At 47.4% G+C, this 281,639-nt stretch overlaps 7 protein-coding genes across 20 annotated transcripts; 2 read left to right on the forward strand and 5 right to left on the reverse strand.

Annotated features, from left to right (window-relative positions):
• The first annotated feature begins 944 nt into the window (after window positions 1-944).
• Window positions 945-17,664, forward strand: FRMD7 (FERM domain containing 7). Of its 2 annotated transcripts, XM_034441657.3 has the most exons (12): window positions 945-1,141; window positions 5,877-5,981; window positions 6,321-6,363; window positions 7,855-7,888; window positions 8,730-8,827; window positions 9,443-9,557; window positions 10,033-10,180; window positions 11,296-11,391; window positions 12,696-12,859; window positions 13,624-13,692; window positions 14,681-14,756; window positions 15,097-17,664. In XM_034441657.3, exons 1-12 carry the CDS (start codon window positions 1,085-1,087, stop codon window positions 16,132-16,134), a joined length of 2,043 nt encoding a protein of 680 aa, XP_034297548.2. In that variant the 5' UTR covers window positions 945-1,084; the 3' UTR covers window positions 16,135-17,664. The 2 variants fall into 2 exon arrangements, with proteins under 2 accessions (XP_034297548.2, XP_087733652.1); XM_087877526.1 differs by lacking the exons at window positions 945-1,141; window positions 5,877-5,981 and having other exon boundaries at window positions 6,336-6,363; window positions 7,770-7,888.
• STK26 (serine/threonine kinase 26) lies at window positions 17,403-45,095 on the reverse strand. Its single transcript, XM_034441664.2, has 12 exons — window positions 44,873-45,095; window positions 44,480-44,580; window positions 32,515-32,745; window positions 28,010-28,066; window positions 24,752-24,860; window positions 24,497-24,654; window positions 23,169-23,354; window positions 21,840-21,988; window positions 21,569-21,662; window positions 20,558-20,620; window positions 20,328-20,464; window positions 17,403-19,741 (listed from the first exon to the last, which is right to left on the reverse strand). The coding sequence occupies exons 1-12, from the start codon at window positions 45,063-45,065 to the stop codon at window positions 19,720-19,722; spliced, it is 1,500 nt and encodes a 499-aa protein (XP_034297555.2). The 5' UTR covers window positions 45,066-45,095; the 3' UTR covers window positions 17,403-19,719.
• Window positions 45,096-53,601: 8,506 nt separating this feature from the next.
• IL13RA1 (interleukin 13 receptor subunit alpha 1) lies at window positions 53,602-68,422 on the reverse strand. 4 transcript variants are annotated; one of them, XM_034441663.3, is made up of 10 exons: window positions 67,872-68,422; window positions 63,980-64,143; window positions 62,674-62,803; window positions 61,247-61,367; window positions 58,621-58,799; window positions 57,867-58,003; window positions 56,116-56,263; window positions 55,589-55,688; window positions 55,255-55,382; window positions 53,602-54,615 (listed from the first exon to the last, which is right to left on the reverse strand). In XM_034441663.3, the coding sequence occupies exons 1-10, from the start codon at window positions 67,930-67,932 to the stop codon at window positions 54,593-54,595; spliced, it is 1,191 nt and encodes a 396-aa protein (XP_034297554.2). In that variant the 5' UTR covers window positions 67,933-68,422; the 3' UTR covers window positions 53,602-54,592. The 4 variants fall into 4 exon arrangements, with proteins under 4 accessions (XP_034297554.2, XP_034297552.2, XP_087733688.1 ...); XM_034441661.3 differs by having other exon boundaries at window positions 55,251-55,382; window positions 67,872-68,063; XM_087877562.1 differs by having other exon boundaries at window positions 58,636-58,799; window positions 67,872-68,026.
• Window positions 68,423-79,716: 11,294 nt separating this feature from the next.
• DOCK11 (dedicator of cytokinesis 11) lies at window positions 79,717-137,752 on the reverse strand. 3 transcript variants are annotated; one of them, XM_060683948.2, is made up of 54 exons: window positions 137,061-137,752; window positions 130,293-130,409; window positions 129,729-129,818; window positions 127,835-127,917; window positions 127,404-127,473; window positions 126,329-126,424; window positions 125,255-125,389; window positions 123,841-124,018; window positions 123,178-123,257; window positions 122,166-122,249; window positions 121,592-121,732; window positions 120,796-120,987; window positions 120,084-120,206; window positions 119,318-119,400; window positions 118,356-118,478; window positions 118,113-118,189; window positions 117,455-117,645; window positions 117,275-117,340; window positions 116,570-116,662; window positions 116,179-116,302; window positions 115,442-115,563; window positions 114,653-114,736; window positions 113,368-113,457; window positions 113,094-113,212; window positions 112,314-112,383; window positions 112,097-112,222; window positions 111,819-111,890; window positions 111,569-111,715; window positions 110,940-111,023; window positions 110,723-110,834; window positions 109,037-109,215; window positions 107,354-107,470; window positions 106,464-106,539; window positions 105,385-105,497; window positions 104,622-104,733; window positions 104,468-104,534; window positions 103,608-103,655; window positions 103,020-103,162; window positions 102,711-102,826; window positions 101,821-101,958; window positions 99,782-99,964; window positions 97,830-97,943; window positions 96,560-96,775; window positions 96,416-96,473; window positions 94,600-94,706; window positions 93,564-93,686; window positions 92,844-92,957; window positions 91,039-91,185; window positions 90,025-90,235; window positions 88,018-88,208; window positions 86,861-86,961; window positions 84,509-84,647; window positions 80,257-80,269; window positions 80,021-80,158 (listed from the first exon to the last, which is right to left on the reverse strand). In XM_060683948.2, exons 1-53 carry the CDS (start codon window positions 137,166-137,168, stop codon window positions 80,264-80,266), a joined length of 6,099 nt encoding a protein of 2,032 aa, XP_060539931.2. In that variant the 5' UTR covers window positions 137,169-137,752; the 3' UTR covers window positions 80,021-80,158; window positions 80,257-80,263. The 3 variants fall into 3 exon arrangements, 2 of the variants coding, with proteins under 2 accessions (XP_060539930.2, XP_060539931.2); XR_009620652.2 differs by lacking the exon at window positions 80,257-80,269 and having other exon boundaries at window positions 79,717-80,158; window positions 90,011-90,235; XM_060683947.2 differs by lacking the exon at window positions 80,257-80,269 and having other exon boundaries at window positions 79,717-80,158.
• Window positions 137,753-138,572: 820 nt separating this feature from the next.
• Window positions 138,573-158,988, reverse strand: WDR44 (WD repeat domain 44). The gene is made up of 20 exons (XM_034441674.3): window positions 158,803-158,988; window positions 153,493-153,529; window positions 152,843-152,920; window positions 150,187-150,841; window positions 149,970-150,100; window positions 148,495-148,590; window positions 148,041-148,177; window positions 147,649-147,732; window positions 146,726-146,832; window positions 146,091-146,242; window positions 145,853-145,991; window positions 145,676-145,740; window positions 145,164-145,277; window positions 143,935-144,057; window positions 143,485-143,676; window positions 143,219-143,320; window positions 141,982-142,097; window positions 141,668-141,795; window positions 140,837-140,968; window positions 138,573-139,728 (listed from the first exon to the last, which is right to left on the reverse strand). The coding sequence occupies exons 1-20, from the start codon at window positions 158,880-158,882 to the stop codon at window positions 139,634-139,636; spliced, it is 2,763 nt and encodes a 920-aa protein (XP_034297565.2). The 5' UTR covers window positions 158,883-158,988; the 3' UTR covers window positions 138,573-139,633.
• A 3,096-nt stretch (window positions 158,989-162,084) lies between these two features.
• Window positions 162,085-200,356, forward strand: KLHL13 (kelch like family member 13). Of its 7 annotated transcripts, none has more exons than XM_034441678.3 (8): window positions 162,085-162,315; window positions 169,197-169,256; window positions 189,517-189,658; window positions 190,630-190,762; window positions 190,948-191,144; window positions 193,246-194,041; window positions 197,934-198,047; window positions 198,931-200,356. In XM_034441678.3, exons 2-8 carry the CDS (start codon window positions 169,237-169,239, stop codon window positions 199,416-199,418), a joined length of 1,890 nt encoding a protein of 629 aa, XP_034297569.1. In that variant the 5' UTR covers window positions 162,085-162,315; window positions 169,197-169,236; the 3' UTR covers window positions 199,419-200,356. The 7 variants fall into 7 exon arrangements, with proteins under 7 accessions (XP_034297569.1, XP_034297571.1, XP_034297570.1 ...); XM_034441679.3 differs by lacking the exon at window positions 162,085-162,315 and adding an exon at window positions 162,540-162,688; XM_034441675.3 differs by lacking the exons at window positions 162,085-162,315; window positions 169,197-169,256 and adding exons at window positions 180,357-181,193; window positions 181,805-181,918.
• Window positions 200,357-238,831: 38,475 nt separating this feature from the next.
• SLC6A14 (solute carrier family 6 member 14) lies at window positions 238,832-257,622 on the reverse strand. 2 transcript variants are annotated; one of them, XM_087877587.1, is made up of 14 exons: window positions 257,554-257,622; window positions 256,044-256,206; window positions 254,395-254,526; window positions 253,131-253,295; window positions 251,905-252,040; window positions 250,034-250,166; window positions 248,104-248,244; window positions 245,080-245,308; window positions 244,245-244,370; window positions 242,785-242,903; window positions 242,554-242,653; window positions 242,050-242,159; window positions 240,797-240,964; window positions 238,832-240,663 (listed from the first exon to the last, which is right to left on the reverse strand). In XM_087877587.1, the coding sequence occupies exons 2-14, from the start codon at window positions 256,111-256,113 to the stop codon at window positions 240,514-240,516; spliced, it is 1,779 nt and encodes a 592-aa protein (XP_087733713.1). In that variant the 5' UTR covers window positions 256,114-256,206; window positions 257,554-257,622; the 3' UTR covers window positions 238,832-240,513. The 2 variants fall into 2 exon arrangements, with proteins under 2 accessions (XP_087733713.1, XP_034297574.1); XM_034441683.3 differs by lacking the exon at window positions 257,554-257,622 and adding an exon at window positions 256,849-256,982.
• Between the last annotated feature and the right edge of the window lie 24,017 nt (window positions 257,623-281,639).

Genomic DNA, 281,639 nt, shown 5'->3' on the forward strand with positions numbered 1-281,639 from the left:
CTTATTTCCCCCCCCCCTCCAATGATTGTTAAAACCATGAAGTGAAAGGCAACGTACACAGATATTGGGAAGGGATCCATTCCAAACACCAGTTGGACTGCAGGTATTTTTTTTTATTATTTCTTTAATTTGATTTATATGCCGCCCTTCTCCAGAGACTCGGGGCGGCTTACAATGCGTTAAGCAATAGCCTTCATACTTTTGTATATTTATACAAAGTCAGCTTATTGCCCCCACAAACTGGGTCCTCATTTAACCTACCTTAGAAAGGATGGAAGGCTGAGTCAACCTTGAGCCTTGGAGAGATTCGAACCAGCAGTAAATTGCAGGCAGCTGTGTTAATAACAGGGTGCTTTAAACCACTGTAGTACCAAGGCTCTTGGTATTGGTAGGTCCAATTTGGGGATGTGGGTTTTAAGGGGGAACCCCGAAAGCGAACGAGAAAGGAAACAGAATTCTCTATAATTGCCACTTGCAAGTAGATTACTCCCCTCTTGGATATGTACCCATTTGGATATGTAGAGATGGTTCTCCAAGGGGATTCCTACACTCAGTCCTGCCCTATTTGCTCACACGCTGACCTAAATGTCAGAGGGAAAGGACCTTTTTCTAAAGCCAATGAAGATGCAGAAACCCTACAAATTCTGAGCCAACAAGCCTAAACTTTAAAAACGGAGAGAAGGTCATTCCTGTCCCGTGCCTTTGCTTGTCTTTTCATCTTGAGGACCGATGGAGCAGGGCGGACCAGCTCTGGAGAAAACCTGGGTCTGGGTCACACACAACACAATCTTTATTTCTTTGTTCCGGGGAGACTATTTTAGCCTCTCTGCAAGGAGGAACGTGGAAAAGAGGTGAACACGGAAAAAGGCATGAACAAAAGAAAACCTTTTCCGGTTTCGTGATGGTTGTCGTATCTCCTCCATCTTCCCTTTTGGTCTCCTGCTCCTTTGCAAAAAATCTGCACTCCAGGCTCCTGTTTTTATCCAGCCAAGAATAAAATTCTGTATGAATCGGAAGACGCCCTCCCTCCCTTCAGATCGCACAGAACATCATCCTCGCTGGCTGCTGAGCCACTCACCTAAGGATGCTTCATCTCAAAGTCCAGTTTCTGGATGACTCTCAGAAAATCTTTGTGGTTGATGTAAGTATATTCGCTGCTTCTTGTCTATTATTTTGCCTGCTGGAATTTGTTTGATCTTCTTGGACTGGGTGATGTTTTAATTTCAGTACTGGTTTGTTTTTGTTTTTTTTTAATCAGATGTCTGCATCTCCCCACATTTGTACAGTTGCTAATTCACAGTAAGGACTTGACTATTTCTAAATATTCCTTGGACAAGACCCTTTCTGAGGAAGGATCATGGTTTTATCTGATAATAAATAAATCATTTTAAAGTTTAAAGACAGTGTCCACCACTAAATCTCTATCTTGAATTGTAATCCCCAAATGTGTTAAGAATTTTAAAAATAGCTATTTTATAAATTATCTCCTACTTCATTTGTTCTATAAAATTAATGTTCCAAAGAATGAATTAGATGCAGGTGCTGAAAAAGAGGCTTTCTGACAGCTAAAATCACAGGCTTGTAGTGAGTCAAAATGATGGCTATCATTGAGACAAGTTATCGTTTTGGTAAATTTAGCATTGTTGCACTTTATAAACATGGTGTTCGCCGTATAGCTAAAAGTGGAATTACCTAATACCTTTATCTAAAGGATAGATCTTTCTGAAAGCTCTCTGTCAGAGAGAAATAAAGGGGTCTGTTTCAAAATGAAATCTTCCAGGCAATAAAAACATACATTTTGGAATTAAGCTGCAGTAGAATTTTTGCTTCATCTATGTGGATGTGCCTTTATTTTTAAAGAAGAAACATTGAGGAAGAACAGCACAACAATATCGATGGTTTTAGGTCTAAAAGTACACAGAACGGAGCATAAGTGCAAAATAATTTAGCTGTTTTAAAAAAACTATCTAATCTCCATCTTGATAGGCTGTTCGTGATGCCGAATATTTTAAGATTTATAGTTCAGAAGCCCTTGGAAACTCAGAGGCAGAGATGCGTTAAGTCTACCTTGAAACTGGGATTTCTGGCTTGTAATCACGAAACCGACTTTTGTGGGATCGATTATCCCTGGTGCTGAGTTCCCCCCACTTTTTTTTTTTTTTAATTTCAGATTCAGCATTTTTTACTTCCTTCTTTTCCAATTCACCCTCCTGCCACTTTGCTTCTTGGGTTTAGCTTCTTATGTGTGCTGCAAGAAATAACCTCCATTAAAGTTGGGCTTTCTTTTCAAAACCTCCAGAATACCTTCCAGGCATGCAATGCATTTGATGTCAGATAGTCACCATAATGTCCTGGAATTAAAAAGAAAAAAAAGAAAGAGAGAGGGAGAGAGAGAAGGAGAGAAAGACAGATCGCCTAAGGTTACTTTTCCAATGGATTCTCTGAAATAGACAGAGCTCTTGATAGCAGAACCAGTGGGATGAGCTGGAAGTCCCTTAAGTGGATTTCAAGGTCAGTAAACAGAAGGGATTTTAACAAATTCTGCACGGAGAGAGCAAAAAGCCGAGTGACAATAGTGCCCCTTTCTTGCCTTAATGATATGAAGGGGTTCTTCATGAAAAAACTAAGCTGTTTCAAAGACTTGTGCACAAAATACACAAAGACTAATTTGCAAGAAGGCACCTTTGGATCGAATGGCAGGAAAAACATCCTAATGTTGCAGGAAAAGAATGGAACCAAAGACCCAGAGAGGAGCAGGTTGCCCTCTGTTAAAGTTGACATTGGGAGGACTTCAACTCCCAGGATTCTCCAGCTGGTGCTCCTCAACCTTGGCAGCTTGAAGATGGGAGGACTTCAACTCCTATGATTTTCCAGCCAGTGTCCCTCAACCTTCCCAGCTTGAAGATGGGAGGACTTCAACTCCCAGGATTCTCCAGCCAGTGTCCCTCAACTTGGCATCTTGAAGATGGATAGACTTCAACTCCCAGGATTCTCCAGCTGGTGTCCCTCAACCTTGGCAGTTTAAAGATGGGTGGACTTCAACTCCCAGGATTCTCCAGCTGGTGTCCCTCAACTTGGCATCTTGAAGATGGGAGGACTTCAACACCCAGGATTCTCCAGCCGGTGTCCCTCAACTTGGCATCTTGAAGATGGGAGGACTTCAACACCCAGGATTCTCCAGCCGGTGTCCCTCAACTTGGCATCTTGAAGATGGGAGGACTTCAACACCCAGGATTCTCCAGCTGGTGTCCCTCAACTTGGCATCTTGAAGATGTGTGGACTTCAACTCCCAGAATTTTCCAGCCAGTGTCCCTCAACTTGGCATCTTGAAGATGGGAGGACTTCAACTCCCAGGATTCTCCAGCTGGTGTCCCTCAACCTTGGCATCTTGAAGATGGGAGGACTTCAACTCCCAGGATTCTCCAGTCCATCCTTCTTCAAGCTGCCATGGTTGAGGGACACCATCCTAAACACCCAGGAACCATCAACATTTAATGCGTGGGTCAGATAGTGCAAATAATCAGGAGGAACAGCTGCGGTTTACGCACTTCCCTGTCTTTGAATAAAGTGTGTTAATCAGAAAAGGTGCTTCCAAACCCCCTCCTGATTTGGGAGATACCCTCCCCTGACACCTGCAACACCTTGAATGTTGCAAGCATCTCAAAGAGCTTGAAAAGAGCATCGTTCCCAGCCAGGCCCAGAAGCATCATCGCCTCAATTCAGGCTGTTCCTTTCCAAGTCCCTGGCTGATGTCTCTTGAGCTCCCAAATCCTGCAGCAGGAGGAATAAACAGAGATAATTGCTTTAATTGCTGTTGCCACTCAGCTGTTTGTAAGGAAATAGGACGCCTCCCCCCCCCTTCCAGAAAAGGCAGTGATTACCCTGTCATTTCCCTAGTTACCTCTTTGGTACCAGGGTAGCAATTTAAACCTCCGTGACTGCAACAAGGGATTATCTGTCAGATGTTAGCATGCGCGCTTTCGCACCGAGCACAATGCACAGCGTGTCAGCAACCCCTCAATTTCCCTGGCAGCCCAAGTCAGAGGACAGGTGCCTCTGGATGGATGCCAGGAGCAATTGGCTCACCGGCCGGTCCAGCCAGAAACTTCCAAGAGGAGCTGTGGTTTCGTTTCCTAAGTCTGGCTTGGCCCTCCAGAGAAGTTCAATCTTTATAAAGCATCATTTCTAGTTCTAGTGTGGAACAGAAATGTATAAATCTATTTTGATTCCACTCAAATATATATATATATATATATTTGCAACTCTGACAACTTTGCAAATTTCCCAGCGGTTGGGTCTCTTATCTCTCCTTTGTGAGTCTGAGATTTTTTTTTTAGTTCGCATTAAGATAGATAATAAGATATAAGATAAGAGATAAGATAACCTTTATTATCACTTTTTTCTGTGAATACACTAGCACACATTAAAAAGTGAAATTCTGACCCCCGCTCTCAAAAGTATATATACTGTACCCATATAGAAAATTAAAATGTAGTGCACATTTCTTCCATCCTTTTTATTTATTTGATTTATTTAAAACCTTTATGCGGCCGCCCATCTTATAACCACTGAATATCGTCTCGCACCGCATATAAATTTGATAAATAGAATAACCAACTTTGAAATCTGGAAGCAGAAATGAGTGGCATGCAACTAATTAAAGTGGGATGCCAGTGTAATTTAATAAGGGTTGAAAAATGGATGGCATCGGCTTGGGGAAGGGGTGCAAGCATGTAACCTCAGTAGAAACAGGATTTCTTGTATCTAAATAAAACCTACTCCAACTTGGGGGACTTCAGGTATGTCCTAAAGAATCCCACTTTTGCAGTTTTGGAACCTGCAACATGCCTGGAAAACAGTTTGGGAAGATGGTGTCACTGGTTTAGCAAGGATTGAAACGTTTGTAGTTCTGAAATTGCCCCCGAAATTTTAAAATCTCTGAATCAGGTATTTAACTTTATCACTCTTCCGGGTTATTGCTGTTTAATTAGCCTTAATTACTGATGGGTTTGTGCTGCTTAATTAAGATTGCCCTGCCTTTCCCACGCTGGCTCATGTCAACTGAGAGGTCAGGACTGAATCGAAGGTGGCAGAATTGAGTTAACCGAGAGTTCTTGGTCAACTTTTGGCATCTGGCAACTCAGGAAATAAACTTACTAGAGTCTCTCAAGTTCAAAGACACAAACTCCCCCTCGATTAAGTCACTTGGGAAGGGACTCTGCTCCACCACAAATCTTTAAGGGCTCCATAAAGACCCACCATTTTGAAGGAGATACTTATATGCCAGGAGTTTGGTTTCCCTTCCTAGGGATTTCACACCCATGTTTGTGTCATTTTTCTGGGCGCCACCTTCCGGGTCATTTTTGAACTTCCCTGTGGAGTTACCTTGTGGTCTTCCATCCTGGCACTAAAATGGTTTGGCCTTTCTTAGGCTTTTCAACAGGAGCTACGTTTGGTTAATAACTGGAGCTTTAGAGATGCAGTAGTGCTAGGAAATGAGGTGGAAGCATTAAAAAAGATACACCCCCTTTTTACCCCAACCCTCTTCAAACTCAAGACCCTGAGCAGACTGAAGAAAGCAGAGACTCTGGAAATAGGAGACATGAGGCTTCTGCCTTTTTCTTTGGCACAGAACTCTATTTCTGTCTCTCTCTACATTATGTCTTCCTTCCTTCCTTCCTTCCTTCCTTCCTTCCTTCCTTCCTTCCTTCCTTCCTTCCTTCCTTCCATCTCTTTCTCCAACCTTCCTTCCTTCTGTCCTTCCATCTCTTTCTCTAACCTTCCTTCCTTCCATCTCTTTCTCTAACCTACCTTCCTTCCTTCCTTCCTTCCTTCCTTCCTTCCTTCCTTCCTTCCCTCTCTTTCTGGCCCTTTAGCAAAAGTCTTCTGGGAAAACATTATTTAACCTCAGCTGCAGCCACTTGAACCTGGCAGAAAAAGAATATTTCGGACTGGAGTTCTGGAGCCCTGCGGGGCATGCTGTAAGTTCAGGAGGGGGAATGACCTAACCTCGGGGTGGGGTGGGGGATGTTTGTGTAAGGATGCCACATGGGGCTAGGATGTGGGGAGTGAGAGACTGGGGGGGGTTCTAAAATTGCAATAAGCTCGCTTTAGACACACCCTTTCCATGGGTCTCCCCCTCTGCAAGGGGTCAGAAGCTGAACTGAATTGCTGAAGTGGACAGAAGATAAAGGGGTCTTGGGGGGGGGTCTCGCTTCCAGAGGACTTTCCCTTCCCCAAAGGACTAGTTGGAGGGGAGGGCAGTTGGCTCAGTCAAGATGTTCCCCCCTCTACAGTTGGCTGCCCTTCTCTCTTTGCAGGCCTGGCTGGAACTTCTCAAGCCCATCACCAAGCAGATTAAAAGTAAGTACCTTGGAGAAGGCGGAGGTGGAAGCGTGGGAGGAAGAGGTCCCAGCCCCCTTTATGCCCCTCAGTAGAAAGCAGGGAGGCTCAGAAGCTGCTCTCCAGCCTGGGAACCATCTAGTCGTCCTTGCTGCTGGTTGAGGGGGGGTGATGCCCCCTCAGCCCTTGTAGGGCAGGAGGGGCTCTTGTTGACGCTCAGAAGCCACCAACGTGCCATTGGAAAAACCGTCTCAATTAAGGAGAATATTTGTCGCTCAGGGTCGAAGTGTGGGGTCCCTGGTGCTCTCTGAGCTTGGTGGTTTTCCTGCAGACGTTTTATGACCCATCTAAGTAACATCATCAGTGCTAGAAGGGATGGGTTTTGTTGAACTAGGTAATATCAGTGCATTAATGCATTAATACTAGGTGTCTGGTAGTGAAACGTGTTCAAGAAAACAGCCAAGCTCAGAGTACCAAGGATCCCACAGTCCCCCTCCTCTTCCTCCTCCTCCTCCTCCCCCTATTCCCTTTTAGCACTGATGTTACCTAGTTGGGTCATGAAAAGTTTGCAAGAAAGCAACCAAACTGAGAGCACCAGGAACCCCCCACAAAAACAATATGTTAGAAGGTCAATTAACTGCCTTCAAGAATTGCTTCCATTGCCAATCTGGGGGCTTCTTAAAGGGCATTGACTAGGAGGAGGAGACAGGGGGAGGGGTCTTCTTTTTGGCTTATTTTTTTGAGTATTTAAGAGCTGAGGATAAAGTCCCCATCTGAGTATTGCCTTACATGGATTTTAGGACTGGCAAACTTTACAGGGCAGGTGATAAGCAAAGTTCTTTGCAAAGACCTGCTTGCTACTCTCAAAGGATTCAAGAAAAGTCCGGGGGGGGGGGGAATAGAAAAAATTATTTTATTTATTTATTTAATATAATTTGTATGCCGCCCTATCTCCGTAGGACTCAGGGCGGCTCCCAACAAATAAAAACAAACCCAATAAAACATAAAATACATAAATGTATCAATATATAATTTAAACATATATTAAAATCCATTAAAATAATTAAAAAACCCCTCAGTCCAGTCTGGGTGAAAATGCAATGTGCTGGGTGAAAAAAACGTCCTCAGAAACCTGTGTGTTTTCACTAGTGAAGCGTTTCTCAGTCTCAGCTACTTGAAGATGGGTGGACTTCAACTCCCAGAATTCCCAAGCCAGCGGGGAATTCTGGGAGTTGAAGTCCCACTTATGCCGACTGGGGGATTCTGGGAGTTGAAGTCCACGAGTCTTAAAAGTTGCCAAGTTTGGAGACCCCTGAGGTAGAGGAAGGAGGGAAGGACGGATCCTTCTCAGGGGCCGGTGGGAATGGCTGTCTTTAGCGAAAGGACCGTTTTTCAAATGAAAAGCTGTGTGTAAATGTTCCCGACAGACTTTTTGAAACCAAACTTATGAAGATGTTGTGTTTTAAGATCCTAAGGACATTCTTTTCAAATTTATGGTGAAATTTTTCCCAGTGGATCCTGGTCATCTTAAAGAAGAGTTGACAAGGTAGGCTGCATGTTGCTTTTCGTTGCTTCGTTTCGTTCTATTGTTTCCCCCCCCCCACTATTTTTGCTCGTCTCCTGAGGCTTCCCTTTTAAAATAAATAGAGGCATAATTGCATCCTGAAGAACGGTGTATCTCCTTTTGTATGCCGGTTTAAAAAGAAGGCTTGATGAAATGCAGCTCCCTGTTTAAACTGTTTGTAATTTATTGTTGTTATTGCTGTGACAACAATAGAGGAGGCAGGAAGTATTTGAAGGAATATTAAGTATATTTAATAGGGCATTGCTAAACAGATGAACTAGGCAAATAATGCCATAAAAACAAGGGATAGTCTTTGACACGGGCTCCATATCCTTAGCAAACAACGCTGGATTCAGATTGGATTCCTTTTAAATTCAAGTTTCTAGTCCTTAAGAAACTTACATTCAAGTTTCTAGTCCTTAAGAAGCAGAGAGAAGCATAAACATTAAGTCCTGGACTATTTTGTGAAGTGACCGTTCAAACTCGCAACAGCCCTGGAAAAAAATGACTTAGCACCAGTGTGCACACTATACAATCCATCACAACATCCCCGTCTTCAGGGGATCAGCATTTGGCTCTTTGGGATCTTCCCAGCTGGCGTCTGACAAGCAGAGTCAATGTGGGAAGCCGGATTCGCTTAATAAACGGCTCCTTTAACAACGGTGGGAAAATTGTTGTAAACACAACCCCGTTAGCAGCGTCTTGCTCAGCAACGGAAATTCCGATTCCCAAATGTGGTCGTACATCGAGACCCCACCCTGTGTCACCTCTCCAGAGGAAGGGGAACCCAGAGCAGTGAGAGCCCTGGAAAATGTCTTTGCAGGTACCTGTTCACCCTTCAGCTCAAGAAGGACCTGGCCTGCGGGAAGCTCCCGTGCAGCGACAACAGTTCGGCTCTGATGGTTTCGCATCTCCTACAATGTGAGTCCCTGAGCCTTGGAGGGTCCTTCAGCTGGAGAGGAAGAGAAGGGCAAGGATGCGGTTGGGTCTTGGGGAGGGAAAGGTCCCCAACGGGTAACACACGGGGTAGGAGGAGGCATTTCTTCCCCCTCCCCACTTCTGCCGTGGGCTGGTCCTGATTTTGCTCCTGGCTTTTGTTGGCTCAGTGGCTGAGACGCTGAGCTTGTCGATCAAAAAGGTCGGCAGTTCGGTGGTTCGAATCCCCAGTGCCGCGTAACGGGGTGAGCTCCCGTGACTTGTCCCATCTTCTGCCAACCTAGCAGTTTGAAAGCAGGTAAAAAATGCAAGTAGAAAAATAGGGACCACCTTTGGTGGGAAGGGAACAGCGCTCCGTGCACCTTTGGCATTGAGTCATGCTGGCCACATGACCACGGAGACGTCTTCAGACAGTGCTGGCTCTTCGGCTTTGAAACGGAGATGAGCACTGCCCCCTAGAGTCGGGAACGACTAGCACATATGTGCAAGGGGAACCTTTACCTTTTTACTTTTTGTTGAAGGACCAGGGTTGTGTGACCACCAAATAAAGCCAATTCCGTTGACCAGACGTGTTCTTCATTGTGTCGATTGTTCCTGCAGCTGCACTGGGCGATTTCCATGAAGAGATGGACCGAAAGCACTTGGAAACGCACAAATACTTGCTGAACCAAGATGACCTGAGCAACAGCATCATGCGCTATCATAAGAAGCACATGTAAGTGACTGGTCTTCTCCGCTCGCTTTTTTTCATTTTTTAAGGGCTCCTGGGTTCTCTCTGAGCTTGGCAGCTTCCTTGCAGACATTTCATTGCTCAAATAGGTAACAGCATCAGTGCTAGAAGGGAGTGGGGTTTGCAATAAGGAAGAGGAGGAGGAGGACTTGGTGCTCTCTGAACTTCTGTGTTTTCTTGCAGATGTTTCATTACCCAACTAGGTGCTTTACTTTTGCTCAGGATCCCTTGGAGTAGTGAGAGCTTGAATGACATTAAAACTTCCGCACATAGAAAGTTTCATTCCACGGGACTTTCTGAACTGGAAATCAGACATTTGAGAAGAGAGAGATTTCCAGTCTCCAAACTGGGAGCAACAGAACTGAGAGGGAAACATCCTGGTTAAGCCCAAAAACAAGGGGTACACAGCCAGGCCCTCCTCTCTGGCTGAGTTACTGACCCCATCATCTTTTCTTTCCAGGGGCAAAACTCCAGCTGAATCCGATGTGCAGCTCCTGGACATAGCGAGGAAGCTGGAGATGTACGGCATCCGTCCACATCCTGCCAGTGACGGAGAAGGGACCCAGATCAACCTGGCAGTTACCCACATGGGAGTCCTGGTACTGCGGGTAACCATAATTTTTTATTAGGACACCTTTCCGAGCAAGATACCCAATAGGTGAAGCTGCCAATGTGTGAATTCTTTGAGCTGGCGGCATTCTGTCCCCTGGTGCCCTCAGCGTTAAAGCAGCGCTGTGTGGAGCCCTTTTGGCAGCTGTCAATCATTCTAGAGGGACCTCTTTGAGAACTGAATGGAGGCATTGGAAGCTGATCAGCAAATGTCCTTTCTAATGTTAATTAAAAGCTTCCTGCTTTAAGTACAGTCTGGGGAATTGCCTCCCCGGGAAGCCAGAGTGAATATCTGAGAAAAATCTCTCGGCGGGGTCTCCATTCCGTTCGTGGCTTCGCCCAGCACCCTCTGATGTGGGCGCCTCGACGCCTGCCTTTCCTTGCTAAACCCAACTGCTGCCATGTCAGATGTGCCATGTGTAGCACAGTAGGGAGACGAACTCTTGGCCGTATAATTTTCTGCCGAGAATAGCAGCCTCATTTTTGTGGCAATTATATGGTTCTGCAGCTCTCTGTTCAGGGGAGACGCAGACTTTGGTGAGAGCGTGTGCTGGCAAACGTAGGCGATGACTCCGCGACAGCCTTCGCCCACAGCTGGGCAAGGAGCAAGGGAAACGGGGAGTGGGGGGGGCAGCCTGCTTTGTTTTCTGGGTGCAAAAACGAGGGTTTTCTCCAGCAAAACTGTAGGAAGAAAAAGAATGAGACAATACATTGAACTCTGCTGCAACCACTGACTAAGCAACTGTTGGTTAAGGAGGATTCCTGGTTTTGACGTTCCGTTGGTGCAGAAGAGGCAGCTAGGAAGAGCTCTAAAATGAAAAGAATATATATATTTATTTTAAAAATGTATATAGCCCCCACTTTGTGCTGGGTGTTGAGCGGCCTCAGGCCAAGCCACGGAAAAGGGTTCTCCGTGAGTCAACTTCTCCGTGAGCCTCCTTCCACAACTGGATACTGTCAGGTGTTCCTGGTCGTGTCTCCATCTACTTCAGGGGTGCCCATCCTTGGCCATTTTAAGACCTGTGGACTTCAACTCCCAGAATTCCCCGGCCAGCTGTGGAATTCAAGGTTGAACACCCCTGATCTTCTTGCTTGTTGGCTCTTCATTTTTCAGGGCAACACCAAGATTAATACCTTCAACTGGTCCAAAATCCGGAAACTGAGTTTCAAACGGAAGCATTTCTTGATCAAGCTTCACGCCAACGTTTCGGTACCTGGGGGTTGGGATGTCTCTGTGTGTCAATGTCTATGTGTGGGGGTTGGGTGATATTTCTCTGGTCTAAGACACTCACACTCTCTGCAGAAATGATCAATGGAGGCAGCCGGTAGGCTGGCTGATCGGCTGGCAGACCATCGCTGCAACCAAGTTCCAAATTGTTTGGGGTGGATCGCAGGAGGAAAAAGGAAGGGTTTCTGGGGCCTTCCACCAACAATCAAAGAAGAGCAAAAACAAAGAGGGTTAGAGGGCTGGAGGCTAAAACAGGGTTGCTGGAACTGGGTATGTCTAGTCTGATGAAAAGAAGGACCGGGGGAGACATGATAGCAGTCTTCCGATATCTCAGGGGCTGCCCCAAAGAAGAGTCGGTCAAGCTATTCTCCAAAGCACCTGAGGGCAGGACAAGAAGCAATGGGTGGAAACCAATCAAGGAGAGAAGCAACTTAGAACCAAGGAGAAATTTGTGGGTGCTCCAATACTGGAGTCCCGAAGGTGCTTTTTTCAAGAGGCAACTAGACTTTCTGGTTTTTCTTTGAAGACGTTTTGCTTCTCATCCCAGAAGCGAAACATCTCAGAAAAACCAGAATGTCCAGCTGCCTCTTGAATAAAGCATCTTCAGGACAACCATGACCTGGAGGACTGAGAATCTCCATAGACCAGAGGTGGGTTTCAGCAGGTTCTGACCAGTTCTGGAGAACTGGTAGCGGAAATTTTGAGTAGTTCGGAGAACCAATAGTAAAAATTCTGATTGGCCCCGCCCTCATCTATTCTCTGCCTCCCGAGTCTCAGCTGATTGAGAAGAAATGGGGATTTTGCTGTAACCTTTCCCTGGAATGGGATGGGAATGGAGATTTTACAGTATCCTTCCCCTGCCACTGCCAAGCCACACCCATCAAACCACGCCCACCAAGCCACACCCACAGAACCCGTAGTAAAAATGTTTGAAACCCATCACTGCCATAGACATCCAATACTGGAGGTTTTTAAGAAGAGAATGGGCAACCGTTTCTCTGAAATGGTCTAGGGTTTCCTGCCTGAGCAGAGGGTTGGACTAGAGAACCTCCAAGGCCCCTTCCAACTCTAATTTCGCTATTCCCTAGCCTCAGTTTCCAGAAATATTGGATGCCGGCTGATCTGGAAAAGTTAAGCAGAGCAAGGATGATGAGAGACAACGATGAAATTCCAGGCTGTCATGCAAACGAAGAATTCTGGGAATGGAAGTCTTACCTGTCTGAAAGCTGCTAAGGTGGAGAAGCCCTGGACTGAACCATTGTCTTTGCCTTCTCCATCCCCAACAGGCTCTCTGCAAAGATACCCTGGAGTTCGCCATGGCGAGTCGCGACACCTGCAAGACTTTTTGGAAGACGTGCGTCGAATACCATGCCTTCTTCCGCCTCTCTACGGAGCCAAAGTCAAAACCCAAAGCCTTTCTCTGCAGCAAAGGCTCCAGTTTCCGTTACAGGTACCGTATTTTTCGGAGTATAAGTCACACCTTTTTCCCCCCTAAAAGGGGGTGAAAATTTAGGTGAGTCTTATACACTGAATGTAGCCCCTCCCACCCAGTGGCCCCCACCCTTTGGCCTCTGCCTCCCAGCAGTTTTCCTCCTTGCAGCAAGCAGCAAGAAGAAACGGCTCCTTTCAGCTTCAGCACAGCCTAATTAGCACACGTTGATTGGATCGGCCTCCCGACTCTCAGCTGTTTTGCTCTCAGCTGTTTTGCGGGGGCCTCTGCTGCTTGCTGCAAGGAGGTAAATTGCTGGGAGCAGATTTTTTTTTTCTTGTGCTAATCAAGCTATGCTGAAAACGAAAATGAAACTAAAGCAGGCTGTTTGCTGTTTGCTGCAAGGAGGCAAAATTGCTGGGAGGCAGAGGCAGATTTCTTTTTCTTGTTTTCCTCACCAAAAAAGGTAGGTGCGTTTTATAGTCCGGAGCGTTTTATATGCCGAAAAATACGGTAATTTTGGGGGAACCAGGATGCCAGCCACATTCTCTAGTCTGGGTGCCCATGGCTGCCTCTGTCCGCCACAAGTTCTTCCTCTTTCCTTCTCTTGATTTCTTGCCTTTTCCAGGTGTGAAATATTAAAACTGTAAGCTCCTGGAGGGGCTGGGGATTCTTCCTCCCCAAGGGACGGATTCAAAACTTTTTGGTGGGTGCAGTTTGGGGGGCCTTCGGTGGGTGCTGCAGAGGCAACTACTCTTGGACTCCTTCTCTCTTTGCAACCACAGTGGGAGAACTCAGAGGCAGCTGCTGGAACACGGGACCAGAGGGAAGCAGAAGAGCCTGCCGTTCGAGAGGTAATTTACCTGTTGAGAAGAACAGTTTTCATGTGTGTCTCAGGATCATCTCGCAGGATCCAATCTGGGTCGGTCCAACCAGGACCAGAGGTTTGGTCTTCCGAGCTTTTGGACTCGTGCTTGGAGCCCGGAGAGCCTCTCTCTCACCAAAATGTGTGCCTTGGGCTAGTCCAGTGATGCCTAACCTTTTTGCCATCACGTGCCAGGAAGGGGGGGAGCAAGGGAGGTTCGCACGCACATGTGCCCACACCCATAATTCTATGCGCCCCGTACCCTGCTCTTGGCATGTGATGGCCCGTTTTTCTTTCTCACCTGGCTCCAGATCCTCTCTATGCATCTGGGGAGGGTGAAAACAGCCTTCCCCACCCCCTCGGAGGCCCGAAATGGCCCATTTCCCAACTTCCAGTTGGACAGAAAGTGATGTTTTTTGCGGTCCCCAGCCTCCAAAGACTCCCGGAGCTAAGCTGGCGTGCCAGGTGACATGGCTCCACATACCACCTGTGGCACGCGTTCCATAGGTTCGCCATCACGGGGCTAGTCTATATATGTTGTGTTTATGTGGTTGGGTGCGGCTTCTTATTTGTTGATGGCGGTGTTGATGGCCGGCAATTAAGCCATTCATATTTTTCCTCCAGTCACCTTGCAACCTTCTTCATAGATTTCTCCTCACCTCCTCCTCCTCCTCTATAAAAGCCTGCAAGGTACCCTGAAGTTTCCCAAGTGGGAGGGAGAGACACCCACAAATTAAGGGACAGCTGGGCTTTCTTGAGAACGAACCCCATGAACAGCACGGCAGAAATGTCTCTCCTGCTAAGTAATGAGATCCCCAATCTTTGTGCATCTTGCTGGGCTAACAATCCCGCTGCGAACCTCTCCTTGCAAGGCTGTCGCAGGAGAAGTCGCTGGCCGGAAGGTTGGAGAAGCTTCAGGAATGGAAGAGAGTTTAAAATACCCGTTTCCAGACTTTGGGTTGGTTTCTCTCTTTCAGGAAACACTATTCCTCTCGCTACCATGACAGGCAATGCCGGTCCTCCCCGGATCTGCTAACGGATGTTTCCAAACAAGTATGTAATTTGAGTCAGGGGGATTTCTTGGGGAGGGGGTAAAAGAAAGGCTCAAGGTAGCAGCCATGCCCCCCACCCCATGAGCAAAATATGCATCTTGGTGCACCTTAAAAATAGGAGTTTCCGCCCGTTTTGCTGGCTTTGGTGTGGTTGAAGGGATGGAGTAAGTAAGTGGGATTTGCAGATTCTTCCTTCAAGTCCAGCCCAAAGAAGCCTAACATGGATTGTTGGGTCACCTCTGGGTGACAAAGCGGCATCAGAAATGGCCTCTGGAGGCCTCAAGAAGGCAGCCTAAACTTTTCGCCTTAGCTTAAGCATTGATGCCTCGCTTTCCCCACAGATGGAAGACCTGCGGCTTGTCTACGGCACCATGGGGGGCTACTACGGCGCTAACGGCATCCACACTTCCGAACCCACCCTGGACAACCGACGGAGGAACTCGGCTGTGGAAGTCATCTTTGCGGATGAACTGGAGCGGTCGAAACCAGAAGCCGACCCAAGGTTGCTGCTGCTCCATTCCCAAAGCAGCTCTGCCTTCCCGGTGGTCTACACGGAGTTGGACCACGATTGGGAACCGGGCAGTCTCTACGGGCCAAGGAGCCCCCTGACCTCTTTCCAGCCCAGCTCCAAGCTGGACGGCCCCAGCAAGAGCCCTTCCCTGAGTAACATGAGAGACAGGAGCCCAAGGCAGCAGCTGATGTACACCGATGTCCCCTACGTAGCAGCGTCCAGTCAGCCCTTGGAGGTGGCTTCTCCTCCAGTTTTCTTCTACGTGGACCGGCCACCTCAGTACCCCAAAAGCCCCACCGTCGACCGTGCTGAGGAAAGAGTTGTGGAGGTCAACCCCTGCGAGGCACCCATGAAGCCACAAAGGAATCCAGCTGCAGCCCATCCCAAGTTGTTGGGGCCCCCGGCCCTGCCCCAGGCAACCTACATCACCCACCTTAGCATGGAGGAAGATGATGACGAGAACGTCTTTGACTACGGTGTTCAGGAGGCCCCCAAAAGATCTTGGAGCCAGTCGGACGTCAAAGCCAGCAGATTCCCTTGCGGCTCCGAGTTCCGCCCTCTCGGACCCTGCCCTGTCTTGACCAGCAGGAAGATTGACCTCTTGCAATGCCTGCTCACCCAGCTGCCCTTCCCGGAACCTCCCCAAGTCCAGAGAACCACAGAGCGTTATGCAGGCAGTGGGACCGAATCCAGCGACTCCGATTCGGACCTCCTCCCAGACTACTATGCCCTCTACGGGAGGGTTCTCAAAAGACCCCAGGTGCGAATTCACCTCTCCTCGGGGAGCCTCCAGCTGGAGGGAGAGGAGTCTCTGGTTCCTGCTGCCACCATCAATGATCCCGAGAGCACCTCCAATTATTTTATGTAGACAGCACAGGTCAAAAGTACGTGGCATATTGCCAATTGGTCAGGTTATTTGTGAATTTAAAAAAAACCCTGCTGAATTCATTGACACTGTTAAAGGGTTAAAAGCAGAATTAGATATCAGGAGTTTCTTTTCCTGAAAGGGACAAGTTCATTGATTTAGTACATATTTGGGAGAGGGGATCATAAATACAATACTGGACAAATTAAATTTTGCATCAAGTTTAGGGGATTTCCTAAATCAATCACTGATTAAGCCCAGAAAAGAAGGGAAAAAAGAATTAAGTTTGCTACAAGTCAACAATTGGGATTTGAACTGGCATTGCTACCGTTTCCTTTTTCTTCTTTAAAGCTTCCAATTGTGAGCTGCGGGGTTGCTAGAAATGCCAAAATGCAGAGGTGGCGTGAAGACTGAGTGGCGTCCACCTACAGGGTGGAGCCTGACGATTCGTAGGATGCTGCCAGTCACAGAGCCAGCTCACCTGTACTGTATGCGGTTCTCAGGTTTATGTGGGGCATGGATGTTTTCCCAGTCCTGGTTGTTACTCACTTTTCCATCGTGGATTTTAAAGATTGGGGGGGGGGATTTCTTCAAGGGCTTGCGATGCTGAACTGATGGCGTTCAGTTCCCACTCGTGGGGTTGTCTAAGCCCAGCAGCCCAGAGGAAAACCACACAAGCTTTCCTTTAGAGCAGGGGCGTCCAACCTCGGCCACTTTAAAGACCGGTAGACTTCCAACTCCCAGAATTGCCCAGCCAGCGATGCTGGGAGTTGGAAGTCCACAGATGATGATTAGACACCCTTCCTTTACAGCATCTTCCTACCTTCTGTTCTGTCATTGCAATTATTCAGCTGGTTGGATTTCAGCCAAAGGGGTCCTATTTTGACCCTCGATCCCCAAAAACTGGCTCGGTACCCTGGAACAAGGAACTCAGGACCAGCAGAGACTGTCTTATCTACCGCACATTTTTAAAAAAATCCAGTTTACATGCGACTGTGTCAGAGGTTGAGAGCCTTCTCTGCAAATTCTCTCCTGAAGCTTCTCAAGATTGAGCCATTCTTAAAGATGTTCCTTTGGCTTGGGCAATGAGGGGTGGTTTTCCTTGCAGGACAAATAACGCTTTTTCCCACCTACGGTCCCTTCGGATGCACTGGTCTTCATTGTCCATAATCCTTGGCCAGAAGGATTGCAAAAAACGTGACTTGCCTCCTTAACTGATCCTTGGCTCAGGTGTTTTTGGTGGGACACAATCACACAATGACCACAGAAGGTTATAGAACTTAAATATTTATTTGTGTGTGGGTTTTTTTTTTTTTTTTTTTGAAACCCTTTTGACTTTCTGCGTTTCCCTTCCTCAAAAGTGTGAAAGAAGCTTCCATCTATAAACAGATTTACAGAACTAAGAGAGGCCGGGAAGAAGGAGCGCAACGGTTCTGCTCGGATGATACGGTTATTTTGTAAAGCTTCGCATCAAACTGTATTTACAACTTATACGGCTTCTGCGTTTATAAAAATATTTTATTTAATCCGTAACATTATTGTTTTCAAAAACTATGTCCAGACTGTTCCCCCCCCACCCCCACCCCTCAGATATAAATTTCTAATGGTGTTTCAGGTATATAGCAAGGAAACAATTTTTTTTTAAACAAACATTTCTTTAAAATTAAAACAAAGGAGTTAAAAGTTCTCTGTGGGTTTTTTTTTTTTTACAGTGTAGGCACCATTGAAAACAATTGCCCTTGGCATTTCTCTCCACTCTCTCTTGCCAGTGTCTTTATATCTTTCTGTTTTTCCTTACAAAGAAAAGGTTGTAATGGCAACTTTTAATCACAACAACAACAACAAAAATCACTGGTTGTTTGCACTCTTATTTAACTCCGTTCCATATTTGGCTGATACACTTCAAATCCTTTAAAATGAATGCTGTGCAAAAACCAAACGAAAAAAGAAAAAGAAAAAAAAATGTGCAGATCTGAACTATAAAATTAAACATATCCAGACTTTTTATCAAAAATAAATTTACACCCACACTTCCACAACCAAAGACTGAAATACAACACACTTCGATAGCATAATATACAAACTGGGTTGAAAAGGCAAAAGAGAGAGAACCTCATCTCAAACAGTACCATAAATATATAATCGAAAGCAAGTTTATAATTTCTTCTACCTTTTCTGAAAAAAAAAGAAAAGAAAAATCACCTCTGTACTGCACAGTACTTATCTTTTTTCCGTGAAAGAATATCTATAACTCAATTATTTGCTTATTAACTGGTAAATAGATATTTAAAAATACACTTTGGGAAGGAGGGGGAAATTAACGGGTTGTGGATACACGTAAAGGACTTCGTAAGTCGATCAATATCTTACAACAGGGGGGGGGAAAAAAAACCCACATACACACCCCACAAAACGCTGGTGACACAATTTCAGGTACTGCTCGGACCTGACAGCACATGTTTTCCTTTCTATCCAATTTTACTCCAGGGAGAAAAAACTCGGGTCGAATTGGGTCCATTATTGCCAATCCCCCCACCCCAAAAACCTTTCAACCATATTGCTTTAAAATTTCTTACCATGATGAACGTTTCTTTTGCGTGGGGAGGAGGGAAGGAGGGGGGCCTCTAGGGAACCTAAACGGCGGCTGTGTCCATGCCACTGCAGCCTACCCCTTTCGTGTGCAATGCGTGTTTTTTTTTTAAATGAACAAAAAAAAAAAAAGAGGAGGAGGAGGAGTGGGCTTCATAGGCGTGGCCCCCAGCTGCCATCTTGGTTTCCTTTTACACCTGACCCCTTGCCCCGCTGCCGCTGGGATATCTTGCTCTACAAAAGGGGTACATACAAACTGTACACAGGATAACTGGCCAAGCCGTTGACGTATTGCTTTCAGGCGGAGGTGACACCCCCCACCCCAAATAAAACACTGTGCCAAATTCCAAGCGAGCGGAGGCTGTGGCCAGTTCCTCACACTCGGCAGCACGGGCCCGGAGAAAGACGGCGGGGCCCAAATGGAGAAGTGCTTCCGTGCAGCCTTCGCGCCTAAAAGTTACGTGCCGAGCCTGGCTTTGGGGGGACTGTAGGAGATCTGCAACTCAGGCAGAGTAGAAGAGAAACCCAAACGCTCCCGAAAGATGTTTTCTGTGAAGTTTAAAAAAAAAAAAAAAAAAAAAAGGCTCCAGATTTGTAGAGGAGGCCGATCCGCCTGGGGCAGTTGGCAATTGAGAGCCCCCCGGCTGCACCTAAGAAGCAAACGGCACAGACGGTTTTTGTCTCGTTTGAGCTGGATTAAAGAAGTTGGGAACTAAAATATTAAAAGTCGCTCTTTACAAAAAAAAAAAATGAAAGGAAGGAAGGAAGGAAAAGAGAAAAGAAAGAAAGCACGTATGCCATTTACAAAAGAGTGGAGTTAAATCCTTAAATCCGAATCCGCGATCATCAAAAAAAAAAAAAATCTATTGCGATGATCCCGAAAGGCACAGGAACTCAGGAAAAGAAGCCGAGCCAGAGAAGGGTTTGGTGGGCTGCAAGGAGACGCGTCCGGGTGGGACGGCATCCTGGGGGTGGGGGGCCCAGGGGGTGGGTCCTTCCTCAGGAGTCATTGGCAGAGAACCTGGGGAGAGAGAAAAGCCAGGAGGGGAAGATTCCGTCAGGGCATCACAGCTACGTGTGTGTGTGTGTGTGTGTGTGTGTCTTCCGCGAATACAGGCAGCCCTCGACTTACGTCTGCTTAGTGACCGTTTGAAGTTACAGCGGCACTGAAAAAAAGGGACTTGTGCAGTGGTGGGTTTCAAAAATTTTGCTACCGGTTCTGTGGGCGTGGCTTGCTTGGTGTGTCATGTGACTGAGTGGGCGTGGCCAACGTGACATCACTCACGGCCACTCAGTCACATGACCACCTCACCTAGCCACGCCCACAGAAAAAGGTAGGGGTTTTTTGTTTTGTTTTTTTGAATTTCTACCTATCTACTTATTTTCTGCCCAGGCCTGGCCTAATCTATCAAAGGCCTCCTCCTGCATGCCGCCCCGCGTCACCCCGTTTCCCCTCCTTCAGCGGCCCCGGCCCTAGTCCCGCTTCCTGGGTTAACAAGTGCGGCAAGGAAGGCTGATAAAATGGGACAAAACAGCTCTTCTTGCTTCAGAAGGGAAATCTGGGGCTCAATTCTGGTCGTAACCCAAATAATCATCCCAGATCTTACTTCTGAAATTTCTCCATCAGCTTCTTGACCATCTTGTCGGTGATCCCGGGGCTGGCGGCTTCTGCCAGGCTGATGCTCTTCTCCAGCTCTTCGATGGCCTGCCTCTTGTTGGCGTTGTTGGAGTCTTGCTGCTTCAGCTGAGCAGGGGGCAGAGAGAGCAGGGTGAGGGTGAAGGGCTTCGGCGGCAGCCGTGCAGGGCCCAAAGGGGGGGGGGGTGTCAAGAGACTCACCTCTGCAAACACGGGATTGATGATCAGGCTTAAACAGCCCAAGGTTTTCAGGAGATCTTGGTCCTAGAGAGTTAGAAGGGACGTTTTCAGACGCAGCATTTCAAGCACCCTGAAATCTCGAGAAAGCTTAAGTCCGAAGCATCGCACGCCACGTCTATCCAGCTGGCAATTCCAGGTGGGAAAGCAGGCGAGTCAGGCCTGTTCAATTGGGAGATGTCTTGCCCACAAACGACTGGCAGAGTGACCTCTTAATTTGGGTATCTCTTAATGGGAACGGTGGCACCGTTTTAAAGATTTTTAACCTCACACCCTGGACGTAAACTGTCTCAACTCCTGCCCTCAAAACGATGCTATAGAGCACTGCACACCAGAACAAGTAGACACAAGGACAGTTTACAGTGCCATCACTCTGCTAAACAAATAATTCCCTCAACACTGTCAAACTATTCAATAAGTCTGCATTACTATTAATCTTCTCATTGTTCCTATCACCCATCTCCTCCCACTTATGACTGTATGACTGTAATTTTGTTGCTTGTATCATTACGATTTATATTGATATTGTTTCCTGATTGCTTATTTTACCCTATGACTATCATTAAGTGTTTACCTTATGATTCTTGATGAGCATATCTTTTCTTTTATGTAGACCGAGAGCAGATGCACCAAGACAAATTCCTTGTGTGTCCAATCACACTTGGACAATAAAGAATTGAATTGAATTGAATTGAATTGAATTGAATTGAATTGAATTGAATTCTACTCTACTCTACTCTACTCTACTCTACTCTACTCTACTCTACTCTACTCTACTCTACTCTACTCTACTCTATTCTATTCTATTCTATTCTATTCTATTCTATTCTATTCTATTCTATTCTGACCCGGGGTACAAATAACCTGGAGATGTATAACTGCAATAAATAAACCTTCTCAGGGCTCCTTCTCTCATCTAATAAAAGCCAAAGAAATCCCTTTTGAAGAAGTGATAAATATGCTGGCTGAACCTACTGTTCCGTTCTGCACTTTCTTGGCGTCCGGCTTTTTCCGCACGGTAGTGAAACTCCACTCGGGGTGGGAATTGTTCTCCTTGTTGCTCGACTCGCTAAGAGGCCAGAGGGAGCAAAAGGCAAAATCAATCAATCAGAGAACCAGGCTAGGTGGGCTTTTTAAAAACTTTCCCAAGGGGGCTCAGGCCCTCCTGATGTGGACCGCCTTGGTGCATGGAGAGCCAGCTGGTCCTTCGGCCCTCGCGGCCCCCCTCCCCGCCATCCAGACTCACGAATCCGAGCCGTCCGAGTCCGTTTCGTCGCTGCTGTGTCCTTCTGCTTTCCATCTCTTGAACCTGTCAATCAGCTCCGTCAGGTAGGAGGTCTTCTTGGCGTTCTTCAGGATGAATTTGTGCTTCAGCAGCTCCTTGGCCGTGGGACGCTGCGAAAGATAGGAAGCGTCGATTTGTTTTCCAGCAGAGCCTCAAAGCACTGGAGGTGGACGAGGAGGCAGGAGATCGGAAGGATGGCCTCCTGCCACTGAGACCTGCTTACCAAATTCTCACACCCGACCACCGTGGGAGGAAAGCGCAGGGGTGGGAAAAGGCCTTCCTCTGGAGAAGAGCTCCTCCAGAACCCATTCTAGACAGAGTCTCTTGGAGAGCCTTCGAGTTGGGTCTACAACTTGCCATGGCCAACTCATCGTGGCCAACTTGCTGCGGAACAAGAGTTACACTAATATCAAAGGAACAGTGGAATAGAATTGTTCAAGAAAGGATGCCAAAGGAGGGACAAAATAAAAGGTGGATGACAAAAGTTAAAATAATGTTTTAATTATTTAAAATAATTAAATTGAATTGTTGCATTGCTCTGCAGCGAGTTGGCCCTTGGCGAGTTGGCTGTGGCAAACTGTCCCACTCCACTTCTCGTTGACTCCTGATCTTGTAAGCCCACCTCGCTTTTCTTGCTGCTGTTTATTATTAATTTATTTTTTATTCTGTGAAATTCGTTCAGCATCCCAATCAACATTAAAAAATTAAACATTGATGCTAACCACCATCCCGGAAGCTCAGATCCCAACAGTGAACCCGTAGGATGCCTTGAGATCTAAACAAATCTACTCTTCGTGCGCTCCAGAGCAATGACCCAAACTTTCATTGGCCTGAACAGTAAATTCTCCAACAGCAACGATTAGACTAAACGTTTTAATGTTCTTTCACCGGCATTCAGGGGTCAACAGATGTTTTCTAGGGATCTGCAACAGCTGCCCGCCTCCATTAACTTCAGAGTGAGATGCAAGCCCAACCAACTCACTACAAAACTTTTATTGCACGTCTCATCTAGAATCTGACTCAAAATTAAACTTCACTCATTCATCTGATTCATTCTTCGGCATGCTCCAAACATCCTCTGTGGTTTGAAACATCCTAGGCCAAGCCACAAAACAACCAAATTATCCTGCTGCGATTTGGGTGCAGAGAAGACGACGGCGGCCTTCAAAATCCCGATGACGCATCGTGATACATTTAGCCGAAAGTGTTGGGGTTTTTTTTTAGACGCTTCCCCACAAGATGGACCTCCCTCCAGATGCAAGGGACGGGAACAGCCCAAAACACACTCACAAACGTCGGGTCCTTGTTCAGACAGGCGTCGATAAATTCTTTGAAGGGTTTGCTGAATTCTCCGGCGAGGGTGGGGGGGTTGTTTTTAGGGATGAGGAAGAGCACCCGCATCGGGTGCATGTCTGAATTCGGAGGCTCCCCTTTGGCTAGTTCGATGGCGGTGATCCCAAGAGACCAGATATCAGCCTGCAGAGAAGAGAACCTGGCTGGCTATTTTGAACGAGGTCAAGAACGACCCCCCACCCCCACCCCCTGCACAAACTGTGGGTTTTAACCTGAATTGCGTGATGAGGGTCGATGCTCTTCCGGGTTTCGGGAGCATCTTTAAACTACGTGTGACGTGCAAACGCCCTTCAAATTTTATACCCTGGGCAGTCAGGCTTATGATAAACTGTGGAAACGTTCGCTCCTGGGGAAGGACGAACCGAGTTGACGGGTGCGGGGAGTTTATGTGAAACTGAGATCAACAGGAAGCCTGGAAAATCGGCTATCAAGTTCAAAGCACGCTTATGTTGTTGCAACTATTATGGCTTTTCAGCATGCCAAAGGCTCAGAGGGGGAGGGGGAAGGCGGATGTGGAATGTAGGCTCCAGACATCGAGAAGATGAGCCATGAGAGCCAAGGACACTTCAGCAGGTGTTTGCCAAACTCAAAAGACTTTTTCTCATAACAATACAATGACGTTCAATAATATCCATAATGTGACCTGCATTAATAGGGGGAAGGTCAATCCTGCACATTAATTATGTGGGTTTGCGCGGAAATTAGCTAGATCTGGTTTTGCCCTTTTCGGTGCCGAAATGATCGACTCAATTAAGTTTTGCATTCAGAGATTGGATCCTCTCGGCCGTGCCTGCTTTGCTTGGGTTTGTCAGTCAGAATGCTGACCTGGGCTACGGAGGAATGGCTCACTCACTACATGGGGAGAATTTCTGTGTGTTTAAGCCAGCAGACCATCCTCTGGGCTACAGACCGGATTGTCTTTTCTGGAGAAGAGCCAAGAGTTTTTTCATCTAAAAGCTTTAAGGCGTGAAAGGCCAAAAAAAAGAAAGGCTGAATCTCCCTGAATGTGAGACAAAAGTCAGAAGATGAAACGGGCATCCAAGCTTCCTTGGCCCTGGATATCATCACCCTGTTATTCAGTCCCATTAACGGTTTATCTATTATTTGTATCTTAACCCTAATTTCTGCCCTCCTCGCCCCGATCATTAGGACTGGTAAATTCCTCTCGAAGCTGTATTTAAAAATACACAATGAGCTACGATTCTGGATTATAACCAGCTGTTCCAACATTGAAGCGGCCCTGCAAGGCCTCCTCAGGATCTTACTTTTGAGTCATAGGCCGACTGCTGAATGACTTCGGGGGCCATCCAGAAAGGCGTCCCTACGAAGGTGTTCCTCTTAATTTGAGTATCGGTCAGTTGTCCAGCAACCCCAAAATCCGCAAGCTTCACATCTCCTTGTTCAGACAGCAACACGTTGGCAGCTGGTCGGGAGGAAAAGAGAACGAAGGAAGACCTCATTTAACAAGGGAAGAAACTTGCGGTCCAAAAGAGACAACTTCCCTCTCTCTCTTTACACACCTTTGATGTCTCTGTGGATTTTCTTCTCTGAATGCAGGTAGTCCAACCCTTTCAGGATCTCCTTCAGCATCGTAGCGATCTGGAACTCGTCGAAGGGGCCAGCACGGAGCTCGAGAGGAAATAACCAGAGTTTATAAGCTTTAACGAAACCCCAACTCGTGTGGATTCCGAAATACCGGTTTTCTTTTCTTTTTAAAGGGTCTTAGCGCAATAGAGAGATCCAAGCTTTATTTCCATCTCGCCATAAATGGCTCTTCCAACAAAAATTCTAAGTAACTAAACTAAAGATACCGGGAAAGAGAGTTAGGCCATTATCAAAAATAAATCTGGATGCTGTGAACATGTTAATTCTCCTTGACTCGTATCTCCTTCTTCATCTCTTACTTCGTTAACTAAGAAAACCTCTGAGCTTGTCGAGATCAGAGGAAGCACCTACCGTATTTTTTGGAGTATAAGACGCTCCGGACTATAAGACGCACCTATCTTTTGTTGGTGAGGAAAACAGGAAAAAGAAATCTGCCTCTGCCTCCCAGCAATTTTGCCTCATTGCAGCAAGCAGCAGAGGCCCGGGAGGCCTATTCACCAGACAATCAATTTGTGCTAATTAGGTTGTGCTGAAGCTGAAACGGGCTGTTTCTTCTTGCTGCTTGCCGCAAGGAGGTAAATCGCTGAGAGGCAGAGGCCAAAGGGTGGGTGGGCAGGGCTACATTCGGTGTATAAGACGCACCTAAATTTTCACCCCCTTTTAAGGGGGGGAAAAGGTGCATCTTATATTCCGAAAAATACGGTATGTGTGGACAACTCAACACACTATTGGTGTGCAAGGCTTGGGAGCCAGCACAAAACAATCTTTGATCAGACTTCAAGATGAGAATCTGTTGCCTACAAGCACTACTTCCGTCCCCAGGTGAACTTCTCATGGCAATCCCATCATCATGGGAATCCCATGGCAATCACATGGAAGCCCATCAGAAGCTCCAGAAACAGCAAAATCCACTGAGAGACATTCTCAGAATTCAGGGGACTACACTACGATGCCTGCCAGATCTTACCCATAGAAGAAACAATTCCTGGATGTTACAGATAAGACTACCTTCTGCTCTCTTGTCATCAGTTCCTCTAGCCCAGGGCTCTCCAAACTTTACAACTTTAAGACTTGTGGACTTCTAGAATTTCTCAACCAGCCCTTGACTTCAGCTGAGAGATGTGGACTTCAACTCCCAGATTTCTAACTGCTGATTCAGTTCTACAGAGGAATGATGGAGTCTGTCATCTGCACCTCCATAACTGTCTGGTTTGGCTCTGCAACCCAACAAGACAGACACAGACTTCAGAGGAGAATTAGAACTGCGGAAAAAACAGTTACTACGAACCTACCTTCCATTGAGACCTGTATACTGCATGAGTCAAAAAGAGGGCTGGGAAAATATCTACAGACCCTTCGCATCCTGGACATAAATTGTTTCAACTCCTACCCTCAAAACGAGGCTATAGAGCACTGCATACCAGAACAACTAGACACAAGGACAGTTTTTTCCCCAACGCCATCACTCTGCTAAACAAATAATTCCCTCAACACTGTCAAACTATTCAATAAGTCTGCATTATTATTAATCTTCTTATCGTTCCCATCACCCATCTCCTCCCACTTATGACTGTAGGACTGTAATCTTGTTGCTTGTATCCCTACAATTTATATTGATTGTTTTCCTAGTATGATTTGATTCCTTATTTGTACCCTATGACTATCATTAAGTGTTGTACCTTATGATTCTTGACGAACGTATCTTTTATGTACACTGAGAGCAGATGCACTAAGACAAATTCCTTGTGTGTCCAATCACACTTTGCTAATAAAACATTCTCTTCTCTTCTCTTCTCTTCTGGCTGAGGAATCCTGGGAATTGAAGTCCACAAGTCTTAAAAGTTGCCAAGCTTGGAGACTCCTGCTAGCCCCAATGTTTCTCAACCCCGAGGACTTCAACTCCCAGAATTGCCTAGCCGGCACGGAGAATTCTGGGAGCTGAATTCCACATCTCTTAAAGTAGCCGAGAAACGCTTTTTTCTAGTCAAAGGGAGCCGGCCTCTGTTTTCCTGGGTGACAACTGAGAGCCATCCAAGGCTGAACGGAGTTGCACCAGCAAAGCTAAACTTAAGCAGATGCTGACGTTCTTAGGGGACAAAAGCAGGCTTCAAACCCCACGGGTGACATTTCTGGGCGGCCTAGGCGTAAATACTGTGGCAGAATTATCTTGGAGGAAAAGGGTGGGTCTCCCGGAGAGGCCTGTGGTCAAGCTGGCCTGGGGGGATAAGGGAAAACCAGACATCACCCTCCAGCCGGGCCCTCTGCTTTCTCAGCCCCTCCTAAGCTGCAGCCACCATGAAGGCTGCCTCTGTCATAAGCAATAGGCCCTTTCAGGCTTTAAATTTACAGGAACTCAAAAATGGAAACGCCAGCTCAGTTTTAGCCCTCAGTGTTAGCTGTGTTTGCTCCCACAGCGGCAAACTCTCTGGATCTCCTTCCAACAGAAACATCTCTGTGTGTTAAAGAAAAAAAAACACTCCACCTTTCTATTTATTAACTGCAACGGATCGTTTTTCATTAACTGCAAGGTTTCCTTTTGCTAAAAAATAAAAAAGTCAAGCAACATGTTCTTTCTTTTAACAGAAGTTTCTTCACGGCCTGAGCCGGAGGGACCGTAAGGTAACCCTCTTCCTCTGCCACTGAAGTCCCTGTGTCAACCGGAGGCTCCTGCAGGAAAATCTGCACCAAGAGAAAGCATTTTTCAGTCCCTGCCCAAGGACTGAGTCACGAAGGCAGATCAGGCGAGTTTCACACCCTCTTGGGGCCTCGGTGGCAGAGAAGAAAGGACACCGGTATTTGCTTCTGCAAGAGGCCACCCTTTCGTGCCCCTGGGCTTTTGTGATGGACCTCAACCGGTACAAGGTCTCTCCCTGGAGGTATTGCAATCTGAAGGAAGTGGCACAAGACCGCAGAGAGTCACGGGCTGTTAAGATCCACCTGAGTTTTCAAAAACATCAGGGGTTTCCAAAATGCAAACTTTGGGACCACGTGCAAGTAATCAGGTGTCTCTTTTAGTGCTGCGCATATCTGGAAGAATGAATGACCTCTTCGCTCAAACATGGATTGTATTTAGAGTCCCTGACTAGCCATTCCAGAATCATGAAATGGCAACGTCCATTTCAACAGCTTACAGTACAGATCAACGAAGGTCATAAAGTAACTGACATACTTACCAAATCCAGGGCCGATCCCCCACCTAAATATTCCATTATTATCCACAACTTTGTGCCCTGAAAGGGAAAACAGGTAAAAAGTTAGCTTTTTTTTCCCCTCCTGATTTCTCTGGATAGGGAAAAGGGGGCAGGAATCATGTGGGGTTTTTTTGGAGGGGAGGCTATAATTGTAATATATCTGGAAATAGCACTAAGCTGGGGAAGAACGGGACGAAAGATCCACTGCGACCACAAAAAGAACAAACTAAATTTGGGGTCTTCTCTGTGCTTGGTTGTCTGAGTTTGCAGACATTTCATTACCCAACTAGGTAACCTCATCAGTGCCAGTGGGCGAGGAACCACACAAAAGTCTGGCAGGGCAAGCAACTGTATATAAACAGAGAGTAAGTAAACCTTGCACTCTCTCCCACTGGTGATGTTAACCTTGCTTTGGTCACGAAATGTCTGCAAGCAACAACCAGGAGAGTAACAGAGTTGGATGGGACCTTGATGGGACCAGGAGATTTGAGACATGTGGTTGCCCCAATCTCTTCTTACAAACCTCCAGGGATGAAGCACCCACAATTTCTGGAGGGAAGCCATTTCACTGGTGAATTGAGACCAGGTTGTTGTTGTTTTCAGTTGCGAAGTTGTGTCTGACTCCTCGCAACCCCATGGACAACGTTCCTCCAGGCCTTCTTGTCCTCTACCATCATCTGGAGTCCATTTAAGGTCATGCCGACTGCTTCGGTGACTCCATCCAGCCACCTCGTTCTCTGTCGTCCCCTTCTTCTTTTGCCCTCAATCTTTCCCAGCATTAGGCTCTTCTCCAGGGAGTCCTTCCTTCTCATTAGGTGGCCAAAGGATTTGAGTTTCCTCTTCAGGATCTGGCCTTCTAAAGAGCAGTCAGGGTTGATCTCCTCTAGGACTGACCGGTTGGATCGTCTTGCAGTCCAAGGGACTCAGAGCAGGAGTCTTCTCCAGCACCAGAGTTCAAAGGCCTCCATTCTTTGGCCTTCTCAGCCTTCCTTATGGTCCAACTTTCACAGCCACCCATTGCAAGACCAGGTTTCTGTGCCACAATTGCCTGCCAGCTAAAATAGAATTGGGCTCCTGCTTGGGGCCATTTCACCAAGACCAAAGAGCCGTTTATTCGCATGTTAAGTTTTGCTGCCCCAGCTTTTGTTCTCACCACTCCTGTTAATACTTTAAATGCCAGTTACAAGTCCTCAGCTGCCACTTTTAGAAAGCGGTGGGGAATTTGTAGTGGGGAGTTTTTACGGGTTGTATCGTGTGATTTTATAAATTACACCGGGTGTTTTCAGAAGAACCGCACGAAGTAACCGGCACGGTAATTTTCGAGCCCTCTGTCCTTTGAAGGAAACCTTTGTGTACATTCCGGAGAGTTGCTCTGTGACTGGTGGTTATCTGTAGTAAAAAGGGACTTTCGTCCTTCCAAACAATGCTGCGATCCCAAGAGTTTCACCACTTTGAGGATTTACCGTACATCAGCAGCCAACCAGGGTATTTTTAGCTGGGAACCTATCAGCCTCCCACTTTCCATTTAGAGATGAGTTTCAGAAAAGGGAACTCCAGCCTTAAGCTAAAAATCGGTCCAAACCTCTGGGTAAACAGTCCACGTATGGGGGCTGCTACTCTCGCCCTCGTCAAGAGGCTGCCAATCAAGGCTTACGTGCGACGTGCAAAAACAAAAAATACGTGCGGGGAGTTTATGTGAAACTGAGATCAACAGGAAGCCTGGAAAATCAGCTATCAAGTTCGAAGCACACTTACGTTGTTGCAACTATTAATGCTTCTCAGCTTGCAGGGGGGAGGGAAGGGGGAGGTGGAATGTAGGCTCCAGACATCGAGAAGATGAGCCATGAGAGCCAAGGACACTTCAGCAGGTGTTTGCCAAACTCAAGAGACTTTTTCTCATAACAATACGACGACGTTCAATTGGACAACGTGACCTGTGCTAATAGGGGGGAGGTGAATCCTGCACTTTAATTATGTGGGTTTGCATGGAAATTAGCTAGATCTGGTTTCGCCCTCATCGGTGCCGAAATGATGGACTCCATGAAGTTTTGCACTCGGAGATTGGATGCTCTCGACCGTGCCTGCTTTGCTTGGGTTCGTCAGTCAGAATGCTGACCTCGGCTACGGAGGAATGGCTCACTCACTACATAGGGAGAACAGGGGTGGGGAATTATGGCCCCTTTATGGCTTGTGGACTTCAACTCCCAGGATTCCTGAGCCAAGCCTCATGCTGGCTCAGGAATCCTGGGAGTTGAAGTCCACAAGTCTTAAAGTTGCCAAGGTTGGAGACCCCTGCCCTAGTGACAAGACGTTCTCCCCTTCCCCTCATTAACAGAAAGTCTCCATCCCCTTCCTTTGTACCGTTTGCTCCCTGAAGCCAACAAGTAATGCCAATTGGAAGATTTGGGGCAACTTTCCACCCAGGGCCTCCGTTACGGACAAGTTCTAACCCAACAGCATTTTCCTCCAGACGGATCGAAAACCAGGCGCGAGGCCTGTCGTGGCAGATGGAAGAGCAGCTCCTGAACAGAGCTCGCTTTGTTAGGCCAACACACACACGGCATTTACCCTCCAGAGGTTGGGAACGGAGAAGTCAGGTATTTGGGCTGCTACTTTTAGCGCCTTCCCATAACCCCTCATCTGTGCCAGCAGGGAAAACTGGGAACAAACGCAGGTCCTTTTACACGGCTGTGGTTTCACAGACGCCTTTGGATGACTTAAAACGCCCTGCAGTGAAAATATCTCTGAGGATTTGCCAGAATAAACCGTAGCTGGGTGTGGATCTTTTGCCCCTCGGCATCCAAGGAGCCGCTCGGCTAACCGTTACAGGCCAAGGACGTCTAACGCAGGTACGCAGAAGTGAGGACATTGCTTAGTCTTTGGAGGAGCAGAGGTGTGCTAGTCCGTGGTTTATTCAGAAGCCTCTGAACCATGTTAGTTAGTCAGAAAAGGTGCAAAAGCGGCTCCCCCTCCTGACTTTTTTTCTCTCTCAGTCTTGAATCCACAGCAGAATTCAGATGCGATTCTGATTATGCTTTGGGGATTATGACACAACTTGGGCGTTAAAGAAAAACTCTTTGTATTGCAATTCCTATAAAAAAAAAGGCTGAGACTCTAGAAAGAGTGCAGAGAAGAGCAACCAGGATGATGAGGGGACTGGAGGTTAAAACATACAATGAACAGTTGCAGGAACTGGGCACGGCTGGTCTAGTGAAGAGAAGGACCAGGGGAGTGTTGTGGTCCGCCAGCAGCCTGCGGAGCTGGCAGCGGAGTCGGAGACAGTGAGGAGGCTGGGGAGGAACATGGGCCAGTCCTGGAGTCAGGGGAAGGCCCGGATGAGGGCTCTGCATCGGAGGCAGAGATGGGGCCAGGGCCATCTGGGAGCGGTGAGCGGACTCCGGAGCCTCCAGAGTCGGACATCAGAGAGGCAGAGGAACAGGAGGAGCCTGTTCTTAGTGTGCGCATGTGCAAAGCTGCCAGAAGGCAAGAACAGTTAAAACAAAAGGGACAACTCGGGAGTAAGGCCTGGAGATGAAAGGCACGTGGGCTCTTTGCAGGAAAGCAACGTTAATTCTATTCCCAGTTGGCATCTCTGTTTGATTCTGGACTCCGTGTGGCTTTGTCTTTGGCAGCGTGTCAAGGGAGATAAAGGTTGGTGATTATCCCAAAGGACTTTTTGCAACTAATTGGGACTCAGCTGTGAATGAACGTAATTCACAGCTGTTGCAATAAAAGAGGTTTTTGGGACTACTCTTGTGTTTTAATGACTCACGAAGCCTAGGTCGCAATAGGGAGACATGATAGCAGTCTTCAATATTTGAGGGGCTGCCACAGAGAGGAGGGGGTCAAACTATTTTCCAAAGCATCTGAGAGCCAAACAAGGAATAAATGGATGGAAACTGACCAAGGAGAGATTCAACCTGGAAATAAAGAGGAATTGTCTGACAGCGAGAGCAATCAACCCATGGAACAGAAGTTGCCTTTGGAAGTTGTGGGAGCTTCATCACTGGAGGCTTTCAAGAAGAGACTGGACTGCCATTTGTCAGAAATGGTGTAGGGTCTCCTGCTTGGGCGGGGGGTTGGACTAGATGACCTACAAGGTCCCTTCCAACTCTGTTAATCTGTTAGAATTAAAATCCTACGGAATCTGGACACTGTGACAGTCTAGACTAGATGTTCACAGATAAACTGTTCCATACAGGGAAGGGCTGACGCTGGATGGGTCGCCTCTGAACTGAACCTGAAGCCTGTTTTGGCCATAACTGGCATGAAACAGGGTGAGTCGATTTCAGATGCAGACAGAAAATGTTGGCTGCCCCTTCGAGTTCGAAGGTAAAGCATTCGGGCTCCCTCCAAACCCAGCCAAGAAAAGGTAAACAGGGCGCACCATGTCCCACCCTCTCCGTGGCTCCTGGACACCCCAACTCGGTCCCACCCTGCAGAACCACCCACATCCCAGCGGAGCCCGGAGCGAAAGTCTCTCTTACCTTCAAGTAGGATCCGTAGTACTTGGTGACATAAGGACTGTCACACTGGCTGAGCACCGTGATCTCCTGCTGGATGTCCTCAATTTCATCCTCGGCTTCTTCCAGGTCAATGATTTTAATGGCCACCACGTGCTGCGTCCGGTTATCGATGCCCTTAAAGACTTCTCCGAAGGAGCCCTTCCCGATGCGCTCCAGCTTGGTGAAAAGGCCCTCGGGGTCTGCTCGGTGGTTCTGCAGGGGAGCCAAGAGGAGGCACCAGGGGTGAAATCCAGCAGGTTGTGGAGAGCGGAAATTTTGAGTAGTTCGGAGAACCAGCAAATACCACCTCTGGCTGGTCCCAGAGTGGGGTGGGAATGGGGATTTTGCAGTACCCTTTCCCCAGGAGTGGGGAGGGAATGGGGATTTTGCAGTATCCTTCCCCTGCCACGCCCACCAAGCCACGCCCACAGAACCAGTAGTAAAAAAAAATTGAATTCCACTATTGGGAGGCACCGACATTTCAAGGCACCTTGGGACTTTGAGCTCGGCTGAAGATTTCAACTGTGGGGTCGCCAGAAATAAATGGGGGTCTCTTCCTGAAAACCTGCACGGGAACTACTCCTAATCCTGGGACAATTGTGTGCACAATCTCAGAAGCTACACCCAAGTGTGCAGCTGCACTTTTTTTTTTTTTTAAAGACGTACACCTTTATTTACTCCTTAGAGTGGTGCGGTGGCCTAGAGATGTAGAGCTCTCGCCGTACAATCAGGAGGCGAGAGCTCAGTCAGTTCGATCCTAGGTAGAGGCAGATATTTCTCTCTCTGGGCACAATGAGAATGTATCTGCCGAACAAAACTCCGCAATGGCAACAGGGAAGGGCATCCGGCCATTAAAATACTCTGCTAGCTCCATTCAGTTGCCCAGACTCCACCCCGCAAAGGGATTACGGGATCGTTAAAAGGAGATGGTGACTTTTATTTAGTCCTTGGAAGTTTGGAAGACAGACATACCCTGGGGTGGGGGAGAAGAGGTGAGACTTCCAGAAAGCGGTAAGAAATGCTTTCGTTTTCTTTTGAAGTGTCACCACGCACATTCCTCTTTTAATTGGCTCCCTCTAATTAGCCACAGAGGCGATGGAAAGAGCTGGATCCTGGCCACAGCCTGGCGGACTCCTCCTGCCTACGGCAACCCTGGTTCCACCTGGCTTTTTTTTAACATTCAGAAAGCATCTGGTAATGAACCAAAGCAAAGCAAAGCACTGCCAGGCGCAAAGGACCTGTGGGATAGGTAGTCCTCCACTTACAACAGTTCATTTAGTGACTGTTTGAAATTACAACAGCACCGGAAAAAGTGACTTATGAACGTTTTTCCACGCTTAACGACTGTTGCAGCATCCCCCGCGGTCACTAGATCAAAATCCAGACTCTTGGGAACCGACTCGTATTTATGACGTGTCCCAGAGTCATGCGATCCCCTTTGACGACCTCCTGAAAAGAAAAGTCAATGGGGAAACGAGGTTCGGTTAACCACCATGCGACTAACTTGGTGAAGTGAGTCACTTGCCAACTGTGGCAAGAAAGGTCATAAGATGGGGCAAAACTCACTTAATAAATGGCTCACTTAGCAACAGAAATCTTGGGCTCAATTGTGGTTGTAAGTCGAGGACAACCTGTATATAGATGATTTATTCAAGTCTGCATAGAAGAATGTGGCCGAGTAAAAAGTTCAGCACTAAACGGGCACCAGGGAAGGCTCAACGGGATTTTTGGACTTGAAGCGCTTGTGGGAATGCAACAATTCTAAACCTAGGACACGCTTAACTTCGCCCTCCTTAGCTCTGCCTACTCTTCTACATCACTGGCCTTTGCCGACAGCTCCATTTCCAAGAATGCCTCAGAATAAAAATGGTAGACGGTGGCAAATTAAGATTGGCTTGTCTGGGAAAACGACAAAAGAAAGCAAGGGTCTTGAGAAGGACTTCAAGGCCGACGATCTAGGGATGCCGAGTTGGGGACTCAGTCCGGGGTCACGTTTCAAGTCATGGAAGAAGAGGACTAGGCCAGAATGGCCCACCAGGGAGTCCAGATGAATTCAGGGGCTGCAAGTTAGTGAAACCTGCTCCCAGTAAATTGTTGTTTGAGTCTAAGGCAGAGCACCCCAACCTTGGCAACTTTATGACTTGGGGAATTCTGGGAGTGGAAGTCCACAAGTCTTAAAAGTTGCCAAGATTGGTGACTCCTGTTCCAAGGTACTAGCCAGGGTCCGTGAGGGTTGTTGGTCTACTCTATCCAGCTCTGTTCTGGCTGAAGAACGGGGCTCTCCCGCTGATCCCACAGTTTCTTCAGAAGATGGGCCTTGATGTTCTGCAGCTCGGGGCTTCTGCAAAGCCTCTGGGATCCCAGCCTTGCCGAAAAGAGCTTCTTTCCCGCAACACGCTCTAAATTGTCCTTTTCGTGCAGGGTTGTGCAACGTTTCCCGCTTGCTTAATTGTTTCTCTTTAGAAACCAGCTGATAATTACCCAGACGGCGGCCTTCCTTTCTCACTGGAAAAGCTCAATCCCCTGATGGAAATTTCCATTCCTACATCTCGGGCTTTGGTCCGACACAACTGGCCAAGGCTACTCAGTGTACACAAACAAGCTTCTTTCTTTCTTTCTTTCTTTCTTTCTTTCTTTCTTTCTTTCTTTCTTTCTTTCTTTCTTTCTTTCTTTCTTTCCTTCCTTCCTTCCTTCCTTCCTTCCTTCCTTCCTTCCTTCCTTCCTTCTTTCTTTCTTTCTTTCTTCTTTCTTTCGCAAGTCAGGAGTGTCAATGTCCTGGGTTCCAGGCATTTGGAAGTCAAGCAGGAATTTCCAGAACTCGATGTATTTTTAGAACAGCCGCCCCTGAAAATCCTGTTTAAAAGCGCAACAGCAGCTCTATGCAAAGATCGCTCCAGTTGAAAGAAACATAAGCACATGAACTAATCCAGTATTCAGACCAGACCAGATCTTGGAAGCATTTACAAGCCACATTTGCATTCTTAAAGCTCTCCCAAGGCCCTGGGGACTCCGAGGAAACTGAGCGAGAAAGCAAGAGGACTGAGGGTGCTCTTATTCTACAACAGGGTGCCCAATCTTGGCAACTTTAAGACTCCCAGAATGCCCCAGCCAGACATGAATAATAGAGTTGGACGGGACCAAAAGGGTCACCATTGTTTCTCAACCAAGCCAACTTTAAGACTTATGGATTTCAACTCCTAGAATTCCCCAGCCAATCATGAATGATAGAGTTGGAAGGGACCAGAAGGCTCAACACTATTTCTCAACCTAGCCTACTTTAAGACTTGTGGACTTCAACTCCCAGAATGCCCCAGCCAGACATGAATGATAGAGTTGGAAGGGACCAGAAGGCTCAACACTATTTCTCAACCTTGGCAACTTTAAGACTTATGGACTCTGACTCCCAGACTTCCCCAGCCAGCCAAGATGTATCATCTACCATACTACACCCATGACGTCTGAATTGAGAGTATGGTTCTTGCAATGTACGGATCACCCCATACGATGAATCAGTTTTTGCCAAACCTTAGGTTAGCCTTCTTTAGCATAATGTGTGAAGCAGATCTTGAACGATTTCCTTAAGTTGCATCCACTTGTTGAAAGCTCCCTGGTTTTTTTAAAAAAAAACAAACCCAGAAGTCTCACATGTACACAAGTTCTTCCTCTGTTTTGGTCCTCAAAACAGAAAGCTTATTAGCCGTAACTGCACAGCCTACACAACATGAAGTTGCGCTCCGAAACGGAACATGCTAACAAGTCCCAGGATTACATAACAGCCACCCATCAAACTAACCTCAGTTAGTTTGCTGGATGGCTGCTTCAGAAGGCCAAACCGGAGCATAGAGCTTCTTTTCAGAGAGGGCTGCTTGAGAACAAGGCTTTGTGTTTTCCAAGCTGTCTTTTGTGAAAGCACACTTTACGCAAGAGTGTTTCATCCTCCCCGTTACAAATGCAAGAGTAATCTGGGACTCAAGAGGGAGAGTGCCTCTTTTCCTGACGAAGCTTGATCAAGATGACAACAAAGCAAGCGCAACAAGAATAATCTTGTTCTTGTGAAATGCACGACAAATTGTTGCCCTTCGTTAAAACAGCACCCAGAGGCTGCAGGCTTAGATCAATAGGGATCTCTCAGCTTAGATCAATAGGGATCTCTCAGCCGGTTAAGATTCTTCACAAACTGTTAAGGGCTATTGTTAATGGATTTTAGTGGGATCCAGTTCTGAGGAAGCATTTGGGTTAAGAGAAGATCAGAAAACATCCCGGCCGTGATTTTCTATGATTTCACCACTTGTAAGATGGATAGGATCATCAATATTATTTCTGTTACTTTCCGAATCTACAAAAATGGAGACAGAGACACTGAAAGTTGTCCTTAAAGGTGAAGGTTCCCCTTGCACATACGTGCCAGTCGTTCCCGACTCTAGGGGGCGGTGCTCATCTCCATTTCAAAGCCGAAGAGCCAGCGCTGTCCGAAGACGTCTCCGTGGTCATGTGGCCGGCATGACTCAACGCCAAAGGCACACGGAACGCTGTTACCTTCCCACCAAAGGGGGTCCCTGTTTTTCTACTTGCATTTTTTACCTGCTTTCGAACTGCTAGGTTGGCAGAAGCTGGGACAAGTTGCAGGAGCTCACCCCATTCCACGGCACTAGGGATTCGAACCGCCGAACAGCCGACCTTTCAATCGATAAGTTCAGTGTTTTAGCCACTGAGCCACCACGTCCCTCTAAGTTGTCCTTATTTCATTTTAAATCTCCCCCATTCCATTTATTTATATGTTTTTAAACTGCCACAAGGACTCCAAAAGATTCAGGAGTCATAACTAAGCAATAATTTCCAACATTATTTCATCGCACGGTAATGCTGAACGTTACACTTTATGTGAACGGTTTATAAGAATTTTCTTTTTTTTTTATTAAATGTTCCTGAAGATATATGCCCATGACCAGGCTTTCCAGTTTCTTGATAGCAGCTCAAGAACAGAGTTTGAAAACAGCTTTTTAAAACAGCCTATTCTGCAATGCCAAGAGCCGATTTGAATTCCAAATGGCCCCAATAGGAGAGTGGTGGGTGTTATTGTTGTTTTAATTTGTTTGCTAATTTAATCTCCGGTGAAACCTGAAAAACCGAGTGAGACGCAGAATTATTTTTTACAAATGCTGGATGGAATCCAGATTTTTCTGCAGGGCGCCTGCGATATTAGAAGCCAAACATGAACGCTATTGCTAAATATAGGTAGTCCTCAACCTACGGCCACATTTGAGCCCAAAATTTAGGTTGCTAAGGGAGAAATTTGTTAACTGATGCGTTTTACGACTTTTCTTCCCACGTTTGTTAAGTGAGTCGCTGCAGTTCTTAAGGGAGTTAAGCAAATCTGGTTCCCCCGTTGACTTGGTTTGGTCGCAAAAGGGGATCACCGTGACCCACACACACACACCCTGGGACACTGAGACGGTCATAAATGTGAGTCAGTTGTCCAGTATCCGAACGTAAATCATGTGACCGTGGGAGATGCTGCAACGGCCATAAGTGTGGAAAAATGGTCGTAAGTCACTTTTTTCAGTGGCGTTGTAAGTTTGAATGGTCACTAAGTGAACTGTTCTAAGTGGAGGACTACCTGTAATGCAGACTGCCTCGCTTCCAGCCCAGGAAACGGAGCTAAAGGAGTGTTTCTTCAACTTAGCAACTTTTAAAGATAAGTGGACTTCAACTCCCAGAATCCCCCAGCCAGCATAGCTGGCTGGGGAATTCTGGGCGTTGAAGTCCACTTATCTTTAAAGTTCTTATGGTTGAGAAGCACCAAGCAAGCCATTTTTATCCCACCAGGATGTCTGCCTCGAACCTCAATTGCAGGATTCAGACCCCCGTTTGGCCACTGCTGGATATTTTGGGAGCTGAAGACTTTTGTATCTGAAGACGCTCAGATTCGGTCACCCAAAATCAGATCTACTTACAGTAGTGGCCAAAATTGTGGAAACCTTTTGGGGAAAGTGTATTTTTGAGGTTTGATGGCTAATAACACCACTTTTTTTTTTTTTTTTTCCGGAGTTTCAAGATCATCCTATTCCACTGCTGGAATGGCCTGGGAATAACCCAGACCTTAACCCAACTGAAAATCTATGGAGCCGACTAAAGAAACTGGTTAGTCAGAAGAAACCCAGCAATAAAACTCAAGTCAATAGAAGCCATCATTCAATCTTGGTTTCACATGATAACAGCTGCAGAACTAAAAGACTTGGTTCACTCCACGGGAAGACGTTGTAAGGCCGCCATTCATGCTAAAGGTTACCCAACTAAGTATTAACCGACATGGGGATCATTTTTGTATATCTCAGTAACAGTAACAGAGTCGGAAGGGAGCTGGGAGGCCATCTAGTCCAACCCCCTGCTCGCACAGGAGACCTGTACTAGGGATTTGAACCGCCGAACTGCCCACCTGTCTGATCGACAAGCTCAGTGTCTTAGCCACTGAGCCACCTAGTCAGGATCTCGTTTTTTCTACGGTGATCATTTTTGTACATCTCGTTTTTTCTACGTGTTTCACTTTTCTTCTTTATACTGCAACTGCTATTCTAATAGCAAATCCTGCATAAAAGCTATTACATTCTTGATTAAATTATCTTTCCACTGATATATAATTTTATGGTACTACTCCAAAAAAAAAAGGGGAGGGGCGTTATTAGCTAGTTTTAGAAAATACACTTTTCCCAAAAGGTTTCCACAATTTTGGCCACTACTGTAAGTTCTTACGTTCCTGGGGCCAAACATTTTGGACCCCTTCCTTTTTCCAAAGGGGAATCTCTGCTCACACCTGCCAGGGAAGGATCAACATGGCTGCATCACCCTTGCTGCGAATTTAAGAATGAGATCCTGAGCCCTTGAGCAGCAGATCCAGCAAAATCCTATTCAAATTCAGAAGACCTGCAATGCTGACATAAGCTGCTTTTGTGCTCAATGAAGGAGAGTTATGAACGTAACTAATGAATGTAGCTAAACAAACCGAAAATACACAAATGTTTACAATCAGCTCGTGTGAAAGGAACGAATCACTGGCTTATTTTGCAATCATTACTGCGCGAAGGTCTCTTGTACCGGCTGAAAGTCCAAACGTCTGCACGAGCTCACATTTTTCCCACAGGGCTAACTTCCCTGAAACTATGAAAGGATCTTGAATTTCAGATCAGTTTACACTTCCTGAAAACAAACCACAGAGACTTCAGCACCATCCAGAACGAAGTAACAGGATAAGTGAACAGGCTTCAATAATGGTAATAATTAGAAGTGGCCAAATCCTTTCCTATCTTTTAATCATATAATGCTCCCTTTCTTTCTTTATTAGGAGCGTGGAGGAAGAAGGTGGCATGAGGAGCAATTTAAAAGCTTGGAAGAAAGCATCGTTCATATCACCCGCTTTCCTTTGAAATAATAATCCGATCCAAGTTAAGGATCTAACGACAACAAAAAGGAGCACTTTCACTAATAGTGTTTTTATTATCTTAATAGTATGGCAGAATGCTTTGAGGGAACCCACAAGATTATTCCAGGAATCAGAAGAGCCTCAAAATAAAAAAATAATTCCAAAAGGGAAACTTTGGGCAAAACAGAAGATCAGATTTTAAAATCTGAACATCAAAGGAATGCCTTGAAATTGCTGACATTTATTCACTGGCAAGTCCAGGAGGTAAACTGAGAAAAATGGGCTGTGTATTTTTTTTTCCCTTCACCCACTCTTTTTTCATGTTGCTATTGCCACAATCTTTTAAGCTAATAGAATCTGTAATGGACTATTAATTTTCCCACACATTAAAAAATTAATTGAATTACATGTCTGATTAGAGATATATACGCAATGCTTTGAGGGGTGGGGGGAGTGGGAGAGAAATTTCAGGAGGAGAATATGATCAGCTTAAAAGTCCTTCCTGATCAAGTAACTTTGTCTGCCTCAAGTTCCCATATTCCTCGGTGTACATTTTAAGATTACAAAAACATATTTTAACTGAATTATCTGGCTAACGCTGAACATGGAAAAGAGTTTTATATAGCACCATATAAAACGAACTGAGCCTCAGAAGAGCTGACAATCAAGATACACTGAAGTTTGACTTCATCCATGTTTAGAAGACTGTCTCACTCATGGGTGGGATGTCATATCACACATTAATCCAGCGTGACTACATTATTCCTAGAAAAGTACTTAATTCTAAGGAGCTGGTGGGGGAAATCTGGAGGAGAAATATCACGGCCCGCCAATCAATCTTATAAAATTAAAAGGGGCCATATAATTGCTGTCTACATGCCATAAAGCCCATCACCCTCCATTTCTCCTGCTTTGATAAACCAAGCGTTGCAATTCCAGGCTCCTTGTCTTAATCCATCAGCTCAGCCAACTGGAACTGTAGAACTGGGGCAGAAGCAGGCCACAAATCTATGGGGCACCAGGTAGCTTCGCCTTGCTGGGGACAGGTGGGGCTTAGAAGGCAAAGCTCAGCGGTGCCAAACTCCAAGTATGCAACCAAGATTAACCCTGATAATACAGTTGGAAGTGCAGAGATCAACCTGCCCCAACTTGAACCGAACTGTCTACAAGTTAAAACACGGATGTAAATATAGCCATGACATAAACAACCCGCTCGATCCCTGAAGGCGCACGATGCCCTACGAACTGAAGGCTCTAATGTTCCACAGAGAGCAGCAACAAAAATGCCTGTTTCGACAGCTAAGTCTCTGTGTTTGTTCCAGATCCTCTTGGTGCCCCTCACGTCAAACGTTGCCCGCTGGAAAAGTTCTCGAGTGCTCAATGTTTGTGGAATCTGAGCAGACCTGGGCACAATCGCTTTTAATCAGCAGCTTCAAAGGCCCTAATTCTCAGCAGAGAAAAAAAAACCCAACAGGCCTTTTCTCAGTATTTGGGCGCTTACGGCATGCTGCTTTGAACAAACAAGAGAGCTGAACTGAGCTACACTTCCTGCACACATGACTATGATAAACTTGTGGCCAGCTCACAGGGGCAAGGAAGATGGGGGAAAGATACTGTAAGGCGTAGATAAACTTCATTAAATACACAGTGGCTAACAGAGGAGAGAGCTCTCCCCTTCGCTAAGGAGGCAGGGCGATTAACTTTGTATACCACCACAACTTCAAAAACACTGGAAATAGAACTCTTTTCAAAGCAGCATGATTCGGTTGTAGAAAGCAACAGGCCCAAACCAAGATTGGAAATCTCAACTGGCAATCTGCTACCTTAAAATTCACATCTACTCAAAGATGAGCGAATATACCGATGTTTGGTGGATTCACATGAAGAGCCAAACCAGACTCGGTTTCACCCATCCTGCATTCAGATTGGCTGTTTTTTTTAAATTTTGCATGTGTTGGAGAAGGGCAAACATTGGGAAAGAGGGATCCTGAAACATGCACCAATTCCTAGAAAGACTGGAGCAGATCTTCAAACGATCTACCAAACCAAGGAAGCATCTTGCAAACTTTAACATGGGTTTGTTAAGAACAGATCTTGACCGGCTAACTTTATTTCAAGTTTTGATTTGGTAACTGTCATAGTAGACTGATTGTCCCACAAGTTCCTTAGACCTGACGATAAGTCTTCGCTTGAGCAAAACCTTTGACAAAATATACTGCATTATTGTGGCTATCAAACTAGATAAGCATGGGTGGCATGACAGTTAAATGAACAGCTCAAAAATTAGCTCAAAAAGCTAAGTGCCTCAAAAAGTGTTCATCATTTATTCGTCTTCAGACTAGAAGAAAATACCATGTGAGATACCAAAAGGTTAATTCTCAGGCTGTGCACATTTTTATTAATCACATGAAGGAAGTGGAGGGAGAATGCTTATCATATTTGCAGATAACACAACATTGAGGGAAGTAGCTAATATCTTCAGACCACAGCAATAAAATTCAGAACGATCTTGATAGATTAGAGAAAGGGCCTGAAGATGCCAAAACGAAATTTAAGAAAAACCCTGCTCCAAGTTAGGAAGCTGAAAATCAAAAGCACAGGTAGAGAAAAAGGGACACCCTACTAGACGGTACTTGTGGAGAATGTCTAGGAAAAGGGGTGGCTCACGGACTTGAGTATGAGGAAGTGATGTGGTATGGCTACAAAAAAGGCAGATGGAATTTTAGACTGCCTCAACAGAAGACCAGCTCTGAAAACACAGGAAGTCACTCTTTACGCTGCATTAATCAGACTCCATGTTGATCACTGTGTTGAGTTTTCAGCAACACACACACACACGAAGGACTCACACTAACTGGAGTAGATCCAGAAACGGCCAAGAGAATGACCAGGGAACTGGAAAATAAGACAGAAGGGAGGCCCTAGAAATGTTTAACCTTGAGAAGAGAAGAACAAAGAGCAATTTAGCAGCAGCTATCGGGATGTTACAACAGACATCCAATCCTATCCACAAAGGAACATCGAAACCTGTCCTCGGATCGTCCCAGAACCCAGAATAAGGGCCTGAAGGGACAGGTAAGCAGATTCCAAGTGAATATCCTGAAAAAAATAGCAGCCACTTCCTAAGAGCCTGACTGTGAGGCTATCAAGAAAGATTGCAGACTTCCCTTCGCTGGATGAGCTCAAGCAGAAGGAGGTCAACCATCTGTCAGGAGTGGTTTACTCTGGATTTCTGCACGGAGCAGGTCCTTGGCCTGGGTGGTTAAAGCAGACACCCACCCACTCCTGTCTCCCAGTAGCAAATCATCATTCATAGGATGAGGAAATGAGCTGGACATAAAAGGCTGAAGAAGAGGAAGAGGAGGAAAGAAAATGTGACTTGAGGCCTCATCATGGTATGCCATGTTTAGTGAAGAGCCTCTGACCTGGAAGTGTCTAAATGCAGCCCCCAGGCTAGCCGGGATGATGATAGTTTCTTTCCTGCCTTATTATAAACAATGGTTAATTCAGCTGTGCTTCCCTTAAGAGAGTCCTGTGGATTAAAGCTGTATAAAAGGCTTCTAAACAAACGAATAAATACATTTCCGATGCCGGGTTGCATGCAAAAGCTACAAAGGATGAGGGGGAAAAAAAATCCAAGCTCTTTCCCGCCTAGGCATCTGATCCTGTTTCATAATAATATGATGCAAAACAAGATGGAATTAAGCAAGGACGAGAAGAATGAAACATGACATTAAATGATTTAAACAACCTTTAACATTCAAGTTTAGAAATTTAGCCTTGGGAGAATGTTACGATGTCTGGTTATAAACACATTGTGCAGAAGATCCAAAACAATCTGGAAAAATACCCCAAAGCCTGAACTTTGCATCTAAACACTTTTGGGGAGAGTTTCTGGCCATACTTTTGGGGGTCCTTTTTGCTCATTAGCCCTTGGGGATGGGGGCGGGGGGCACTGGAGACAATAAAGCCTGACCGGAAGGTTTATTTGCCTTTTGAGCAAGGTCAGATTTGGGGGTGAGGGGTGGGAGGAAGGAACCCAATGCACCCCAAATTTGTCTTGCCTTGGTCTTCCAAGAAACCCCCCAACTCTTTTCAGTGGAGAAAAACACCCGAGAAAGAAACCCAACCCACCCCACTCAAAAACACGAGATGCATTTGGGGGGGGGGAATCTGCCAGGATTTCCCCTCCTCCCAGCCTGGCAGCAGGACCCCCCCTCCCCTTACAGCCCCACTCCCCCCACTTGCCAACCTGGGCTTTGCCAAGAAGCCCCCCTACCCAAGGAAATCGGGGTGCAATTCCTGGACCCCAGAATTGCAAAGAGACCCCCGTTGCAAAACTCCCTCGAGGAAAGGGGGGAGCCCTAGCCGGGGGTCCCCTCTCCCCCCCCACCCCCCCACCAGTGCTATGGGGAACCCCAGCCCCCCCTCCCCCGGCCAGGCAGCTCAGCCCCCCCTCCCCCAACAGGGCAGGGACCCCCGCGGGAGGGCAAAGACCCCCGCCAGCCCCCCCCAGGCACCCCCACTCACCTGCATGCCGGGCACCTGCACGGCCACGGGCGAGAGGGCCATGGCGGCTCCGAGGAAGAGGAGGAGGAGGAGGAGGAAGGCGGCCTGAGCTGCAACGGGGCCTGCGGGGGAGGCGGCGGGAGAAGCAGGCTGGGGGGGCTCCGCAGAGGCCCCGCCCGCCCCAGGCCCACCCCGGGCCCGCCCTCCCGCACTCCAGAGCCCATCCTCCCCGCCCGGACGGCCCTCCCAGGCAGGGCGGCGGCGCCTCCGAGGGAAGGAGGGAGGGCCTAGCCGGGCCTGAGGCCTGGTCCCAGGGCGCGGGCGGGGAAGGGGGCTCCGAGGCCGACCCCCGCCGTCCTTGGGGGGCTCCCCGCCGCCGCCGCCGCCCCCGGCCCGCCGCTCGCTCCGGCTCACCTTTCCGCCGCGCAGGGGAGCCGGCGCCCGCCGAACTACAGCTCCCAGCATGCCCCGCGCGGGCGCCGCCGTCTTTGCCGCAGGGGCTGCCGGGAGTTGTGGTGCGAGCCGGGCCCCTCTCAGTCTGCAGGGCTTGCAAAGCGGGCAGCGCCGGGGAAAGTGGGGGGGTTTGTCTCAGCCTGGCATGCATCATCCCCTCCCTCTGCCCCCCTTGCAGGGCATCCTTCCCGCCCCCTCCTGCATTGCATCACGTTGAGCAAGCCTCCCTGGGTGTCCCCCCCTCCCCTGTGACAGGGGGTTGGACTAGATGACCTCCAAGGTCCCTTCCAACTCTGTTACTGAACTGAACTGGAGGAGGGCCCCCCCCACCTCAAATCGGCAGCAGGAGCCAGGTTTAGGGTTTTTTCTCCTCCTCCTGAATAAATGGGGAAGGGGGGAAAGCTGGGGTGGGGGGGCTAAGTTAAGACTCTGCTCCTCCCCCTTTGGGCTTGGTTTGTTGATGCCCTTTGGGTGCCCGTTTTGTGCCCTCTTGACCGCTTCTCTTTCGCTCGCTGCCATTTTCTCGGGCTGCAGCTTGGCGTGAAGGCTGCTTTGGAAGGGACAGAGTAGCGTGGGACAAGGAGGAAGAAGTCGGGATCTCCGCATCAAAGCAAGAATGTACCGTTTCCCCCAAAATAAGACTTCCCCAGATAGTAAGCCCAAGTGGGCTTTTGAGCGCATGAGCTAAAATAAGCCCTCCCTGAAAATAAGCCCTCCCCAAAAATATTTAAGCACATGCTCAGCCGGTCCCCACCATTTCCTCGGGTTAGGGAGACAGAGGTGGAAATCAGGGAAAACGGCAAGAGGAGCCCCATCTTGCTCCAAGCACCCCAAAATAATAAGACCTCCCCAGAAAATAAGGCCAAGCGCTTATTTCGGGGTTCAAAAAAATATAAGACGATACCTGGCACAAACCAAGACAAAGCCAGCTTTCTCCCCCGAACCCAAAAGGAAAACAACAGTGATGACACCATGGCTAAAAATACAGTGAAAAGTGCTCGTTGGTTCTGTGTCCAATCACACTTGGCCAATAAAGAATTCTGTTCTGTTCTGTTCCATTCCATATATCCTATCCTATCCTATCCTATCCTATCCTATCCTATTGGTTCTGTTAACTTTGGGGTTTTAGCACTTTAACAACAGCCCACTGTAAAGCGGGGGTGGGGGAAGCAAACTACATATCTCCAAAAATATCAGTGAAATATTTATGAAAACAGAACGTAAACAAGTTTCGAGTTCTGGAAATAGGAGAAGAGCCAGGGTGCACAGAGAGTCGTGCGTCTTAAAAGTGAAACGAGTTCTTCTGCAAAGATCCTGCAGAACAGTGATGATGGACCTACGTCATATGTGTGACACACCATAACGTGTTGGGTGACATGCCAGTGTTCACCAACACCTGACTTTTTCAGTGGCTGTGAATAGGTAAAGAATTGTTTCTCTTTTGTTCGGGTGTGACCAGCACAGTCGAGCATTTTCTGAACTTTTGACACACCAAGCCCAAAAGTTTCACCATCGCTAATCTAGGATGTTTCCTCCTGCTCTCTACAATGCCCAGAGGTCTCTTCTTAACACTTTCCATTTCCCTGGGGAAGAGATTGGGCCACTCTTAGCATGGACATGCTTCTTATGCCCCTGGGTTTGGCTGTATAATAGAAATAATGCCGTAAACCTGGATTTAGCCATCCTTGCATCAACAGCCCTGGTGGCTATTCAGTTGGCTACTTTTAATTAACCAAGGCTTCATCGGAACGGAACAGGACAACTTACCACAGTCAACTCATCGTGGCCAGTTGTCTATGGCCAACTTGCCTTGGCCAACTCACCGCAGGAAAACTCGCCACGGGATTCACTTAGTTCCTTTTGTTGTTGTTGTTTTTGACCACGTTTTTGTCAACATTATTTCCTCTCATACATCAAAGGAAAACATTCTTATGACTAACAGTTTTTGTAATGCCTTGATGAATAATAAAAGGAATTAATCCCACTTTGAATTGTTCTGTGATGAGTTGGCCGCGGTGTGTTGGCCGCGGTGAGTTGTCATAGGCCAGCAGTCTCTACAACTCAGCAGGGTGTCGTTCAGGCAGTGGTAGGTTGCCCCCGGTTCGGACCGGTTCGCAAGAACCGGTAGTAAAACTGGTGGGAGGCTCCACCCACCACCCCGGATGTCATCATAGGCGATCTGTGCATGCAAGGAAGCGAGTTGAACAAGGAAGCGAGCGCGCGAGTGCGATCCCGTTGCGAACCAGTAGTAAAGGGAAGTAGAACCCACCCTTGCGTTCAGGCCAATGATGGATCTAAGGGTACCTGAGGTCCCAGCAGAGGTGGGTTCTACTTCCCTTTACTACTGGTTTGCAATGGGATCGCGCTTGCTTCTGCGCATGTGCAGATTGCCTATGACGACATCCGGGATGGTGGGCGGAGCCTCCCGCCAGTTTTACTACCGGTTCTTGTGAACTAGTCCAAACCGGGGGCAACCCACCACTGGTGCTTCTTGTCTGTTTATCAGGCAGAAATCCAACAGGGAGTGTTTTTGCCTGTCTGAATGTGTCTTGTTAGAAAATATCGGATGCTTCTTAAATAAGTTCCTGAATCCTCCTCCCCTCCTTGCATGAGAGGCTCCTACGTGTGTGTGTGTGTGTGTGTGTGTGTGTGTGTGTGATACTGGTTTAGTCATATGGGACTTCCTGCTAACTTTCTCTGCTTCCTTTTTCACGAAAGCTTAACCTTCGTTCATCCGCTGCCAGGGCATTTTTGACTCAAGGTAGCAAACCTCTCACACCGACTTCCCTCCCTATGAGGGAAGATGAGGAGAGATGATGGTGAGGAGTAATCGACCCCCTCTGGGATCCTGATCTGATGCTTAGCATGATGAGAAAAGTTGTCCCTTCCTGAACCAACAAAGGCAACATCGCTGCCCTTTGCAATTTTTTCCATGCCCCGTGGGTAGTTTTTAGAACATGCACTTCAGTTTCTTACAGATTGTGCCAATGTCTGCTCTCATAATTGTTGAATGTTCCTCTTTTTCAGCCCAAAGTCCATCATCAAAATAAGTTTCTGAAAGCGGGATGGTTTTTGTTATTTTGTCATACGTATCAGAGGTGGGTTTCAGCAGGTTCTGACCAGTTCTGGAGAACCGGTAGCGGAAATTTTGAGTAGTTCGGAGAACCGGTAGTAAAAATTCTGACTGGCCCCACCCCCATCTATTCTCTGCCTCCCAAGTCCCAGCTGATGGGGAAGAAATGGGGACTTTGCAGTAACCTTCCCCTGGAGTGGGGAGGGAATGGGGCTTTTGCAGCAACCTTCCCCTGCTACACCCACCAAGCCATGCCACGCCCACCAAGCCACACCCACAGAACCGGTAGTAAAAAATGTTGAAAACCAGCACTGAATTACGTATGCAATTTTTTTTAAAAAAAAAGTTTACATCATTAACATGCAAGATACGTTGTTTCACCTACAAGATAAAGTTTGCAAGATTTTAAAAAGCTGCTGTGGCATTTTACATCGGCCTCACTAAACTTCCTTTCAATGGGAAGTTCTCTGCACATTACAGCTCTCTGTATAATAGGCTGGTGGGGAAGCAGTGGCCATTCATAATAGCTCTGTGCTGCCCCCTGGCATCTGATGTTACTTCCTATAAAAATTTATATTATGCCGATGAAGCTCTGCTGCTGAGCTTCTCAAAGTCGTCTCACAGGTAGGAAGTGACGATTTCCCATCTCCGTGACATGTACAAAGCTCACAATGTACAATATTGCGGCTCTTCTTTCACAGAGATGGTTGCAAAGTCTTGAGAAATTACCTCTTTTTGTCATCCTTGTTCAACCAGAGTTTAAGGCTGCCCTTCGTTTTTTGCACAAGGTTCTGTTTTTATTTCATTTTATTTATTTAGTTTGTCAAATTTATACAGGAATAAGTATAAACATGGACATGAGTACAGGAAATGGGTACGAATAAATGGGTGCAGTAGGACAGGAATGGAAGGCACGCTGGTGCTCTTATGCACACCCCTTACAGACTTCTTAGGAATGGGGTGAGGTCTACGGTAGACAATTTAAGGTTAAAAGTTTTGGGGGTTTGAGGATGTAACCACAGAGTCAGGTAGTGCATTCCAGGCATTGAACGCTCTGTTGCTGAAGTTGTATTTTCTGCAATCAAGTTTGGAGCAGTTTACCTTGAGTTTGTATCTATTGTTTGCTCGTGTATTATTGTGGTTGAAGCTGAAGTAGTCATTGACAGGTAGGACGTTGTAGCAGATAATTTTGTGTACTACGCTTAGGTCAGACCATAGGCGGCGTAGTTCCAGGTTGTCGAAGCCCAAAATTTCAAGCCTGGTGGCATAAGGGATTCTATTGTTAGCAGAGGAGTGGAGGATTCTTCCCGTGAAATATCACTGGACCCGCTCAATTGTATTCATGTCCAATACACAGTGCGGGATTCCAGGCAGACGAGCTGTATTCTAGAATTGGTCTGACAAAGGTTTTGTATGCCCTAGTTTGCAGTACAATATTAGAGGAGAAGAAGCTTCGATCGTTTGAGATAAGTTACTCCAAGGTCCTTGACAGAGTGAGGGTCGTCTACAAGGTCACATCTGCCCAGCTTGTATTTGTTGTTCTGATTTATATATATATATATTTTGCCAATGTGTAAGGCAGAGCATTTGTTTTTGTTATCTGCGATCCATGCTGCAGACCTCCCCAAATTGCACACATCTTTTTGAATTTAAACAAGAAAAAGAAAACACCCTTCCACACTTTTCTTGAGTTTTCAACATCTCGGAATTCCCCAACGTGTCGGGGAGATGCTTCATTGATCTATTTAGGATTTGGAGCAATCAGTTGATCCCGTGCCCGATGTTGCTATTCCATTGGTATGTGACAGGCTGCCTTGTTACCATCTTTGGAAGCTGGGTACAGAAAGGAAAACAGCGAGAATCTAAAAATGAACAAATGGATAAATAAATGGGATCATCTGGGAACACCCTGTGGCCAATCTGAGACCCGACAACTTTTTATTTTTATTTTTATTTTTTGGCAAACCAATCCAAAAGGGATTCTTTGGCTAAGAAACAGTACAGGGAAAGATGCCGACTGCTCCAGTCCCTGGCAAGTAAGAACGACTAGCTTTTCAAAAGGATTCCTAGAATAGAATAGAGCTGGAAGAGACCTTGGAGGTCAATAATAAGCTGGATGGAGAGCAGCCTTGTGGGTAAAATGGAAGTTCCTGTGTTGGTCCTAAAAAGGATCTTCTGCTCTGATTCCATTGCCTTCCTGCCATATAGAAGAACAGAATAGAATAGAATAGAATAGAATAGAATAGAATAGAATAGAATAGAATAGAATAGAATAGAATAGAATAGAATAGAATAGGAGAAGAAAAGAACAGAGTTGGAAGGGACCTTGGAGGTCTTCTAGTCCAACCCCCTGCTTAGGCAGGAAACCCTATAGTATACCATTTCAGACAAAGGGTTATCCAGTCTCTTCTTAAAAACTTCCAGTGTTGGAGCATTCACAACTTCTGGAGGCAAGTTGTTCCACTGATTAATTGTTCTAACTGTCAGGAAATTTCTCCTTAGTTCTAAATTGCTTCTCTCCTTGGTTAGTTTCCACCCATTGCTTCTTATCCTATCGTCAGAGAATAGCTTGACTCCCTCTTCTTTGGGGCAGCCCCTGAGATATTGGAAGACTGCTATCATGTCTCCCCTAGTCCTTCTCTTCATTAAACTAGACATACCCAGTTCCTGCAACCGTTCTTCGTATGTTTTAGCCTCCAGTCCCCTAATCCCCTTTGTTGCTCTTCTCTGCACTCTTTCTAGAGTCTCCACATCTTTTTAACATCGTGGCGACCAAAACTGAATGCAGAATTCCAAGTGCGGCCTTACCAAGGCATTATAAAGTGGTATCAACACATCACGTGATCTTGATTCTATCCCTCTGTTGATGCAGCCTAGAATTGTGTTGGCTTTTTTGGCAGCTGTTGCACACGGCTGGTCTTCTAATCCACAAGTGACTGTCTAGTCGCTTCTTAAAAACCTCCAGTGATGGAGCGCCCACGATTTCTGGAGGCCAGCTGTTCCACTGGTTAATTGTCCTCACTGTTAGGAAGTTTCTCCTTAATTCCAGGTGAGGAGAAAGAAACTGTAATGTGATCTGTAGAGTTTTGACTTTGCCTGCTTTGTGGATCAGCCACCGTTTACACCGTGGATTATGGCTGAATAAGCAATAGTGGTGATTATCTGTAGGATGAGGGTGGAAGTTTGTTCTCTGAGCTTGTGGGTTGGTTTCAAAACATTTCAAAACATTGAAGAGCCTTGGTGGAGCAGCGGACTAAAGTGCTGTTAAAGTAGCACTTAGCTTGCCTGCAATTACTGCAAGTTCAAATCTCACCAGGCTCAAGGTTGACTCAGCCTTCCATCCTTCCGAGGTAGGTAAAATGAGGACCCGGATTGTGGGGGCAATAAGCTAACTTTGTATAAAAAAGAACACCGCTTAGGGGGGCCTGAAAGCCCTACTAAGCAGGTATATACAAAAGTATGAAGGCTATTGCTTAACGCATTGTAAACCGCCCTGAGTCTCCGGAAAAGGGCAGCATATAAATCGAATAAATAAATAAATTTCGTTATTAAGTTAGGTAACAACTTCAGCGGAATTTAGAGAATTTAATAATAATAAATAATTCCCTAAATTCCGCTGAAGATATTACCTAGCCTGGTAACAAAACATTCGGAAACCAACTCACAAAATTGGGAGAACGAACCTCCACCCTCGTGGCTGAGCATGTCAGGGAAACACAGCCTCTTGTGGTATATTCCACAAATCGTGGTCACGAAAACCAGGATGTCTCGTGACTTCTTGTGACCCAACCTGCCTATTGCCCTGTGCGTAATTATGCTAAAGATGGGGGTGTACACTTAACAATTTAGCAACCCTGAGGTGCTTCCATCTTCATCTACCTCAAAACCTCAAAGAAGAAGTATAAGGCATACATTTGATCTGGCAGGTTTGTGAAACAGGAAGAGGTATTAGAAGAAGCAGCAAGCAGAAATCAGAAAGAGGAAGCTGCAGGAAATAGGTAAGTTTTGGGCTGGTGTTTCAACACTCACAAAGAGACGGTGCAAACCCCCGTTGCAGGAGATCTGCATCGGTCTATGGTAGCCCAAAAGCAGAAGTCCGACAGCAAAAGGGGATATTTTTTAAAAAGATTTTTATCCTGGCTTTAAAAAAATAAATAACTCAAGGAAGCAAACATACTAATACGCCTTCATCTTCCTTTCCCCACAACAAGAAGTCCTGGGAGAAAAATTGAGAGAGAGCACAAAGTCACCCAGCTGGTTTTTCATGCCTAAAGTGGGACTATAAAGATTGATAAGGAGGTTGATAAAAATACATTGGCTGTTGCAAGGTTGCTCCTCGGCTGCTCCTGACTTTGAGCAGTTCCCAGGATCCTGCTGGGAGTGAAACATGCTGACGCCAAGCCCTTGGGAATCCTTTAGTCTGCTAAATATCCGGGGGGTGGGGGTAGAGGAGACGTGACAGCTTTCACATCCATCCCAGGAAGTACAGGACAGAATTGGTCTCCACTGGGAGAAGGAAGGGGGAGTTTCAAAGAGTGGGGCGATAAGCCCATTTCCTGGGTCTCCTCAGGTGGCATTTGCATGGAGATGAGACGGAGAGATTCATCTATCCGGCAGATCAAGTCTGGGGAAGGAGATCCAGTTGATCACCAGGTCCAAACCAGCAGTGGGTTTCAGCAGGTTCTGACCAGTTCTGGAGAACCGGTAGCGGAAATTTTGAGTAGTTTGGAGAACCGGTAGTAAAAATTCTGACTGGCCCCGCCCCCATCTCTTCTCTGCCTCCCAAGTCCCAGCTGATCTGGAGGGAATGGGGATTTGGCAGTAACCTTCCCCTGCCACGCCCACCAAGCCATGCCACCCCCACAGAACCAGTAGTAAAAAATTTTGAAACGCATCACTGGTCCAAACCCATCAAGCCAACATCTCAAATCACCTCTGGGACTTGAAGGCACTTTCCAGAATCCTTTCTGGGTGTTCCTGCCATGTTCTGGGTGAATAGCTGCCTACCTCTTTATTCACCTGGGTGTGTCCTGAACCATCATTGATGGCTGTTATTTTTATAAGCTGTCTTGCAAATTAAAAGAGAAACAAGGGAGGCCACCGCTTTGTTTTGAGAAACCGTAGGCAGTAAATCAGTGGTGAAATGTAAAATTATTTACTACCGGTTCTGTAGGCGTGGCTTGGTGGTGGTGGGGGTGTAATGTGACCGGGTGGGCATGGCCAACTTTTTTTTTTTTTTTACTTTTAAAAGCATTTTTTCTACAACCTTAAGAGGTTGCAGAAAAAATGCTTTTAAAAGTAAAAAAAAAAAAGCCTCTGATGATTGTGCAGCTCAGCTGGGCATGGAGGGGTACCTCAGGGATTTTTGCTACCGTTCTCCGAACCACCCACCACCATCACTACCGGATCCAGTGATCCGGTCCGAACTGGGAGCATTTCACCCCTGCAGTAAATGTCAAAATACAAAAAGAAACCCTTGCTGACTGGCCTATGGACGTGGGAACAAACCAATGAAAAAAAAGGCTCACCAACCCCTAAGAATATCAGCTGGGGTGGGGTGGGGGCTTACAAGCGCTAATCCGCAAAGTATATCATAAAACGAAAGTAGTTTCTTCCATTAGAAAAAAAAAAGTATCATTCATTGTTTACATAAAATGGCACAGCTCAACAAAGTTTTTACAGAACCTGAAAAACATAACAAATTAATCTCAAGGCTTTTCACAGTTTTCTAGGGACAAAAAAAAATAGGTTGCTGGTGAAGATAAATTCACCAGCTCAAAAACACCACTGTAAGTGTAAACATGGATCTGGACACGCAGTCAAGTCCTTTCGCGTAATTCGCTGGATTGTGCAACTGCTCAGCCTTTGGGTTCCAGCCAAGCTAACAATGATCTTGTTCAGCTTCAGATCTGCGGTGTCATCTTATCCTCCCCAGTGGTCTCAATGCGCTTATCACGGCTACCGCATCGAAACCTGACTTAAGCAATTAAGATATGCGTAAACCCCTTCCTAGACTTTCTACATTCATGCGCTTGTGACAAGCAAGTGACCGGGAGAAAAAGGGCAATAATAATAATAATAATAATAGATGCAAGCATCACCAGTCTTGCTTGCCATTTTGTCTCCTTTTGAGAAATTCTGGCTTCGTCCTGATGGGGGGCTAGGTTGCTATCACACCGTTTGCGTAGGGCTAAAAGCTTTACCAGTTTGATTGCAGATGGCTGTGTTGCTGCTGAACTGGCACGCGTGTATAAAAACACCAGTCCTTTAGAGTTAATGTTACTTCACAGAAGCTACCATGTGGCTTGATATTTAGTTTTCAATAACTTTGGGGACAAAGGTTGTTGCTCTTCAGTTGCCAGTTGAAGAGTGAATTTCCACTGCTCCTGTCTGCATTTGCTGGATCCATCAAGGTGTGTTCAACGAATAAGCGAATGCGTACAAAGGTCTTTCTCCAAGAGGTCACCCATCACCTCTTGAGATGAGTCTTTGTCCTGCAGCATTGGGCTTGCTTGGTTTACATTCAGAAGTCGTTTGATATAAAGACAGCAACTTGACGTTCTCATTTCCTGTAGGCGTTGCGAGTAGAAGCGCAGGTTTTTCCTTGGCTAGCTCATCTTGTAGTCTGTTTCTAGAACAAGAGACAAACACAAGGCCAATGAAATGCGGCAGGCAGAAAGTCAACAGAAGAGTCCTCAATTGCCCTCAACGGCATGATAGCCCAACATCCTTGAAGAACTATAACTTCTACTTAGGGGTAAACCTGGTTAGATTCCCTCAAAGGTTGTTCTTGAAAATGTTGGGTGGGATAGGGTGGGTCATGAAACAGACTCCATAAGAACAACTCTACTTATTACACTCTCTTAACTCAACTCTTAAGAGTTTTGAAAGCCCAACAGTTTCTTCTTCTCTCCTCTTATACTTGAGAAAATGAAGGCAGGTCAACCTTGAGTGTCTTTCTTCTCTTTCAGGGCTAAACAGGTGTTGATGTAGCCGCTCTAGAATTCCATATTCAAGGTTATCTCTGTGCTTCTGTACTAACAGTTGCAATCATGCAAAGTACTAAATGTGACTAATATTAATTCAGATTTGCATTTCTGTGGCTTAGCACATTGAGCCAAGCCAACCCATATCCTTCTTCTGTATTCTGTGAAATGGATTCATTCAGTAACTAGTTGTTCAACTTTTAAGTGTAAATATATTCCACAAAGAAACCTAGACCATCATCCCCACTCGCTGTATTTTTTTAGCCTGAGTTTCCTTCACCTACTGATTGTATCGGGTTTAATGAATTCGGATGGATATTCAACCGGCAGGTAATCTTCTCTCTGATCTTCAAACATTCGTTTCAGAACTTTTTCAGGGTCAGGAATTTTCGGGAAGATCAACAGCTGAATCCTGCAGAGTGGAGAGAACCAAATAATCAGAATATTCCAGATTGGGAGGTTTGGGTTTTCCCACATCTTTTCCATGGGCTGGGCAATGTAATATAATAATTCTTTAATACAAGCCTTCCTTTGTTTTCTGGCTTCCTGACAGATGCCCAGCAACAATGCAGATCGGGGAAAAGGAGCATCTCGCAGTCCCTGCAATTAGTTTCTTACCTCTTCAGATAAACGAGGAGAACGATGGTCAGGATTGCAGCACATAATGGAATCGTGACAAACAAAATAATGTTCACTGTTTCAAACTGGTCCCGATTATCTAAAAAAAAAAAGAGGCAAGGACAATGACACTGTTTCCAGGTGAAGCTAGAAGAACGCAAGAACAGCCCACCGTTGCTAAATCATTTCCTTCAGAACAGTCAAGGAAGACTATGGAAACTTCACATGGTTGGAACCTCAATTTAGACCAGGGGTCGGCAACTTTAAACACTCAAAGAGCCACAAAGGTCCTAACTGGAAGCCCCCATTCAATTCTGGAGCCGACCAGAACTCCGGTTCCCCCATCATAGTCTCCTTCTAGCGCGGCAACCGAAAGCCCTATCAATTGTAGAGCTGACCAGCAACAGGGAGCCGCAGCAGAGGGATGAAAGAGCCACATGCGGCTCCAGAGCCACAGGTTGCTGACCCCTGGTTTAAATTAAGCTGAACCAACTTGGTGGCTTAGTTCCTTAGAAACAGGTACTCACCCCAGGGCACCGCCTCGCTCCATTCACTCCAGAGACCCCGTGCTTCCTTGCAGTTAGTGCCCATCTTGCCCAGCACTGCCCTTACTCTGAGAGTGTGGTACTTCTTTGCCTCAAGGGTGACGGTTACTTTGGTGTTATCTTCTATAGGCTTTAGAAGAAACATGGACAGCTTTTCATCGTCTACTCAACCATCACTAGAATGGGGTTTCTCAAGATCAGCAACTTTTTTAAACAAAATTTAATTTTATTGATTTTTCTATTAAATACATTTCTTGGTGCTTAATAAACATCGTGTCGTCTGGGTATTTAGTTTGCTTAACAGTACAAATTTGCATTCTTAATCTCCACCCCTTTTTTCCAACCCGTTGTAAAATAGATTCCATGTTTGATAATATTCTACATCCTCTTTCAGTTTTAATTTTCAGTGTCAATCTATCCATTTCTGCACAATCTAATTATCTCTTCATCTCGCGGTATATCTTCATTTTTCCAGTATTGTGCGAAAATAATCCTCGCTGCTGTTAAGACGTGTAATATTAAATACATACATACTTTTCTTATCAGGTTTTCCTGATATTATACCTAATAAAAACATTTCAAGTTTAAAATCTACATGTTTCCATATCATCTTTTCTATCCACCTGTGTATTTTTGCCCATTTTTTTTTTTTTTTTTGCTTTGGTACAAATCCACTACAAATGATAAAATGTGCCCATTTTTTGGTTACATTTCCAACATTTGCTAGACATATTTTTAAACATTTTAGCTAATCGAAAAGGTGGTAAATGCCATCTATAAAACATTTTATAAGGCTGCTGGAGAATTCTGGAAATTGACGTCACTTGTCTTAAAGTTGCCGAGCTTGGAAAATGCTGTCTTAGAAGTTTTAATGGACTTGACAGAAAAGGATCTCCAGATCTGTCTTTGAGGAAGAGTGAACCCTACTAGCAGTGAATGGAGAGAGGGGTGCAAAGCCATAATTTCTGTCTCCTTTGTGTGAAGTTGGGTTTTGCCAAGGAGCAGGCTGCTTGGAAGAGACACATTCATCATCTCTTGGGTCATCTTTCTCTTTAAAGGAGGAGAGATCCTTTACCTCATGAAGGGTTAGAGTTGAGGTCCCCTTTTATATACCAAGAGCTGTATGATGCAGGGACCCCTTCCCTGGATCAGGGCAGGAGGTCTTCTCTGCCATGAATCAAACCTGGTTCTCTCCATTTCCGTTGGGACAATTGACACCAAGAATTCCCCAACCAGAATGGCCCAAAGGAATTCTGGGAATTTCAGAGAGAGGATTAGAAAAATCAGCCATGGAAAATCTAAGGTCTCCACTATCTTCAGAGACGATATTGCACCAAGGGACATATCATATGTAAGAGTCTACTTTCAGTCTTCCTGAGTGGGATCTCCCTGGATGAGGTTCGGTGATCACACTGTTGTGATCATCATCATCATCATCATCATCATCATCAAATCTACATTTATATTGCTTCCTACAGAAATCACATCACCACTTACAATTTGTCTCCAGATCTTCTTTTGCCATCTTGGCTACGAATTATGGGGATTGGAGTCCCAGCCCCTCAGGAGTGCTCAGGATTAAATTATTGTGGTTTAATTGTACCAGAGATGGAGCCTCAAAGCAGTTTGCAGACAACTCGAGATAATTAACTCTACATTCCATGCGCGATATTTCAAGCAGTAAAACGCTGCTTTTAAAAAAAAGAAACGAATTAAACACTAAGGCAGCTTACCTCTTCCTTAACGCCATTGATTTCAACATTATAGCATATGCCATTCCAGGAGCTGGGAGGGTGCCATGTTAGAAAATGAACATTACTGCCCTGCACGATTTTCAGATTTGATGGTGGATTAAGTTTTATTGGATAATCTAAAAGAAAAACAGACAAGGAGGTGCTGCATTCTTGTTCTAAATCCCATCTTCATTATTCTTACAAACACATCGAGATCAATCAACTGTCATGATGGGGATGAACTTCTCTCCCAGTCCCCACATGCTTCTGGTTCTTGGTAAAACTTCGCCCGTAATGAAGCATTGGTTGGCTTAACGATCACCGCGAAAAAGATAATAAAATCTGTTCGTCAAAGGATCGACCTCTTTTAAGACAATTACAGCATACGACCATAACGGGCAAGCACATTGGCGGTTGTGACGCATATTTTGAGTGGCAGGGAGCCGCAACAGAGGGGTGAAAGAGCCACATGCGGCTCCAGAGCCACAGGTTGCTGACCCCTGGGCTAGAAGGAGGCCTTCCTTCAAAACTGGGACCGTCCACCAGAGCAGGGGTCTCCAACCTCGGCAACTTTAAGACTTGTGGACTTCAACTCCTAGAGTTTTTCAGCCAGCTTTGCTTTGCTGGCTGAGGAACTCTGGGAGTTGAAGTCCACAAGTCTTAAAGTTGCCGAGGTTGGAGACCCCTGCACCAGAAGATAGTCCTTACCTCCTTTAGTTTTCTTACAAAGACCCCACCAAGAGGGAAAACCTACCAGGCTTTTCTGTACCTTCCTTGGTAAGCACGCACACCGGCTGGATGTCTTCCGAGTTGCTTCGGAGAGAAAGGACCAGGGTGCGTTCTCCGGAACAGTTGATCGGAAAAACACATCGGAAGGTGTCTCCATCGACGCTACGATTTGTGCATCGCTGCCTTTCTTCCAAGTTGTCGTGCCTGAAGGTGGGTGGATAAACAGATGTGAGCAAGATTCTTCAATCTGTGCACCAACAAACATAGCCACACAGTGTTAGTTTCTGTGCTGCAGAGAGTCAAGGAGATGACCTCAACAGAGGCATGTTGAAAATCTTGCCTAGAGAAGGAGGGCTGAATTTTCTTTTTTAAGACCAGAGCAATGAAATAATATCCAGAAGCCTTCATAATTGAGCGGTAGCAATATTTGTCAGCATTGTTTCTTTAAAATCTGGGGAACTCTGGAAGTTGAAGTCCACCCATCATAAAGTTGCCAAGATTGAGAAATGTTAAACTATGAGGAGGAGGAGCAGCAGAATAAATCATTGCAAGGTTGTGTGATTACAGCCAACCTAAGCCAAAATAATTTAATAGCCTTATAATAGTAGATATTTGTCTGTTATAGCTAAAAACTTTATCACAACTTCAAACAGGAATCACATTCTAATATCCCCATTTTCTCCAGTCTGGTTCAAAAACAAGATAAACCTTTGAGAAATATTATGAATTACTAAAGGATTTGGAATGCAGATATTCTGTTAGAAAGCAATTCTTCAGAAATGCTATTCTGAAATCTAGCAACTCATCTTTCGGACGAGCCGTGGAGATTGGCTGTCTGTCTAAAGACCTTCAAAAAACATTTTGAAACATCATTCCCTTAAATAAACAATGTCATCTTATTTTAATTTATCCAAGAGGTCAGCCTGCAGCACAATTTTAAGGACTGGGACGGGGTCCAAAACACAGCAAAAATTTAAACCAGATTTAAAAAAGAAAACTTGAGGATGGAGCTTGCCACCCATGACCGATTTGAAGTGTTGTGATGAGAATCGGTCTGGCGGGTGTTGCTGACAGGCCCCAGCTGAAGAGTTTTTCCTCCAATTATCTCCCTTGATTTAATCTGCCTCTTAATGGTGAAAAGCTCAGCTATTTCTGGATCTTCTTTCAGAGTTTCCACTCGAAGATCCAGATGGATTTCAGGAGCCATAAACACTAGATTAAAACCTTCTACAGTTCTGTCCTGGAACTTTGGAGTGTGAAAAATACAAAAGCCTACTGAATATCGATAGTTGACTTACAACATTCATACAACAAAGCTGTTGTACAACAAAGTTGTTGTACGACAACATACAACGAAGTTCATTTAGTGACCTTTTTTTTTTTTTTAATTTGATTTATATGCCGCCCTTCTCCGAAGACTCAGGGCGGCTTACAATGTGCTCAGCAATAGCCTTCATCCTTTTGTATATTTATACAAAGTCAGCTTATTGCCCCCACAAACTGGGTCCTCATTTCACCTACCTTAGAAAGGATGGAAGGCTGAGTCAACCTTGAGCCTTGGCAAGATTCGAACCCTGCAGTAATTGCAGGCAGCTGGTCTTAATAAGCTTAATAACAGGGTGCCTTAAACCCCTGTACTACCAAGGCTCTTTGAACTTACAATGGTACTGGAAAAAGTGACTTATAACTGATTTTCATATTTATGACCGTTTGTTGTGGCCCGTCAGCGGCCTGTGCAGATTGTAGCTGATTCGACAACGAGGAGGCTGGTGTGGTGCTGCGCCAGCAGCCTGTGCAGCTGGTGCTCGAGTTGGACAGTGAGGAGGCTGGAGAAGATGTGGTGCCAGAGGTGGGGATTCAGCCAGGGCCTTCAGAACCTCCAGAAGCTCCTTTAAGTGAAGAGGAAGAAGAGAAGGAGCCTCTTCTCAATGCACGGGCGCGCAGAGCTGCCAAAAGGCAGGAGTGGCTCCTCAGGAGGAGGTCTCCTCAAGAGTAAGGCTTGGGGCTAATTGGCCACTCCTTTAGCCTATTTAAGGAGGAACGTCGATTGCAGCAAGCTGTAGGGAACAACTTTAGTTCACTCTCCTTCGCGTCTGGATTCTCTGCAAAATTGCTTCTGGGCTTTCGGCCAACTCTAGTAAGACTGTGATTACCTTATCTTAGAATTCTTGTAGGCTGTTAAGGAAGTTTATTAACAGCCTTTGGTTGAAAAAGACTGAGTTATTTGAGTAAAATAAGCTTTGTATAGATTTTGTGTGTGCTGCATTCTTTGGGGTCCGTAGCTGGGGCAGAACCTGTTGCAGCATCCCTACAGTCAAGTGATCAAAATTTGGACGCTTGGCAACTGACTCATATTTATGATGGTTGCAGTATCGGGGTGGGGTGTGTGTGTCATGTGATCCTCGTTTTGCGACCTTCTGACAAGCAAAGTCGAGGGGGAAGCCAGGTTCACTTAACAACTGTGTTACTAACAACTGCTGTGATTCACAGCCCTGGCAAGAAAGGTCATACAGTGTGGCAAAATTCACTTAACTGTCTCACTTAGCAACAGAAAATTTTGGGCTTGGTTGTGGTCGTACGTCGAGGACTAGCTGTAGATGACACGGGCTCCCGTAAGGGCGAAGAAAAGAACAGGGTTTTCCAATACAAACCAGAAGGAGAGGCTGTAGCTGGTGTCGCGTGGCGCTTGCCTTCCTCGCTTCCATGAACAGGCCATCCATTCCATGTTATGACAAACGCAGCTGACGTTCGTAGCTCCCGTTTCTGCTTTCCCTGCAAGGGGCAAAACCAGAACATCCATCTATTCCAGAGGTCTTCAAACTTGGCAGCTTTAAGACTTGTGGACTTCCAACTCCCAGAATTCTCTGGCCAGCTATCAAACTTGGCAGCTTTAAGACTTGTGGACTTCAACTCCCAGAATTCTGGGAGTTGAAGTCCACAAGTCTTAAAGCTGCCAAGTTTGAAGACCTCTGGTCTATCCACCTGCCCAAAAGCAAGGAGGACAGCCTTACATTCCCTGGGTCTGAAATTCCCAGCTTAAGCCCAACATTAAATTCACCTGCCCAAATAGCCTTTGCCATCCTTAAGGGCAGCAGATTTCCAACCTTGGCCACCTTACGACTTGTAGACTTCAACTCCCAGAATTCCTCAGCCAGCATTGTAAAGTGGGCAAGGTTGGAGACCCTCCCCTGTTCTAAGGCAGCGGTCAGCAACCTGTGGCTCTGGAGCCGCATGTGGCTCTTTCATCCCTTTGCTGTGGCTCCATCGCTCAAAATATGCATTAGAACCGCCAATGTGCGATACCCGCTGGCATGCGAATTATTGAGCTTTTCGAGCCCCCGGTAGGCCAACCATGGATAAATCCAAGAAAAGAAAAATTTCAGAAGAAAACAGAATGTTTAATTTAACTACATATGCTAGTTCTGTGGCCTCTCAGGAAATAATCAGGTACGGGAAAGGTTTTGTGGCTCCCGGTGTTTTCTTTTCTGTGGGAAACGGGTCCAAATGGCTCTTTTGAGTGTTTAAGGTTGCCGACCCTTGCCCTAAGGGGTTTGGAATTAAAACCCCAGCAGACAGGAAAATCCTCAGGTAGGGAAATAACAACTCCCAAACTCCCCACCCCCAACCATTGTGTTTTCTATTAGCAGAGACCGGATCTGTGCCAATCAAAATATTTGCACCAGCATCCAAGTACGTGTGTGTGTGGGGGGGATCTTGCTCGTGTTCCTGTCAAAATCGGTGTGCAAAAGGAATCCGTGTCTGTGACCCCCCCCCCTTCGAAGCAAGAGTGGGTGGCCTTGCACAGCTGCTTTAAGGAGGCACCCAGACCCCCTCCTGGGCTCTCATCTTGCACCCTCCCAAACTTCCGTGCGCCTTTGGCTCTCAGGCGCTGCCCGGTCCAGTTGCCAGGCTGGTGTTGAAAGGCTCCCAACCTCATTGCTGGTTTGGCTCCAGAGATGCGGCCGACTCCTTTCTAGGAAAGAGGTCTGAGATGTTTACATGTGAGGAGGCCGCTGCAATTCCTCGAGACATCAATCTTACGGGAACATCTGCATAAACCCTGCGGCTGGAGACTCACCGTTCTGTTCCAGAGGGATCTCGAACAATTTTCCTTCGTCACTGTTGTTCCTACAAGCTGTTCGTAGCCCAAAAGACATGTTTTTCCCCAGCGGGACCGCCATTTTCTTGGAAAGGGCTTCACTCCATGTCTAACAAGGGGAAAGGGAAGGACATATAGGCATCATAGGATGATCCCAGCAGGTCTCCTGGGGGGGAAAATCTCAGGGGTTCCCTGCCTTATTATGCCTCTCGGTTTCTTTCTTTTTCTTTCTTTCTTTCTTTCTTTCTTTCTTTCTTTCTTTCTTTCTTTCTTTCTTTCTTTCTTTCTTTTCTTTCTTCCTTCCTTCTTTCTTTCCTTTCTTCCTTTCCTTCTTTCTCTCTTTTTCTTCCTTCCTTCTTTCCTTCCTTCCTTTCCTTCTTTCTCTCTCTCTTTCTTCCTTCCTTTTTCTTTCTTTCTTTCTTTCTTTCTTTCTTTCTTTTTTCTTTCTTTCTTCCCTTCTCTCTCTCTCTTTCCCTTCCCTTCCCTTCCCTTCCTTTCCTTTTCCTTCCTTCCTTCCTTCCTTCCTTCCTTCCTTCCTTCCTTCCTTCCTTCCTTCCTTTCTTTCCCCTCCTCTCTCTCAGCTCCACAAGGATTTGCTAGGTCAGGGGGTCCCCAAACCCCAATTCTCAGCCCAGTACCAGTTTGCGGCCCATTGGGAACTGGGCCACCCAAGGAGCGGGCGAGTGTTATAAATTATAGGCTCACTTGTGGTTGTATATGGGGTACTGGTAATCCTTGATTTACAGCCCTTCAAAGTTAGGAGGAGAAAGTGACGTACGACTGTTCCCCGTCCTTACGACCGCCATAGCATCCCCACAGTCCCATGGGGATCAAAATCTGGGCACTTGGCAACCGGCATGGACTTATGACGGTTGCAGCATCCTGGAGTCAGGTGGTCCCTATTTGAGACCTTCCCAGCTGGCGTCTGACAAGCAAAGTCAACGGGAGAAGTTGGATTCACTTGGCAGCTGCAGCCATTTGCTTAACAACCATGGCAGAAAAAGTGGTGAAATCAAGAGCCGCTCACTGAAGAGCTCTCTTGCTCAGGAATGGAAATTCTGGTCCTGATTGCGGTCGTAAGTTGAGGACTCCCTGTAAGCGATTCACCAGAGAGGGGCCACTCTGAAGAAGGCCCTGCGGAGTTCCTGGTTCCCCCCAGGAAAGAAAATCCTTCTCCGATTGTACCAGCTGGACCCATCCCCACCCGAGCGGCCCTCCTGAGGACCAGCAGCCTCTCCCCCACGGACCCCCTTTCCCCAGAGCCCCAAAGAAAGAGGAGCCTCACCTCTTGGATCCAGGTTTTGCCATCGAACAGGGCCGTGTAATACATCTCCCCACAGGGATAGCCGGGCGGGAGCCTGACTGGATCCCACTGGACGCTCAAGATGCAGTTGCTCTCATCAAAGACGTAGCTGATGTTGGCAGGGGAAGGCAGGATCGAGAGAGCCCCTAGGAGGGAGGGAAGGAAGGAAGGAAGGAAGGCAGAGGGAAAGGTAAGCCAGGGCTCGCTTGCCAAGGGGACCCTCTCTTTTCCTCTCCCCTTTCCTCTTCCTTCTTCCTTCCTTCCTTCCTTCCTTTTCCTTTTCTCCTTCTTTCCTTCCTTCCTTCCCCTTTTCTCCTTCTCCTTCCTTCCTTTCCCTTTTCTCCTTCCTTCCTTTCCCTTTTCTCCTTCTCCTTCCTTCCTTCCCCTTTTCTCCTTCTCCTTCCTTCCTTTCCCTTTTCTCCTTCCTTCCTTTCCCTTTTTTCCTTCCTTCCTTCCTTCCTTTCCCTTTTCTCCTTCTCCTTCCTTCCTTCCCCTTTTCTCCTTCTCCTTCCTTCCTTCCTTCCTTCCTTCCTTCCTTCCTTCCCCTTTTCTCCTTCTCCTTTCTTCCTCCCTCCCTCCCTCTTTCTTCCTCCCTTTCTCTTTCCCTTTCTCTTTTCCTTTCTTTCCCTTCCCCCCTCCCCCCCCCCCATTAAAAGGCCAAGCAGGAACTGTGACTCAGAGCAGAGTGATTCAGACACTTTGATTTCCAAGAGATCTCTGCAGGGGGTCAACTTCAGAGGCCAGATCTTAGAGGATTCCGTCACAGGATGGGTGGGGAGAAAAGGGCAGGAAGGGGCTGAATTCTGGAACCCGAGTGGGAGGGAGTTTCAACCCAGAAAAGTCCGGCAGAGCTTGGTGGATTAAAAATAACCACCTTAAAAACATCCCTGCCCCCCACAAACCACCATTAAACTAAGCTGTAGTTTAGCAAGTTAGGTGAGTTTGCCCCGTGAGTCTATCTGGTGACTTGTTTCTGACCCCCTGTAAGATTAGGATCCCAGCCTAATTATGATTTCGTAATTCATTTCACCGCCTGCCGTTTTGTCCGGCAGTTGTGTACACCCCACACGCAAAGAGAGGAAACCCCAAGATAACAGCCCCATGGTGCAATTTTGGAACAGCCCCGTAGCTCTGCCCTCGGCTACAGCTGAGGCTGCCAGAGCCAGGAGCCAGGCTGATGCCAGGAAGGACGGGCAGGGGGGCACCTCAGAGCTATTCCTATCTCCTGAATCACCCCCGGGGCCACCGAGGGTCTCCAGCCCTGCCTTTGAGTGGCCCTCCCAGCCGAGCCCCTCATTCTGAGCAAGAACCCCTTTTATACCAGTGGTCCTCGACTTACAACCACAACTGAACCCAACTTTTCTGCTGTTAAGTGAGACATTAAGTGAAACTGGCTTCCCCCTTGACTTTGCTTGTTAGAAGGTCTCAGAAGGGGCTCACGTGGCACCAAGGGACTCAGCAGCCCAAGGGGCTCCTGATCCAGTTCTAGAGAGGAATGATGGAGTCTGTCATCTGCACCTCCATCACTGTCTGGTTTGGCTCTGCAACCCAACAAGACAGACAGAGACTTCAGAGGATAATTAGAACTGCAGAAAAAACAATGGCTACCAACCTGCCTTCCGTTGAGGACCTGTGTACTGCACGAGTCAAAAAGAGGGCTGTGAAAATATTTACAGATCCCTCGCATTCTGGACATAAACTGTTTCAACTCCTACCCTCAAAACGACGCTATAGAGCACTGCACACCAGAACAACTAGACACAAGGACAGTTTTTTCCCCAACGCCCTCACTCTGCTAAACAAATAATTCCCTCAACACTGTCAAACTATTTACTAAGTCTGCACTACTATTAATCTTCTCATCGTTCCCATCGCCCATCTCCTCCCACTTATGACTGTACGACTGTAACCTTGTTGCTGGTATCCTTACAATTTATATTGATATTGTTTCCTGATTGCTTATTTGTTCCCTATGACTATCATTAAGTGTTGTACCTTATGATTCTTGATGAACGCATCTTTTCTTTTATGTACATCGAGAGCGTATGCACCAAGACAAATCCCTCGTGTGTCCAATCACACTTGGCCAATAAAGAATTCTATTCTATTCTATAATTACGAGCCAGTTGCCAAGCATCTGGAGTTTGGATCATGTGACTGTGTGGCTACTGCAACAGTCGTAAGTGTGAAAAACGGTCATAAGTTACGCATTTTTTATTGTGCCGCTCTAACTTTGGATGGTCTAAATGAACTGTTGTAAGTCGAGGACCAACTGTAATGGTTGTCCGGTGAAGATGAAGCCTCTCTTTGGTGCAGACGGCTACCAGTTGAGCTGCACCACCTGGGAAGGTCTTTTGCCAGTCCGCAGCCTGGGGAAGCCTTGGCAAGAGCTGACTTGGGCACCACTGACCCAGGGCTCTGCCCCAGTTGGGCCAGGGCAACGGAGCTGTGCTTACTCACTGCTGGAGGGGAGGCTCCTTCCCCCCCCTGGTTCTGGGGAGGAGGGGCAGGGAAAAACCAGATGCCCTTTCCTAACTGGGTGCCTTCCGCATCATTCCCCACCAGGGCACCTGAGGGCAGAGACTCCAACACACCCAGGTGGCATCAAGTTGGAGACACTTCCCTTTCCAACTCCTTCCTTCCTTCCTTCCCTTTCTTTTTCCTTCTTTCCCTTTCTCCTTCCTTCCTTCCCTTTCATTTTCCTTCTTTCCCTTTCTCTCTCTCTCCCTTCCTTCCTTTTTTCCTTCTTTCCCTTTCTCCTTCCTTCCTTCCCTTTCTTTTTCCTTCTTTCCCTTTCTTTTTTCCTTCCTTCTTTCCCTTTTTTTTCCTTCCTTCTTTCCCTTTCTTTTTTCCTTCCTTCCTTCCCGTTCTTTTTCCTTCTTTCCCTTTCTTTTTTCCTTCCTTCCTTCCTGTTCTTTTTCCTTCTTTCCCTTTCTCTCTCCCTCCCTCCCTCTCTCCCTTCCTTGCTTCCTTCCTTCCCCCCAATCATTAGGCAATTTTAACAGCCAATATTTGCAGGATCTTCCCTCCAAAGGAAGCAAAGAAGGGGAGAGGACCCCCTCCCCCAGGTTTCTCCAGGAGGTGGGGGGTGGGGAAATCGCACCCCTGCTAAGAAAACTGCTCCTTGTCTTTATTTATTAATTTCATCCATTTATCTGTTCCGCTTCTGTACCCACCCACCCCAATTGCCTTTGGGTGGCAAACCACATCACAACAACGGACGCCATAAAACCAGGTGCAGCCCACCACAATGGATCTGTTTGGGGAAAGACCCCATTGCACTGTGGCCCCCTCCCACCCCCGTCAGGCGGACCCTGGACTACACCTCCCATCAGCTGGGAGCGTGGCCAGAGGCTGCTCTTTCCCTGGGGCTGTTTAGAGGAGGGGTCTCCGGGAAGCGCCCGTCGGCTCTTCTCTACCGCCCTAACCTGATTTGCCACGATATGGCAAATATCGTGTTGCCATTGTCGCTATTCTCTACTGATGTTGTTGTTATTACTATTAGGTTACTACTATGACTCCTCCCGTAGTCTGGAATCACGTCCCCAGGGCAGCAACGAAACAGACCCTTGGAAATCAAATGAAAGTAGAAGTGGCAAAAAAAACAAAAACCAACGTTGCGTCTTTGAGCGCCTCGCTTTTACTTCTGGGAAGTCGAATTATTCAGCGCTTCAACGGAACGCCTGGCGAGGAGAGGATGGGCTTTGTAGTCTAAAGCCCCCCCCCCATCCCCAGTCCCCCAGCCCCCTAGGACGGCGGGCTGCGCAAGGCTGAGCGGGCTGGGGATGATGGGAAGTGCGCTCTCTCCCCGCGAGGCAAGCGGAGCCCGGAGGGGCCCCGGGAAACGCCCCCCCCCGCCCTCCAAGCCCCTCACCTGCGGCCAACACCACCCCTGCCAGGTGGGCCAGCAGCTGCGGCTGCCACGGGAGCCTCATCGGCGCGGCCGGAGCTCCTGCCGGATCGCTCGTTCGCTCTGGCTGCCGGGGCGGGCTCAGACGGGAAAGCTCCGGGGTTGGGGCCGCCCCGGCCCGCCCTAGCCGAGGTGGGGCTTCGCTGCACGGGGCGGCTTCCCCGGGAAGGGCTGCGGAGCCTCTGAGGGCGCACAGAGCGCCACCCCGTCCCCACGGCAAGCCTGGGCTTGGGCTGCGGGGGAGGCGCGGAGGGAAAGCCCCTGCCCCAGAATAAGGGGGCTAGGCGAGGCCGGGGACCCCCCCCCCACCCCAGGACCGGCTCTGCGACGAACGGAGAGTGGGCTCCCTGCTCCCCCTCCCTCTTTTTCATTTCGTTAACAATTGCAATGAAAAGGATACAAAGGAATACAAAACAAAAGCATCAAGAGGAAAATGGAAAGTGTAGAAAAGAAAAGAAACCATAACGATACAATAAAAAAAGAAACAAATATATAAATGTATTCTCCTTCAATTCAATTCAATTCAAATCTTTATTGTGTGTGCACAACACACCTGCAATGAGATTGGTTGAGCTCCCTCGGTGCAAACCCCCCCTCCCCCAACACAATGCAACTCACAGCGAAGACAGAAAATCCCCAACCCAATAAACCATATTAACAAAACAACCCAGTTCTATTGCACCAGTGTGAACACGTTACACGTTGCACGGGCCCTGCAGTCCATCATACTATGTAGTTAGGAGGTTATTTCTCATTCAGGAGCCTGACAGCCCACGGATAAAAATTGCTCTTTAGCCTGTTTGTACCGCTGACTATGCTTCTGTATCTCCTTCCAGATGGTAGGAGGGTAAAGAAGTGATGGCCAGGGTGAGAGTTGCCCCTGAGGATTTTCCTCCCTCTTCTAAGGCAGCGAGCCCCAGCGATCTCATCTAGTGGTATCAGGACAGCCCACGAAGTTTCACCACCCTCTGCAATGTTTTTCTATTCGCGGCTGTCAGACTGGCATGCCATACCGTTATGCTTTAAGTGAGGACGCTTTCTGTTGTGGACCGGTAAAAGGAGGTCATCAGTTGTTGTTCCACCCTGTTTTTACGCAAGACCCTAAGGCAGGGGTCAGCAACCTGCGGCTCTGGAGCCGCATGTGGCTCTTTCACCCCTCTGCTGAGGCTCCCTGGCACTCAAAATATGCGTCACAACCGCCAATGTGCGACACTCACCGGCATGCAATTTATGCTTTTCAACTCCCGATAGGCCAACCATGGATAAATCCAAGAAAAGAAAAAGTTTCAGAAGAAAGTAGAATGTTTAATTCAACTACATATGCTAGTTTTGTGGCCGCCCAAGAAATAGTCAGGCACGGGAAGGGTTTTGTGGCTCCCGGTGTTTTCTTTTCTGTGGGAACCGGGTCCAAATGGCTCTTTGCATGTTTAAGGTTGCAGACCCCTGCTCTAAGGAAATGGAGTCTCTGTTGGGCCTTCCTGACCACCTGGTGAGGTCTTCACTGAGGTGGACTCCCAGGAATTTAAAGGTGGAAACTCTTGATGTAAAGTGGGGCAGGTTCCTCTCTCTTCCTCCGGAAATCCAACACCATCTCCTTGGTCTTGCTGATGTTCAGGTGCAGATTGTTTTTTAAGCACCATGTGGAAAGTTTTTGAACCTCAGTGCAATTATAAACAATTTTAGTAATTTACTCTTTCAGTCCTGATCAGTGAAAGTCCACTAGGAATTGCCAGAGATAACAACCTCTTTTAACCTTGATCTAATAAACCAACTTTACATTCCTTCTTTTTTTTACTTTTAACAATTTTGATCTTTCAATCACTTCAAATAATGCTCTAGAACTTCATTTTTATTCTTCGTCTCTTCTCACAAAATTCTTCAAAGCTTTAACAAGTCTCTTTTGCAAATCCAATTAGAAAAGTTATCCAGATCATACTTTTATTTCTGTATCATTTAATTATGAAGACTTCAGCTGGTTTCAGTTGTATATTGAGTATTGCATCTGTCTGTTGCCTGTCATTTTAAATTTACTTTTACATAATTCTTAGTCTTGTCCAGTGAAACTTGTTCCTCTTCCGGAACATCTTTTAAGCACAGTCTATCTATAGCGGCAGAAACTCTTAAAATTAACTTTGGGGTCTGTTGTTTAACCATAACCTTCAACATCTCCAATGTTAAAGTATTTTGTTCCATTCTGCATTTGTCTATCAAACAGGTGTTCTTCTCCTTTAATTGTAATGTGTAGCTCTTTCTTTTTCCCTCTTAAGTGACCAACCTTCTAAGTCCCATCCTCCCATTAAAAAAAAGAAAGAAAAGAATTCAAAACAATGATCCCACGGGAAGGTTGCTTATAATTAACTCCAGAATCTTTATTTCAAATCCATCTAGTCTGTTTGTAATTTTCCAAAAAAAAAAACCACCCCAAAAGTAACCCTTTGGCTGTTTATTTCAAAAGAAAGCAACTCTCAAGTCCTTAAACTTGTATTTAAAGCTGCTTTTGTTAAGGATTGAAGGAAACTCACCTGGTGTCAAACCGTTTGATCCAAAGTTTCCCGATAGTTGCAAAGCAATTAAGAAGCAATTTCCAGAAGTCCTTAGAAAAGGAAGTGTGCGAAGCAGTGTCCTTCGAAAGACACAGACCGCAGGTAAAACGAAATGATGGCTCACCTCCCAACGGCTCTAAAGATGCCGGCTGCTGCTGTATTGCAGACTCCTGGTGAGGAGATACCATCTGGAGCAGTTGTGGTCCATCTCAAGCCCTTTCCCTCTCCAGGGGAATTGCGTAGATCCAGTCTATCTGCTAACTCTTTCTTCTGCTGTGGTCATCAGCTCTACTTTTAACTCGCCGGTCTTCAGTCTGTCATTTCTCTACCTGAGGTGCCCTTAGAGCAGCAGTGAAATTCAATTTTTTTTACTACCGGTTCTGTGGCTGTGTCTTGGTGGGTGTGTCAGGGGAAGGATACTGCAAAATCTCCATTCTTTCCCCACTCCTGGGGGAAGGATATTGCAAAACCTCCATTCCCACCCCACTCTGGGACCAGTCGGAGGTGGCATTTGCCAGTTCTCCGAACTACTCAAAATTTCCGCTACAGGTTCTTCAGAACCTGTCCGAACCTGCTGGATTTCACACCTGCCTTAGAGACCCCTAAGGAACACCTGCCAGGCCAGACCGCAATGTCAGAGCAGTGATGGCCAGGTTGAAGCCCTGCTGCCCAGTTGCTGGTTGGCCTCCAGGTGCCATCAAGGAGGTGCTTATCAAGCAGAGTTGGCATGCCCTGGGTCCTGTCCCTAAAACTGATGGCACCCTGGAAATAGGCTTCTCCAGAACCGCATCCCACCAGGGAACTGTGCAGCTGCCTTCATGGTAAAGGTTCTTTTAAAAACAGCTTTCTCCCAGGACTTGAGCCTCTTCAGAGGACTTTTTCTGCTCAATGGGTTGGTTTCATATTCTGAAGACCGTTCGGCTTTACAGGGCTCCTTCCGTGTTGATTGCTGTCAATGGGGGCAGGCAGCCTTATGAAGCTTATGGATCCATACGTCCCCCACCAGGACATCTCTTTTTAACAGGGACCCACTCCCACATGATCAAAGGAAAACACGGAAAGGGCAAAGGGCCAGGCCTCTAGTTGCTGAAGTACCCATGAATCATCTAGAGGGATTTGCAGAAGTGAAGCTCTTCAGGAAACGCACCCACCCACTTTGACAAAAATGACTTTTGTTTTAGAGTTGCCGTGAAATGTCAGGATTACCCCCAAAATGGTGGCACCTTTTGCATAACAAAGCAGTCATGGAAAACTCTCTCTATGTGGTTGCTGGCCTTTCGGGGAGCTAAGGCGAGGCTGTTTCAGGGCGATTTCCCACACAGGATACAGACAGGTGGCTCCAACTTCAGTGGGTGCAGCGTTCCACTGCAGAATAACGTCTGCTCACCTCACAGCTTAGTGGGAGGACCCTCTTTCCTTCCCAGAAAATCCCACCCCTCCCAGATTGCAGCCAGAAGGCAAACACATCAATGCTATCAACTTAAAAACAAAGGTTAGCATGTTGAAGTGCCAAAGGAAACTAGAGAGGGACAACTTCCCGAAAGACAATATATTCTTGGCAGCTCATTGCGCCACTGATATCAAACACAAAAACTCAGGATCTCAGGCCAGACAAACCCCTGGCTCCCCAACTTTAGCTGGGCCTGTATGGACGCTGAAAAGCTGTTGGCTGTTTTTGCAAAATTGGGAATAATAGATAAGGAGACAAGAAAGCACGGGAGTAAGAGAAGAGCCGAGAAAACCATAAGCTAATTAGTAATCACACCTCCAGGAATCTCCAAACTCATTTGGCCTGCAAGAAAACCACAGATTTCAGGAGGCCTCCCCAGCTTGTGTAAAACCCCACAAGTATCTATCTTGTAATGATTCTTGCTTGCCCATAACAATTCTGCCCTCCCCCCACCCCACGAGTTGCTCGGCTGTGTAGGAAAAGAGGGGCGAGTCTGCTTCCTTTGGGGATAGGAAACCTCTCTCGGTTCTGCTTTTCTCTTCCTAATCTTGATAGCTGGGAATTCCCAGCCTGGCAGCCAAAAAGTACTCTGCATATGCTCAGAAGCTGCTTGTTTTTTCCAGGACCGCTCTGGCAGGGAGAAGGTGTTATAAATTAAGTCAGATGTGGCTCTACGTTTTTGCACCTGCTGGCCCTGAACGTCGCAATCGCTTTCTGTTCTATCGCAGGGGCCTCCCAATTTGGCAACTTTTAAGATTTGTGGACTTCAATTCCCAGAATTCCTCAGGCAGCGATGCTGAGCTGAAGTCCACAAGTCTTAAAGTTACCAGGGTTGGAGCCCCCCCCCACCCCGTGCTATGACGTAAGTTGGTTTGTTATCACACTGTTCTTTAAACAGTGATAGAAACCCACAACCTCCAAGGCCTTTTGCAGAATGAATACCGAGTGCTCCCAATGCTTCAAATAGTTCTTGTGCAAATGTTTACCCTCCATTCAAATTGGAGCGTACATTCTATATCATCTGGATAGGTGACGGAAGAGCTTGTCCCTAAGTGACGATCCAGCCTTCTTCTAAGGAAGCTGGGAAACGTCGAGGACAGAGACCTGAGGAGCCACCTCTCCTCCCAGCATCTCCACCCACACACAATCTTCTTCAGCTCTTCCAGAAAGCGAGCATACCTTGTGGGCTCTCTTGAGTTGGCTTAGCTGGTTGTGGGAGCCTAATCATCGGGGCTTAGGGCTCTATCCAAGGTGTAAGCCAGCCAATTGTGGCCTGCGATAAACCTTGGCTAAACAGCCGAGCAAACCAACTGGTGTGTGAATATCATAGTTGTGGTTTTTGCCCAGTGCTTTTTTAATTTTCATAATGATGTTATCTTCACCCCAACTGCGATAACGCTTCCTGTATTTGACAACTTACAGCCTCTGTGAGTTTACATAACACCTAATACACATAAGATGTTTTAAAATGTCACAAATGCTCTTTGCTGCTTTGTAGGGGAAGTGGGGGAGGACAAATCGTGCGTTATTTCTTACTTCAATCATGCGGGATGGGAAGGAGAAAGTTTTGGTGTAGGCTTCACACATTCACGGCTGATTTCAGAGCATAAACCCGACATGGCAATGCTTCCCTCTGTCCGGGGTGAAGGATACCTGAGCGCTGACAAAAGTAAATCCCTCCTCTCTTTTCGCCTTTTAAAACTTTCCTTTCCCACGTTAAAACCAACCAGGAAAAAGTCGGAAAGCCCAACCAACAGCTGAGCTAGCACAAGGTTTTTCAAACTTGGCAACTTTAAAAGGAGTAGACTTCCAATCCCAGGACCCTGAATTGAAATCTTCAGATCATAAAGTTGTCAAGTCTGAGAAACACTTGAGCAGCTAGGCAAAAACTTCAAAGCCAAACACGGCAGGGAAGGCCTTCGGTGAGCTTGTTTTTGGGCAGGAATTCCACCTCAGATGAACCGTCACTTCAAAAGCATTTTTGTTTTTTTGCTGCCCTTCTTCGATTATCTTTCTCATTTTGACTTGATTTTTTTTTTCCTGGGGAGGGTTCTTCCCCGAAAGCTGGACTTTTTTTTTTTAACCCGTTCATGAGTTGAACTTGTTAAAATCAAGAGTCCCCCTAATCTCAAAGGGAGCAAGGCCGAATCCCCCCACGGCTCCTGAACTGAGCACAGTCACCTCTGGTTATTTGTGTGTTGGCTTTTGACAAGGTGTTTGATCCAAGCCAGGGCTGCCCCCCCACCCCCCCTCCACGCTGTGCAAAGGCCTTCTTAGGCATAAAAAAAGGAACTGATTCATTTCTACCAGGAAGTGAAGTCCCTCTCTCTCCCCCTTTATTTGAATAATCGGCTTTGGAACAAAAGAGCAGAAGAAAAGAAAAGGGAAAAAAAAAAAAAAGAACGCCTTGTTGGCTTTGATAGAAAGCGCAAGACTTTTGCATCCAGCAATTTGTTGAAAAAACGGGGAGGTGTGATAGGACGGGGCGGCTCAGGAGGAGACAACCTGGCAAGGCTTCTGAATTAAAATGTTGGGTGGTCAGGCTAAAACTTGCCAAGAGCCACTTTGTCTTAAGGAGAAAAATGAATGCTTCTCCCTGGGTGGGTGTTTTTCTCTTCAAGGGGTCTGGATATTTCTGGAGGATTTCATTTTTCTAGCAGGGGTTTCTGAGCTGACTTTAATTTTGAAAAAAAAAAGGGGGGGGGTTCATTCTGTTGCATCGCTCTTTCTCTCTCTTCCAAGCCTCTTTAGATGCCGCTTTCCTAACCTTTTAAGGACCGAGTCCACTCCTAAAAGGAGGACCCCCTTCTTGGGGACTGGGCAGCTCACGCAGGCTGCAAATTTTGGAAGGATGCTCAAATGAACGACAGGATGTGCCAGGCTGCGCCATCGTCAATATTTTCCCCCAATCTCTGGTGCTTTGAAGTACGTTTCAAATTCTCACTGGAATTAGAGGAGAAAAGCCAGATATGTTTTTAGCCTGTGGTTGTTTATTCAGGTTGGTTGAAGGAGCCACAATGGCTGGATCTGTAGAGGGAAGGGAGGCTACTCCGATGCTCCACTCCAATTCTCCGCGGTCTGGGAAGCTTTGGACCAGAGAGCCAGGAAGAGATGCTGAAGTTCATTAAAGAGGGACCTTGCCGCAAATTAAATCTTCCTCCCAGTTTCTTGGAATCATAGTAGGTTTTCTGTACAACTGCCAACCATTTGAGACTTTGACCTCTGCACGCAGTCAAGCAATTCACAACCATTAGCTGGCTTTACTAGGGCAAACAACTTTCAGCTGCATGCCTCCAGAAAGGTTAGCTAAGATGTTTAATCAGCTAAATGTTGGAACTGTCATCAATTGCCGGGATCATATTATCATATGTGGCAGTCGTGCAAAGAAGCAAAGTATTATTGGGTGAAAATATAGACATGGTTAGAGGGAATGCTGCAGCAACATATAGAGTTAAGACCAGAGATATTTCTATTGGGAATATTACCGGAGAAATATAGTAAAGAAGATACATATTTGATTATTCATATAATAACAGCGGCCAGAATTGTATTTGCACAAAATTGGAAAGCAGATAAAATCCCGTTGGAAGGAGAAATTGTAAAGAAAATTTTAGAATGTGCAGAAATGAACAGACTAACACTGAGAATAAAAGATAAAGAGGAGTCGATGTATTTCAAGATATGGGGTGAATTTTATGATTGGTTAGAAAAGAAATATGAATAAAGGTATGGAGATAAAATAGATAGGGAAAAGATGGAAGAAAGAAGAATAATTAGAAGAATAGAAACCCAGATGATGCCTAGGTAAAAGGAAAAAGGGAAAGGGGGGGAAAGGGAAAAAGTGAGATTATTATAAAAATGTACACAAATGATGAACTAGATGTAATTACTAAACAAATAAGAAATTGAAAGGAAGATGGATGCAAATAGAAAATCGGGGCTGCTCGAATACCAGTCTAGATTGAATTGAAAAGGGAAGCAACAAGAGAGAGAGGAAAGAGTAGAGAGAGAGGAAAGGAGAAGAGAGGAGAGGAGAGGGAGAGATAGAAAAAAGGGAAAAGGAGAGGAAGAAAAGGGAGGGGAAAGAGGAGTAGGAGAGAGGGACAGACAGGGAGGAAGAAGAGAGGAGTGGGGGAAGGGAAGGGGCAGTAGGAAAGAGAAGGAGAGGAAGAATGAAGAAAATAGGGAGAGATAGAGGAAGGAAGAGAGGAGGAGGAGAAGAAGAAAAGTTGTGGTAAAATAAAGAAGGGAAAATGGTAAAAGAGCAGCCCTGAACAACTAAAAATGAAAGTTAAAAGAGAAGATGAATGGAAAATGATGGATAAAAGATTATACATTTAAATATGTTTATGAGAAATAAAAATAAAAACTTTTTTAGAAAAAAAAAACCCTTCTAGCTGCAAAGTAAGAGGGCAGCAATTGTGCTTTGCAACACATCCACGTTGGAAAACAAGGAGGTAAACCTTTCGAGGCATGCATGGATTAGCCTGCTCTGAGGTGGGTTGGTTTGGGGACAGAAATGGGGGTTTTCCACTTGGCCAAGAAATGCCTCCTTTGCAGAACCAAAGGACGGAAACTGGTCTGAGCAACTGTGGGATAGGGGGGAAAAAAAGGGCCCAGCAATGCAAAGCTGGACATAAAGGTTTCTAAAAAAAGTCTTCCCAAAACAAACTGCACGTATTGCTGGCTTAACACGGCACGTGGTCTTGAAAGGCGACTCTGCCCACTGAAAAGGAGGAGAAACGAAGGGGAGGGGGCCCGTTTTGTTTCCTTGGCCGTTTTTCTAACCCATTTAGAGATTTTTGGGATTCTGAGGTGGTGAAGTCATGGCATGCAAGTCTGTACCTCACGTATATTAAAATTAAATTGCGGTTGATAGGATTTGGAAGCCGGTGGCAAAGTTGAAGCATGATGACTTCACTTCTGCACGTTGTACACACCTGGCAATGGCAATTGTGCAACAGGACGGGCTTGACTTAGTCTTTCGGGGTGGGGTGGGGTGGGGGGCTTAGTTTATGGGCCAATCCGGAATGCAGAGCCAGGATGTGGGCTAAGGAAGAAGAAGGTGAAATGTCTTGTACGAATGCACTGACTCATCCCAAAAGAATTGGGTTTCTTGGAAATAAGTAAGAAGGAAGGAAATGCAGGGTAAATACCGTCATGCTTGGGTAGTTGTGGACGATTCCACATTGAAGCGTCAGAGGAGGCTAGAAGCAAATATTCACATGTTCTCCCCTGCTCAGAAATACCTGCCGTGTAATGCCCGCTGAGCAACTTTGGGTGTGTAATGGGCAGAAGAGAGGAAGAAGAGATGCAATCTGGCTCTCATCTGGTTTGGAATGCTTTTGCACAATTCAAAAGTCCTCAAAAGTCCCAACACACACACACAACTTCCTGTTTTCTTTCGGCTACAACTTGGTCTGGTGGTGAAGATGCTGGCCTGGAAACCAGGCGATGGAGAATTCTAGCCATGCCTTAGGCGTAAAAGCCAGCTGGGTGACTTTGGCTCAGATGCTCTCTCAGCCGGCAATGCCAGCCTCCGGCAATGAGCCAGTTAGTCAAGGTTGGGCACCCCTGCCTTAAGGTGTTGGGCAATTGGGTAATTGGGTGGTTTTGGCCTTTGCGTGTTTTCCTTTCCAAACCGAGGCTTACGGATTCAGGCCTGATGCAAACCCAATTAACCAAGGCTTATTAAAAACAGTTAAATGATCTGGATAAGGAAACCACGGCTTAATGACAGCCAGGTTAGGATTGAAAAGCAAAAGCAAAGCTTCACTTTTCCTTTCTTTGCTGAACCATCCAAATTGCCTCTGAAGGAAAAGGCTGGTTTGGGGGGGGGGCTTCTCTGCCTAAGCTTCGCCTTGGGAGCCCCACCAGCTTCCTCTCTTTTGTGGGGTGATTACAGCGGTAGAATTCATTTTTTTTTTACTACCGGTTCTGTGGGCGTGGCTTGGTGGGCGTGACAGGGAAAGGATATTGCAAAATCCCCACTCCCACCCCACTCCTGGGGGAAGGATACTGCAAAATCTCCATTCCCTCCCCACTCCAGGGGAAGGATACTGCAAAATCCCCATTCCCACCCCACTCCAGGGAAAGGATACTGCAAAATCCCCATTCCCACCCCACTCCAGGGAAAGGATACTGCAAAATCCCCATTCCCACCCCACTCCAGGGGAAGGATACTGCAAAATCCCCATTCCCACCCCACTCCAGGGGAAGGATACTGCAAAATCCCCATTTTCCCCCGGTCAGCTGGGACTCGGGAGGCAGAGAATAGATGGGGGCGGGGCCAGCCAGAGGTGATATTTGCCGGTTCTCCGAACTACTCAAAATTTCCGCTGCCGGTTCTCCAGAACCTGCTGAACAGCACCCCTGGGTGATTCCCCATTTCAGAGCTGCACCCCCGGGGAGAGAAGCCCTGTTGTGGCAAAGCAAAAGAGGGAGCGAAAGCAGCTTCACTCCAGCCTGAGTGTCCTGCCTTGTTTTGTTTGGCTGGAAACGGAACTGGCGACTTTAGCATTCCTGAAAAGAGGTGGGGGGGGGGTTTAATTCGGTGGTTTCACAACACTCCAGTCAAGACAGGACCAGTTCCTCCCCAGCCTTCCCCAGGCGTCATCTAAGGGAATCACCCAAGAACGAGCAGATAAATACTGGCAACGCCACCTGGCCTGGCATCAGAGCAAGATGCTCCTTGGGGGTAAACGGAAGAGCAGAACTCCGATTGCTGTCATTCCTCCCTCACCCCGAGATTTAAAAAAACACCCTTTTCATAGTTCCAGCATGCATGTCGAGGCAGGATTCCCTTGCCCACTGCAAAAAATCCAGTGATTTTGCCAAGTTGGATTCAAGTCAGTGGTGAAATGTAAAATTTGTTACTACCGGTTCTGTGGGCGTGGCTTGGTGTGGGGGAGTAATGTGACTGGGTGGGCATGGCCAACTTAAAAAAAAAAACTTTTAAAAGCATTTTTTCTACAACCTCTTCGGCGGATCCCAGCTGAGTTGCCTGATCGTCAGAGGCTTTTGTTTTCTTTTAAAAGCATTTTTTTTTTTGCTTTTAAAAGAAAAAATGCTTTTAAAAAGCTCTGACGATCCCAGCTGAGCCGTGCGATCATCAGAGGCTTCTTATTTTGCTTTTAAAAGCATTTTTTGGGCCGAAGAAAAAATGCTTTTAAAAGTAAAAGAAAAAAAAAAGCCTCTGATGATCGCATGGCTCAGCTGGACATGGGGGGTTGAGCAGGGATTTTTGCTACCAGTTCTCTGAACCACCCGCCGTCATCGCAGGTGATCCGGTCCAAACTGGGAGCATTTCACTTCTGATTCAAGTCTATCCAAAGCCAAGCTATCTACGGAGCAGTAACCTCGCCAGAAAAAAGTTACTTTCATTTCTCCTTCATTTGTTTTTGTTTTTTTTCTCTCTCTTTCATTTTCTCTTCCTCCTTAAAAGCCAGGGAGGCCGAAAAGGGAATGGTCCCTAAGCAATTCAGGGCAAGCCACCAGGAACGTGGGTGGCCAGAGGTGAGTTTGCAGATGTTTTTAAAACCGGGTCTTGCTAAATAATCCTTAACCTGCCTAGCTCCAGGCCGTACCTTGTTCTGAAGCAGAACAAAAAAAAACCCCAGTTTAACCTCACAGACAGTTATGTTCCAACTTCTCCCCAGCACCACATCTCTTTTAAGCAACTAAGTGGGCAGGTTGAGCAAACTCAGGAAATGCTTTGAAACTTATTCAGGGCCATCTTCTGTGAGGTTCTCTCTACGTTTGGGAACCGTCACGGTTTCTGCTTTCTACGGGAGAGGCCTCCGACCCTGAGCGCCGATTACAAAAACAGCTTCCCACTTTATTATATTCCATTGTACAGCTTTACAAGGCAGGATTTTGGGGGGGGGGGTGTCCCGTGTTCAGGGAGACAGCAGAGTCCCATCAACGCTTTCGAGGTACATTCAGCACTACGCAACGAAGGAAGGTAGAAAAGAGAGGCAGGAGGCACTTTCCCGGTTCAAATAAGTACCCTGTGAGGAAGAAGGATGGGGAGATCCCCACCCCCGGTTAGGCATTGGAGGTTCCCCGGTTTCAGGCAGCATTCAGAATATTCCTGAGAAAGGCCTGGCAAGTGTCCAGAGGTTCTCCTGGTCCCTTCCTGAAGCTCCAGGTAGGTTTCAGAAGGAGCTGTATCTTTCCCCAGAAGTCCCGCTAATGGCACAGAAGACGTGAAGGGTGTTGGGCAACCAGGACGGATGCCCGGAGTCTTCTTGGTAGATCTGAAACGGAGAGATGGGTTAGCACGGGCTTCTGCATCTGCGAGAAGGAGAGAAATATTTGCTCAACCAAAATGAAAAACGGCACAGTGTTACCCAACCTGGTCTTCAGAGCTGTTGTGGCAAGGGCAGCATGGAGGAGGAAAGAAAGAGAAGGAAAGAGAAGTTACTGAAGGCACGAGACAGACTCTTCAAGGCCCGGGAGTTGGCTTTCCAAATCCAAAAGAAGAAAAGAGAGAAGTTTCAGCTCGGGTCGCTTTGGGATCCAAAGGAAGGAAAGCTGCCAAACGGAGGTCTCTCCCGGAGGAGCAACCCAGAAGGAACAGCTGCGTTTCAGCCATGAAGCAGCAGCTTCTCCAAGGCTGATTGGTCCTTCTGGAGGACGTGGCTCGAAAACACATTTCTGCAAAACGTGGGGCTGAACACAGTCCGCTCTCTGATTCATCGTGCCTTCTGCGCGCACATAAACACACAGATGGAAATGGCCTGCTACTTGGAGGCTTTGCGTTGGCTTTCCTCCTGCTTCGTTGTTTTTCAGGGGTGGAGATCTTGCAAGGCCAGGAGGAGAAACCTGAAGAGGTTGCAGTCCAACCAGCAGCTTTTAAGATCTGTGGACTTCCAACTCCCGAATTCCCCTTCAAAGGAACCGTGCATTGAAGTCCACAAGTCTTATAACTGTCTGGTTTGGCTCTGCAACCCAACAAGACAGACACGGACTTCAGAGGATCATTAGAACAACAGAAAAAACAATGGCTACCAACCTGCCTTCCATGGAGGACCTGTATGCTGCACGAGTCAAAAAGAGGGCTGGGAAAATATCCACAGACCCTTCGCATCCTGGACGTAAACTGTTTCAACTCCTACCCTCAAAACGAGGCTATAGAGCACTGCACACCAGAACAACTAGACACAAGGACAGTTTTTTCCCCAACGCCATCACTCTGCTAAACAAATAATTCCCTCAACACTGTCAAACTATTCACTATGTCTGCACTACTATTAATCTTCTCATCGTTCCTATCACCCATCTCCTCCCACTTATGACTATATGACTGTAACCTTGTTGCTGGTATCTTTAAGATTTATATTGACTATTTCCTAATATGATTTGATTGCTATTTGTTCCCTATGACTATCATTGTGTTGTACCTTATGATTCTTGATGAACGCATCTTTTCTTTTATGTACATCGAGAGCGTATGCACCAAGACAAATCCCTCGTGTGTCCAATCAGACTTGGCCAATAAAGAATTCTATTCTATTAAAGTGGCCAAGGTTGGACACTGAGATTGGCAGCCTTTAAACGGACAGATCCCCCAAAATTCTCACTTGGGCCATGATCTGCAACCCACTTCCTTCTCCTGGGGGGGGGGTGTCTGATCCTGGCACGCCTGTCAATCACCTTTTCTGTCTCATGCCACAATTGCCAGCTGCACCCCAAACCTCCCTCAGAATATCAACCCAGCTTCTTCTCTGGTTTGCGGCTCTGCCAGTTCTTAATCTGGCCATCCTGTTTCTACTCCAGTGCCTCCTCCAGAGACAGGGGAGGGCGTTGTGCGGAGCAGTGCCGGATGGGGATTATGGGGGGGGGGCGGCCTGCTCTAAAGGCCCCTCATCCAAGCCTCTGCACAGGGCAGCCCTCAGTTCAACCATGTCCCATTTGGCACCAAGCGGGTTTTTGCAAGGATGGTGGGGCCTGGTTCAATGGCAGACTGCCACACGCTGGGGTTCAGTCGTGAAAAACAAGAGCTCCTGCAGCACAACATGTTTATTTCATGTTTTTCTTTTTCTTTTTTTAAAAAAAGGTAGTTTCACAGGCAAGAAAGACCTGAAGTTGGACGGTCAAGGCTGATTTCTGTAGTGGGTAATCCCCGGGTGCGGTTTTACTCTCGTTCTGGTTTTTTTTTGCTTTTAATAACGTTCCGCTCCTTCTTTTCGCTCTGAGGGGCGGAAGATCCCTTCTAATTTTGCAACCGAGATTTTAGAACGTGGACTCCACTCCCCATCACACCTAAACTGTTGCAGGTGGCAAAATGGGGCAGTGGTGAAATGTAAAATTTGTTACTACCAGTCCTGTGGGTGTGACTGGGTGGGCCTGGTCAACTTTTTTTTAAATAAACTTTTAAAAGCATTTTTTCTACAACCTCTTCGGCCGAAGAGGTTGTAGAAAAAAATGCTTTTAAAAGCCTCTGACGATCCCAGCTGAGCCGCGTGATCATCAGAGGCTTTTTAAAAAAAACTTTTAAAAGCATTTTGGCTGAAGAGGTTGTAGAAAAAATGCTTTTAAAAGTAAAAAAAACAGCCTCTGATGATCGCATGGCTCAGCTGGGCATGGGATATGGAGGGGGGGGCAGGGATTTTTGCTACCGGTTCGCCGAACCACCCATCACCATCGCTACCGGATTGGGCGATCCGGTCCGAACCGGGAGCATTTCACCCCTGAAATCGGGGCTTAAAGAGAACCTCGGTGGGTTTCCTGTAAAGGCCCACCTGTTTCTCAGCAGCTTTTTCCTAGCTAGGACTTCTTGCTGACCGCAGAAGAGTTTGAAAATTAAAAACTCTGCGTGGTGGTGGGATTTCTCCGGCACTCTCATCACCTCCAGATAGTCAAAAACCAGATTCACCTTGCCAGGTTTTCTCTGGATTTCAGCCCTAGCATTAATCCAGCAGATCTACACAAGATCCAAGATTCCTGTTATGTAAGGTATACATGGCCTGGGAATCTTCTATTGAGGAATACAGCTGACGGTTTGGTTATTTGTTTCGGCTATTTTAAATCTAGTTGGCATAGGGTAGGATTGTAAGCGACTGACTATCAGTGCAGCTGTAAATAAATAAATAAATAAATGACTTATAGGGTCTGGAAGAGGCTCCATCCTGGGTCCCTACGGCAATATTTCTGAAGCTTGGCAACTTTAAAACCGGTGGACTTCTCCAGCTATGCTGGTGGAGGAATTCTGGGAGTTGAAGTTACTGGTCTTAAATTTGTTGAACTTCATAAACACTCTCTGGGGAACTCCATCATCAACAAATAATTGCACAACTTGTTTTTCTAAGCCGCCCAGAGTCACTGAGAGTGAGCAGGCAGCCAGATACGGTTTCTTAACTAAATAAAAAAAGCATATGGGGAAGAAACGGAGGTAGTGGCAGATTTTATTTTCTTGGGCTCCAAGATCACCGCAGATGGGGACTGCAGCCAAGGAATTAAAAGGCGCTTGCTCCTGGGGAGGAAAGCTATGGCAAAGCTAGACAGCATACTAAAAAGCAGAGACATCACCCTGCCAAACAAAGTGTGTATAGTCAAGGCTATATGGTTTTCCCAGTTGCAATGGATGGCTGTGAAAGTTGGACCATAAGGAAGGCTGAGAAGGCCAAAGAATTGAGGCCTTTGAACTCTGGTGCTCGAGAAGACTCCTGCAAGTCCCTTGGACTGCAAGGAGATCAAACCGGTCAGTCCTAGAGGAGATCAACCCTGACTGCTCTTTAGAAGGCCAGATCCTGAAGATGAAACTCAAATCCTTTGGCCACCTAATGAGAAGGAAGGACTCCCTGGAGAAGAGCCCAATGCTGGGAACGATTGAGGGCAAAAGAAGAAGGGGACGGCAGAGAATGAGGTAGCTGGATGGAGTCACTGAAGCAGTCGGCGGGAGCTTAAATGGACTCTGGGGGATGGTAGAGGACAAGAAGGCCTGGAGAAACATTGTCCATGGGGTCACGATGGGTCAGACACGACTTTGCAACTAACGATAAAAAAGGATGTCCAGGCAACAGCGCCCTCCCTGTGCCCCCTCCCCAGGACTTCATCCCATGGTTTCCAACTCAAGACCTCCAAAAGTTTTCTAAAAATGGAAAAAAATCAAAGGAAGCGATTCTGGCCCTTTGGGGGCCTTGGTCATTCCCAGAGCTGCTGTGTGATACCCTGCTAACTTATCACTCCCCCCACCCCCACCCTTAAGAAAAAAGTGCAAAAGGAAGAAGAGCAGAACTGAAAAACTGTCAACTGTCTTTTCCATTTGAATACGGAGCTGTGGCAGACGGACCTTTGCCCTTTCTGTGCAAATCCAGCTGCAAGGACACAGCTGGCATGTCAATGGGAAGGATTTGGAGGTTCTTCCCCCGCCCCCTTGCAACAGAGAGATAAACTATCCTTGTTTTGATCCATCACCAATGACCTCAAACCCGGCGGCTGTCTGCACAGCACTAAATTCTGAATCCCAGTTTCGTAAGCAGCCGAGTCCTTGACTTACAACGGTGCATATAACATTGTTAGTTGCTAATAAATTTTATAAGCAAACAAATCAACATATTTAGCAACTTTAAACGGCTCTCGGGGATGCCCCACCTGGCTCTTACCTGTTCGTGCAGGATTTCCGACAGCTCTTTCACCATCTCCCTGAAGTTGGACTTTAGCTCCTCGTGATATTCAACTTGATCTTCCTTGATCAGCCTTTCGTTGAACTCCAGGCCAATTCCGCAGGCTTGGATAAATTTCCTGGGGGAAGAAAAATTGACCCCAGCATTTAGCCCATCCTTGGATTTGGTGGAGGGGGGGGGGGGAAAGTGGGGAAGTGAAGTTTAAAACCCAGGTTTTTTTTTTTAAAAATTGATTGATATGCCGCCCTTCTCCGGAGACTCAGGGCGGCTTACAATGCGTTAAGCAATAGCCTTCATACTTTTGTATATTCATACAAAGTCAGCTTATTGCCCCCACAAACTGGGTCCTCATTTCACCTACCTTTGAAAGGATGGAAGGCTGAGTCAACCTTGAGCCTGGTCCTCTAATTTAGAAAGAATTCACATCCTTTTTGATTATCAGTGACATTCCAGGCCCTAGTTCAGTGATGGCTAACCTTTTCGGCACTGAGAGCCAAAAGCGCGCTCATTTGCACGTGTCCCCCCCATAATGCAATGTGTGTGCACCCCCTCGCATGCCCGTGCAACACCCTGCGTGCATCCTGTGCATGCCCATGCGCCTACTGCCCACCCCCATGTTCATTTTCTGTCTAGAGTGGCGAGATTGCAGAGGAAGGGATTACAAGAGAATAAGCAGGCATGTAACATCAAAAGGAATGTGTTGAATGCCACGGAATTCTGGGAGTTGGTCCACCTAATTTCAAGCGGTCAAGGTTGAGGAACACTGGCCTATTGACAGGTTGGCAGTCCAAGGGTCTTGAGGAGGGGCCTCGTAGGGTTCCCCGTAGTTGGGTGTGCGCACTTGGCGTCCTGCCTTTCCACGCTCTGTTTTCCTTTGACAAGCACAGTTCTGGGAAGACTGCGGCTCCGTGTTTACCTAATTTGCCTGAGCAAAGTGCACAAGGGCACAAATGCAGCTGGGTTGATTAGAAGCAAAGGAGAGAGAGGTTTGCTCAGCTGGACAAGAAGTGGCACTTTCTCCTTTCAATTTTCCCTTCCCAGTTTTAAAAATTATGGAGGAACCCAAAAGGGATTTGGCTTGTATGGGTTATATCTATCAATACTTACCATATTAAAAATTAAAATGTGTGCCTTTGTAGAACATTGTTAAAATAATCATAGGAGATTAACATAACTAAAGTACATTTTGTGGGGAAAAAAAACACCCTACTTTTTTAACAAATAAAAAAATAACGGGAAGAGTGACAGAGGTTTAAAATTTGGCAAATCTCTTCAAAATCTGGCAAATAATTTTGGTTTTGTGGATCCCTGAGAGAATCTCGGGGAGACCTCCGGAGGTCCTGAGACACTCTTGAAGCAATACTGAACCCAAGAAAAGTTTGACCTCCATTCAGCTCCTGTAGTGAAGTTATGTTAGTTTCCTTATCACCGACAGTTCCGGTAGAATCATAAAATTCAAACTTGGCTCATATAAATAATCAACTACAGCCCTTTGTTAAAAAAGGAAGGCACTCAATAAACCACAAACCAAGAGATGATAATGCGATGAAAGGAATGTTTTGCAACCTTTCAGGGGTGCTAACAGGAAGTGGCCATCCTTACCTGGGGAAGGGGCTGCTTCTGGGGGCAGCGCTCAGAAGCAGCCTCCCCAAATCCAGCTGTAGGACAGGGGACTTCCCTTTGGACCTGATGGTTCCTGAGATAACCTAACCCCATGATGGTGAACCTATGGCACACGTGCCACAGGTGACATAGAGCCCTCTTTGTGGGCACATGAGTCATCGCCCCAGCTCAGCTCTTCTGCACGTGTGCGCACGCCTCCTGCCGGCCAGCTGGTTTTCAGGTCTCTGCCGTGCATGCCCGGGGCACATGTGGGAGACGCACGCACATGTGCATGTGGGGGGCAGGGTGCACACGCGTGGGTCATGCACACATGCATGGGGAGGGTGGGGTGCATGCGGGGGTCACATGCACAAGTGTAGTCGCAGGGGCATACGTGGGAGGTGGGGTGTGGGAGGGCATGCGCAGGGCGCATGCAGGGGGTTGCACGGGCATGCGAGGGGGGGAAGGGGGCACACATGCATTGCATTATGAGTGGGCGTGTGCACATGTGTGCACTTTCGGCACTCAGTCCCGAAAAGTTTAGCCATCACTGATCTAACCAGAGCCAGGAAGGACTTGATTGATGAAGTCCAGCATTTGGAACAGTATCCAGAGATTCAAGGGTTCTCCAGTGCAGCTGGCCTGCTTTTGGTCAGTGCCTGGATGGAAGACCACCTGAGGTTCCATCATACAAGAAAGTGGTAAGGCACCCAAGTCCATGATACCAACCTGAACATGTCCTTGAGTTCGGCCACCTTCTTCGCGGGATATTTGCCGGAGAGCTTGTCATCCAAAAAGGCTCGGGCGTAGGCCAGGGGGCCAGCGTTGACCTAATGCCACGTCCCCCACAACAGAGGCACAGTGACAAAGAGATCAGCCAAACAGAGAGGGACAAATTAAGAAGATCTTGGAAGCTGGATCCCAGCACAACGCCCAGGTGACTCTGCACTGCTGGTCATGCTTCAAGGAACCACATCGGTGGTCTTCAAAGCAACCAGGAATTTGAGGAGCACCAGAGCTTAAACATAAGCCACTGGGAACAGAATGCTTAGCTTTGAAAGGCTAAAAGGTAAAGGTGAAGGTTCCCCTCGCACATATGTGCCAGTCGTTCCCGACTCTAAGGGGTGGTGCTCCTCTCTGTTTCAAAGCCGAAGAGCCAGCGCTGTCCGAAGACGTCTCCGTGGTCATGTGGCCGGCATGACTCAACGCCAAAGGCGCACAGAACGCTGTTGCCTTCCCACCAAAGGTGGTCCCTATTTTTCTACTTGCATTTTTTTACCTGCTTTCGAACTGCTAGGTTGGCAGAAGCTGGGACAAGTCACGGGAGCTCACCCCGTTATGCGGCACTAGGGATTCGAACCGCTGAGCTGCCGACCTTTCGATCGACAAGCTCAGCATCTTAGCCACTGAGCCACCGCGTCCCTCTTGAAAGGCTACATCTAGCCTATTTTAGGCCTGACCTTCAAATGGTAGGAATTGGTGGCCCTGATTTTAGGCAGCCAAGGAGCTTCCTGCCCATGCGAAGGACAGTTGGGGTTTCATCTAACCTTGCGTCAAACGCATAAAACACGGACACGCAGGGCAAACACCCACAGCCCAACAGATCTGCTACGATTTCTGGAATATCTGGGGAGGGATCCTAGGCCTTTCGGAGGAATGAAAATTATACGGTGGGCTTCTTGCCCATGAAAACCAGAAAGGAAGCTGTTGTACCCCACGATTTATGGCTGTGTGAATCCTTTGTGGCTTATTCAGCAATTGAAGCGTTTCAATTGTTGGTAGAGTTGGTAGAGCAGAACCAGAAGGAGCATTCCAGCTAAAATTCCCCTCCCCATTTCCAGCCAGGAAAACATTGACTTGTGGGGCAGATGTGCCCAGCTGCTTACTTGCACCGAAACGGCGCCCTGAAGTTTCAACTGCAGCTGGATCATGTCCACATCCGGCGAAGCACAAAGCTGCTGCAACTCGGAAGTCTTGTCTCTGATTTCGTCTGTTGCCACGTCAATCGGCTTCAGGTTGACCTGCTGTTCGCATCTGACGAGGATCCTTTTCTTAACATACGGGAAAGAGTGGCAGGCTAGGAGAAAAAGAAGGAAGCCGCAGAAGCGCTCATCAAGAGAACGAAGCGTTCCCCACCTACAAGCTCTACCTCAAAATAAATCTCTGCTTCTGAGGAAGGAAGCCCCCCTGAAGTTCTAATCAGCCTCTTCGTTCTATTTTACTCTCGTTTTGTCTTGAAGCAAAGAAGAAGAAAAAAAGCCTGTCTCAACAGGCCACAAATATCACAACAATGCAGACTGGGAAATTCAAAGTCCATGCAAACTTTCCCACAGGGTGCATGAAGTGCCTGTAGGAGGTCAAGATTAGGCAACGTTTTGAGCAACAGCTCTCTTTGAGCGTGCAAGATTGCTAAATCTCCTAATTTGGGGGAATCTCACACTCTGGTGTCCAAGATGATGGAAGCCTTGAGAATTTGTGTGAGGGCTTGCTGGGTGTTTACAAAAAATCCTGGGACTATGAGTGATGTAAGGGGAAACAAGATCCCAAGAGAGGAGCACGGGAGATTTGTCAAAAAGTCAATAAGAGCTGAGATACTAAAAAGGACAAGAGATGACGGATAGATACAGAATACTTCTTAATATAGGATTTGCTTTATTAAGAGTTAGAAAATAGAGGTAGAAATTCGAAATGGGGAAATATACTGCTATATAATATATTACAGTTACTATGTAGATGTAAATTTTAGAAGTTGAAAGAGCTTTTTCATGTATACCTGAATAGTATTACTATTGTTATTAGTATGGTGTATAAAGTACATTGACCCAGACAATACACTGTTCACTAAGAACTTACATATGTCAAAGAAAAAACTATAAATAAAATTATTTTTTTTAAAAAAGGCTTGGGACGTGACCTCAGTCATGGTCCAAACGGGTCTGTAAGGAGGACTGTTAGTGGTTAGGGTGCCTCCTCTCACATGGGGTCAGAATAGCTAGGGGCCAATCAAGGCAGAGGTCTCATTAGAGCAGAAATGACCTGGTTCTAATTGTCCTCCTTTGGAGACATTATATGAAGGCCCAGCTCTGTGGAATAGACTCCAGTGCTGGAAAAGGTGGAAAGAAAGAGAAGAGGATGACCAGCAGATGAAGATTGCAGTAGATAAATCTTCATCTTCATCTATTTCCAATGGATCCATTGCAATGGTGGGTTTCAATTTTTTTTACTACCGGTTCTGTGGGTGTGGCTTGGTGGGCGTGGCAGGGGAAGGATACTGTAAAATCTCCATTCCCACCCCACTCCAGGGGAAGGTTACTGCAAAATCCCCATTTCCTCCCAATCAGCTGGGACTTGGGAGGCAGAGAATAGATGAGAGTGGCGCCAGTCAGAATTTTTACTACCAGTTCTCCAAACTACTCAAAATTTCCGCTACCGGTTCTCCAGAACTGGTCAGAACCTGCTGAAACCCACCTCTGATCCATTGTTGGAAGACGTGAAGGGCCAGATTAGGGACAAATCTTCCTGGAGGAAATCTCTGTAGATGGACACTAAGAGTTGACAACAACTTGATGATGGACTACAATGAATTTGTAGATTACTGGCTTTGGGGACATTGAGATGAAATAAGGACCACCTCTTCTGAAGAAGAGATTGTCTTCTTCTAGATCTGAGTGTTTATCTCTCTTGAGAGAAATAGTTTATTTGTTGGCCTCCATTTCAATAAATGGCAGGCGGTCCTTGCCGTTGAGTTTCATCAGTTGCAGATTCTGTTTTTGTATTTGTATAACTAGATGGAGTCTTTATTTTCCTTAAATCAGCCAAAGAATTTGTGAGATGCGCAATCTGTCTCTGAGTTACTTAACATAAAAAATACACACGTACACACACACACTCACTAGTGAGGATAGTCCGTCTCTTGCACTGCTCCTCCACGTTTCCATGTTTCTTGCCAGACAAGGTGTAGGGCGTCTCGAAGACAAACTGGTTGATGTTGTGGTTTCTTTCGAATCCTGTCTTCCTCTCTGAAAGCTCCTTCTCGTCAAAAAATGGCTTCAGGTAAGTCACCTGAATGTGAGCGTACTTGGCGTCTAGATCTTTCGGGTTCACCTGGAGTAAGAAAATGGAACGTTCTGAATGGCACCAAAAGAAGACCAGCCCAGTTGGATTATTCAGGGACCTCCGGCCAAGAGACCAACTTTTCAGGATCCCAAGCCTACGATGGCCAATTGAGAAGCTCTGGAGATGATGACAACTGGAAGGAAGTTCCCCATCGTGACCCTACAGCAAGGAGGGAGGGGTGTCTCTTTGACTCTACAGGCACCCCAAAGCCAGTCCAATGTTCAGCAGCATCTTCTGAGCAAAATGGACCTTTTATGGATGACAGCTAATGAGAAGGAAGGACTCCCTGGAGAAGAGCCTAATGCTGGGAACGATTGAGGGCAAAAGAAGAAGGGGACGGCAGAGAACGAGGTGGCTGGATGGAGTCACTGAAGCAGTCGGCATGAGCTTAAATTGACTCCAGAGGATGGTAGAGGACAGGAAGGCCTGGAGGAACGTTGTCCATGGGGTCGCGATGGGTCAGACACGACTTCACAACTAACAACAACAACAATGGATGACAGCAAGTCAAGAACTCCTTCTAAGCCAACCAGTTTGCCCAGTAAATTTCTTAGATCGAGACTAACCAGATTGTTATTTCACTTTGATCAGATCATGAATAAATTAGAGCTCAGAAGCCCTGGGTTGGAAGTGCCACCTGAGGCCATCTAGTCCAACCCCAGGATAGGAGCCCTGATTAAGCCTCCCAGGCCAATGGCTCTCCAGCTTCTCTTTGAGTACATGAAACAAGGACTCCTCTTGGTATTGCGGCTCTATTGTGTGCCAGAATCAGAGCTATGCTTTCACATTACCTTGTTGGAATCCTGGATAATTTTGACATTTTCGGCTCCAAATTTCTCTCCATAGAGTTTCAGCAGCCGGAAGGATATCTCCGAGAGGCCAGTTAATTTGGGCTCCTTGTAGATGTACTCTTTCCCATCCTCTTCTTCAAAGAAAGCCTGCAATGAGCCAAGCAGCTGGTTTTTAGAAAAGATTTTGGGGGGGCGAGAACGGCTCACTTCCACGGGGACACATCAGAAGCGGCGAACAAGGAACTTGGTGCAGGAGATTAGCTTTTCTTTTGGGAGAGAGGGGAGGAAAGGGGAAGGGAAAGGGGAGGAAAGGAAAGGAGGAAAGGGGAAGGGAAGGAAAGGAAAAGAAAGGAAGAAGGAGAAGAGAAGGAGAAGGAAGGAAAGGAAAAAAGTAAAGTAAATATAAAAGGAAGTAAAGTAAAAGTAGCAAAAATAGTAAGTACAGCTCCTATTTTAAGACCAACAAAACACAAGATATCCTCAAGGGAAAAGGGCCCTTCAGAATAAAACATTGATCAATGATGCCTCTCAAGAAAATCACCATTTTTGTCTCTCTTACACACATTCAGTCTCAGAAGATGAGAAACATCTGGGAAAGTAGGAGGCACACAAAAATTGCCAGGAAGCTGAAGAATCGGAATGTCCTAACCTCAAGGGAAATGGATTTAAGGCTAAAGAATTACGTCTGGTCCAATGTCATTTCTAATTACGAAACATGAATAATATCCAAGGAGGCTGAGAACGTGGAGTTTTGAGGGTCCTTTGGAGCCACAAAAGATTAAAACCTGAGAACTTCACTGGGGAAACCTCTCCTAGAGGTAGCCCAGAAGGAAAACCTCATACCATTGTTTTTCAGCCTTGAGAACTTGCTTAAGACTTGTGGACTTCAACACCCAGAATTCCCCAGCCAGCAGGAATTCTGGGAGTTGAAGTCCACATTTCTCAAAGTTGCCATGTTTGAAAAACCGCTGCCTTAGGCAGACCCTCCAACAAAGAAAACAGAGCTGATTGAGCCACACATTCAAGACTGTTGCTCCAGAGAAAGGATGATGCTAGAAGAAAGAGGGGGAGGGAAAGGAACCGGAAGCGTCATGGCGATACTGGCTGGAAAATAGTGAGCTCCGACGAGCTTCGCGAAAATCCAGCCAGACAAACCGCTGTCAGGGGTGGGTGGGTGGTCTCTGGACCGGAACTGTCGTGGAGGGACGGGGAAAAAAGAGAGGCACCTCGGAAGATCAAGAGGAACAGGCAAGTTCCTTGAAGGGTCGGAGGCAGCTCTTTGATCCGGCGACGGGGGCGGCAGCCATTAAAACGACCGCTCTAAACTGGGGCAACCAAACGAAGATTTGTGCAGGAACAGTGATTGAATGGAGTATTGTTGAGTATTGGTGAGTGATTGGCCAACTCATAGGTAAGAAGAAAAATTTTGAAAGCTTAAAAGAGGTCCCAATGTGAAATAAGCGGCTAATTGGCATTTGGGAATTCAAAGTGAAGAGAAAAATAAAAAGGAACTTAAAAGACTAAAGCCCAAAAAGGAAAACTTTCTACCTGGATTTAAAATTGGATTTGGGGAAATTAAAAAAAAAAAATTAGGAAAAAAAAAGAAAGAGGGGGAGGAAGGAGAAATTAGAAATGCCCTTGGAGGAGCAACAGACAAAGCAGTACCTGCATAAAGGTGGCAAGGAAGTGGATGCCAACTGAAGCGAATTGAAGAAGAAACCAGGACACATAAAAAGGCTAATTTAAGCCAAGACTCCACAGTGGTTTGACTCTCTGTCCATCACCCCAGCAATCCGTGGGCTCACCTGTCCATAGAACGCGACTCGGAAGTAGGTGCCTAGGAGTCTCCTTTTGCTCTGCATCACTTCCAGGATTTTACTGTATGCGCCGTGGAGCGTTCGGTACACCTGGGTCAGTTTCTGTAACAGGAAAAGGGAATAACCTTGAGGAACAGGAGGAAGAGCGGCGAGCAAGGCCATAGCCAGATAAAAGAAAGTTGAGTCTGGAGCAAATGTGTAATATGAGGAAGCGTCTCAGAACAGATCTAGCACTGATGAGGTTACCTAGGTTGGTAATGAAAAGTCTGCAAGAAAACAAGCAAGTTCAGAGAGCACCAAGGAGCCCTCATTTCAACCCTGAGCTACAAATATTCGCCTTTATTGAGACCTGCTCTAATTCTTGTGAAGATAAAGGCCAAGAGGGGGGAAGCATATTCAGGTTGCAAAATTTTGTTATCATAATCTTATAAAAGTAGGATTGGCATGCATGACTTGGGTTTCCTACTCTGGTCTACCTTAAAAGGCTGACAATTTCTGAAAATAAAAAAAAGGCCGGAATGTTTTGGGGGAACTGGAGGCTGGAAAAGACCCACCCCTGCTGCCCCCAAGCCCCCATGCCTGTCTTCCCTGAGCTTGCTTCGGTGTCTCTGGATCTGGACTGACAACTTTTCCCTTGCTGGCTAATTTGGTTTTGGCTCTTTCTCCCTGCAAGACGTAGCAGAATTGCTGGCGCTTCCAATCGGCTACCTCAAACTCGCGCCGCTTCTCGTAGATGGGGATCATCATCTTGGCCACCTCGGCGATGACCTCGTATCGCTCGGCTTTCCACAAGCCATCGATGCATTGCTCCAGCAGCTCCACCAGCACCTCCTGTGAGTTGCATGGGAAAAAAAGGGGTTCATGAGAACGCCAGTTGGGTCTGGAAGTTTAGGCACCAGGCTAGAGAGCAGAAGACTGTAAGTTCTGGTCCTGCCTTGGCAACGAAAGCCATCTGGGTGACTTTGGGCCAATCACCAGGAGACTGGGAATTCTAGTCCTGCCTTAGAGTCCCCATCATGGGTACCAAGATGCAGAAGGCTACCAGAAACAGGTGAACGGCACATGTCAGAAGCAGTTACAGGGATTGGGAAGGAAGGAAGGAAGGAAGGAAAGAAGATAGAGAAGGAAGCTGATAGAAAAAGAAGGAAGGAAGGAAAAGGAAGGAAGGAAAAGAAGGAAGGGAGGGAGGGAGAGAAGGAAGGAAGGAAGGAAGGAGACAGAGAAGGAAGCTGATAGAGAAAGAAGGAAAGAAGGAAAAGATGGAAGGAAGGAAAGAAGGAAGGAAAGATAATGGAGAGCCTCCCCTTCAGGATCTGCCAGAGTGGCTCTTGATCCTTTTACCTCCTCTTTGGACACCTGAACAGCCTTGGATCCACCTGGGCTGGGCGATCCATGAGCTTGCCAAAGAAAAACCGGTTAGGCCGGTTGAGCCCTTTCACCATATTTGTTTACTTAGTAAAATACTGGCTCAGGGCTTTCCCAGCTGCTCAACGCTGCTTATCACAATGGGAAAGTATTCAAGGAAGTCAGGCCTTCGCTTGAATAATGAGTCTGGAGAGATACAGAAGACCTCAAGCAAAAGTCATTTTTTAAATGGTTGATATTTCCACTCCCAAAGGAAACGATGAAGCAGCTTTCCATTTTTTTTGAGCCTGTCTCGTCCTGACATGGTTTGGTAGAATTCCAGCTCTCCAAGGGTCACGCTTCTGATGTCTACTCCGGCCCTTCAGTAGCTGCCCTTTACCTCAGTGTAATGAACGTCCATCATCCCTGCATCTTCCTTCATGGCACCTTCTTCGTCAATGTTGGGTGTGATTTTCCTGAAAGATGAGCATCCAGTAGGGAATAACTCTACAGACGGGAGCCAAGAAAGAGAAAAGGCCTTGGAGATCAGTTGGCGGTTGAAACGGCTACACACTTTCATTGTTAATCCTTGACAGATTAAACCACTTTATGTCTCCTACGCAATCTTATTCTTTGGGACAGAACCCATGCTAAGGTTTTTTTACATTCCAAAACTGAGCTCTGGCCCTTATTAGGATGGGAAAATACCACGTAAAACAAGAAGTAGGCATCACCCTAAGGTTTTGGAGACCACCATGGGCAGGCGGTACCTCAACCGAAGGACGGGCTAAGCTTGGGTTGAGCTTCCTTCAACTCTTGCCTTCTGAATTTCAGCAAGTAGCTTCCCCTTTTGTGCGAACTGTAATGTGCTTGCATTTTTGAGGTGGAAAGGCCTTCCAACTCAATCTGAGGCTTGGGTGAGTGCCTGCCGAAGCAAAACAGACGAGGTGGAAGAGAGAAGGGAGGAGGAGAACTTGAGCGTAAAACTCATCTCCATCTGTTGAACCTTATCTCCCGTTGATAAAACAGCCAGTCTTGCCTCCGGTTGACAGCCCAAGGTTCTCACTTTCTGAGAAAATACCCTGATGTTCAAGAATTCCCAGGCTAACGACTGGCTACATTCAGGAACCTGAACTCCAACTCAATGGTTTGATGCAATCAGATTTCAGCTTATTCGAAAGCTTCTTGGAAGGCAGGAAAATAAACACATAAAAAATGAAGGATGATCGGAGGGTGAAAAATCCAGGTTTCTCTGAACAAAATGAAGCTCGGTTGAAACGAAGCCAGGCTCCGACTTTCTAAGAAGTGGCTTGAAATTCTTTTATCCACCATCAACAAAAACTTGCTGTCAGATTAAACTGTCCTTGGAAATCCATCTAAATGCAGCATAGCAACCGACCACAAACCACAGCAGGATTTTAGTTCCTTTTTTCAGTTCAGATCTTTGACAAATTGGGCCAGGTCAGCTGATACCAACAAATTCCCACTTCTGGGTTTTAAAAATAAATGCAAAAGATATGAACAACGCTCCCAAAACTGAAATCCCAAGCAAACAACTGGAATAGCCTAATAAATTTCGTACCACGTTTACATTTCAGTGGTTTCTCTCGTTCCTTGGGTCCATAACCTGTGACAACCCCTCCCCTAAAATGTATCAGAATTGTAACTCCCAGTATCCCCATTCAGCCAGTGACCCTATGGACTGGAAATTCTGGTTGTCAAAGAACTTTTGAAAAACCATCGCCAAGATAGTAAGGCTTAAGTAAGGTTTTCTCCTGGTCTCGTGCTGCTCTCTGCAGATAAATTAATTGGTGCAGCTAAATTGTTTCCTACACATTCTGCCCAAGTTCCTGCTTCCAAACTACCCAACATGCCTGGTGGCTCAGCAGACTGATAGCATTGTGATTAACACCAGCTGTCTGCAATTACTGTAAGGTCAAATCTCACCAGGCTCAGGGTTGACTCAGCCTTCCATCCTTTCTAAGGTAGGTAAATTGAGGACCCACCCTCAATTTACTAAATAAATAAACTAACTTTGGTGAGCTACCCAAAGGGCCACCATGGCACCATCTCCGATTTGAGGAGCAAAACCGAGACATTTCCCATCAGACAAGCTTTGCAGAACAGGAAGGAAGACTTTCAAAATGAGTTCTCTGCCCCCCCGATCCCGTCTCTCTCCCCCACACCCCCCGGCCTTCCCCACGTCAAACACTCACTTTTCCTGTGAAGAAACTCTGCCACTAATGCTGCAACGTGAACGTAGCACATGGCTGCCTGGGAAACGAGAGGAAAGGTGAGCACAAGGCAATCGAGACCTCCTGGAAGTGGTCAAAGGGCCTGGCGTTGGCCAAGGTCATTACCTCCGAGAAATCCCCATTTTTGACGTGGATCTTGGCCATGCTGTCCAGCCAGGTCTTCCGCAGCTCCGGAGTGCTGGCGTAAGACTTGGCCAAGCTGAAGTGCAGGTCAACCAACATCTCAGGGTCCTTCTCGTGTTCTTTCATCTGGGCAGTGGCCATTAACACCGTGCGGATCCTCTTGGTCAGATCTTTGACTTCGGAAGGGAACGTGGTTGCCTGTCATAGAAGAGAACATCCTTCTGAAGGCCTTAGGAGAAGACCCCAAGGTCCCTTTCTCCCATCTCCCATCTCCCTTCCCCAAGCTGTTCCTCCAGCAGTTGAACCAGAGAGGAGGGACAACTGGGGGAAGATGAGGCCCAGGTGCTCTTCCCAATGAGCCTTTGTTGGAGTGGGCCATTTGGCAGACCTTCTATCACATCCCAAAGACCATCCTGGACAATTCCAGAAGATGCTGGCCAAGCCAGAAAGCACATAAAAATACAGAAGAGAGGGAGGAAGGCCACAAGGGCAGATTCCCTGGTGGCAATCAGGTTGGAAGCCACCTCTGAAGTGCTGGCTGTGGTTGCCCGAGCTCCACAGAAGATGCTATCAAACGGCAACTTCTAATGCTACCCAAGGAGAAAATCAGTAAATGTGGGACTGTGAAGTCTCCATGGGGAATGTAAAGAACACATTTCTGATTCCAGGAGATCTCCGAAGATTCCATTATATTAAGGCTTCCAAGCAGAACAAGGAGATCTCTTGGCAGCTGGGGTCATTGGCATCATGAAACAGATCACAATCTGCAACCTTAGGGAAAGGTGCCAGTGGATCTCACAACATCCTTTACACCTGTTTCCTCTGCCATCTCTTTTGAGCCACAAGGAAGTGGGGAGACATTCCCAAACCCCAGGTGGAATTTGGCTGTGTATCCCTCACTTTGCACCTCAAAGTTGCAATCCAACATGAGCTTTGATGTTCTGCACTGAGGGCCTCTCGGCTGCCCTGCCTTTTGTTTATTAATATGATTCCCCCAGCTCCCCCGACAGGTTTCCGTTCCTGGAACGGTTCCTTCCAGGTTCTCCTTTTGGCCTGAGCTGCAGAGGCATCTCTGAGCAGGGTGGGCACCCCAACTCACTTCCAGGAGTTTTCCAGGATTCGTGCATGGCTGGCAAGGGCCCCTTTGGACAAACGAGCCCTTGTAAAGAAGCCTCTTCCTTCCCACAGGGAAGCAAGTGTGGCCTTCAACCATCAGGAGCTAAAAAAGTTTCTTCCGCTGAACCAAACCTACCTTCACCGGCCGGTCGCTGTTGGCAAAATTATTGATAATTGAGAGCGATTCCTGGAAACGTGAGCTGCCACTAAGCGCCACGTCGGCTATCAACTGGCTCACCGCAATAATGATCTAGCAGAGAAAGAGAGACATGATTCAGAGTTAGGGAAGTGACTAGCTGGGCTCTGGAAATCCAAAGGATTCTGGTTGACTCGTATGGGAACAACTTCGGATACCAAACCTCCTGGGAACCCAAATATTGGTCCACAACCCCTTGTCTGCTGATTGCATCGCCCCACAAACAGTCTCCGATGGAAATCAGACGAACTCAGGGGTGAAATCCAGCAGGTTCTGACGGGTTCTGGAGAACCGGTAGCAGAAATTTTGAGTTGTTCGGAGAACCGGCAAATACCACCTCTGGCTGGCCCCAGAGTGGGGAGGGAATGGGGACTTTGCAATATTCTTCCCCCAGAAATGGGGAGGGAATGGGGGTTTTGCAGTATCCTTCCACTGCCACGCCCACCAAGCCTCACCCACAGAACCGGTAGTAAAAAAATTTGAATTCCACCACTGGACGATCTGATTGGGTTTTGATTCCACAGGGAATCAACTTCAGGGAAGAACCATCTTTGTCCCAAGAGGGTCTCACTTGCTTCTGAATGTCTCTGCCTGAGTTGGTGTTCGGGGCTGAACCTGCATTTAGTAAGCATCCCCAAAATACAGTCTTGGTGAAAACTGGCAGTTAAGTTTGGTCCCAGGCAAGAGACGGAAATTCCCATGGACCCATGGCATTTCCTCAGTGATCTCAGCCACCAGTTTTCTTGCCCCCAAATCACAAGGGAGGCATGAAATGAGCCAACTGATGCAACCCTCAACACTGGAGAAACGCCAGGGTGAATTCAGAACCCGAGTGAATTCTCAGATCTAGGACATCATTGAAGATGTTTTCAAAAAAAGGAGCCATGTTTCTCAAGAGGATGCAAATTCGGTGAGGTCATATAGACATCACAGGAATAGAAGCAGGATTGTCCAACTTCCCCCCCACCTTCCTTATTTCAAAAGATAGGGTGCATTCTGGTGTGTTTTCCCACCAAGAGCAGGGGGCGGGGGAAGACCCTGTGCAGTGGGCTTTTAAAGAGGCTGCAAACTGGGTTCAGAGGACTAAATTCAGCCCTGGAGTCTTGTCCTGCATTGTAACGGCATGTGAGAATGACCTTGGGAGAGATGCTGCCTAAAGAACGGTCAGATAAGAGACAGCGTAGCCCAGGGCTGCACATCAAGTGGGGAAGAAACTCAATAGAGACCTTCCCTAGTTCTCAGGCTGTATAGGAGACAGGAGGAGGTCATGTACTTTCAGACTTGCAAGATTCTGTTACTTAGCCTACGAGAAAATGGAATTTGCTCAATGTTTCCTGTCTGGTCCACCAGGTAAGGTTGGTGTGCAATCTCTGGGGTCAAGCAGGGGATCCAAGTGACATTCAGACAATGCCGGGCTCAAGAACCAAATTTCTCCCAACAAAACTTCTGCTTTTCTTCTTCCTCACAATTTCACCCTTCCTCATGTCACAAGTGCGCATTTCCCAGGAAGTTGAAGGTAACACATCCAGCGTCTCTTGAAATAGCTATCCTTACAAACCAGCCTGATCTGATATTTATTAAATCTTTCAGGCAGAGGTCTTCAAACTTGGCAGCTTTAAGACTTGTGGATTTCAACTCCCGGAATTCTCCAGCCAGCTATGAAGTCCACAAGTCTTAAAGCTGCCAAGTTTGAAGACCTCTGCTTTAAGGCCATAAGAGAACACGTTTCCCAGTTTCTTTCACTGCGCAAAGGGTTAGGGACAAAGGGAGAAATATTTCTAAGCGCCCCTCTTAGAGTGAGGAAGGAGATTGTGAAGAAACAGCAGCCAAGAGAGCCAGCGAAGGTCTCACAGTTGGGCAAAGCCAACTTCTTTTCTTCCCCTTTCACTGACCTGGAGGTGAGTTCTTAAGAAGGTCTTCCGCTTGGTGAACTCAAAGTTGTTCCTCATGAGGAGGTAGAGGAGGGCGGAGGCCTCGCTCCGCGTGGAGCTGAGCTTGGACGTGCAACACTTCAGGACTTCATAGCAGAAGGCAGAACACATGGTCACCCTCCCCTTGAAGAAGGCCGCCGGGAACTGGAAGAGCAAGAGGAGGAGAAGGAAATGCCACCTGGGGAAGAAGAGGCCCTGCACCATCTTGGAAGGACCTCTCCTTCATGGCCTCATCTTCAGACCTGCATCAGTTACCATCTTCTTGCCATCATGCAAAATGAGGCCTAGAGACCCTGAGAAGCTTCAGGTTTGCAGGATCCAATCTGGGTCGGTCACCTGGACCAGAGGTTTGGTCTTCTGAATTCCGGACTTGTGCTGGATCCCATCCTCAGGGAAGTTCTCTCCAGCCGAGTCGGCTAAAGAGAAGTAACCTGAATATGGGCTCCCACACAAGTCCAAAATCTTGGAAGTCCAAGCTTTTGGTGACCGATCAAGATTGGATCCTGCAATATTATCTTGGGACACGTAGATTGGTCTGCGTTCGTGAGCGTCAGACTTCACTAAATTGACAAGCTTAATTAATAGCCTCCCAGCCGTAAACATGCAAAAGGGCAGAAGTTGTGGAAGGGAATCAGTTGAACATTTATTTTATTTATTTTATTTTAAATTTGATTTATATGCCGCCCTTCTCTGGAGACTCAGGGCGGCTTACAATGCGTTACAGAGGCATTTTCATAGGCCTGGCCCGGCCTTGCGGTGTGCATCACGAGGAATTAGTAGTCCTCGATTTTCAACCGCAATTGAGGCCAAAACTCCTGTTGCTAAATGAGAGATTTGTTAAATGAGTTTGGCCCCATTTTACGAACTTTCTCGCCAAAGTTGTTAAGTGAATCCCTGCAATTGTTAAGTTAGTAACACGCAGGGGTGAAATCTACTTACCCTCTTTATCCGTTTGGAAGTGCACACGCCACGCACACGCGTCCGCTTCGCTCACATGCGTGCGCACATCATGTGCACGCGCCAACCCTCTGTGCATGCACAAACCCTTCTGTGCATGCGCAGAGGGTAAAAAACACGTTACTTCCTGGTTAAAACCAGGAAATAACGGCGATCGGGCAGGTGGGCGGAGCCTCAAGCTGCCATCGCTACCGGTTCTCCGAATCCCCGGCCGTCATCGCTACCATTTTGGCCGAACTGGGCCAAACCGGGAACATTTCACCCCTGGTAACACGGTTGTTAAGAGAATCTGACTTCCCCACTGAGTTTGCTAAAAGGGCATCACACAATCCCCAGGATACAACCGTCATAAATATGAGTCAGTTGCCAAGCATCTGAATTTTGATCAGAAGACCATGGGGATGCTTCAACGGTCGTAAGTGTGAAAAACGGTCATAACGGTCGCTTTTTTCAGTGCCATGGTAACTTTGAATGGTCATTAAATGAGCTGTTGTAAGTCCAGGACTACCATCTGGGAGTCTGTTTTTGGGAAAACAGACGATAAGGACAATTTAAACCAGGATTTTGCAATCTCAGAATGGAGCTATTTGACTCTTCTCCTGTTCTGCTCCCTGGGGTAGAAGGACCCCCCCCAAACCCCCAGTGAAAGCACAGAAAAGACCCTGCAGGCGGGACAGAGAGACCAAGCACAATCAGCTCGGTTGAAATTAGTTTTCTGCACAGTATACAGAACAGTATCTTACGAAGCCAGGCCCAAAATAAATATTTTGCTATCGCTGTTAATAGAGCGGAACGAAGCGTCTTTGTCGGGGTGCTTGGAGACTTCCTGCCCCTTTTTCCTACCCTCCGATATGCTTGGTAAAAATCCAGGACATATATATATATATTTTAAAAATGAATAAATAAACCTGACCATAAAGAGGAAACAGGTGCCTCTTGGTTCTTTCCCTAGAATTGGGGAAGTGATTTATTTTGATCCGAGCAGGATGAATGGGGCAGCCATGAGTGACTCTTGAGTTATTCCGCCTCTCGAATTTGCTCACCTTGTTGATAAAAGCTCTCAGAGAGGCGAAAACGTGTTTCAGGGCCGCCTCCGACTGCCCGTTCTTGAGGAAGGCCAGGTGGACATCAAACACCTTTTTCATCAGCGGGTTATGTCCGTCGTTGTTTGAAAGCTGGTTCTAGGGAGAAATAGATCTAGGTGAACTTTGGCTTGGAAATCCCCAAAGGGGCTCAAGAGACAAGATAATTTGCTGGGTTTTTTTTTTTTTAATGGTGGGCAAACTGCAAAGCTGGAATGGCCCCATCCAAGCAACCCCAAACAATTGAAGAACGTTTGGGATAGGTAGTCCTCGTTGAGTGACAATTGGGACCGGCAACTCGGTCGTTAAACTGTGGCAGGCCTTACGGTCTGACTACAGCTCTCAGACCAACAAACATCATAAATGCAAGGATGGCTTGCAAGCAGTGGTGAAATCCTGCTGGTTTTGTCCGGCTCGCGGAAACCGGCAGTGGTGGCAGAGCGTGGTTTGGTGAATTGGTAGCGGTGGGAGTGCAAGGCTCCGCCCACCCACCCGGACATCGTTACTTCCTGGTTTTAACTAGGAAGTAATCAATTTTTGACCCTCTGCGCATGTGCAGAGAGTCAAAAATCGGACGTGACGATGGCGCGCACACTTCCGAACCGGTAGGGAAGGTAAGTAAATTTCACCCCTGCTCGCAAGGTTATACTTTTAACCAAAGTAACTGCAAATGGTTGTTAAATGAGGCAGTCGCTAAACAAGGACTAAGACCTCAGAAATAGGAGGGAAAATTCAAATGAAGGTCACAAAGGTGGGTCAAAAGAAAATTCAAAGCTGAAGGCTCGGCCAGCCGAGAGTCCAGAAGCATCCAAGCTCCGCTCTTACAAGGAGGAACTTCAACGGAGACGGACCTTGAAGCACTGGGTGAAGAAGGCGATGGTGTCCAGCACCGTCAAGGTCACTTCCGTGGTCAGGTTGCCTTCCAGCAAGGCCTGATGGACAATGTCTGCCTCCGATGTGCCGGCACCTGAGATTAGAAAGCCGAGACTGAGCTCTCTCACCCTCCTCTGATTGACAAGGAAGGGACGGCCAGGCAGAGCTCGTTCAGGGCCTGCAAACCCCCAGGCCATCCCTGCTCGATCGGCCTTGAGCTCCTGTCTGCAAGAGCAGAAGACAATCCATGGAGGCCACCTTCTCCCGGCCTTCTGCTGGCCACCTACTGTGATTCAGCGTGAAAGAGCTGTCCAGGCTGCTCAGGTGCTGAAGCCGGGCTTGCATGGTGCTCGCTCGGCTACGGAGGACGGGCATCGTTTGGGATTTCCGGTCAATGCTTGCGTGTTTGGAGAGCCACCCATCCTGGACCCTGCAGCCGAGAGATTCAGAGCTCAGTCCCCCATGCATCGGTCCAAATGCACCCCAAACCACGCTGGGGGCCACTGTACCACTCCTAAATGCAGAACCACCCGTGGCCTGCAATTTGGTGGCAGGGCTGCCTCTCCAGTCTCGCTGCTCCTTGAAGGTCTGGGGTCCTGAAGGAGAAGCTGTAGCTGGAGGGGGTTGGTACCCTAACAGAGAAGGCACACACACACCCCGTCCCCTCCAAACCCTTTTTGTAATTTTAATCCATGCTTATGTTTAGAACAGTTGAATGTTTGTTTTATCTTTAGCCACTCAGATTCGCTTGGACCATGAGATGGGCAGCAAATAAATTTGATAAATAAATTGGCCAACACTGCCAAATAGGTCCAGCTGCTATATCCACCCCACCCCCCTTTCTCCCCCTCCCCCACCCAAATTCCCCACAGTACCTGGCAATGTTCCTTTTCCCCACATATCGGAAGTGGAAGAGACAGACTCTGCAGCGAGAGAGAGAGAGAGAGAAAGAAATTCAGATAATCAAAATTGCGAAAACATCTAGATCTGTGTTTCTCAAACTTGGCAACTTTGAAGATGGGTGGATTCAGTTCCCAGAATTCCCATGTGTGACTGGCTGGGGAGTTCTGGGAGTTGAAGTCCATCCACCTTGTCGAGGTTGAGAAACACTGATCTGATATTATCTCTTAGCCTCCCACCGGCCGGTACGCTCCCATAGAGAGGGGCTCCTCCGGGTGCCGTCAGCCAAACAATGCCGACTGGCGGCCCCCAGGGGCAGAGCCTTCTCTGTGGGGGCACCTACTATCTGGAACGAGCTCCCCCCAGAGATACGGAGGATCCCGGATCTGCGCACCTTCCGCCGCGCCTTAAAGACCTTACTATTTCACCAGGCCGGCCTGGCCTAATTTTCCCCCTCTTTTATAAAAGATTTTTAAAATTTTAAATATTTTTTAGTATTTATATATTCAATTTTAAATTGGTTTTAAAAGTTTGGGGTTTTAAATTTGTCGGGGCCAAAATTATTTAATTTGATTTTATTCTATTTTTTAAATTTTGTATTGTATGTGTTTTTATTGTTTGGCTGTGCACCGCCCTGAGTCCTTCGGGAGTAGGGCGGTATAGAAATCTAATAAATAATAATAATAATAATAATAATCTCTTCCCTTGAGCTGTGGCCATCCCACAAACTGGCGAATCTGGACATCTGTGGCCCACTAAAACTAGACTTCTTCCTAGAAGTTTCAACAGGTGATCAATCTCTTAAAAAAGTGTAGACGTGCGCAGGTAATCTTACTCTAGCAGAACCAAGACATTCATCAGCTCCTGGGGAGATATTTTGTTCCAGTAGGACAACAAGGTATCTGCAATTTAAAGAAAACTGCTTTAAGACGTCTCTCGTCATCCCTCGAGGTGCCCCAGCCCAGGAAACATGAACGGAGATGGTTGACCTTCAGACAGCATCTTGACGACGTAAAGGTAGCAGACAAGCAGGCTGCGGATCTCGTACTGGTCCAGCCGCCCAAAATGGGAGAGGCTGCTGCGCGTGGAACTTTTCCGCATCTGTGTTGACCGAGAGTGGGCAAGAGAAGTAAGGAAGGGAGGGGGTCCAGGAAAATAAGCTAATACCCTGATTAAGGTATCTTTACCCTTATTACCCTTTTACCCTTTAAATAAAGATATCTAATACTATTATTAAGCTACCTTTAATTATGGCCAGCCAATTCTTTCCCCAGACTAGCTCAGGTAGTCCTTGAGTTACGACTGATCGCTTAGTGACCGTTCAAAGTTAAGACAGACACCCTCCCAAAGGTACTTATGACCTGATTCTGAAGTTCTGACGGCTGCCCCTCCTCCCTGTGGTCAAAGGATCACAAGTTGGGTGCTCAACAACTGGCCATGTGTGGCATCCTATAGACATGTGACCGTGTTTTATGACGTGTTGGCAGAAAACCGACATTTGCTTCCAGTTTTCGGCCGCACAGCAAGCGATGGGACTCTCTAGAGCAGTGTTTCTCAACCTTGGAAGCTTGAAGATGGGTGGACTTCAACTCCCAGAATCCCCCAGCCAGCGCTGTTGGCTGGGGGATTCTGGGAGTTGAAGTCCACCCATCTTCAAGCTTCCAAGGTTGAGAAACACTGCTCTAGAGCTTGTAGAGTTGCGCTCTCTGTTCCCCAATCTCCCTCTCTGGAAATCTGAAAGAGCGACTTTACGTTTTCGCCGGAGGAAGGCTGATCGGGGGAGCCGGCCGTTCCCTCCGAAGCGAGGGACCCCCGCGAATCTTCCCTCTTCATGAAAAGTCCATTCTGGAAGCCGGCGCCATAAACTGCAAGAAAAGAGGCAAGGGCTTGCAACCAGTTGCACCAGGATGGGGGTCCCTGGCCACACCTTGACCCGGAACAGGGACTCCCCCAGTGGTGGGTTTCAAATTTTTTTACTACCAGTTCTGGTGGGCGTGGCATGGCAAGGGAAGGTTACTGCAAAATTTCCTCCTGATCAGCTGGGACTCGGGAGGCAGAGAATAGATGGGGGCGGGACCAGCCAGAGGTGGTATTTACCGGTTCTCCAAACTACTCAAAATTTCCACTACCGGTTCACCAGAACTGGTCAGAACCTGCTGAAACCCACCTCTGGACTGCCCCAATAAGGAGAATCTGTGGGACTCCCTACTGGTCAGTGGGGTCAGCCTTGAGAGCTACCAGCTCTGAATCCCAGTAAGGTCTCCTTCCGGACTCAAATCCCTTCCTGTCAGAGTATGGACTGTCCATGGACTGGACTAGATCAGCCAATGGGGACTGAATGGAGACATGGTAACAAGGTCAGCCAATGAAGGTTGTTTAGAAACAGAAATTTAAGCTAGAAGTCTGGGCATGGCTTAGGCAACTGAGTCTGTGCAGAAGCTTAACTGCCCTGTATAGAGGAGGCTCTCTTTGTATTAAGCTCTGTGCTCAGCTCTGAAATGAAACAAGCCTGGGCTTGTCTTCTCTGCTGAAATGAAACTAACTGTTCTCTCCTGCCTTGCGTTTTGCTTGTAACTGCTACTACGTTGAAGAAGAATCTATATGGGTATTGTACATTTATCTTCATGTATTATTATGTATATAAAGAAGTTAATGAATCCTGCTGCATCAGTCTGCCTGTGTGTGCTTTCTGGATTTGATGTTGCAACAAACTCTGACACTTCCGCTAGACTAGAAGACCTTCAAGGTCCCTTCCGACTCTGTTATTCACCCCTAACCCATGGGCCAAGGTTAGGGAATGGGGGAAGGGGTTTAAACCCAGCATTCCTTACGTGAGTCTTTATCCACAATGAGGCTGGACCTGTTGGAAGGGGAGGCGAAGCTGCACAGGAACTCATCGCGGGAGGCCTGCAGAGGAGACGAAGAAAAGGGTTCAGCAACTTGGCTCAAAGTCAAGTTCAGGAGGATAACTAGAAGACAAGACAAGCTGAAAATCTTGCAGTACTTGGCCTCTGGGGAGTTAAAATCCACCCAGTTTTAAATTCCTTAGCGTGAGAAACATTGGATTAGAACCAAAAGTCTCCAAACTTGCCAACTTTTAAGACTTGTGGATTTCAGCTCCTGGAATTCCCCAGCCAGCAACACCAGTCTTAAAAGTTGCCAAGTTTGGAGGCCCTTGGACTAGACTAGATGACCTCTCTGGTACTATTGGCCTCATGGGGCAAACCAGATAGGAATCACAACTTGATGAGTTAATTCTGTTTTATTGTGAGGCCACCTGGGCTGAATCTTTGCAGTCTGAGAGAGACGGTTCCTTCTGAGCCTCTTATCCGGCCTATTATGGATCTGTGGCCTCTGACCGTTCCCTTGGCCGCGTCTCTTGGCCCCGTCTCCCAATATGTGTGATCACATATCATCACAGGCGCGTTCCAGCTTTATGATCCAAGGCTCATTATTTTTCTAAAGTTTTCTCACCCAGCAGGCTCTCTCTCTCTCTCTCTCTCTCTCTCTCTCTCTCTCTCTCCCTCCCTCCCTCCCTCCCTCCGTCTCTCTCTCTCTCTCTCCCTCCCTCCCTCCCTCCGTCTCTCTCTCTCTCTCTCTCTCTCTCTCTCTCTCTCTCTCTCTGTGTGTGTGTGTGTGTGTGTGTGTGTGTGTGTGAACTGAGCTGGGGAGCCTGCCCCACATCTGGAAAGATCCAAGTCCCTGCTTCAAAATTACTCACAGAGGTGGACATTGGGGTGCACAAATACAAATTGTCCTGGCCGGCCAACCGCTGGACATTTTCCAAAAGGATTCCGGCAAGAGGTAAATACAGCTGGGCTATTTTGGCTTGCTGGTTCTGCAAGAGAGGAGAGGGGGGGGGGATTGAAGTGAAACTCCTCCCCCCTCAGATAGGAGGTGATCAGAGGAAAAGGAAGTTTTGAATCAATGGGGGCACCGAAACCAAAGAGGGAGAAATCTGGTCCTTTTCTTCTGCCAGAAAAATCAAACCCCTTCTGGTTTGGCACAGCAAATAACTGCAAAAATAACACCAAGGAAAACAGGGCACACTCCAGAAGGGCACACCTTAAAAGAGAGAAGAATGAAGCACGGTTTTCAAAGCTTCAGTCCTGCCTGGCACTTCCCCAACTCTCGGCCAAGGGAATTTCATCAGAAACCCTTCAAGCAGAGGAAAACCAGGCTTTGGAATGTAATGGACCCCGGGAAGAGGGAGGAGGGGGGTGAAAGAAGTTCCCAGAAGTTCAGCTCCACAACGGATGATGAGTCGGATACGTGCAGAATGGCAGGATAACAGCGGAGCCTCAAGGGAGCTGGCCTGGCCTGCAGCCGATCTGTATTAGCCGGCTCCCGACTCTGGTAGTCATGAAAAGGGATCCCAAAATGCATTAAAGAATCAAACGAAGAGGATGTTCCAGCTGACCAAGAGGAAGGCCAGATGTTGGCTAAGCAACTATCGAGCAGAAAGAAGGCCCAGAGCATGAAACCTCGTGGTTATGCTGTCCTCCTCATCAGCCACATTCAGCAAATCCATGGGCAAAAATCAATCAATGTACATCCTATGACTGTTGTGGTCCACCAGCAGCCCATGGAGCTGGTAGCAGAGTCGGACAGTGAGGAGGCTGGGGAGGATCATGGGTCAGTCCTGGAGTCTGGGAAAGGCCCGGGTGAGGGCTCTGCGTCGGAGGCAGAGATGGGGCCATTTGGGAGTGATGCACGGACTCCGGAGCCTCCAGAGGCGGATAGCAGAGAGGCAGAGGAACAGGAGGAGCCCGTTCCTAGTGCACGCATGTGCAGAGCTGCCAGAAGGCAAGAGCAGCTAAGCAAAAAGGACGACCCAGGAGTAAGGCCAGGAGACGGTTGGCCTCTCCCATAAGGCGTAAAAGAGCAGCAATGGCACTTGGGCTCTTTGTAGGAAAGCAACGTTGCTAAATCTGTTTTCCAGTTGGCGTCTCTTGTTTCTGAACGTCATGGGGCTTTGCCAAGAAAGGCCTTTGGCAGGGTGTCAAAGAAGATAAAGGTTTGTGATAAGCCCGAAGGACTTATTCTGAAGGACTTGTTTTGCAATTAATTTGGACTAAGCTGGGAATGAAGTAATTCTTAGCTGTTATAATAAAATAGTTTTGTTTGAGATTAATTGTGTCCTGTAATGACTAAGTGAGCCTAGGTCACAACAATGACTTCTAACCCACTGGACAATTGGTTGAGGGACAAGTTACATAACCATCATGTCATTTTGAACCAAACCCATATCTGTGGCCACACTAATTCAGCTGAGCTAAACCATCATGCGGTTTGCTTCGTTTTGGCTTAGCGTGTGATGGGAACTATCCAACAAGCAAATCCAAGCCAGTCATGCTTGAGTGCAATCTACGACCCAAGTCAACGTTGGCTCAAGTCCTCCTACCTTGTGCTGGTATCTGTTATCAAAGGCATGTTTGATGAGAAGGCTTTTCAAGATGCTGATGGCCAAGTATCGGACGTCAGAGTTGTCCTTCAGGGCAGCGGACGTCTCTCGTAGGAGCACCCCCACTAAGAAGTGGTGACGGCAATACTCATCGCTTAGACTGTACTCAAGGTTGACATCTGTGGAGGAAAAGGTTGAAAGGAATCTTCTGATAGGATCACAGGGGCATCCGGTGAGTCTTCACCAAAGAGAAGAAGATGCAGGAGAACTGGCCAACCCCATTGGCTGATTTATTTGGTCCTGCTAAATTTGGGGTGGGGGGTTGGGGGGGTCAAGGGAATTGAGAAAGGACAGAGGTTTGCAGGAGGGGGCAGAGAGTTGGAGGAAATCTGAAGATACTGGAAATCCTAGAGCCGCAGCCCTAGATTATTTATATTAACTGTTCAAGACGGTCAAGTATAATTTACTGCTGAGGCTAAATTTCTGCTTCTGGGGATGCCAAACTATTGTAAACAGATCGAGATCTTGCAGGGTCAATGGGGACATTTTTAGAAACAGAAGATTTGCAGATGTTCCAAATCAAATCTGTTTGCCTTTTCGGATGGAACAACTGCTAACCTCTGCTGGTCTCAGAAGCAGATCCAGATCAAAGCCCCGGGTGCTGATTTGATGAATGATTCATAGATTGGGAAGCTTTGCAAGAAGCGGTTGGATGGATATCTGAGGCCAAATCCTTGCCTATTTTAAGAGCCTTTGATTTGGCTCAAAGCATCTTCCAGGCTTTATTCAGAAGAAGAATAGGAATAACTTTATTGTCCCTTTGAATGTACTCTGATTGGCATACATTAAAAATGAAATTTCGTTGCATACAGCTGTTAAAGGTCACCGCCTCCAATTTTACACTACGTGTAAACAGAACAAGATACATAAACAAACAAATTTATACCAAATTTCTACCCTCCATCTAGCAAACCTTTGCAGAGACATAGAAAAGACGTCTAATTGATGGACCACCATTTGTCTGGAATGGTCTAGGCCAGTGATGGCTAATCTTTTGGCCATCGCATGCCCACACCCATAATTCTATGCACCCTGCCCCCACGCATGCGCGTGTGACACCCCCCCCCCACTCCCGGCATGCAATGGCCCGGTGGGCCCATTTTTCTCTCTCCTCAGGCTCCAGAGCCTTTCTAGGCCCTCTCCGGGAAGGGGGGGGAGGCCATTTTTGCCCTCCCCAGGTTCCTAGAAAGGCTCTGGAGCCTGGGGAGAGCAAAAAAAGGGCCTTCCAGTCCTACCGGAAGTTGGCAAACGGACTGTTTTCAGCCTTCGGAGGGCCTCCATATGGGTGGGGAAGGCTGTTTTCACCCTCCCCAGACTCTTAGAAAGGCTCTGGAGCCTGGGGAGAGAGAAAAATGGGCCCACCGGGCCATCACGTGCCAGGAGCGGAGGGAGCGGGAGGGGTCACACGCCCAACGGGCACATTTCTGCTTTAAGTGAAGCCAACGCTAAATTATAAAAACTATTTGCTGTTACTTAATCCTGCAAATTCTATTTGCGGGCTTTGCTGATTTTCTCAGAAAGTTTTAAACGGGTGATTGATTCTCTGTTTCGGGCATCGGCTCCAGAAACAGAGAAATAATCGGTCGTTAGGAATAGCCTATGAATCACGGAGCCCCTGAAACAGACCTTGCGTTCGCTGAAACTTTGGCTTGGCAAAATTCATCGGCAAGTTCAGCGGAATGTAGTGCTCGTGGTTACAGATGGTCTGCAGAAATTCAAACTTGTATTCCACCAGGAGCTGGATGTGGAGAAGGAGAAATAAAATAGGATATATAAGAGAGGATATATAAGGATATTCGGCTTTCTATCTTCTGCTGTGGCTCCAGGAAGCTTCATATTTTACCTTTGGGTCTTTGTGACTGAACCCAGAAATGTAGTCGTTGATGAGGTTGAAGATAAACCCTCGGTCCATGAAGGTCAAACATCGCTGTGGAAGAGGATAAAAAGTGAACCAGGGGTGAAATCCAGCAGGTTCTGACAGGTTCTGGAGAACCAGTAGCGGAAACTTTGAGCAGTTCGGAGAACCAGCAAATACCACCTTTGGCCAGCCCCAGAGTGGGGAGGGAATGGGGATTTTGCAGTATCCTTCCCCTGGACTGGAGTGGGAATGGAGATTTTGCAGTATCCTTCTCCTGCCACACCCACCAAGCCACACCCACCAAGCCACACCACGCCCCCCAAGCCACGCCCACAGAACCAGTAGTAGAAAAATTTGGATTTCACCACTGAAGTGAACCTCTTGCATCCCATTGACTGAGTGCATTTCTGGTGTGTATAAATGCTATTTATGGGGTAACCTTTAGGTATTTGGGGGCTCCCATCAACAGAGTTTCAATCCTAGAAGTGGTTCCCAATGCCAGCAGGCTAAGCCATTCCAAGAGGATGAAATGCTTGGCCTTATTTGCTTTCCCCCCCCCCCGTAAACTAAAGATGGGGAAGAGAGGAGAGAAAGAGGCCAAAGTCTACACCAACCTTCAAGAAGTTGGCCAAGGAGAAGTTGACATTCCTTGACTCTTCTGGGATTTCGCTGTAGCGAATGTTCACGTGTGGAATGATGGAGAGCAGCAAAGAATGCAGTGCATGACCGTAGGACTCTGGAAACCTCTGTGGCCTGGGAAGCTGAAAGGACGAGGTGTGAAGTCCGGCTCAAGCTCCTTGCATTCCCACAAGATCCACATGGCTTGTCTGTAAAAGCTTCCCCAGGGTGTGCTTCCATCCTTACCTTAATCTTGTTCTCATCCAGAAGATAAAGAGCCATGGACTTCACCAGAATTTCAAAGAAAAACCACGAATACTGCAAGCAAGAGGAAGGAGGAGAGAGATGTGTCCCAGCCAGGACAAAGTCTCCACCTGTTCCCACCTTACAGAAGAAACCACGGTGTGGAGAAGGCCACCCAACAAGCAGTGTGTAGCCTTTCTCAACACCCTTGGCTTGATGGGCTTCAAACTCTGCAAGGAGAGGTGGCCTCAAAGGACTTGACTTTCCATATTTGGTCTCACCTTCAGCATCTTATTGATGGCCAAGAAATCTGCGGACTGCTTGAGGATTGTTGATATGGCTCCTGCCAAGATTTCGTGCGTCATCTTAGCCTGGGGCCCTCTGGGCTTCTCAGGCTGAAAGCAGAACTGGGCGGAGAAGAGACATTCAGTGCTATTGATGTTGGACTCCCTGGATCCAGAGCCTATGACCTAGAATGGAGACCTTTCTCCAACTCACCTTGATGAATGTCCGCAAATAGTGGTCAAGATTCTCCTCATGGCATCTGGACACGATGTAGAGAAGAACCCTGCAGGAAGGGGTGGAAAAGAAGGACAGTGAGAGAACACATGTCGTTGATACACTGAAGAGTAATCCCATTTCTAGGATAGCAACTTGCTTTCCTATCAGGGGTCGACTGGCTTGGTGGACATGGAAGGATGCTCAGTTGGGAATGTCACCCGTTTCCTCCTGCCCATCTTGAGTTGCTTCACTCAAGAGTAGCCACCTGGCCTGGTCATGATGGAATCACACAAAGTTACGACTGTACTGAAAAAAAGTGGCTTTTTTCCCCCCCAAAGGTTTTTATTTTTATTTCTCATAAACATATTTAAATGTACAATCTTTTATCCATCATTTTCCATTCATCTTATCTTTTAACTTTCATTTTTAGTTGTTTGGGGCTGCTCCTTTACCATTTACCCTCCTTTATTTTACCACAACCTTTCCTCTTCTCCCCTTCTCTTCCTTTCTCCATCTCTTCCTACATTCTTCATTCTTCCTCTCCTTCTTTTGCATCTGAAAAGCCCTCCTGCTTGAGTAGACAGTTGGACTAGAAGACCTCCAAGGTCCCTTCCAACTCTGTTATCCTGTTACTCTGAGCTCACCAGGCGTGTTAGCTTCTGTAACTGACCTGGTTATGCCACTGTGCTGCATTAGTTTGCTGGTGTACTGAAAATATTCCCAAGGCAGAGAGGAAGTCAACCTGGAACAGGTCGCTTGTCTGTGGCCCAAACTCACATAGTACTGTTGATGGCCACCTCTTCCTCTTCTGGGTGGCTGGTGAGGACTCGGAAGAGTTGTGTAAGAATCACTGGCAAAAACTGTATCATGACCTGGATCTCCATGGCGTGCAAACACTGAAACCAAGATAGGTGGTTAGACTTCAAGAGGGTGCAAAGAAGAAGGTATGGTGATCTTTCCTTGGTCCTTCTTTCCATAAAGATGACCGCATTTGCGTTCTCTCCAAAAGATTCCCCCCCTCCCCCCCACCGGTTCTCCAGACTCAGCTCACCTTCAGATATTTCACAAGTTCTCCTGGCACTCCTTTGGCACCACCCTGAATCGTCTGGCAATACTGGAAGAATTTATGCAAGTGACGATCCTGAAATGACAGAACAACAAAATTCAGCAGTCCTTAAGAACAGAGTGAGCTGTTTCCACTCGTGAGTCAGCCGTGTGCGGCGGCAGCAAAAAAAGCCAACGCAATCCTAAATTGCATTAACAATCAAGATCAAGGGAGGTACTACTACCACTCTATAAAACCTTAGTAAGACCACACCTAGAGTACTGCATCCAATTTTGGTCACCATACTATGAAAAAAAAATGTTGAGATTCTAGAAAGAGCAACCAGGATGATGAGGGGATTGGAAGCTAAAACATACGATGAACGGTTGCAGGAACTGGGCATGGCTGGTCTAGTGAAGAGAAGGACCAGGGGAGACAGGATAGCAGTCTTCCGATATTTGAGGGGCTGCCACAGAGAGGAGAGGGTCAAGCTATTTTCCAAGGCACCCGAAGGCCAGACAAGGAATAATGGATGGAAACTGATCAGGGAGAGATTCAGCCTGGAAATAAGGAGAAATTTTCTGGCAGTGAGAACAATCAACGGATGGAACAGAAGTTGCCTTCGGAAGTGGTGGGAGCTTCATCACTTGAGACTTTCAAGAAGAGATTGAACTGCCATTTGTCAGAAATGGTGTAGGGTCTCCTGTTTGGGTGGGGGGGACCTACAAGGTCCCTTCCAACTCTGTTAATCTAATCTAATCTAATCTAATCTAATCTAATCTAATCTAATCTAATCTAATCTAATCGTGCCTCGTCTGAGTTTATTGAAATCTGAGAGATCCTCAGTGGGAGGAGTTTTTGTAAGGAACCAGTTTGGGGTGATGGGGAGAGTCATGGCTGCCCTGTTTTAAAGACTTATTTTTATGGGGGTTGCAAAAGGGCCCCTCTGAAGGCCGGACGTCCATCCGTGTTTGTTTATTTAAGAAAATGTATATGGTTCCCAACTTATTCTCAATGACCCCAGGTGACTTGCAAGGATAAAAGCCCAATGCAAAAACAATAGAACAGCAATAACCTTCCACCCCCTTGGTGACAACAGTCAAAGGAGCCACTTGATGGTCTCCAGCCCACTCTGGGGGTCTAGAGGCCCTTTGGCAGAACCAGGTCTTCTGGGCCTAGGAAAAGAGGGTGAAAGTGGGGGACAGTCTTATCTCCTTGGGGATGAGGAGGAGCCACCACGGAAGGCTCTTCTTCAGATGGACCTCCTTAGGAGAGGGGACGTGTAACGTACCTGCGTATATATGGTGGACTCCAAGTGCAGCTTCAGCTTGAAGAGGGCCTTGGCTCCATCCACCCACTTGATGTCGCTATTTGGCTGGAGATCCGGAAGAAGAAAAGAGACATTTTTGAAGCTTGGGGGTTTGCCCTAAACTAGACCAGGCAGTTTGACCCAACCGGCGATGAAAAGAGCCATTTAAGTTGACCCCAGAAATGGGCCCACGCAAGAGAGAGAAAACGTTTCTGTCTTACATGGAGAGAAAAGTATTTCTTTTTAAAAAAAAAATAATATTATTTATTAAATTTCCAAAGATTAAAATACACAGCACAAGAAGAAACATAACACACACACAAAAAAGCAAGAAAAACACACACCCAAAACAAAAAATACAAACAACCAAAAACAAACATATAAAAATTTCAATACTAAGAACAACCGAGAAAAGTATTTCTAAGTATAGAAAAATCCCAGTTCCTCCAATTCTGCAACCAAGAAGCCATCAGAACAACACCAAGAAAGCTGGCCGGGTCTTTGTGGGTTTTGCAAAGCACAACTTGTTTACACAAACCCAGTTTTCCAGGAACTGAGAAAAGGCATGGCCACATGGGCATTTGCAACAGGAGGGGCAGTTATACTCCTTGATAATGTGCCAATGGGGCAGGGGCTGGAAACTTGGCTAAGAAACTCTGAAACACCTGCCTGCCTCTGTCGATTTTCTCCGCACTCTGTCTGAAAAATGTATTACCCAAACCATGCATGGATTGTCCTTCTTATGAGAAACCCACCTCAGAATCCCCTCACCTTTCGTGCCTCGGTATCTCCGGCGCTCAGGTAGCCGGCTGGCAAGTTGGCCGAGACTGGGAGCTGCTGCTCAGAGGTGATAATCAGCCCGTCTTTCAGCAAAGGAAGCCAGGAAAAGCCAACTGTGGGGACAGAAGAGACACGGTGGATCAGCCAAGGTTGGTCTGAAGAGCCGCAGAAGGTTTAGGTGGCACCTGCAGCTCATATGCCCAGCTGAGTCTGCAAGAATCTTAAGTTACGAACGAAGGCCAATCAACGTGTCCCAGGATAATAATGTTGCAGGAGCCAATCTGGGTCAGTCAGCGGGACCTGAAGTTTAGTCTTCTGAGCTTTTGGACTCGTGCTGGAGCCCATCCTCAGGAAACTTCTGGAACATTCCAGCAGAGAGAGGTTCCCTAAGGATGAGCTCCAGCACGAGTCCGAAAGATCAGAAGACTAAACCGCTGGTCCCGCTGACTGACCCAGATTGGATCCTGCAATCTTGAGTTAGAACCCCAGAGGATAATTCATAGATGTGCCCTAAATCAGTGTTTCTCAACCTTGGAAGCTTGAAGATGGGTGGACTTCAACTCCCAGAATCCCCCAGCCAGCGCTGCTGGCTGGGGGATTCTGGGAGTTGAAGTCCACCCATCTTCAAGCTTCCAAGGTTGAGAAACACTGCCCTAAATGATCATTCATTTAGGAACCCAGGCAGTTGGGCAAGTCCAGAACCCTGGGGAAGGAGGGGCTTTAGGTACCTGTGGTCTCCACGGTGTCCTGTTTCTTCGCCGTCCCCTTTGTGTTGATTTCGCAGCTGATGTGATAGAAGGTGAACAGCAAGTGGTGCTTCTGATGAAGATGGATCGGAAGCTGGATTTTGATCTACGCAACAGGAGGAGAAGGGAGGCTGAATTCTCGCATGATTTCATTTTTTAAAAGAGGATCAACATTTTGTCTTGTCCAGCTGGGGAATTCTGGGAGCCGAAGTCCACCCGTCTTAAAGTCGCCAAGTTTGAAAAACTTGGATCAAAAAATCAAAGGAGGATCCTAAGTTCTATACATAGAAAATAATCTATTCTCTCCTTATTTCCTTGAAACCTCAAGAGAATCCACCAGCTCCTTCTCTGCTGGTTATTTTTTTTTTCTCACCTCATCGTAAAACTCGGGGCTCTGATTGTGGTGCAAGACACAAGCGTAGGCGTGCGAGGTGAACAGAGGCCCTCCGGGTTTGCCGTAGAAGCACTGCAAAGATGTAACAAGTGAGGTTGAGAGGAAGATTCAAAAGGCATGATTAACTCCTTGGACCATCAAAAGTCCTTCCCTCACTTCCTCTGCAACCCTGCTCAGTTCAGCCTTATCAGAATTGGGCCCCAAGAAGGGGAGATCTTGTCACACCAAATCCCACTGCCAGATGTTGGTGGAAAAGATCCAGGCTGGCCAGGTCTAAGGTTGAAGAGCTCCAACTGGGGTCAACTAGCTCCCTCTAGTGGGAACTCTGGACCAGCTGATGGACCTTCTGTCTTCATTCATATGGAATGGAGACCCAATTGGGCCTCTTGACAAAGATCTAAGCCCCCTCTGTGCCAAGCACATGCAAAACTCAAGAAGCCCACTGATCGCCCTGACTAGAGATCAATGGCAGGTGGACAGGACCTTCCAAGGGGAAGGAGATCACTCATCTGGTCCAGAGGTTGGAGCATAAAGGACAGGGAAGTTCTGGAGATGGAATGAACACCAGGTGGCAGCATGAGGAGAAGGGTATCCCAGAACATAGGCCATCAGAAGGCACAAGAGGCTAGAAGAGCAGGATCATCTTGTGAGACAACCTCTTCCTTAGACAGGGCTCTGGAGTACCTTTAAGGCTTTGGTGTCTCCTTCGTCAGAGTCCTTGAACTCCACCCGGATGGCGATGTTCCTTGCCTGGAAGAGTAACCCACAATGGGCACAAGGGAACATTCAGGCCTCCATTTTTGCCAGAAGGAAGCTCTCCTCGCCCTCCTTTGCGTCTCTGTCAGGTGAGGTCTCCTTACTCACCTTGGCGAAGGTCTTCTGGCCATCGTACTTCAGATGCAAAGGGTAGACGTAGAGCCGGTTTCTGTAGGTGGTGAACGGGCAGCAGTACTTGGCTACCTCGGGCACAAATTCATCGACCTCAAGAGCCACACCGTCACGCCGCTCCTGTCCCTCAAAGGGCTTGATGGGGATGAAAGCCGCCGTGACGCAGTCTGGCAGAGGACAAGAGCCAGAGGCAGCACATGGTGACGGTGCTCCCTCTTTGGACAGGCAAAGCCAATGGGAGAAGTTGGGTTGTCTTAACAACTGGGGCATCAAGGTTGTAAACTATGACACCACTCCCTTAATAACTGCATCACTTAGCGACAGGAGTTCTGGACACAATTGTGATCATAACTTGAGGACTATCTGTATATTGGTTTGATAGCCTGAAGGAGACTGACATCTGTCCCATCTCCAGAATAGGCAATGTGAATTTTATTTCAAACCATAATTTTTGTTCACAACTATGGTTAAGGCCAAAGTGATGGGTGATTTGGTACCTTTCTCTGTCTTTCAGAGCAACCAACCAACCAACCAACCAACAGCTCAGAAACAAGGTTAGACAAGGGAAACTCAAGTTGATGAATGCCAGAAAATAATAGTCTCATGTTCCACCACCTTTCTCCTCTCTCCTTACTTGAGAGCTCCAAGGGGACGCACTCCAACGTCACATTCAGTTGGCCAGGTATCACTTGCAGTTTTGTCTTCTCTGGTCTGCACAGGAAACAAAGAACAACTCAGAAGACCAAGCAGGTAGCCCAACTTAACAATGCTGGGATGAAAAAATCTGGGACATCTATTTTCTCTACACTTTCTGCAGCCCAAAGTTTCTCTTCGGACCCCGTTGGGCAGAAGAACACCTCTCTCCTAGCAGCCTTACTTCTTATATTCAGCCAAGAACTTCAGGAGGTCCTCTGTGGAGAGTTTGCTGCTCTCTTGCTTATAGAGGGGAGAGAACTTCCCATCCAGGTCCAAGGTGCCTTGGGAGTCTTTGAAGACAGACCTGGAAAGAGAAAAGGGTGGACATTTGAGCAACATTCCCACCTGCTCATGGAAACCTCACAGCCTGCCAGGTAAATATCCAACATTAGAATTTATGGAGCTCCAGGAGTTTTGGCCAGGAAGCAGGTCCTGAAACACAACCAGGAAACAGAATGCAAAGAGTTGGTTGGTACAAAGTGGCTTGGTGCTCTTTATATATATGCCACCTTCCACCCTTCTTAGCTAGGTTCTTTCATTTTAACAGTTCAAGTCAAGAGATCAAACCAAGTTTGAAGGAGATGCAGGCCAAGGAGTGGCATTTTTCATACAACTGCCCTGACAAAATGAATCAAAGATGAATCAAAGTCATGGACAATCTCAAGATGAATGTGCATTCAACTTTCCAGAGAACATAAAACTAAAAAGGGAGAGATGTTTCCTGGGGAGTCTTCTTGTGTGTCTTTAGATGTGCTGACCAAAGAAAGTTGGTTTATCAAATACCAGTCACAGAGAAAATATTTCTCCAGCATTGTTCAGGGCTATTTCTCCCAACCTTGTATCTGGAGATGTATCTGGATGGCAAAGGAAGCCTTACGGGCTGTGGCCTCCTAAAGGCCAGCAAACTTCCAGGGATGGAGTTTTCAACCAGGAAATGTCTTTCTGAGGAAGAGTAGAAGAAACAGACTCCTGGAAGAACAAAGTCAAAATAGAAGGTCTCCCCCCCATGAAGAACCTTCAAATGCCATCTTCAGATGGCAGGTAGTCCTGGTAGCTGTGGGCAAGCGGCTTGGCTCCTGGCCTCTTCCACTCATGGGAAGGGTGACATGTTGGCATTGGCCTCAGCACAAGAGGCAGCCTCACCTGACTGCCCAAGCAAAGGGCATCCGGTACCGTCCAAGACGGCTGCACACCACCTTCGCCAACTTGTGGACCTTCTGTGCTGTCTGTGGAGGAAGGAAAGAAGAGCAGATGTGCACAGCTGGTTGAAGCTGGAAGATGAAAGAGATGCAGGAGTGGGGGCACGAAGGGCAGGCGGAGCAGCCAATCTCAGAGAAGTCAGGTAAGGCAAGTTCTGAGAAAGGGGGAAGTGAGGTTCCCCCACCAGGGTAAGTCCATAAATGCTCTAAGTGAGCATCAAAAACATCTGAAACATCTGCAATTGTTCACCATCATCCTTGACTATTCAGGAAGAGTACACATGGGCCAAAGGTGGCATATGAAGCTCAGTAAATAAATTCTGCCCCCCGCCCCCCTCTCTATCCCCAATACAAGAGATGCTACATGCCTTGTCCATGTTCAACTCTCAATCTCTTCATAACTTGACCTAGGAGTCACATTATTTAGGTGGCACATTCATAACATGCATTCACACACTGCATTGAGATATGGCTTGTGTGATCTGGGTACGTCAGCTCAATCACTCTGATTTGTAAACCATAGATGGGTACAACCTCAGAATCCAGCCAACTATTAGTGCCTCTTATGTGCTCAACCACTCAGCAGAATGTTTCATGATGTAACATAAACTGGAGGAGCTTTATGAGATGGGAGGTCGCGCCTTAAGACATTCATTGCCTTCTTTCTCATCCCAAAGCACGGTGAATCCATCCCATGAAATCAAATGTACCTTTGCAGGATCTGAATTCTTGACGTACGGCTCCACGCTGTGGGCGATGCTTCCTTGAAGCACCTTCTCCACCCGGGCAACGAGAAAAATTTCCGGGTGTGGGTTGGTCACAGAGAAGACCCCCTTTGTGTCAAAAGAGAAGCAGAGCATCAGACCCTACAAAGCCCCTAAAGACAAGACAATGTCTGAGTCTCAGCTAGAAGCTTAGGCCTACACCAAAAATATTTTAAACCACGTGGGCCTGTCCTTACTTAAGAGAGAATTCCGACTTCAACCAACTCTCTCTTAAAGGACAGGTGGGTGCGCTCACCGACAAAGCTGTTGAGCTGTGAAATAGTTCCCTCAACTCTGACTGACATTATTTGTGTTTCCAAGATGTAATTCACAATCTGCTTCCTGCTGGTTAATCAGGTGTAGAAGTATCCACTGTAACAACTATCCTTGCCCTGGCTTTGCAATAGGATGCCATTATCCTAACAAGCTCAGCATCTGCATCCACCCCCCCCAAAAACATAGACCAGTCGTTGGGGAGCAAGAATAAATCTGTGCTTCAACCTCGTGTTCTGCTGGAAGACTTTCCTCTGGCATGAAGTTGACTACGGAGAACTAAATAGTAGGTTGCTCCATGTTAGGTTTAATCCAGTTCCTATTTCCTTTGGAGGCTTCCTTCCTGTTCCATCTGCGGTCGGGTGGACTCCACAGAATCTCTCACCTGCTTCATGTAGCGCAAACTGGATTCAGCCATGCCGTGGCTGTTGATGGGGCTGTTTCCAGGTTGCTGATCGGAAGAGTCATGCAGCATCTCCCGCACGGGGCCAGAATTTAAGTCCACGTGGAAATCCGCTGAGATCTTGCAACCGTTTTTCAGATCGAAGAGAGCCAGGCTGAGGAAGAACGGCTCTACCTGGGAACACAAAGAAGACCCTGAGGTTGACATTAACTGGACGTTCTACGGAAGGGAACGTTGGATTTTAAAGGAAAATGATGGTTTGCTTTGAACTTTGGCATTGGAAGAGGCTCCTGAGAAGACCAAGGCAGGGTTGACCAGACTCAAATGATTCTACTTTGGACACATGATGTGTGAAGACCCAGCTCAGTGGAGAAGGCTGTTATGTTGGGAAAGGTAGAAGGAAAGAAAAGGAAGACTAGCAGCAAGGTGGAGGGACTGAGTTGCAACACTGATGAGTGCATTGGAAGATCTGAAGGACCAAGTTGGGGCCAGATCATCTGGGTGAAAATCTATCTGTTTGGTTGTTAAGAGTCAACAATGATGGCATATAGTCAATCAAAGTGCCAAAAGTGGGACTGCCTGGGAGGGGGCATCTTCTAGGAGACTGGTGGGCTTCCCCATGCTGTTGATTGGCCCCTAGGAGAACATCTGGGACTTGATCCAGCAGGATGTGACTTATGTTCTTATGACAAGTTGTAAGGGTCAGGAAACTGGGAGAGAGTAAATAAAAATTTGGAGAAGGCTCTAGCAACAAAAACATATATGGGCGGCTGCCTACATTGGAAGGGGGGTCCTTGGAGCTGTCATTCAGCTGGGCCAGGAGGTTGAAGGTCAGGGTGTGGCAGTTGAGCAAGAAACGTGGCCGGCCCCTTTCCTCAAAGGGTTGGATGTCCACCTCAAGTCCGGAGAAATCGAGTCTCTAGAAGAGAAAAAGGGGAAGGGGTTTTTCCTCATCTGGATCAGGTGGAGGGAGGTTGAAGAAAGCCTTTGCGATGATCATGTTTGGAAAGGAAGGGCAGATGGCACATATTTCAAAAGTATCTTCCTTCCTTCCTCCCTCTTTGCTTCTGCTTCTCCTTCCTTCCCTTCTTCTTTCTTTCCTTCCTTCCCTCTCTCCTTTCTTCTTTCCTTCCTCCCTCCCTCCTTCCTTTTGCTTCTTCTTCCTTCCTTCCTTCCTTCCTTCCTTCCTTCCTTCCCTTTCTTTCCTTTTCTTTCCTTCCTCCCTCCCTCCCTCTTTGCTTCTGCTTCTCCTTCCTTCCTCCCTTCCCCCCTTCCTTCCTACCTACCTACCTACCTGTCAGCCATGCTTTTCCCCTCAGCCAAGCACCTCCATCCACCCCCAGGAGGATTACCTGGACTTCTGGATCAAAGGAGAAGAGGTTCTGCCTGCCTTCGCTGCGGCTGAGTTTGCTCAGCTGCTCCGTTTCTCGGCCGTACTGAAAGAGAGCAGAGCCCGTCAGACGTGAGGCCGAGATCGGTGGAAACCGGGGGAAGCCAAATATTCAGGTACAGGGCAAAGAAGACAGTGAAAACTCTGACAGAGAGAAGCTGGGAAGTGTTGTTGTCCGCCAGCAGCCCATGGAGCTGGCAGCGGAGTCGGACAGTGAGGAGGCTGGGGAGGACAATGGGACAATCCTGGAGGCTGGGGAAGGCCCGGATGAGGGCTCTGCAACGGAGGCAGAAATGGGGCCAGGGCCATCTGGGAGTGATGTGCGGACTCTAGAGCCTCTAGAGGCAGACATCAGAGAGGCAGAGGAATAGGAGGAGCCTGTTCCTAGTACACGCATGCGAAGAGCTGCCAGAAGGCAAGAGCAGCTAAAGCAAAAAGGACAACTCGGGAGTAAGGCCAGGAGATGATTGGCCCCTCCCAGAAGGCTTAAAAGAGCAGCAACGGCTCTTGGGATCTTTGTAGGAAAGCAACGTTGCTACATTTGCTTCTTGTCGGCATCCTGGGGTTTTGCCAAGAAAAGCCTTTGGCAGGGTGCCAAAGGAGACAAAGGTTGGTGATAAGGCCGAAGGACTGTTTATGAAGAATTTGTTTTGGACTTAATTTGGACTAAGCTGAGAATGAAGTAATTCTCAGCTGTTCTAATAAAATATGTTTGTCTAGGACTGATTGTGTCTGGTAATAACTACTTGGGCCTCGGTCACAACAGGAAGGAGGGGAGGGTGCACCTGTGTCAGGACTGCCTGATATGAATGCAGAAACAATTTTCTCTCCTTGCAGTTTGAGCCTAAAACAGACCTTGGATTTAGCTCTTACTGCTCAAATGTGCAGAAAGGGAGAGTTTTGCAAAGAGTGAGATGGGCTGATCCAAAATTTGCCCAATCCGGCTGTTTCCCTGCTGAAAAAGCCAAAGTTACCTTCATCAACTCTGGATGCAGGCTTCTTCCTAAGCTTTCCAAGATGTTCTCCAACTTTCCATGGCTGCTGGAGTCATCATCTGCAAAGGCACAAAAAGCAGATGTGGCAGAAGCACCTGGCCAGAAGAGGCGATGGCTTCATCTGGAAGACCTGGGAGGTTGGGATGAAGGGCAGGGAAGCTGGCCAGGAATTTTCTGTCCCACCAGCAAGGCCAGAAATCCAGCCACTCACAGATGCCACGTGGCGACCTGGCTTTTTCCTTCAGCTTCGCCCTTCTCTGTTCCGGGAACTGCTTTGGATGTAGCCCAGCAACACAACCCCCAAAGAGGATGAGAGTGTGTGTGTATGGGTAGTGGGGAGGGGGAGGACTGATGCCAAAGCAAACCACTTTAAGTCCAGGAGGGGGAACGGTGTGGTTTTCGACACGGTGACTACTGAACTTGAAAGGGTCTTGAGAAAAGCTTGTCTTAAGCAAGCCATGGAGGTGGGGGATTGAAAACAGAACGTGTGTACAAACATTATCAGATCTGAACCAGCAACGGTGCCTTGGATCCATCAAGACATCCACCCACCATCATCTTCCTCCCTACCATGTGGGTGTGGTTGCATCAAGACCTGTCTCCATCCACCACCATCTCCCTGTCTCCATCGCAGGTCCTCACCAGGCATGAACTCCGCCGCCTCCTTCTTCTCCGGCCCCAAGCCCTCTGTGTTGGCCTGGATGACCTTCCGCAGAGTGGCCAGCCAGTCTCCCATCTCCGACTCCGTTTCCGCGGCCAGGTAGTGGCTGTACTTATCCAGCATCTTCAGCTCAAAGGCGTTTCGGCGCATCTTGGCGCACTTGGGGAAGAAAGGCAGGGGAGCTTTTGAGGCTGGGGGGTGTGGGGGGGTGACCCATCCCTGCAGCCCACATTCTCCTGAGGTGCTCAGGCAGGGGACAAAAGTCCTTTTCGAGACCAAGCAGGTGGCGGAATGGGGAGGAGAAAGCCTGGCCACTACTTTTCAGTCTACGACCTCAACTGACCCCCAAATTTCTGTTGCTGAGACATTTGTCAAGTGAGTTTTGCCCCACTTTATGACTCTTCTTGCCACATTGGTTGAGTGAGTCACTGCAGTCGTTAAGTTAGTCAAACAGTCAGAGGAAAAGAGTGAAACTTTGATTTGAGGTTTTACCGATTAGACCAGGAGTCAGCAACCCGCAGCTCTGGAGCCGCATGTGGCTCTTTCCATCCCTCTGCTGCGGCTCCCTGTCGCCGGTCGGCTCGACCATTGATAGGGCTTTTGGTTAGGACAGGTAGAGGAAAAAGGACGCCGCGCTAGGGGGAGACTCTATGGTGGGGGAACTGGACTTCCTGTTAGCTACAGAATTGAACGGGGGGCTTCCGGTTAGGACCTTTGTGGCTCTTTGAGCGTTTAAGGTTGCCGACCCCTGGATTAGACTGATAGCTCCTTATAGAAATGGCTAGTTTACATTACTATGAAAACACAAGAAGTTGTGATTTCTTAATGCCTTATTTTACTGCAACAGAGAGACTTGGAAGTCAACGCTTCTTTTCCTTTTCCCTAATCCTTCCTCACTTTTCTTCCACCCGCTCCTCCCCATTGTTTTCCTGTTTTCTTTCTTTCTTCCAAAGAGATGAACGTGGAAAGAGGAAAAACATTCGAGATATTCAGGGCAGAGCTGCTTTGAGTTTTGGTCAAGTGGCTGAGCTTTTTTTTCAAAATATAAACTTTACAAGCAAAGCCCTTTGGTGATTCACAGTCCGAAGTAACATAAAATTTAAAAAAAATTGAGAAAGGAGAAACAAGTAGCTGTACTTTGGGGAAGCCGAGAAGCTACATGATATGGTTCATAAAACCAGCTCAGCGTTGCCAGTATTTTGTTCTTGCTTTCCTTTGCTTAAAAATATTTCCCAATAACCAGGGAGAAATAAACTGACTGACAGGAGGCGGGCAGGCAGGCAGGTGACAGACAGACAGACAGAGAGTAGATCCATACCAGATCCTCTCTAGCATGAATCTGCCTCTGGCGTTACAAAATCTCTAGCAAAACCTTTTGCAAGTCCTTGCACGTACCTGCACAACATCTATGCAAGAATCCAGGAAGATGCATCCTTTGGATTCCTTGGAAATCTTCTCATCTTTATAGGAGTTGAGGATGTAAGAGCCGTCTGGAAGTTGTGTCAGGTAGAAGTACCTTCTCTTGAACACCTACTCAGAAAAAGAAGGGGCAAAAAAGCTCACTTGTTGATCGTCCGGTATGAATTCTACTCCATTCTGCTCATTTTTTACTTGAGACACAATTCCAAAATCTTGAACATCATCCAAAATAAAGAAGGTTAAAATCAGAAACGGTGGCATTTTCTAGACAGTGGGTACAGAAGCAAAACAGCCACAGCTGGTATACAGGCCATCAATGATCCATGTCAGTGGTGAAATCCAATTTTTTTTTACTACCAGTTCTGTGGGCGTGGCTTGGTGGGCATGGCAGGGGAAGGATACTGCAAAATCCTCATTCCCACCCCACTCTCGGGCCAGCCAAAGTGTTATTTGCCAGTTCTCCGAACTACTCAAAATTTCCGCTACCGGTTCTTCGAACTGCTCAAAGTTTCTGCTACCGGTTCTCCAGAACCTGCTGGATTTCACCCCTGATTTATTTATTTATTTATTTATTGGTTCGATTTATATGTTGCCCTTCTCTGGAGACTCAGGGTGGCTTACAATGTGTTAAGCAATAGCCTTCATACTTTTTGTATATATCTGCTTAGTAGGGCTTTCGGGCCCCCCAATCGGTGTTCTTTTTTATACAAAGTCAGCTTATTGCCCCCACAATCCAGGTCCTCATTTTACCTAACCTCGGAAGGATGGAAGGCTGAGTCAACCTTGAGCCTGGTGAGATTTGAACTTGCAGTAATTGCAGGCAGCTGGCAGCTAAGTGCTACTTTAACAGCACTTTAGTCCGCTGCTCCACCAAGGCTCTTTTTTATTTTTTTTGGTCCATGTTCTGTGCCTCCAACTTTGTCCATTCTCAAGCAGGCAAGCTCCTCCAGGAATTATTGAGGCATCTCTTCCACCCAAAAGAAACCTAGTTCCTTAGAACCCATTTCTCTCTTCTCCCTGCAAAATGAAACCCAAGCGCTCCCTTCTTACTTTCATGGTCACCGTGATGGTGCTGTTGACATTGGCCTTGTACAACCAGCCTTGCCTGATCACACCACCCTTTTGGGAGCAGAGCGAGGAAGTGTCCTGGAAGACAGAAGAGATAAAATTATGGCAAAGATGGGGTACCAAAGGGAGGGAGGGCCCCGGGGTTCTGGGCAGCAAGGGAGAAAGCAGAGCTGTCTCAAGGAACAGAGCTTTGGTGATGGCGGTGGTGATCCCCAGAAGAGGGAGGGTTAGGACGTGAATAGAGGGGTGAAGGGGAGGTAGAGCGAATGGAAGGAGCTTCAGCTTAATTCAGGAATGCAGGAAGAGCCAGAGGGAGGACACGTGCCCCACAATCAGGAGAGAATCAGGCTGCTTCAAGAACAGAAGGCAGCAAGGAAGAAAGAATGGTCACGTGGAAGAAAGTTAAGAGGTGGGTTGGACTAGAAGACCTCCAAGGTCCCTTCCAACTCTTCTATTCTATTCTATTCTATTCTATTCTATTCTATTCTATTCTATTCTATTCTATTCTATTCTATTCTATTCTATTCTATTCTATCCCCATTCCTACCCCACTCCTGGGGGAAGGATACTGCAAAATCCCCATTCCCCCCCCTCACTCCTGGGGGAAGGATATTGCAAAATCCCCATTCCCTCCCCACTCCTGGCAGGAGGATATTGCAAAATCCCCATTCCCTCTCCATTCCTGGGGCCAGCCAGAGGTGGTATTTGCTGGTTCTCCGAACTATTCAAAATTTCCGCTACCGGTTCTCCAGAACCTGTCAGAACTTGCTGGATTTCACCCCTGGTTAAAACTAAACTGAAGACCAAACAGCAATGCTATTTTCAAGTTTGACTAACCGCCTCTCCTTCTTTCACCACCTCTGCAGGTGAGCTCCATCTTCTCAATGAGGCTCTACATGTATTCTATGCTACAAACATGTAGGAAGAAGGTGGGGGGGACCCCCAAATTAAATGAATGTAATCGCAATCGAGTGAAGGAGGCTGCGTTGTATCTCCTTGTGGCACCCCGTGGGAGCTCGTGCTGCACCCAGTGGGAATCTCTAGCGTGTCCTCTCACCTCGTCTTTATCAAAGTCTTCATCAGTTTCAAAGACGTGGCTGGGAACCTTCTCTGGCCTGAAGGATTTGCTAAAGTAAAAACAACAAGTTTTACTCAAGTTACACCATAATTAAAAAAAAAAAAAAAAAAAGAACACATGATACTAATAATTAACTAACGAAGGGATCCCTGAAGGCTATTCTTGGGGGCCAACTCACTCACAGGGTACCACGAGTTTGCCCAAAGTTTCCTCCCCCAAGCTCAATTGTTGGGTGGTCCTCACATTATACGAAACCCTTAATTGTTTAATTAAACCGCTCAGATCCTCAGAGGCCGAGGCAAAACACGCAAGTTTGGCCCTGCAAAACGCGGCGTGGTAAGACGCCGTCCAGGGTTCAAGCCTGGGCATGCCAGAAACACCCACCCCGGGAGGAAGAAAGGAAGGCTTACCACGGTAACATTCGGAAATCGCCAGAATATTCGTCGTATTTGTAGTTCACGACGTGCCAGTCTGAGCTGTAGGCTTTAATGCACTGAAAAGAAAATCAAAGCCCAGCTTAATTGCGTTCCGTGCAAACGGGAGCAGCAAAGAAAATCTGCCCAAGGGGGAACCAGGAGCAGCTAGGAAATTAGACACATAAAGACTGGCGGGGGGGGGGGGGCAGGGTGGGTTTGGCATTCTCCCTCCCTCGAAGCCCCCTTGCCCAGCCTCTTCAGATGTGGCTGTTTGGGCAGACAATGGCTGGGTCTCTGGGGAAGGGGAGGCAGCTGCCTTGGGTGCCCCCACGGCAAGAGAGGCTCTACTGAGATGGGGGATTCAGCTGGAAGACTTTGCCAAGCTCTGTCCTCTGGTTTATAACCAGTCCTCAACTTACAACAGTCCGTTTAGTGACCAAAGTTACAAACGGCACTGAGAGAAGTGGCTTAGGAGCGTTTTTCGCACTTACGACCGTCGCAGCATCCCATGGGCCACATGGCCAAAATTCGGACTCTTGGCCACTGACTCCTATTTATGACGTGATCCCAGGATCACGTGATTCCTTTTGGCGACATTCTAACAAGCAAAGTCTATGGGGAAGCCAAACTCACTTAACAACCGTGTGACTAACTTAACCGACTTTGGCCACAAAGGTTGTAAAATGTGGGAAAACTCACTTAGCAACTGTCTCACTTAGCAACAGAAATGTTGGGCTCAATTGTTGTCGTAAGTCAGGGACCCCCTAGACCAGGAGTGGGTTTCAAATTTTTTTACTACCAGTTCTGTGGGTGTGGCTTGGTGAGTGTGGCAGGGGAAGGATACTGCAAAATCTCCATTCCCACCCCACTCCAGGGGAAGGTTACTGCAAAATCCTCATTTCCTCCCGATCAGCTGAGACTCGGGAGGCAGAGAATAGATGGGGGGAGGGGGGGCAATCAGAGGTGGTATTTGGTGGTTCTCCGAACTACTCAAAATTTCCGCTACCGGTTCTCCAGAACTGGTCAGAACCTGCTGAAACCCAGCTCTGCCCTGGACTATCCTGGGACTTGCAGAAATGATTTAAAACTCTGGATCCCTCCCTATTTATGGGCAGGATTTCCCCCGGCATTTCAATATTCAAGTCTCTTAAATGGGGCAGATTATAAGAGTCACTTAAAACGGTAAAAACGACAAGATGCCTTTAAAAGTCGCACAGAAAAGATGATCCTACGATGGTGTAAAAATGCTGCCACACAGAATAGTGGTGGTTATTTGGGTTTGCTTTTGCCTTTAAGGAGTTATGCAAGGAAGGAAGTTTTTAAAGAAATGTGTGACTTGCTTCCTCTTTTGACAATGCTGAAGAGTGGAAGCTGCCCCACCAAAGCTGGTGCTTCCTCTAGAGAGACGGACTACAACTCCCATCATCCTTCTCTAGCCAGGATGGCTGGTAGTTGATGGGAGATTTCAAGCATCACTTCAGGGGGCTCAGGAGTGGAAAGAACCACACAGGAAATGGACTCTAAAACCTACAAGAAGGGCTGTGGATGAAAAAGCTCCTTTATTATTGCTCTGGTCTCATCTCTAACAATTATTTTGGAGACCTCCATCTGAAAATTGCTGGAAGGAGGCTTAACGTAGTCTTGAAAAAAGCAAATAAAACCTCTTCTCAGAAATCAGAATAAAGGAAAACTCTCCACCTCACCCACAAATTAGAGATGAACCTGCTGATTTAATGTTATTTATTTATCTGATTTAGCTACCAACCATCTCACTCTCAGAGAGCCTCTCATTGTCCCAAGGCCAGCGGTCCTTCTTCCACTCTTCTGGCCATGACCAATGGCTCAATCTAGATTCCCCTCCCCTCCAAGAAGAGAGTCGGGGTCTTACCTCTTGGACAAAGAGACTCTGGGCCTTCTTCAAAGCATCTTCTGGCACTGAGGAACGGAGAGTTCTCCTCTGGCGATTGATAACCGAGAGCTGGAAGGAAAGTTGGTTGGTGATTCCAGAGTGATTGAAGATCCACTGGGTGGAAGGAAAGTTGGGGAGGGGGGTGGTCTTCCTTTCCTGCTTGAGCTGGATTCTTTTCAGAAGCATCTAACTAGGCTTGGAGGGAGGGCAGATCCAGCTCCTGAACTCGTCTTAGGTTTTGACTGGACGGGGCCTCCTTGGGGGTGGCCCCAAGGCACGAGAACACCTTGTAAAGAAAGGCTGTTGAGAAAAACATCTCTGCCCCAAGAGCCTCCTGGGGTTTCTCTGTGGGATCCTTCTGAGCTGGTATCTCCACGGCCAAATATGGAACCAAATATGATCCCTGAACCACCATGTTCCTCCTGGCCCATTTCTTTGGCGGAGGAGGCAAGGTGAGAAGATCACAGCCTGATAGGGCCTCCCAGAAAGGAACCAGGTGGGGAGCACACCCCTGACACCCCACAGCGATGGGGAACAACTCACTGAGGCATCTTCCATGGGAAACATGAGCAGATCCCGGAAGGGATCACTGTAGATCTGCGCTTTCCGTTGGCTGATCACATTCTCGTAGTCCAAAGGTTGGCTCACCTTCGTTTTTTCCTGGTGGGATAGAAGGAAGACCACCTGCCTTGTTAGACTCACGGGAAAAGCCCAGAGGTGGGCTTCAAAAATTTTAGCAAGGGGTTCTCTGCCCGGTTGCTGGGTGGGCATGGCCATGGTGGGCGTGGTCTAGTTGGTCTCCTGCACCATTTTTGCCCTCCCCGGGCTCCGGAGGCTTTCCTCGAGCCTTCGGGAGGGCGAAAACGGCCTCCCCAGGCTCCGGAGGCTGGTCCCGAACTTCCACGTAGGCCCGTTTTTCACACTCCCCAAGCCTCTGTGTGCACCCTGCACTTACCTGCATCCAAAATGGGCCGCGTGGTGACTCCTGGGAGGGGAGGGGAAGGGTGGGCAGGGCCAGCCAAGAGTGGGATTTGGGGGTTCTCTGCACAGAATCTTAGCTAGAGGTTCTCCCGAACCCCTGCGAACCCCCAGCAGCCCACCCCTGGAAAGGCCCCTGTGTTGGGTGGCACCAACGCCATGAGAGGAGAAAGCAGAAAAGGAGCCGACCCAAAACTATGAGAAGAAATATGAGCTGCACCCAAAGGCCACCAAGGACCATGGGATGCCATCTTGATGCCTTGCACAAAAGGATCCCCCTCTCGCTTCAGCGCTCAAGTCCCAGGGCTACCACAGAGATCACGGTGACAGAGGAGATAACGGCTCCCGCTACAGCTTCGCAGGATGATGGAGGCCAAGAATGGGAGACTGAAGTGGGGGATGACTTCAGCCTCTTCTATGCCATCTTGGTCTGATGAAGCAGGTCCCCAATCACCTCACCTGATGTAGGAGATGGGAGTTGTAGTCCAAACCTTGGGCCAGGAAGCTACAATGGTGGCTACGTTTTCTTTAATTCGATGCCAGGAAGCCCCTTGGTGTCTACTCCAAGTAAATACACATTCTGTCTATAATTGCCCTGCCTCCTTCTACTTTCTTTTCTTCCCTGGTTTCGGCAACTGGATCTTCCTTTGGGCAGAGTCCTGCCCTCTTTTCTGTTTTCTGCAAAGTGCCAGGCACTCTGATTAATCCGTGTTAAACCAACAAAGTGCACAGCAATCCTATGACGCTCAGATGCCTACAATTAAAATTATCTCCCATGGAAAAGAAGGCGGTGTCTTTGGTCTGAAGGTTGCGATGCCAGGCGCAACCCAGGAAGAGGCCACCCCTTTGCCACCCGGCTGGTGCCCCTTCTGCTTTTTCCTTCTTGGATGATAAATTTGCCAAAAAGCAGTGGATTTGCCCATCCCGTGCCAACCGCAAGCCAATCCTCTTTCCCTGTTTTTGGGCAGGTGCCAACACCCCTGGCTGCTGTCCACTCCTGGCAAAAGAACAGAGCTGACCATGAGATAAACACGCGCTATTTTAGCCAGAATGTCTTATATGTATTAGCAGTAAAAAGCAAAGGAAAATCTAGAGATAAACAAGAAGGTTTGAAGAAAAACCAGCTGGGAGATTTTTGAAAGTCTAGACTGGCGTTTCTCAACCATGGCAACTTTAAGAAAGGTGGACTTCAACTCCCAGAATTCCCTATTTCTTAAAGTTCCCAAGGTTGAGAAACACTGGTTCCACCATCGCCAGTTACGGTGGCTACTGGTGAAGCTTAAGGTCATCTGTTCCAGCGGTCTCCAACCTTGGCAACTTTAAGCCTGGAGGACTTCAACTCCCAGTTTTGCTGGCTGGGAAATTCTGGGAGTTGAAGTCCACCAGGCTTAAAGTTGCCAAGGTTGGAGACCCCTGATCTATTCAACATCCAAGAAATGAGAGCAACCAGATCCCTGTGGATCTTAGCAATAATCCTTGACAGATGATGATTATGCAGGTGTTTGGAAAAGGCTCCCTCCAGATTTGCTCCTGGAACCTTTCACAGTGAGGACTTTTGGGCTTGTCCTGGAGAACTCTCAGCCTGCGGGGACGCCTGCCAGGATCATCTGCAGAGTTGCCTGCTTTCCACTCTCCACACAGCTCTTTGGGAGCCTTCAGGTCCCCTCCCAGGACACTGTTGGTCTAAACCCGTGTTTTTCAACATGGCAGCTTTTAAGACGGGTGGATTTCAACTCCCAGAATCCAATTAAAGTGGGCAAGGCTGAAAATACTAACTGGAAATAATCATGATTTCGCTAACCTCCATTTTTCTTGCTCATGACTGCAAGAAAAACAAAGCGGAAATGCTTCAGGAAGTGGCCAATGACAAAACATCTTCTGTGCCACCAGGAACTGCAGCTCCTCGTTTTTTTCGGCTACAGCTTTGCTTGCATCTGATGCCCCTTCTGAGAGCATCAGCACCGAAAGGTATTTTTAGTTGCCGAACCAAAAGCTTTCCAGCAGCCACTTAGTTCCTATTGGCTGGGGCACGACCCGACGGATTCAATTGCAGACTTCTGGGACAAGAATGCTTTTACCGATCCATAAATGCATCTTTTTTTCCCTTTAAGGAAAGGAAGTTAGCTGATGCATCTGGATCCGAAGAGGGCACCTTCCATTTAATTTTGCAAGGAAGGCTCATCGGTGGCCATTAAGGTGAATCTTAATTAGCCCTTGTGCTGTTATGGAAATCAACTCGCCTCTTCCCCCTGCATCAAAAGTGGCGCCCATCCAAACTCTAAGTGGTGCTTAAGCACCTGAAAAAGGCTCCTTTTGGATGCCTTTTGAGGCCAGGCAAACTTTAAAAAAACAAAACAGGTTGCATAGCGAAGTCTCACTTCCATATTTTGCAAAGCTGCTTTGGGTGGGTGGGTGGGTGGGTGGGGAATGTAGTAGAAATGCAATGTAGAAATAATATACGTATACATAAATAGGGAGGCGCTTTTAGCAGTCAACCATTCTCCATAAAAAGGATGCATCTCTGGTTCTTGAGGGGGGCTCAACTAAGTTTCTTTCGCTGCGGTTTAATCCTTGCTACCCTCAAAAGATATTTTTCATGAAGCAGCTTGAAAGATGGATTACCCAAAAAACAACAACAACAGCTGAACAGGTCATCTTCTGTCTCACTTAGCGACTTTGGGCTCAGTATCTCTAGACTGAACCTAGCTGGTTCCTACACGAGAGGAGCCATGTGGGCTCCATAGTCTGGGTCAAAAGAACGGCAGCCAGGCAACAGCCAGTGCCCTCCCCACAAATCTTGGGTGGGTCCGTCTCCGGAGCCCCTCCAAACCGAGACATTTGGCATGATCAAAAAAGCCGCTTCTTAAATTCCACCGAGAGTTCATCCCATCAACTGCATCTCATGAACTGAACAGTTTCAGTTCGCCTAAATTCACACCTGTTTTGCCATCCTTGTTTGGAACAATTATCCTCTCCCTGAGCCCCAGTCTTCAAAGCACATGAAAGGAGATTCCACCCCGAAGTCATCATGCAGAGGCTCAGGCACCATCCCCACTTCCTGCTCCCCAGACTTTAATTAAAACAGAGACCAAGCTGAAATTAAAGTGATTAGCAGGCAATGAGGATTTCTCTCCAGAAACAGGGCGGAGAAGGATATTCGAACCAGGGATGAGCAAAAAGGAAACCGGGATCACCAGAGATCCACAACAGTCGCAGTAATTCTGGTCTTCCCCCTTTTTAATGAGGCGTTATATGGGTCACAGCCAAGATTTGAGAGGTTTTGTAAACAGAAAGTCTTGGAGAGCCCAGAAAGCAGGCAGAGCAACCGTTTCTTCTAAAGGGGAGGTGGAAAAGGTGGCCTCAATTTCCCAGGCCTAAAAAAATATATATAAAAAGAGGTTCTTTATGCTGGAAAACCCCAGAAAAGTTTTGATCCTCTGCTCCCGTCTCCAGGGACGGCGTTGTGCAAGGGAGGAAAGCTTTTCATTCAAAAGGCTAATTCCAGGTCAGAAGCGAAAGTTGCAGAGGGATATTCAGGAAGGGCACCGAGCCAGAGAAAGAGAGTCATGGAACGGAAACGTGGGCGTTTTCTTCCTGTTCTAGAAGTACGGTAATGCCAGAAAATGTAATTATTATTTCTGATTTATACAGCTGCCTCTCTCAACAGAACGACTCTCGCTGGCTTACAACACTTAAAAACCGCAAAAAGGACCAAAAAACACCTTAAAACACATAAAACCATATAAAAAAGTTAGCAATAAAACCCAAAGCAGAGTATCTACACTCCACACAACTATTGTATAAACTTGATTACACATTCAGGTCCTTGAAACTCTTGTCTATAGACATGTGTTGTGTGTGTAAGCTCATCCTAATGTTAACTGTGGCTAATACGGTGCCAACATCTGTTTTCAAACCCTACCACATCTGTTTCACAAGAGGTTATGGGAAAGCAAGACAAACTGCACCCCACATAGGAGCTGTCTCCCTGATTCCTCTCCCAAACAAAGCAATGCTTCCCTCCAGCTGCTGGTTATTTCCAAAGGACTCCAAAGCCCATCATTTAAGGCGAAGAAAAGAGCCTAAGGACCTCCCATATCATTCTGGCCTGGGGAATTCTGCAAGGTTTGAAACAAAGTTTTAAGGTTGTGCTTTGATTTCAACTGACTGGCATCCATTCTAAAAAGACCCCATTTTTTTTAAAAAAAGAAGCATTTTATGCCGCATTGGTGCAAGCAAGCAAGATCCCTCTCTTCATCCGAGTTGCTTTCAGTTTGTTTAAATAAACAACGTTCGAAACCCATCCTCTCTCTTAGGACCGTGCTAGACAGTTCATCTAAAAATACTTGATTCTCTTTGGAAAAGTTGCCCAAAAGACAGATTTATCGATTGCAACTCTTAAGCAGATAGCTAGCTTGCTTGCTTGGCTACGTTCTTGGCGAGCCATCTGTTGTTTTTAAATGATTTTATTGGAAGGGGAGGGGGAGAGTGACCGAGCGCAAGGCCAAAGAAGCACCATCTGACCCCCAAGTCAGATGGAGCAAGCGGCTGCCCCATCAAGACAAGAAACTGGGGTGAAACCTTAAGTTTAGCTTTGCTCAAATCCCATTAAATGAAGCCCAAATTTATACAAGCATCCTTCAAGAGGAGTTTCTTTCATAGCATCTGCTGGGCACCCCAGGGGCATGTTACCATCTGCCTCTTGGCTCCTCGGAGCTGAGCCAGGCTCTGCCAGACGAAGATGCTAAACCGGGGGGGTCAGCAACCCGCAGCTCTGGAGCCGCATGTGGCTCTTTCATCCCTCTGCTGCGGCTCCCTATCACTGGTCGGCTCCACAATTGATAGGACTTTCGGTTAGGATAGGTAGAGGAAAAAGGACGCTGCACTAGGAGGAGACTCTGTGGTGGGAGAACTGCACTTCCGGTCAGCTCCAGAATTGAACGGGGGGCTTCCGGTTAGGACCTTTGTGGCTCTTTGAGTGTTTAAGGTTGCCGACCCCTCTGCTAAACGCTCTCTGCACATGGTCCCTAGTAGGCTCTCTGGCCCTGAATTTGCACGATCGGAAAAGCTGGCTCTTTCAGAGCAGAAAAAACTGGGGGAGCGCCCAATCCTTGCAGCCACCCAGACTAAGAGCAGAAGCGCCTCTTCCCTGGTTCTTCTGGCAAAGGAAAACAACCACCATCACCACAGCTAGAAAGCACCAAGACTTCCCCACCCACCTCCTGGCATCCCTATTAGAAAATATTTCCCTGCTGTTCCTGCTCTGAATTCCGCTCTGGAAAAAAGAACCTGCCACCCTTCCCAAGTGCTTCAGAAGACGGCCGTGGCGATGCCAGCATTGCCAGAAACCAACCCCCGGGGCAGCTGCGGGCTACGTTTTTCATTTCCTGCCTGGCAGAACTGCAGGAGGCTTCGCTTTCGCAGGAGCTCAGCCTAAAGGGAACCTCGTGACTGGGCCTCCCTGGCAGCCCTGCAGCTTTGTCGTCTCTGTTCTTAAGGGCCCTTCCAGACAGTTGGCTTAACTGTATATTTGCGGGTTGGGGGCTGCCTCCCCTCCCCAAACCTGCCACGTGTCAGTGAGGAGCGGATGTCCTTCCGGGGTTGAGCTGGTGGCCAGGGCAAGGGCAAGGGGGGGGAGGCAGAAGGGGGGGGAAGCATAGAGGAAGCTGGGCATCCTTGGAAGGACCAGCAGCATCACCTGAGCATTTCTTTGGCCGGCTTCCCAAATGCCTGTTTCCCCCCACAGGAGAGGAAGGTCAGGGGTGGGGAGGCTGCAGGTAGGAGCGAAAGGGAGGGGGGGATTAGCAGGTGCATGAAAGAGATGCCCGCTGGACCACTCCCCCATCAACCGGGAGGCCAGGATGCTGGTCCAGCCAGCGGGAGGGAGGCAGGGAGGGAGGGCTGGGCTTGCTCCACATTGCCAACCGCTTCCAGGAAAAGTGCGCGTCTGTCTGTCTGTCTGTCTGTGGGGAGGGGGACCAGTTTCCAGACCCCTCTTGGATGCTCAGCCCTTCCGATCGATGCCAGGCAGGGATCCAACAGCCCGGATCCGGAGATGGGGCTGGGCGGGCGGAGGCGCTTGGGGGAAGGAGGGAGCCCCGTGGCGGGGAGGGCCGGGGGGCTTCCAACCCGGGGGCGGGAGAGCTGCGGAGGGGACAAAGGGAGCATCCGTGGCCGCCCCTCCCTCCTTCCCGGCTGCGGCGCCTTCCTGGGTCGGGGGGTGGGTGGGTGGTCATAAGAGGCGGGCAGCCCCCTCCCTCCCTGCCTCCCTCCCTCCCTCCGTGGTCGAGGGCGCCCCTGGGCGCGTCCAGAGCGCCGCCTCTCCTGCCTCACCTGCGCCGGGGAGCTCCGCACCGCCTCGGAGACGCTGTGCCGCAGCTCGGCCGCCGTGCCGGGCTTGCTCAGCCGCTTGGTGAACTTGCGCACCTCCGCCGCGGCCATGGCCGGCCAGCCCGCGGGACAAAGGCGGCGGCGGCGGCGGAGAGCCGGGCGGGGCGCGGCGGGGCTGCTGCGGCCGGAGGGCTCCGAGCGCCCCCTGCCTGCCTGCCGCCTCGCCCGGCCGGAGCTCCGCTCGCAGCTCGCCCTACTCCGCCCCGCTTGGCGGCTGGGCTCCAGCGGGGCGGGGACGATGGGCGTTGCAGTCCCCGCGGCAGGGCGGGCGGGAGAGAGAGGGGAAGGGGCGCCCGGCCAGGGGAGGCTCCGCTCCGCTCTCTCGCTCTCTCTCCCCGCCGGGGGTCCCGCGCTCAGCCGCCTTGCGGGGTTCGGGAGACCCCCGCCTTGCAGTTAGAGGCTCCGCCCCCCCCCGACGCCCCCAGCCCTCCAAAGCGGGCCGCGCGAAGAGGGTCTCCAAGTGGGAGCGCAGCTTTCGGGGAAGAGCCCGAAAGACCCTTTCCTCCGCCCGAAAGAGGCTGTCAAGGGGCAGGGGGCTCGACACCCCCCGCCCCCCAGAAACGAGGTCTTTCTGCCCAGAGGCCGGAGGGGCTCCTGTTGGGACCACTCTCACCCCGGTCATCGCTGCTTTACCCCGCTACCCATCGGGAAGGAGGTGTAGAAGCAGAGCCAGCCGCCCAAACAGGCTGGAGAAGTTTTTTTATCCCTGGGCTGTCAGGCTCCCGAGTGAGAAATAACATCTTCACTACATAGTAAGATGGATTGCAGGGCTGGGGCAACTCCTAACGTCTTCACACTGGTGCAATAGGCCAATAAATCCTATTTGTTAATAGGATTTATTGGGTTGGGGATTTTCTGCCTTCACTGAGTTGCATTGTGTTGGGGGGGGGGGGAGTGCACCGAGGGAGCTCAACCAATCTCATTGAACATGTTGTGCACTGACAAGAAATAATAATAATAGTAATAGTAATAATAATAAAGCTTCCTGCAATAACACCAGCGGAACTGCAAAAGACTGCGCTACTTGGAACATCGTACATCTTAAGAAGGTATTTGGTTGATCCCTAGGACGCTGGCACAACCCCTATCAACCATTAGCACCAGTCCATGGTATTGGTGGTGCATTTTTGAATGTTCAGTTGACTTTGAGTTTCATGTTAATGAATAAAGATAATAATAATATAATAATAATAATGAAGAAGAAAAGAAGAGGAAGAGGAGGAGGAGTAGTAGTTTGGCAGAAAGCAGTGAGGGGCACAAAAAATTCGGGACCAAGCAGGGCATCCCTTCTACTGACATTGGACCACTTAATGCTTCTGGAAAAACTGGCCCCTCCAAAGTTGGGGGGGATGGAAAACATGGGACAAAATGGACCAACTTGGGGCCAAGCAACAACCTTCGTATCGCTCTGTTGTGTGTGTGAGATTAAAAAAAAATAAAATACAAACACCAACATTTCTCAGTGTGACCCATTTTTAATAACACATCCTTTGTTTTCTTAAGCAGCTGCCACCCTCAACAACCTTTCTTGCGGGTTTCACCCCTGCGAAAGGGTTGCGTCATTGGTTATTGTTTTACAAATATTTACAAAGCCTTTTAAATTCAGTTTTTAACTCTAAACAAGGATAACAAAACAAAACAAAACAAAAAACTTAAAACTACAATATTTTTAAAAATATGTAAACAGTTTTATTTTACATCGTTTGTAAAATATAAGAATTGTTCCTAATGCAGCTTAAGTTGCTTTAAAGTGAGCGTAGTATCCCTGTGCCTGGGACTAAGGAATGAGAAACTCTTTTCGTAGAAATATTGTGCTCCAGTGTGCAAAAAAGGGAACAGAACAGAATCGAGTGCACAACAGTGAGAAGATCACAGAAGTCCACGTTATAAAACACCGAAACGAGGTTGCCGCTAATCCATCTGCGGGGTTATGATTTGAAAGGAGGATCGATCTCACGGAACTTAAAAGGTCTGGCCAGAAATGCAGCTCGGGTTACGGGAAATTAAAAAATAGATCCGCTTTTGCAGGGGGCAGGATTCTGGGGGCAGAGGGGGCATCGACTTTGTGCAATGGCAAAGAATCGGGCGCCACTGAATCAACTATATTTTCACCTGTGCAAAACCGTTCCTGGGTGACCCCCGAAAGGAACATCTCTGCGCGTGGATATCTCACTGTACTTTTCGTGCAGGAGTATTCTGCATCCGGGGCATTACGAAGCAGAAGAATTATTTGGAAATCGCAAAGGCTCATTTTTCTCGTTTTGAGTAAGGCTGCTGGCCGCTCTTCCCTTTCTAATCTAAAAAGCAGTGGGGAAGGGGCTTTACGGGGGGGGGGGGGAGGGGAGAGAGAGAGAGAGAGAGATGCTGCTTTTTTGGGAGCTCGAAGTGCAGCAGCCTTAAACGAAGGAATTTAACAATAAGACAACCTCCAGCGCCAGATTATACGCTGCGTCACCAAGCACAAGATTCACACCCGGGTACCATGATCGACAGGCTACGGAGTTACTGGCGACTTTTCAAGAGAGGTTTTTCTTTTTGTTGATAAAGACTTTGATGGCTCCGGTGAAATCGGCCGAGAGAAGCACCTCGGTGTGGTCTGCCTTCAAGGCTCCTGAAAAGACAGAAGCTACGGTTTTAGAAAAGAGGAAGGGAGGGGGGCGCTTGCAAAAGACCCTCATTCGGAAGCCTCTACCCCAGTGTTTCTCAACCTTGGCGGCTGGATGATGTGTGGACTTCAACTCCCAGAATTCCCCAGCCAGCAGAGCTTCTGGGAATTGCTGAATTCTGGGAGTTGAAGTCCACACATCGTTCAGCGGCCAAGGTTGAGAAACACTGCTCTACCCGAAATCCCTAATTCTGCTCGGGATCAGAGACGAGGAAAAGGATTTAGGAGAGGAATCCCCCCCTTCCACAAACACTGCAAACCCAGAGAATGCAGGGGATTGTCTAAAAATTTGGGGTGTGTGTGTCTACATGTGGCCAGGTTTTCTATTTTTCTCCCTGGATTTTGGAGAAGTATTTTGGTGAGATTAGTATAGTATAGTATACTAGTATAGATCTCAATAGATATTTCAAGCTATTTAGCTCTCGTCAGCTAGCTGTACCCTTTCTGGGATTCGAACCCTGGCTACTCCCTTTATTTCTTTGTCGGTAAAATATAAATTCAACACAAAAATAGTTTGTCGCGGAAGTGGCTGCCTGCAGAGGCTCCTGGATTGGGGCTGAAAAGCGAAAGCGGAAGCAGTATGCTCTGTCCCATAGTTGGATAGACCAGGTTGCCCCGATAGACCGAGCCCACCGGAAAAAAACCCCACCACTTATTTTGGTGAGATTTTCTTTCTCCACACCACACAACTAGCAGGCTTCAATCCCACCCAGCGTGAAATCCCTCTGGACTGAATTGGGGACGGGAGGCCCTGAGCTGTGCTGGTTCTCCTCCTTCCTTTGGGTTCAGTTCCAGTTGGTGTTGATGGGGGGTTTGGGTTCAGCTGGGGGGTTCTTTTTGGGGTGCCACAGGACCTGGTCCTCTCCCCTGCCTTGTTTAACATCTCCTGCCCCAGCAGCTAGGAGAGGAGATCAGAAGCTGCAGGGGCTAAAAAACTGGGGCTCAGTGGCCCTTGTGGGCCCAGATTGTGTTTGTGGGAGCCTCTTCAGGGACTGGGAAGTTGGGGGAAGCTGGAGGAGACCCCAGGCCAGAGAAGGCCACCCTGGACACCTACCAGAAGGAATGGGGTCTGCAGCCTCTGAATCTTCGCTTTTGGTTTCTCCTGGGGGCTTCTCAGCTGTTTCGGAGGAGACCATCAGGCCGGGATTCGGGGCGAAAATGGCAGAGGTGACCACAGCGTTGTGCGCTAGAAAGAGAAGGAAGCTCATGAGGAGCATTTTCTGAGGGAAAGCAGGAGACGCCCTGCCCAGTTGTGGCGTGCGCAGACCAGATCCAAGGTAAGAGTTTTCGGCTGTGTTATTCTTCTTTACGGGGATTTTATTCTGTATAATATCCTCTGGGAAAGTTTTTGACCTTGAGGACAACTCAAGAGGCGTTCTAAGTGACTATTTAGCTTCTCCAGAAAATTCACAAACATACGGAATAACACTGCAGAGCCTTGGTAGTACAGTGGTCTAAAGCACCCTGTTATTAAGACCAGCTGCCTGCAATTACTGCAGGTTCGAATCTCGCCAAGGCTCAAGGTTGACTCAGCCTTCCATCCTTTCTAAGGTAGGTAAATTGAGGGCCCAGTTTGTGGGGGCAATAAGCTGACTTTGTATAAATATACAAAAGGATGAAGGCTATTGCTTAATGCATTGTAAGCCGCCCTGAGTCTCCGGAGAAGGGCGGCATATAAATAAATTAAAAAAAAGCCCCCTCTCCCCCCACCAGCTGGTTCCACCTCTGGATTTTACAAGCCTATGGTTGCAACCTGTTTCTTGAGGCTCCTGGACACTCATCAGCCAGCTGCCTCCCGCTGTCCTAGACCAACACCCAGGACACCTAAAACCCACCCTCCTCAGAGCGAATTCAGGGGCCCGAGGGGTGGGCACCTCTGCTTTACCTTTGACCCCCTCCCAGAAGTCATTGCGATCTCTCCTGACGGAGGAGAATTTGCTCAAGTCGTGGTAGGTGCTCCAGATGTAGACGTACTTGTCTTCCGAGCCGCTGACGATGTAGGTGAAGTCGTGGCTGGAGAGGGAGAGAGGAGCCCCCTTTCACTTCCAGCTCAGGTTCACCTCTCCGAACCGCCCCCCCTCAGGGGAAGCCCCGTCAAGGTGAGCAGGTCCCGAGCTCCGAATTTAGGACATGTCTGTCCTGCCCTTCAGCCAGGAGCTCTGAAGCTCCTTGCTTTTCTTCCTGGTCCCTCTTCCTCACCTGAAGCTGGCTTTGATCTGGCTGCTGCTGTTGACGTAGCCCTTGTACTTCATGGAAAGGGACAGGTCCCGCAGATCGTAGAGTCTGATGCGCGAGTCATTAGAGGTTACCAGGATCTAGTGAGGCAAGGAGGCGTTTTCGTCCAAGGGCTGGCCTCTTTTGACCCTGAGTGGCAGATGCTCCCCTGTGCCACCCCTGGGATTAGCTGTCCATTCTGCTTGCTTCGCATTGCAACTTTTGCCAGCTTGACATCGGCGACGGTGGGAGGGGGAAGAGACTGGAATGAGGGGGATTCAGGGGGCGCTGGGCTTGGCCCTGACTGTGAGGAGTACCCGTCAAGCATGAGGTCAGCAAAAGGCACGCGGGCGGAGATGGGAAAGGCGCGAAGGCAGGGTCCCTTTTCGAAACAAACGGAGGGCTTTTAATTGGGCACTGGCCGATAGCATGGAGGGTGGGGTGGCCAGGGGAAAAGAGGGGAAGTCAATTGCATCGTTTTCATGCCAAGCCAACAGATTCTGCCTGCTCTAATCTGTAACTGCTTTATTCTCAATGTACTCTTGGGGGGGGAAATGAACCAGGAGTCTTTCTTAGCTAATTCAACAAGTGAGATGATGCCTTCAGATTGACCTGTGTTTTCAATGCTGGAATGTGTGTCCTCAGATTTATGGCCCAAATTCCTTTGGGAAGTCATGGGCTTTGGTGACTCCCGCTGGTGGCGGTGGGAATATGAGCTGAAATGTGGGCATATGGGCCTGGGCAACTGCATGTGAAGCCCCCCAATCCCCAAGAGGTCAGTGGGCACGCGAAATTGGCAAACGGGCCGTTTTCAGCCTCCGCAGGGCCTCCGGGGAGGGGCGGGAGAGGCCGTTTTCACCCTCCCCAGACTCCTAAAGAGGCTCTGGAGGCTGGGGACAGCAAAAAACGGGCCTTCTGGTCCCACTGGAAGTTGGCAAACAGGCCGTTTCTGGCCTCCGGAGGGCCTCCAGAATGGGGGTGGAACAGGCTGTTTTCGCCCTCCCCAGACTCCTAGACAGGCTCTGGAGCCAGGTGAGAGAGAGAAAAACGGGCCTACTGGGTCATCGCGTGCCAGGAATGGGGTGGGCTGGGGGTGTTTGTGAGCGCATGTGCGGGGCGCATAGAATTATGGGTGTGGGCACACATGTGTGCGACCCCCACTCCCCTGGCCTGGCACGCGATGGCAAAAAGGTTAGCCATCACTAGCCTACCCTGTCACTACCTTGTTTTCACCCGGCAGGGGCTCGATCCCCGTGATCTTCCTCCCCACTCGATTCCGTCCTCTGGTCGACCGCACATGGATCTGAGTATGATACTTGAGATGCTAAAGAGAAACACAGGAAAAGAAGGGAGCTTTCACGGGCGCCCCGAGATACAGAAAAGGGGCCACGGCAGACATGGAAGTGGGCCCTGCGGAGACTCCAAGGGGAAAGCCACGGGGTCAGCAGTGGCTCCCGGAGGCTGAAAGCTGGGGTCCCAGGGGCTCACCTCCGTGTCGTAGAAAATACACCGGCCGTCGTAAGTGCCAATCACGGCGTATTTGCCATTTTGGCAAAAGTTTGCAGCGGTGATCAGCTTGGTCTGTCCGTCCACCTCGTTCCAAAGGGCCACTTTTTTGTCAGGGATGTTCCAGAGCCGAAGCTTGCCGTCCAGCGAGCCGCTTAAGAAGTATCTGTCATCCTAAAAAAGGGGCCAAGACGAGCCCTTTCGACTCAGAAACCGGGATATCGACCCAGGGAGAGGCATCGGGGCAGCCTCACCTGGCAGCTGCCAGAGGACAATCCCGGGCCCGTCTGCTCAAAGGCGATGCCCGAAGTGTCCTTCCTCAGCCGTGTTTGGGTATGCTGGATCTCCCTCCCTCCCTCTCAGGGCGCGCAAACCCGCTTTCCGCGCAAAGTAGGGAGCCCAAAATTAAAGACAGGGGCCGCCGCCACTGACCCTGGGATGGAAGGCGATGGCAGTGACAAAGTCGATGTGCTGGAAGCAGCAGAGGCACTCCCGCCGAGATATGTGCCAGAGCCGCACGGTCTTATCCATGGACGAAGAGAGCAGGAAGTAATTCTGCGGAACAGGAAGCAAACGGGGGGTTCGATTTCTGGGGTGCCCCAAACTACAGAAGGACCTTTATTTATGCATTTATCAAACTTCTCCCTCAAAGAAGGAGTGGAGGACCTTTACGGCCCCGGCCAAAGAAATGCAGGAGCGAAATAAGATTTCATCTGCACGAATAACGGGTGACAGATAACTGAGGAAGGGAATATTCAAATCCGGTTTTGGAATCTCCAAATTAATCAGGGTTGGTTGGAGGTAAACCACAATAGAACATTTTTGATCTCTCGTCCCCCTTGTTTGGCGAAAAGGGAGGGTGCCTGGTTAGGATTTTATGGCTGTCCAAGCTCTTTGCTGGTTATCTTCAGGAAGGAGCAGGCAATACCTAACTGCCATTTCCCAGCACACGAGAGATCAAAACTGCTTTAAAATGTACCGTATTTTTCAGAGTATAAGACGCACCTACCTTTTTTGGTGAGGAAAAGAAGAAAAAGAAATCTCCCTCTGCCTCTGAGCAATTTTGCCTCGTTGCAGCAAACAGCAAACTGCCTGCTTTACTTTCATTTTCATTTTCAGCATAGCTTGATTAGCACCAAGGGAAAAAAAAAATCTGCTCCAGCAATTTACCTCCTTGCAGCAAGCAGCAGAGCCCTGTGCAAAACAGCTGAGAGCAAATCAGCTGAGAGTCGGGAGGCTGATCCAATCAACTTGTGCTAATTAGGCTGTGCTGAAGCTGAAAGGAGCTGTTTTTTCTTGCTGTTTGCTTGCAAGGAGGTAACTGCTGCGAGGCAGAGGCCAAAGGGTGGGCGGGGCTACATTTGATGTATAAGACGCAGCTAAATTTTCACCCCCTTTTAGGGGGGGAAAAAGTGCGTCTTATACTCCGAAAAATACGGTAAACAGAATTTTATTTTTTTAATTGGCCAAGTGTGATTGGACACACAGGGAATTTGTCTTGGTGCATAAGCTCTCAGTGTACATAAAAGAAAAGATACATTCATCAAGAATCATAAGGTACAACACTTAATGGTAGTCTTAGGGTACAAATAAGCAATCAGGAAACAATATCCATATAGCAATATAAAACGTAAACAGCCAGAGGAAATGGGATCCCTTACTTTGGACCAAGACAAATCCAGGAGATCGGCCGTGTGCCCTTTGTATTTGCAGAAGGGCCGCTGTCGAAACGGTGTGCTCTTGTCATCGGGGTCCTCGTCGGTCCCGCTGCACACCTGGAAAGCAGATTTAAAAGGATGACAGGCAGCCCTCCCAACCGGTGACATCCCACCTCCACTTCCTGGATGCAGGCAGGGGGAGCAGCCCCCCCCCCACCCCCCAGCTCCAATTCCTGGTCGTTCCCACCAAGGAAAACTGATTTGAGCCCTTTAACAACTAGACGAGGAAAAGCGGTGATGCCTTTTGAAGCCATTCCTCTCTGCAACCCTGTGTTTTCTCAGCCTTGGCCACTTTTAAAGAGGCGTGGAACTCCCAGAATTCCCCAGCCAGCCTAGCCAAGCTGGCTACCGTGGGGGCTGCAAAGAGCTCTTTTCAAGGGTGAAGGAGAAACACTGAAGGATAGAAAACTCCAGGGAGGCCCCTCCAACCTTGTGGGTGCAGCTGCCCGACTCACCCCCGTATCGTTATCCGACTTGGCCGAGTTCAAACTCTCTTGAGACGGGGAGGGGGAGACGCGGCCTGGAAGGCAAGACAGGACACCAGCTGAAAGGGGCTTCTCTGAAGGACCACCCCCGCTCCCTGCTCCAGGTGAGGTCGGCTGCCCGGTAGCCCAAGCAGAAGATGGGGGCACCTTCCGAGTTGTACTTCATCCTCATGTTGTTGAAGTAATCAAACGCCGTCTTCAGCACCCAGATCCGTACGAGGTTGTCCTGGCCCGCAGAGGCCAGCAGCCGGCCGCAGTGCGAAAACTTCATGGTCCAGACGGCCCCCTGTCCGAACCGGCAGATTTGGTTTAATGAGCCCTGCGCTCAAAGGATGGCACACACACGCAAAGCCCCTCCGGCCGGACCACGGGGGCCGCAGCTCACCATGTGCTCCCCGCTGAGATCCTGCACGACTTTCACTTGCTCGAAGTCGTACGGCCCCTTGAAGCCGTGGGCGGCTTTGAATTTCACCGGCCGCGTGTAGGGCATCCCCTCGTCATCACTGGAAGACGGGTCGTCTTGATCTGTGTGGAAGACTGAGAAGAGAGGGCAGGTGAGGTTCGGAGGCCGTTCCTTCTGGGCTTCTCGCAATGACACGCTCCAGAGGTCGCCAGAAGGCCGACAAGAATGGAAACCCAAACCCTTCCACCGAAAAAAAGCCCCACCCCATAATTCTGCCTTTAAGACAGCACTTTTGGATGCCAAAAAAAAAATGGCATGGAGATGGGCATGGAAGCTGTTGTGTGCCAAGGAGGAGGGTTTTCCCCTGTCTTGACCCAGGAATGCCAAGGGTGGAACCCAGGGGGGAGGTTGGCTTGCAAAACTAGCAGTGGGCTCTTCTGGCAACATTTCAGTCATTCCTACAGACTTTGGGTAAGATGGTCCCATCTGTGCAGCCACTGGAAGTGGTGGGGTCCGCATCGCAGCGAGCAAAGGCAGCGGAGCTCATAAATTCAGCCCCGCCACCCCCCCTTTTAGGATTCAGAAGCCCCCTCCCTCTGACTGCCTGCCTCACCCACCTTCGTCTCGGACGCTCTTCACTTTGTTGACGGCCCGTTCTCCGTACTCTTCAGCCAGATGCCGAGCCCTCTTGACCGATTTGCCCAAGAATTTTTTCAGCTGTGTCCTTTGAAAGACAGAGAAAGAAAAACTCTTTCGCCAACCCGTTTTCGTCAGCAAACATCTCTTGACAGGTATACTAATTTCAGAGACACCCGTGCAGCATTCCCTGCTCCACCACTGCCTGCTCAGAACGTTTGACGGATGGGCTCATGGGGCAAAGCTAAATTTGGAGGGATTCAGACTGAAAACCTTGACGTCCGGCTTCTCTGCGCCATGGGACGAGTCCGTGATTGCTTTGAAACCCTGGCCTGTTCGGCTGTTTTGGAAAATGTGGTGTGTGCAGGGAGGGGGAGGCAGGGTTTGGGGAGAGCTCTAGTGGTAGGTCAGACAGGACTCCTTGCATCCTTGAGAAAGTTGGGGTACCTTCCAGAAATCCCTTGGTAGTACAGTGGTCTAAGCACCCTGTTATTAAGCTGGTTATTAAGACCAGCTGCCTGCAATTACTGCTGGTTTGAATCTCGCCAAGGCTCAAGGTTGACTCAGCCTTCCATCCTTTCTAAGGTAGGTAAATTGAGGACCCAGTTGTGGGGGCAATAAGCTGACTTTGTATAAATATACAAAAAGGATGAAGGCTATTGCTTAGCACATTGTAAGCCGCCCTGAGTCTCTGGAGAAGGGCGGCATATAAATCAACTTAAAAAAAAAAAATCCCTTGAGAAAGACGACAGAAACGGGAGGAGCAAAACATCCCTGAAAACAGATATCCTGATTTGCAGGCTGAAGCCATTTCGATCAGTCCTGATTTTCCCCCAAACCCCACTATAAATAAAAAGGAAAGAGCAGATACCCCCCCACACACACACTTCACCCTAAATCTCACGTTTTCTGTTTCAAGCGGCCCCCGTCGGTGTCGCTCTGCTGCAGCTGCATTTTGTCTTCATCATCCGACTGGGCCCCGTCGTTACTGTGCAAGGCAACCAGGGAGGAAGTTTGGTGTTAGTGACTTGAGGACCCAAATCTCCGGGGCATCAAAGAGGAAGACTGCCCTGTAGTGTGCCAGGCTCAGCCTTTGGAGGCACAGATGGCACCAGGGGCTGCAGGAGAGCCACTGCTGCGGTAAACGGTACCGGGAGCTCCGAAGAGCACCTCTGGGGCTCAGGCGCCTCCTTGCAGCCTCATTTACGCTTGGGGGCAGCTGCTGAGCGGCGCAAGCAAGAGAAATGGGCAGGTCTCAGAAGTGGCGTGAGGGGATCCCCGCGCTGGGCTCCGTACCTGACGTATTCCTTCGTCCGCCGCATGATATGCAACGTCAGGGGATTGATGCCCGTGGGCAGCTTCTCCTCCGCCAAGCTCAGGGGTATCTCCTCGCCCGTGTCCAGGTTCTTGATCATGACGCTGGCCAGGATCTCCTACAGGGAAGGGCGGGAGAGACAGCGGTGAGCTTCATCTTTTTGGATCCTTCCAGGCTGGCCGTCGAGGGCCAGAGACGGATTCGGATCAAGATGCATCGAAGGTGCAAACCGGAGGGGCCACTTTGCAGGGGAAGGGCCCCTTCTTCTGCAACCACAAAGAGCCGCTCTCGTTTGCCTAGAGGGGCTCCCAGATGCTCGGATGACAGACCTCCCAATGGGACACAGCTCTGCAGGAAGCACGGCTGGAAAGAGCTTTGCCTGAAGTTCAGCACCAGCCACCTCCAATCCGCAAAGGCAACCCCACCCAGGCCTACCTCGTCTGTGAGTTCTCGGCCCGAGTTCGATCTGGGTCTCTGGGGTCCGATCACTTCACTTAACACCACCTGACCATCTGCCGATTTCCCGTTCTCCTGCAATGACAGGAGGCGTGTGAAATGCAAATCAGAAAGAGGCGGAAGACCCCCCCAGCCCACCCGTCCTGCGGTGCTGCAAACAGGATGGGAGCAGATCCCATACTAGAAAACTAGAAAAGGGGCTTCCCTTTTGATGCTTGGGATATGGTGGCTACCTATTTTTGCAACCCTTGCTGGGGAGTGAGCACCCTGACCAGATTACAGATTATTAATTAGAGTTGGAAGGGACCTTGTAGGTCATCTAGTCCAACCCCCCACCCAAGCAGGAGACCCCACACCATTTCTGACAAATGGCAGTCCAATCTTTTCTTGAAAGCCTTAAGTGATGAAGCTTCCACAACTTCCGAAGGCAACTTCTGTTCCATGGGTTGATGGTTCTCACTGTCAGGAAATTTCTCCTTATTTCTAGGTTGAATCTCTCCTTGTTCAGTTTCCATCCATTATTCCCTCTCTGGCCTTCAGGTGCTTTGGAAAACAGCTTGACCCCCTTCCTCCTCTCTGGGGCAGCCCCTCAGATATTGGAAGATGCTCTCCTGCCTCCCCTAGTCCTTCTCTTCCCTAGACTAGCCATGCCCAGTTCCTGCAACCGTTTGTCGTACGATTTATCCTCCAGTCCCCTCATCATCCTGGTTGCTCTTCTCTGCACTCTTTCTAGAGCAGGGGTCTGCAACCTTAAACACTTAAAGAGCCATTTGGACCCATTTCCCACAGAAAAGAAAACACCGGGAGCCACAAAATCCTTCCTGTGCCTGACTATCTCTTGAGCAGCCATAAAACTAGCATATGTAGTCGAATTAAACGTTCTGTTTTCGTCTGAAACTTTTCTTTTCTTGGATTTATCCATGGTTGGCCTATGAGGCGTTGAAAAGCTCAATAAATCGTGCGCCGGCAGGTGTCGCACATTGGTGGTTGTGACGCATATTCTGAGTGACAGGGAGCCGCAGCAGAGGGGTGAAAGAGCCACATGCGGCTCCAGAGCCCCAGGTTGCTGACCCCTGTTCTAGAGTCTCAACCACCTGACCTCTGACCTGAGAGAGAGCATGTACAGGATTGCAAGACATGACTCTAGGTTAGGACCCTGGGGGGGGGGGAGGAGGGGAGGAGAGAGACCAAGCATGCTGGCGTTCTCGCCTCCCTGCCAATCAAATGCAGCCTTCTCCAAACAGCAGCTTCAGCTAGACTGTGGCCAGTTTTTCTCTCTGGAATGCCGGCTTTGTACATGCAAAGAACATCTAATCTTTTTTAAGAGGCGCCCCCCCCCCTCCCCCGGGTGTTTGGCGACCTCCCCTAAGACCACTCTCTGAGGCTGCAGCACATCCGCGTTCCCCAATCCCAACCGGTGTGCTCTGGCCAACCTCCACTCCCCATTTGCTCACCTGAGCGGTGACCACTTTGTCGCCGCTGGTGGCGCTCGCCAAGTCCAGGGAAGGCTGAGAGTCTTTGGCCATGGAATCCAGGGAGGTGTTGGGTGAGAGGAGGCCACCCAGGGAAAAAGGCTCCCGAGGAACTACGGAAGAAACGTGGAAGTTGAAAGTGGGGCCGGAGCGACAGGGACCCCTCAGGGAGGATTTGGCTAAGAAAATAAAGACTTGCCTTCCAGGCCAGGAATCTTGCCGGTCTCGATTTCCGAGTCGCTCTTTTTCTTCCTCGGTGGGGGGGCCGGACGGGCAGGGGGTGGTGGCCTGGGGGGCGGGAATGCCACGGGAGGCGGGGGCCGAGCGGGGCCAGACTTCTTGGTGCTGGCCACGATATCTGGCTCCATGGTCAGCTGTCGGGGGGGTTTGGCCGGAGGCGGCTCATCGGCGGCCGAGGAGCCTTGGGGGAGTGGGGGATCCGAGGACGGTGCCTGGTCGGAGCCATCTGGCTGCTTCAGGTCGGCGGTCTGGCAGCCTTCCTCCTCTTCCTCTGTCGGGTCTCCTCCATCTGCTTTCCGCTCTCGGCTCTTGCTAGGGCTTCCTGCGGAGGTGACCGCGTCTTCCCCTCTGAGGTGATCTGCCCCCTCGTTGCTGGAAGGCGGTGAAGCCTCCTGGGATGCCACCCCGTTGGCCAGGCCCTCAGGGGCTTCGTGGGGCCCTTGCGGAGTGGCTTCCGCGATGAAGAGTTCGGGAATGTGGTGGTGGAGATCTGCTCCCGAGATCCAAGTGTTTGATTGAGACGAGGGGTTGGTCAGTTCCTTTTCGGGAGGGGCCAAGGGGTCATCCTCAAGCCGGTCGGCTTTCTGGCTTTCTTCTATGATGTTGTCAATGATCTAAAGAGCAAATAAGGGCGTAGCTGCAATTAGACCAGAGTTACCGTATTTTTCAGAGTATAAGACGCACCTACCTTTTTTGGTGAGGAAAAGAAGAAAAAGAAATCTCCCTCTGCCTCTGAGCAATTTTGCCTCCTTGCAGCAAACAGCCTGCTTTACTTTCATTTTTGTTTTCAGCATAGCTTGATTAGCACCAAGGGAAAAAAAAAATCTGCTCCAGCAATTTACCTCCTTGCAGCAAGCAGCACAGCCCTGCGCAAAACAGCTGAGAGCAAATCAGCTGAGAGTTGGAAGGCCCATCCAATCAACGTGTGCTAATTAGGCTGTGCTGAAGCTGAAAGGAGCTGTTTTTTCTTGCTGTTTGCTTGCAAGGAGGTAACTGCTGGGAGGCAGAGGCCAAAGGGTGGGGGCCGGTGGGTGGGCAGGGCTACATTCAGTGTATAAGATGCACTTGAATTTTCACCCCCTTTTAGGAGGGAAAAAGGTGTGTCTTATACTCTGAAAAATACGGTAGCTTAATAACCACTGGGGGAAAAAAAAAGAATGTATAATCCAACCGGTCACATGGGCAGTCCATTTTATCATGACGACTTAGGATGATAATGAGCAGGCTCTAAAATGACTGTAAGCTGAGGGCTACTTGCGTTGGTTTATAGCAGAGGACTCCAAACTTGACAACTTTAAGACTTGTGGACTTCAACTCCCAGAATTCCTCAGCCAGCTGGCTAGGGAATTCTGGGAGTTGAAGTCCACAAGTCTTAAAAGCTGCCAAGTTTGGAGAGTCCTGGTATACAGCATTGGATTTAACCTTGAAAGAAACCGATTATCACGAAGATCCAGTATTGGGGGAAACACAGGAACTTTTCTCTAAATCAGGGGTCTGCAACCTTAAATACTCAAAGAGCCATTTGGACCCGTTTCCCACAGAAAAGAAAACACTGGGAGCCACAAAACCTGGGTGGGTGTGGCCAACTCGATGTCACTCACTTCTGCCAGTCACATGAACCCCCCCAGCCACGCCTACTCAGCCAGTCATTAGGGCAGAGAACCAGTTGTTAAAAAACACCAGGAACCACAAAATCCTTTTCACATCTCTCTCTCTCCCCTCCCTCCCTCTCTCCTTCTCTCTCCTTCTCTCTCTGTATCTCTCTATGTCTCTCTCTCTCCCTCTCTCTGTATCTCTCTGTCTCTGCCCTGGCTGCTTCTCCATCCCCCACTGTCACCCTTACCTTCTCAGGCCAGGTGAGGAGTGACTGGGAGGGGCGGGGCCAGCCAGTGGTCAGGGAGCCACAGCAGAGGGACCAAAGAGCCACATGCGGCTCCGGAGCCGCAGGTTGCTGACCCCTGCTCTAAATAGAGCAAATTGCCTTTTTAAAAAACAAATAACCCAAGAGGCACAGTAAGCGTAGCCACCGCAGGCTGCAGTCCCTGCTAGCTTTGATCTTGTCACAGGTAAGCAGAATCAGAGCTGTTTGGGACTTGGATGGGGACCACCCTGAAAATGCAGGAGCGCAACGCACCCTTGCTCTAATTCTTTGCCGCTGTTATGCTTGCGTTTTATTCTGCCGATTCCGTTTTGAATGAGGGGGCCCAGGTTTACCTGTCAATATTTATAGGGGAATAATACAGGCACAAAAAGCGCAGGCTGCAAATGACGCACTCTGGAGACGTTAAAACCCGAAGAAATCTTGAGCGTTAACAACTGTGCATTGCATAACATCAGCAGCGTAATGATTTTGATCTCCGTACCCATTTCGCAGGCCTCAAAATAAGACACAGATTTAGTCTCCCTAAACACAACCCCCCTTTTTAATCTTTTCTCTCTCTAGCACATCCTATCCTGGAAAAAAAAGATACCGCAAAACTAAAGCACTTCAATCTTGAGGATTAAGAGGTGGTGAAAGCGAGACAGAGCTTTCCCATAAGTTGCTTACGAGAAAAGCCACCCAACAGCACATTTGTCATCCTTTCACTGCCAGTTTTAAGTTGTGTAGAACAAACCTTTTTGGGGTCATCTTGCTTGATGTCCACGTCTTTCCCTCCTTCATGCTCGTCCACCAGAGAACCTCCGTCCGGCTCCTGGAAAACAGGATTGCAGGTAATCAGCCTCGCCATAAGAAGGTGGAAGAGTCCAGTGGTTGGGCTTCCACAGGCGAGTGGGAACTGTTGCCTCCGGCCAGATGGAAGGACGAGTTGGAGAAAACTGACCTTGATAATGCTGATATCCAGCGGCAGCTAAAATACCTTGGCACTGGCTGGCATTTTCTCACAAAGTTAAGAGAAGCATTGTGTCTGGGATCCAAGGGCAGATAAGAATGGCGGCACTATAAACGTTGTTCTTAATCTTGGCGTCAGGTGGACTTCAACTCCCAGAATTCCCCAGCCAGCATGATGGCTGGGGATTTCTGGGAGTTGAAGTCCACTGGTCTTAAAGCTGGCAACATCGAAGGGAGAGACAACACCCTCGCCCAGCTCTTCTCTCTCCACCCCACCCCCAGTCAGTAGGCTAGAGGGCATGAATTATATATGCTTTAAGAGAGGGGAGCCCAGGCGTTGCCCTGCCTAGTTAGGTGCTGCAGTTCCTGAGGCCTTCGAAGGGAAAGGACAGGCTTGGTGCTGCATGGCACAAATATTGACACAAAGAGACACACCTTCAGTGCCGACGTCCCCGTGACTTTCGTTGGCGACCTGGTGGAGAAAAACAAAGACACGGACCAGATAAGACCAGGAGGAGGGAACGCCCACCAGCCATTTAAGAATTAAGATTCTTTCTCTCGTTCTTCAGCTCAAGCGAAACGGGCTCCTGCTTGCTCAGCCCCTCAAGATTAATGCAGTGTCCGGTCCATGACATGCCCTCTGTGGTGACCACAAGCCCAAATGTCCCCCATTAGTCAATGGATTTTTTTCGGTAAAGGTTTCTCCACTGCAACCAGCTGAAATGGCAATTTCCCACTGGGCCAGTTTTGAATGCCATTTTATTTGCTTCCCTCTTTGGTCTCAAACACTGATTGTGTGAACAGAAGCCCCTGGCTTCCCCAAGTCCCCTGCTGTGTCCATCCTAGTTGGCTGTCACCTCCCAGGCCCACAGACAGAGCCGGCCCCATTGCTTCTGTTGTGGTCCACCAGCAGCCTGCGGAGCTAGCAGCGGAGTTGGACAGTGAGGAGGCTGGGGAGGAACATGGACCAGTCCTGGAGTCCAGGGAAGGCCGGGATGAGGGCTCTGCATCGGAGGCAGAGATGGGGCCAGGGCCATCTGGGAGTGATGTGCGGACTCCGGAGCCCCCAGAGTCAGACAGCAGAGAGGCAGAGGAACAGGAGGAGTCTGTTCTCAGTGTGTGCATGCGCAGAGCTGCCAGAAGGCAAGAGCACCTAAAGCAAAAGGGACGACTCGGGAGTAAGGCCAGTAGATGATTGGCCCCTCCCATAAGGCTTAAAAGAGCAGCAAAGGCACTTGGGCTCTCTATAGGAAAACAACATTGCTAAATCTGTTTCCAGTCGGTGTCTCTTGTTTCTGAACTTCGTGGGGCTTTGCTAAGAAAGGCCCTTGGAAGGGTGCCAAAGAAGATAAAGGTTTGTGCTAAGCCTGAAGGACTTCTTCTGAAGGACTTGTTTTGCAATTAATTTGGACAAAGCTGGGAATGAAGTAATTCTCAGCTGTTACAATAAAATAGATTTGTTTGGGACTAATTGTGTCTTGTAATGACTAAGTGAGCCTAGGTGATAACAGCTTCCTTCCCCTGTTGGGGATAGAACGGTGTGGCCTCCGAAAGTAAAATTTCTACCTTCCTCTGCACTGCATTAAAGAGGACGCGAGACCAGGACTGACTTCTGACCGCCCAATACTGCGGGACCCAAGAGTGACCAGGCCTAATGCCATCCCAGCCTCTGGCAAAAGGCAATGTGGAATAATGCGGTGTTCTGTGAATCACGGATCTCATCTTTGGCATGGATGGATGAAGGCAAAAAGCTATTTCAGAGATTAGATTTCTCTCAGCCTCTTTGGCAAAAACAGCGGTAGGTCATAAAAGCAGCCATAAACCACCCTGGGGGTTTAATTGTGCGCAAGGAGAGGGAAGGGCTACATCTTCCTCCTTTTTTTTCCGGCAGAGAGCATAGCCAAGAGAGGGGAGTTTCTCTGAGAAACGAGGGGGAGCATTGCTGCAGAGCAAGGCAGACAAGTGAGCCGGTGCTAAGAAAGGCTGACTTCCTTGTCATCAAACAAGGGAAAATCCCCTTCGTCAGATTCATTCTTCAACTGGCTAAAACTGCAGAAGTTAGCCAAGGGACTCCTTCCAAAGACAACAAGGAGGGATGCAGAACGTGCAATTGGAAAAGACACAACCTTGTTGTGAGGAAGGTTGAGCCAGAGACAGACTCAAAAGTTACCTTTTGCATCCGTGCATCGGAGTAGACTTAAACCTCAATTCCTTGCTCAAGGCTGTCACCATTACACTATAAAGGCTTGTCCAATGAGGAGCTTCTTTAGCAGTCCAGCCTGCCCCGTTTTACAAAGCTCTCTTCAACCAAAAACAATCTTGCAAAGGAATCATCAGAATAGTAAAGCCTCATTCAACATGGCTTCTCTCTCTCTCTGCCCATTTCTGAATGTGGGAACATTCAAAAGCTGAATCTGCCTCGTTAACCGCATCCGTTTTTTTATGGTCCAGAGAATTTGTTCTTCAGAGACCGGCCAACTGTGAAAAAGACATCCTGAGAGCTGCTTTTCTGAGTTACAACTGCAGAGGTAGCTCCCCTAAGAAATATACACCCAGCCTGAGATTCCTTCCTCTGGACAAAGTATGAGAGCATATCTCAGCTGAAGATGGAGCCCCAATTGGACTCCATATATAGAATAGAATAACAGAGTGGGAAGGGACCTTGGAGGTCATCTAGTCCAACCCTGTTTAGGCAGGAAACCCTACACCACTTCAGACAAATGGTTATCCAACATCTTCTTAAAAACCTCCAGTGTTGGAGCATTCATTGCATAAATGAACCCTATTTCTATGGGAGCTTAAGATGCTTTATAAAGTGACGGCCACAAAGAGCCTTGCCCCTCAAGCTCATGATATCATCCGTGATTTTACCCTGTTTTCCCGAAAATAAGACATCCCCTGATAAGAAGCCCAATTGGGCTTTTGAGCACATGCGCTTATAAGCCCCCCCCTGAAAATAAACCCTCCCCGAAACACATGCGCAGCTGGTCCCCGCCATTTCTTCTTGTTAGGTTTAGGGAGACAGAGCTGGAAATCAGGTAAGATGGCAAGAGGAGCCCCGTCTTACTCCCAAAATAATAAGACCTCCCCGAAAATAAGGCCAAGTGCTTATTTCGAGGTTCAAAAAAATATAAGACAGGGTCTTATTTTCGAGGAAACACACTATCATTCAGAATTGCAAAGCCAGGGAAGCATGTGCCACGCAAGGGCCATGCATTCGTTCATCCAAAATGTATCCCACCTATTCCAATTAAACACTGAACTCTCTTCACAAGTGACCCATAAAGTTTCTGGCTACGTTACCGTACACAAATTCAGCTTTAACAAACAAGCCGAAGAGTTTGAAAGAGAGGGTTAAGCTGAAGTTACAAGCTATACACCATAAACACACTCCGACATTTTGTAAAACAATGCTTTCAAGAAAAAAAAAAAAACCCAAGTCTTTTGTTTGTTTTTTTGCACCAATATAGAACCTTCTTCATAAGGCTGCACGAAAGGTGGAAATGCTTTCTCGTGTCCTTCCTTTTTCTCTTTGTGCTGTTGGTTTGGATGAGAGAGAGAGAGAGAGAGAGAGAGAGAGAGAGAGAGAGAGAGAGAGAGAGAGAGACGTGGCCAGAAATGAGTGGGGCGACTTCTAGAAGGAAGGCAATCAGCAACGCATCAGGTTACAGGTTCCGAAGTCTAAGATAAGGGAAGTCTCATGAAAGAACCAGCCAGAGCAAAATTGCTTGCAGTTTTTAAAGAAAGGTGCATTTAGCTGCTGCTCTAATTTGGTTGAAGAGCTCTTTGAGAGAGAGAAAACCGCTGACTTCAAATGTGGTTCATGAAAGCAAATATGAATCATCCCTCATCTCCTGCACCCTGGAATTGTTGAGGCTGAAAGCAACAATTGTGTATGGAAGAGGCTTATTCAGCACCTATTCAGCACCATGGGACTTTCCTTTGGACAAGGGCCCGTCTCTGAGCTACCCACATGGGACTTTCCTTTGACAGTCTGGTGATAAAGAAGGGCCCATCTCTGAGCTACCCATAGCTACTTCCTCCACGACTCTTCCAGCAGCAGAGAAAGACTAATTCACTCATCCAAGTCAGGTGACGTGAAGTGTTAATACCACTTTATAATGCCTTGGTAAGGCCACACTTGGAATATTGCATTCAGTTTTGGTCGCCACAATGTAAAAAAGATGTGGAGACTCTAGAAAGAGTGCAGAGAAGTGCAACAAAGAGGATTAGGGGACTGGAGGCTAAAACATATGAAGAACAGTTGCAGGAACTGGGTATGTCTCATTTGATGAAAAGAAGGACCAGGGGAGACATGATAGCAGTCTTCCAGTATTGGAGGAGCTGCCACAAAGAAGAGGGAGTCAAACTATTCTCCAAAGCACCTGAGGGCAGGACAAGAAGCAATGAATCAGGCCTGCAACAGCCGTCTTTCCATGTCTCAGGTTGCCACACAGTGTGGGAGGGGGGGCAGTCTGGAATGTCAGACAAGACAACAGCAGACCATCCTGTGGGAACCAAGATCATCTCAACAGGTGCTGGCCAGAGACGGAGGGGGGTTGCCGAGGAGATGCCAGAACACCTAACTGGACAATATGACCTGTGACCACAAGAGAGGGAGTTATCTTTTCTTTTAACTATATGGAAATATTTAGAGCTGGTTTTATTTCCATCCATGCAGATATGATGTACTCAATAAAACAGTCCTTTGAGAAAGCCGAAAGTCTCGGAGTGCCGGCTCCTTTCGCGGAGGGAGCTTTGGGGAGGCTGCTGCCAAGTTGGACCCCGAAGGAGAAACAGGGGGAGGGGGCAGAATATCAGTGTGAGCATTTCCCTCCCCCCCAGGTTTTGAGAGAGGCCAAGAAGAGACGGCCAAGGGCAGCCACAGGCTGAGACCCCCTTGGCAGAGATGGGGCGGGGGTCAGATAGGGGTGCTACAGATGTGGAGGGTCAGGTGGGCGTGCCAAAGAGGGGGGGTGATATGGGGGGGGGTACCAAAGATGCAGGAGGTGCCAAAGATGCAGGGGGACGGGACATGAGGGGGGACCTGGGGGATGCCAAAGACGGGGTGGTGGTGGCAAAGATGGGGTGATATGGGGTGGTGGTGGTGGCGGCAAAGATGCGGGGGAAGGACGACGCATGAGGGGTGATATGGGGGATGCCAAAGATGCAGGGGGGGGAATACATGAGGGGTGATATGGGGGGGTACCAAAGATATGGGGGGACATGTGGGATGCCAAAGACGGAGTGGTGGTGGCAAAGATGCAGAGGGGGACGACATATGAGGGGTGATATGGGGGTGCTAAGAGGGGGGGTGATATGGGGGGGTACCAAAGATGCAAGAGGTGCCAAAGATGCGGGGGGGGGGACACACACGAGGGGTGCTATGGGGGGGGGTACCAAAGATGCGGGGAGGGGCCAGATGGGGGGGTGCCAATGTTGGAGGAGGCCCCGACTGCCCCCACCCTTTCGCCGGGGGGGGGTCTCACGGGGGGGAGGGGCTGCCTTGGGAGATCCAGGAGAGAACCAATAGGAAAGGGGCAGAAAGGGGACGGAGGGGTGGGGGAGGCGAGGAGATTCGGGGCCAGGAAAGCTAATAGGAGCCGAGGCTCCTGCAGGGCCGGATTCCGCCGCCTCCTCCTCCTCCTCCCTGTGGGGAGAGAGAGCCGGGAGAGCCTCCCCCCCACCCAATTCCTCGAGACTTCCAGGCTCAGCCCACCCCCCACCCCCTCCGGGCGGACTCACGCCAAGGGGCTCCCGCCGTGCTGGGCGACGTCCTCGGAGGCGTCGTAGAAGAGCTCCTCGGTATCCGAGTCGGACGCCATGGCGGCGGCGGCGGCGCCGTCGGGGCAGCAGCGGCGGTGGAGCAGCGGAGCGGGCTGGGCCGCGCGGAACTCTCGCGAGACTTTCCCCCCGGGAGGGGGCGTGGCCGGAACCAGCTGGGCAGGCGGAAGGCGGAAGCGCCCCGCCCACTTCCGGGGGTGTGTGCCAGGGAGAGTCCGGAAAAGCCGGCCGGCGGGGCTCGGGCGCCGCTTGCCGCTCTTGCCCAGGCGGGAACTCGGTTGCCGTCGAACCGGGGTGGGAATGGCTGTCCCGATGTGACGCTCAACAGACTTGAATGCGTCTCGAGGGAATTCAAAAGCGAATGGAAGAAATTGAGCTCAGGTCTTGGTGGCCAAGAGGCGTCATCTACTCTGGTCTCCCTTGAATTCCCCCGATTCCCTTGAGTTTTCCCATGACCTCAGGCTCTCCCGCTTGAGCAGGGGGGTGGGCTAGATGACCTCCAAGGTCCCTTCTCCAGGTCTATTCCGATGGACTGATTTGAATTGTCCACCTCTTTTAACTCTCATATTTTTGTATCTTATCTATCTATCTCTCTATCTATCTCTCTATCCTATCATCTACAGTATCTATCTACCTATCTATATCTGTATCTATCTATCTCTCTATCCTATCATTTACAGTATCTATCTACCTATCCATCTATATCTATCTATCTATCTATCTATCTATCTATCTATCTACCTATCTATATCTGTATCTATCTATCCTATCATCTACAGTAGCTATCTACCTATCTATATCTGTATCTATATCTATCTCTCTATCCTATCATTTACAGTATCTACCTATCCATCTATATCTATCTATCTATCTATCCTATCATCTACAGTATCTATCTACCTATCTATATCTGTATCTATATCTATCTCTCTATCCTATCATTTACAGTATCTATCTACCTATCCATCTATATCTATCTATCTATCTATCTATCTATCTCTCTATCCTATCATTTACAGTATCTATCTACCTATCCATCTATATCTATCTATCTATCTATCCTATCATCTACAGTATCTATCTACCTATCTATATCTGTATCTATATCTATCTCTCTATCCTATCATTTACAGTATCTATCTACCTATCCATCTATATCTATCTATCTATCTATCTATCTATCTATCTATCTATCTATCTATCTCTCTATCCTATCATTTACAGTATCTATCTACCTATCCATCTATATCTATCTATCTATCTATCTATCTATCTATCTATCTATCTATCTATCTCTCTATCCTATCATTTACAGTATCTATCTACCTATCCATCTATATCTATCTATCTATCTATCCTATCATCTACAGTATCTATCTACCTATCTATCTATATCTGTATCTATATCTATCTATCCTATCATTTACAGTATCTATCTACCTATCCATCTATATCTATCTATCTATCTATCCTATCATCTACAGTAGCTATCTACCTATCTATATCTGTATCTATATCTATCTCTCTATCCTATCATTTACAGTATCTACCTATCCATCTATATCTATCTATCTATCTATCCTATCATCTACAGTATCTATCTACCTATCTATATCTGTATCTATATCTATCTCTCTATCCTATCATTTACAGTATCTATCTACCTATCCATCTATATCTATCTATCTATCTATCTATCTATCTATCTATCTATCTATCTATCTATCTATCTATCTCTCTATCCTATCATTTACAGTATCTATCTACCTATCCATCTATATCTATCTATCTATCTATCCTATCATCTACAGTATCTATCTACCTATCTATCTATATCTGTATCTATATCTATCTCTCTATCCTATCATTTACAGTATCTATCTACCTATCCATCTATATCTATCTATCTATCTATCTATCTATCTATCTATCTATCTATCTCTCTATCCTATCATTTACAGTATCTATCTACCTATCCATCTATATCTATCTATCTATCTATCTATCTATCTATCTATCTATCTATCTATCTATCCTATCATCTACAGTATCTATCTACCTATCTATATCTATCTCTATCTATCTCTATCTATCTACCTATCATCTATTATTGTAATTTTCCTTTCCAAAACTCTAATACATAATCAAACAGTGTTATTTTTATAGACGTTGGATTAACAGTTCATATGATTTTACCCCCCCCCCCTCATTTTTCCCATTCTCCAACCATTCATTGGAGGAAAAATAGGGTAGGGTGGGGGGAGAAATGAGAAAGAGGAACAAAGGGGAGAGGGGAGAAAAAATGTTGAAGATCAAAGTACAATCTAGACGAAAGAAAGAATGAGGGAAAATAAATGGTTGAATAAGATAAAAGTTAAAATGTGTGTGAATAGATGTAAATAGTAAGGAAGGATCACTTAGAAGTAGCTGTAGGGAAAAGTGATACGTATATAAATGTGTGTTTGTGTCTTGTTTTTAATGTTTTCAAAATAAAAAACTTAAAAAAAACAGTTCATATGAAATCTACATGATATACATACATATATATATACATAATCTTCAACTTCCTTATAAACATTACCTATTTTTATTTCTGTTATTTTCCTTTTAACTCTTTTCCCTCTTCCTGCTGGCCACCTGACGGCGGAAGCGTCTTCGGACAGCGCCGGCCTTTGAAAGGGAGATTTGCAGCGCCCCCTATAGAGTCGGCAACGACTAGCGGAGTCAAATCCGCGGGGGGGGGGCGGGGGGGGCTTCTTTCCCTTTTAATTTCTAAATTCTGAATCCCGCGATTAGACAGCGTTTGAATTCTCCCCCTGGTTACATTTCATTTGATTTCCCGTCAATTCTCCTCCTCTGGGGGCGTCTTTAGATTCTGCAATTCAATGAAGACTTGGCTGTTCCTAACAAATGGGCTGACTATGATTCTGGGTTTTTATTACTTATTTGGGTTTTAAGGGGATTTTATTGTTGCATGCTTTTTAACTTGTGTTCGCCGCCCTTCGGGAGAATACATTAAATAAATAAATAAATAAATAAATAAATAAATAAATAAATAAATAAATAAATAAATAAATAAATAAATGATAGATAGATAGATATATAGATATATAGATATATAGATAGATAGATAGATAGATAGATAGATAGATAGACAGACAGACTTCGAGGGCAACGTCGGGATTCGAACCCCGAACCCCCCAGTGATGCTCCTCCTCCCTCCCTCCCTTCCTCCTCATTCCTCTTGCGGACCGCGCAGGCGCGGCGCTGCACCGGAGCTCGCCATCTTGGTGACGCAAGGGGGCGGGGCCCTGGCGGAGGGGGCGGGGCTCCCGATTCCGGCCTCGGGAGGACTTTTGAAAAGCTCCCGCAGCCGCCGCCGAGCAGAGGAGCGGCTGGCGGGCGCCCTGCCTTCGGGTCGCGCCACTCCCGGGGGGGGCCTGGGACACGTACCGGCCGACGCGGCGGCTGCAGGTGAGGAGCGGCCGTAGGAGTACCGGGGGGGTATGTGTGTGTGTGTGTGGGGGGGGGGAATCGGCCGCCGTGAGGTAAAAAGGTGGGGGGGGCCGGCGGCGGCTTTGTGCTCCCTCAGTGGCCGCCTGGGGGCGGGATCGCTGGCGCGGGGAGGGAGGAGCCGCACGCGCGCAGCCTCGCTGATTGGCTGCCGGGAGCGCTGCGGCGACACCATTGGCTGGCGAGCGAGCATCGGGCGGGGTCAGAGGGCGATGTGGAGGCAGGGTGCTCGCGCGCCTCTGGCTTCGGCGCCGGGACTACAAAGCCCAGCACTCGCAGCCCAGGCGGGCTTGGCAGTTTAGGACATGTTGTCCCAACTGGCTTAAGGGCCCAGGTAGGGATTCCCCAGGGACTGGGCTTCCTTGGGGAGCGGGGGGTTTGCATTAGGGGGGCTTGCGGCCGTTATAACTGATACCATAAAGGGGGGGGGTCTTCGTGAGGCCTGGGGGTGGGGGAGAGGCACTGCCAGGGGGAGGAGGGACTCTGGTTCCAAGGGACTATGTGGACCATGCTGCTGGGCCGGAGTCTGAGAGCGGCTGAGAGGCAGGAACAGAAAGTTCGCCCCTCCCCCCTCCCCCCCTTCCCAAAATAGGCCTCAGTTTGGAGAGGGGTTTCTCAACTGAGGAGGAAGAGAAGCCCCGCAGCTGAATATGGGAAGTCCTCGACTTATGACCACAATGGAGCCTAAAATTTAGTGAGAAATTTGTTAAGCGGGTTTTGCCCCACTTTATGACTTTTCCCGCCCCGTTTGTTAAGTGAATCGCTTGCAGTTCGTCCATTGGTCACACGGTCGCTAAGCAAATCTGGCTTCCCCACTGACTTGGCTTGCCAGTAGGTCACAAAAGGGGATTGCATGACCCTGGGACGCTATGACCGTCATAAATGCAAGTCGGTTGTTCAGCGTCCAGATGGAAATCTTGTGACCATGGTGGGGGGGATGCTGCAGTGGTTGTAAGTGTGAAAAATGGTCCTAAATCACTTTTTTAGGGCCGTTGTAACTGAATGGTCACTAAATGAACTTGTATGTCGAGGACCACCTGTATTATGGGGGTGAAGCATGCCTGTCCCTTCCCACCAACCCCAAATAAAGTTAAAACGCAACTGAGAAATCCAGTGTGGAAGGTGGTTATTCTCAAACCTCTAGCCAGGTTTAAAAACCTTCTGTGACGGTGCAGCAAAGACAATGAATGTAAATAAACTGATGGTAATTGTAAGCAAACCTCTCAGCTGACTAAAGTCAGTTGCAAAGTTTGTTTAATTTATTTGATCCTTTGGAGAAAGGAAAAAAGGGCTTTGCTATTATTAACGAATGTTACTGCTGCCGTGACTAATTGTCTTACTTTATAATCCGTGCTCTACATTCTGGATTTGGGGTGAGGGGATTATGGCTGGGAGAATGATTTTCAAAAAGCCAGGCTGTGGTTGAATCACATATTTGATAAGAGATTTTTTGGGTTATCCAAAGGTCTGTTTTGTCTGTAAACCTTGGTTGGCTTATAACTGTATCAGGCAGTCCATTCTGGCTTGTTCAGTAAATTAAGGTCAAAACAAACTAACTTTAGCTAATGTGTTAATGGAAACTCGCTTATTCTATTAAACCAAAGTGTGTGTATAACAGAATATACCAGAATTGTGCATAGTAATTAAGCAACAAAAAGTATTAAATGGAGCTGTGGCCCTTTTGCCAAGTTCTGAAAAGTTGCTCAGCCACTTTTTCTCTGCCCCCCTCCCTCTCTCCCTCCCCCCTTTCGGGGGTGGAGATAAAACTTTCTCATTCAATCTGTACTGGGGAATGTAATTCCTTCCTGACATTCATTGCTAGTCTGTTTACCTATGGGAGGGAGGGAGGGGAGAGAGCTGCATTTTGAACTTTCTTTCATGAGAGAAAATCTGGAGTCTTTCAAAGTCGGCTCTGGTGGCTTCTTTTGTGGCAGACTGCTCTGCTAGCCAGGATCGACATCCTTACAGAGTTTTCACACACACACACGCCTACCTTATCACAGATGGGCGCTTCATGCAATCACAAATAAATTAAATAAGGCAAGTAAATAAAATACATACATAGGATAAGTAAGTATAAAAGCAGTTGCCAAAGGCAGATAATGAAATGAACAAATACACACTATCGAAATGAAAACAGAAAAAGAAGATTCTGTTTTGCTAACTCATTATGAGCACCAGGGTCTTCCTGATTTTACATGCTGTCCCACAGAATGTTGCCACAGGGTCTGTTATGTAGGAATCTTGCCAGACAGTAGAAATGCACAGGTGACCTGGAAAATCTACTAGCAAGGGTGTGCTATAAATGCTGCGTACATAGCTGTAATATTGGCGAATCAGAAGTACGTATCTCTGCCCCTTCTCCAGGAGGGCCCAATTGTTCTGAATGGGGGGAGGGATTAAGTATCTCCCTCCTAGGGCTGGCTAAGGGAAAGGCCCCAACTTTGTCAAACTGAAAGCTTTTCTATGACCCACATAAACCAGTTATGTAAGGTCCTAGCAAATACCATCAAAGCATAGGAATTGTGTAAAGGGAACTTCTTAGAGGTAGTGGACACCAGCACCACAAGTGGGCTTTTAACATTTAAGAGGAAAGAGGAGGCTTGTGGTTCATTACAGATGATGACGGTATTGTCTTATGATTGCTCAGTATATTTGGTAGATTCCATAGTGCAGTAATTTCTTAGAATCACCCTTCCTTCTCCTCCTCCTCCCCCTTTTGAAGCAGAAGACTTGTGCAATTAAAAGACTCTTTCTTTTTTGGAAGAGGTAAATTGTTTTTTTTCTGGTGGAATTGCACTGCCAGTTTCTGAGTGGGCACAGGTGTTTGGGGCCCAGGAGGAAGACTCAAATACAGGTCTTTTTTGGCATCCCAGCAACACAGAGCATTTCTGCTAGAGCTGATGCTTGCTGGCTTGTAGATCTTCCACAGCCAGAAATCAGAGCTGGAGTGCTCAATTTTCTCCTAAATCATCACTAATTTGGCTTCCCTTCTTTCATTTATTAGTGGAGATTTTTTCCCCCACCTATCCATCCCCCCCCCAAGAGATCCATACAGATATTTGCTTTGAAGACACATGGAGCAATTTGATGAGCTATGAGGGTGATTTTTATCGACACAGCAAGTTCTGGGTACAAAGACCTAATACCACTTGAAGGGAGTTGGAGGAAATGCGATCTAAAGTGCTAGTGTGAAGTGATCCTAGAATGTAATAGTGGGAAGGGAACAGCTACTCCAACCTCTGCCCAGCACAGCTGATAAGGTGACAGAATCTGGATGAGTTTTCTGGTCTGGTCTGGGCGGTCAGTGCTGCGCTGGGCCACTCTTGGGCATCCAGCTGTAAGATCCTTGCACAGATAATTGTGCCTTGTACCATCAGGGAGAGGTTCTGCACATTGTACAGCCAGCTCTCGCATCCTGGTGTTTCAGAGGTACCACACTGGGAGCAAAGGCCAGCAGAGTGGCGCTCGGAGGTTCCGAAGGTGGCAGCAGAGAATTCCTTTCGTCCTGTCTTGCTGGCATCCTTCACTGCTTGCTACATGCGGCTCCTTTGAGGTGCAGGAGGCCATCTATATTGTTCCTTTTAAAATGAGGGATGGTAAATTGGCGGGCATCCCCTTACAAGCACTAAGCACGCTTGGAGGAATGAGTTACAGCCTGAAATAAGGGGCTAGCAGTTTCTTGTGGATTTCAGTGGAGACTCACATCTCTTGCGCTGTTGTTTTTGGTGCGTTTATTGCCGTCATGTGTAGGGCAGGATTGGGAATGAGAAGGCGAGGTGCCCAAAAGATGAAATATGGGGCTTAAGCCCCGTTTTGTGATTCTGTGAGTTCTGCCTCTCTTTTCTTCCTGAACCCCTTGCAGGGTCAAATCATTTCTCTTTCAAAAGCTGCTTGACTGGGAAAACATAACCAGTGTATATACATAATGCATACTGCTGTGCAGTATTTTAGGATTGCATGTCTGGATGCCTAGCCAGCTTGTTCAGTCCTTATTTTGGAAGTACGTATATGGAAGCATTGTTTATGGTAGAGTCTATTCCTCAGGGGTCTTTCCTGCAAAATCTGTTACCTTTTGCAAGACAGCTATGTTTTTAGCTGCAATAGATTTCTCTGGATAGTTTCCTCCCCTGTATGCAGTGCTTCCAGCACTAAAGGGGTGTCTTTAATTGGCACACAGGCCGGCTTCTGTTGCTGTGAGGCAGCTTGGGAGCTGGGCTTGTAACACAGCCCATAAACAGTTAGGGAAAAGGTAGAATTATGTTTGGAGCTGGAAATGTTTGTTTGGGGCCAAGGGGAGGATTTCCTCTCTAGCCAAATAACTAGTCAGTATTGGAGGCAGTGAGTGGGTATTAGTGTTGTACCTGAGCAAAGAAAAGCTGGCTGTTGGTTGGCATTAAGCTGTGCATCTGGCAATAGTAAAACATCGTTACTCCAAAGCCTGTAATAATAATCTTCTCTCTTGGCCTGAAGCTAGCTAGACTTGGGTAAAATCCTGTGCTCGTCTTTCTCTCTTCCTCTGTGGATCTTTTCCTAGTAGAAAAGATGATCTTTTGTGCCTGGACTCAGTCTAATACCTGATTTTGCAGATGGTGTGTTCTTGGGCGCTTATTAAGATGCTTGCAAGTTCGGAGCTCAAAAATCTAAATTACGCCAGCCTGTTCTGATTAGAAGGAACAATTGCAGCCAAACTATAAAGGACCCATTCCTGTCCTGATTGCAAGAAGAGCAGCCTTTGTTGTGAGAAATTAATGAATCAGCCACATGTTTGCATTTTTAAAATACTGCTCTGTGTGTGTGTGTGTGTGTGTCTGTCTGTCTTTAGGCCATAATCTGGTAGCCTACTGATTCTTTAGAAAGCCATTGAGTATTCTTTAATGATCAGCAAATATGCATCACTCCTCTTCAGTTTTCTGGAGGGTAGAGTATTTGAGAGGGAAAGAGGGCAGAGCCTTGGTGGTGCAGCGGACTAAATGCTGTTATGTAGCACTTAGCTGCCAGCTGCCTGCAATTAGTGCGAGTTCAAATCTCACCAGGCTCAAGGTTGACTCATCCTTCCATCCTTCCGAGGTAGGTAAATTGAGGACCCGGATTGTGGGGGCAATAAGCTGACTTTGTAGACACACCGCTTATGGGGGGGCCAAAAGCCCTAATAAGCAGGTATATACAAAAGAATGAAGGCTATTGCTATAAGTGCATTGTAAGCCGCCCTGAGTCTTCGGAGAAGGGCGGCATATGAATTGAACTAATAAATAAATAAGTGTCACCATCAGACTGTCCCTTTACTTTTTGGGAACGATGGAAGCCCAGAGCTAGAACACTGTTGGCAAACAAGGACAGCCGACTTTCACAAAACTGGACCATCCAAGGCTGCCCTGGAGTCTTTCCCCCCCCTATTATTTGTTTCTAGTATCCCATTCTGTATAGATTAACTGTATTAAAAGGCACACCGTCACTTAGGCAAATGGAGGGTGTTTTGGCAGATCCAATGAGATTGTAGAGGCTGACATGCTGTTCATTAGAGTGCCTGCAGCTAACTTGTTTCAGGAAGAAGTGCTTGTGAAATAATTGAAATGGCTGGCTAGGGATTAAGTTATCAAGCTAAAACTGTCCAGACCTGTTTTCTTTTGCCTTCACACTTTTGACTGTAAAAACTTGCTGTGCATGGAAGAGTTTGTTTCAGTTTTAGGATGACGCGGTTGGTGTCCTGACGAGTGGGGCTGTTTGGGGAGTTTTACCAAAGCCCTTCTTCACACACAGAAACCCATCAAGCTGCCTAGAGTGGCTCTCTGTGCATCCAAAATTGGTGGAACATTTGTGAAACGTGCCATTCATCCCGTAGTTAACGGCTCAACTGATCCCTTAAAAGGAAGATCCAGATTCATTCTTTGGCTGGAAAATATCCCAAGAATATTTTCAAGAAACCTTTCAATTACCCAGAAGGATTGTCTTAGAGGAAGCTGTGCCCGCAACTCAGCTACCATGTTCAGTATCTGTGCCGGTTAGTGTGATCCAAGACAACCAAGAGGGTTTTAGATGGGAAAAACGGATTTTGAACTCTTTTGGTTTCTACCAATGGAGATATCGTCTCTGGATTTTCTCTCCTTCTCTGCGTTTTGGGGGCTTTCTAGTCAATCTGGATTCTTGACGACTACACTGGCAAATCCATGGAGATTCGTTGGCAACTTTTGGGGAAATGACTTGCCGTTGCCATCTTCTAGGGCTTAAGAGAACGTGACTGGTCAAGGCAGAATTAGAACTTGTGATCTCCCAACTTCTAGTCAGCTGCCTTCAACCACAGTGCTAGACTGGCTTTCTTTCATTTCTTAATCTCTTAATTGATGGTGTAGCAGAAGTAGCTTTGAAAAGATCACTGTGATAAAGCAGCTCCTTTAGTTCAGACCCCAGTGACACTTGCATAGACCCTTCTGGGTACAGATTTATTTGGACTTGGGTTAAAATGTAGAAGGGGATCCCATATCAATCTGCTCAAAGGGAAGAAGCTCCATGTGACAGAAAGGGAAGGGGAAGGGCTTATTGGCCCCAGTTCTGGGGCAGAGCAGTCTGATTCCAAAGACCTTGAACTACCTACAACTTCCCACTTGGGTTGGCTGGTGGCCATTACATTCCTGCTGGCCCCAATCTCGTGTAATACTCCAGCCTCCCCCGAGAGATGCCTCCCCAGTGTGCTACTGGAGACGCCTAGGAGTTGAGGTTGGGCGCTCCTGGAGGATGGCAGATTCAGAAAAGCCAAGAGAGGGCTCAAGGCAGTTTTCCAAAGAAAGCCATTAATGAGAGTTTCTATTTCTTGGTTTGTTTTTTTTCTTCTCTTCAACTTGCAGGTGCGCAGAGAGCTGGGAAGGCATTATATATTTGTCAAAGATGATGTGGAGAGACAGTCTGTGAGTAACCATTTGAGTATTACATAAAACGGTGACAGTGTGAAACTGAAGTGCTTGGCTTTATCCTTCCACTGCTAAGAAATCGCATGCATGGATTTTATTTATTTACAAAATTTATGTGCTGCCTGCTCTCAACCGCTTTAAGCTAATGGCAGAGCGAGCCTGGATTTGATTATATAAAACAGTAGGCTTTAATTCTGCCTGTCTCATTCTAGGGTAATTCGTTTTAAGGTGAAGATGGGACCTTTTGATGTTAGATTCATTTTATATAATGCTACGCAGCAAACTGCTCAACCCTGTTCAAAATACCCCGAATAATAACAATGCATTTCATTCCATATCAGCACATTAGTAAGAAATATTCAGCTACAAAACATTTCAGCAGAGTTTTGGGTGAACTCGAGGAGAAGGTCAGCAGAAGATTTTTAAAGTTTAGCATTGAAGGTATTCAATTAAGTGTTCCTCCAGGGTAATTTTCTCAGCACAAATGCGTGCTCAGCACAGCAGTACTGACCCCACGGCTTGTCTTGTGTATCTTTGCTGCTTTTAATGACACATAATATGGTTTTGTATTTTTATTGCCTATTTTTACCATCCACAATACCCTCCTTTGGTAACAGCTGTTCGGGGCGACTTTCGGTAACAAAGCAACCATTGGAATTTAGTAACATGCACTGATAACTGTAAAAAAATCTCTTAAGTGCTCTCTGAGCTTGGTTGTTTGCTCACAGACATTTTATTACCCAACTAAGGAACATCATCAGTGTGAGGGTGTGTGGGGTTTGTCCCATGTTTATATACAGTCCCTTGCTCCACCAGTATATTTTTTCTCCTTAGTGGTTCCTTGATTAGGATATTGTTTACTGTTTGATAGTTTGTCTGGTGTTAATCCCTGCTTATCTGGGTGTTGGCTGCTGGAGGGGATGTCTTCTGGTCTTAAACAGGGAAGCAAACCCGACATTCACTAGCACTCATGATTTCCCTATAGCTTATGTAATAAAACATCTGCAAGCAAACAGCTCAGCTCAGACGGCAGCGAGGACTTCGCAGTTCAACTCCGAGCTCCAGATAGTCCCTTTTCTTTAGACTCTTGGAGTGAAGCCAACAGTAGTTCTGAAGATGAAAGAAAAGCAGCAGGCAGATAAAGGCATTTGAGAATGACTGCACTTAGAAAATCTTTTATCATTCCAGTACATCTTGCACTTCACAAAATATAACCACAGCCAGCCCGGAGGCAAATCCCATTGAACTCAGTGGGACTTCCTCTGAAGAGACGTGCCGTGGTTTGTTCAGTAAATAAACGGCTCTCTGCGACACAGTCCCCTCTTATGTGCGTTCCTCCTCGCTGAATTGCTTTTCCTTCACATCAGACGGATTGTTTGGGGGATTGATTATGTCATTCCTAAGTTTTGGCAATGAAATGAGTGAAATTTTTGCCCAGTGAACTTGCCCCGGTAAGGTCTGTGGCTGAGACACGTGGAAGAACCTCTTCCTGTAAGAGGGCAGATCTCTCTCCTGTTTAAGCAATGAAATAATCCTGTTTTAGCTCAGCCCTGGAAATGTTGTGGCAGACTAAATGCAAATTGCTCTGCAGCAGCTGGGTTTGTCAAGAGCAATTTGGAGATTAGAAGTTCCAGGGGGAGGAGAGAAGAGAGGAGGAGGAGGAGAGGGCAGCCTTGTTCTCCTTCCTTTGTTCTCAAAAGCTTCTGAATATTCGCTGTTGCCGGAAGCATTCCCTTACTTTACACACTCCATGGCTGATGGAGTTGCCCTGGAAGGGCATTCATGGCAGACCTTGAAGGGCTTTGTTTTATAAACAGGCAGCAAGCACAAAAAGCAGGAGCTTTATGTCCAATTTCTGCTTTCTGTCTTTATACCTTGTCTTCTAACAATTGAAGGTGTGCTTCCTCCAGTATTACCTCCGCTGAACTCCTTAAATTTGTAATCCTATTCGTAAAGGGTGGGGCTGTGTTATTACAGATCTCTTTTTCCCTTTGCTGTGTGTGTGTGTGTGTGTGTGTGAAGGTGTTTTTTTTAAAAAAAAACAAAACAATTTGCAAACTGGTGGCTGTACCTTGGTGCCATTTTGCATGAAGCTTCAAATAATACCGAAATGCATTGTTTTGCCCTTGCTGGGTAAGAGCACTTTGCAAAATGAGGTGGCATATATTTATCCTGGGTGCTGCTTATGGTCGGAAGAATTGCATGTGGTTTTATGATGGGATGTGCCAAATTTGGCTTCCCCCTCCTTAGCTGACCGGTTCAGATGTCGGTGCAACCTGCATCCAGGGTTCTATGCATCCGTTTGCTTAGTTATCATTTTCTTCCCTGCCTGGAGGTCAGCCTTGGATGGAAGAGTCATTGATCACATGTGATCCTTCTAAGTGAATCTGCTGCCTCCTGAAGCTTTTTGGGTAGCATAGATTATCACACAATAGTGAATTAAAGGGTCCCGTCCCCCCCATTAAGAATGTTTTATATAAAAGAAAAGCAGGTCAAGGGGCGGAAAAGGAATGTTTTGCCCTTGTTTAGAGCTACATTTTCTACTCTCTGTCTCTGCCTTTTGGCGATCTGATCTCTGCCAACTGAAAAGAGGCCACCATTTCTGGTGCTTCTCCTGCAGTTTGTACTGGCCAGCAAAGGCCTTTTCTCTAAGCGTGCCTTCTTTTGGAACGAGAAGGGAAGATGGAGAGGCAGTGACACCCTCATCCTCCCTCCCTCTTTGAAATTCAGATCCACTCACTAATCAAATTACAGCAGCCAGCTATGAAAAGCGGCTTCAGTTCTGCATGGACTGCCTCCCAATTGCTGGTGGATAAAAGTGGGGTTCTTGGGTTTGGTGCAGAGTGCCTAGCCAAAGGGATGCATCCTGGCTGGATAGTAGCCATCCTAAAGAATAAATGTGCTAGCTAGAGGGTCTCTGTTCACAATGCTTTTCAAAAAACAAAAGCTGGCAACCATCCCAGGGGTCACCGCAGGAGAACTGGGAGTCTAAGCAATGCTCCTTAAGCTGCTTTGTCATGTGGAAGTTCAACGCTGGCCAGAAAACTCTTCAGGGATGACAGTTTTTCTGCTAAGTGGCTCCCCACCCCCCACCTCCCCAGGGAGATCTGTTCTTGGAAATCCGTTCATGTGCAGGGCTCCCATAATGCAGAGGGAAGCCTTTGCCCTTTTTAGTGGCCGGAGCTCATGCGAGCATGTCAGAAGGAGGAGGAGGAGCAGAGAAGGAGACACAATCATGGCTTCCCAGCACCCTAGTGAATAGGGCATCTTCTGCCCTGCGCCTCCTTGTCCAGAAACAAAGGCCTCATTTTTCCATCACAGAGGAGAGGAGGTGACTGGCTCCGCCGCTGAATTGTTATCCTCTTCCAATCAGCTCCGCTTGCTCATGTGACTGGTTAAAATGCGGTGGTGCTTTGGGGTACCAGGCTTCCTTTCTTTTTTTTCCTTCTTTTTTTTTTTTTTTAAAAGGGAAAGCTTTAAAGTCTTCCTTTGATTAAGAGGGGAGTCATAACATTGACAGCATGGATCATTCTGTTCTCAGACGGGACAGGCCCCCAGTGCTTCATGACAGGTACGTGTTCCCCCCCACCCCCGCCCCCCCAAATTTGCTTTTCAAGCTTTCCTGCCCTTGTTGGAGGGCCAATTGACTTTCCTTCCAGAACAAATAAGTTGAGTTATTTCCCCTTTAGCTAGAATAAATGTGGCAGAAGAATTTGGCTACTCGCTGATCAGGCTGTTGGACTCCATAGCTGAAATCTGGAGGTTTAGGCCTGATGTGACCTTAATGCAACTGGACTAAATAGAAATCAGTCCATGGGTTTGGTTGATCTTAAAGGCATGTGATTCCAGAAAGGCTGGCATTTGTCTGCCACCCTCTAGCAGAGGGAGAGACCTAAAATACACTTTCGGCTGAAATATAGGATGGCGTTTTGTATGCCAACCAGCACCGAGCCAGTCACTGGCACGTTTGATCCCTAATCATCTGTGATTTTCTTGCCAAATCAATTATACTTGGTGTGATGTTTGTTAAAGCCTGGTCTTGAAAGGGGAGGTGAAATGCGGTAAGCCGACGAGGGGCTCCCGAGTGTGAGAACCAAGGCACATGCTTGTGATTTATATAGGTCACCGGAGGCTGAAGGCTGTCCGTCTATCCCTTTTGGCCTTTTTCGGCTGTGTTGCCATAGTACTTAATATCAGTAATTTTGGCAGCCTTGTTGGGAAAGGTTCCACTTTCTCTCTCCCTTGATTGCAGTTTGATTGTCTTTGTTGAAAATACAGCTCTTATTTGCCAATTATTTCAACTTAGAATGTCACTGGAATTGCAGCTGCCTCCCGATTATAAAATGGTTAAAGTCCTCTAAATGGCCTCATTTGTTCTAATCATAGCCTGCAGAGGCCCACGTGGCTTAACTCCCTGCTCTGTTCTTTGGCCCCTGCCTCTAAAATCGGAGCCTCTAGTCAAGTGGCCATAAAGCTGCTTCCGTGTAAAAATGCAAGAATTTTAAAAGAGGTTTTCTTAACAAAGGAGCATGAAGTCAGAACTGGAGTGACCCAATTAAGCTGATCCAGTTGTACCTTTGAATACTGTTTTCTCCGCAAAGCTGAAATCTGTCCATTATTTGCACCGATGGGAGCGTGCACTCATGGGACCTTCCTGCATTGGTGGCAGGGGCAGTCCTACCACGAAAGCCACAGAGATTGTTCATTCCTCACATCTCTGGACACAATGCCGGTTAAACTTTCTAACATTGTGGTGGTGGTGGGCATAAAATCAGCCAAGAGACAATGTGTGAATTAGTTTCAAAGCATCATCAGTATAAACGTCCCTCCAAACCCCATGTTTTACCATGAATCTCTCTTTAATCCAGTGCTTCTGAACTCAGCAACTTTTAAGATGAGTGGACTTCAACTCCCAGAATTCCCCAGCCAGCCATGTCTTGGGCCTTCTTCCTTCTTTGATTTCAATGTAGGACAGTTGTGGCTTCCTTGTGGTTATCTGTGCAGCTAATCAGGTTAAGGTGTTCCCAGTTAAGGTTTAATAAGAAATTGGGATTTATTTCTCCTACTTATTAGATTTGCAGCACTCCTTGTTTCTATGCATAGCTTATCCTCCTTGAATTTTCTCCCTCCCATTGAAGTCTCTTGTCCTGGAAAGAAGAGAGTGGGCCATGTGTCCTAGCCAGCTTTCAGGGTTGTGGAGGAACTTGAATTTTGAATCTTTAAATTAACCAAGATGAATTGCAAAGGTTGGCCACTGGGCTAGGCGGAAGCCGTATGGGTCCAGTGCTTCTTTGCAGGTTGTTACACTAGACCACCTGTGTTTCTTGACCGTGGCATGTTTAAGACGGGTAGTCTTCAACTCCCAGAAATCCCCAGTTACCCATGCTGGGCGGGAAATGGCGGGAGTTGAAGTTCATCTTTATAATAAACTTGCCAAGGTTGAGAAATACAGCATTAGGCCGGGATAATTGAGTGTGAATTGGCCAATAGGACATTAAACTTAACCATGGTCTCTGTTTCAATTGAACCCTCAAGTCCAGAAGTTAATTTCAGTCTCCCTGTTGAAAATAACTTTCCAGAGGAGGTGCATCGTTCCTAATCTTGTGTGTAGTAAGGGAAAACGTTGGAAGCTTTCCTTGGTTTGTTTGGAAAATCAACCACTTTGAAGACGCTGAAGATTACAAGACAATAGATAAAAAGTGGGAACAGATCCCTGCAAAACAAAACAAAACAAAACAAAACATAAGCTGGTTGGAAAAGAGAGTTTATCCCTCTGCACTGCTAGGAATGCAAATATTAAGAAGGCTAAAGCTCTTATCCCCAGAAAGACCGGGGGAAAAGGCAGAGGAAGGAATCCGGGCTCTTTTGCAGCTCCAACTCCAGTCGGTGGTTGACAAGAACTGAAACCACTTTGCATTTGGTCTTTTCTTTGTCCCACTGGAGATTTGGAAACCCTCTTACAGGAGCCCGTGCTGTGGCAAGGGCCTTATTCTCTGTTGCCCTGTTGATTTCATAAAGTATTTATATCCCATCACTTCACTGCAGGCGGTCTGGGCACAGTTCTTAGAAATGTTTGAGTGACAAATGTTTAAACGGCCAAAATTAAATCTGAGGTGCGGTGAATAGATTGAATCCAAGCCAGTTTGCTGCAAGCTGAACCACACGGTAGCACACGCACGCGGGCACGCTCTTTGGGGAGAAGATTGGACCTTCTTGTCTAGATTTTTAATTGGAAGGTCTCTGTCTGGGTTGATATTTTTGCTAAATTGGAGTTTGCATTGCCCTGGTTTGTTGAACCAGCCACAATTAGTTCACAATATGTGGTGTTCTCTCTCCCCACCCAGCTCTGAAAGACGGGTGCATATAAATGTAGCTGCCTTGGAGGCTTCCAGATGTCATTTTTCCTCTCTTCTTTCTTCTTTATTTATTTATCAAGTTTGGGTACCACCCATCTCGCTCTGAGAGAGACGCTGCTTCCTGGCTGTTGCTGCCATCTGCTCTGTGGTTGGGTTATTTTTAAGTTGTTGACACTTTTATTGACCATAGTTTAAGAAGCGGAATTAAACTACTTTGGGAGGAATTGCTCTTTCTCTCTTGGGAGGGGGCTCCCTGCAAGCTTGAAACTTTCTAGGAAACTGAGGGATTTAAGCTCATTGGCGGCTGGCTTGTTTTAGCCTAAGGATTTGAAAAGCAAGGGGCGAACTCTTTAGAACACTTCTGACGTACCGTTTACTAGCGTTGTACAATCGATGCTTAGTATTACATGGATAAAAGATACCAAACGAAGTACATTGAGTTGTTTTCATAATAATAAAAAGGATACTTGGAGCTTAGTTACAAAGTTTGTTCTTCTGCATCCGCCACTATTTGATTGTTTATAAACATTAAAAAAAAAAAACTTCCCTGTAAACAGCACAGATAAATATTTCATTTTTGACTCGCCCCTTCTCGGTTTTTCACTGGTTTGCATTATCTGTTGGGGGTAATTTACTTCCGGCTCATTTGATTACTGCATTAGCATTTAATACATGGAAACACCGGTCTGTCGAAATAAAGTTTATGGTTAGCAGGTTTGAAGGTTCTCTGAAACTGAGTAAAACACTGAAAGTACCTGCTGCTCTCTTCCACGGGGGTCCCTGGAAAAGAGGTTCTGAACGCTTCCCCAAATAATTGGGGAGAAAAGGAGGGCGAAGAAAGAGCTTAATCCAGGCGCCCCGTCTTGCTTTTCTCCTCCTGGCCCTGGCCCAGCTGCTGCCTCTTGCAGGCTGCCTGTGAAAAGGGAGCCCGAAACTTCCGTTTTAAGTTCCTTCTGTTAATCTCTTCATATCATCGCCAGAAGGTGGCATGACTGATTCTGAACAAGCATTACCTCACTTCTAAGTCTTTCAAAAACTTCATTGTGTAATAAACGTTGCCCCCGTGGGTGTTGCAGGGCTCCTGGCTGACATGCAGAGAGCAGCCAGATTGATGAGTTTTAATTCAAGTTGCCGTGTTATTAATTAGTGCTCAGCGTGTAGCCTTCAAGGGAACTACAGCCACAGAAGGGGGGGGGAAGTAAGCAGTGGGATACCCCAAGGTTCTGTTTGGGGCCCAGGACTCTTCAATATCTTCATAGACGATCTATTCTAGGCAAAGGGAGAGGAGGGGAACTTTGCAGACAACACTAAGCTGGCAGGAATAGCCAACACCCCAGAAGACAAGCTCAAGATCCAGAGGGATCGTGACAGGCTTGAACACTGGGCCCTGTCTAACAAAATGAAATTCAGGGTAGAGAAAAGTAATGTTTTATTTAGGCAAGAAAAACCAACTGAATGAAGAGGTGCAAGCTAGGCGAAACCTGGCTTAGTGCCAGTAACTGTGAGGGAGATCTTGGCATCCTAGTGGACAATCGCTTAAACATGAGCCAATGGTGTGTGGCAGCAGCCAAAAAAGCCAATGCACTCCCAGGCTGCATTAATAGAAGGATAGAATCAAGATCACATGAGGTTCTAATACTGCTTTACGAAGCCTTACTAAGACCACCTTGGAATGCTGCATCCAGTTCTGGTCAACACAATATAAGAAAGATGTTGAGACATTGGAAAAAGTGCAGAGGAGAGCAGCAAGAAGATTAGGGGGCAGGAGGCTAAAACATATGAAGAAAAGTTCCAGGAATTGGATATGTATAATCTAATGAAAAGAAGGATTAGAGGAGATCTGATAGCAGAGTTCCAATATTTGATTTTCCTAAGCACCAAAAGGCCAGACAAGAAACGATGGAAACTGATCAAGGAGAGAAGTAACTTAAAACCAAGGAGAAATTTCCTAACACTTAAAGCAATCTACCAATGGAAGAGTTTGCCTCCAGAGGTTGTGGGCGCTGTAGCACTGGAGGCTTTCAAAAAGAAACAGGGCAACCATTTATTTGAAATGAAAGGCACCCCTTTCTTTTGGAGTTCTGGGGTCCCTAATGGCAAATGGTGGCTTTAGTAAAGTGTTGATTATAATGGACTCTCAGATTGTTGTCAACTCTTAGCAACCTCCTAGAGCAGGGATCTCCAGCCTTGGCAACTTGTGGACTCCCAGAATTCCTCCCAGAATTCCAGCAAAGCTGGCTGAGGAACTCGGGGAGTTGAAGTCCACAAGTCTTAAAGTTGCCAAGGCTGGAGACCCCTATCCTAGAGAGATTCTCTGTGGGATGATCTATCCCTGACCTGGTCCTTCAGGTCCCCCAAAGGTGCACCCATCACCCCCTTGCCTGAGTCCCTTCCCCTTGCTGCTGGTCATCCTCTTTCCTTTCGCTCCTGCAGTCAGTTCTCTGTGTGTGGCAGAAGAGGATGTGGTGCCATGTAGGAAATGCAATGCACCGCCTGTTCCAATCACTTCCCAGAGCAAGATGAGCCAGCAGCTGTCTGAACTGAGGCATGTCGTGTTCGCCTTTCTATTTAGAGCTGTAGAATGGAGAGATAAGGGGAGGCCATTTAGATTGTCCTCCTCCAGAAGACAGGATCCAGCGGTGTTTCCTTCACCCGTACTCTGTGAATGGCTGTTTTTCTGGGGTAGAACTCACCACCCCGAACTGTAATGTGCTTGCGTTGGGTCTTGCCTTCTTTCTAAGGACTTCCAGTGATCTCCCCCTCGAAACAAAAAAGTCCAAAATATTTTGATAAATCATTTTAGATAGCTGGGACCAAACATGCACGGCGTTTCTTCAGTTACCACATTTGGCTAATTGTCTGGCAAAATAATTTGAATGGCTCGGAGGACTGAGCCAGATGTCCTACCAAATTATCTCCAATAGTCCAAACACAAGAAATCGTCTTCAGCTCTCGATCCTCCCCAGTTGAATGTTAGTCTTGTATGCTTCTTTCTTCCTGAACAATACAGTTGAGAAACTGCTGTTCCAGAAATGCTTGATCAATGTGTTTCCTTGATTACTTCTAGAACAGCGAGAAAGATGACCGGCCTTCTTCCATCCTTGGTGGTTGTCAACAAAGGTTGTTGATCTTTGGTTCTGAAATCGCTTTCTTCCAAACCTCTGTTCAAACCACTTTGCTGCACAGATTGCTTCAGTGGTAGTTTTCGAAAGTTAACGTTCATTTAGAGCGGTAAGACCCAGGATGCTCTTGTGGCTCAGATTGAAGGATTTGGCAGCTGTTTGAGCCTATAGCAGTTGAGACTCGTGAAAAGAAAAGACACCCTTGGCATCAAGCTTGGTTCCAGCTGGGCTACTTGGGCACATCCAAGCCAGTTGGGCGTTGCCTCCTCCTTCTGTCTGCTCAGGAGCTTCTGAGACCAGAAGAAACTCAACTTGAGGGCTCTAAGCCACACTTTCAAGGATTCAGAGCTGATAAAGGGGAGCCTCCGTCTGCTTGGTTGGGCAATGCGGACCCAAATTGAGGACCCAAATTGTTGGAGGGACAAGATGCTGACTCTGTAAACCCCTTCGAGAGGGCTGTAAAGCAGTATATAAGTCTTGGGGCTATTGCTGTTATCTGGGTCTCCCCAGCCTTTTCTAGTGGCCAAGAGTCGGCTGGCAGCTTTAAGCGGCCTAAGGTGGCTCCGACCTTGATGGAGGCTTGAGTGCTGCTCCTTCCACCCTCTGTTCCCTCTCCCTGCCAGCTGATCCTGGGTAGCACTAGCTTGTTCTCTTTCCCCCCCAAGCAGGCAGTCCGAGGTCTGCCGTGAGTGGCAGGCGGTGCATTCAGCTTGAACAGCAGGTGACTCCCATTGTCCTCCAGCCTCTGTGCTGTGTGTGCCACGGGAGCAGAGGCACCCATTGACTGTTAATGATGCCCCGTTTGATTTGGTGGTTCTGGGGCTCACGCAGGAGACAGGGGTGTGTGGCTGAGCCCACGTTTTCCCCAGGGCCTGATGGGGCTCCTGGAAGGCGGCAGCCTCCGTCCTTTGTCAGCAGCCCGGCTCTGCCAGAGAAATCCAGCTCTCTGCAAAGACTCTTTCCCCGGCGGCTCTCGGACAGAGCTGCGCTTGGCATTGGCTCACGGTCCTCCCCTGGATTTGTCTAATTCTTCTTCTCGCTTAAAGGCCGGCAACAAGTGAGTTTGGGGCCGTCCATATTGGGTGCATCTGCTCTCGTTTCCCCCCTCCCCCCCTCCCCAGCCATTGGCACTGGAATATATGGCTAGGACTGGGTCAACGTGCCTGCAGCATCAAACTGCATTGTCTTCCCACCCTCGGTCGCCAGAAGGGAGCTGCTTGGAGGCCGGACAGATAGTCCTCTGTGCTCCCCGAGTTAGGATGGCTTTCTTTGTGTGATTAATCTCCCACCCACCCACCCTGCATCAGTCTGGAGGGACTTTAGGCAATGATTAGGTGAATGGCCAGGCATTTGGGGGTTCAGGGCTGACTATTCCCCTATTCTGTGACTGTAGAGTTTTCAGCACCGCTGGGAACTTGACAATTTGGAAGCTGCTCTTTCTCCTTACCTGAATTACAAATGAAGGCGGATCTGTTAAAAATTCAATAAAAAAAGGTTTGTTTTGCCTTTAAAGAGAGGGTCATTCGAGGGCCCAGAGCCACAGGGAAAGTGGGAGGGGGTGTTTTCAAGTCCCTGGAAACCCTCTGATGACTCCCCCTCCCTCCCTCCCTCCCTCCCTCACTTTCCAGCAGGAGAAGCTTTGTTCTGCCACATGGCAGCCGTGCCTTGGTGCTCCTTCGCACCGATCGAGGCCCCTCCCGGCTCAAGATTAAACTGCCGGAATAACATTTCCACAAAGTCTTGCCTTCCTTAAGTTGGCCCATCGTGTGCTGCTTCAGGGGCGCTTTGGGGAAGGGGCACCCCTGCCTGCCCCTCGGGACACCCCTGGAGAGGCCATAGAATTGTGTGTCACCTGCAAACTGGCTGCTTCGTCGAGGCTTCAGGCAGTTTATGAGCTGGGGAGGGCGAGGGGGGGGTCTGCTCTGTCTGAGTGTTGATTGCATCCCTGTGCAAGGACAGATATTAGCGGCACGTTGCTCTCCAATTCCCAGCTGCAAACCGAAGGCGAAGGACGGCATTCGTGTTCGCAGGAGGTGTTGTAAAATGCATGAGGCTTTTTTCCTCACCACGTCTTGGAAGCCGAGGGTAGGGGAAACCGAGAGCGCCTTGGATCCCAAAGCAGGCAGGAATCTGCCCTCCCGTATTCCTTGGGTCGCTCTGACTACGGATTAGCAAAGACTGGCCCCGTCTTTCCCTCTCTCTTCTTTCCAAAATCTGTTTTTGTTGTTGTTGTTGTTGTTTGCAAGTAGCCTTTTCCCCCCCCCCTCCCATAATGGCCTTCTTGCCTTGTTTGATTTGCACGGAAGGAAAAGAGGCGGCTGCTGCTGCGTTCGGTCACTGATCTCTCCTTCCTTCCCCGCCTGGCCTAAGGCTATGCTGAGATTTCTCGCCCGCTTGTACTGTTGCAGCAGTTCCAGCGAAGAATATCCCGAGGATGACAAATGTATTCTGAGCCGGTACGTGTCTTTTGTTTTCTTTATGGCATCCATCTCGTTGCCTCCCCCCCCTCCGCACACCCCTTTCCTTCCTCTTGTCATTTCGGGGCTTTTTTTTCCTGCTACTATTGGCCAGAAACCAGGTTAATAGGTATTGAATGTAGCTCAGTGCTGCAGTGTGACTGTGGGGAAGGTGGAACAATAGTAGTGCCAGCTCGGTCTCGGGGTGGGGAAGACCGAGGCGGTCTTTTTATAGACCAAAGCTGCATTGTGGTGCCTTGGTGGTGTGCAGCCTCTCCCCCTTCCTTCCTTCCTCCCTCGCCCTCTCGCGCTTTTTTTTTTTTTAATGTACACTGCAGTCAGCCCTTCTCTAATGAGGCGGTGGCACCATCGGCCAGCCCGAGCCCTAGCAGCGCCCGCCTGCCCGCTTTAGGGGACGGCGGGGGTCAGGAGGAGAAGCCCGGCGGCCCCCTTGGCAGCTTGGAAACGCCGGCTTCACATCCTTGGCAAGCTGGCTTGGCTGGTTCCCAGCCTCTGCCGCCGTCACCATCCTGCCTGGGAGAGTGCGTGCGTCTGGAATGGAAGCCCGAGCCGGCCGTCTGTTATGGAAACGCTGTTTGCTGTTATTGTAGTATCGCGGTGACCAACATGCCATTGAAATGGAAAACGAGCTCGCCTGCTAGCTGGAAGTTCCCCGTGCCTGTGCTTAAAACCTCCCGGTCATCGCCGCTTTCTCCAGCCTACATGTAAGTGAGAGGACGGGAGGGCATCTTGAGGTGGGCATGCCTTTGCAAGATTGCATCCCCCCACCACCACCCCCGGCAGGGTTTGGCTCTGTGCAGTTTTAACACCCTTCTTTCTCCTTCCCCCCCCCTTCCTTTATTTGTGGTTCTGTATTCTCTGATTGTGACATTGGTCTCAGAATTTCCATTGTGAACATCCCATTCTCCCTCCTATCCCAGAATGTCGGCTTTTCCTTCCTCTTGTCAGTTCTGTTCCTTCTCCACCACCACCCTGGTGGAGACAGGTGTTGTGTTTCCTTTGCTGGGTAAAGCAGGGGAGAACAGAGCAGATTCGCACCCTTCCTTTTCAGTGCCCCTTTTGGAAGTTTTGAAGTGGGGTCCTTGGTCTACAGTGCAGATCTGAGAGGAGCAACTCCAAAGCTCTTCCTTTCTCTAGTTGCTTTTCATCATGAGAGAACGCTAAAAACGCCCACCCACCACCCAGGTGTCTTTTTCGGGACTCGATGTGATGTGTGGGTTTTCCCGTGGTGAAATACTGGCTGTCAGAAGTCCAATTCTTTAATCCAAGTAATTGTTTCTGTGGTTAGATTCCCTTTCGTCTCTCAGAGTCAGAATTCAAACCATGGGCTTTGCAAAAGAGCTGCAGCTCAAGATTTTAGGTTTGTAAAAGGACAGGCTCACGTTTTTCATAGACAAGGGATGTATTTCTGGCTGAGGTTGAGCAAACCGCCTGGCACGGTAAAATGAAAAAGAAAGAAAGAAAGAAAGAAAGAAAGAAAGAAAGAAAGAAAGAAAGAAAGAAAGAAAGAAAGAAAGAAAGTCAACTTGATTTTGGTGGTTTTGCTCGTTATTTCCACAAATACTCTGATATAAAAAAGCTTTTATAGCTTTTATGTCTGAAAAACATGAAATATATCTCCACAGCTTTGAATTTGGTTTCCTTGGGTCTTGCGTGAATGAAATGGGATATTTCAGATGTTTTGGCTTTTATATTAGCTCGCTCGTAGACAAGTCATCCCCTCATCTAAGATTTTGGTAGAGACTTCTACCTGTCTCTCTGTTTTTATTTCACATTTTGTATTATGAGACACACAGTATCTTTTTGCTGCGAATTGCTTTTTTTTTTTTTAAACCATCTCACTAACTGTCAGCATTTAACAGTTAAGAGCATTTTTCCTAGATCTGAAACATGAAAGGAAATTTTACACTAGCGGGTTGAAAGAGAAAGGACAGAAGCATTTGTCCATCTGAGTTAGGAATGGAACATTTCTGTTAATTCAATATACGTTAGACCAGGAATTAGAAGGAGTCTTGGAAACAAGTATAGAAATATGTGTCTTAAAATATATTTGTTAAATGAGTAAATCATTTTTTTTAAAAAAGCCCTTTCATGTGCAGTTCAGGGTATGTATTTCATAATGATTTATGTAATTGCAGAGCTCAAACATACTCATCAAGTTCATTTGTTTTCCTTAGTAAAATATATGTTGTACTTAATGTTTAGACCAAAAAGGTTTTAAAATCTTAAGGAAGAGGCTTTATTGGTAATTATAGCTTCGGCACAGTTTATCCTTAAGAAGACTCAAATATTTTTAGTCTTTATGAATATGAAGTGCTTTATGATCCATTGTCCCAAGCACTACAGGTCCTGTTTTCTATTGCTCCTTCTCTACCACCCCCCACCTCCATTTCACCCACTTTGCCTCAAGCAGGTGAATCCCCCTCCCAGGTATGCTTCTGTGAGCCTTTAAATCTAGAAGTCAAGAAAGAAGCCACCTGAAGTCTTGTTTTCACATTATACGTTTGAGTAAACGAACAAAAAGTTTCCCGCATCTGTTTTGTTGATAAGTTGTTTGCCCATCTATAGATAGAAGATCTGCAATTGGTGAGTGATCTGTGGGCCTCAGGGTCCGTGCTTGTATCAAAAGATGGATGTTGAATGGATGACCCTAATGTCATTTGATCAGGGCAAGTAGGGCCTTGTGGCTGTCCGGAATTCTCACCTGTGAAACTGGCCTTACATCTCTCTCCGTCTCTCATGGTTTCCTTACTTCAACTGTGGAATTGAAGACTTTGCATTCAAGCCTCTGGTGTGTGCAAAGATCAAGGATGAGTTAGTGGCCATGGAAAACAAGAGGTCATCAAAATGTCACCTGGCGCAATTCACTTCTAATTTAGGCCACAACGAGTATTCGAATCAAGTGCGGTTTCAGACAGAGGTGGGTGACCAGACTATCTAGTACGTTAAGGGAATTTGCTTCTCAGATTTTATTCTGGAGCTGTGAAATGCACATGGAGAGGCATTTCTCTCTTCTGAAGAGTGCTTGACTCCTGTCTGTCTGCCTGGAACGGGGTATGTCTAGTCTGATGAAAAGAAGGACCAGGGGAGACACGATAGCAGTGTTCCAATATCTCAGGGGCTGCCCCAAAGAAGAGCCGGTCAAGCTATTCTCCAAAGCACCTGAGGGTAGAACAAGATGCAACGGGTGGAAACTAATCAAGGAGAGAAGCAACCTAGAACTAAGGAGAAATTTCCTGACAAAACAATCAGTGGAACAAGTTGTCTCCAGAAGTTGTAAATGCTCCAACACTGGATGTTTTTAAGAAGATGTTGGATAACCATTTGTCTGAAGTGGTGTAGGGTTTCCTGCTTAAGCAGGGGGCTGGACTAGAAGACCTCCAAGGTCCCTTCCAACTCTGTTATTCTGTTCTGTTCTGTTCTATTTTTCTCTATTCTATTCTATTCTATTCTATTCTATTCTATTCTATTCTATTCTATTCTATTCTATTCTATTCTATTCTATTCTATTCTATTCTATTCTATTCTATTCTATTCTATTCTATTCTATTCTATTATTCTAGACATCTGCTGCAGAGTCAGATAACTCCTATTTTGGCCAAAGCCTTGCTGTCCACATTACATTAGTCCAGACTTGATTCTCTTGTCTTGCACCAAGTCAAGGAGTCGATTGGATGTGCTCTCAGTAGGAGTAAAGCAGCAGGCTCAGTCCTGCTGTTTTGGGGTTCCACCAAGGAAGAGACATCTTTTCTACAGCCCGGCCTGTTTTTTTGGGGGTGGGCGTCAGCATTGCTTCTCCTCCTCCAAGTGGAGTGTTATTGCAGTGTGTCAAAGATAGTTCCAATCACATTTTCAAAGTAATCATTTCTTCTCTTCAAGCTAAGGTAAGCAAAAAAAAAAATGGTCAATATAAATCTTGGAACGGAGTCTTGCATAACGTGCTCTTTTTTTTTTTTTTTTATTGCTCAGCAGAGAATAAGGCTGCTTGTCAGCCATACTTAGGACCAGAACAGAACCTCACCAAAAAAGATGCAGCTTTCTTTCTCACTCCAGTTTAGCAGATATTTTTTATTCTTCATAAGCTTTCTTTTTTCCTTCTCAACTAGTTTACCTTTGGACACTATGAGCCTCTTGGAGTTTGCAAACATTTGGAGTTGGGTTCCAAAGAGCTCATCCGTGGGACTACACCAAGTTGTATTCTCATCCTGCAGTTCGATGGGTGTAGTTGCACAGTTGCTTTTGTTCATTTTTGTCGATGAAAAACGAAGTAGATTCTGCCCTAAGATTGAAATTTGGACGCTCAGGAGCAACAAAGTTTTGCGGCTATCAGTGGGAGCTTCGGTTCTTTCCAGGATGTGAGGATATCTAAAAACCATCTCTTTCATTAGCTGTGCCAAAGAAGTTGCTTTTTTATCTATCTCAAAAGAGTTTTATCATATATTCAACTTTGGAGTTGAATATTTGTGATGAATTGCTTTTTGAGAGTTCCCAAAATATTTGCGAGTGATTTATCTTTCAAAGAAAACTCCTCCATGCTTGTTCTCCGCTCTCTCCCTGCCGAAGTAGTTATTTGGATCATCATTTCTTTGATGATATTTTTCGTTCACTGTTTGTTTGAAAGGACAATGTTTTCGTTTGTAAGTGGTTTGTTGTGTCTACAGATTGAAACATAGGCTAGAAAAACATTAAATGGAAGAAGTTTGCCAAGGAAGCGATCCCTTGTGCCATCCTGGACGCCTTTTCCCTCCTCGGGTGAGGTAGTCCTCCTTCGGCCACCTTTGGGCCTCCTGAGTTAAGTGCATCTCCGGATTCTAATTCTTCCTTGTTTCCATCAGCCTCTCGGTTTTGGAGATCGCTACTAGATTTGGAGGCTGCTCTTGATGTTTAGAAAGAGAAGATAGTCTATTTTGGACTGCTCCCTGATAACCCAGAGCGCCTTTTTATGGGTTCCTAAGCACCACACGGAAGGCGGCTTTCTGGAAGAGCCCTAGATCTCTTCCTCCGCCTTCGTAGAAGGTGCCAAAGGGCACTGTGGGCCTCCTCCGGCGTTAGTGCCAAGGGCCTCCTTACCCGCCTCGTCTTTCTGAAAAGCGTGGATGGCGCTTGACGCATCAGGAGAAGATAGTTTTGCCATTATTTAAGCATCTGCTATGCAGCTTTGGAAAATAGAGCCGACAGAGGCTTCGGGCACTTTGAAAATGAAATGAGTGGACGAAGATGCAGCCAGCCTGCCCGTCCAGTGTGCTCGGACAGGAGGAGAAGCTTAGGTTGCCCCCATACAGTAGTGGGGGACTAGACGGGGGTCTGAAGCCATCTTTTACTTGGATAGCTTTATGAATTATTGGGGGGGGGGAGATTTGGATGACCGGGTGAAGCTACAAGATGGCATTTTAACATTTTTTTCAGCCAGGCAAAACGACAGAAAAACAAGACTAAAATACCCCTCTGGGGTTTTGCAGTTGGAACAAATGAAGCCACCTTCTTAACTCTACTGAGAGCGAAAAGCAAGCTTTGGGCTTAAGCCTGTGGGTTGAGCTGACACGGAGGGCTTCTGAAAAGGACCCGGGTACCTTTTATTATCCACCTGAAACACGGATGGACAAAAATAACCCAAGCGTCTCATGTTTCAAACAAAGGGGGGGGGGTGGAACAGGGCACAGGAGGGTGGAGCAGAGCAGTGAAATATAGGATCACTAAACTGAACACTGGTTTTATTTATATACCTCTATATAAAAAATTGGATCAGCAAGATAAAGAGACAAGCAGTTGCTAAAAAAAGTTTCAAGGAGCTAGAAATGTGTACTCAAGCTTTTGTGCAGCTTTGGAGTTGAATATTTGTGATGAATTGCTTTTTGAGAGTTCCCAAAATATTTGCGTGAGTGATTTATCTTTCAAAGAAAATTCCTCCATGCTTGTTCTCCACTCTCTCCCTGTCCAAGTAGTTATTTGGATCCTCATTTCTTTGCTGGTCCCCCCCCCCTTCTGATTCTTGTAAAGGGTAGTCCTGATTCCTACAGAATTTAATGTGGATTAAAAGTCCAACTAGTCCTCTCTTTTTTTTAATATAATGCCATCTATTCGTCATAGCTATGGGAATAATTAGAAGGTTAATTAACTTTATGAGGAATTCTTGGAAGCAATAGCGATTCAGCATTATCCCCAGAAAAGCCTAATCAATATATTTACTCTCCTTATTAACTAATTATTTATAAGGGTTGGTGTGTTAGCTTTAATGAGTGTATATAAAACACCCTTGGTAAATATGTCTAAACCGAATATCTCTTCATTAAAACTTTTGGGGGTCTTTTGGGCGCATAGTTGACGTAATGAGATGGCTCAGGGACTTGTGGATTTTGGGTCTTTGGGTTCCGCAGCTCTTCAAGGGGGAGTTGCTGGTATTAGAAAGCAACATGGAAGAAGGTTAAAAAAAAAAAAACTAGATGTTTTTTTCCAGAAATGTAAGCTTTTTGTGTACTGGATAAAGAAGCCCCCACATTTTTCAAACCCTACTTGTGGTCTTTAAACTACTGTTTATCACAGGTATGTCCAATCTTGGCAACATTAAAACTTGTGGACTTCAACTCCCACAAGTCCTAAAGTTGCCAAGATTGGACATCCCTGGTTTATCAGATCTGATCTAATCCAACATTCTGGCCCAGCAATATATGTCTTTATGACCTCATGAAACTGGACTTCAGTAACATCTTGCAGTAATTCTGAAGGGAATACTTAGTTCGTGTCGAGCTAATTTTCTTGCAATGCGCTCAGAGAGATGCTTTGGTCCATATTTTATATTTAGCCATAATTGTGTGAAAGAACCTTCACGAGAGCTGAGGTTCAACCTGTAGATGAGAAAGTGGATGATTTCTGTCCAGCTCGGACCACAAGAATGCAAGCTGATTTTACTCAACCAAAATGTGATTTAATCTATCAGAAATTCTTTGTTGTCGCTGCTGGTATCAAAGACAAGTCTGAGCACTGTAATAAAATAATAAATAATAAAATAAAATAACAGGCATCCATCCTGTTTGGAAGACTTTCCCCTTCAATTGTTGCATCAACATCTGCCATCTGTGATTTGTTTAATTTTTTTCCCTACCTCTTGTGGTCTGAATGCACTAAAAGAAACAGATTTGGGTTTTGGGGCTGTGTAAAGGTTTATGCAATTAATCAGGATGTGACACGAGACATTTCAGGTTATTTATGGGTTGCTAATTGTGGTGCACAGCAGCATATTCAGAAAGAAGCTTTAATCTTCACAAATCCTTGTGGTGAGGAACCACCTGGTCACATTTGAAATAGAAACTTGCTAAATGTGTTCTGCATTTCCACACTGCGTGTATTTCCATGTATTTCACACCCATGCATCAAACCGCCATTTCTGTGTAGTCCGCAGTACTTGTTTAGAGTTCTTTTTTATGGCTGATCTCCAAACAATTTGTGTTTTCACCCCCAAATGTTCCAAGTTTCAGAAATTCCTTTAAATAACCCCAGTTTCCCTACTTGGTGCAAATAAATAGCAGCTGCAAGCATAACCTGACAGAATTTATATTAAACCAACTCTGTTTTTAATTAGGGTTTTTTTTTTTTTTTTTTTTTTTTTGTAATGTAGGCAGGAGACAATTGGTTTGCTCATATTTGGGGGAGCAGTTATCCTGCTGAAGTAATTTCTGAAACTCCTTTTGAGGCCAATGTTTTACCTGCATGCTCAGAGATGTTTTCTAAAGAGGCTGCAAGTTATATTTAAACATTATGAAGAAGAGCGGATACTTTCATGTCAGCACGTGCACGGAAGGCACACAAATTACTGTATGTAATGCGATATCCCTGAGCTTTTTATGGACACAGGTGCCATAAAGGCATCAGCATGTCATACATAGAGCATTTAAGATCTGGACAGACAGAACTTTTGCTTGTAAACCCTCCTCCCCCTTTCTACCCCTCAGTTTCCTATTCAGCTGCAATGAAGGTTTTTAGGTTCCTAAAAGGTGGAAGGCTTTTGAACCCCCAAATCTTGAAAAACGGGATCAAAAATTGCCACCTATCTTAATTACAGGAAAAATGAAAGAAAGTTGTTAGCTTCTTGCAGTAAATGCTGAATTCAGAAGGAGAAACTGCCCCGTCACTTTTTAATATTTAATAACAACATATATAATAGCAACACAAACCGGGTTAGGTTCCCTTTGAGATTGGCTTACAGATTCCTGCATGTTCCTGCATTGGTGGTGGTGATGGTGGCAGGAGGAACAAGCAAGCTCTGACCGGAAGCCGTTGTCTTCTTCTCTTCCTTCTTTTTCCCCAGATCTTTGGTTGAAGAGGAAGAGCCTCACATGAAAGTCACTCTGGGGAGCAGCGATATGGGCTTGTCTGCTCACCTGCAGGCATCGAAGGCAGGAACCACCCGATTCTTCACCAGCAATACTCACAGTTCTGTGGTCCTCCAGGTGAGTGAATGCCTGGAACGGAGCCACCTGCCAGGCAAACTTCTTTGGGAGCACGTTCTTCTCTTCCGGGGGAGAGTTTCCTCCAAAGACTCATCTCTTTGGCAATGTCATTGCAGCCCAGGTCACCAAGCGGCTGGGAAGGAAGCACAGAACAGGCTCCCCTCCTTGGTCTCGAAGGACTTCCTCTCCCTTGCTAATTAAACATGGCGGTCAGATTGGAGCGTGGCTGCTTTTCCCTGTGATTGAAGGAGACCCGAGCTTGACATGGTTCAAGAAAGAAGGGGGAGGCCTTTGGCCTGCGAATTATGTCCGACTGCCTTCAAGGGAATTTGTCAGGCGAAACAGCCTTTCAGTGTGAATGTTTTGCTCTTCCTATCTTTTTTTGCTTCCATTGGCCTGGAGCGTGAAAAAAATTCAGTTTCATTATCTAGCAGTGGGTTGTGCAGAAGTCCAGGCCCGTCCTCTGATTTCGGCTCTTGGAAGCAGCCCCATTGCCCCCCTTGCTGATGCTTTGTGTTTGCAGTGGCCGTGAAATGAGGCCAAACCCTGTGCCTGGCATTGTTTGCTGCCACCAACTAGGTGGCAAAGTAGGCTACACACGGCTCTCTTCCCGGGAGCATTTTAAAGAGTGGGAAATTGCTGGGTGGGCCGGCCTGGGGAAGAGCTGCAGCCGATGTAAAAACGAGCCCGAAAGCTTTCGGAAGTGGATGGCCGGGCAGAGCTGATGCCCCAGGATCCTGCCTGTATTCTGGGAACGCCAGAAGCCTTTTGTTCAGTGGGGGTAACCTAATAACCCTCTGGCTGGCAGGAGCAGAGCAGCCTCCCTCCCTCCCCCAGGGTTCCCCAGTGACGCTGAGCCTGGACTGCTTCTGCAGCCCCAGGAACAGGAGCTCCAATTGTGTGGGGCTCCCCGTGGGCCAGCGCCTCATTCGAGGGGGAGTGGAGCTGACGTCGCCGGTTCTTTCTTGCAGGGTTTCGACCAGCTGCGCGTAGAAGGGTTGCTTTGTGATGTGACCTTAGTGCCAGGCGATGGAGACGAAGTGTTCCCTGTGCACAGGGCTATGATGGCGTCTGCTAGTGATTACTTCAAGGCCATGTTCACAGGTAGGGTTCCCTGCTGGTGAATCAGGTGCCGCGCCTGGAGGCCAGTAGACACCCCCTCCCTATGTGTTTCTTTCGGGGGTTCGGTTAATGTCAGGGATGAAATGCCGTTCTCTCTGGTTTGGAAGAAACGTCCTGAGGAGGCTCTGACTGGCTGTAACCCTTTTCTGTCTAAATTTTGTTCCCAGGCGGGATGAAAGAGCAAGACTTAATGTGCATCAAACTGCACGGTGTGAACAAAATAGGTTTAAAGAAGATCATTGATTTTATTTATACGGCGAAACTTTCCCTCAACATGGACAACCTGCAGGACACTCTTGAAGCGGCCAGTTTTTTGCAGATCTTGCCCGTGCTGGACTTCTGTAAAGTGTTTCTTATATCCGGGGTAAGAGAAATGAAGGTCGTGGCTTGGAGGCTCCTCTCTTCAGCTACCCTTGTTTTAACCGCAGGGGGTTGATCTTGCAAAGGGTTTTTCCCCCAAAAGAGACGGTCCACGTTGCTCGAATTAGAGCAGGAGCAGTTCTTCTGCAAGGCAGCTCCCCACTAAACGCAATTAGTTCTCGACCTGTGTGCATGCAGTATCACACAATTAAATTCACCTTTCGGTCAACGTGCTTCGTAGGAAAAACGGTGAACGCCGTCTATAAACTCTTTTGGAATAGTTCTGCCAATGGGACTCCTGGAAGCAGAACCATTTATTGAAAAAAATAAATCTCTGCCAAGTGGGAGGTTCTCAGCTGTGGGAGATCAGAAGGCACACATTGTAAATTGCTTTTGACCACAAAGGAAAGCTGCTATTTTCAGTTTCGGTGTATAACAGCTGGGTTCTTCTGGAGAAGGTGCCGCTACGCAGGCCTCACTTGCAGCCTGGGTTGGGTGACTCCGTAAGATGGAAATAGGGGTATGTATTTTGATGGATGCTCAAGGATTAAAGGAAAGACAGAGACAGCTGAGCTATTCCGCAACTTGCATGCAAATAGATCTTAAACAGATTTTTTAAAAATAATGGGACATCTAACATCCAGCTTTTCAAAAACCGGTGGGTTTTTAAAAATACAGTACCATCCAAGTCACAAATAACGAAAATACCAGACATTTATACCAACAAGGGAGGGAAAAGGGAGACTTTCTAAAGACGATGGGATTTTCAAGATCCATCAGTTTTAGCGTCCGTGGCCGAGAGCTGGGGAAGATGGGATGGAGCCATTAACTCAGAGAGGAAGACATTTCCTGTACCTTTCCTTAAAAACGTGTCCTTTTTCTTTCTCAGGTATGCGATCCTAGAATCTGTGTTAAGTCCTGATGGAATAAGAGTTGTGACTACACAGAGTTGTGACTTTCTCAACCTCAGCAGCTTTAGGACGTTGAGCATGCTGACTGGAGGATTCTGGGAGCTGAAGTCCACACATCTTAAATCTGCCGAGGTTGAGAAACACTGATGTGGAGTAAGAAAATTCAGATCCCCAAAACAGTCTTAAGATGTCTAAATTATGGGCATCCAAACATGGGCCACCAGGGGAAACTCTAGCAGAGGAACCTCTGTGTCTTTTATCCCTGGATTTAGCCGCAGGGCTGCAAAATAAAGAGCCTGTAGTACAGTGGACTAAAGCATTGTTATTAACATCTGCTGCTTGCAATTACTGTAAGTTCGAATCTCACCAGGCTCAAGGTTGACTCAGCCTTCCATCCTTTCAAAGGTAGGTAAAATGAGGACCCAGATTGTGGGGGGCAATAAGCTGACTTTGTATAAAATATACAAAAGTATGAAGGCTATTGCTTAACGCATTGTAAGCCGCCCTGAGTCTCCGGAGAAGGGCGGCATATACATTAAAAAGCAAAGCAAAATCTGTAGTCTGTTGGCCCTCCTGGCAAACCTATCAACGGTCGGTGTCTTGCAAAGCATCTCCTTTCTCTTTTCTGCTGCTGCTGTTTCAGTTTCCTGTCTTCAGCTGGAGTACTTGCAACTGATTCCACCTCTTGCTTTTCAATTTTAGCTGCCTCCGACGCCCCTTCGCCCCTTGTCTAAATTTTGCAACTCAGAATTTTCAACCCCCTTTCAAGGAAAAACCGGTTTGGGTTTTTCTAGCCTTTTGTTTCCCTCCTGCAATTTCAGCGTTAAGAGTGAAAATCTTAAAAAGAGTCTGCTCCCTTGATCCAGTCCAGGTGTGGTTCTCCAAGGTAGCACCCCCTGATGGAAACGGATGCATTCTTACTGATAACAAGAGGCAGGAGAAGACTGGAGAAGGGCACCAGCAAAACTTGGGGCCAGTTTTTCCAGTCTGTTGTAGCTCCAGCACTTGATGCTCCATGCGCAGGTAGTTGCTGGAGAAATGGAAGCCTTGTGCTGTGCTCCCAATGCTGCTGCCCAACTGGGACGTATTTTGTCCCTTGTGACTCGTTGGGAGTGGCTATAAAGCCTGTGGAGGCAGGGAATACTGGAGCACAGGTAGTATTAGATGCTAATAGGTCGTCTCTTACCTTCGTAGGTGTCCTTGGAGAACTGCGTTGAGGTGGGGCGGATTGCCAACACGTACAACCTCACCGAAGTGGATAAATACGTGAACAATTTCATCCTCAAGAACTTCCCAGCCTTGCTAAGTACGGGGGAGTTTGTGAAGCTCCCCTTCGAGCGCCTTGCCTTCGTCCTCTCCAGTAACAGCCTTAAGCACTGCACCGAGCTGGAACTCTTCAAGGCCGCCTGCCGGTGGCTGCGGTACGAGGAGCCTCGCATGGAATGCGCCGCGAAGCTCATGAAAAACATCCGTTTCCCTCTGATGACACCCCAGGATCTCATCAACTACGTCCAGACGGTGGATTTCATGAGGACCGATAACACTTGCGTCAACTTGCTCTTGGAAGCCAGTAACTATCAAATGATGCCCTACATGCAGCCGGTGATGCAGTCGGAGAGAACGGCCATCCGCTCGGACAGCACCCACCTGGTGACCTTGGGAGGGGTCCTCCGGCAGCAGCTGGTCGTGAGTAAGGAACTGCGGATGTACGACGAGAAAGCGCACGAGTGGAGGTCCCTGGCCCCCATGGACGCACCCCGATACCAGCATGGCATCGCGGTGATCGGGAACTTCCTCTACGTGGTTGGCGGGCAGAGCAATTACGACACGAAAGGGAAGACGGCTGTGGACACGGTTTTCAGGTTTGACCCTCGCTACAATAAGTGGATGCAAGTGGCTTCCTTAAATGAAAAGCGGACTTTCTTCCACCTAAGTGCCCTCAAAGGACATCTCTATGCCGTCGGTGGTCGCAATGCAGCCGGGGAATTAGGTAAGTTCCATCTCAGGTGGAGAAGCTTAAATCGCCGGCTAATCAGGATGTCGCGATTCACTGTCAGATGGTTTTTCCGGCATCAAGATATATTATGCCAGAACGTTTCCACCGTCTACGAAGGCAATTCGACCCATTCGGAAAAAGGAGCGAAGCTTTAGTCAAGCTGTCACTGGCTCTGTGGGGATTTAGTAACCACGGTATTGCACGCTAACCTGTATCGTATTTTTAAAAGGAGTGTTTGGAAATAATAACGGTGCCGCTGTATATTATTATGGTAATGCGGGGTTTAATTGTCTATCTTCCCACATGCCAAGGGGAATAATGAATGGGCCTGTTTTCTTCTGAGCAAATGAATTGTGTATTGATTTTATGCAGGTAGCGCTGATCTGAATTTATTTTAAGCTTCTTTTGTCTGACGTGTGAAGAATTAAGTGTTGGTGGCTGGCTCTCTTAGTCTGGCCTGAGTATACGGGCTCACTTCCTGCCCTCCCCGCCCCCCGCCCCTTGTGAGCCAGGCAGTGAGCAGAGCAAGTGAGCTGTGCATATTCCACTTAGGACCCTCTTAAGGGCCTTCCTCCTGATAATTTAGCATCTTCCTCTTATAAACACCAGAGGCAGGCAGCCATGTCTCCGCCGAAACTCCCTAGGCGAGCAGCACCGTTGCTGCCTGACAATTCCTTTCTAATTTCTTCCCTCTTGATACGATCTGTCACTTTTTAGTACTTGTCTTCAGGGTTACCTTGAACAATCTGTGGGCTGTTAAATAGTTTGCATCGATTTCCATAATGAGCTGGATCCATTTGTATGAAAGTCAGACTCTGGCTTGGCGGTCCTGTCGATTCTTAGATCAAAATATTCTCTCTCCGTTGAGTTGCGTCGCAAGTCATTTTTTTTTCCACTTTCACTGCAGCTTTTGAAGCCCCCCCCTTTTTTTTGCAACAAAACGTAGAAAGAATCCTTGTAACTTTTCCCTCTTTCCTGTGAAAGGCAAGAAAGGAAGGAAGATGAATAATGTTTATTCTTTATTAATCATGTTTAGATGGCAGGCAATCGGATGTAGCGTTCTTGGCGCAGAAACATCTCCAATGAAGCGTCATGTGGCCCTCTGACCCTATTGGGCTCCACGCTGGGAATTTGGCAAGAAGCGTTTTTTTGATTGCCGTCTGTGGTTGAAGATAAGCCCCACCTACATCACTGCTGACATGCAATTCTTATTTGCTTAAAATTAAAATAATAAGAAACACAGACGCGGCAGTTCAAAATCCAACAGACAGTTCTACAAAAGTTGATCCTTGGGAATAATCCCCAAAGGCAGGAATGATTAAGGCTACTAAAAACTCCGTCTAGGAAGAGATGAAGCAGAAATGAAATGCTGGAGTTTGCTGCTGGAGTCCCCCAAATTTAAACTAATGATCTGCTATTGCCCAGAAGATCTTGTTTTAACGTGGAAAAATCTCAGCGCCATAAAAATGGTGTAAAAAGTATTATAATAACAATAACTGTAGAGATTTGCCTGACCGATGGAATATGGAGATGTTTTTTTCTGGTTGTGCTAAGGTTGTGATGATGGCCAAGATCTTGTCTAATGCTCATCCTCTAATTAATAAGATCATTCCTAACTGAAGTAGTGAACTCTTGGAGTCTGTAGAGATTCTCAGTCCTCTAGGTCCTGGTTGTCCCAAAGGTGCTTATTTTTCAGGAGGCAACTGGACTTTCTGGTTTTTCTCTGAAGATGTTTCGCTTCTCATCCAAGAAGCTTCTTCAGCTCTGACGGGATAGTGGACAATGGAAGGATTTATATTCCTTGCAGACAGTTGTTTCATTTGCATCCTTTTAGAGGGCCCTTGAAGCACTTCCTCAGGGTCACCTGAATTGTGCTCCTGGTTCCTGTAGTCTGCAATTCTTTTCCTCTGGAAACCCATTCCTACCTCCCACCCCATTCCAAGGGTCTTCATCTCAAATTGTAATTGGATAAAAGTCTGTAGAGATTCTCAGTCCTCCAGGTCATAGTTATCCCGAAGGCGCTTTTTCAGGAGGCAACTGGACTTTCTGGTTTTTTCTTTTGAAGGCGTTTTGAAGACTCCTTCAGCTTCTTGGATGTGAAGTGAAACATCCTCAAAAGAAAGATCAGAAAGTCCATTTGCCTCCTGAAAAAGCGCCTTCGGGATAGTGAACTCTTGGCTTCCTAGGGAGCTGACAGCAGCAAAGTGAGTGTGTGAGTGGTCAATTAAAGGGCAAATGGAGAGATTTCAGAATGGGTCAGAAGTCTTGATGATGTTATCCATCCAGTCATGTCCCATTCTCAGTGGTTCTATGGACCAGTCTCTCCACATCTTCCACTCTTTCACTCTTTCTTTGAGCTTTTGTGTGGGCTGATCTCGATGCTTCGCCTGGGGTCAACTCTTGATGGCCTCACAGAAGTTTTAGTCTGGAGCAGTGAAAAGAATTTTGTTCTCGGCCGTTGAGAAATCCATCCAGATTTTGCCCTGTTTCACCTCTGCTGAAAAAAGTGGCCAGAAAACGGGGGGCCTTACATCTCCAGACATGACGTCTTGATTACGTGGACCTCTCTCAATTCAAGTTTTGGGTAGGATATCATACGGAGGTAGCCTTGGAGCATGGCCTGAATCGGAGCCTGAATGGGGAAACCGAGGCCTTCCTTTGTTTCCACAGTCCCAGCTAGAACATTTACAGTGGAGGTTCTTTGCTATTCCCAGACGCCCAAGCTCAGTCCCCCCTTTCCCTGTGTCATAAGCTTGGTGTTTTTGTGTATACGCTCATATTTTTATTTTTAGAAGCTTGGAAGGTGTGAAGTCACTGCATCTGACTGCAACGGAGGCCTCAGGCCGCTCTGGTTCCAGGGGGATGCTGCCCTGGGGAGGGAACGGATCGAAAAGGGTGGGGGGGGGCAGAGGAGCGTTTCCAACCATCATGGCCGCCCTGAGTAGCTTGGGGAAGCAGCCACAAGAATCCTTGTGGGACGCGGAAGCTGCCTCTGCTCACAAGCGTAGAAATCCTGCTTGTACATTCAGACCATGACCTGCTCCCACCTCCCATGGCCAGGTCTCTCTGAATCCTTCCATTCCTGGTTCCTCCCGCACAGAACCTTTGCGTTAGAAGAGCTGCAGGCTATGCGCTCCCTTGGAATCTTTCTAAAGGCTGGGTTTTTTTTTAAAGCACACGAGATTTATTTTAATGCCGGTTAATGTTTACCATGGTAGAGGCTTCGTGTTTTTCTGCTCTGCACCTGAAGAGCCTAGCTTTTTCGTCTGGTATGTGGAAAGGTTATTAATCCGGTTAAAGCCCGCTTCTTGGAAAGCTTTTGCTCTTCCTGGCTGTCAAATGGGTCTTTCTGAGAAAAAAAGCAAGGAAGAAGATCATTCACAGACATGAATGTAAAAAAAAGGCAACATGTTTAGAAAGCGGGGGAGCTTTGTTGGGTTTTTCGACCGATACGACCGTCCCACAGGTGCCCTGTTCCCATGGCACGTGCTTTCTTTAAAAAGAGGCAACTAAAACTTTGCTCCGTGTCTATTCTCACATCAGGGGACTAAAAATAAAACGGGCACCCGGTCAGAAACATGAAACCAGCAGACAGACAGAGAGAGAGAGGAAGAGAGAGAGAGAGAGCCTTGTTTCCGACACTGGTGGCCAGATCATCTGCAAAACGGTTTTGTTCATGAGGTTGTGGAAAATAAATCCACGAAGGCGGAGAGCCGCTGCAGTTGATAAATTAGTAACATGGTGGTTAAGTGAATCCGTCTTCCCCACTGACTTTGCTTGTCAGAAGGTCGCAGAAGGGGACCACATGACTCCCAGGGGCGCTGCAGCCGTCATAAGTACGAGTCAGTTGCCAAGCATCTGAATTCTGATCCTCTTTTTCCAACAGCTACGGTGGAGTGTTACAATCCCAGAATGAACGAATGGAGCTACGTGGCGAAGATGAACGAGCCCCATTATGGCCACGCGGGGACTGTCTATGGGGGCCTGATGTACATTTCAGGTGAGCTGGCCCATCGTCCATCCTTTCCCCTCCCAAACCACACCTGCAGACCTCCAGTGCCAGGTATCTTTCGCCCTCAAAGAGACCTGTGTTCCCTTTCACTCCTCTTGAGTTTCTCCCCCAGACGCTTCAGACGAGACACGCTGTTAAATCTCGGACTTTCCTCTTGGATATAGTTATTCCAGCCAGCTGGCTGCCTTCCGTGATAACCACACCTTTAAAAAGGGGGATCCAGCTGTTTGTTTATTTATGATGCTCATTCCTGATCAGACTTGGAATAACAGAGTTGAAGGGACCTTGTAGGTCATTTAGCTGGGTGGCTGATCTTATAAATGTCCCGTTTGAAGAAATGGCTTCTTTTTACTGGGATAAGAGGGGCCTCTGTATAGCCTAACAAATCCCACCAATACTTGAAATCCCTGGGCTAAAGATTTGAACCTTATGCGTAGAGCTGGGGATCTTTGGAACTCAATACCATGTACCCAGAGAGTGGGACACTGGGGAAAAGGGGGGATGAGGAGCCAGAAAAGCTTCCTGGGAGACTTGGGGCTGCCCCCCCACCCCCCAACAGCTCCAGAGCCCATGGAGCAGTGATGAAGTCAGGTGACCCCCCCCCCCTTTTGCGACCTTCCGATAAGCAAAATCCATGGGGAAGCCAGGTCCACTTAACAACTGTGGCAAGGAAGGTCACAAAATGGGGCAAAGTCACGTTAACAAGCGTCTCGCTTAGCAACAGAAATGTCGGGCTCGATTGCGGTCGTCCGTCGAGAACTACCTGTAGACTTGATAAAGTGAGAAACTAGCGTACTAGCAAAGGTTTTGGTCGGCCTTGGGGCTCCCCCACCGGCTCTTGATGGAGTGTCTGCCTTTCCCCTCCCCCCAGGTGGCATCACCCACGACACTTTCCAGAAGGAGCTCATGTGCTTTGACCCCGACACGGACAAATGGACGCAGAAGGCCCCCATGACCACGGTGAGAGGCCTCCACTGCATGTGCACGGTGGGCGATAAGCTCTACGTCATCGGGGGCAACCATTTCCGGGGCACCAGCGATTACGATGACGTGCTCAGCTGCGAATATTACTCCCCCACGTTGGACCAGTGGACTCCCATCGCGGCCATGCTGCGTGGCCAGAGTGACGTCGGGGTGGCTGTCTTTGAGAATAAGATCTACGTGGTCGGGGGCTACTCCTGGAACAACCGTTGTATGGTGGAGATCGTTCAAAAGTACGACCCAGAGAAGGACGAGTGGCACAAGGTCTTTGACCTGCCGGAGTCCCTGGGGGGCATCCGGGCCTGCACACTGACAGTCTTCCCCCCCGAGGACAATCTAGCTTCACCTTCACGGGAGTCGCCTCTTTCGGCGCCTTGAGAGTGGTCCTGGGGGGGGGCTTGTGGGACCCTTGTTCTCCTGCTGCACCGCGTCATGGGTCCTCTCCTCGTCTCCAGTAGTTTCTATGGGGTTTGCACTGAAACTGTTGGCAAATAATGGGTGGGGGGGAAAGGCATGACGGTTCACGGGGTGTTTGGTGTGGGGAGTTTCTCGCGGTGGGCCTGGGAAATGCTGGACTCCAAAGGCTCAACGAAGGAGGAGGAAACGGTGGCGCCTCCTGTCGGTTTTTAACTTGCAGGAGAGCGAAGGCAGAAGATGGGCTGAATGGCATCTGCAGAGCCCCTTGGCCAAGCCTGGAGGAAAGCTTCCTCATGGGTGGGGAGAGGGACACCCCCCCTCTGGCCCCGGCTGCCTCCCCCCGCCCCCTCCCCCGAATGAATGGAGCGTTTTAGACTCAGCATGAAATGGCCCTGCAGGAGTTTGGAAGAGGTAAAGGAGGAAGGGGCACCTGAGGTGACCTTGGATCTGTACATCGGTGGGGGGGGAGGGGGCTTCCCCTCCCTTGCCGCCCCCTCCCCCCCAATTAAAAAAAATGAAGCATTAACTGAGGGTTTTGTTCTTTTTCTCTTTGCCTTCTCACTCCTCCCCCTCCCTGGCCCTCCCCCCCCCTCGGTGATTTGGGGCCTAGGTGGCCTGGTGAGATCTCTACACTGGATTTCAAAAGAGACAAGGGCTAGAACTCTCTCTGGTTGAGCCGCTCAACATTTGACCCAAACCGTTTCCTCCGGATGAAAACTTGCGCCTGTGGGTCTCGCGCCCCCCGCTCCCGGGGGCTCTTTTGCCTCTGATCCCTCGGTATAAAATCTCAGTTCAGACGGTTATTTAGCACAAACACAGCTTGGACAAAGCTGCTTTTTTGCTCAGAGAATTCAGACTCTGCCCTGTTTTCTTTTGTTCAATAAAATCTTTAACTGCAATTAGTTGGGAGTTTGTTCTTGAAAGAAAGGGCTCCTTTCTCTTCTTCGCTTCCCGTTGCCAGGTAACTCTTTTATGTGTATGTTGTGTGGTGTGTGGGAAGCACAACTGGCTGGGCTCCGGTTCTGCAGGAGCTTCCAAAGGGGGAGGCTTGACCTACTTTTCCCCCAAACTCCCCCCACCCCACCCCCGGGACACCCAAGCAGAGCCTGTGGGGGAGTCGGTCTTTGCATGGGACAGGCACCGCCTATGAGGGGGGCTTTGCCAGGCTGAGCGGAAGAGGCTGGTGGGGGGGTCTGTGGTTGGCTTGCATTGCGGGGGGGCTGTGTGGGGAAAAAGAGGCCTGGTGCCCAAGCTCACCGAGAACTCCCTAGCAAAAGCTCTACTCAAAGCAACAGGCTCTACTCGCGCCTTGTGGTGTGATGGGCGGCAAACTAACTTAATAAAATACATCAATAAACATTACGTCTTCCCATCCTTGCTCGTTCCTTTCAGAGCCAGCCTTCCTCCCCTTCTCAAAACGTGGAAGCTTATTTTTTCTCCCGAGTCCTTTGGGAGAAGGGCGGTATATAAATAAAATAATAATTATAATAATTATAATAATAATATAATAATAATAATAAAGTATTGAAGGCAAAGCTGACCAGAAACTAACTTGGAACTGGTTAAGATCAGGAGTACTGAAAAAAGAAACAGAAAGCTTTATTTTGGCAGCTCAAGAATAAGCCCTAGCCACAAACTGCATGAAGGCAAAAATTCAACATGTTACCACCAACAGCAAATGCCGCCTCTGCAATGAGAAAGATGAGACAGTCGACCACCTGATCAGTGGGTGCAGCAAAATTTCACAAACTGACTACCTACAACGCCATGACCGTGTTGCTAAGACCATTCACTGGAAATTGTGCCAGAAGTTTGGATTTGAGTACAGCAAAAACCACTGGGAACATCAGGTTGAGAAAGTTTTAGAGAATGAGAAACTCAAGATCTTGTGGGATTTTAGTATTCAGACTGACAGGCACTTGGTCCACAACACACCTGACATAACAATAGTTGAAAAGAAAAAGTATGGTTCATTGACATTGCAATACCTGGTGATGCACGGATTGAAGATAAGCAGCAAGAAAAAATCACAAAGTACCGGGACTTGCAAATTGAAGTTGAGCGACTGTGGAAAAAGAAATTGTGTGTTGTCCCGATTGTAATTGGAGCCCTTGGAGCAATACCCAAAGGGCTACCCCACTATTTAGAAATTCTAAATTTGCCAGACTTGAACATTTTGACTCTACAAAAAACCACCTTACTCGGAACAGCTTCCATCCTCCGACGATACCTTAACCGTTCCTAGGTCCTTGGTTAGGACTCGAGCTGCTGAGCTATTAACCAGCCTCAAAGGCTGTGAATCTCACTAAAGATTAACCAATAATAATGATGAGGAGGAGGAGGAGGAGGAGGACGAGAAGGAGAAGGAGAAGGAGAAGAAGGAGAAGAAGAAGAAGAAGAAGAAGAAGAAGAAGAAGAAGAAGAAGAAGAAGAAGAAGAAGAAGAAGAAGAAGAAGAAGAAGAAGAAGAAGAAGAAGAAGAAGAAGAAGAAGAAGAAGAAGAAGAAGAAGAAGAAGAAGAAGAAGAAGAAGAAGAAGAAGAAGAAGAAGAAAGGATTAACCTGTGGAATTCATGACAGTTGTATGTCCTGTCATCTCGTAAGGCCAGGTGAGGTGGGGATATTCTCAGCCTCCATTCATCTTTGTGTAGTTGGGAGGCTCAGCGTTTTTTGCAGATGTTCAGACCTGGAGTCTCAAAATTTGGCAATTTTAAGACCTGAATTCTAGGAGTTGGTCTGCAGGTTGGACACCCCTGGCTCAGGCCCAGGGCCTGCTTGGGTGCAGCCTGTCTCCCTCTCTCTTTTCAACGTGGCTCTGCCTTCTCTTTCCCCTCCACTCATTCCTGGCATGCTCAGCTGCTCTGGGAGGGTCCCGTGTTGAGGAAGGGGCTTCTGCACTCCTTATATATTTAAGCCCTTCCACAGTGGCAGCTGTTTCACTGGGGAGGGGCGGACAGGACTGAGCGCAGCTGCAGGAAGCTGTTGGTCCAGCTGTCGACACCCGATCTCTTGGAACTGTGCAGGGTCTCCCTGGCGTTCGGTCTGATGCGGTGCATTCTCGACCGTTCCCGGGGGCTAAAGTTTTATTTACTTTGCAAATTGGGCTTCCCTCCCAGGAGCTCCGCCTTGCCAGAAGGCCTGGGTGAAATGGCAAGACCAGCCCTTTGGGTGCTTTGAGGTTCCTCTCCCAAGTTGAGCGTGGCCCACGAGAACTTTGCCTCTTATTCTGAAGGCAACACTGTTCCGCCTCTTAATCTAGATGTGGAACAGGGAAGGAGGAGATTGTGGTGGAACGTTTATGGATGACCCCCCCCCCACACACACAGCCCACATTCGGGGCATTCAGGCAGCTTCTATTTCTCTTTTGCCTGGGGGCTTTCCAGAATCCAGGTAGTCCTCAACGTACGGCCACAACTGAGCCCAAAATTCCCATTGCTAATGGGAGACGGTCGTTAAGTGACTTGCCCCATCTGACAACCTTTTTTGCCACCGTTGTGATTTGCTAAGTTAGGAACAGGGTTGTTAAGTGAATCTGGCTTGTCAGAAGGACACAAAAGGGGAATCACGTGGACCCCCGTCATAAACGTGAGCCAGCTGCTAAGAGTGAATATTGGTCACGAGGGTGTTAAAAAACGGTCGCAAGTGTGAAAAGCGGTCATAAGTCGCTTGCGTCAGTGCCGTTGTAACGTCAGACGGTCTCTAAATGAACTGTTGTTAAGTGGGTTAGTTAAGAAATTCAAAGACGCCAAGAATAAGCCTTGATTAAGCCTGCAATTCTAGCTCCCTTCCGCTGGAGTGACAGCCTTCAGCTGCCCCTGTTGTTGTCCAGGGTTTTGGTTCTCCCCCCTGAATCTTGATGCTGCTGAGCTTCATGCAACTTGGTTTCACAGCCTGGTGTTAACTCTGGTGCCCATCATCTTGCCAGCCTCTTCTCCGGCTCTCGCTCTTGTCAGCCAGGAGCCAAAAACAGTTGGATGCCAAGAGGGAATTCTGCATTCCCTCTGCGACAGGAGCCAGAAATGTTGCACAAAGTCATTGAGGCGGAGAGAGTTGGGATCTAATTTAAACACTGTGTGTGTGTGTGTGTGTGTGTGTGTGTGTGTGTGTGTGTGTGTGTGTGTGTGTGTGTGTGTCTGGAGGGGGGGGCAACCATGCTGGTGGGAGAGGATCTGAGAAGCCCTTGTTTCTGTTAAATGTCAGTCTAATGTTCTGCTTTGTGGGAGCAAGGAGAGTCAGCTCATTAAAAAATGCCTTTCTTCTACCAGCCCCCATCTCTTCCCCCTTGCCCCCCCCCCCAGCAGGAAAAACAGCAGTTTGGGGTGGGGGTGTCCCTCTCCCCATAATTTGTGAGTTTTGCTGGGAAGGCAAGGCTGCCAAGAGCAGGGGCAATGGGCACCCTCCAGAGGGCATCAGCCGGGAACTTGGCAGCCACAAGAAAGTGACAGGTCATTTCAAATGGTTCACGCAGCCAAAAGGGGAACCGATTCCCTAGTTGGCAAGCCGGAGTTTCAGAAAGAGAAAGGAGAAACGGCGTTTTTTAACAGGCACCAAGCCCCTGAGTTAAAACTAGATTTGTGAGAGGAAAGTGGCATTCTGGTTTTTCAAGTCCCTTTCGAAAGAGGGACAGAAAATGGGACAGAGCAGACGGATCAATCCGTGCGAGACCCACCAGGAACTGGGCTGAGTCCAACTCACACGCATCTCCAGCCAACACTTTGCTGAATCCAAATAAGCTGCATGAAGATTTGTGGAAATGGCCGGCTGATGCTCTCATCCAGCTGCCTAGAGATGCACCATTTTTGTACAAACTATTTTTTCATCCTGAACAGATGGTACCGAAGCTTTATTTTGGGTTACAGGCATTGGAAGGGTGTTCTTCCTTCTTCCACCACTGAAGCCCCTTGTGATGAGTTTGCCTTGACCTCTCCAACTCTTGTTGGAGATGTTCCTAGGCTTCTCTCTCATCCCTTCCCATCGGTTCTCGTCCTCCTTCTCAGTTGTCCATCTTTCTCCTCTGATCCAGCCCTAAAGCACCCAAGAATTCCGTGCATTTGAAGAAGAAACAGATTCTCTGCGGGAGCATCAGCATTTCCAGGAACTGAGATCCAAGGTATAGGATCAGTTGGATTCCTGGAAGGTCTGGATGACTTTCAAAGGGAAGACTGGTGATGTTCCAGTGTAAGTTGATCATTGTGTTCCAGAAGAACCGTTCTTCTCTTGAGGATGAAGGTCCAGAACTCTTCATAGCAGTAGAAGAGCCTCAAGGGACCAACTGCTGGAAGACTGGTAGACTTCCTTCTGCAGTTGGTGGCCACTGGGAGACAAAATCCAATCTTGGCTTCTTATGTTCTTTGGCTGTGAGCGGCTAACTCGGCTGTCCAGAAAGGCCGTTGGGAGCCAGGACTGATCCGTGTGTCTGATTCCTGAACCAGCATTTGTTCCTTGCTGGTTCTTCCTGTTGGGAGCTAATGCCAGTGTCTGAACTTGGGCTTCCGAAGGCAAACCAGCCTTTCAATTCATAATCTTTATATTGCCTGTAGCCTTTATTTATACCCCAAAGGTCTCAAAAGCGACCAATAAAATGGGTTCCGAATGATGCCAAGTCCGAGCTCTGCAGGCATTTGCATAGTTCTTCGTGCCAGTTTATTATTAAAAGGCTGGAACAGCTCAAGATTGAAGTTTGGCCCTGATGCTGGGATGATTTAATACACTTAATGGAGTCTCATGGCCACCGGAAAAAAATGCTAACTAAAACTTTGGAGATTAAATTCCTGTAAGATATTTGGAGCAAGTTGGTGTGGATGAGCTCAGGGAAAGGGGAGCCGGGCGTGGAAAGGGGGCGACAAGGGGCCTTTGGGCTTTCCTTGCTGGAAAGGAGACCACCAGTTGCTATTCCCTTTTCTTTCCGTTTCTATTCCATGGGATAAATAAAAATTGTACATTAAATAGGCTAATGACAATAAAGGAGGGGAGGGATCTATGGGCATGCATGTTTTGGTGCCCTGTCCTTTGTCCTGGGACACACCTGGTACCAAATCCATCACTTGCGGCGTGTATATATTTTGGGATTGGGAAGGCTGTCTTTGAAAAGGCATCCAAAGGTGATTTTCTCTGTTTATTTTTGTAACTCTCCTCCTCAGATTGTAGGCAGAGGTGGAGAGAGGCCATACCAGCTTGTCGTCTGCCAGATGCTGTAGCAGATGGCAGCATTTAGCTGACCTTGGCTGATACCAGAGCTAAGCAGTGCCAGCAAGCGGAAGGGACACCACTAGGAAATCCCAGGAGAAGACAGAAGTCCCTGCTGGAAAAAGACAGGGGCAAAATGGCAAAGCCTTATTGCCAAAATCAAGTACTGGAGTCTGAGACTCCTAAAGTCCACAATCCAAAGCCTGCAAGTTGCCCACCGCAATGAAATAGAAGATTTTTGTCGGCAGCTCAGCTTGTCTCTGCTCCATCCACCCACCCCTTCTTCCTCCCCACTCCCCCTCCGCTGAGATTCAGAGAGAGTGGGGAAAAAAGAGCAATGGCCACCGTCTTCTATCCGGCAGATCCGGATCTAAGCAGCCCCTCTGGGTCAGAGGTTAATAGGATCGCCAATCCTGACGTCATTCTCCATCAGCCCACAATAAAAAGTGGCCGCCTTCCAGTTTCAAATGTCAGCTTTTATGGCTGGGTGGTGGAGAGGGGCTGCTTGTCAGCAGAGGCCAAAAGAGAGGAAGGCGAAAAGGAAGAGGGGTTTGGGGGGTGAGTCCTGGCCCTCCGGCAAGGGAAGGAGGGAGGAAGGAAAGGGGCAACCTTTCCGTGAATGGCTCGGCTGGCATTTGCTGACGTGGGTTTGCATCATGAATGAAAAGCCCGTTGGGAGACCCAAAGACACCCAGGGCTTTGTTGGGCAGACGGAGGGAGGGAGGCTGTATGGGTGTGGGTATGTGTGTGTGGTGGGGGGCGCCTCAGACAGATTGCAGCAACAGGGCTGACACCAAGAGAAATTCCCCCTTGGGAGCCAAGAGGACTCGTCTCTCTTGTAGGCAGAAATTGTTGTCGCCTCCTCCGAGTCCTCTCGCTCTGGAAGGGGGCCTGTCTGTGCCCCCACTTAACGCCGAGAAGGAGGCCGCCTCGTCTCATTCAAGTGTGGAGCTGCTGCCCGTTGCATCAAAACATCGTGGCACGAAAAGCCAACGCCACCATTGTTCGTTGTGCATGCCAGTTCATCGCTGAAAATCGCACTTCCTCCCCCCCTCGCACGCACACACACCTTCCGTGCAGTATTGACATAGATTGCATGCGATGGGGACACAAAAATGAGCCTCCCGTGTTACCGCGGCATCTCTGGGAGACGAAGGAGGTCTTGACAGATGCTTTGCTAACCAGGTAGCTGCCTCCATGGTATTTGGGGGCTGGCCTGGCCTTGGGAAGTGTTTGCACACCTGAAGGACACAAATGTCCCCTCACCGCATCCTGCTTCTACGTGATGCTCTCCCAGTTTGGCCAAAGGTGAGGATGGACTGAAGGACACGTATTAAAGTGACAGGATCAGGGCCCGTTTTTGCGTAAATGTCTGGCTGTGTGTTTTCAGGTGGGCGCCGCAGGGCTGGGGAGAGAACAGGAAAGGGATTTCATGCTTCCCTTTGCCTGTTGTATTGTCTGGGCCAGCTGCTTGATATTTAAGATGGTCCTGATTTCCATCCCAATTTTCCTTTTGAAGGGTACTTGAGCTAGCAAGATCTGACATTTACTTCGGCACTGGCATTTATCATGCGATGAGAGACCTACAGTATATCAGCAGGATGGGATAAAATTCAACCTGTATTTCATGATGTCTTCATCACCCTTTAGTCTACGCAAGGATGGCCAAAGGCTACCTTTGGAAGCACCTTGGAGCACCGACATTTTCAAGCTAGCAAGTTAGGTGAAGATGGCAGGAGTTCCTCAGAGCCGAGAGCAGCTGGCAGCCTTGGAGAAAGCAGGGTTCTGACAAACTCTTTTACATAACTGTGAAATGTGAAAACACTTCTGGGCATGAAGCTTCCTGCAAGGTTGATTGTGGCTTGGAGATAAGGCACAGAATCTCTGGCTGACCTTTCGACTTAAAAGCGTTTCCGGCGGGTTGGATCAAAGGACACTTTCTCGAGGGTTAGGCCATCACCCTTCCGATCATGTAGGACTGAACTGGAGATGCCCTTTCTGGGTGTGTGACAGGAGTACAGCTTCCTCTGGGGCACGCACGTGACTTCAGCTTCTCTGTAACCCGATTGTCCAAATGGCCCATCCAAAGTCCCATCATCCCAAGTTGACCTTGACCAACTTGACTGTCAGTGGTTCCATCGTCCTAAGATGGATAGGGCCATCAGTGGCCTCACCATCCCAAGATGTTCTTGAGTAACATGACTATCCGTATGGCCCCATCATCCCAAGACTGACTTCCTCTTGTGGGATGGTCCAACTAATTTTCAGGAGCTGCTGCTCTTTGGAGCCGTCCTTCCAAGTGAAGGGAAGAAGAGCTTGCCCTTCCTCCGTGGCGCTTCCTGCTTATTCAAGAACAACAAAGCACACAAGGTTTAAGATGTACCTCCATCCCTGCCTCTTCCTTTCTTTCATTAGCGACTCCACCTGCCTGACATTTCATGGGAATGATGGCCTGTTTACTTTATGCAAATAAGGCCTAAATTATGCATGGGCAGTGATGAATTGGCACATCTATTTCCTGGCTTGGCATAAACCCATCTAGAATTAGCTTCGTTGTGGCAGGCGCACAAAGCACATGGATGGGGTGGGGGGTGGAAGAGAGATGCTGAGTGAGAAATGGTGAGCTCTGCACTAGGGGGGCAAATCTGCCCACCGAAGACCACCTGATGGGAGCAAACATTGAGGGAATGGATCCTCAATTCTTTCTTTTTGCTGCTGGAATACGGTGCTGTATTATGAAATGCCTGAGAGAAGCAATTAGACGTTGGTTCTCGCAAGTGAAAAAAGTGGAACAACGCCACCGGGGACACACTCTGGTTCTACTCTTAGAGGAAGCATCATTTCTGGTGTGGGGAACTGGAAGCAGAGGAGCCTGGAAGGAAAATGGAAACGAGCCAAGAATGGTTCTCAGATTTTAATCATCTTCCGGCTCAATGAAAACCAGAAAGAGTCAACCATGGAGCTTACCCAAGTCACGGTGGACTGTTTGAAGTTCTACAAATGACACTTTGTGGCATTTCACTCAAGCCAAAAACTGAAATGCCACTTGACAGTTGAGAGCAAGGGATGAACCTATCCTGGAAGTCCCTGTTAAGCAGAGAAGATGAGTCTTCTGGATGAGTCAGTAGATAATAAAAGCTGTCCAGAAATTAGGCTGGTGGTGTAGCTGTGAGATCTGCAACCACATTTGGTCTCCCATCTCCCTCTTGAGGCTGGCTTTGAACTGCAGATTGCAGCCTGGTCAGGTTTTTAAACTTTCTTGCTTCTCTTTCACTCCCATGTTTTGTCACACTTCCCCCCCGATGAAGAGTTGGGAGCCTGCCTGCTTCTTTATTCCTACTGAACAGAATCTCACGGAAGTTGTTACTGATTTGCAGAGGTTGTTCTTATCTCCTTCAACCGTTAAAGCAAAAGGAGTCTTCCCAGAAGGAAAGGGACTGGGAGGAGACTGGAGAGGATGGATGGATAGATGGATGGATTGATGGATGGAAAGGAATGAAGGAAGGTCCTGGTAAAGATAAAGGTAAAGGTTCCCCTCGCACATATGTGCTAGTCGTTCTTGACTCTAGGGGGTGGTGCTCATCTCCGTTTCAAAGCTGAAGACAAAGCGCTGTCCGAAGATGTCTCCGTGGTCATGTGGCCAGCATGACTCAACGCCAAAGGCGCACGGAACGCTGTGACCTTCCCACCAAAGGTGGTCCCTATTTTTTCTACTTGCATTTTTTACATGCTTTCAAACTGCTAGGTTGACAAGCTCAGCGTCTTAGCCACTGAGCCACCGTGTCCCGAAGGTCCCTGTAGGCAGAGTCAAATGGTCCACCTGATTTCCTAGACAGAAAACTTGAGGCTCCTGAGGTTTTGTCTGCCCAAAACTGCCCAGAATGACTTCTGCTCTCCTCTGTGCCATTCCTGCCTTGTTTTTCTTGCATCTGAAGTCAAGAGATGAGAAGCTGCAAGGAAGCGGGAGATAAATAGAGGCACAGGGAGAACAAAAGCAATATGCCTCTGCTGTGACCAGGACAGCTATTAGCTAGAAGTGCTTTTCCACAGCAGCTGAAGAATGTGGGTGGCTTCTATTAAATTTAATTATGCATTTGCTGTGTGTGGTGGGCAAAACTATCTGGGGGCTGGAAAGAGAGGGAGAAGGGTATTTTTAATTACAATCTGCACTGATAAAAGACGAGACTCTTTGGACCCAGGTCAAGTTCTCATTCTCCACTCCTAAGAATCTTCCACCCTATCTCTGGGTCTTTCCTGGGGGGCTCTGGGAAGGAAGGGCGATTGCCAACGTTGCAATGCTCGGGAGAGTTCCCGAGAGATGAGGAGCTCAGGAATCGGCCAGATATCATTGCTGGATTAACTGATGCCGTGTTCTACACAGTTCAGATTCACCCACCGAGATTGGCCATGGCACCTGGCTCTGAGGTTTGCTGACAGGGCACCAACCCTGCACACTTGTGTGTTGAGAGGGACAGGAAAACGACACCCAACTGTTTCAAAGTCTGTCCTCTTCAATTCTGTTGAGGGTCTGCTATGGGTCTGGAGTTGTGCTGTTTTGTCCTTCTAGAAGACATTTCTTGGAGAAAGCCTTGGTGGGCAGGAAAGGCTTTGTTGGTCCCACCATTAGGCAGAACGGAGCATCAGCCATTGGCCACAGAAGCTGGAGGACAGAATGAACCTCTATGTACGCAACAAAGGACTCCTAGATAGATCTAGATGATAGGTCTCCTAGATGATAGGTCTCCTAGATCAGGGGTCTCCAATCTTGGCAACTTCAAGACTTGTGAACTTCAAATCTACAAGTCTTCAAGTTGCCAAGGTTGGAGACCCCCATCCTAGATAGTTGACTGTACCGGACAGCTGGTCTTTCCACCATCCTCAGTCCATTTCTACCCTCTTTACCTGCTGTAAAGAAGCTGCTGTAAAGAAGGCTTCCCATTAGCTGACCACTGAATTTGGCTTCTCTTTGGGCCAACTGTCTCTCAAAAGCTCTTTGTCCTTCAGCAAGCAGGCCAGAGCAGTGTCTCCAGGGTCTTCCTAGCGCCAATGGCTTCCAGAGGTGGCAAAGTGAGGTAGGACCATTCACAGAGAATCCGAAGAAGGAGAGCCATTCTTTTGGTTGAATCTGATTCAAGGTTTGCTTGAAGGATCTCTAGTTTGGTTGAAAGAACAAAGCCAGGACATTTTTCATCAAGGTGCCCTTGAACCCAATGCTTAAACCATCTTCCTTCAGTCTTCCATTGACGATGGGAAGAGGTTTTACTTTAACACCTGGATTTCATGTTTCCAAAAACCTGGTAGTGGACCAGGACACCCCTTGTTTGCTTCTTATTTTAAGATAGCTTGGGGCAATCCTTGGCACGGCTTTCTCTACGAGATAGGAATAGACTTGCATGTCTGTAAATTGCTCCCACGCACGACTTGGATTGCGTATTTTATACAATTGCAGCCTTTAAAGCTGTGGTTTATGGCTTAACACTGTACAACAATAACAACACAAATCTTTCCAGTATCTGTTCTTGAAGATGGGCTATCCTGAGTCTGGCCTATTCCAAAATATTTGCAGCCATTTCTTCCCAGAATTCCCAGCTGGAATGACTTCCAAGTGGCTGGGAACCATCTGGACGGTCCAAGTTTGGCAGTGTCAGCTCAGGTGGGCTTCTGAGTCTAACCTAATTTAGACCATCACCAGACCTTTTCCACGGGATCTTCACTGAAACCTTGCCAAGCTAACTCTGGTGCGCCTGCTGATGGTCCCATTCATCCCCGGGCATCTTCCAATGAAACACGCCTTCTTACACACTGACCAAACCAACTGTGGAGGAAAGGTCCCGTGTGCCAAATTAATGAGTCCAGCACAAATCCTGTTGTGACTACAGCATGTCCTCCTCGGAAAATTGCTACGTCCCAAGTAATAAGCACCATTATTTTATCCATCCCAGTTAATGCTTGGCAGAAAACTTCTGGTGTGTGTATATTGCTCTATTTCAGGCTATGGAGTTGAATTCATTTGGGGTTTCTTCCAAAATGAAATCACAGCACTCTTTACCCGAAATAACATTTAAAAGAGACACAGAGCAAATCTCGGCTCTAATTCCAACCTCACTCCAGCTCTGTGAGGGTGGTTTAGACTAGAGGAAGAGAGGGCCCTGTTTACATACCACTTTTTATTGGGTCTAAGGAGGAGGGAGGAGGTTACCTTTAGCTACAAAGAGTACAGGGCAGGGGTGAAATCCAGCAGGTTCTGACAGGTTCTGGAGAACCGGTAGCGGAAATTTTGAGCAGTTCAGAGAACCTGCAATACCACCTCTGGTTGGTCCCAGAGTGGGGTGGGAATGGAGATTTTGCAGTATCCTTCCCATGCCGCGCTCAACAAGCCACACCACACCCACCAAGCCACGCCCACAGAACCGGTAGTAAATAAATTTGGATTTCATCACTGGTACAGGGGCTATGTCTAAACTAACTCACCAGGTGAAAATATTGGCCAGGTATGCACCAAAACATTCCACGTGAGTTTTGTGACTGTCTGCAGAGCTGGACCAGGTTCATCTGGACTTTTCACCACCCCAGTTTGTTTGCTGGTGGGCCGGTGGGCTCCCTTTGCTTGAGAGCCAGAAAGAGGTCTCTCTCTCTCTCTCTCCCCCAAGGCCTGGGATTCAGACGGACGACCTTGTGTTTCTTCAAACTCTACAGATTCCCAACACGTACAAAAGACCAGCTTCTCCACTGGGCTGCATCAGACTGAAAGCCAGCAAGAAGTTTCCTGTCATACTTTGAAAGGAGCTCATCTTTCATTCTTCCCTTGGGCTGCACGGTTTTTGATCTGTGCCCAAATTGGTTAACGGAGACATTTCATGCATCACAAGGATGAACCCAGAACAAATCAGAAACCTGCTAATGAACAAGAGGAGCTCGCTAATTGCCCGAGCTGTACTCGGCTACATCTCCAGGTGTCTACTGCAACAGAGGCACCTGTGATACCCAGATGCCACGCAAGAGAAACGGGCAGAAGGGCAGTTGGCATAGAAGCCCAACAGACTTTCTCTCCTCAACATTCAAATGTTGCCAGGAAGTATATTCTGCACCGAAAGGGAATGGGGTGTTTGGGGAGACAGTCAGGGGTGAAATGCTCCCAGTTCAGACCGGATCGCCAGATCTGGTAGCGATTGTGGCGGGTGGTTCGGAGAACCGGTAGCAATCGCGGCGCGAGGCTCCGCCCACCCGCCAGGTTATCGTTACTTTCTGGTTTTAACCAGGAAGTAATGTGTTTTGTGCCCTCTGCACATGCGCAGACAGGTTTTGCGCATGCGCAGAGGATCTGCGCGCACGGCACGTGCACTTTCAAACCAGTAATGAAGATAAGTAGATTTCACCCCTGGAGACAGTAAAGGTAAATATGTGTTAGTCGTTCCCGACTCTAGGGGGCGGTGCTCGTCTCCGTTTCAAAGCTGAAGAGCCAGTGCTGACCGAAGTGCTGACCCTAACCCTAATCCTTCCCTCTCCTCTCCTTTCCTTTCCTCTCCTCTCCTCTCTAGGCCATTGAAGTCCCCATTATTTTCTCACTAAGAAAGGCTTTGATCCATGGTGCAGACATTAAAAGCATAAAGGTGCTGGGGGGGGGAAGCGAGGAGGGAGGCGTTCCTGTCGTGACCAGTTCTGCGTTTGCGTGTTCCGCTTGCCTTCCACACAGATCGCGGTCTCCCTTCCCACCAAGGCCCACGGTCACAAATTGAATTTGTCAAGCTGTATTCATCAGATTACGGGGAATGGAAGCACACGCTAATATCCAGGCCGTGGCAAAGTGGATGTTTGCGAACCTGGCATTATTAAATGATTTATTTTCTATTATTAGGAAGACAGCAGTGTTTATATTTTAATACCACAGGGTGGGAGCCAACCAGATGGTAGTTGGAACAAGCTGTGTGATTTTATAAAAACGGGAAAGGGGAAGATAAGTGGAAGGCTCTAAAGCAGGGTTTCTCCAGCTCAGCAGACTTTTAAGATGGGGGGGGGGACGTCAACTCCCAGAATTCCCCAGCCAGCATTTCAAAGCCCCTGAGCCTGCTCACTTGAGGTTTTTGCTTCTACTTTATGCTCTAAACCAGGGCACTCCAAACTTAGCAACTTTAACCTGTGGCTAGTGGTGAAATCCAATTTTTTTTACTACTGGTTCTGTGGGCGTGGCTTGGTGGGCGTGGCAGGGGAAGGATACTGCAAAATCCCCATTCCCTCCCCACTCCTGGGGGAAGGATATTGCAAAATCTCCATTCCCATCCCACTCTGGGGCCAGCCAGAGGTGGTATTTGCTGGTTCTCCGAACTGCTCAAAATTTCCGCTACCGGTTCTCCAGAACCTGTCAGAACCTGCTGGATTTCACCCCTGACAACGTTCCTCCAGAGCCCTGCTCTAAACTAGGGCTCTCCAAACTCAACAACTTTAAGACCGGTGGCTATGGAGATTCAGTCATTCACGTCATGATTGTCCCAAAGATGCTTTTTCAAGAGGCAACTGGACTTTCTGGTTTTTCTTTGAAGACTTTAAAGCCTGTGGGCTTCAACTCCCAGAATTCTCCAGCCAGCTGGCTGGGGAATCCTGGGAGTTGAAGTCCACAAGTCTTAGAGTTGCTAAGTTTGGAGACCCCTGCTCTTAAGCTACTCTGTCAAGGAAGAGGTGTTGATGAGGAGAAGACATCCTGACTATCGGTGGCATCAATGTCTCCATTTTTTGGAGTCCATTGTGCTGAAAATGACCGAAGGAAATGAATTTTGTTGGCTTGGAAGGGGGTAGGATGTGGAAAACAGTTGGTGCAGTGACCCACTGCCCTATGCTGTGAAGGATGGTCTTCTTATTAGTCTTTAAAGGATCATTTGCATTAGCCTCTCCTTCAGGTTTTCTCTCCAAGGCACCAATCATTTATTTTCTCCTTGTCCAACCACCCCATTGTAAATGTTGTGACCTCTCTCTCTCTCTCTCTCTCTCTCTCTCTCTCTCTCTGTCTGTCTCTCCCTCCCTCCCTCCCTCCCTCCCTCCCTCTCTCCCCCTCCCTTCCTCCTTCCCCCACCCTTCCCTATGGGGGAAGTCACCAAGGCCATCTGTACCTGTTTGAGGGCCAAGATAAACTAGGCATAGTAAAGCATATTTATTTAGTTATTCGTTTAATTGATTTATACAACCAACCACCTTTCAATCAGCAAAGATAGGATCAAACGAGAACTAATAATCGTCATGAAAACGAAGAGAATAATAGCTAAAGGGCCCCTGAGGACAAACTAACTCAACCACACAATCACAGGCGTAGCTTGGTGTTGGTCTTCTGAGGTAGTCCAGAATCACACCCAAAAGTACTATTTATAAAAGTACTATTGTAAAGTTTATGAACTGAATCTGGCAAGCCCGAAAGTAACTTCTCTCTCCCCCCACCTCACCTTTTACAGTCCAGGAGGGTAACTAGGGAGGGTCCTTTCTGAGACATTTGTCCCCAAAGTACATATATTTAATATAATTTTCTCCTGTTTGCTTAGCAAATTCTTTATCTGTATCTCTTTTCTATCCAATCATAAAATTTCCCCCATATCTTAAAATATTCCGCATCCTCTTTCTCTTTAGTCATTAAGGTTAATCTATTCATCTCTGCGCAGTCCAAATTTTTTCTAATGACTTCCCCTTCTACAGGGATTTTCTCTGCTTTCCATTTTTGTGCAAATACTATTCTTGCTGCAGTTATTATATGTATAATCAAATATACATTTTCTTTACTAATTTTCTCTGGTAGGATACCCAGTAGGAACAACTCAGGTTTTAAATCAATATGTTGTTGAGTCATTTCTTCTATCCATGTCTTAATTTTGCTCCAATAATATTTAGCTTCTGGGAAACCCAATTTCAAAAAAGAACACAGGGGCTGAACAAATTCTGGCTTGGCCCAAAGTCCCCAGTGTGATGTCTCACAGAGTCCCACACATTATTTCATTTTGGTATCTTCCTTCAGCGCCTTTGAAGATTTGGGAGTTCCAAGCAGCTTGGATTTTGCAGCTTGTCAATGTTTCGATCTAAGACAATCCTGATTTGAACTGTTGAGACATTTTTGACTCTTTTGGGGTGCTGCAGTGTTAGGGGTGTGTGGATTTTCCAGGTGTGCTGGCCCAGTTTCATATGAACAGAACAAGACTGGATTCAAACCAAACCAAACGAAACCAAAATCAAAAATGCAATTACCGAAAGAGCGAAGGGGTTTGCTGGTATTCTATGGAGTACTACAATGCTATTGTGTTTTCTTTGCGGTCCTTCTCTGCACGCAAGCAGTGCAAATTCTTTGGACTGAAAAAGATAAATCAAGTCAACATTTGGCTGTGCTTGCAATGCAAATAACAAGTTTGCAGTGTAAACACGTTGAAAGCAAAGCGCTGTTATTTCTGCAAACGTTGCTAAAGCGGGCCATTATTTTGGAGGTTTTGATGTGGCTTGAAGCTTCTTGATCGTTTGTCAGTTGGAATATGTTAAAAGAGAGCTCTCGTGGGTTTGATTGTATCGGTCCAACCCACCCCGTCCTCCTTCGCTAGGAGAGCTGGGTTCTAGGAAGCTGAACTTTCTCCTCTCTAAGCTGATTTCTCTGCATCTACCCTGGGGTTGTATTTCTGTTCCTTCGCGGTTTTAAAAAGCCAACTTCTTTTTCGAAGGCAAAAGTTGGGGCTGGGGACAGAAGCCACTAAATGCTTTTAATAAGCGGTTGCCAGCTTCTGTTGTCACATAAATAAATCACTCTTTTGTTCTTGCCTTCAAGGTGATTTGAAGGAGAGCAGTTTTATTGATTTCCTCTCCCCCCCGCCCCACATTTCCAAAGCTTTTACCTTTAAGATTGTTCTGAACAATCCATCCCTCACTCCACATGTCTCAGTTTTTATCCATCTTCTTATGATCAGTCTGAATGAAAGGCCAGTGACGGTTTTTGGGAGGACAGGCGAGGGATATTATCGGATTTGATGGGCCATTATGCACTTGATTCACCATGGCAGTAGAAATGGAGAAAGCTCATTTGGAATGTGGTTAGGGAAAGAATTATCCCGTCATAGTACCAACTGAGAATGATCTAACAAGGAACAATTTGATCCTCCTTTTGCAAAAATATTCCGACTTTTGCTTAGCCACTTGTTAAGACAACAGTCTCTCTCTCTCTCTCTCTCTCTCTCTCTCTCTCTCTCTCTTTTGCTGAATCTTTTTTTGCTCAGCAAAACATTTGCTCATCGTAGAAACAACCATTTTTTACATGTCTGGAGTCTGGTGGCATAAAGTATTTTATTGCAGTTAGAGGAATGGAGGACTCTTCTCGTAAAATATCTCTGGACTCTCTCGATTGTATTTATGTCCGATATGCAGTGCAGGTTCCAGACAGATGAGCTGTATTCGAGAATTGGTCTAGCAAAGGTTTTGTATGCTCTAGTTAGTAGTACAATATTACCAGAGAAGAAGCTACGCAAGATTAGGTTGACAACTCTTAATGCCTTTTTGGCAATGTTGTTACAGGGGGCTTGGGCACTTAGATCTTCCTTCCTTTCAATCCAAAATCAAAGCTCTCCGCCCCCTCCAAGAAACAGTCTGGGTTTCCCTCTCTAGCTCCCCTTCCATAAGGGGTGAAGTTGGGCAGAGGTGGGTTCTACTTACCTTCACTACCGTTTTGCAACAGGGCTGCGTGCATGCTCTTTTGCATGCGCAGAAGCATTCTGATGACGTCGGGGCAGATGGGCAGAGCCTCCCTCTGGTTTTACTACTGGTTCTATAGAACCGTTCCGAACCAGGGGCAACCCACCACTGAAGCTGGGGCTGTGGGGCTTCTTGGTGGGTCTGCAGGATGGAAGCCGGGAAGAAAGGAAGTGGAAGGTTGACTGGGATTGAAAGACCATTCCTGGTCCCATACAATGGAGACCTTGGCAGAAGCAGCCGCTGCCACCGCCACCATGGAGCTGTCTCTTCTCCTCCTGGTTCTCCCCACCCCAAGAGATGCTTTTAATGTCTTCCCTGGCATTTCAGAGGGTGAGAACTCGCCTTGGTTAATTACAAAGGTTTGGGTTGCCAACCGTTTAGTTCCTGTGGTTACAGGCTAAGAAACCGTAAAAAAAAAATCAGGTTCTCCAAACCCAGTGCCCAGTTGCACGCTCTAGGATTCATGAATGCTAATAACTCATTTACTTATAGCACTAATAATTAATTGGGCTCTGATCGGCCCCTGCCAAGCCTTGCGAAGAACGGGGGCATGGCGAGGTCACCGCTGCATCTCACTCTCTGTTAACAGCCCTAATGGGGCGATGATACATCCCGGATATCAATTAGCACAGTCCCAATTACCCATTTAGTTATCCGCTCTTGTCAGTTGTCATCTGCGCAGCGCAGCCGGCCGGCCTGCTGGTTCTGTGTCTTCCTCTTCCATTAAAACCGCAGGCCTCTAACAACCGAGCCATTCTGGGGTCCTGAGGCTTCGCTGGGAAGAACGGCATTGCGGCTTCGGCAACGTCCCTGGGGGAGCTTCTCTAAATTAGGAGAACAGTTGTTTTACAGCCGGCTGTTGTGCAGTTTAATAAGAAGGAATACAATTGGCACTGACTTTTAATTCATCCCTTCTTCCAACAGAGAGAAGTTATCCGAAGGAAATTTCCCACAGAGCTGGAAAAATGCTGCGTAGCTAGAGGAAATGTCCATCCAGTCAGATGTCAAATGTCAAGACTCAGGAGCGGAGAATCCTAAGGCTAGAAGAGACCACGGAGGTCTTCTAATCCAACCCCCTGTTTAAGGCAAAAAGCCTTGTACCATCCGAGATAAATGGCTGCCCAAAGCCTCCAATGATGGAGCACCCGCAACTTCAGGAGGCAAGCTGTAACACTGATTATGTTGTGGCTTGTTGGCTGCTGGCCCCTCCAGCAGCCGAATCAGATGAGGAGGAGGCATGGGAGTCAGGATCAGCATCAAGGCAAACTGAGAGCTCCAAGGGGGAAGAGGGAGTGGAGCTGTCAGAGAGAGCGAGAGAGAGAGAGAGAGACAAAGACGGAGGCTGGGCCGTCTGTCAGTCCTCAGATGGAGAGTCAACAGCCCCCAGGTCTGGAAGTGGCTGATGAGGAAGAGGAGGAACAGCTGGGCCCAGTGCCTGACACGCTGATGCACAGAAGGCAGAGGAGAGGAGAGCAGTGGAAATCTATGGGCTGGTCTTTGGGACGGAAGAGCCACCGCTGCTAGCGAAGCCCCTCCCTAGCTCTGGGTTTAAAAGGCAGGGGGCAGAGATGAATAGATGCAACAGACAACTATTCATCTCCGGGCTGGCCGGATTTGTTAGCCTGTGTTGAGAGAGAAACTTTTTGCCGGGGCTGCTGGCGCTCCTAATAAAGGAATCTTTGAGTTCACTTCAGAGGGTTTGTCGTGTTTGGAGAGCTGGGTCAGAACTGTTTGTTCTTATTGTCAGGAAATTCCTCCTTAGTTCCAAGTTGAATCTCTCTTTAATGAATTCCCACCTATTGCTTCTTGTCCTGTCCTCAGGTGCTACGGGGAATAAGTCAACCCCTCTTTTCGGTTGCAGCCCATCAAGTATTGGAAGACAGTTATTCTGTCTCTTCTAATCCTTCTCTTTTATAAGAGTAGAAATACCTACTGTGTTTCCCCGAAAATAAGACCCTGTCTTATATATTTTTTGAACCCCGAAATAAGCGCTTGGCCTTATTTTTGGGGAGGTCTTATTATTTTGGGGCACGTGGAGCAAGATGGGGCTCCTCTTGCCATCTTACCTGATTTCCAGCTCTGCGTTTAAATATTTTCAGGGGGGGCTTATTTTTGGGGGGGAGGCTTATTTTAGCGCACGAGCTCAAAAGCCCGATTGGGCTTATTATCAGGGGATGTCTTATTTTCAGGGAAACAGGGTAGTACTTCACCATTTATCCTATGGACCCCTGATCGTCTCGGTTGCTCTTCCCTGCACTCTTTGACACATGTCAAAAAACGGAGCAGGGCTGCCATGATGGTGACGTCACAACTGCACCTTGACTTTTGGGGTCCTCCCCTCCTTCATTGGACCTCTCCAATGAGTCGATCCTCGCTCCGTAATGGAGAAGCTTTGTAAATAAGGCTAGCTTCGTGTTCCCAGCTCAGCAACCCCTGTTCTCTGCCAGTAATTAAGAACGCTAATTCTCATGATGCTAATTTCTGTCAGATGCTTATGAAAAATGCATTTCCTTCTCCCCAGGAGTTGACAGCCAGCAAGAACTTATCTGGGTGACAAGGCATTAAAAGGAAGGAAAGCGGGACTGGTTACCATGGTTTTGCCCCCGCAGTCTTAAGCCTGCGAGATGAAATCAGGCTCTCCTTAGGAAGGAAGAAGCAGAGAATTGAAGAGAGCCCACCAACAACATGGATGCCCTCATGCCAGGATGTCATCTGTGGTCTCGCATGGGCTCATAGGAAGGGTCGCCCCTTTGACTGTCTACGGGGCGAGCAAGAGCGATCGATCTAGGTTGGGTCATTTCGCATCACTTCCCAAAACAGCTTTAAAAGGACAAGGGCCTATTTTTGGTTCATTGTCGATGCTCTATTGTCATGGCAACCTTATCCTTCATCAAGATCTTCGACTTCAGATTTTGACGGGAGGCCAAAAGTGCAAAATGCGGAGTGAAAGGAAGAGAAAGGAGATGTTAATGTTTATTGATGGACGGTATATCAAATGTTTCTATCCTGTCCTAAAAGGCGGCAAGGGAGACCTTCACCATGAAGAAAAGTCCCCCAAATGTAAGGGGAACCTTTTTTAAAAAATGTTTTCTGATTAAAACCATTCACGCGGCTTCAGATTTAAGCTGCAAAGTTCTGGAACATCTCTGGATAAAGAGACAAAGCGTTTTCTCTGCTCGTTGCTGGGTGCGAGAGCCCTTCCTTGCATCAGTTGAAGCCTGCCCTGGTGGCTTTGTGTCAATGCCTCATTTAATAGAATAAGTGGCAGGTTCGCCTTAAAAAGGTAAAGGTTCCCCTCGCACATGCGTGCTACTCATTCCCGAGTAGGGGGCAGTGCTCATCTCCGTTTCAAAGCCAAAAAGCCAGCATTGTCCAAAGACGTCTCTGTGGTCATGTGGCCGGCATGACTCAATGCCAAAAAGTGGTCCCTATTTTTCTACTTGCATTTTTTACCTGCTTTCGAACTGCTAGGTTGGCAGAAGCTGGGACAAGGAACGGGAGCTCATATTGCAAATATGTTGGAATCTGAAAGCGCCTTAATGCTTTTGCAAATATGTTGAAATCTGGGCCTTCACAAATGCTCCTGCCTTTGTTGGTTTTTTTAAAAAGGATGTGGATGTTTGTATTTTTACACTTCGGTGGACAGTTTATAGATGATCTGAAATGCTGTTAAATATTGGGCTTTGGAAAATGAAGACAGACCAGAATCAAGGGGAGAAAGGAAACATAAAGAAGAAATATCTTCCAATACAGGAAGTCCTCGATTTACGAACCACAATTGGGAGAATTTCCATTTCTAAAGCAAAGCGGTTACTAACATCCACTTTTATGAATAATTTTGCATGGTTGCAAAGCAAATTGTTGCAGTTGTTTAGGGAATCAGGCAGTCCTTAAGCAAATCTGGCTCCCCCCCCTCCCCAAATTGACTTTTCCTGTTGGGAGCTAACGAGGAAAGTCATGAATGGGACGATGCTGTAAATGTATACTGGTTGCCAAGTGCCCAAATCCTGATCATGTGACTTAGAGAGGCTGCAATGGTCATAAGTGAAAGGACTCGTCGTAAGTCCTTTTTTCCCAGTGCCGTAACTTTGAATGTTCACTAAATGAATGGTTGTAAGTCAAGAACTACACTTGTAAAGACAATCAAAGGCTTTGGGAATTAATACCGATATGAGGCAGGACTAGAATGTAGTTTCGTGGAGTTCAACCAATTTTTAAGAGTTATTATTCTGGTTTCCGGGCCTTGATTTGCTCCAGTGGCAGTTCGCAGATCTTTCTCGGCTCTTCTGGGTTGATCAGCTACGTATTTCAGAGAAGCTGGAGGAATTTTCCTTTCCTTCCTTTCCTCCTGCTTTGAAATGCATTCAAAGAACACTTTCGAAGAAATTCTTCTGAGCGAAGCGCGATGCTAACGCATGGCAGGAATGGTTTTAAAAAAATAATAATAATCGGCTCTTCTGTTGCTCTTTTATGGATGCTGCCCCTCTCCTTCTCCTCTGCCTCGCTTTGATGCAGAAGATCACAAGATGTTGTGGTGGAGACCATCTTTTGATGCTGTGCTGCTGCCTCCCCCCCTCCCCTCCGGTCCTGATAGCTGGCGGCTGCCCAGAGATCTCGCATGGGGTCGCTTGTACCAATTAATCCCCATTTGAAGGAGCTTCAGGGGTGAGGAAGCAGAGCCAAGAGGGGGCTGAACTGGAAATGAACCCCAACCGCGCAGGGGAGGGAGAGGGGTCTCTCTAATCAGGTCGTGTTGCATGCAAATAAAATCCATTTTCTTTCGCTTTGGGACGGGCGGCGCATTCAAGTATTACAAATAGCTCGGAGCAAGTGGCGCTTTCAAGCAGGGAGGGTGAACCCTGAAAGGGGAGGTGGGACCCACGAGAAGCAAGGAGGGGGCTTCAGCACAGACTCTCCGGGTTGTTTTTCTATCCCAAAAGCAGAGGTGGGTTTCAGCAGGTTCTACCCAGTTCTGGAGAACCGGTAGTGGAAATTTTGAGTAGTTTGGAGAACCGGTAGTAAAAATTCTGACTGGCCCCGCCCCCATCTATTCTCTGCCTCCCAAGTCCCAGCTGATTGGGAGGGAATGGGGATTTTGCAGTATCCTTCCCCTGGATTGGAGAGGGAATGGAGATTTTACAGTATCCTTCCCCTGCCACCCCCACCAAGCCACCCCCACAGAACCAGTGGTAAAAATTTTTGAAACCCACCACTGCCCAAAAGGCAACTGGACTTTCTTGGAGGTTTGGGTCTTTTTTCTTTGAAAATTCTTTGCTTCTCATCCAAGAAGCTTCTTCAGTTCTGAGGAATTCTTGAACGAGAAGTGAAATGTTAAAAATAAAATAAGAAAGTTCAGGTGCCTTTTGGAAAAAGCACCTTTGGGACAAACATGACCTGGATGGTGGAGACTCTCTGCTAATGTTGCTTTTCTACCCCTTCCCCAATTCCCTGTCCTTGCCTGCAAAGGGCATGCAACCAATCAAAAACAACGCACTTTCTCTTTCTATTATGGAAATGTTCTCCTTGGCATTTCTTCATTGGGCACTCCCTTCCAAATGGAAGTCATATCTAAGTCAGAAAAGTCTTTGGCTGTGCAGGATTGAAGGCCCATTTCATGTGGTGTAAAGAAAATAATCTTTCACTTAACACCAAAAAAACTAAAGAACTTATAATTGACTTCAGGAGGAAGAGAGATGTACATCTACCATTGTACATGTCTGAGCGATTTGAGTTAGGCTGGAGGGCTTCTGTGTCGGAAAGAGAAGGGGTACAGCATCATCAGGATGCAAGGATACTCCGCTCCTAGCTGGACATGTGGTACTGTGGTGGTGCTGGCTGAGTCTGGATGGGGAGAGCCCCCCAAATTCCTTGGTTGGCGCCCACAAGGGAGCGAGAGATGGAGGAACAAATAAGTCCAATCAATTAGCTCCAAATCCAGCTGAAAAGAACGCATTTTCTTAGAGCCTGAAATTACTTTAGAGATGGGAATGGAAATGAACTCATTACAAGGGGTGATAACACTAATAAACTCCCACAGCTGGAAACGCAACCACAAAGGGCCCAAGGGCTGCACTGCCCTGTCAGGGGCCTCTGCCCATTCCAGGATGAAGCAGAGCCTGAACCTCAGTAGAAATTTGGGGTGCCCAAAGGGGGGGAGCCTGGAGAAAGGGTCATCATACAGAGTCCATCAATGCATTACGCAGCTTCCTGCACAGTGGAAGTTGCAAACCTTTTCAAAAACCTGGAACTGAGCAGCAATTAATTATACTTTGATCCTCCAGGTTAAAAATAAAGCACTAGGAAAAGGAAATCGAGAGATGTCGTAATTGCTGTCACCCTGACATTTTGAGGAAGGACCAGGACTTCTGAAGGCCAGGTGGTGGCCACCGTAGTGGTTGGATTAGCTATGCACGAAGGCAATGCCAGAATAACAGACCTGGAAGGGACCTTGGAGGTCTTCTACTCCAACCCCTCTTCCAGCAGGAGATTTTGTACCATTTCAGGACAAATGGCTGTCTAATCTCTTCTTAAAAACCTCCAGTGTTGGAGCATTCACAACTTCTGGAGGCAAGTTGTTCCACTGATCAATTGTTCCAACTATAAGGAAATTCCTCCTTAGTTCTAAGTTGCTTCTCTCCTTGATGAGTTTCCATCCGTTGGTTCTTGTCCTGCCTTCATCCAGATCATTCTGAGTTCTCCTGGATCTGGAGACCCTCTTTCTTGGCTTTTAACAACTCTATTAGTTCTCTGTTCTTTTTCCCTATCTCAGCTTGGCAGGAATCTCCTGCTAATTTTGTTGTCCTTGTGAGCTTCGGAGGCCACAGAAATGTTATGAAGTCACTTGACTGCCTGGCCATTAGGTCCTCCATCTCAGAATTCCCATGTGGTCAGAAGCAAACAAACAAACCAAAATCTGGTGTGGGATCTGCTATGCCCAGAGATAAATGGGCCTCCCTAACCAGCCCATACAGTAGAGGAGGTGGGGAGAAAAGGAGAGGAACCGGATTGTTGATTTGAGTAGAAATGAGGCTGGCAATTAACGCACAGCAGCTGCTGGAATTCTTTCATTAAGGTTTCTTAGCTTTTCTCCACTCCACCACTTCCCCAAATGGCTGGAAAGGGAGAAGAGCAGGTGCTCTTTGGCAAGAGAGGGACCTTAATGGCAGAACATCTGCATGCATGCAGAAGGACACAATTTGGCCAGTACCATCTTCTGTTCTGTTCTATTCTATTCTATTCTATTCTATTCTATTCTATTCTATTCTATTCTATTCTATTCTATTCTATTCTATTCTAATTCTAATTCTAATTCTAATTCTAATTCTAATTCTAATTCTAATTCCATTCCATTCCATTCTATTCTAATTCCAATTCTACTCTACTCTACTCTACTCTACTCTACTCTACTCTACTCTACTCTACTCTACTCTACTCTACTCTACTCTACTCTCAGTCTCTGTTCTGTTCTGTTCTGTCCCGTCCCGTCCCGTCCTGTCCCATCCCATCCCATCCCAAACTAGGAGAGACCCTCTGATGAAGGGTAGGAAGCACTGACTACTGTGCTGCATTGGGGGTCCCTGAGACCACTTTCTACCTTCCTAGGTGGGGGCTCTGAGATGTCTCCCCCTCTCAGGTATTCCTTCAATGCTTAGTCCGATGGAGAAGAGCTGGGCAGGTCTTCCTTTTCTCTACCCTGGTTGCCTCCAGGGTGTAGCATCGATGCAAGCGAAGCCCTCCGGAAAATCACATCCCCTGTCTTACCTACGTGAGGTGTGATGAATTCAGCCTTTTTCCAGCCTTGGGTGATGCTACCATTATTTCTGTATTGTTTTTCCCCCTCCTCCTCCGTTCAGAGCCACCAAGAAAGAGAGAAGCTCACAGAAAGAGGAATGGAGCAGAGTCCAACCATGGGGACGTTCGATCTTCTGTAGGCATGGAGGGACCCAGGAGCTGTAAGCCAGGCAACTCTGTGCAAGGAAATGCGCTTTAATAATTAATTCCATTGAAAGCATAGAGATTAAAAATTTAAAGCCAGCTAAACTGGGGAAATTAGATGCCCAATCCTGCTTCTCTTTGCAGTCCTCGAAGTGATTACTTAGGATACAAACCAGTTTCCCCCAAGAGCACAGAAATAGCGAGTGGGGCATATAAACTCATTTGGGTCATTAATTAAGTTCCTTTTTTCCACATAACTTTATTAAGATTTTAATCAAGAAAGATAAAAACTAACATAAAATAATACTGTGAATAAAGGGGAAAAAAGCCAGAGCCAAAAGTGCATTAAAAAAAAGAAAATATAAAGTAGCTTCCAATTTTCTTTACAGCGGTTATAAATTTACCTCTTACTCTAGGCTTACAGCAAAACTTTCATTTTTTATAATCTATGTTTTTTCTAATCACCAAAACCATATAAGTTCATTTGTTATGTTTTACAAAAAGAGTCTATAAGGGTTTTCCGGTCAGCAATAAACTTAGATAATGATTTTTCTCTGATCAAAGATGTTGATTTGGTCATCTCATCAAATTCCATCCTCTTCACCATCCGTGGCTCCATGTTGGTGGGCACGGAAGGCTGCCCAAATTATGCTTTTGCCTCTTACTTCTAGGATTACAAAGTTGCAGGTCTCTTGATTATCTCTAGAAACCAAGTGGAATTCTTGTACCACCCTTGTTGAGCAACATTCAAGGATGGACAATTGGCGTGACCAGTCACCTCTTTCCACCATGAAGATCTAAGCTGCTCTCCTAGGAGAAGAACAACATTCCTCCTCTTTCTTCTCACCTCACCCCATCACTGAATACCAACCCCCAGGTGAGATTGTTCTTCTGCTCACATAAAAGTTTGATTGCCTTTCTGGCTAGAAAGCTGATGACTTGCTGGATTTTACGAATGGAGAGCTGGGCTCCTTGGATTCTTGGAAATGAGATTGATTTCTCTTAGAGACAATTCCAGGGCCGACTCTGTTGCAAGATTGGCATCTGAGAGCAAAGAACAATGCGATAGGAATGGAATGGGATGGCTGCACCTCAATGTCCTCTGGGTTTTGGACTGAGCCAAGTTGAACCCACTGAAAAATTGTGGCTAGAATGGAAAAAAGGACCTTTAGAGCTCAACTGCTCTGGATGTTTGGATTGAGACATCTCTTCTGTAGATGGCTTTGACGGGGCCTATGAAAGCAAGAGGAGAAATCGATAGATAGATCTGAGGAGAGGCTTAGTCATGGGCCCTATCTAAATCCCCCAGTCTTAGTAATTCAACATAATTCTTCGTTCTGCTATTTCAAACCAACCAGATGCTTTTCCATGATGCTCCGCAACTTCGTATTGACCTGGGGCTCCATCTTGTCCCGTCTTCAGTTCCTCTTAAGGCCCAGACTGAAATTCTCATGATGTCTACAAGCAGACTGCTACCAAGACGTTTGTTCCTTGAACTTGGTATTCACCATTATGCAATGTCTTTATCTTCTCTTTATCCTGATCCTGGAGAGTTTATGGATCTCCAGGTTTAGCCCACTGTGGGTTTTTCACCCTTACAGCTCCCCACAGTGTAAACCAGAACAAGAAACACACAAGTGTACTACAACTACTTTTATTTATCTGGAGTATTCTAATGGAAACTTTCAAGTCTGATTATGCTTCAACCATCCTCACTTTCTGATACTCCTGCGAATTAGGGGGAGGGTTTCTATCTGAGATGTTTATGCCTTCTTTCTTGTTTTGGACTCATTTAGCGTTGCTTTGTTAATGGCCTTCTCCTCTCTGTGTCAAGATCAGCCTCTTCACTTTCTACCCCTTCCAATGTCAGAGGCAGTCCCACCACATCTGGAGAATAGCTGGTCCCCTATCTCCAACTTAGCCATTCTGCTAAGCATGACTAACCACGGATGTTTCCTGCCATGTGCTTCTTCTCCCTTCAAGACTTCCTAATCTTCTTTTCCCTTAGTCCCACTGAATTAAGTCTTGCTTGAATGATCAGGTCCAGCTGGTTAATTCAGGGCTTCCATCTGCCAAATGGTCGCACTTCTAAGCCTACACATTATACATGTGCAATCTGAGGTGATCTTGGCAATGCAGAAAGGGTGAAATTATTGATCGAATTAGGACAGGAGGGCATCAGGGGTAATGCTGTACAACCTGGAGGAGCGGTTCAGTTACCTGCGCATGACTGCTTTCTAAATCAGGAACCAGCTTAAGGAGACATCTTTGGCTGCCTGTCACCATACCTGCTTAAGCAGCAGCTCGGGCATTTTTTCATTACAGATCAACCTTTAGATTCCCCTTCCCGAGGCTGTCTCAGAAGTGGCCCAGGAGAAATTGGCTGGAGGCAAAAGATCTTCCTTTTCTTCCTCTCTTAATCGCAGGAAATATCCATTTAGTTCCTTTGAAAGGCTCTGTAGAGATTCTCCGTCCTCCAGGACATGGCTGCCCCAAAGATGCTTTTTTAGGAGGCAACTGGACTTTCTGGTTTTTTCTTTGAAGACATTTCGCTTCTCATCCAAGAAGCTTCTTCAGCTCTGACAGAGGGGTCGCAGAGAAGGTGTAGCCGCAAAAGCTACCCAGAGTCTTTGTCCCCTTCAAGGTGGACACACTTATTATAGCTAAACCTTCCAGAACTACAGGAATGAGGCATCTAATGAAGGACGGATCATGAAAGTGCATATTATGGGGTATAAACAGTCTGCTCTCTTGGATTGATGGATCTCCATGTACCTTCCTTTACTTTTAAGGTAACAGTAAAGTCCATGACAACACTGAGGACAGAGAACATCTCTGCAGGTCCATCTCATGGACCCCTCTTGTCTATTCTCCCAGCCCGGCGTCCTCTTGACCTACCATTCTGAAGCTCCCATCCATTCATCCAGCTCACGCTTTACCCTGGCTTGGGAGGATGGAGCATCGCTCCCTTTTCAACATCAGAGCCAAGTCAGTTTTACCCCCAACTCTTGGCAAGGGGGATACAGGGGAAATCCTGCCCACCAAACCCCAGGCTCAGCCTCAAAGGCCAAAAACAACCCAAAGGATCCGGAGACGCTCCCTTCTCCTACCATGAAGAAGGAGAGAAGCCGGGAGCTGAGGACCTGATCAGCCTCTGCAGGAAGAAAGCTGCATGGGAGCATTGCAGGCAGGCAGCCTGCCAGCTAAAATTACGCCCTTCGTTGTCACCTCCAATTTCTCAGAATGGCGGTGGCCAATTTTTTTCGCAAACCCCCCCCCAAGTCCCAAGAGAATTTTGCTAGAAGCACCGAAGCTGGGATGTTTTGTTTCTTGAAATCTGCTGTTGTTTCCTGACTATTTTTCCAGAACGCAAACCTTGGGGGAAACTCGGATGTATGTTTGATGGGAAAAGAAAGTAGAGAAAAATGTTATTGGTGGTGGCAAGACTCCAATCTCCCTGCCCCAAATTCAACAGAAGAACCGGTTCTGAAAAGGCCTGGATCCGTCGTGCTGGAAACCAATTGCATCCCATTCTGAATTTATCGCTCTCCCTTTTAATGCTTTCTGACATTACACCAGATCTGGTAAATGAAGCTAAGGGCTGTTAATTCACTGTCTTATTAAGAGGAGATTTGGAGGGGGGGCACGGAAGAAATTGCTAGATATTGTCAGAGGACTCTCGGTTTTGAAAAAAAAAAGTCCTTAATGAGCAAGCAGGCTGACCTACTTGGCTGTAATTTTTCTTCCTGCCTTACAAGGTTTACTAATACCTCCAAGAGCCAGTCCGGGGAGTTATTTATCATAATAGTTTAATGTTTTTCCTCCTTTTCTTCCTCAAGACAAGCTGGCTCAACCAAAAGGAAAAGAAAGCTAAAACTAAGGATTTAAAAAAAACCACACAAAGTTATTAATATTATTATATTTTTAAATGGTCTACGGTCTCAGTTCAGGGGTGAAATCCAGCAGGTTCTGACAGGGTTCTGTAGAAATGGTAGCGGAAATTTTGAGCAGTTTGGAGAACCGGCAAATACCACCTCTGGCTAGTCCCAAAGTGAGGTGGGAATGGAGATTTTGCAGTATCCTTCCCCTGCCATGCCCACCAAGCCACACCCACAGAACTGGTAGTAAAAAAAATTGGATTTCACCACTGTCTCAGTTCTCTTCTTGGTTAAGAATGACAAATCAGTAATAGCAAATGGCAGCCATTCGTGTTAGTAAGCAGCCCAGGGTGAGTTAAGTGATGCCGTGTCCTCCCTCTCGCTTAGCTCCAACAACTGCTTCCTGTTGGGGCCCTAAAGAGCCCAGGTGGGCAGGCGAGGAGTGGCTGGGAGGGGAGGGGCGAGTAGAGGCCAGTGAGATGCCCCTAGATGTGAGTGACATAAAGTTGGCCACACCCACCCAGTCACATGACCATCTAGCCATGCCCACCCAGCGGGTCATTAGGCAGATCATATTAGTGGTCCGCAGGATTTAAAATTATGAAGTTAGTGGTCCCTGAGGTCCGAAAGGTTGGTGATTCCTGGACTAGAAGTCCTCCAAGGACCCTTCCAACTCTATTACTCTATTCTGTTCTATGATCTCCTTCTCACAGGGACCAGAGCAAGGAGCTTCTCCAACCTCAAAGACCAAACCATTTGTGGACTTGTTCCAATTTATGCGTTGCTAAGTAGCCCCTAGCAATTCTACACCCGGGGTGCCTATTTTGGAAAGCAGGTGTGTTTGCTTCAGCCAGCCATGTTTTGTGAGGGATAGAACAACTTGGAACGAGAGGGCTTATTTAGAAGTTCTTGTGCTTTCCCCAGAAGTGTTTTATTGCTTGTTGTTTTCTGACCAGAAAGTACCGTACATCAAGGACTCTGCTCTTTAAGCCACTCAAAGTTCCATCTATTCATCTAACGTTTTTATAAGTGACCTTGCCATTCGAGTTTGGAAGACAATGAGAAGGGATGAAAACACAACAAGAATCTGCATGAAGAGAACAGCAGGAGTTTTTTCAGATTGCATTGTGAAGGTTTTATCCCAGGCGTATTTTTTTCAGAGAAGAACCAAGAATACAAAGAATTCATGGCCCAGTTTGCACGGAGAGGATTGGGCTGTGAAAGCTTCTTGCTCACAATGGCTCTACTAACAATCCTATTTCCCTTTCGTTTTTTTTCTTTTTTAAAAAAAATGTTTTGTTCCTGGAAATTCTTTGAATATATGCCAGTGGTGAAAAAATAAAAACTTGTATACAAATGTGAGTTCTGAAAGAAAGGCAGGGTATGAATCAGAAGAAGAAAAGAAAAATAAATAAATAAGAAAATAAGAAAAAAGGAGAGGAGAGGAGGGAAGAGGAGGGGAGGAACTGTCAGCCTCTGGAGGCTCCGGAGTCCGCACATCACTTCCCGATGGCCCCGGCCCCATCTCTGCCTCTGACGCAGAGCCCTCATTTGGGCCTTCCCCAGCCTCCAGGATTGGCCCCTGTTCTTCCTCAGCCTCATCGCTGTCCGACTCTGCTGCCAGCTCCGCAAAGTGCTGGTGGACCACAACAATAACAGAGTTTATTTATTTATTTATTTATTTATTTATTTATTTATTTATTTATTTATTTATTTTTCATATTTCTATGCCGCCCACTCTCCGAGGACTCTGGGCGGCTTACACCAAAGACAGTATACTAAATAGCATATTGCCCCCTAACAATCTGGGTCCTCATTTTACCCACCTCGGAAGGATGGAAGGCTGAGTCAACCTTGAGCCGGTGAGATTTGATCCGCTGATCTGCTGAACTAGCAGTCAGCTGAAGTAGCTGCAGTACTGCACTCTAACCACTGCGCCACCTCGGCTCTGGAGTTGAAAGGGAGCTTCTTGAAAGCCTCCAGTGATGAAGCACCCACAACTTCTGGAGATCAAGTCATTCCACTGATTAATTGTTCTCACTGTCAGGAAATTTCTCCTTAGTTCCAGGTTTCCATAACTGTTACTTTTTGTCCTGCCTTCAGGTGCTTTGGAGAACAGGTTGACCCTTCTTCTTTTTATTAAACCATGATGTGCAGTTTTTATTCTTCCAAGGGGGCAGAGATACTCAAGCTAGAGATGGCTACTTAAAGCCAATTTCCCCTCCTCCTCCTCTCCAATCCTCCTTTCCTCCATCTTCATTTTTTAACAGCTACTTCTTGATGCTCAACTTGTGGCTCTGCAGTTCGCTGCCTCCCATTACAGTTTTTTTTTTCCTCGTTCTGAAAAGCAGCCGTTTCTCCCAAGCCTGGCACGATTACTCAGAGGCCCCTTTAAAGCAACTCATCTGCAACCGGAGCTGTCAGCATTGAAATTGGTGGCATCGCTTTCTGCCCATGTTTGGAGCAAGATGCTGCAGCAGGACCGCTGGAGTGGGTGGGGCGGGATTTGCAGAGGCTTCTTCAGCTAAATTGGATCTGCAAAGACAATGGCGCCCTCCCTCCTTCGCTCCCTGGCCCTACTCTAACGTAGTGGCAGTATCTGGAGACAGCAGAAGAGAAGAGGAAAGAACTGGAGAAAGTCACAACACACAAAGACCCACAAATAGAAATAGAACAACTGGGGCAACAGAAAGCAAAGACAGCAGCAACAGTAATAGGTGCCTGGGGTGCAATCCCAAAACATTCTGGAGCATCCCTTGACTACTGCCGGCCTTGACAAAATCACCACAGGTCAATTGCAAAAGGCAGCTTCACCTGGAACAGCTGACATCCTGTGACAATATCTGTAACATCATCAGATAAGAACATCTTCCTGTCTCAGGTCTTTGGGAAGACGTCTATGGGTGGACAAAATTGTCTGTGGAGATTCTCAGTCATCCAGGTCATGGTTGTCCCAAAGCAGGGGTGAAATCCAGCAGGTTCTGACAGGTTCTGGAGAACCGGTAGCAGAAATTTTGAGCAGTTCGGAGAACCGGCAAATACCACCAGCAGATTTCCCCTGCCACACCCACCAAGCCAAGCCATGCCACGCCCACCAAGTCACGCCCACAGAACCAATAGTAAAAAAATTTGAAACCCACCACTGGCCCCCACCCAAGTTTAATTGGTGGTGGTGGGTTGTTCTCCTTGCTTCTTGTTTGAGTTCAGCAATGATAGCAAAAGATATTCTGTACATTTTAAAAAACTTTACCAGTTATGAATTGTTATTTATTTATTTTTCTAATGAACAAGCAGTTAAGCTTTGAACGACAGCTGCAATTTTGGCTCTCACTTCGTGTCATCACAACATCATTATGTTGTTGCTAGGAATTCTAGTTTGTGTGTCTGAGAGAGAGGGAGTCGGTGTGTTTAATTTCCCTCTCACCAAAACATGCATGCAAATAAACACCAATTCATTTATAGAACAACATTAAATTAATTAGCCTGGCTAATGACTAAACACCAGTTATCTCCCCACCCCCACCCCCTGCATAATATTCACTTAGACACACCACTTTGCGAACCAAAGGCGGAAAACCAAATGTCACACCCACTTTATTCCCATCATAATCTCATTGTCTTTCTCCAACGCATGGCCTCAGTTGAGGAAGCCGGGTGACGTTCCCTCAATATCGGCTCGGCAACATCCACTGTTTTCACACACACACGCACGCACACACGCACACACACACACACCTCTCTTTGTAGAGGTGTCTGTCTGACAAGTGGCCCCTGGTGGTAAAAAAAAAATGTAGCAGTGTCTTCTCAGCATCTACGCACCTAAGGTGTCTTCTTGGCTGTGAAAAGTTCCACCTGTTGGAGACTGTTGTGCTAACAGAGCTGGCAGCAGAGTCGGACAGTGAGGAGGCTGGGAAGGACCATGGGTCAGTCCAGAATTCTGGAGAAGTCCCGGATGAGGGCTCTGCGTCAGAGGCAGAGATGGGGCCAGGGTCATCTGGGAGTGATGCACAGACTCCAGAGCCTCCAGAGGTGGATAGCAGAGGGGCAGAGGAACAGGAGGAGCCCGTTCCTAGTACACGCATGTGCAGAGCTGCCAGAAGGCAAGAGCAGCTAAAGCAGAAAGGACGACTTGGGAGTAAGGCCAGGAGATGATTGGCCCCTCCCATAAGGCTTAAAAGAGCAACAAAGGCTCCTGGGCTCTTTGTAGGAAAGCAACGTTGCTAAATCTGTTTCCAGTCGGCGCGTCTCTTGTTTCTGAACTTCATGAGGCTTTGCCATGAAAGGCCTTTGGCAGGGTGCCAAAGAAGATAAAGGTTTGTGATAAGCCCGAAGGACTTTTTCTGAAGGACTTCGTTTTGCAATTAATTTGGACTAAGTAATTCCCAGCTGTTATAATAAAATATAATAAAATGTTTAAAACTAAATTGTGTCTTGTAATGACTAAGTGAGCCTAGGTCACAACAGAGACCCCCTCATCTTCTCCAGATTAAATTTACTCTCTTCTTTAATGATCTCCAATGTCCCTTTAGATATTGTCCCAGCAGCCTGAGTCCTCCTCCTATTTCTCAGAGCAGCTTTTGGGGTGTTCCAGTCCCCAGGATCAGCTCAGGATCAGAAGGAGCCGAACCTTCCTTGAGCTGCTTCACTGAGCTGCTGCAGAGAAGATGCTGGACTCAACGGAGCAGAGAAGGCAACCACTCCACTCCTCTGCTGTTAGGATTTCCAGGGTATCGTGCCCCCCCCCAACCCCATAAGTAAAAGTATGTTGTAAGTCACCCAGAATATTGAACACAAGATGGACGGCAAATAAATTTCACAATAAATAAAATAAAAACAAGAAAAATCCTTGAGCAGCTGGCGCAACTGAACTCACTGCTCCAAAGTTCTAGAGGTGCTACATTACAGAAGTTCTCTTCTAATTTCCCATCATCTTATATGAAAACAAGGGAGGGGAGGGAAAGAAAAACATTCAGATTTGCAATTTATACCCAAGAGATCTTCTGAGAACTTGGTGAGTTTCCATGGAGAGAAGGTCCTTTGGAGCATCATTGGGTTTCAAGGCGACAATTGGTTCTCCACACCTCTGGATTTAGAGTGTCTGGATGCCCACCCACGGAAGCTCTTTTGAGGGAGATGGCCCCCATCATCTGTGGAAGAAAATATGGGAAGGAGGGCTGCATCTCAGCCAAGGGACTCTACTCAAGGGAGGGATAGATGGGCCAACTGCAACTCTGGCTTTCTACTCAGTTAGGCTGGGATTTCTGGATTCCTGCATCAAACGAGATATTTATTCCCTAAGATGTCAAGAGCTTTACTTTGAGACCAGTAAGGAAATAAACACACGAATAAAAAGCTGCTCGGTGGTTTGCATCTTAGGGCCGCTGGGCAAATAAATCCACTGTGGGCTTCTTCTACGAGGCCCCTCCTTTAAACGGGGCCCTGCTGTTTACAAAAGTCTTTGTCTAATTTCCAATCATCTTGTATTAAAACTATGCTGGGGAGGGAAAAATAAAAAATAAAACACTCCGAGTTGCAATTCGCCCCCCTGGAGACCTTCTTCTGAGAAATCTCTTTGCAATTGGTGATAAGAAAATAGTATTTGGAAACCTTTGTTTTCGTTGAAGTTATTATTATTATTATTTTTTTTGAGTAGACATCAGAAAACCTGTAGCTCAGAGCAAATATTTTAGCGTTTATCTCCCAGTCCTGTGGGTACGATCGCTTCTATGTTTAACCACAAATATTTAATCAGCTTGGAAAGCTGCAAAGAGAATTCCAAGAGGTGTAAAGTAATGCATTAACAAGTCACACCAGTTGCCTCCCTCGACACCCAAGGGAATCCTGCACCAGAGGAGGAGTGACGCTTTCTGGCTTGGAGAGCATCAGAATCAGAATCCGGACTGGAGGTGGCGTTGGGAAAGAATTGGGAAGATTCTCTCTCTTCCCCCCCCCAAATTCTGTAGGTATTGTCACCAGTCTGCCTGCACTGAGTCCTTCCCACAGGATAGTGGGGAATGGGAGAGATCCTGTCAGAGCTGAAGAAGCTTCTGGGATGAGAAGCAAAACCTCTTTAAAAGAAAAAATCAAAAAATCCAGTTGCCTCCTGAAAAAGCCCCTTTGGGACAACCATGACCTGGAGGACGGAGAATCTCATACAGAGTTAGAATTCTTTGGAGTTTTCCTGGTGAGAGACTCAAAAGGACAAGATTTTCAAAGGGGGTGGGGGGAACATTGACACCCCTCAATTGAGGAGGGAAAGACCACCCTATAAAGGAGGTTTCCTTCGGGGGCAGAATCAGAATATTGTTAGAGGGAATTTCAGCTCTGTCAAAACCGATTGGGAAAGAGGAAGCAGGCAGCGTTTAAAAACACTTCGTTTTTAGGAATATCAATTCCACCTGGCAGAGTCAAAATACTTTTTCCAGCTAGTGTAAGATCCAATGGTGAAATCCAATTTTTTTTACTACCGGTTCTATGGGCGTGGCTTGGTGGGTGGAGCAGGGGGAGGATACTGCAAAATCCCCATTCCCTCCCCACTCCTGGGGGAAGGATATTGCAAAATCTCCACTCCCACCCCACTCTGCGGGCCAGCCAGAGGTGGTATTTGCCGGTTCTCTGAACTGCTCAAAATTTCTGCTACCGGTTCTCCAGAACCTGTCAGATTTCACCCCTGGATAAGATCCCTTGGTCAGGGGAATGCTCCCCCCACCCCAAAAGACCCAACTAGGCAATCTTTGAAGGAACAAAACAGGAGAAAATGGAAGGGGTTGAGCTACGCATCGATCAATGAAGATGGAAGTGGCAGGAATGCTCAGAGGCCATCCACCTTCAGTCTTTTTGAAATATCCTTTGCAGGGAGCCAGGTGTGCTCTGAAGCAGCCAGACTGTTGCCCTCTTGGCAAATTTTGATAAATTTTGCAGTGCACGTAGTCCTAAACTTATGACTATTCAGTTAATGACTGTTTGAAGCGCTGAAAAAAGGGGAATAAGTCTGGTCCTTGCGCTGATGACCAGCACAGCATCCTAGGGGGTCACAGGAACAAAACTGGCCACTGGCATGTATATATGCCCCCCCAACTCCCCCAATCTGAATTTGTAAGAACTTATTCTCACTTTTAGAAGCATCTGAGGATGCATGCATGGTAAACTTTACACATTTCCTAATTCTGCACGGCAGTTCAAAAAAATTATGCAAACCCCCCCCCCAACTGTCTGGGGACATCATGCAGAAAACCTAATACAGTTTATAATGTTAGAGAAACTTTTAGTACGAGACAGGCATGCAAAACTCCACACATTTGGAAGGGTGCACGTTTTTCTGTGAGTTTTATTTATTTCATTTTTTTTTTTGCACATGCTTGCAAAAGGGAACCTGGAGAGCTTTGCCCCCCCCTTTTTTTTTACAAAGGTGATCTATAAAAGATTAGTTGCGTTCTCCCTATGCCTTTAAGTAGGTTAAGAAATGAGTTCATAAAATTCATTTGCCGCTTTTAATGGGTAGAAATTGATATAATCTTTCACAATCCTTTAATTGGTCCAGAGGGACTCCTAGATAAGCACCCCTCAAAGAGCGGAGAACAGCCTGGCTCAACAAAGGAGCTGCTCGCTCCCCACCCCCACCTGCCCTCTTTGGAAGAGGCTAATAATAATTGCCTTGGCTTTCTATCTTAACGAAATTCCGTTCCTAATTAATGCAAACGGCTTGCTAGTTTGGAATCAAACTAATTGAATGCTTGGAAGGGAAAGGTTAGCTTTCTAGACACCTGCTAGTCTGCATTTTCATCCGAGTTCACGCTGGCTTGACTCAAAGGAGTTGGGTCAGCTCTGCTCCGTATCTCAAATTGCCCCTCCCCCTCCCAGAGATGCAAAACTCCCAAGAAATCCTTAGGGTGGGCTACAATTGCCCCCAAGTGCTCATTTCACAAGACCACGTTCAACCTCGGGAGAGTCCACAGACTTTTGAAATGTTTTGAAGTATCTTGAGATAAGAAGCTGGAAAAAAAAACAGGCAAGAAAGAACACACCGGCAGAAAAAATTGTGAGGCTGTTGTGTGTCTAACAGAAGATGATAATAAACGCTGCGTTCTGTAGGAAGGCAACAGAGTGACAGGAAAGAGAAAGAAAGCAGAAGCAGAAGGCATCTTTGAAGGTTCAGGACCAGCCCTGGTGGATTTGGGGGATGGCTCACTTCCAAGAACCAACCAACAGAGGGCAGCACCACCCTAGCTTTTGACTTGGAGAAGAGGTCCCTGTATCTTTTGGAGGTAAAAATGACCCTTGTGTGGTCCCAGCCTTTCTCCTGAGGTTCTCTGGTTTTATTCTGTCCCCTGAAGGACACAGCATGATAAGCTTGGCCTCTAAGGTGGGTTGACCATACAAGTTCTTGATTTCCATTCAGGATGTCTTGTGTCATTTCTGTTGCTCACAAAGGCCACTTCTCCCTCGTGACAAGCGCACCACCACCCCTGAAAGCCTTCTGGGGTCTTCCTCAGGAGGTGATGGAGCAGAGGTGGGTTTCAGCAGGTTCTGACCAGTTCTAGAGAACCAGGAGCGGACATTCGGAGTAGTTCAGAGAACCAGTAAATATCACCTCTGACTGGCCCCCCTCCCCCCATCTATTCTCTGCCTCCCAAGTCCCAGCTGATCGGGAGGAAAAGGGGATTTTGCAGTAACCTTTCCCTGGGATGGGGTGGGAGTGGAGATTTTACGGTATCCTTCCCCTGCCATGCCCCCCAAGCCACACCCACCAAGCCACACCCACAGAACCGGTGGTAAAAAAATTTGAAACCCCCCACTGTGGTGGAGGGGTGATGGAGAAGGCTGCAGACCCTGCTGGAGAAGGGCTTGGCAAGGATAACCCACTTTTCTATCAACTCCTCCCTAAGGAAGTGCAGAGATGCTGCATCCCCTCCGTGCAAGGATCTCTCTCGTCTCCCTCCAGCATCTAAACCCAAGGATGCTCCATCCAACTGAATGCAAACTGCTTTAGGGGGGGAAATGCAGAAAGTTTCATTGACCCGGCATAACCTCAGAAGAAGCTCCGAGGATGATGCTACAGGTTGAGGGTGCCCTCTAGGGACCAAAAGAGCTCCCCAAATAGTTCCTCTCGGTCTTTGGGAACAAGTCCCAGCCTCTCCCTGTCCTGGGATTCTTGCACGTTCTTCTCAGCCACCCAAGCGGTCTCAGCCAAAGCCTATCCTGAACCTGTTAGGTGAGGTCAAGAGCTTGGCTGCAGATGTTTAGGGAAGGAATGGCATTAAATGAGGCGGCTTCGTTTACGCACCGAGGCAGGAGGAATCCACGCTGGGCTTTTCCTGAGCTAAATTCTTCCTGAAAGCTGTGTCATTAGTCCGAGGGAGGGGAATATTAGTGAAAGGGCCTATTTGGAAGAGGGGTGGGCGCTGCAGATCCTAGCAGTGCAGGGTGGCTGTCTAACTTTCCCTGAAATGCCCACCGCCTCCCGGTGTAAAGTGCGAACATTAGCATTTTAATCACCTCCTTGAAAATTAAAAGCAGATGTGCCAATGTTTGTGAGTGCGTCCCTCTCAAGGTATTTGCTCTTCCTCTCTGGTGAGGTCAGCCACAACTCTGGAATCCAATTGCTGAGGCTGCCTCCCCCCAATAAAAGAAATTCCACCTGGCAGGATGGAAAAAGGACCCCATGAAAGAGGCTCAAATGAATAAATACAAACTTTTATTGATTTAAGGCAGAAATACGTCAATGTCAACAAAACAAGAAAACAACTTGTAGTATAAAAAGCCCACCCACCCACCCACCCCGGGACAAAAAGCACCCCCATGGCCACGAGGTGGGCCACCAGGGCAGAGGCCTCTTCTCCTGGGCCTTTATTCATCCTCCCTTCCTTCTATCCCAACTTTGGGACCTGCTGGAGAAATCTAGGAATCCCCAGTTGATCCGAGAAAGTCCAAGAGTCAGGAGAGATCGGAGGTCTCCCGGGATCTGCCTTGGAGAAGGCCGAGGGGGTTGCCTTTCAGGGGTCTCGAAGGATCACTTCTGGACCCAGCTTTGTGCATAGGCAACGGGCTCTTTGTGAAGGACCAGGAAAGACCCCTTGTGTGGATTGCGCAAGAAGGAAAGGCCGTCCCCTCCCTCTGAATTAATGAGAAAGAATTGGGGTGCTTCCACCGGCCTCCCCCTCCATACTGCAGCTCCTTTTGCTCCCCAGAAACTGGCCCACCAGACCAGCCTCCAACCCAGCGCCTGGGGGGGAGGTTTGAGCTGCCGCCTGGAATGATGAAACGGACCAAATCTTTAAGACCAGCGGCTTTCGGGAAGACGCACGGAGGCGATTCAGCTTTTTTGCTCATTCTCATGAAAAAGAGGAGTTCCCTTGGCCCAGATGACTCCATTAGGCGTTCTGGGAGAGTGAATGATGGAGAAAGAAAGGAGAGATTCCCGCTTGAGAAGACGAAGGAAGAAAAAACAGCTGAAATGGACAATGAAAAGGTCCATAGGAAACCAAAATCTGAAGACATTTCTTTTATTAGCTGGCCAGCCAGCTCTCTGCACCGAGAATAAGCAGTTCCACTTCTAAGGAATTCTCTCTCTCTCTCTCTCTCTCTCCTTTATTCTAAAGTCAAGTTTCTAGTCCTTAGGGCTATGGAGATACAACTTGAAGATGAACGAGAAAGGTCTACCCCAAATCCGGATGGCTCGTTAGGATAGCCAGCTCTTTAGGGTGGAGAGAGGTTTTCAGAAATTTCCCTCCAAGGTAGCAAAATAATAATAATAATAAATTAATCCCAAATAAAATCCCAGGAATAAATTATGCAAATAAAATGCCAGGTGCAGCATCTGTCTCTCTTACTCTCTCTCTCTCTCTCACACACAGAGATATTTGTGCGTGCACATCCAGAGTGTTGTGCGATGGTCCGTGTCCCATTAAACACAGAAGTCAGTCTCCCTGAATTAGGACAGGTTTCACATCCAATGAAGTGTGCAAAGGATCCCAGTCTCGGACACTTTGATGGCCCCGAAGATTCTCAGAAGATTGCCGAAGTGTATTCTTCATCACCACACCTCTGTGAGGGAGGGCACTCAGCCTTGCCAGAGGAGACTTTGGGGTTTTTTTGTGGGTTGAGGGATTTTTGCTGGCTCTTTATGGAAAGGGCCGGGGGTGCAGGGGTCCAAACCCCCTATCTCTAGAGAGTGGTCCTGAGTTAGAAGGCTGCCCCCCCACCCGCCACGACCTGGCCTGCCTTAGCAGCAGTGCCCCCCAGGTGTGGCTCTTTGGCAGACGGTCCAAAGTCTTTGGCATCCATTGCACGGCCTCTCTTCGGCTGCCTGGATTTTGCTGGGCGTAACTGGGACCCTCAGCCTGCAACAGCCCCCCCCCCTTTACTCCAGCTTGCTGATGTAGCTGTCCACGGTGGGAATCTCGATGTCCTGTTTCTTGACCGGGTCCACCATGTCCTTGTATCTCTCTCCCCGGTGACACTCCAGAGACGGCCCCCAACTGGGTTTGGGCTTGCAGCAGGAAACGATCCGCTAGAAGGAGGAAAAGGAGGAGGTGGTGGGATTCCCAGGCTTTGCTTGTCTCCTGGGGGTTTTGGGGTCCTTCTGCCACTCACCACCAGACACGCCTTCTTTCTCTCTCTCACACACACACGGCAACACTCACCTGCCACAGGTTGCCTTTGGCCTTGACGATCTTATAAATGGCCACCACCGGAATCCAAATGAGGCAGAAAATGATCATGCACCATCCGACGGCAGAGCCCCACTCCGGGTACTTAGTCGTGCCATACTTGGGGGGCATAAAAGTGACCAGGGACCAAATCAGGATGGCCTGTGGTAGAGAAGAGAAAAGAGAGAGAGAGAGAGAGAGAGAGAGATGAGAGTTGCACCTTTCAAAGGGCGCCTCTCATCCAAATGTACTGGACTCCAATCACCATCATCCTCAGCCAGCATCTCTTACATAAGAGACTCAGCTTCTGGTGGTCAGAAAAGGAACCACGATCAGCTTCTGGCCAGTGGGATGTGGGAAGGAACAGGCGATAATCTAGCTCAGTGATGGTTAACCTTTTTGGCACCACGTGCCGAAACTGGAGCGCGCACGCACCAGAACCCGAAAGAGAGCAGCTGGCGACGGTGCATGTGTGCACAGAGAGGGCTCTGCGTGCCACTTCCGGCACCCACGCCATAGGTTCGCCATCACAGATCTAGTTTAGGAGAGCCTTAACACAAATCCTGCCAAAATTCAGAATTCAGATCTTAACGCCTGCCTGCCTGCCTCCCTCCCTCCCTCCCTCTGGGCAAGCGGGTAGCTTATCTTTCTCCAAAGTTGGCCAGCAATTATCTGTGTATTTGTTGAACCTCACAAAGTCCAGGATTCTGGCTTTCAAAGAGCAAACACCCCCAGCAAAGAGACGACCGACCTGTGTCAGGCAGAATTTGGCCCATTGACTTTTTGTTCTCGACCAAAGTTTGCCGAGTGTCAAAGACAAAACATTCTATGGAGTTGGGTTGGTGCGTGTGTGTATGAGAGAGAGAGAGAGAGAGAGATCTAGCCAGGGTCCAAGATAGCTGTGAATTCTGTCTTGGAGGAGAGCCACAAAGTGCTCGATCCTTTTAGGGGAAGGAACTACACAGAAGGGTTGATAACAATAGGCAGAGATGGTTCCCTCCCATCTTGCAAACTTTGGTTTCCTTCCAAACTGGCTGGTCCTGGCTGGCTTTGTTTTGCTTAGAACATGATTGGCCTTCGTAGAAACGATGTACTTAGGAGGAACAGGAGCTGCTGTTTTTGGAAGGCATGTAATGTTAGGCGAATAATAGGCCTCCCAAGCGAGACGCGTCTCCAGGGGGTCTCTCTGGACTTTCCAAGGCTTTCCCCTCCCCCCTCCAAGCGCTTGAAATCTCTGGGCTACTCACCAGCAAGAGGCAAGGGGTGATGAAAAACCAGCAGGCTCTCCACCACAGCCAGAAGAGGAAGCTTTTCTTCCCGATCATCATCTCGATGTCTTGGATGAATCGGTTTCCCCCTGGACAGAACAGCCACATGGGTGGGGGAGTCAGTTCCTGAGTCTTGGCAACCGGGCAACTTCCCAGAGTTTTATCCCACGTGGGCTGAACTCCTTTTGCCTGGTGCCTGATGCCCCAAATGAGTTGTGTCGCTTTAACAGTGGGGTCTGGGCTCAAAAATACCCTACTTGGAACTGGCAAAACCCATTTGTTTTAGATAATCTTTCCCACATTGGACGTCTCCCACTGCACGAAGGGTCGACCTCCAAATCTGCAGCCCCTCCACCCCAATGGAAAAGCTGATCAAGGAGAGTTTGGATGGGGTTGGAAGGCTGCTAAGACTCCCATTTGCTCGTGTGTTTTGGAGTGTTGGGGAAACTGGGGCTGTTGCAGGAGATCCCAGCAAATATTTACCATAAATCCAGCAAATCCCCAGCAGTTCCAGGATAGCTGCGAAGAGGATCCCCCAGCCTGCACAGAAATGGTCCACCAGATTGACCCAGTAGATTCCTGCCTGTGGGAGAGAGGAGAAAGAGGTGACCCCTTGCCCTTGTCCACAGCAAGAGAGTCTCCAGTTTTCCCCCTGGGGGCTTCCGGCATCTCAGCATAAGAGAGGGGGAGTTTCCGGCCCTCCTTGAGTCATACCTGGGTCACACAGACGAGCCCAAGCAGAAACAGCAACATACACAACCCCATCGTCACCACAACTCTCATTTTCTTCATCACCGCGGGGTAGATATCTTGGATGGTGGTAGTGATGGTTTCTGCAGAAGGAAGAGGGAGCACAATTAGCATCCACAGCGGGAGAGGAGAAGGAGGGTCATCCTGGCATTGCTGCTCTGAGATCAGCTCCATCCGGCTTCACCTCCCTGCACCGTGTCTAGATGACTGTTATTTTAGAAATGCCTTTTAATTGGGTTTTTTCAGCTGGTTTTTTCACCTTTCCCCTCCCTAGCATGTCATTCAGACTGAATTCAATCAATTCAATCAGAATAGAGCTGGAAGGGACCTTGGAGGTCTTCTAGCCAACCCCCTGCTGAAGCAGGAGACCCTTATAGCATTTGAGACAAGCGGCTGTCCAGCCTCTTCTTAAAAGCTTCCAGAGATGGAGAACCTGCAACTTCTGTTCTGCTGCTTAATTGTTCTCACTGTTAGGAAGTTTCTCCTTAATCCCAGATTGCTTCTCTCCTTCATTAGTTTCCATCCATTGTTTCTTGCATTTCTGGTGTTTTGGAAAATAAGTTGAACCCGCCCCCCAACCTTCTTCTTTGTGGCAGCCCCTCAAATATTGGAAGACTGCTATCGTGTCTCCCCTGGTCCTTCTTTTCTCTAGACTAGCCATGCCCAGTTCCTGCAACCTTCTTCACTGGTTTTAGTCTCCAGGCCTTTAATCATCCTAGTTGCTCTTCTCTGCGCTTCTTCCAGTCTCAACATCTTTTTTGTAATGTGGGGACCAAAACTGGATGCAGGATTCCAGCTGTGGCCTTACTAAGGTTTTATAAAGTGGTACTAAGGCAGAAGGAGATGCTACTGGCTCCAAATGTCTGGCTTCCTTCTATTCGTGTAAATGTTACGAAATGCATAAATGCGACATAAAACGGTAAAAGTAAAGGTTCCCCTTGCACATACGTGCTAGTCGTTCCCGACTCTAGGGGGCGGTGCTCATCTCTCTTTCAAAGCCAAAGAGCCAGCGCTGCCCGAAGATGTCTCTGTGGTCATGTGGCCGGCATGACTCAACGCCAAAGGCGCACGGAACACTGTTATCTTCCCACCAAAGGTGGTCCCTACTTTTCTACTTGCATTTTTTTTACCTGCTTTCGAACTGCTAGGTTGGCAGAAGCTGGGACAAGGAACGGGAGCTCACTCCATCACGTGGCACTAGGGATTCGAACCACTGAACAGCCAACCTTTCGATTGACAAGCTCAGCATCTTAGCCACTGAGCCACCGCGTCCCTTTTAAATGCGACAGATCAACTTATTAAGTTTTGCAAGACCTACTGAAGCAGGCTGGCAGGATATGTGATGCTCTGTCCGCAGGGCATACAATCCTTTGGAGCATTATCACATCGCGAGGTGGATCCCCTTTGTCTTAACTGATACTCACCTATGGTGGCAAACTGGGAATCGAGACCCAGAAGCAGAAGCATGAAGAAGAACAAGAAGGACCAGAGAGGAGCCACCGGGAGCTTGGACAGGGCTTCAGGGTAGGCCACAAAGGCCAGGTCAAATCCTGCCAGGGAGCAAAATCAAGGATACCATCAGGAAACTCTCTCGGAGAAATAGAGATCTGTGTGAACAGCGAGACCAATTACAGCAGCTTTCTGGGATGGTGGAGGTGTCCACCAGGTGTGTTTGGGTTCAGTTCTCATCCTCCAGCCAGTTCGGCAGAAATGGGAGGTGAACTTAGGAGAGCCCAACTGAGACAGGTGACTGATGGGTGGAGAAGATCACATTTAGTGATATGATCTAAGTGATACATCAAACTTGAAGGGTAATAAGAGTCATCCTGGATCACATCTGAATCCAGCTCTGATTTCCCACCGTGCTATCCAGAGTCTGATACCAAACCCTATGATGGCTATTGAGTCCAGTGCAGAGGTGGGTTTCAGCAGGTTCTGACCAGTTCTAGAGAACCGGTAGCGGAAATTTTGAGTAGTTCGGAGAACCGGTAGTAAAAATTCTGACTGGCTCCACCCCCATCTATTCTCTGCCTCCCGAGTCCCAGCTGATCGGGAGGAAATGGGGATTTTGCAGTATCCTTCCCCCTGGAGTGGGGAGGAAATGGGGATTTTGCAGTATCCTTCCCCTGGAGTGGGGAGGAAATGGGGATTTTGCAGTATCCTTCCTCTGCCACGCCCACCAAGTCACGCCCACAGAACCAGTAATAAAAAAAAATTGGATTTCACCACTGATCCAGTGGCCTAACAGGTTGAGCTCACCTGAGTCCACAACTTCGGAGACCTTCTTATTTGCCATGAAGGCCATGTGCCCCAGGATGGAGAAGATTGCGAACCCAGCAAAGACGCTGGTGAGACAGTTGATTACACAGACGAAAATGGCATCTGTGTAGCAATTGTTATGGAATTTGTTGTAGGAGGAGAGGGCGACCAGCCCACCCCAGGCGACCGAGAGGGAGAAGAAAATCTGCGTGGCTGCGTCTTTCCACACCTTGAAGAAAGAAGAGGAAGAAACATAGCAAGTCGCTCTTGCAATCCCACCTAATTTAACCATGGATGTGTGTGTCACATAAGCCATTATAAATATTGCAATTATTATTAGCCGTGGTGGCGCAGTAATTAGAATGCAGAATTGCAGGCTAATTCTGCCCACTGCCAGGAGTTCGATCCTGACTGGCTCAGCCTTCCATCCTTCCGAGGTCGGTAAAATGAGGACCCAGATTGTTGGGGGCAAGATGCTGATTCTATAAACCGCTTAGAGAGGACTGTAAAGCACTGTGAAGCAGTATATACTGTATTTTTCGAAGTATAAGACGCCCCCCAAAAATAGAGGGTGAAAATCTGGGTGCATCTTATACTCTGAATTTAGCCCTGCCCAGCTTCGCAAACAGAGGTTTCAGAGGCTGAAAAAGCCTCTGAAAGAAGCTTCAGAAAAAAAGCCTCAGAAACGAAGCTTCAAAAAAAAAAAAGCCTCCAAACTGAGCTTCAGAAAAAAAAGCCTTTTTTTTTCTGAAGCTCTGTTTCGGAGACTTTCAGAGGAAGAAAAAAAAAGTTTTTTATGAAACAGAGTTTCAGAAGTTTCAGAGGCAGAAAAAAAAGCAAGGCACAGAGCTCACAACCAACGAACTTGTTGCTAAAATTCACCTCTGGGAACAGTTGATTGGGGGTATTCTGGAGGCTGATCCACTCATCAATCAGCTTTTTTCTTATTTTCCTCCCCAAAAACTAAGGTGCATCTTATACTCCGGTGCATCTTATACACCGAAAAATATGGTAAGTCTAAGGGCTATTGCTATTAAGAATATGGATATTAGTTTATTCTGATGGAGCTCTTTTCCTATTTGGTCATAACACTTAATCTACACCATAAAATTGTTAATCCTTACAATAAGGCACTCAGCTGGTAGATTATTAGTGATGGCAGGCAGATATCTATAAGGGTTTCTTGGCCAAAGCATTAAAGTTGTTTTCCATTATTTTCTTTTGTTTTTTTTTCAATTTCCCAACCTAGCTTTCCTTTTGTCTCCCATCCAAGTATTACTCTAGCCCAAACCTGCTTAGCTTGTCTGAGATTAAGTGTTGCCTCCTGGCAGGCCAACTCTGTTTTTGTGAAATTAGAACCTAGGAGGAAGGTTGAAGAGTTTTGTTCGTCTGTCTTTTATAGGACTAACACTATAGACCTATCTTTGAATACTGCTCACCTGCCTGGAACCCTCACTGTATTTCAGACATCAATACATTAGAGAAGGTCCAGAGATATTTTACTAGAAAAGTACTCAAATCTTCTGCTCGAAATAAAATTCCCTATCCCGCCAGGCTTGAAATTTTACGTCTGGATAGCCTCAAACTACGCCGTCTACCTTCCGACCTATGCTTAGTTCATAAGATTAATTACCAAAACATCCTATCTGTAAAGGAGTACTTTAATTTCAACCGTAATAACACAAGGGCTACCAATAGATTCAAACTCAATGTAATTCGCTCTAATCTTGATGGTAGGAAATCTGACTTCTGCAATAGAGTAGTAAATGTCTGGAACTCTCTATCTGATCCTGATGTTAGTCACACTAATCCCCATATCTTTGACCTTAAACTGTCTACCGTGGACCTTTCATGTTTCTTAAGAGGTCCTTAAGAGGTCCATAAAGGCGAGGAAATGATACATCAACGTATTGAATTTAAACCAGAGCTGTTCCTACTGGGTATCCTACCTGAAAAAATTAGCAAGGAAAAAGTTTATCTGATAATACATATGATAATAGCTGCAAGAGTTGTCTATGCACAAAATTGGAAAGCGGAGAAAATACCTTTGGAAGAAGAAGTAATGAAAAAAATCTTAGATTGTGCAGAAATGAATAGATTAACTCTGATGATTAAAGATAGAGAAGACTCAGAATATTTTAAAATAGGGAATGGTTTTTATTATTGGTTGGAGAAGAGATATAAACGATTAATTATATAAGTATGTAAAAATATGTGATGAACTGAATATTATGTTAGTGATGAATTGATATTGTGGACTGGATAAGGATCAAGATAGAAGTAATGACAACTATACAGAAGAAGAAAGAACTTTGGAAGATAACACCAAGATGTCAAAGGGAAGAGAAAACTGATGTATTAAATGTTTGTTTGTCTAAAAAATAAAAAACTTTAGAAAAAAAAGAGGTCCCTAAGGGGGCGTGCATAAGTGCACCAGCGTGCCTACCGCACCTGTCCTACTGTCCCTATTTATATGTAATCATTCTATTGTCAGGTTTCGATGTCATCTCAAATAAATTGCACTCCCAAACAATTAATCTTTGCTGAGATATTCCATTTATTGAGTACGACAGACCTGGTCCTGACTCATCATAGCCGATACTAAACCTCTGACCCCAAAACCTTCCCTTTCCATTCCCCTCTTCTCATCTTCTCATTGGCCATCTTCCAAATCAGTCTTCCCAGCTCCTGCCTTCAACCCCAGGAATGTCCCCCTCCCATCCCATCTCCTAGGGGATATTATCTACAGAGAAAATAAGTAGGTAAAAAGTCAAGCCTCGCCTCCTCCTCTTTATGGCAGCATTGAAATGCTGACATCTATGTGTTTATGGCTATGTTTTGCCTATTTACATCCTTTTATTTGTGCCAATTTTTTTCATGTGTCCATGTCTATGTCTATACTGTTACTTGTTCCCTTGTACTTGTTGACAGACAAACAAACAAACAAACAAACAAACAAACAAACAAACAAACACAGAGACAAGTTCCAGTCCAGCTGCCCTCCATGGGCTGGGTGGTACCAACCTCTGCTTCGCCAAGTTTTGTGAAATCGGACTGGGCCCCGATGTAGTACTCAATCCCTTCGCGGGCACCTTCCAAGGTGACGCCTCGCACCAGCAGTATGATCAGGACAACATAAGGGAAAATGGCTGTGAAGTAGACAACCTGGAAGGAGAAACAACGCATGATTCAGAAAGAGGCCAGACCGAAGTTTTGGGAAGACCAATGGAATACTTTTTAAATTTGGAGGTTGTTTTTTTTTTTTAAGCAGGAACAAATGAGTTCCCAGATTCAGATACAGGTAATGGTGAGGAATCTGATCTTCGCTGGATGCTGCAGGGTCTCTGGCCTTCCCAGTCATGCCCTCCTGATGGGCTATCTGCAGAGGAGGGGTCAAAACCTGCAAGATGCTGAGTGGGGCTTTGGTTGCAATGAAGGTCTTAGTAAGAAAAACCAAAAGCACACATATAATCTGGGGGAAACCAGGCTTAATAGCAGTGACTGTGAGAGGGATCTTGGAGTCTTAGTGGACAACCAGCTAAATATGAGTGTGCAGCGGCAGCTAAAAAAGCCAACGCAATCCTAAATTGCATTAACAGAGGGATCCAATCAAGATCAAGGGAGGTACTAATACCACTCTATAAAAGTCCATGCCTAGAGTCCTGCATCCAGTTTTGGTCACCACACTATAAAAAAGGATGTTGAGACTCTAGAAAGAGTGCAGAGAAGAGCAACCAGGGTGATGAGGGGACTGGAGACTAAAACATATGACGAACGGTTGCAGGAACAAGCCATGACTAGTCTAGGGAAGAGAAGGACCAGGGGAGACAGGAGAGCATCTTCCAATATTTGAGGGGCTGCCGCAGAGAGGAGGAAGGGGGTCAAGCTATTTTCCAAAGCACCCGAAGGCCAGACAAGGAATAATGGATGGAAACTGAACAAGGAGAGATTCAACCTAGAAATGAGGAGGAACTTTCTGACAGTGAGAACCATCAACCAATGGAACAGAAGCTGCCTTCGGAAGTTGTGGGAGCTTCATCACTTGAGACTTTCAAGAAGAGATTGGACTGCCATCTGTCAGAAATGGTGTAGGGTCTCCTGCTTGAGGGAGGGGTTGGATTGGATGACCTATAAGGTCTCTTCCAACTCTGTTAATCTGTCTTGCCGTCTTGCAAATTGAAGCTTCCGCTCAGGAGATATCCTGCCTGCTGTTTGATCCTTTCTTATCAAGGATTCATGGATGCAACCTGAGGTTTCTCCAAGCAAGACAGAGGACTTGCCTCTAAGCTGTATCTGTAACTCAGATGTCTCAAGCATGAATTTCTATTTTGTGTTGTGGCTGTGACAACACCAGCACATGCCATCCATCTCTCCCTCTTACTCTGCAGAAGGTAATATTCTACAGAAAATTAAGTCCTTTTAATGAGCTTGGAATCTCCTCCAGGAAAAGCCCTTAGATCAAGTGACCATCAAATTATTCACATGCACCCACAAAATTACTTCCCAAATTCTTTGCAGGGAGGACCCGAAAGTCATATTAAATTGCCCTAGACTTGACTACTTCCAGGCTCTTTCCTTAATGGGCCCGCCCAACAGTGCCTCCAAGGTGACCAGAACAGGAAGGGAGTTGGCATCTCTCCTGGCACTTTGGCAAATCCTTCATGTCCTTGGAATGCCATGGAACCAGTTCTTTGCTCTGAAACCAGAGCCTCGGTTGCCTTATCGCAGCCATGTGCCAAGTGCCGGTGCCTTCAGCCACCTTCCACTTTAGTTCATGGGTGCTCTCAGCTATTTTGGCACATGCTCTCCAAGGATCCTCTTCGCCCCAAGGTCAAGGTTGAGGAAAGGAGCCTTAAATACTCCCATATTCCAGTGCTACTGCTGGCGAAATGAGAGTCCTACAGCTCAGCTGGTAGTCGGCCTTCCGGGGGCCACGAGGCTCGCCTGCAATTACCTTCCCAGAAGACTTGATCCCTTTGAACAAGCTAACTGCCACGATCAGCCAGGAAAGGAGAAGGCAAAGCGCCAGATACCACACGATCACCCCAGTGTCGCTTAAGCTCTCCGACCGCTGGAGGACTTTGTTGCTGCCGGAGGAAAAGGAGAGAAGGATGAGCAAGGGGGACCAGCGCAGCCTCAACCAGGGTGGGAGAAACTCGGCTTGCTCTGTGGTTGAACCGGAATAGGCTTGGGGTGTGGTTGAGTTGGGGAGAAATGCTGGAGGAGGGGTGGCATTCCAGATACTGCCCAACCACAATCGCCAGCATTCCTCAGCTCTGGCCATGTTGGTTGGCATTCCTGGGAGTTGTGGTTTCCTATGCTGTCCTACGACACTTGCTCTTAACGCAAATCCTAGTTTCACTCTGGATTGCAATCCTGCTCGGCTTGTCTCAGTCTCAGCCCCATGAAGCCCGCTGGGCTTTGTAGAATTAATTGCAGGCTCCCTCGTCCTGCCTTGAAGTAGCTGTGGGGCAGGTTGTGTTTCTGGAGGCCGAGAAGGCTCTCTCTCCAAGTTGCACATCTACCCACACAGCTTTGCAATGTCTCAAGCTGTCTCTCTGCTTTGATGGCTCTGTATCGTTCAGTCATCATCAGGAAAAAAGGATATGATGGCCCAATCCAGTCACGGTGCAACTAACACCTCTGCAAATAGCGTCGTGTTCCCTTCATTCATGCATGCAAGACTCGCTCTGGGGAAGGTGAGGGAGATGCAGAACCCTGGGCTAAAATGCCTCCAGAGAAGGCAAAAGACACCCTGAGCTGAATGCAATGATACTCCCTCAGAAAAGGCTCCCCCTCCACCATCCCCACTATTTGGGGGCAGATAATTAGCGATGGGCCTCTTCCCCCTCCAGCTCCTATTTGAAGCACCGTGTTCTCATGAAGGACCTCGCCTGTTTGATGATTCAGTTCCATCTACTGTAGAATGTCCAGAAATGGACAACTTCAAGACAGGTTGATTACATTGCCAGCATTCTCTCATTTGCCCAGAAGTTCACACATTCGGACATTGCCCTGGTTGGGAAAGACTACTCTGGAGCAGGGATCTCCAAACTTGGCAGCTTGGACCATGGCTGGCTGGAGTGGAAGTCCTTCAGGCTTAAAGTTGCCAAGTTTGAAGAGTCTTGCTCTAGACCAGAGGTCTGCAACCTTAAACACTCAAAGAGCCATTTGGACCCGTTTCCCACAGAAAAGTAAACACCAGGAGCCACAAAACCCTCCCCTTGCCTGACTATTTCTTGAGAGGCCACAAAATTAGCATATGTACTTGAATTAAACCTTCTGTTTTCTTCTGAAACTTTTCTTTTCTTGGATTTATCCATGGTTGGCCTACCCGAGGTTGAAAAGCTCAATAAATCGGCGGGTGTCGCACATTGGTGATTGTAACGCATATTTTGAGTGATAGGGAGCCACAGCAGAGGGGTGAAAGGGCCACATGTGGCTCCAGAGCTGCAGGTTGCTGACCCCTGCTCTAGACCAAGGGTCTCCAACCTTGGCAGCTTTAAGGCTGGAGGACTTCAACTCCCAGAATTGAAGTCCTTCAGGCTTAAAGTTGCCAAGGTTGGAGAGCCTTGCTCTAGATCAAAAGGTAGAGAGGCTCCCAAGATTTGCTTGCGTAAATGTCACATTTAAACGACCACCCAGCTAACCCAAGGCAGAGATGACTCAAGCTTGTCTGAAACAAGGTTTAAGGGGGTGTCTTTCACGGCTTCCCCTGGAGAGGCGGGGATTTCCAGCAAGCAAAGTTGGACAAACAAAGCCAATGGAACTTGCGTGGCCGGTTGTTGGCGAAAGGCAGCCAGGCTCAGCCGATTAAACACTTACTTCCAGTACTGCTCGCTGGGAACCTGTGTATCTGCAAACACCTGGCTGCCGTTGATGCAGGTGAGGTTCATGCTCAGCACTTCGGTGTAATTCATCTGGACATTTGTGCTGCCTATCGTGACGTTGCACATTAACACTGAAAGAGGAGGAAGAAGAGACCGTCACAAGAGGTAGAGAAACGGGGGAAAACAGTTGTGCTTTAATTTATTTGCTAGCAAAGTTCCAGATTTATAAGTTTGTAGCACAACTTATAAGCCTTTTGCTTCAGAGTTTCCTTTTCCTGCTTTTTATTCTTCGTTTTACTGTTATGAACTGTTGAAACACGTGATGACCCCCTCCCAATTGCAGCAAAGCAAAGGACTCGGAAGACCCTCTTTGGAGGGTCCCAACTGGATCAATCCTTCCCGTGTCCGTTTTTTCTGCTGGGCCGGATCCTTGAGCAATAAGGCAGACTTGGTGGGATGATACGTCCAAGTCTATTACGATTCCCTTTGAATGGCATTTTACCGCTTGACACACAGTGGTGGGTTTCAAATTTTTTTACTACCGGTTCTGTGGGTGTGGCTTGGTGGGCGTGGTAGGGGAAGGATACTGTAAAATCTTCATTCCTTCCCCAATGCAGGGGAAGGTTACTGCAAAATCTCCATTTCTTACTGGGACTTGGGAAGGAGAGAATAGATGGGGGCGGGGCCAGTCAGAATGTTTACTACCAGTTCTCCGAACTACTCAAAATTTCTGCTACCAGTTCTCCAGAACTGGTCAGAACCTGCTGAAACCCACCTCTGTTGACACAGGCTTGTTAGTCAAACTCCAAACGAGAGGAGGGAAAACGGCTTTCATGCAAAGGTGGGAAATAACACGAGACAATAAGAAAAGATGGGAAACAATACAATGGGACTAAAACAGGTGCAAAATATGCCTTTCCCTGTCTAGCTCTTCGAGGAACCCTAGTTGGTTCCTCAACTTAGGAACCAACTAGGAGGTGGGGTTATGCTCATCTGCATAACCCCACCTCCTCGTTTGCATGTCCCCACCCCAGACGCTGCCTCCAGCTCAGCTTGAAAATCCTGCCATGTGTTTTTATCACGAAAGGAAAGGAAAGCATTTCTGATCTGATCTCCACACCGCACCAGGCGCCTGCAGATAAAGGTGGCTTTGCCCATAGAAGAATGGCAATGAAAGCGCGTTTGGCCGAGGGATTCTTCTTCGCTTTCCCACCGACTTACCGATTGGCGTCTTGCTGCATTTCTCATCTGCCCACTCCGGGTCGCAATTCGCCCACGGCAGGACCCTCTGAAAGGAGGCGAACAAGTAGTAGAGGCTGTAGCCAATGATGACGTTGTAATAGATGGTCACAAAAGTGGAGATGATCACCATGGTGATTCCCACGCCTGGTCAGAAAGAGAAAAGAGGCCATCAGGAAACAGGTCTCTGAGCTCCTAGGAGCCAACCTGCTGGCAATGCCCACCCAACTGCCTTGCAAAGAGGGAGGGAGGGAGGGACGGAGGGAGGCCGCCTGGTTAGCTGGAAGACCTGCAGGTTTTGATGAATGCACACAGGTGGGGTCTCCTTCATTTGTTTTTGCGTCAGGATAACGAGATCGCGAGCGGCAGGCGTTATGGCCAAAACAAATCTTTTGTCCCAAATGTCAATATGAGATGTTTGTCAGCAAGGCTTTTTCACACCAGCAATCAAGCTGATAAGAGACATCTCCAAGGAGTTAAGACTGCAGGCATGCTCAGGAAATTTGCAAAGGCTGCTTCCTTGTTTCGCCTGAGATTTTCTTTTCTTTTTTTCTTTTTAGAAAAATTAAATTGCCGCCTGCTCGCCATTGGTGACCCCAGGCGGCTTCCAGGAATATAGAAAAACATCGTATAAAAATAAAAAGCCACAGCAAAACCCAGAAAGCCGTGTGGGAGACACTGTGCCATTCTTCAAAGTGAAAACAGGTTTAAAAAAAAAAAAAAAGGAAACAAGATACACATCAGTTCACAGAGAACCTGCAGAAAATCCCTGGTTATAGCAGAACCAACCAACTCAGGTCCCACGCCTTGGAAAACATATGCCTTGGGCACCCCATGCCAAGTTGGCCTGGCTTTGAGGGAGCCACCTTTGTCTTCAGAAGGACCCAAACCATTCTTCTCTTGGCCTGTCTGAGACACCTTCCAAATGTTGCAAAGGACCCCAATTAAGGAACTGCCAAACAAGCCAAGAGTAAACAGCCCAACCTAAGAACCAGTGGCAGGGCAAGCCGCTGGAATAAAAACTGAGAGCAAACCCCACTCCTTACTAGCACTGATGATGTTCCCTAGTTGGGTCACGAAACATCTGCAGGAAAACCGCCAAGCTCAGAGAGCACCAAGGACCCCACAGTCTTCCTCTTCCTCCTCCTCCTCCTCCTCCTCCCAGAACCCCTTCCCTTCTAGCACTTTCCAAAGGCTTTCCCAAGGCTCCATCCAGAAAACTACCAGGATGAAGGACAAAACTGACCTTGAAAAAGAGGGAGAATTCTCCAAACAGAGACGGGTCCCAAGCTGGCAAACTGTCCCAGGGAGCACTCCATGAAGAAGAGAGGGAGGCCGGCTAGGGCCAGCATGATGGCGTAGGGGATCAGGAAGGCTCCTGCAAGAGAACAGCATCAGGTGAGAATTCAGCCTGCCATCTTTCTCAAACCAGAGCCAAATCCGCGTGGGCAGGCATGGGCCAGGACGAAAACCAGCACCAGCCTGCAGAAGGAAAATACAGCTTCTAATTGTGATGGGCAGAGATCTCCAAACAGCCAAACATTTGGGGAAATCAGCATTTGGGGTTTGGCCAATGTCTTGCAGTGCCTACAGAGAAGAAGGGCGACCGAAGCCCAGGCAGGGCTCTGTTCATCTTGCAGAATGGCTGAAACTTGATCGGGTGCCAATGCCAGGAAGGGTGGTAGATTTAGTTCCCATCTCAGGGATAGTCCCCGGCTTCTTTCACACACTTGCCACATTTGCATAATGAATGGGATGAACCCGGCTGTTCTTGAGAGAAAAGGGTTGAGTGTGCCCCATGAGTCACACTAACCATGCCTTGTTCCCAAGCCATTATATTCCTCTGGGTGTGTACAATTTGGTTTTATAATCCCTCCTATTGTTACCTTCTACCGTTTGCTTCAAGAAGGGCACAGAGAAGTCAACAAAGGGAAGGAGAAAAGTGAGGTCAGCCATAAAACCTCCCAGCTGAACACAGGGTCCATGACCCCAAAGTCTTTGGCTGATGCCTCAGGGTCAACGGAAGAGGAGGAGGACAACTCGGCTGTTGGTGGGAAGGCTCAGGTTGAGGTCCCTGTGCAAAAGGCCCAGCAGAGCCTCTTGACTCAGAATTTAAGCTCTCTGCTCCACACTGAAGTTGTCTGGGCACATCTGGACATCCAGAAGTTGCAGATGTAAAGTTTCCAAACTGCTGAGGATGCCGGAATATCCCCTTGAAGCTCTGCCTCTTGGTGTACACCCAGCCGGTAGGTTCATTTCCTGACCCAACACTCAGAAAAGTGGGGAAGGGAATAATAGGATGAGGATGTGTGAAAGAATGACTCTGAGGGCACAGTGTGGAGCGTCACAAAGTCTCAGCACTGGCAGCACAAACCAAAGATTCCCCTCCCACTTCCAAGTCTACTAGGACTCCAATGGTCTGGCTGGAGTGCTCTAGAGCAGGGGGTCTCCAACCTTGGCAACTTTAAGCCTGGAGGACTTCAACTCCCAGAATTCCCCAGCTTCCCTACAAAGATCTACGGGATGAGCCTTGCAAAGAAGTCCAAAATCTTCATAGGCCACAAGAGTTAGGGCTGTCTCTCTGGTGCATTTGAGATTTAAGGCAGGGACCTCCAACCTCCACAACTTTAAGACTTGTGCTGGCCGGGGAATTCTGGGCGTTGAAGTCCACCAGTCTTAAAAGTTGCCGAGGTTGGAGATCCCTGATCGAAGGGGCAGATCAGAGTCAGGTGGCTGTGTCTGCTCACCTGGGGAAAAGAAGTCTTAGCCAGCCAGGTGAGCAGCTGCTGAAAGACATCCTGGGACGTCCTGGGCAGCTTTGGCCGTTTGGATGGGGAAGCCTCAGCATGCCTCTGCGTTTTTAGGGGGAAAGGGAGGGGTAGAGCAGCCCCTTACCTCCTCCGTTCTGATAGGTCAGGTACGGGAACCGCCAGACGTTGCCCAGGCCCACCGCATAGCCCACCATGGACAGCAGGTAGTCCGTCTTGCTGGACCAGTTGCCCCGTTCCGTGTTCTCATCCTGCGAGTCGGCGATCTTCTCCGTGGACAAAGTGAATTCCTTCGGAAGGAGAAGAGGGAGAAGTCAGCCCGTCTTCCTTCCTGCGCTTGGCTCCTCTCCAGAGCCTCCCGGACAGTCCCGGGGCAGGGAAAATGCGCCCTGCTTTGCTCACAGATCCTGCGGCCAGGGGAGGAGAGCTGGCAGGTGCCCGCTAGGCGCTGCCAACCTTTTCCTCGAAGGAGGAATTGGTGACTTTCAGAACCTGAGCTGGGGCTGCCCCCCCCCCCCAAGGCGTGCTGAGCCCCTCTTTCTCCCCTGCCTGGACGCGCCTTCAGGAGCTGCACCCAACAAAGGGACGCCAGAACGGGGACCTCCCGGGGGGGGCGGGGGGGGGCTTCCCTGCGGAGGAACCTGGGCGCCCAAACCCGGGGAGGATGGTGGGAGCGCAGCGCTCCGGCTGCTCCCCTCGGAGGCTCAGGATCGCCAAGCGCTGCGCCGGGGTCCCTCCTGCTGCGCGCCCGCCTGGCTTGCTCTTCCCTTCGCCGAGGATGCTGCTCGCTCGGCTTGCCCCGCGCCCGGTCCCCGAAGCGCCCCCGCCCGGCAGGACTCCGGCTCTGGGTCCGTCTGTGCCGCGAGGGAGCCCCAGTCGGGGACCGTCCCCGCGCCCCCTTCCTCTCCTCCTCCTCTTCCTCGCCCTCTCACCTTCTGGCCGCAGCGCAGACAACTGGGAAGCCGGAGCCAACCCATCGCGTTCCTTTTTGGGCCGCAGCCGCCCGGTGGGAGCCTTTATAGCGCCCGGAGAGCCCGTCCCGTCCCGTCCAGCCCCTTCCCCCTCCTCCCCGCCTTCCCCGGGACCGGCCAGGTGGAGCCGAGAGGGCGGGGAGGGGACAGGGGAGGGGCGGGACCAGACGGGACGGCAGGTGCGCAGCAGAGCCAGCGCGGAGGCTGCTGCTCCGGGAGGGGGCTGGCTCCTGTGGAACCTGGCCCGCTTGCCCGTCTGTCTTCCCACGACAGTGCCCGGATCCTGCCCGCCAGGCAGCTGAGACAAGCGCCGGCATCTTATCCAAAGCGCTTCCCGGCCGGACGACTCCAGCGCTCCGTCTTCGGGCCTCCTTCTCCCCCCACCCTCTTTTCACAAGGCATCCCTGGGGAGGGGGGTTCCTAGCCCCCTCCCCCCTCCCTCCCTCCCAGCTGCCTTTCACACATCGCCTTCACACCTTCTCCCAAAACAAAACCCTCCCGACGTGTCTCCCTTGGCTGCCATGCCCGTCTCAGAATCGCCAGTCTTGGGGGGGGGGAAGGGAGGGGAGGGGGCGTTACGGGCGACGTGCCAGTTCCCCAAATAAAAATGCAAATCACCCCGCCCCTCCCACGCCCCTCCGAAGAGGCGCTTCACACTCAGCTGACCTGCTTGCTCACTTCCAAGCCTGACACGGGAGCAGATACTCCCACCCACCCGGTTGCTTCATCGCCCTCCGGAGCTCCTGCCGCTTCCTTCCCTTTGCCAGGGGTCCGGCTGGGGAGGGTCACTGGTCATTCCTTCCTGCCTGCCTGGGCAAAATATTGCAGCACCGGCGGCTTCCTCGTGACGGCTGCTCAGAGGAAACGTGGCGGGAAGAGGCAGCGGAAGCATCCTCAGCTGTTGGGTTGGTAGATGCCAACAGACCTTCTGGAGGGCAGGAGAATCGGCTTCCGTGCTGGGCATCAAAGTTCCCCTCCTTTGTGCCCTGCAGACGAGAGTTGTCTCTGCAAAGAGTCCTCCCTGCAGCCTGGACAGAAAAGAGACACCCCTTGTTGTTGTTGTTTTCTTTGCCACCCACTTCTGGGTTGCCTGGTCTCCTCACCAGGCTGGCAATCCAGGACAGAGACAAGGGGGCACCGTTGTGTACGGGACAACAAGGTGGTGGTGCTGGAACTCCTTGCCACAAGAGGCAGCCTGTTGGCTTGGAAAGTGGCCTTGCTTAATGGAGAGTTTCTACTTACATTTCTAAACCGAATTCTTTCAAGCAGGTTGTGAATTCCTAAAGTTTTTTTAAAAAATGCGTAAGAAAATTAAATGCACACATCTACTACAAAGACCCCTGGATGCCAAGTTTTTGGAACGATTCATGCTTTCCGACCTTGGGAAGGAAATAATGAGATGCATATCAAATGGAGAAGTGTGAACAGTAGAAGAGAGCAGATAAGCTGATTAAAAATTCTTTGGCTAAGAATCTTTCCGGATGGGTGTCTGCGACAAAGGGGCAAAACTGAGTAGGGTGTGCAAAGGGGGAGAATCTGGGAGATCTGTCTCCACCTTCTGACCCACTGTGGACATCTCAGTGCTTCAGGGAGACCCCGCCCTACAGCTTTGCTCCCAAGCTTCAAGCAAGTGGAAATGGGAACAGTCTGTTACTCCAGCCTCTAAGATTGAAAGCCCCCTGAAAAATCCCTCAAAATCCAACTGTGACCTTAAGTTTTCTCAGCTGGTGTCTACAAAAGAGAAACAAACATAGGAAGTTCATAGAGGAAAGTCCTAGTACCATACCGTGTTTCCCCGAAAATAAGACTCTGTCTTATATTTTTTTGAATCCCAAAATAAGCACTTGGCCTTATTTTCGAGGTGGTCTTATTATTTTGGGGTACATGGAGCAAGACGGGGCTCCTCTTGCCATCTTACCTGATTTCCAGCTCTGTCTCCCTAACCCTAGCCACTCATGCGCTCAAAAGTCCAAGTGGGCTTATTATCCAGGGAGGTCTTATTTTCACGAAAACAGGGTAGAAGAGTTTGAATTAGCCCTTCCAAGGGTCCAGCGTGGTCACCACTGCAGATTGGCCAAAAGAGCGCAGTTCAAGGACCCTTGCTCGCCTGCCCAAGACACCCGACTTGCCCTAGATCAAGGCAAGTCAGGAGTCAGCAACCTGTGGCTCTGGAGCCGCATGTGGCTCTTTCACCCCTCTGCTGCGGCTCCCGGTCACTCAAAATATGTGTTATAACTGTTAATGTGTGACACCTGCCAGCATGCAATTTATTGAGCTTTTCAACCTCCGGTAGGCCAGCCATAAATAAATCCAAGAAAGAAAAGTTTCAGAAGAAAACAGAACGTTTAATTCAACTATATATGCTAGTTTTGTGGCTGCTCCGGAAATAGTCAGGCACGGGAAGGTTTTTGTGGCTCCCGGTGTTTTCTTTTCTGTGGAAAATGGGCCCAAATGGCTCTTTGAGTATTTAAGGTTGCAGACCCCTGCCCTAGATGCAGGGTAGGTAGGAGGCCCACGGGTTTAAAGATGCCTGGTGGGGCAGAATTGCCAGGATTGATTGAATGAAAGAGGAAATGCTGTTTCTTTAGCTGGGCTCCTAATTTAGCCATGGAGCAGAAGATAAATGTTCTTAGATTCGATTCAAACTCAGCCATCTTAAACCCCAGATCAAAACCAGCTACTGGGCTTTGGGTAGCAAAAGTCCGAGGGTATTTAAGCTTTTCATTTGGATGTCAAGACTTAAAAGGCTCATCCTGGATCAGGTGTGTTTACCTGGCTGCCCAGGTGGTGCCAAATATGCTTTCCTGCAGGGAGTGAGGCACCTTTTCTACTTACTGGGATTAAAAGATGTGCTGTCATGTCACGCAGCTGTTTGTGGCTGTGGTCTTTGCCTGTGTTGTGTTTTCAGCATGCAAGCCAAAGGGGAAAAGAAAGGAGAAAAAAACGCCATGGCACCTCCATTGCAAGGGGCCGGCTTTTAGGGATGAATCGGGGAGAGGGTGGGATTTCAATCCTGTAATTATTTATTTGTTCTTGTGGGCTGCTCCAGCTGAGTAGCAAACCTCCTAAAACGGTTGCTTTCGTCTGAAAGTTTGAAGGCCTTTATTAATTCACAAACGGATTGACAATCTTCTAATAAGCAAGGCGCCTAGATTCACCAGCCAAAATAATTCGGTATTGGCGAAATTAAAGTTTCTTTGTAGACTTGAGTGCTGGCTGCTTTATAGACTCCAAAACATTTGTATCCTGTATCTAAAAAAAATTTTTTTTTAATTATTTTCTGCTGTGCTTTCTAACAAAACATTCTTCTGCTTGAGCTCACTTCCTGGTGACTTCAGGGGCACCACCTGTGATCGTGGAAGCTGGAAAGACGCGGCCTGCAGCTGCCTTAATACAGGCTATATGTTGGATTTCCTAGTCCAGCCTGCAATTTGGAGATTGTCATAAACTCCCAGCTCAGGTCTGAACAGGTTCCACAAACTTTGAGATCAGGCATGGGTGGCCCACCTAATCCATTGGTCTACAAGGCAGCAGGGTTAGGCTAGAATAAAAGTTACTTTTTCTCCCTTTCTTAAATGGTTTTCAATCCGACAGAGAGAGTAGAAGTTTCGTAAAATGCACCTTTATTTAAACACAGTTTAAATAAAGAGATCAATGAACTGAATTTGTGGTTAAAAATACAAACCTTCCTGCTTTGAAGTAAGACCATGAAGTCTGCGAGTTTATTCCAGGTAAACTGCACTGGATTTTATCAGTTCAACATTCTTCTTTTGACCTTGTCAGTTTGCTAATGTCTTAGTGATGGGCTGGGCTACCAGGAACCTGCCTGAATTTAGCTTTTCCAGAAACCAGCTTTTTATTGCATTTCATGAAGGAAACAAGGTTTTAGGATAGGGTATGCCTTAACCCTTACTATCTTTGTATCAAATTAACTTCAGAAGTGAGTGTGCATTGAAAATATTTGGCTTGGATTAGTTTCACCAATCAGCAAGTGGTTGTGATTTATTGCCAAATGATAATGTTTGATTTAGATTTTTTTTTTCAACCCACCTTTATTATTTTTACAAATAACCCGAGGTGGCAAACATACCTAATTTCCTCCTTCCTCTTTCTAGTTTTCCAACAGTCACCCAACTGATACGTCATTCTTATTTTTAATCCCATCTGTGAAAAGTTCTCAAGGCTGGCAGAATGTGAAGCAGCGGAAGAGAAATCACAAATCTTCAATGCTGGGAATGTTCCCACATCTGCAGTCTGGAAGTGATGACTTCCCAGTCGGGGATCATTAAGCCAAACTCCAGAATGGACTTGGTGAAGCATCAGAAAAGGTTCTGGCCAGAGGTGGGTTTCAGCAGGTTCTGACCAGTTCTGGAGAACCCGTAACAGAAATTTTGAGTAGTTCGGAGAACCGGTAGTAAAAATTCTGACTGGCCCCGCCCCCATCTATTCTCTGCTTCCCACGTCCCAGCTGATCAGGAGGAAATGGGGATTTTGCAGTATCCTTCCCCTGGAGTGGGGTGGGAATGGAGATTTTACAGTATCCTTCCCCTGCCATGCCCACCAAGCCACGCCCACAGAACCGGTAGTAAAAAAATTTGAAACCCACCACTGGTTCTGACTTTACTCCAAACCTTTGCATCATTCTGTAGTTCAAGTGATAAATGTTGGCACAGAGATGCTTTCTCCTCTGGAAGATGGGAAGGAAGATGAGCAGAGATCCGGCGCCCTCCAACAACGACATGATCTTGTTTTCAGAAAATAGGAAGAGAAGATGAGATGTCCAAGAAACTTCACACCAGACCAGTTGAAGCTTCTTGGGGACATTGGAACTGGCTTTAGTTTTCCTTACCAGAACTTTTGTTAGCCCAGAGTTATCTCACTTTCTCCTGTTTTATTTATTTATTATTTATTTTATTTTATTTATTTTATTTGTCAAACATGTATAAGATAACAGATACTGTATAAGTATAAACATGATTATTAATACATGAAATGGATACAGATAAAAGGGGACAGTAGGACAGGATGGTAGGCACGCTGGTGCTCTTATGCACACCCCTTACAGACCTCTTAGGAATGGGGTGAGGTTGACAGTAGACAGTTTATGGTTAAAGTTTTGGGGGTTTGAGGATGTAACAACAGAGTCAGGTAGTGCATTCCAGGCATTGACCACTCTGTTGCTGAAGTCATATTTTCTGCAATCGAGTTTGGAGTGGTTTACCTTAAGTTTGTATCTATTGTGTGCTCGTGTGTTGTGGTTGAAGCTGAAGTAGTCATTGACAGGTAGGACATTGTGGCAGATAATTTTGTGTACTACGCTTAGGGCAGACCGAAGGCAGCGTAGTTCTAGGTTGTCCAAGCCCAAAATTTGAAGCCTGGTGGCATAAGGGATTCTGTTGTGAGCAGAGGAGTGAAGGACTCTTCTCGTGAAATACTTCTGGACTTGCTCAATTGTATTAATGTCTGATTTACAGTGCGGGTTCCAGGAAAATGAGCTGTATTTGAGAATTGGTCTAGCAAAGGTTTTGTATGCCCTAGTTTGCAATACAATACTTCCAGAGAAGAAGTTTCACAAGATTAGGTTAACAACTCTTAACTTGTTTGCCTTGATGTTCCATCCCTAAGACTTTCAGGGAAGGTTTCCATCCTCTCAACTTCAAGATTACCAAGAATGAGATTTTCTGCGATGAATTCACCCTGTGAACAACAGAGTTCCTAGAGGTTCCTCCTGACGTTCATGAGATGTGGCCCCCACAAAGGAATCATTGCTATTGCTTCATATCAGAATCTTGCCTGCACTGAACCAAGGAGGTGCATTTGAAAAGGCGAGTTGGGCAAGTGCCCCGCCCTGCAAACAGGGAAAGAGAGCTTAGCTTAGCCGAGCGATGACGTAAGGAGAGAATCAAACACTCCATGTCGAGAGGACCTGTTCCCCTTCTGAGCCCCGTCAGGAGGATGGAATTGCAAGAACTTTCAGGATAAGGTGAGGCTGAGTCCGAAGCCCAGGTCATTTCAGGAAGGCTGTGGCATGGCTGAGCCTGTTACATCGCCTTTGGCCAAGGTTTAAAAAGAGCTCCCACCGACCTTAAGAAGATGAAGCCTGCAAAGAAAATCCAGGTTGCATGCTTGTACAGGTAGTCCTTGAACCATTCATGGTTCAAGCAACTGTTTGAAGTTACAATGGTACTGAAAAAAAGGAATTTATGACCAGCCATCCACTTATTCCTGATCTGCCCTTGACAGATCCTTATAATCAGGGTATCCTTTTCTTCACCGGCTCAAAAAAAAAATGAGCATGTTGACTGCCAACTGTTGAGAATTGGCATCAATAAATGACACAAACAACTTCCTATCAAGGTGGCAGTTGGTGGCGGTGGGGAACATCTATTCTAAAAGAAGGGTAGCCCCAATACTGAAAATAATATTTACGTTTTAAGCATGAGGCATTCATTTTTTTAAAAAAAATCCATCTGGCCTCTTGCACATAAAGTAATTTATTTTCCACATGCCGTGGGACATCATTTCTGGTGTATCTAGCACTTTACGATGCATTGCAGTTAATCAAGCCAATTAGAAGGTTAACAACACTTTTTTTCATTGTTTTGTCCTTGTAGTTCTGCATAAAACAATAATCCAAAGGGCCACAACTTTATAAAAAGGAGCATAAAACCATCAGGAAGTGGGCATTGTCTTTGTAAAGTTTGGGCAAACAAATCAGCCACCTACCCCCACCCTCCACCCGGCTTGGTCCAAAGGGCAAGGAGGGACCAGGAAGGTTTCTCTAGGGAGGAGATGTTTTCCCACCACAACTTCTGCCAAGAAAGTGTCTGACTTTCTGAGTTTCACATGTGCAGCCAAGGCAAAGGGGCCTCCTTGGGCAGCTTATTATATCAGAGGAGAATGTGGTACCATCTTGAGATCTTAATGGAAACATCTGGCAGATGAGTCGCCTCCATGTTTCATCCTGGGGACCTGGTCTTCCTTTCCTTTCCCAACAAGGTGCCCAATTAGATTTTCACTTGGCTTCCTTGCGTCTGGCATGCTGAGGCCACTTCTTGCTTCTGGTGGAGCTTCCACAACAGGAATATCCAACCTTGGCAACTTTAAGAACTGTGGACTTCAACCCACAGAATTCCTCCTTCTGCTTTGGGGAAGTTTCAGGTTTTGATCGACACAGATCCAGGGAAGGTGGAACTGTTTCCTCATTCCTGAGACTTTTAATGTCTTCTTTTCCTCTAGTCTCGTTTTCAACCAGCTATGTTTCCAAAAAGGCCCATCTCACAAGCAAAAACCGAAAAAGCAACCCTTCTCTGCAACCGTGGCAACTCTTTTGTGTGCCACGCTCACAATTCATCCGTGGAACGAGAACCCACGATATCTCTTCCAGCCGCACCGGCTGCAGAGGATAGTTGGTCTTTATGGAAGACCAAGATCAAGATCAGAAGGAGCTTACTCTCCATGTAAGCAGCAGAAAATCCTCACTTCCAGGGGTGAAATCCAGCAGGTTCTGACAGGTTCTGGAGAACCGGTAGCGGAAATTTTGAGTGGTTCGGAGAACCGGCAAATACCAGCTCTGGCTGGCCCCAGCCAGAGTGGGGTGGGAATGATGATTTTGCAATATCTTTCCCCCAGGAGTGGGGAGGGAATGGGGATTTGGTAGTATCCTTTTCTGCCACATCCACCAAGCCACGACCACCAAGCCACATCATGCCCACCAAGCCATGCCCACAGAACCGGGAGTAAAAAAAATTGGATTTCACCACTGATCCCTTCCCAAAAGATATTGGGCTCAGGGAACAAGACCAAGTTCAAAGCAGCAGCTTATAAGTCCCTGAGTTGATTCTCTCCTGCTCTCAAAAATCTGGACAGGTGAGTGCTTTTCCAGCTCTCCAAAGAGACAGGAACCTGGGCATTCCAGAGCCTTTGAGTGACCGAGGGTCCTTCTTCAGCCTGGCACCCTGAGATAAGGGGAATCTGTGGATGGTTGGCATGCAATTCATGCATCGCCTGGTCTTGAACATCTTCCAGCTTCCCCCTCGCAGGGACAAACACACACCAGGGGTGGGTTCTAAATTTTTTTACTACCGGTTCTGTGAGCGTGGCTTATTTTGTTGGAATGGCTTGGTGGGGGGTAATGTGAGTGGGTGGGCGTGGCCAACTTTTTTTTTTTTTTACTTTTAAAAGCATTTTTTCTACAACCTTAAGAGGTTGCAGAAAAAAAATGCTTTTAAAAGCCTCTGATGATCAGGCAACTCAGCTGGGATCGCCAGAGGCTTTTAAAGGCATTTTTTTTTCCCTACAACTTCTTCGGCCGAAGAGGTTGCAGAAAAAAAATGCTTTTAAAAGCCTCTGACGATCCCAGCTGAGCCACGCGATCATCAGAGGCTTTTTTTTTTTTTCACTTTTAAAAGCATTTTTTCGGCCGAAGAGATTGTAGAAAAAATGTTTTTAAAAGTAAAAAAAAAAAAAAAAAGCCTCTGATGAGGTGGGCGGGGTAAGCAAGTGGCGACCAGGCTGGGGACCAGTTCGGGGGGGCATGGCCAGCCAATGTTATTACCGGTTCTCCAAACTACTACAAATTTTTACTACCAGTTCTTGCGAACAAGTGCGAACCAGGAGCAACCCACCACACACACACACACACACACACACACACACACATCTTTTAGTTGGTGCAGTTCCGGGAATTGTTCCTGTGTTGATGATACAACCTTTCGTTTTCAATCATCTCCAACTCAACGGCCTGGCATTGTAATCATCTTAGCGTGCAAACCTGTCCGGCAGAAGCCATGCAAGGGTGGTAGAAACCCAGGCAAAAGACAATAGACGCTTTATCCTGCCAGATGATCTGCTGACGAAAGATGAGACGATGAATCGTTATACTCTCCTATACAGCGCAGTGGCTTGGCATTCAGGCACTTGGCTCGCGTCCACCTAGCTTAAGTATTTTCTTGTTTTAGTACCATTACGGATTAACTCCTCTGCAGACGTTTGCTCGGTTGATGTAGCAACAAAGCATATATAAAAACATTTCAGCCATGGCAGCTTAGCTGCAAATAAAGTCCCAGCACAGTCCTTGGCTTGAGACCATAATAGCTGAGGCTCTTTCCAAAGAAGAGTGGCTTTAATGGGCTGCATACCAGACTGGATCTCCTGGACATCTGAGGCCCTGCTAGCTTCTTACTCAAGTCGCTTCTCTTCTCTTTCTTTTAGCTCTTTGGTGCCGGGCACTTCAGCTTTCTGTCCTGTTGAGTAGAGTCAGTAGTTGGAAGACCTCAAGACCAGGAGTGAAATGCTCCCAGTTCTGATCGGTTCAGCTGAACCAGTAGCGATGGCGGCCAGTGGTTTGGAGAATGGGTAGCAATGGCGGCCAGTGGTTTGGAGAATGGGTAGCGATGGCGGCCAGTGATCCCCCACCATAGAGTCTCCTCCTAGCATGGCATCCTTTTTCCTCTATACCTGTATTAACCAAAAGCCCTATCAATTGTGGAGCCGACCAGCAACAGGGAGCCGCAGCAGAGGGATGAAAGAGCCACATGCGGCTCCAGAGCAGCAGGTTGCTGACCCCTGCCATAGACATTTAGTGTCTGTGGAATTGCCTGAAGGAGAGAATGGCTGCTTGTTGTTCTGCTGTGATAAAAAAGAACAACTCACACACAAAGGAAGGAGAGGAGGTGGGTGTAATGGTTCAAAATGTCCCCTGCAAAATTAATATGAGAACCGAGTCTCCTTCCAGGGTCTCTCTCTCCCTCCCTCCCCCAATCTTGGAGTCTTTCTTTGGCTTTAAGTGATAAGTGAAAGAGGGAAGGGGTCCTTTGGTGCCCACCGGAGAAGATGGCATCAGCCTTGGGATCAGATGATGGTGAATAAAACAGGGTTTGCGTTCAAGGGATGTTGCTTGTTCACACACACTGTAGGCGGGAGATTGCTTTGAGGTCATCGTTTTTCTCAGGGAATTTTCATTTTGAGGCCCACTTCAAAGTTTCTGCATCCAGAAGGTGACAGAATCGGAGTGAGTGGGGCAACGCTCCTTTCTGAGCTCAGGAAGGGGACGTGATTCATTTCAGAGGTTTCCAGGTTTTGAGTCAAGAGGCTGGGTTCCACGGTTTGTGTTTATTTTTACACATGACGCAGCTCTTTCAAACTTCCTCCTGAGACTCCCTGCAACTTGGATGAAGGTCTTCGGCCATCCATCATCCACGGAAGCAACGAATGGCACCGTCGGAGTGAGGTTTCCATGTTCAAAACGGACTTCAGGTTGCAACCAGTTTGGTCTTGCCCAGTTTTGAGTTGGCATTTCATGGATGGAACACGGGGATTGGGGTTTGTTTGTTTGTTTGTTTTTTTGGTGCATTCAGCTTGCTAAAGGGTGGATTTAATTATACATTTTATGCAGAAAACAACACATTTGGGGATTTTCTCTGAGGATCCTAAAGTGTTGTATATACTTGGGGACGATAGTTGTACGGCCCTCGGTGACCCCTTGTGAGTTTCTAGAGATATTTTCTTGGATCTCTTTGGAAAGCAGAATATCGCTCACTTCTTAAACTCTCATTATTTATTAAATTATTGTTCAGTGGAGGATAAGCTGAGTGGAGAGGAAAATTCTCCTAAAATAACGTGTTTGTATTTGTGTGTGTGCATGTAATTTAAAATGTCAATGTTCAGAAAAGAGTAAGGCAGGTGAGAAGTTAATGGACACAGCAAAGAACCCTGGATGGCAGGTAAGGAGCCTCTTCTCTTAAAATCCACTGTCAGTGGGATGGATTTACAGAGGCACAGACACATCCCACGTTGCGTCACATAAATCCCCAGGCCAGGTAGGGTGGCTGAAATGGAGCCACAAGGTGACAAAACCATTTACCTAGTGAGGATGCCTGAAGTCAAATTCTATTGGGCCTTGCTGGCTGGGGATGGTGGGAGTTGTAGTCCAGCAGATTGGAGAGACCTGGGTTGGAGAAAACCAAGCAGTGGTCAATTCAGCCCTTCCCGTCAGGCACAAGAAATCAGGATTCAAGGCGGTTCAAGTGACTGTAGGCTTATTGCATGATGAGCTACAAATCGGCAGTAGATACTGTAAGAGTCAGTGGAGTTCAAGGTGGGATGGACTTAGATTTCTTGTGGGTGTGAAGGTACTCAAGACTAATGCACGCTCGACCCCTCCCTCCCTCGGGCTCAGCCTGGTCATCTCCTACATTTCTTACAGACAAATTTGTATCCTATTACAAGTGAATTCAAGCTTCCTTCAGGCGCCAGCGATAGTCTCCCTGCTCCCGATTGCCAAATTCTTCGCCTCGGATTGGCTGGATTGAGATGTTTTGAAACGCACAGACTGGATGGATGAGAGGTGCTGCTTATGTAACTCCAGAGAGGGAAACCTTGCACTGCTCAGAGTCTTCATCATCCGGTTATGTGACTCGATGCATTGGCAAAGGGTTCGAGGCGAGTTGCAAGATGCCTAGTATCACGGGAGGGGTGATGAGAGGTTGCCAGACCCGTCACTGTGAAACACGGGGAAGTTGTGATGTCATGGAGGACTCAGTATTACTGCATTTTGGTTTCGTAGAGAGGCAACTGGCTCAGGGTTGCTTTGAAAGAAAGACAACTCCCAAGATGACCACAATATGCCTCATTACGGCCACTCATGGCGTTTAAGGCCAGGGAACCTGGCATATCCCAGGGGAAGGCCCAGCTGCTGTCCACAAGGAAGCAGCCCTGGTGCAAACGTCAAGGCCTACGACCAACGGCTGGCTCTTGTGGTTGAGCTTTTCTTTCATTTCAACCGGGAGCGAAAGAGAGGGAGGAGGCAAGGAGGCATGGCCGGGTCCACACCCTGGGCTTCCTCCCACTAGAGTTTCTGTGTGGACAGAATATCCTGGCTGGGACCTGAGGTGAACGAGTCCTCGGGGCTACAGAACATGCAAAATCAAATCCTTGGCCATGCCCAGGGGGAACCAGAGGAGAACTGGATGCTTCCTTGACTCTCTCTGTGCTATTGCAAGACTAGGGAGGTGCCTTCGCCTCCGTCTCTTTCCACATGGGGACGTTCCCCAAGGATCTCGTGGCCTGCCTGGGAGATCCCCCACTCCAGGCTCAGCAAAGGGGCCCCGTGAGAAACCCCGGAGGAGCCATTCAAGAGGGGAGGGAGATGGGGGCCCTTGGGACCGTGCCTTCTTCCCTGCAGCTGGCAAGGCTGTCAACTGAGACATGACTTGCCCTTCTGTAATTCCAGGGCGGAGAAGAGCGAGCTGTCAGGCCTGGAAACCCTCTTTTGCATTAGGCAAAATACAAAATACTTGGAACCCTAACACCAGCAGGATGAACATGTTTACCCCTCAAGACCAAAGCACTTTCTTCGCTTCTCCTCTCCACCCTGCTAATTACAAATTGGCCTCGGCTCGGCTTTGAAGCACGTGAACAAATAGAGCAGCGCCCAGGAAGATAACCCAGCGCCTCCCTCCTGGGCTGGATCCTGCCTCTCCCTGCCTGCCTGCCTGCCTGCCTGTTTTCCTAGAGCTGCGTTTCTTCAGGTGTGGCCCAAGGACCCCTGAAGATCCCGGAAGATCCTCTCTCTCGTTCCTTCTTTCCCCAGGATGCAGGCTTTCATTTGAGCATCCGTCCAGGAAATGTGTCTTAGGAATCTACCTCTGGTTTTCCCACGTTGACTCAGAAAAAGTACAGAAAGCGGAGTGTGGATTGAGAAAAGAGGCCTAAGAACTCATGAAATCACTTGTCATTTCGCTCCCTTGGACACACCTGGATGGGTCCCTCTCTTGGCATGCTTTTTCTGTTCCCTGTTGCATCACGGCTGTTTCTTCAAGAGGGAAATCCCAGAATTGTTTCTTCTGTTGTGAAATCTTCCGTCAGATCACAAATGACTTGATTAAATAATCTGTTGCTCACTCATAGCAGCCCTTGAGTTAAAAGGCGAAACAGGAAGGCTCTCCATTCACTGGCCTCTGCTGGTGGGACCGTTTTATTGTCCCTAAAATAAGACAAATGGCTGGGAGTGTGCCTCCCTCCTTGGCTCCAAGACACGCAGGTATTATGTCCTCTCCCGTCTCACGTAAGGTCAGGCTCAGGAAACGCACAATAGACCCAAAGTGGCCATGCCGCTCTTGACTTCCTTGTCTCTCTTAGTAGGCAGAAGGAATCCAAGTACAGGTGTGTGCAAACAATGCTTTCTCACTACTCTGACCTAACTCCGAGAGGCAGGGAAAGTTGCTTTCAGCAACTGCGGAGGAAATGTACTTGTTCTTCTGGAAAGACCCTGAATCCGAAAGTTGATGTGGATGACAGATGGATCACTTGTCACCAGGGAGGTGGGGAATGTCACAGAGAGGTCCTTTCACCTTTCCGATTGCCTCTATCCTTCTTCTCCACAGATTCACTTCTGGTTGAATCTGTGTTGCACTGGGGACCCTGGAGTTAGGTAGCTCTGTTCCCCCATGCACACCTCTCTTCTGTTTCAGCAGAAGGACCCACCTGAGCTCCAAACCCTGGGAGATCCAGAAGCAGTAGAACTTGGAAAGTTGGTGAGGATCCAATTTTGAGCCAAGTCATTGTGAACTTGGCTGTTTCAATCCCTTTGGTCATTATCAAATGATCGTGCCTTACAGTGAGTTATTTCAGATGCACTTAAATATTTATTATCTGCAAAGGGAGGAGGCACAATCCTGGAGACTTTTGAAGCACACTTACTGAACAATTCCACTCATTTCATTCTAGAGCACTTCTCACCTGGGACTCTGAACATTATAAACTGATAACAGGATTTTTTACTCTCTCTGTTCCAGATTTTAGGGCATCAGTCAGGATTGTTATTCTCAGCTATTTCTACGTAAGGACACTTAAGGTATTAAACTACATTCTTTTAACTACCGTTCAGGCAATAAAAACCTACTTTGCAGCCAGCTTCGTTGAAATTATCTAGAATTTATGGCGGTGACAAATCCGGTTCTTGTGTGATTAAATGGTCTAATTTTAGAACTGGAGTTGGACTGTTGATGGCAAAAGTTTGTAAGGCTTTTAATGTTTTTTAAATTTTTCATATACAGCTTATGCCTAAAAACAGGTGAGTCACCAACGCTTGGCCCAACCACAGATGCTTACCTTCCACGTATTATGCAGATTTAATAGGAGTAAATAAGAAACCCCAAAATGACTGGAGACATGAGGTCATTCACCCCCTTAGCAGCCCCTGAGGGTGACTCAGAAGCATTTCTCCAGCAAGGAATTCCTGAGATTGAAAGAAAACCGTCAAAACATCCAAAAGCGTCTTTGCAATTTTGAAGCTCCGGTTGAATCCAAGAGAATGGGGCACCAAGAAGGAAGGGTTTTTTTTAAAAAAAAACAAACACACCATACAATTATGCCTTCTGCACTACTTTTTGTCAAGTTTCCCAGAATGTCTTTGTCGTCTTTTTAATTCCCCAATCCTGAAATCATCTTCTTTTTCTTCTTTCAACAAAAGGTCCACATATGGCTTCCAGTATTTCAAAAAGTCTTTATGGTCAACTTCTCCACTTCTGTCAGTTCAGTTAATTTTATCATCCAATCTACTGAAAGCATTTCACTATTTTTCTAGGATTTTTTTTTGGCATATAATACTTCCAAAGTATAACACTTCCAACACTGATTTTATATTCCTTTGTACATTTTAGACAATTTAGCCAGTATCATATATCATGGGTACATCATTTTGCAAAAGTACTCTTTTGAATGAAAGCACAATGACAATTTAACACCAGTTCCAAATGGCTTCTCTCACACGTTCTTGTTTGAATGGCAACCAAAATTTACACCCATTTCACCAGACAGTCTTTGAACTTGTTCAACCTCTGTTTCACATCTTAGCAACAAGTTATACATTTCAGCTATTATATGATCATCATTTGTACATAATTCTATTTCAAATTCATTTTCTTCTCAATCCCAATTATCCCTTTACCCATAGTAATCCTCTTTTTTTTTATTCTAAGACAACCATAGAAAAGGGTGTCCTGTTGCTCATTATTCCCTTCTCTTCATCTTAATTTCTTCCTTATCTTGTATTAATATACTCTCACATTAATCATCATTGTTTATCGGTTCTTTCTCTTCTGTAAAAAGCTTCTTGAATGGACGTCAATGGTGATATCCTTGGGAACAGCATGGGCTTATATTTGTCCTTTATAACCTGTTTCTCAGGTAATGATTCTTAAAAACCACATTTACTTTCACTTTATCATACCATGAAAAGACATGCCACCAGGGGTGAAATCCAGCAGGTTCTGACAGGTTCTCGAGAACCGGTAGTGGAAAATTTGAGTAGTTCGGAGAACCAGTAGTGGAAAATTTGAGTAGTTCAGAGAACCGGCAAATACCACCACTGGCTGGCCCCAAAGTGGGGAGGGAATGGAGATTTTGCAATGTCCTTCTCCCAGGAGTGGGGAGGGAATGGGGATTTTGCAGTATCCTTCCCCTGTTATGCCCACCAAGCCACACCCACCAAGCCACACCATGCCCACTAAGCCACGCCCACAGAACCAGTAGTAAAAAAATTTGGATTTCACAACTGGTGCGAACAGAGGAAGAAGGACCTGCAGGAATACATTTTAGAAGGAGAAAGCTGCAAAAAGTCTTTGTCCCTAAAAAACATGCTTGGTTTTAGGACTCAGTGTGGCTTTTAGAGTAAGTACTTAAATGATCTTGCCCCCCCTCAAATATCTGAAAATTTAAAGTCTAAAGATTTGTGAGCACCTGCTTGGAGGTGAGTTGGTGACCGGATGTTTTTGTCCCTTCAGCTTTTGAAACTAGACTTCCTTTATTTATCCTGGTGTTTACCCAGCTTATTAAAAGCTTCGGCCACTATGATGGTTGGCAAACAGATAAGCCGAATGGCCAGGCATGCATCTGACCACCGAACAAAGGCCGTTCCCTCGGTCCCACCTCCGAACCTCTCCGTCAACGAGCAGCCAGATGTGGTAGGTGGCATGAAAGAGATGCGAGGAGATAGACGGTCAACCACAGCCTCTGGTCTGGGTATCACTGCATCAGCCTGCAAAGCAAACAGGCAGCCTGAGAGAGGGAAAACAAACCCACAACTCTTCAGGGTGTAAAACAAAACAGGCTAAAAAAAGACTCAAGAATTATTAAAAGATTATCTGGGGAATGACTCAGCCCCTCGGTTGCCTAATAAGTCCTTCCTGGCTCTTACAGGCAAATCTGGGAAGTTCTCCACTTGCTAAGAGGCAGAGAGGAGGCGAAACTCCCACCTGGGAGGGCAGGCGGGTTCAGCTGCATCACCCAGGACCCAATTTTGCAAAGTCAAGGCCTTCCTCATAATCTTCTGGTCACCCAATGTCAACACACAACCCAGGAATTTTGCAAGGTTTGCACAGCCTCTGGATTGCCAGGAGAAAGAGGGATAATGCAGTGGTGGGTTTCAAATTTTTTTACTACCGGTTCTGTGGGTGTGGCATGGCTTGGTGGGCGTGGCAGGAGAAGGATACTGTAAAATATCCATTCCCACCCCACTCCAGGGGAAGGTTACTGCAAAATCCCCATTTCTTCGATCAGCTGGGAATAGGCAGAGAACAGATGGGGGCGGCGCCAGTCAGAGGTGGGATTTACCGGTTCTCCGAACTACTCAACATTTACGCTACTGGTTCTCCAGAACTAGCCAGAACCTGCTGAAACCCACCTCTGGAGATACGTATAGAATCTTGGAGATGGAAGGAGTTAAATTTCAGCCATAAATCATCTCATTTATCGGGGAATATATGGCGGCTCCACCCCCTGAGACACCCCACATAGGTGGGTCTCTGGCTCAGTCTGTCCCCCAATTACATACCAACTGGTCTTGCCCACAGGGAAAAGAGAAGAACCTCGGGACACCGTACCCCCCTCCCCTAATCCCCACAGGTGGTCCAGAAAATAACCATGGTTGATGGTATCAAAAGCCACTGAGAGGTCAAATCAGGAGAGTTACTTGAGCCCTGCCCTGATCACAGCAACCAGTGCTGTGTAGGAAGAAGAAACCATCATTCATGCCATGTGTTCTTTGACCCTGGCATTGCAAGGAAGGTTTTGCCCACAGAGCTGAGAGGCTGTTGAGGCATTTCTGATGAGCTGATTAAATATTGGGTACTGTCTCTATTTCAACATCATCCTAAGAAGTGAAACTTCAGATGCTATTCGTGACCTTTGGTTCCTCCCTCTGCCTGGAGAGTCTAGGTATCAACATCTGGAATTGCCTAAACTAAGGAGAAATCTTAGTCTGGAAGACTTCGGACAAAATTTTGCTCCATGCTGGATAGAGCCTTTGGTGATTTGTCTTCTGTTTATGACCTATATTGTGATATTGAGCTCTCCATCTCAAATTGTGGAACAAAAGAAAACAAAGCCAACTCTCAACTCAAAACTGGCCACAGATGATTGTATTGTTCTTTCTATTCCTGGTTCCTCCTTCTGAAAGATTCTGAGTAGGGCATCTACCGGGATGCTGATCAGTTGCCAGGCTGTGTAGTTGTCATCTGGGCCTGACTAGGAATGGGTGGATCACACCAGATCTTGCCCACCTGCAGAGATTATTCCATTCAGTTCCCACGAATTAGAGATAAAGAGAAGAATGGAAAAAAAATTGTTTTCAAGCTCTCTTAGCTAGATGCATGTCTACACACAGGAGTTGGTCAACAGAAGGGATATCTTCAACTCAAGGTCTGCCATCTATTCTTAATCAATAGGACCCAGGAGGAGAAGATACCTGGGTTCGCACAAACCCTTTCAAACCTCAATCTTGGTTGTGCAGAAATGAATAGATTGACTTTGACACTTAAAGAAAGAGAGGAATAGGAATATTTTAAGATATGGGGGCAATGTTATTATTGGTTGGAGAAGAGATCTATATCTAGAGTAATAGTGTAAAGAAAGGTGGGAGAAATGGCATAACAAATGAAATGATTAATATTAGGATGTGTGAAATAATTGAGGAGTAGGGAGAAGACACAAAAGAGGTACTCAGACGATACACTGATTAATCAATTATGTATTGTATGTTTGTTTATAAAAAATAATAAAACTTCTCTTTTTTGGAAAAACAAACCTCAGTCTTGGTTGGTGACAGCACAACAGTTATAGCAGTGTTTCTCAACCTTGGAAGCTTGAAGATGGGTGGACTTCAACTCCCTGGGGGATTCTGGGAGTTGAAGTCCACCCATCTTCAAGCTTCCAAGGTTGAGAAACACTGCATTATAGGAAAAGGGATAAAATCTTGCAACAAGTCAAATCAATGGCAAGGACGTCCCCTGCCTTTGCATGTGTGAACACAGCATGGATGTTGGGTGAGGGGACACCCCTCAAGAGACACCCCTTAAGCAAGGCTTCCAAATCTTCACATTTGATCAGGTGCTTGATAAGTTGAGGTGTTCTTGTTTTGCACCTTGTCAACCTTTGATACAAAACTTCATTCCTGCAGCTGATTGTCCTTTGAATGCTCAGAAAAATGTAGGAGAGAAAGTGTGGAAAGTTGAATTCCACATGCCAGAAAGAGATTTGCAAAGAGCAAATCCAGTAAAGCTGTTGTAAAATCTTTCCCCCACCCACCATTTTCAAGAATAGACAATAACCAACATTCTTTTGAGCGTTGCTATCTTAATCCCCCAGAAGAAGGCCATCAAAGAGCTTCCCCCTTCTAATTTTAACTCCCTATCTCTTGCTCAAAGATTAAAAAATAGTAGAATGGATTTTATCTGGGCATTGGGAAGCTTATTCAGAGAACCCTGAAGATACACTTTCATTCCTCCGGCTTAGGATAAGATAAGAAGTTTGTCTCTTGCAGAAATTCCAGCTATCTACAGACCAAGCAAAATATTGGTCAATAAAAACATCTGTACATAGTGTTGTAAGTTTGTAACAGCCTGAACCAAATACTTGGAGATCACTGAGCACAAGAGGAGTAATCTCGCCACTGGAGGTATAGCAGAATAACAGAATTGGAAGAGATCTTGGAGGTCTAGTCCAATTCCTTGCTCAAGCAGGAAACCCTAGACCATTTCAGACATAGGATTTTGGCCATGGATTGCTTGCATGCAGCAGGATGTTTGACAAAATAGGTTGAAGGAACATTACACAGCTCCATAACTGTGATCATCTATTGGACTTGGTTTGGGATTTTGTGTCCCTGAAGAACCTGGAAAAGAAGTGGGCTAAGGTTGACCGGAGTCATTGCAGAAGGTTTCATTCTTCAGCTCTTCATCATTCATGATGGCATTCCATGGCTTGAAGATGAACTGCCAACTCAAATACTTTCAGAATCTGACTTGAATTCATTAAGAGAAATTTCAACCAGAGCTTAATTTTTCCATGGTTATTTAAACCAGGGAAAGTCCTAGAGTTGGATAGTCCCAGTGGTGGGTTGCTCTCAGTTCAGTCCGGTTCTATAGAACCGGTAGTAAAACCGGTGGGAGGCTCCATCCACCTGCCACGACATCATCATGGGTGATCTGCGCATGCGCACTCCGATTGCAAACTGGTAGTAAAGGTAAGTAGAACCCACCCCTGGACAGTCCCAACTCCCCATCTAGGTCACCAGATTGCTTCTCACTGTGCTCCTTTAGATGCTTCTCAGAAGCCTCCAATCCTTCTTGATGACATTCTCAACATTGAAGTTCCCAGCAACTAGCATTAGAAGCAAGCTGCCTCTGATGCAAGAAGTTGTACACGTCTACTATGACTGATTGGCTTTAGATACCGTTATCTATGATAGCTACACATTAAGGGGTTTTGTATAATAGCTGGACTCCCAGTGACTTAAAACCCTAAAGGAGAATCCTTTGTATTCAATGTCCTTGGATCCCTTGAATTCATCCAGCTGGTTTTCTTAACAAGTGGATAACAATGGTCTGTGACTGCCTTCTTCTGGATGACTTTTTGACTCCTTTGATTGGCTGATAGATTGCGTGCCCAGCAGCCACATAAATAGAGGTGAGTTCCTAGTCTAGTGTGCAGTAAAGCCCTGGAATCTCCTGGTGATTTCCTGTCCCCCGTTTAGTAGGTACGGTCTTGTGTAGCTTTTGGAGAGCCTCAAGATTAATTGGGTGCTGCCATCTCGTGGGGAAGAGACATATCCTCCAGCTGAGTTTGACTTGGGGTTATAAGGGCTGACCAAAGATTGCAAAACATCTGGAATGGAAGAGGAGGAGGAGGAGGAGGAGGAGGGGAAGGGGAAGGGGAAGGGGAAGGAGAAGGAAGGAAGGAAGGAAGGAAGGAAGGAAGGAAGGAAGGAAGGAAGGAAGGAAGGAAGGAAGGAATGCTGGCTGGGGAATTCTGGAAATTTCAAGTTTCCAAGGTTGAGTGACACTGGCCTAGGGAACGGTAGAGGGGATGAACCTCTCTCTTGAAGACTGCTAATTCTGGCATCATGCAGAGGCCTCTACAAGAAGGCAACCCTCCCCCCTCAAAGTGGGGCAAACTGAAGGCAGCACATTCCAGCCCCAAAGAGTCTGCTGTGTGTCCCAGAGGTCCCGGGAGGAGGTCTCCACGTTGTGCAATGCCTTGGCCAGCAGAGCTGGGAAAATCGTGTTGCATCCGAAACCCTGAAAAGCCGCATTCAGGCGGATGAAGCAACACCGTGCAAAAATAGACACCAAGGATCTGGCTTGGCAAGAAAAAAGGCAACTTTGGGCCTTGTGTTATAAAAACAATGAAAGAGAAAGGAGGGGGGAGGGGAGGGAGGGGAGGGGAGGCAGATCAGAAGCTCCCATCTGGGTGCGCTCCTGAATGTTTTGGGTGCGTCCCCAGAGTTCTAGTTTGCAGAAGGAAGAACTATCACATCCATGATTGATGATATTGTGCGGGTGCAGCAAATAAAACCAAATGTGTTGCTTGTCTTGACCGCAGCCGTTCTCAGAGCTGGAGCCAATCGTGCTCCTCAAGGTAGGAGTGAGAGAGGAGCAGCCCCTGAGTGCCCCCTCCCCTCCCTGTCTCCTGGCTGCTCCCTTTGGTTCCTTGTGGGGCTCCCTTGGTTCTTCAGGGCCAGAACTTCAGCACCAGGACAGGTTCCATGTTTCTTGCAGGGCTTTCCTGAGGTTTTTCTCTTAACAAAACCCAACAGACCTTGAGGGCTGTTCTCCAAGCAGGGGCCCAGCTGGGATCCTGGCTCATTCTTGCTGCTGCAAAGATTGAGAGCAAGGAGAGGAAGAGGTCTGGAAGGGTGTGGAGAGAAGAACCAAGGAGGCCAGAGCAGAATTCGGCTTCCTTATCTCTTGGGCTTCAAATGCCTGAAGCCCTCAGTGACTGGTCAGCATAGACCGGATGAAGAAAGCAGGCCAATCAAGTCCACAAGCTTGGAATCCGCTTGGACATGATGGCCCTTTTTACACCACCATCTTTACTTTTTGACCCAACCCTGTGGACACCTCTGGGGATCCATGAGCAGGAGGTCATGCTTGGCCTTTTACGATGGGGGCCCTGCCAAGATTTCCTCCCTGAGCAAACGGCCAGTCTTTTCCAGCCCTCAGCCCACATTCATGAAGGAGATGGTTTCTATTTCTATCCCTTAAAAGTTCCTGTCGCGACTTTTGGCATGGTGGGGGAATTCCAAGTACTTTAGTTTTCGGTGACATTTGGGCTGGCGTGCCTATCAGAAATCAGGAGATGAAACCTGGCATGTACTCCAGACTTGGTGGAGCTGTAGCATCTCTCCTGGGACCATCGAAGGGACTCTTGGCTGCCTTGCATGTGAGCTCCTTTCTGCAATGACCTCTGCCTTCCCTGGAAGAGCCTGGGATGGGGAGTTTGGACTGCAGCCCCCTCCCCGAAAGCGGGACAGCCAAGTTTCTGGCAAAACAGCTGCAAAGGAGACACACCATGAGCGATTGCTGCTTCCCAAGTGATGTTTGGAGAAGAAACTCCAAGCCATTCATCACAGCAGTTCTGGTCTCTGTAGGCCTCTTCCACCCCTGTCCCACTAACCTTGATTTGGACAGCTGATTGGGTCAAATTCTTGAACTGAGGCTTCTTACTTGCCAGAAAAAGCACAGCAGGAGATGCCAGGCCCCCGCCCCACCCTGGAGAGCTTCCACGAGAACCAAAAATAGAAGATTTTCTACGGCAGGCTGTCTACGAAGAAGCATTAGGCAGGGCCAGCTTCAAACTTGACTCTGCTGAATTTCTGACAACAGAAGATTTTGAAAAGAGGGAGCTCATAGCTCCAGCCTCTTCAAGATGGAACTCTAGCTACATCCTCTGAAATAAGTCTTTCTTTTGCTATTTTCTGTTCTCAAATGAATTGGTGCCCCAGTTAAAAACAGGGACTACAAAAGCCATCTACTTATCAAATCTCCTGATTGCCACGGAAGGGGCACAAGCAATGCCCGGTGAACGATTGCCAAGAAGTGAGTCTATGATGCCTATGAGGAAGAGAAAGCTCTGAACTTTCCATAATGTTCATCTAGCCCAGGGGTCAGCAACCTGGGGCTCTGGAGCCGCATGTGGCTCTTTCACCCCTCTGCTGCAGCTCCCTGTCACTCAAAATATGCGTCACAACCGCCAATGTGCGACACCCGCCGGCACACGATTTATTGAGCTTTTCAACCCCTGGTAGGCCAAGAAAAGAAAAGTTTCAGAAGAAAACAGAACATTTAATTCAACTACATATGCTAGTTCTGTGGCCTCTCAGGAAATAGTCAGGCACAGGAAGGGGTTTGTGGCTCCCGGTGTTTTCTTTTCTGTGGGAAATAGGTCCAAATGGCTCTTTGAGTGTTTAAGGTTGCAGACACCTGATCTAGTCCAACCTCACATCATCTGGTTTCCCCAGATGACAAATGGGGACAGTTAGAAAAGGCTTATCTGCATAATGTACAGAACTCGGGGGAAAAAACAGAAACAGCAGCAACCAGCAACTGAGAATGTGGAGAACATTGACATATGAAGCCACTCCCGTGTTCTTTTGCTTAATAAAAGGGTAATCATTGGGACTTGAGGTCCTCAGGAAAGCTTGAAGCTATGGAGCACCCTGCCTGAGACCTTAGGTGTATCAGTTTGAGTTGGGAAGATTCCCAACCTTGGAGGTTAGAAGGCCTCTTCATTGTTGTGTAGAGCTTACTGTTCTGATCGGCAAGAGAGATCAAATTTCTATGCTTTCTATGCTGTAAAATAAGATGAAGCATTGGAGAAGCCCAAGAGAGTCACAAAAGTGACGTTCATACAACTACCTCTGTTTTCAGCCACTGGTGGGAAGCCTCTGGTTCTGGAGGAGATGCAGCTCAAGGTGGACTTTCCATCTGGCCACAGCCTCGTCTTCGTCGCTTTTCCTCTCATCGTCAGAGAACAGAGGAAGCTCAGTTCCCAGCCCAGTTATTGACAAATTGAGGGGAGGGATAAGTTGAAGAATTTTGGAATCTGGATATCACATCGGACATTTTATTTGTAAATTGGGGCCCAAAGTCCCATGTTCTCTTTGAAGAATGATGGTTAGAAATGCCGCATAAAATAAGTAGGAGGTCGACGTAGATGGAGGGACACGCTGGCCTCATTTTCCACAGGTAAAACTGTGCAGGTGTCGACTACAAAAATAGCAGGGCATTCTGTAGCATCTCAATGTTCTGTGGCCAGGCCTCGGGCTATTTTGTCCTCTGGCTAAAAGAAAGTAGCTAATGAGATCCCTCACTCTTCAGCCCCCATGACGGGCGGGGGGGGGAGTAAGCAACATCCGCCTAAGTGGAATCGTGGCCCAAGGCCATCACGGATTGGGCAATGCTTTGACGGAGGGCTTGGGAAGCTCTATGGACACCCATCTGGCTGCAGATGTGTGGGACGAGAAGATTTTGTGCTGCATGGTGCCATAAATCAGAGTGAATGGGCAGCCCAAGCAGAGCCAAGGTAAGTTGTGGCTGGTGTCCTGGGGGTGGGGAATTAAGGGGTGTCCGGAGGAAGGAACATGTTGTACTGAAAAGCACATTCAAGGGATAAACAAGCAATTATGCCCAATACCATAAATGTCACCAGCAAACGCAGGCTGACAAGAGGCGGGGGGGGGGTGTCCTTCTCTCTACACCGAAACATTTGTCAAACAACTTTGTGGAAGTTTGCATTTCATGGTAACTGCTGGGAGGGGTCCTAAGGATCTCTATTTCAGGGAGTGAAGAGATTTTTTAAAAAAAGAAGAAGCAGAAGAAGAAGAGCAAGGAGGAAAGAGTTCAGTTGCCTCTCCTTGCCAGACTTCATTGCATGAATTATCCATAATGAACCAAGCTGTCCTAGATTGATGCAACTGCCTTTTTATTTGTTACAAATATGCACTTCCTTGTTTTTTCATCTTCAACCAATGTTTCCCAACCTTGGCAACTTTCACGAAGGGTGGATTCCAATTCCCGGAATTCCCCAGCCAGCCTAACTGGCTGGGGAATTCTGGGAGTTGAAGTCCACCCATCTTGAAGTGGCCAAGGTTGGGAAGCATGAACTTAAACAAAGGACGCTGCCGCCTTGGTAGTAGGCCACACTTCTCATTCCTCAGGACGGTAAGTTTCTTGGCAAACCGGGTCCTTCCTGCCTGAGTGTCCTTGACTCTGTTCCTCCTCCTTAAATTATTTTGTTCTGGAGCAACAACCTGCGGCTTACGGCATGCCTTGGTTTGACCTGCCAGCCTGCTGCAAAATTTCTGCCTTCTGCAAAGCTCGCCTGGGACAATTGACCCCTTGAAGAAGGTGGGCCAGGTAAACCCAAAGTCCTTGTTGACCCTCAAAGGCCACCTACCAAGAAGTTGCTTTCTC

Source organism: Pantherophis guttatus, chromosome 12, assembly GCF_059756535.1.
Source record: "Pantherophis guttatus breed Tessera chromosome 12, ASM5975653v1, whole genome shotgun sequence".
Taxonomy (NCBI): domain Eukaryota; kingdom Metazoa; phylum Chordata; class Lepidosauria; order Squamata; family Colubridae; genus Pantherophis; species Pantherophis guttatus.

Excerpts from the sequence above, each read along its gene's own strand:
- SLC6A14 (XM_034441683.3), bottom strand. The coding sequence starts at position 256,893 with ATGGGTTGGCTCCGGCTTCCCAGTTGTCTGCGCTGCGGCCAGAAG. Across the intron at positions 248,245-250,033 it reads GGATCAAGTCTTCTGGGAAG|GTTGTCTACTTCACAGCCAT; the intron begins GTAATTGCAGGC and ends TTCTCCTTCCAG. Across the intron at positions 240,965-242,049 it reads TCACCCCTTGCCTCTTGCTG|GCCATCCTGATTTGGTCCCT; the intron begins GTGAGTAGCCCA and ends TCTCTACCACAG.
- STK26 (XM_034441664.2), bottom strand. The coding sequence starts at position 45,065 with ATGATGCATGCCAGGCTGAGACAAACCCCCCCACTTTCCCCGGCGCTG. Across the intron at positions 28,067-32,514 it reads ACTACGGATCCTACTTGAAG|GGCACAAAGTTGTGGATAAT; the intron begins GTAAGAGAGACT and ends TTTCCCTTTCAG. Across the intron at positions 20,621-21,568 it reads AGAAAGTGCAGAACGGAACA|GACCAAGATCTCCTGAAAAC; the intron begins GTAGGTTCAGCC and ends CTAACTCTCTAG.
- KLHL13 (XM_034441675.3), top strand. The coding sequence starts at position 181,111 with ATGCTGAGATTTCTCGCCCGCTTGTACTGTTGCAGCAGTTCCAGCGAA. Across the intron at positions 190,763-190,947 it reads CTTCAAGGCCATGTTCACAG|GCGGGATGAAAGAGCAAGAC; the intron begins GTAGGGTTCCCT and ends TTTTGTTCCCAG. Across the intron at positions 198,048-198,930 it reads GGGCCTGATGTACATTTCAG|GTGGCATCACCCACGACACT; the intron begins GTGAGCTGGCCC and ends CCCTCCCCCCAG.
- FRMD7 (XM_034441657.3), top strand. The coding sequence starts at position 1,085 with ATGCTTCATCTCAAAGTCCAGTTTCTGGATGACTCTCAGAAAATCTTT. Across the intron at positions 6,364-7,854 it reads CATCACCAAGCAGATTAAAA|TGGATCCTGGTCATCTTAAA; the intron begins GTAAGTACCTTG and ends AATTTTTCCCAG. Across the intron at positions 13,693-14,680 it reads AAGAGCCTGCCGTTCGAGAG|GAAACACTATTCCTCTCGCT; the intron begins GTAATTTACCTG and ends TCTCTCTTTCAG.
- DOCK11 (XM_060683947.2), bottom strand. The coding sequence starts at position 137,168 with ATGGCCGCGGCGGAGGTGCGCAAGTTCACCAAGCGGCTGAGCAAGCCC. Across the intron at positions 113,213-113,367 it reads AACTTGTGAAATATCTGAAG|TGTTTGCACGCCATGGAGAT; the intron begins GTGAGCTGAGTC and ends TCTTGGTTTCAG. Across the intron at positions 103,163-103,607 it reads GGGAAAAGGAACATTGCCAG|GGTCCAGGATGGGTGGCTCT; the intron begins GTACTGTGGGGA and ends TCTCGGCTGCAG.
- IL13RA1 (XM_034441661.3), bottom strand. The coding sequence starts at position 67,932 with ATGAGGCTCCCGTGGCAGCCGCAGCTGCTGGCCCACCTGGCAGGGGTG. Across the intron at positions 56,264-57,866 it reads TCAATGGCGTTAAGGAAGAG|CCTATAGAAGATAACACCAA; the intron begins GTAAGCTGCCTT and ends TTTCTTCTAAAG. Across the intron at positions 55,383-55,588 it reads CTCCTCGTTTATCTGAAGAG|GATTCAGCTGTTGATCTTCC; the intron begins GTAAGAAACTAA and ends TCCACTCTGCAG.
- WDR44 (XM_034441674.3), bottom strand. The coding sequence starts at position 158,882 with ATGGCGTCCGACTCGGATACCGAGGAGCTCTTCTACGACGCCTCCGAG. Across the intron at positions 148,178-148,494 it reads GCCGAGAACTCACAGACGAG|GAGATCCTGGCCAGCGTCAT; the intron begins GTAGGCCTGGGT and ends CCTTCCCTGTAG. Across the intron at positions 143,321-143,484 it reads GTATTTTCTACGACACGGAG|CATCTCAAGTATCATACTCA; the intron begins GTGAGCCCCTGG and ends GTTTCTCTTTAG.